Source organism: Phyllostomus discolor, chromosome 7, assembly GCF_004126475.2.
Source record: "Phyllostomus discolor isolate MPI-MPIP mPhyDis1 chromosome 7, mPhyDis1.pri.v3, whole genome shotgun sequence".
NCBI lineage: Eukaryota > Metazoa > Chordata > Mammalia > Chiroptera > Phyllostomidae > Phyllostomus > Phyllostomus discolor.
Genome location: NC_040909.2, coordinates 133,672,646 through 133,952,303, shown reverse-complemented (window position 1 = coordinate 133,952,303; position 279,658 = coordinate 133,672,646). Strand labels below are relative to the sequence as shown.

General features: G+C 54.6%; 2 protein-coding genes across 2 annotated transcripts; both read left to right on the top strand.

Moving 5' to 3' along the window:
* The first annotated feature begins 42,868 nt into the window (after nt 1–42,868).
* On the top strand, nt 42,869–240,064 carry KCNQ3 (potassium voltage-gated channel subfamily Q member 3). The gene is made up of 15 exons (XM_028533674.2): nt 42,869–43,674; nt 206,234–206,324; nt 207,853–207,979; nt 209,202–209,374; nt 212,512–212,667; nt 213,669–213,779; nt 215,408–215,503; nt 216,853–216,947; nt 221,915–221,941; nt 229,781–229,983; nt 230,836–230,938; nt 232,917–233,048; nt 235,497–235,595; nt 238,196–238,280; nt 239,026–240,064. Exons 1-15 carry the CDS (start codon nt 43,289–43,291, stop codon nt 239,746–239,748), a joined length of 2,607 nt encoding a protein of 868 aa, XP_028389475.1. The 5' UTR covers nt 42,869–43,288; the 3' UTR covers nt 239,749–240,064.
* A 14,308-nt stretch (nt 240,065–254,372) lies between these two features.
* HHLA1 (HERV-H LTR-associating 1) lies at nt 254,373–277,182 on the top strand. The gene is made up of 17 exons (XM_028534058.1): nt 254,373–254,451; nt 255,510–255,569; nt 257,491–257,493; nt 257,538–257,591; nt 259,346–259,426; nt 259,956–260,039; nt 260,137–260,220; nt 261,928–262,011; nt 263,630–263,686; nt 263,788–263,874; nt 264,456–264,695; nt 268,085–268,315; nt 270,414–270,482; nt 270,800–270,874; nt 272,776–272,932; nt 275,327–275,409; nt 277,139–277,182. The coding sequence occupies exons 1-17, from the start codon at nt 254,373–254,375 to the stop codon at nt 277,180–277,182; spliced, it is 1,572 nt and encodes a 523-aa protein (XP_028389859.1).
* Nucleotides 277,183–279,658: the final 2,476 nt, after the last annotated feature.

Below are 279,658 nucleotides of genomic sequence, written 5' to 3'. Positions count from 1 at the left end.
CCGTGGGCCTGGGTCTCCCCGCATCTCCTCCTCACTCTGCCCTTGCTCATTCCTTGCTTCCAGAATGCTCCTTGCTAATGCCTCCGAGGCAGCCCCCCCGAGGCAGCCCCCGGAGTCAGCCCCCCGAGGGCAGAAGAAACCTTCTATCCTCCCAGCCCCTGTTCCAAATGCCCACACACTCTCCCTTTGGGCCTTTTTTCTCCTGCTTTTCAACTTTTTCTTAAGCAGCAGAACGGCCCATCATGTCCCCATGTCCCCAGCACAGCCACTCATGTCTGCGTTGTGCCCCTAGCTACCACAAGGAGCCTTGCAGCCGGAGCCCCTGTATCCAGGTGGTCGGGGAATGTCACTAGGAACCCGGTGACAGTGCTGAGAGGGCACGCCCTCCTTCCCCGCTCACTGCGGGCCTGCCCTCCACGTGACCGCCACAGGGGCTGCAACAGGCGGTGTGTCTGTCAGCGCGACACTTTGGGTGGAAAGTGCTGCCTCGTCTCCAGTCGACACACAGCAGACCAGTGCGTCTGTCACTCTTGTAGCAGACCTTCTCTGAGACTTGCTGTCTCTGGGACATCTGGTCCCCGAGCTTTGCTGCTTCTGCCTAGTCTGGTGTTTCCCTGGTGTTAGAGATAAGCTCCAGCTGGCCCTGCTGATGGCTCCATCACTCAGCAAACTGGTACGGAGCACCTGCTAGGTGCAAGGAGCCACACTGTGTGCCAGGACAGATGCTCTCCCAAGAGTCCCTCTCCGGGTTCCTGTCCTCTTTCTGCTGAGTGACCGCTCCCTGTGGCCGGCACAGTGCGATGGCCGCGTGAGCCCCTTGGCACCCTCCTCTCTGTGCGCATGCTCGCCCTCTCTCGGGACAACCACACGCTCCACCCTGTGGCTTCTGCTCTAGGTGGGCCCTAACCCAAACCCTCCCCCCACCGCAGTATGTGTGCCCCTTTGCCCTCTGCCCTCTGCCCTCTGCCTAGAGGACAAGGTCTGGGCCCCAACCTGTTGTGAAGGCACATCTCCTGCCACTCCCCTCATGCACCCAGTCTGTCCACTACACCGAACTTGTCACCTTTCCTGATGGTATACGTGACCCTCTGTCCGGGGTGTCACTGACCTGAGGCTGGGGACACGCTGGGTCCCAGGGCCCTGGTGAGCCCTCTCGGGGCCGAGTGTGGGCTGTGTGGTAGTGCTGGGGCCCAGGCAGAATGTAGGCCCAGTGGGGGGAAGAAAAGGAAACCGGACCCCACCTCGCGCAAGACTCAACACAGGAAAGGTCATTTTTAGATCTGAATGTGAAAGGTAACACAGAAACGTCTAGAATGCTGCCATCTTGCTGGGACCTTCCTGAGCAGGGAACCCGATCAGGCGAGCCTGCGGCTCACCGAGGCGCATCTGAACAGTGAGCTGGAAGGGGCGGCGGCAGCCCACTGTCTGGCCTGGACTCGGAGTCTCCCCACGGAGCCCCGCCCGCCGAGGGAGCAGCCACAGCTGGCCCCCGGGCATTCCTGGGGAAGCTCCTCCTCCAAGGGAACGTGTGCCGCCCTCCCCCCCGAGTGTCTGCCCTTCCACGTGGGGCAACACCCTTCCCCATCACACTCCTTGGTCTGAACTGAGGCAGTGAAACCAGGGGTGCTGTTGATTGTACCCCCATGTACTGTAACGTCTCACGTTCTTGTGGGGTTCCTGGTTCCCCTCTTCGTGGACACGTAACCATCCTAGGTCTGTACTTCCACACGCTTTGCTTCCTGCAGTGGCCTTGGGATTGTGCCCCTTCTTTTTCTCCCCGCCTCCCCCGGGGGCGTGGCCACGTATTGTTCATCCGGGGCTCCCAAGGACCTGCCCGTATCGCACAGTTCGAGTGCCTGTCCCACACTGACCACTGAGTTCCATCTTTCCTGTCACTTCCCTGCTCCAAACCTGCAGGGACTGAACATTCTGGACGCGAAAGCCTGGTTCCTGTGAGGCCCAGCGTCAACGCTGGGCTGGGCCCAGGCACCCAGGTGAGCCCGCACCGGACAGCACCCCTCTGCCCGGACCCAGTAGGCTCCTGGGCTCCAGTTCAGCCGCGTCCTTGCACAGGAAGGTAATGTGATTTTCATGACTGAAGAACTCTGGCTCCCAGAGTCCACTTCGGGGATGCTTCTCTAGCTGGGAAGTTCTCACACCTGACTACTAACTTGTGAACCATGTGCAAAGTGCCTTTTGTGGGGCCAGCATCACACTCAGCGGTCTCCAATCAGAATGACCTACAGTGTTGGGGGCATTGGCCCCATTTCACAGATGGGGCACATGAGGTTCTTGGGACTGGACGACTCCTTAGTAAGAACAGTCTGGCTTTAAACTTGAACCTATCGTATTTCAAACCCATGCATCTCTCACTATGCACGTGTCTTTTACATGACACCATACTAATTTATAAGAAAAATATACAAAGTTCCATACATGTGCATCAACAAGATGATACCCCTAACTCCATTGACAAAGAATCCCAAACCCTCTCCTTGTACGAAAACATTTGCACTTTTTTTCATTGCAATGTCTTTTTAAATCAGCCCTTTACTCTTTTTTTTTCTCCCTATTAATTAGCCAGGCTGCTAAACTGGCAGAGTGCAGTGGTGTCAAAGCGTCCCCATATTAATAGTGCCTCATCAGCACAGAGGCGGCGTGTGAGATTACCTTCGGAAGTACCACCTGAGTGCGGTTAGCACCCCCGCCACCGCCGGCTTCAGACACGAGTGGGAGCTCAGCAGAAATAGCAGCAGGTGCGCACTAGCCATCTGCAGAGTCCTGGGGTCAGGGAAGGTGAAGGCCTCCTCGCCCACCAGTGTCCCTCCCGTCACTCTGCCCCCCTTGGCTGCACTACCCCCTGTGCCTTCAGCCCACAGCACCGAGGGGCCAAGGCGTCCAGAGCTAGCTGCTCCCGACTGTGATTTCTCCGTAGGGGGCTCACCCCTTCAACAGAGCACATTGCGTCTCTAGGCAACTGGATAGATCAGCTGTGAGTTGTGCTAACGGGACAGGGTCCCTGGCACCAGGGACACCTACCCCTGCTTTCAGTGCTGGGTTTAACCTCCCTGGAACCTCCACGCTGCACGGAGGAGGAGCTGGGGTGTCAGGATAAAGGGGAGCTCAGTGGGAGCCCCTAGCGGGGTTCCCTCGAAGACCTTTAGACAACTCAACCTGTGATTAGCCTGCCTGGGTTGTGAGTTTTCTCCCCAGTGTAAACACCAGGGATCCCCAAAGCGCCGGTCTTGGCCTTTCAAAAGTTTAACAAGTTTCATCTTATTTGAGATTAAAGTTATTTATCTGCTTGTAAAGTAGAGTAAACTCAGGGCAGGCCTGTCTGTCCCATCACCGGAAACAGCCTCCTCTCCACCAGAGAGGGGCCAGGTAACTGGGGGGCAGGCGGTAGCTGAGGGAGCGACTATGGAGAAAATGGGAGCCCTAGATGACATGGGTGCCCGCACAAAGGGGACACCTCCTTGTTTGCCGATGGCTAGCCGTGTGATAGTGGGAATGCTGCTCACCTTGTTGGACCCTCAGTTTCCTCCTTTGTAAAATGAGGGTTATAGTGACACCAATCTCATCATAGGGGTGGTTAAATGCATGTGACACTACTGGTGCGTAGTAATCACACCAACGGCTGTTAATTATTGAAGTGATAATGGTGATGATGGTGGTGATGACAGTAGTGATGGTGGTGGTGATGGTGACAATGGTGGTGATGGTGGTGATGACAGTGGTGATGGTGGTGATGGTGATGATGGTGGTGATAGTGGTGATGGTGGTGATGACAGTGGTGATGGTGGTAGTGATGACAGTGATGACGGTGGTGGTAATGATTTTGGTGACAGAGAAGAGTGTTGTGTACAAATCATTCAGTAATTAAAGGTGTGCTATTGGCACTGCATAGAGTCTAGAAAGAGGACCGTGCCCTATGGTCACTTGATCTGATATAACAAAGGAGACACCAGAGAGCAGTAGAGAAAGAATGGTTTTTTCAATACACGGTGCTAGATCAGATGGCTATCTATATAGAAAAAATGAAACTCGACCCCAAGTTCACATAAAACCCAACATATAACAGGTTTCTAAAAATCTGAATGTGAAAAGCAATACAGAAAGGCTTCTGGAGCCCTGGCTGGCGTACCTCAGTGGATTGAGTGCGGGCTGCGAACCAAAGCATCGCAGGTTCGATTCCCAGCCAGGGCACATGCCTGGGTTGCAGACCACGGCCCCCAGCAACCGCACATTGATGTTTCTCTCTCTCTCTCTTTCTCCCTTCCTTCCCTCTCTAAAAATAAATAAATAAATATTTTTAAAAAAGAAGTATCATTTGAAAAAAAAAAGAAAGGCTTCTGGGACAGCGCCCCCTTGCTCGGACCTTCCTAAGGGGTGATGCAACCCGTCTGAGCCTGCAGTTCTTTGAGGCACGTTTGAGTAGCGAGCCAGATACTGTGCCTTAAAAGCATGAATAAGGGCCGCTGTTTCCTGGTTTATTTTCCCCAATCCATGCGGGGAGGTCTGCTCTTCCTGTTCCCACACGGTGAGCCTGGCTGAGCAAAACTGGGGATGAGTCTTGGCAGGAAAGTCATCCTCTGTCCCTCCTGCAGCCACGTCTGTGTGTCAGGCCCCCGAGTGGGGTCCACGTGTCCCAGTGGGTGAATGGTTTCTGAATCTGGTCCTCAGGACTATGCACGTCTATCAAGGCATCGTCAATATCCCAGTGCCACCGTCTAGGTTCCGGGGGCCGTCCTTTCCCAGATGGCCCTACTTGGAAGCACAAGGGGTTTTCAGAGGTGAAGTCAGTTCCTATTTCCCACGTGGCTCATGATCTTTGTGGGTGGCTCCACTGGCCAGAGTGGAGGACAGAGGGTGAGGGTGGGATTCGGGTTGTCCAGGTGCCTGGGACAACCTGGGGGAGGGAAGGGGGGCTAATGGTCTCCCGAGGGCTGGCGGTGCGCTAGGCATGGAGCTGGGAACACACAAACCTCATCTCCACTCCACCGAGCGATTCCACAGGGTTCTTATTTGACAGGGAAGCAGGTTTCGCAGAGAAGTTAAGCTGCTTACCCAGGATGACACAGCTCATCAGCAGGGGAGGCAGGATTCAAACCTGGGCCTGGAGACCTCCCCGGGGCACAGGCTGGGTCGTGAGGGCCATCGGCGAGGGGCTCGGCCGTCACAGCGTGGATGCGAGCTCTGCCAGCCCCCACTTGTCCCAGGAGGGAGAAATGAGGCTGCCAGGCCTGTCTTCCCGCTCCTCCGTCCCTCTGTCCCTCCGCAGGGTTCTGCCTGGGCCTCCGGGAGGAGGGGAGTGGGGGCTGTGCTCGCTGGAGGGGCCTGAGGAGCGGCCATTTGTTCTCGTTAGACCTGTCGAAGGCCATTCCATGAGCCTTGGGTGGTACGTGAGCAAGGGAGAGTCCTTTTAGTCCATCTTTATGTTTAAGGAAGAATGATTTTTAAAAATACATTTACAATTTTTTTCCATCAACAATGCCGTATTAATAATTCACCATAAGTCAGAGAATGGAGCTTACCCAGCCCATCCTTTTTGTGACATGTTCGGTTAAGCGAGGCTAATCCAATATTGTAAAACTGACGATAACAGCTGACATTTACTGAGCACCTACTGTGTGCCCTTCATTTTGTTCTGGCGCATACTGACTGAGCACGCGCTGTACTCCAGACTGCGGGCAGAGCAACAAATAGAGCGGACAAAGGTGTCTGACCTGCGGAGCTGACACTCCGCTAGAAGGAGACAGAAGGCAAGGAAGCCGACAAACAAACAAGGAGGCAGGCCAACCACGCGGGGTAAGAGGTGTGGAGAGCGATGAGCCCCGGAGCAGAGCAGAGCCCCATGCCCACAGGGGTGGGAGTGTTAAATGATGTGGTCCCAGTGGGCTCGTGGAAGCGAAGAGCTCAGTGAGACTTCAGACCCAGAACGGGCTGCTCAGGGAAGGGCGCTCCAAGTGGACTGAGGAATACGCGCGAAGGCCCTGTGGTGGGCACGAGCCTAGTTCTGTGGAAGAGTGACCAGGAGGAGGCCACGTGGCTGGACAGGGAGGAGCGAGTCATGGGAAGGAGACTCGGTCAGGGGGCTGAGGCACCCCATGAGCTGTCGCCTCTTTATTCCGTGAGAAACAACAGTGGAGGCCCCTGAGGGGCGGGGCGCGGTGCAAGGCTGTCTCCAAAGGCTCCCTTTGGCTGCTCCTTAGGGGCAAGGGGGCCCATTAGAAGTGGCAGCGATGGTACAGAGAGAGACGATGCTGGCTTGGACTGGGGGTGGTGGCGAAAGCTGGGAGAGGGGATGGTTCTGCATTGACTTTGAGGAGAGACGCTTCAGGAATTGCGGCTGGAGTGAGCATGGTTTTTGAGAGAGAGGAGTCAAGGGCGGCACTGCAGTATTTGAGTCAAGTTCAACAGAGATCTGCAAAGGCGGGAGGGATTTCCTTCTGGGGCAGCAGAAGGGGGCCGTTCAGCCCGGGGCAGGCTGAATCGCCAACACCAACTGGACAGCCAGTGCGGGGTGTCTGTAGACAGATGGACCCCAGAAACCAGGGGGGAGGGTTGATTGGGAGGGACCATGTTTCTGCACCATTTATAGGGGAGTCTTACTAACCCCACCGCACAGTGGAGGAAATTCAGTTGCACAGGCTACGCGTGACATTCAAGACCAGCTAATGAGTCAGAATTTGAACCCAATTTGGAAACCACCCTTTAATGCCAAATCCCTGTTCTACTGAAGACAGTTTCAGATGTAAAAAGAAAATCCTCACGTGAATCTCTCAATTACAAAAAAAAAAAAAAACCCGTTGTCTCTCAGCTCAAGCTTGCCTCCGTCTAAGCTCAGATCCAGAGCCAGCTGGCCTCCCACTCACTTGAAAAAAAAAGGTAAAATCCCACTTTAGAGAGCCTCTTGTTGGCGTAAAAAGCAGTCATGCTTCACAGCTCACCCGGCGGAGAACCATTTTTGGCAAGCACGCCAAGGAGATGACGTCATGCTCTGAGGACAGGGAAAACCCAGGTGCCTTCGGTTTCCCCTTCCAGCCCCATCCCACCCCTGGTGCTGGCCGCCCTGGATGCCGGGACAGCATTTTTGGAAAGACCATTTTCAAGACGTGGCAAGAATATAAAATAGGTCCATGCCCTGTGACCTAATTCCGATCATCTAATCTTAGGGAACAGTCAGACTCCCGTGACATTGTCTTATGCTCGGTGATGTTCCCCACAGCCCTATTCACGATGCTGGGATTTTTCAAGGCATCTAATATCCGATGGAGAGATGGTTGCGTGAATTATGGATGCTGAACATTATTTTCAGAAAATGTCAAAAGTCATGGAAAATAGTTCCACTAAAATAGTTCTATTAAAATGTTTGGCCCTGGCTGGTGTGGTTCAGTGGACTGAGTGCTGGCCTGCGAACCGAAGGGTCTCCAGTTCAATTCCCAGTCTAGAGCGCATGCCTGGGTTGTGGGCCAGGTCCTCAGTGGGGGGTGTGCGAGAGGCAACCACGCATTGATCTTTCTGTCCCTCTCTTCCTCCTTTCCTCTCTCCCTAAAGATAAATAAAATCTTTTAAAAAAATGTTCAGTTTCAACAGCAGGGTGCAACATTGTATTTTGGTACCATCTTCATCTCTATTGCGGCGATTTTCCACATCAGTCGGCAACTAACAGGATACAGAGACAACGTCATACCCGTGAAAGGATGCTGTTAAGGGTTGAATGGCACCTCCCTTTCTTTCCCTAGAATGAAAAACCATGGGCACGACTCAAAACAGAAGACCCCCAGTCAGGGTACATGCCTGGGTTGCAGGCCATGACCCCCAGCACCCGCACATTGATGTTTCTCTCTATCTCCCTTCCTTCCCTCTCTAAAAATAAATAAATAAAATCTTAAAAAACAAACAAACAAAAAAACCCCAGAAGACCCGAGGAGCCTTACCTTCTAACTGGCCACGGCCTCGACTCCCACAGAGGTGCCACACTGCCGCAGCCACCCTGTCACCCCCCATCTTCTGCAGCACCCACCAACCAGTGCCCACGGAGTCCTGAGAGACTGGTGCAGACAGCGGCTGCAGAAACCCAGGGACAAAACCGGGAAGTTCTATTCCTCCTTTGCTCTGCGACCCCTGCCCGTGGGCTAGGGAACGTGGGGAAGGTCCCATCCTCACAGCCAAGGGGGAGAGGGGCCAAGGGAATTGCTCATTAAAGCTGAGGCAGGCCAGAAAGAAGGAGAAACTGGTTGGTTCCTTGGCCTTCTGCTTGGCCACCACGCCTGCTGAGGGAAGGAGCAAGCAACGGGCACTGGGGCAAAGAGAGCCAGGTACCTAACACGACAGTGGCATCGAGAATAGGAAAATATTCCTTGTCCCTGACCCCAGAAACCAGGCAGAATGTGACACGGGAGGGGAGCGTGAGAGAGCCACTGCTCAGGACTTGCTTTGTGCTGCCGGTAACGGTTTAGGGAGGGGAGGAAGGGGAGCGTTCACACACACCCGAGTACCGTCTTTCCTCAGGTCTCCGTGGGAGGACACGCATTTCCTCTGTCCCCGCTGCCACTGCGAGCTCTTTTCCTGCCGCTGCACCTTCACATGCTCCCCAGAACAGCCCACTCCCTCACTAACAATTATTCACTCTGCCAGCATCCGTTTCAGTGTAATTGTTTCCACGAAATTTCCAGGCAAAGGTAGGGTCTCCCTCTCCCACATGCGCACATGGTTTTGAAAATATTCCCGTTAGAGCAGTTATTTCATTGCCTTCTAGTCACCTCTGCGTCGGCACCTGGTGATTCCGCACCGGCCTCGAGCATCTCTGAGGCTGGACCGGCTCTCACCCGCTTCATCTCAGCACCTCACAGAGAGTCCAGCCTGCTGGTCGGAGCAGCCTGGACCTCCACCATGGCTGGTCCCTGTGGCAGAGAAAAGCAGAGAGCGTGGCTGGCTGCAGCCTGGCCCAGAAATGACACATCAGTTCTGTTTTCCTTGCCAAAGGAAGTCCCGAGGGTGCCCTTAACTCCCAGGGGCAGGGGAGTACCACACTTACATGCAAGAGGGGACCCGGAAATTAGGGTGCAGAGTCCCAGTCACTGCCCCAGTGGGTGAGTGTGGCAACAACTAATGGAATCATGGGGTACCTTGTAAGGATTCAATAACGCATGCAGACAGAGCTTAGAAACCTGTGAAATGCCGCATGAATGTTATTTCTAGGTTGTCATCGAAGTATAAAGGTACAGGTGTTCAGACAAAAGAAATGTTCAAACCAGCGTGAGAAACTGGGGCAGGCTTCATGGCGGTAATGGCGACTGTGAGACAATGCGAGTCTGGACACGTGCAAGCGGTGGAGCGGGCCGTCCAGGTGGCGGAGCAGCCCAGGGCTGGAGCGAGGCCAGCAGAGGGCCTGTTGGAGGAGCGGCGTGTCTCGGGCAGCTTGAGGAGAAGGCTGTGCTGTGGAAGCCTCCCTTGGCTGAGCTCCAGTGGCCAGCTGGAGAATCAAGTGCCACTTTCAGAAGCAAACGTGCCCATGGGCAGGGACCCAGGCGCCGTGGAGACGCGGAAGGCAGCCCGAACTCAAGACCAAGTCACGTTAGCCGTCTGAGGAGCTCATCACCCTCCCGGAGCTCACGACACACAGCCCGGCGTGTGACAGGCCTCTCCGCCACACCCCCCCACCCAGACAGAACCACGGGGGTGAGATGATCCTCATCTTTTTAGAAAATCACCACTTAAATAGCAGAAATGCCTGGCCTCCTGCTGTCAGGAAAGCTGTCACCATGGAAAGGAAAAGGAGAAAGTCCCCCCCAAATTAGTGTTGAATCTCATCCAAGAACTGTCAATATTTTTGGAAGCCCCCAGAGCACAAATGCTTTCTTGAGCCTGGCGAGATCCGCGGTGTTGAAAAGAGAGTGACTCCAGGAGGACGGGTGGTGGCCACTCCGTGTCACGTTCCGTGGGGGACATCTGAGAGGCAGTCGGCAGCTTGGAACGAGAACCAAACGCCCCACCCATGGGCTGATGAGAACACAGGCAGATTTCTCTCCGAAAACGCAGGGAGGGATGCCCGTGGCATGCCCGTGTTTGTATCTGCAACCCGAGATTTGCTAGTTTTACGCAAACCTGCTAAGTAGAGCAGAACCTTAAAACGCTGCCTCCCCCAAATCACTTGTTTATGGATGTCCCATGGGTGAGCCAGGCTTGCTGGTCATTATAGTCATCAGCGTTGAGACATTCTCAAGTTGGGATAGTGAAGGGGGCGGGGATTAAGAGGAATACCATACCCAGAGGCGTGGGAAAGCTGTGGAGGAGTCACAGGGACCAGTAATACTGGGATTGTCACCCTTGCACTTGGTCGCCAGCTGTTCCACCAAGGGCATGCTCTTGGGCGGGGGAGCTCAGTCTCACCCCAAAGGAACAAAGCGCTGGGAGGGGTGTGCCACCCACACTCCCTGTAAGAGGCAGCAAGGCCTTCCCGGGAAGAGCATCTGAGTGGCCCACCCACGTGGCTACCACAGCACCCCCTGCCCTGCCCACGTCCTCTTCCCCACCGACGTCTGGGGAGTCAGTCCTGCAGCATCCTGGTGGACTTCATGGTGGCGGCCATGCTTCCTTGATTTCTGCTGCCGGCACCAGCTGAGTATTACCCTCACCCACTGCCCGTCGGTTTTGCTGCAAAGGATGCCACACGGTATTAACCATCTCTGCCGTCCTGTGCGCCAGGCCCTCTTGCCTGACAATTGTGGTAGTGGCAGCCCCTTGGCTTTTGCTCATTCAGCCTGCTGCCTGGCCCGTGTTGTTTCAGGGCCCCACCACCCCCACGGCCATCTGCCAGCCCCGTTCTTGAGCAGCCTGTCCTGCATAGCACTGACCCACAGAGGAGACCCTCCGTGTCCTGTGGGGCGGGCGCCTTCTCCACAGAGGAACCCTCACGCATGCAGGAAGGGGGGAAGCGGTTTGTGTCCTGGTTGGAGCCTTTCCCTGGACCCTCCCCTGGGTCTTCCTCAGGGTGGAATGGGTAAGCCAGTCCCAGATGCCCGCTTCCCCGAGCCGTTCCGGCCCTCCCATACCCCCTGCCAGGCAGGTCTAGCTTTTCAGCTTTGCTTGGCTTAAGGCCCTGCCCTTTTTTAAGTTCCCAGGATCAGGAATTCACCCCATCTCCCCGGGTCCTGGCAGGGTGTTAAATTCTACAGCTCAGGAGAGTGCACGCTAGTCTGTAAACTCCACCCAGTGGTAGGTTCTGCCTCCCCTGCTCGCGTACCCTCAGCCTCCACCCCTTCGGGCGCTCTGTGGCTACAGATGGGGAACGATGGCTCCGTTTACCTGGTGTCTTCTGAGCACCAGAGGCCCATGCACACCTCCTTCAGTGGCCCTAGTCTGTCTTTGTTGTATTTGCTGTATTACAGATACTGTTAGTAATTACTGCTGCTGACGAAGTAAATGCTCCTACTGATGGGGCAGAATTTTGTGTGATCTTTGAAATTTCTCTGTCTTGAGAGGCAAAGAAGGTGCAAGGGCCACCTCCCTGCAGACATGGTCACAGGGGACTGAGTCACAGGGTGGGGACGGAGCCAGGAGACACTGAGGGAAGACCAGCCTCGTGGGGAAGACGGTAGATTGTGTGGAAAGGGCCGGAAACGAGACCCGGAAAAGGCTCTGGGAGGGCAATGAAGAAGAGCAGGCAAGACAGCCAGGGCAGCGAGGACAGCTTGGGACCTGCCCGTTGGTTACAAACCTCTGCTGTCCTCCTGGTCATCCCGCTGGAAGGGGCCTCAGTGCTGGCAAAGGGGAGGTGATTTCCTCCAAAGATGAAGTGCAACTGGGTGACCCAATGTGGAAGCAGCTCCTCCCCTTTTCTGAACAGTGACATCCCCTTTCTGTACTTCTCTGGGCCACTTTCGATATTGGATTGTTGACATTTGCAGGCAGGTCTTCCTATCTCTCTTTTCCTAAATGGTAAGCTTTATGAAAGTAGAATCTTTCATTTACTTCCACAATACCCTAAGGGCCCAGCTCAGAGTCTCGTATATACTGTTCCAATAGGCATTTGTTCAGTGAATGAAGGAAATAGAGTGAATGAGTGAAGGGGAGGTCAATGATGGCCCCTTACATGTAGGTTTGTATTACATATACTTTATTGACTCCATGTAGAAAGTCAACACAAACAAGCAGAGTGGGTCAAGAGAAAAATTCTAAATATCAAGACCCTCTATGTAAAAGCATCTCTGAAGGTGTTTTGGAAAAGGAAGTCTAGAAAATGGAGCCTTCTTTCCATCTGTCATTTCTCACTTATTCACTTATTACCCCAAATTTCTAGTTAAATGTTGTTAGTGTGTCTACTAAAATTATCTATTGATTGACATAATAAGGTAACATCTCAGAGCTCATGCTGCAACACCAGCTAGCTGGCTGCTTTCACACCCGCTAATTTCAGAGGTGAGGCTAAGCACCCAGGTCTGTGAATGCCTGCCTGAGCCTTTAAAATGATCCTGGGTCCTTAGGCAGCACCCACCCACCGCCCGCTTCCCAAGGAGGACACACGGATACGGGCTTGGGAGGCACGTCTTGTGCCCAGGTCCCGTGTCTTAATCTTCCCAAGACTTGGTGAGATAGGAATGTAGTCCCTGCTTTGCAAACGAGACTTTTAATCACAGAGATGAAATCCCGGGCTCAAGGTCCCGTAGTCAAGAACTCCCAGAGCTAGAGTCTGAGTCTAGGTCTGCCTGAGTCAGCATGTGCTCTTCCTCTGCTCCGAGGCCGGGCCTCAGACCTGCGCAGAGGCCGTGCAGACAGAGGCCTCCTTGAGAAAGCACAGTTCTCGCTGAGTTCACCCTGGGGGAGGGGCAGCATTGGGACACAGCCCAGTCCATTTCCAGAACTTACGTTTGTGACCTCGGGGGGTTACGTTGCCCCCCAGGAGCGGGCAGCCAGGCTGGCCTGGGAAGGTAAGTAGGAGTAACAAGTGAAGGCTGCCATAGCACATCCGGGCAGGGGGACTGTGTGAAGGCTCGGTGCTGGGTCTGGGGACACGCCAGAAGCTCAGATGCCTGGGGCAGAGCGTCCGTCTGGGAGAGTTAGCATGGAATGATGCTGCAAAAGAAAAGGGACCTGTGCTGGCCACAGGGAGGATTTTGGCTTTAAGAGCAGAAAAGGGCAGTCCAAGGGTTTTCTCCAAGGTGAGTTGGCTGGAAGGACAGGAGGGAGGACTGGCAGGTCATCGGCTTTCTCCTGTGCGTTCTCGGTCCAGTGAGAGCACAGGCTTCGTGAAAGGAGGCTCTGGCCGGGCTGCTGGAAGCACAACGCGTGTTCTGCGTAGGCTTGCTCCGCAGTCGGGAGCCAGAGTCAGAGGCCATGCCTCCCCTCACTCTGCAAGTGGGCCTCCTGGCCACGTCCTTGCCCACGGCGCCTCGGCCTCACCAGAGTCTCGCCTTCCATGCCCCCTAAGCAGCTGGTCTCCGTAGGGGACGTTTTAGCAAACTCTTGACACGATAGATCACGCCCTAGTTGTGCTTGAAGAAGCAAAAACGTCGCTATTTTTAGAAATTGTTCTTTTTCTGTTCCCAGGAAGGATGTCATTGATCCTGATCGTGACCCCGTAAGGCGGGCACGCTCATTTCAGAGGCGTGACAAAACGAGGCTCCGACAAGTGAAGAGGCAACGGGTAAAAAAATGAGGAATGAGCAGATGCAACCAATGAAAATAACATTCACTTCAAAGAGAACATCCATTCTGCCAGCGGGAAGATGCCTTGGACCGATGGGCGGAGCCGAGGGCGTGAGGAGTTGTTGGAAAGGACCTCTTGTGAGTGGGGTTCAGGGGTCTGTCTTGTTCACGCCTGACTTCTGTTTTCCCGCGCCGCTGTGTCTCTTCTCCCCCTCGGCTGTCGTACCTGCTGCTTTTACACTTTCCTAGCCCAGATGCACATCCTTAGCTCCCTGAGTTCGCACACCGCCTCCCTGCCTACAGCTCCCCTCCTCCTCGTCACCGTGGCAAGGGTTCCCTGGATGTCTCCCCAGCAAACTGACACCCCGACTCACCTTCCACACCATCTCCTTGCTTCCCAGGCTCCCCATCTATGCAGTCTCCCGAGCTGTGGATGCGGAGCCAGCACATGCCGTGTGCACAACCCACGTCCAGAAAATAGCGCTAGCTCACCCACTTGTCCACTCGAGAGCTTCCTGTCAGGCGCTGGCTTATCTGTGCTTTTTATTTTGCTTCTCAATATGCTTTTATTAATTTGGAAAATAAAGAACGTCTAGAGGAAAACATATGAAGACGAGAATGATGATTCAAGTCTGAAATTCGCATTTAATTACGCTGCTGCTCACCCAGCATGACTTTGCTGATGAAATAAGGGATTGGCAAAGCACCGGGTGGCTGGAGGAAGTGAGGGGGCGTTCAGGAGATCGATCACCCTTGCGAAGGGCAGGTTTCGATGGAATTAGCCCGTGGAGTTTTGTAAAAAGATGCTGAAGAGGAGGAGGAGGCCCCAGCAGAGAAAGCCACCGATCACTCCTTTCACAATTATTTTTACAGAAGGCCGGGGCATTTTTCCTCCTTTCCACATACACAGAACCTTGTGCGATCACTCTTCTAGGGCAACTTGACAGGTGTGACAATTGCTCGAGCTCCCCTCTTTCTCGCCTTCCCCGATGTGTCTGTTGAAATGAATAGCTCCCTGACCTAGATGTAGGAATCACTGAGGGGGCGAGCAATGACTGACTCATTTCTGTATCCGTGGTGCTCCACTGGTGCCAGGTAAATAGAATTTCTGAGTCAATAAATGTCTGTTGAAGGACTGAATGAGTGGATCAATAGACAATGACATCTATTATCCTCAAGATTACAATACATCATCCAGGGGAGGGTGCATCCTTGGAGGGAAGGTTAGAGGGTCCACGACATTCGGGGCACAGCTCTCAGAACAGCCAAGTGTCCTTTATGTGGGAACAATGCTGAGGTCGGGGAGTGGTCAGCCAGAGCTTCGAATACTACAGGGAAAGTTAAATCCGCACGTCACATTTCTTCCACGGTTTGTTCGGCCTTCTAGACAATCTGCCAGCATTCTGAAAACGGTTGTTCACGCTACATTACAAGCCGAGCGTGTTTGCGGTGAAAGCACTGGAGTTCTCGGAGACGTCTTGGGTCACGCCAGGACGCAGCCTCACACAGTGGGGACTGTTAGGATGGAAGGGAACGGGGGGACCGTTTAATCCATCTTCCAGATGAGGGATGAGTCAAGAGAGGCCCAGAAAAAGGAGGCGGTTTGGTTAAGAGCCGTGTAGTGTAGTTTTATGAAAGCCATCTTGATCTGGTTTTGAGGTTGGTTAGTTCACGGCTTGAGCAGCTGGTTACATCCCCACCCCAGCCATCTTTCTGGCCGGCATCTCACACTCTGGGCTGTTACACCCGCACTGACTGCCCCAGGGCCAGGGCCCAGCCACCCAGAGAGCGTCCTGATGGCCCACGATATCCTGATATCATTCCAACGGGCCAATCCCAAGCCCCTCACCCTGCCTCCCCGGTTGCTTCCCATGGGGGGGGGGGCACCGTGAAGGAGCAGCAGCCCGTCTCTCTGCCTCGTGTCCCCAGTGCGTCCCCCGAGTGACCCTGCCTGGCATGCTGTGGTCTCCTCAGAGAGCCATGCGACTAACAAAACAGTAAAACTCCTTCCAGTTGTCTTTCTCGATCCGCCCTTGGGCCTCGCCCCACCTCACCCATGGCGACGTGGTCAACATGGCCCCGCAGCGCACTGAGGCCAGGACGGATGTTCTGACGAAGAAGGATTCAACCAGAAGACACGTTGCCTGGTTCAAACGCCTTCCACCTCCTTAAGGTGCAAATGATATAATTTCTCTCTTACATATATGTTTCAACAAGGGTTTCCTTCAGCTCACTCTTCTTTTTCCAGATGCCCTTTGCTCTCCTGGGTGAGAGGCTAGCCCTGTGCCCCAACACAAACTCCACACTGATGAAGATTCACGCCCACCCTCCAGGAAAGCCCCCTCAGCCCACGCAGCAAGGACGGTGGAGTCCGGCACCACCTGCGCTCAGAAAGCCCTGCTTTGTGGCCCATTTCAATAACTTCCATGGCTGCAGCTATCTCTCAGCTCCTCGGTGGGGTTGAAGAGGGCCTGGGTGCTTGTCTCCTTGAGGAGTGTGTCTCTTCCTGCAGCCTGAGACGTGACACATGCTTTCCCCTTGTAAGTGCCCCAAATTCAGGGCCATGGAAGGGGCCTGTCCAAATGGCTTTTTAAGGGAAAAAAGTCTTCATGTCAGTGACAGATACATGGATAATTGAATTATTAACTACAACTTTGTTTTTCAAATGGGCATGCCCTTTACATATTTTAATAATCCATTTCTTGTTGACAAATCACACACATAGAAATCTTGTTGCTAATAGCTTGTTTATTTTTCGTCTTTCGTAGAACAAGGTCACGTTCAAGGTGAATGCTTGCTTAGGATCTGAGAACGGGACGTGAATTAATCTAATCTGATGTCTCCATTTGATGTCTGAATCTGCAGTTGTGGCCTCTTATTCTCGGTTTCACTCTCCCCGGTTTCGGATACCTATGATCCACCATGGTCGGGAAATATCCAGTGGAAAATTCCGGAAATAAACAATTCATAAGTTTTACACTGCACTGCTTCTGAGTAGCGTGATGAAATCTCGCGAGACCTGCTCCATCATCCCACCCTGGACGTGACTCTTCCCTTCGGGTCTTCACGCTGTGCACGCTCCTCCCATTGGTCGCCATCTTGGCTCTCGGAGGCGGTGTCTGGTTATCGCGGTGTTTGTGTCCAGTCTCCGTGAGTTTCCTTCCTAAGGGCCCCACAGCGCAAGCGCAGTGATGCCGACATCTGGGATATGCCGAAGAGAAGCTGCAAAGTATTTCCTTTCAGTGAAAAGGTGAGTGCGGTTGCAATGCGATATTTCGAGAGAGAGATGCCACATTCACATAACTTTTATCACAGTATATCGTTATAATGGTGTGTTTTATTATTGTTGCTAATATCGTACTTGCCTGATTTATAGATTAAACTTTATTACATGTATGTATAGGAAAGACATAGTATGCATAGATGAGGCTTGCTACTACCCATGGTTTCAGGCACCCAGTGGGGGCCTTGAAACGTATCCTCCCCAGATAAGGGGGACTGCTGTGCTAAAACTATGATTTGTAACTTTTTCAAGAATAAGAAGTCCCTTTGGGGGTCAACGATTTTCGCAGATGCCTGCATTACAGTAGTTGTGCTGTTTTACTTTATCCACTGATGAAGAAGCTATGCTACTACCATCAGTAGCCGTTTTTAAAAAAGTTTTATGTTATGAATCATAACAGCATTTGAGCCCATTTAACCGTGTGCATTCATGAAGGTGCGGAAGTGGGTGAAGCCCACGGATTCAAAGGCTCAGCAGTTGCTTTACCCAGCCTGCCTTTCGGTTGCTCCCCCCAGGCATGTACAGTCTGCATTGGTCCTGGAAAACGTTTCAGCCAAGTACAACGGTTCTGGCGTCTGCTTGTACACGCCCTGTGCTGGGCATCTCGCTGCTTTGTAGAGAAGTCCGGCGCATCCCTGAGATGCTCTTTCTCACAGTGGGCGCTTCTTCCTAATATTGATCCGAAATTGCTCTCTCTGGGTTTCACCCTATGAGCCCGCTGAAGACAACTATTACTCTCTTTCACACAACAGCCCCTCTTAATAAGGGGGCACGTGTGCTCGCAACCCCCAGTAGGGTCAGGCTGCGGTGGGTCCGGTGGGTCCGGAGAAGGCTGCTGCGAGGGAGATACGAGGAGATAAAAGCCTCGGGAGCTGAAAAATCAAAGGCTTTTTGCTGAGGATCCATCTTTGGAAGTGCAGACTATTGATATCGGGGGGCAGAGGGATACAGGTCAGGAGCCTGAGGTGACCATTCAGAAGCAGAGAAGTGGAAACCCCAATGGGTCCCAGCAATTCCAGGCAGTGGTGATCATGATGAAGGATTTATTAACTAAGTGGCAAAAGGCAGCCAAGGTTAAGGTCACGTAAATTCTTGAACTAGTGTCTCAGGGTAGCAGAAAACGACCACCCCTAAGAGAAATTAGCATTGAGGACTTTCTCACGCGATCTCAGGATGTTCTCATTCATGCTCTCACCTATGATTCCATATTTATAAAACCCCACACAGGTGCGTGCACGTGCACACACCCCTACACACATGTGGCCTATTTCCAGTCTTGCTGTTTTCTTCAGTAATGAAGCACAGTGGCTTTTTAGCTGGTGCGCGACTCCCTCCGTGTAAGCGGGGGGTCAAAGGGAATACAGTGCCCTAGAAATTTCCATCTCCTTCCCCTCACTTCTCCTTGGCTTCCAAGACTTCCCCCCATCTCTACAGAAATGTGCCTAGTTCTCTAAAAGTTTTCAAGATCCCCCATCTTCCTAGTTTCTCTCCTCTAAATATGTTCCCTGTGGTTCACCGAGAATTTAACTCATGATTCCGTGAGTGGACTAGACAATGCAGAATAACACGGAATCATCAACTTTTTCCCTTTGTCTCTTGCAGCCAGTGTCTTGCACACAGACCACACACTGTACCAGAGGCCAAGCCCCCACTGGCCTCATGCCCAGCCAGGCAGTAGGGCACGGGGGCCTTGGGCCCAGATCCACCTGGCCTCGACACCTGGAAGACCTCTATCTAACTATGGGTCATTCTGTCTTTCTACACCCCAGTATCTGCCCCCCAAAAAGACTGCTGGATTTTGGTAAAGGTTTCCCCCCGCCAAGGGGAGATGCCCCTAGGCTCAGGCCCCTGCCTGGGTCACCATAGTCTGGGCCTGGGATGTTCACAGTATTTGTCAGGCAGGTATCCACCCTTTGTTGCTATGAGGCTGTGCTGTCAGCACCCTCCAGCCCAAGGCCCCTAGGAAACACCTGTAGTTGGACGCTCGCTGTAGCAAGGGAGAGTACACACAGAGGGAACCACTGGGTGAGGGTGGGGTCTTAGTAAATGGGTGCTGGAAAGGTCCATTCTAGGATTTGGGCTTTGTTTGCGGGGTCAGGGCATATCTGAAGAAGCAGGAATCAGCTCCAGGTGGGTGATGTCGGAAAGCAGGGACAGTTGTACGATTGGGTGTCTCAATAAATTTTACCTGCTCAGAGGGGCGCACTGGCGGGCGGATCAGACCATGACTGAAAAAGAAGTCACAGTCACTCATTTCAGCAAAGCTTTTTATTAGAAAGGGGCCTTGCTTTGTCCCACTTCCCCCTAGTCTCGGAGCAGCCTTGTCTGCTGTTGGCATTCTGTGAGCTTGTCCCTCTATCCAAGAAGGGAATGATCTGGCCCCTCTGTGATGGGCTACCCGGCTCCTGGACCGCAGGGCCTGCTGGCTTTTCTTTCTTAGTGACAGGGAGTAGGGAACCAACTGTTGGTCCCTGTCCTCAGGAGCTCAGCCTGGAGGGGAGCCGGCATGGACAACGCCCTAGGAGAACAATGCGGACACCATCGTTGTCACTGCTGCTGGAGTGGGGGCGTATCTGGAGAGGGGAGGGCTCTTGGAGCATCAGGGAAAGACCCACAAAGACGGATGTATTTGATCTGGGACAGGCGGACAGGGGCAGAGAGCGAGGGAATAATCGTTTATGTGCATGGCAGACGGTGTGGTTCAAACTATAAATTCAGTTCAAGCCCCAGCAACTTTGCAACGGTAGACGGTTTTTTTTTTTTTCTCTTCCTTCCTTTCTTTCCAGGAAGAAAAATAGCCTTTCTATTTTCATCATTGAAATCGCCATTTGTCATTCTCAAGGTGCCTCGGTGCCTTTGTCTCTTCCGTCAGCTGGCAGCCGTGTTGCTAAAAATAGCTGGCGGAGGGAACCGCCACACACTGAACATTAAAAATAGAAAGGGAAGCACTGGTGTGAATAATGCATAGGAGAGAATCCCGCTCACGCTGGCCTCCGGTCCCGAGGCGGGGGCGGGGCTTGGCTCTGGGCAGAGCCCCGCAGGACCAGGGGGGATTAGGGCCTTTGTTCTGCAGGTGCTTCAGCAAAAGGGCATCCCCACACACGGCAGCTTGCTTCTCCGCCCGCTGTGGGCGGAGAGGGAGGAGAAGGAACGGAGGCTTGGACCAGCGTTCTGGAATGCAAATCAGGTGTCTGATGTGCACGTAGAAACTCCAACTGCATCCAGGGCCAAGACAAAGGAGGGCATGCCCTATGGAAGGGCAGGTAGCTTCTTTTAAAAATACTGCTGGGCAATCAGAACTGGTCTGTGAGGGGGGCGGGGCACTGAAATCCTCAGATTAAGATCTCTGTGAAATCCAGGAGCTGCTCATAGTTGAGACCCATGTTACGTCAGCCAGAGGGGCCCCCCCCCCACCACACCCGTGAGCACCGTAGGTTCCCTATCAGTCTGCTAGAATAACCAAATCCTCTTAGAAGGACACAGAAGATTCCCCTTTGTACTGACGTGTCCCCCAACACCACACCCTGCTCTCCTTCCGGTAACCCCAGACTGTTGGAGCTGAGATTGGTGGGAATATCAGAGGGTGCTGAGGCCCAGAGAGGGGAAGGGAGTCGTCTCAGGTCTAACGGCACCCCTGCCTCTCCCCCCTTCTCTCTGCCCCATACGTCGGCCTCCCCCGTGGTTCTTGCTGAGTCGCTTCTCCAAATCCTTGGAGAAATAGGAACGTCAGTCCCAAATTCAGACTCCTTCTGCTCCTCCACGCCTTGAGGCCGGTGGAGTCCGTCCTGTCTGCACGTGGGTATACCTCAGGTACGGTGTGCAGTCCCTTCCTGGCGCCGGGGTATGGGGTCGGCGTGGCCAAGGACCCGTGGCTTTGTCCCTGGAGTAAAGGGTCTCCTTCACATCTGTCTGGGAAGCAAGGGTTTGATTTGAGCCAGTCAGGTCTCCTAGCTCTCCTTCCAGAGGGGCACTTCTCCTTTCCCAGGGGCGGGGCCTCACTCTCGGCCCTTGCCCAGCACCCTCGCCTAACCGCTGGGAACCACACTTCGGAATCAGCTTGTGTTCCAGCCCGGTTGCACCCTTTGCCTTCTGTTCAACCTCCAGCGGCACATCTCAGGTCTCTGGGCTCCCAAGGTGGGCGCGTCAGACCGACCCACCAGGGCTGTCACAGCGCTAAGGCCGCTGACTGCTGTGACCTCACACACAACTGGCGCTGAGCACACAGGTGCCCCCCACCCACCCTGCCTTCCCGCCTGCATCGCAGGCCTCCCAGACTCTGGCCTGAGAGCTGGATTTGGATTCCAGGTTGGCCACACACGCCCTGGGTGGCCTGGGGTGGCTGGGACTTCTGGAGTCCGTTCTCTCGCTTGTCAACACAAGCGATCGGACCTCCCTTGCGGGCTGCAGAGCAGGCTCCCCGAGGGCCCTCACAGAGGCGGTGCTCACCAAAGGACAGCCATGATGACGCTCACCCCAGGCCCCCCGGGGTGGGGACCCCGGTTTCCATGCAGGGGCCATAGAACCAGCCTAGAATTTGCTTAATTGGAGGGCCAGTCACCTTTGCTTCCCTGTGTCCCCCACAAAGTTCACTAATTCAGCCATTCTTTTACTCATCCATGTTTTCTTTAATTCATTTATTAATCCTTTTATCAAGCCCCCCAAACTTCTACCCTGGGCTGGCTCCTGTGGTGCCTGGTTTGCGGGGACAGTCCCTGCTTCAGCCTCGGAAGCTCAGCATCGCCGTATCCCATGGGTCCCCGGAGTCTCTGGGCGGTCGGTGGCCCTCGGGTGAAAAGCTGCTCACGTTTGCTGTGGAAGAGAGGGCTGAGGGGCCACGGGGGCTCTTTTCAGACACCGGAAGGGCTCTCAGGTGTGAGCGGGAAAGAGCTGGTTGGTGCGGCTGCAGGGGGCGCAGGCACAGTCACTGAGCGCAGGCTGTGCAGCGAGCAAGTGGAGGGGCGGGCTGTCGGTGTTGGGAGGACCGTTTCTCTAACAGCGCAACTGTCCGGGGGCGGGACTGGCTTGTCATGGGAGGGGACCCGGCCGAGGGGTCACCTGGTCCGGCCCCGGGTGGGCGGGGCTGGCTGTGAACCCGGCTGTACCCCTCGCCAGCTGCGGGGCTTGCTCCTATCCGTGAAGCTCTCTGATCCTGCTTCCTCATCTGCAAAATGCAGCTCACCCCAGCAGCCCCTGTTCGCCCGGGTTGTTGCGAGGATGAAATGAAACGAAGCTAAGCCCTGGACAAGTTCTAGTTGTAAATGCGGAGCGGCCAGGAGCTCCCGTGTCCGTCCCGGATGCTGGATGGTCCCTTGGGACCGATATTGTAGCTGCAAGTGAGAAACATTCTTAGGACTCCACTGGAATTTTCTTCCTAAGCAAGACTTCTGTTTTGATTTGATTTTGTGTACAAGATGTCGCTGAGAGGGCCATTTCAAGACGGATGCTTGCGATAATTTTTGACAGATTTCCCTCGTGAAGCTCCCGGGGGCTCCCTTGAAGTACATTTCACCGAGATTGAAAATGAGTCGCATCTATCTTCTCCCAGCTGTCCGGACCTGGGGTCGTTTCTGCCCTCGGCCACTCGGATGGGGTTGTTGGAATGACAAAGCATGTGACTGGCCACAGCTCCACAGGGAGTTGGAGTCAGGGAGACGCTTCTCAGCAGCGGCGCCAGGATGAGGCAGCCAGCAGAAGGGGTCTCCGTCTCCCCACCTCCCACCGAACCCGCTCCAGGGGAACCTGGGGCCGTTTAGTTATAACTGAGGGTAAAGTATCATCCTTCTATTTCTTTCACATGTTTGGTTCTTGGGGGAAAAAAGAGGTATTGCTTCCATACAGTCAACACATATTTAATGGACATCTCAATGGTCTTTAAAAAAGATGTACAAGTATCCCTTCCTGTAACCACTGCCAAGATCAAGACAGAGAACACTTGCATCGCCTCGGAGATTCCCTGTGCTCTTCCCCAGCCGTGACACCCACGAGAGGTGACCACGGCTTTGACCTTTAAGTCCGTGTGTTGCTTTGCCCATTCTTGTCCTTCGAGTGGACAGAATTCTACGGTATGTGCTCTTTCGTGTCTGGCTCCTTCTAATCAGCATAAACCCTATGAGATTCACCCACGTCTCAGCGTCTATCAGTAGTTTGTTCTTTTATACCGTTACTATGTAGTCTCCAATTATACATCTAAATTATATAATTTTCCACCGAGAAACGTGATTCTTTTACAAATGTAAATTTACCACGTATCACGGATTTTATTCAACTCATTAATTAATAGTGACTCAGTAGAACATTAACAACAGGTTCCGGGAACGATATGACTTCCTGAGGTTTATATTCTCCGTCAGAGAGAATGGGTTGGCATGGATACGAGCAGGAATCATTTTAATTGCTGTCTGTTTTCCATAACTTAACGTCTGTCCTTGCAGAGGTGTGAAGTCACACAGTCATAGAGGCATGCCCCCTCTGTACTTGAGAAGCCCTGGAGGGTCTCCTGGAGGACACCCAGCGAGCGCTGCACTTGAAAGACACCCTCTCTGGCTCTTTTCTAAGTATTAGAAGATCTTTCCCAGCAGTATGCACACACCTCCGTCTGTTTCTCCATTTGCTTGTTGAAGAGCATTTGAGTTGTTCATAGCCTGGTGTTACAGTATTATGAATAAAGCTACTATGGACATTTTTTGCACGTGTCTTTTTGTGGACATATGCACTGACTTCTCTTGATACATACGTAGGAATGGAGTTTCTGGTTCACAGAAAAATTGCTTATTTAGCTTCAGTGGATACTGCTAAACAGTTTTCCAAAGGCCTCAGACCATTTTCAACTCCCACCCCAAATGAGTATGTAGTTGGTCTGCTTTCTTGCCAACACTTGGTGGTGTCAGTCTTTTTAATCTGAGCCATCCATGGGTTGTGCAGGGACCATCCATTTTCATCGTCTAAGTCAGGAGTTTTTCTACTTGCATGTGCATAAGGATTACCTGGGCTTCTCATTTAAAGTGTGGATTCAGAGGTTCTAGCCCATCCACTGAAGGTCCGATTTAGTAATTCTGCATGGAGCTCAGAAATCTGCGTTGTTGACAGGCACTCTATTACCTGGGAAGTATTTTGTGAAACGTCAACTTAAACGAACTTTTGCAGCATAATCTGTGGGTTTCTGTTGTGTCTCCCTTCTTCAGAGCATAGAGACATGGTGAGAATGCAGGTCGGCCCCACAGATTTCTGAGTGTGAAATAATGGCCACACCCACCCGTGATATCGGTTTTCAGAACAGTCCTCCAAACTGAGACTTGATTTTTCTTTTCTTTTTTTAAAAAGATTTTATATATATATATATATATTATATAATTATATATATATAATTTATAGAGAGAGGGGAGGGAGTAACAGGGGAGAGAAACACCAATATGTGGTTGCCTCTCAGGTGGCCTCCTCTGGGGACCTGGCCTACAACCCAGGCATGTGCCCTGACTGGGAATTGAACTGGCAACCTTTTGGTTTGCAGGCCCATGCTCAATCCATTGAGCTACACCAGCCAGGGCGAGGCTTGATTTTTCCATCTCACAAATGGGAATACTGAGGCTCTGAGGATGGTAAGAAAAGAGAGAGAAAAGGGAGAGAGCTAAGGAAATTTGCCTAAGAACTCATGATAGAGAATGGGGGGTTAGGACCAAGAATTGTTCTACCCCCTACTGGGGTTTTTTCTAATATACTAGTGGCTTTGACAGCTTTTTGTTTGTTATTTTTGCTAGCAGAGCAAAACATTTATTCTCCAACGTGAGGTTTTAAGTAAAATCCCAACCTGTGCAACACATTATAATGAACGCTGCTGCGGGGGTGGGGAGAGGGCAGGCCAGGAGCACAGCGCCTGGCCTGTGTGACCCCTCTGAGCCCCGGCATCCAGAGGTTTCCGCCTGCTGTGAGCCTGCAACCCAACTTCGGGCCCTTGGACAAGAGCTTACAAACCACAGGACCCCAGCCCCGTCCCTCAGAGGCCCTGAGCACAGGTCTGCAACTTACACAACACTGCATTTTTTTTTAATTTAAGAAAATATCCATTCCTAAAATCTGGATTCTCTTTCACTTAAACCTAAATACAAACCAGAGCAAAACATAACCTGGAGAGTGGGGGAGTATGTTGCTGAGGAAGGTGGCCAATTTTGTGGGGCGGCAACTGGGTGACCCTGGAGGTATGGACTGGCAGTCCCAGTGACAGTCCAGGCCTCTCGAGGCTTCGTTGCTGAAAGCAGGTGGCAGAGGGCAGAAGTATTACTCAGAAGGGAATGATCCCTAAAGCCCAAATGAATCCCCTTCTCACCCTGGTGTCCTCTGGTCCTCTGATGGCAAGCTAGTCTGGGTCAGGTTAGAGTTCTCCTCTGGCATGCTTCGCCATGTTGACCCTTCATTGTCCAGCTGCATGACCTTCGACCAATCATTTTCCAGCTCTCATCCTTGGTGTTAACATCTGTGTGATTTTATCAAGACGGTGAATGGAAATCGTGTGAGAGTCACAATGCCTGCGAGAGCTCCAGGCCACCGGCGATGAGCAGTAAAAATGTGTCTTCCCCCCAGACCCCCCTGCTGAGCACAGTGTACGCCCTGCAGACCCATCAGCCGTGTCAGAGCAGGGCTGTGGTGGCACTGGTGTGGCTTCCCAGCTGGGGTCTGGGTGAGCCATTTCACACTCTGCACAAGGCAAAGGGGGGGGGGCAAGGATGATGTCTGTGGGAGGGGCCAGAGAGAGACAGGTGTGCAGCCGATTCTGTAAACACGGAAGGTGGAGGTCACTGCTCTGTCTATTTCAGGAGCTAAGGGAGCACCCCAGCCAGAGGGAGGGGCGGTACCTGGAAAGCTGACTGTGATAACGATAATTACCGAAACTTAGCTCTTAGTAGGTGCCAACCATTGTTCAAGCAACTTATGAGACCTCATTTACCTTGATGACACTTTATGGCATAGGTGCCGTTGTCACCTCACCCTAAAGCTGAGGGAACTGCAGCACCAAGGGTCAAAGGACCTTCCTCAGGGTCGCTCATTCAGCAAGCAGTGCATCTGTGCTCACCTGGGCTCGCAGAGCAATACCAGTGAGGGTGCAGGTGCGGTGGCCATAACAGATGCTCAAGTCCCACGGCTGAAGCGAGTCAGGAGCCAGTTTTTCCCACGTGTCAGTCTCCTGTATGGCCCACCTGCACGACCCCTAAGGACTGACCACTGTTCATATCTTTATCCCAGGAAGAGGGCAGGAGCAATACCTTACCTTCTTGTACGTTAAAGTTTATTGTTGTTTTCAATGCAATGGTAACAAGGGAGTATTCGTTACTCTCTCTCCTCTTGAGAGGTACTGGGCAGAGTGTGGCTAGGACTTGGACATCGAAGACAGACACATAAGCCACACCACAAACAAACATTTTGCAAGTACCTGCCTTGTACGGGGACATGTAGGGGAGGCCGTGAATAGGACTTACGGGCTACCCCCTGCAGACCAGGGGAGAGCAGGAGTTTAGACCCTACTTAGCATCCGGGACTGGTCCGGGTGCTCCCTGACAGCACGCTGTTCCATTGTCTCAACGCAGCAGCAGCTGAGGGATGAGGCCATGAGGGCCCGAGGGGGGGAAGTGACTTGTCTGAGTTCACGTGTGTAGTATGCGGTCAGGGCGGGACTTCAAACCCCAGCAGTGTGTGACCTTGGGCTGCTTCACTCTCGGTGCCTTCGCCTCCCTCGGTCTCTGAAGGGGAGAAACGGCACCTGGCCCACAGGGGTGCTGCAGGCTGCGGCTGCTCTAATGCAGTTAGTGCCCTCGGGAGATGACCTGGCCCGTAGCAGACCTTCGGCAAACAGACAGACATCATTATTGTTGTCCCTGACATGGTTGTGGTTAATATTAGCACTAGGATGGTCTTCACACTCCGCATCCAGTCCTAACCCAAGCCTGGTAAATGCTCCATTAGGGCTACAGAAAGCTGGGAATGCCCACAGAGAGGATAGAATCCTTTTGATTCTAAGACTTAAAAAGAGCCCCGCCGGGAGGAAAGAATTGGCTGGACCGAGAAAGAAGGGTAGGAGTGTAGCAGGCAGAGACAGGAGTGAGGCTGGATGCGGGAGGCATTCCGGCGAGGGGGGATCATCTCGGAAAAAGGCACCAAGGAGGGAAATGGCAAGTGTGTCACGGGATCGTGACACAGCGGAGGTGAGGCAAGCGAGTGGGAGACGAGGCGGGCGAGGCGGGGCGCGCCAAAGCGCGGAGCTAATTTAAGGAGGTTGGCCTTTTACCTGCAGGCAATGGGGAGTCCTCGAAGGTTTTGATCAGCACTCTGCCAGGGAGGATTGCCATGGCAACAGCTCTGGGGAAGACTGGAGGGTGGAGAGGCCAGCTCAGTAACTAGTCCACGGTTTGGGTAAGCGGTAATGAGAAGCCGAATCACAGCTATGGCTCTAGGAGGGGCGGGGCGAGGCGAGGAGGGAACTGAGGGAAAGCAGGGTGTCGGGGAGAATGAAGGGGTCGCGGTGGCTCTGTGTGCTGGGGGAAAGGCAGATGGGACCGTGGGGCTGGGATGCGTGGGCCCACTGTCTGCAGCAGCACAGGCTCCAAAGTATTCCAGCCTCGTGGCACGTGATGCTATCTGCCTACTGTGGCAGGTTTCTAAATTATTTGTCTTTGTTTTTTCCCACTGATTTTGGTTATACTTTGAACTATTATTCATTCGCTTTGTGAACACATGGGCTCAGAGGCTATGTTAAGCAAGTTCAGTCAGTAGAGAGGTCTGTGTTAGGGGACCCACCGGTTTTAGTCAGGTATAGGATACGCTGCTGTAACAAAGAGGCCCTGCTATAGGCTGAATGATTGCATCCTTCCCAATTCATATGTTGAAACCTAGTCCCCAGTGGGAGGGGATTAGCAGGTGTGGTCTTCAGAGGTGGTTAGGTCAGGAGGGTGACGCCCTCCTGAATGGGATTTGCGCCAGTATGAGAGAGACCCCGGAGGGCTCCCTCAGCCCTCCCGCCCTGTGTGGAGGCAGCGAGGAAAGGACTGTCTGTGAGCCGGGAAGAGGGCTCTCACCAGACACTGTCTCTGCCAGAGACCTGCACTTGGACTTCCAGACTCCACGACTATGAGAAATACATTTCTGCTGTTTAAAGTCACCCAATCTGTGTGATTTCGCCGTAGCAGCCTGAATGGTCAGCACCCCCCCCACTCCACCTGCCCCGAATACATTGGTTTGAACAAGCTGCTCATTAATTTCTCTTTCCCACGATGTAAGTTTAGAGTCAGGTCAGAGGTGGTGAGAGGGCCTGGTGGTGAAGGGAAGTTAGCCAACGTCTAACTGTTCTGCCACCTCATGATCCAAAGTGGCTGCTCCAGCTCCTGCTATCACGTCTACATTCAAACAGACAGGAAAGTGGGGAAGGAGGGGCTCCCCTCCCTTTTAAGATTAGGACCCAGAAGGTAAACACATTGCTGCCATTCACATCCCATTGGCTAGAACTCGTCCACATGACCACATACCTGCCAGAGAGGCTGCAAATGCACTCCTTGGTGGGGAGACCACGCACCCAGATGAAAAAGGGGATTGTAGCCAACAGTTACAACCTCTGCTACTGCACTGTATTCCTAGTGCCTGAGAAAGTGCAGGGAATCTAGAAGGAGCTCGATATATTTGTGTTGTGAGTTAATGAAAAGACCACGATAGGTACCAGGGATTCCAAGGTGAAATAATGCACTTTCTCCTTTGAAGGAGCTTTTAGTCTAGATCGGGGGTGGGGGTGGGGGTGGGGTGGACAAGTAAAGAAACAGATGCAGTGGATTGAGTTGCTGTGCGGGGCAGGTTAGCAGTCTGTGCAGGAGACAGCAAATCCAGCTGGGACCAGAGAGGTCAGGAGCAACTTCACGGAGAAGGTGAAGCTCGGCTGAGTCTGGAAAGACGAGTAGGTGTTTGTCTGGTGAGCCAGGTGAGGAAAGCCCTTCAAGGACGAAGGGAGAGCATCAGCAAAGACAGGAAGGTTTAGAAGCAACCCGACACATTCAGGGTGGGGCAGGCCTGCGCACCTGGGGTGACGCAGGGCGGGCGGAAGCAGCAGCAGGAGGAGGGTGGGGCCGGGTCTGGGGAGCTCAGTCTTGTTCCCACAGGAAATGGTGGCCCACAGAACAGGTGCAAGCACAGGTGTCTCAGATGGCAGGGATGTGTGCATGTAATTACATCTGCATTTTGGGAAAGTTGCTCTGGGTGCGCTTTGTGGAGGGCGCACTAGCAGTGGAGACAAGACGAGTGGGGGAAAGCAAATTTTGTGCAGAAGCCTGGCTTCTCTTCGTAAGCCTAATGTCTGATGCAAATATAACTTCCGACAGTCTGATCTACCTCATAAATAAGGCTAGACGTATTTTATTTGAAATCAATTAAAGTTGCAGTTGACTATTTTGAGACCAAGGTTAATGGATTACTGTGTCATCAGTTTTCCTTCTAGTGGCCGTATTTCTACTTCCTCCGTGGGAGGCCGCCTCTCCCGCTGAGGTGCGTAAACCGATATTTAGAGGAGAAGGGAGTACCCTTGGGAAGGTCTCTTTAAGGTGCCCTCCGCACCACACCGCAGCTGAACTGGAAGGAAGCCGGGAGGGAAGGAGCACCAGGTTTCTTTGTCTCCACTGTAAGGAGAGCCTGTGGCTTCCAGGCCATGGGGACGATGAGAAGGAAGGAATCTAAGCGCTTGACGAACATCTCATTTAACAGTGAAGAACCGGGCGCAGGGAGGTTCAGTGGTCTGCCCAAGGTCAGCCAGCTAAGGAGCAGGGCGTGGGTCCTTCCAAGTGAAAGGCTCTTCTCACCAATAGGGCCTGATTCCACAGCCCGAACAAGGACCTCTGCAGCCTTCACTGGCCTTTTCTTTTTCTCACCTGGAGCAGGTGTCCTGAGACGCCGCCTCCCAGGAAGGCTTCTCCCGGTATCAGGTTTCTGCGATAGACAGGGTTCACTCTGAGGGCGTTTTGTGGGCATTGCTCAGCTAGTGATTCTCATACCACAGTCTTTGACACGCTCATCCATTGGTGTATTCAATGAGAATTTTCCAGCCTCATTATAACCCTCATCAACGGCACTTTGAAGGGTGCCCCGGACTCCAGGCTCATAAGGCCAGACGTCACGGCAGCTTCCGGTTTTTGACTTACAAATAATGCAATGCAGAAGCTCTTTGGATCCGGGTGGGCATTTCTGCTCATTTCCTTAGGATAGGTCCTAGATGGAGAGCCCTCTGCCAGGATGCCTAATGCACGCGTCGCAATGAGCGAGGCCACTGTGTAATCTCAGCTTACTGTCCACTCAACACACGCACACACACACACACACACACACACACACACATACACCATCTGCTTTTTCCTCAGTCTCACTCACGCGTGCATGGCACCACATTGGACCCCATTACTCAAGCCAACAACTGACTAGCTGGCCTAAATGTCCTTCTTCCAGGCACCCGCTCACGGCCCCATTCGTGTGCCCTGCCAGCCCACCTTCTGTACACATCCTCATTCTGTCCGTGTCACGGCGTCTCCAGCCTCAGCACCTTGGCCCAGGCCCCCACCAACTGTCCTGACGCCTGAGATAGCCCCCGACGCATGTCCTTCCACCCAATCTTTGCCCCGTATTCCCGTCACTGTGCAGCGGTTGGGGTGCCGTAAAACATGTAGACCGGTTCGTGTCACTCTTCCTCATACAGCTCTACAACGTCTGGCACAGAGATTCACGGGAACACTCCAAACTCTTTAATGTGGACCCCTGCCCACATCTCCTCCTACCCCTCTCAATGCATTCACTTATTCCACTACATGAAAGCTATAGTGTTACCCACTTGCAATGTGTCAGTGAGGGGAAACCGCCCCCACCAAAGTATCCCTGTCTCATGGAATTTACCTTTTCACCAGGCAAGGCGATAAATACAGTGCACGTAAAACTTAGGGAGCCTGTTACAGATGGTGGGTGCCTGGGGGAGAAGGAAGGTGGAAGGGAATATGGGGGGCGGAGGCTACAGGACACTGCAGGGTACAGCTGTGGTTGTTGGTCAGGTGGCATTTCAGCAATTCTTGGAAAAGGCGGAGAAGCAAGCCTCAGCGATAGATGAGGGAAGAGCTTTCTAGGCAGAGACTATCCACTTTCTATAGAGCAGCTGTAATAACATGCTGTGTATCTGACATTGGGGTCTCTGAAGTTCAGGCAATAAGTAAGTCAACAAACAAACAAACAAACAGGAAAACTGGAAAAAGGTCAGATAGCGTTCAGTGGTTTACGAGGTGGGTTTTAGTAGCCTCATTGTACAATAAAGAAACCAATGGCAGAAAGACTTTAAATGCTTTGCCCAAGTTCACTGAGCAGACCCCTCCTCCTCTGTGGTCCCACGGCACATACCCAACGGTGTCTTGGTCACAGGCTTTGTCACTTGACTTTCCTGCCAGGCTGTGTGCTCCGTGGTGGGAGGGACTGACCCCCATTCAACACCGGGCACCCAGCAACAGCCCGGCGACTAACATGCTGTGGGCCTGTCATAACACGCGCTACCTGCGTGAACACACGCCTGGCCCAGAGCTCGAGTCCTGGTCTCATTGACCCTGAACCTGAAGTCTCCCACCCCGATAATGCAGTGGCCCTAGAGTGACGTGGTGGTTTGAAGAATAGTCACTAACGCTTTGACATCCTTTTCATTGAGTCAGTGCCCAAATCTGAGGGGGTGTTGATTCCCTCAGGCAATGGAGGGCGCTGGAAGTGACACTGTGTGACTTCTGAGGCTAGGTCACAGGAGGCCAGACAGCTCCTGCCTCGTTCATCGGACCACCTGACACCAGGAAAGAAACCCTGCTGCCCTGAGGGGACCCCAGCAGAGGGGCCGTGTGGAGGCACTTCGGTCAGAGGTCCCCCCAACCCCCAACCATCCCCAGTGGGGAAGCTGTCTCGGAGGTGGACCCTCTCAGCCCCGAGGATCTGGCCCCCCTCATCTGAGTACTCCCAGCTGAGGCCCAGACATCATGGGGCAGACCTAGGCCATCCCCACCGAGCTCTGTCAGAGCTCCTGACCCTCAGACCCATGGGAATAACAAACAAAAGGGTCCCTGCTCCGCACCAGCGAGTTTGGGGTGGTTGGTTACATAGCAAGAGATGGATGAGCGTGGAGTAAAATGTTACTCTCGTTTTTCTCTGTTTGTTGGGTGTACTGTTGATCTCCCTGCCTGAACGTAGGCTTGCCGAGTGCCCGGACCTTTGTTTCGTTGTTTGTAGCTGTATTTCCAGCCCCTAGCAGAGAACGCGGCATATAGGGATTGCTCAGTAAGAAAGAAATGAATGGGTTTTTAAGCAATGCACAGAAATAAGGAGCAAAAAAAGTTGGGTCTTAGCCTTTTCCTGGCCGAAACAAAGAAGGAAACATGAGTTTCACCAGATTCTCAGCGGCTCTGAGGTAAAAATCATACCACATGCTTTGGAAAAGCCTAGATATTTCTGGAACAATCTCTTGCCGTCTTGTTTCTTCCTGCTGTATCCTACTCCACCACCTTCCTAGATAGTGAGAGCTTTTCCATGGTTTGGGTTCCATGTACCTCTTTCCTTGCCAAGCCTGGAAGATCCTGGAAACTCTTAGGTGCTCCAAAAATACCCAGTGAATGAGCTCTCCCCATATCCAAACCCTCAGAGCCAAGTTTCATATCTGTGCAAGCAATATAAAACTGAGCTCTTCATTTGGAAAGGAAAGGATCAGCTAATTAATATGCGACGTCAGCAGCCTCGTGTAGCTCCCGGTTCCAAACGGAGCGGCTCGTCCCTCAGCCGGTCGATTTCCTGTTTGCTGTCACATTAGGCCTGTTCTAAGGCGGATGGAAAATTTGAAGGACGGCTCCAGCCATTAAGACTGACATCGACCTTTCGGAGCTGCCTCGAAATGCACAGTCCTTCCCATTACGCTGTTCACAATTAGGGTGTGTACAATTTCTCCGGGAAAGAGGAGCTCTTTGCATCAGAATCCTGTTCTTTTCGGCTGAGCATCGCCCCCCACCCCCCCCAGGTCTACAGCTGTGGGTCCCTGTTGGTCTTAGTCCTGTCGCCACTATTTGCCCCTTTCTCCAGAAGCGGGAGAAAATATGGCTGGCCTGCCGAAGGTTAAGTGTAGACATGAAGTTACCCGCCCACTTGGTCTTGTGGCATCGTCTCCCAGCAGGAAGGGGGCTGGAGATGTCTCAGTCTCTTGCCTGGAACGTCAAGCGGATGGCAGCCACGCAGAGTCGGTCGAGGAACACGGTTCTTGTCTCGCCCTCCGGGGTTGCAGGGCCGTCGGTGCCTGCGGGGACACTAAGTAGCAGAACGCTCTTGGCACATTGCCCCGAGGGGCCGTTTTTCTTGAAGGCTTTTGAGAACAGTTTCAAAGCCAAAGAAGACAGCTATAGTATGGCACATGCAATTTTGATAAATGGTATATGATATTGCATGGCTTATTTTAATATGTTGTTTCATTCCGCAAATAATGAATAGGAAAACGCTTCATGGTACACGACCAAGGAGGAAGAAGGAGGGTGACAACCACGTGGGGCGTCTCCCGCAGAGAGAGCAGAGACCGGGGTGGGAAGTGCAGTGTCGCAGAGCAGAGGAACCTCCCCGCAGAACAGGGCTCAGTCCACGCGTGGCCCTGTATGAGGCCTGGCAGGTGGGGAACTAACTGAGGGGGCCTTGCCTTCCCAGAATTGGGAGTCTAAGGGTCTCCCCCTCCTTCCTGTCTTTCTTTTTGTTCTTCCTCTTGGTGCTTCGTGTCACCATCCTCAGAGTCACACTTGCCACCGCTATTGAGTAGTTATGAATTGCTCCCTCTTGTGTTAGGAGCTGTGAACTGCACTTTACGTAAGCTCCATGATTTTACATCACCTGCCTCCTGCCTGGTCCTTCCTCAGGGACACGGGGATTTGTAATTCTGGCCAGAACTTCTGCCCGGGAAGCCTGTTTGAGATGGTCTCAGAAAATATACAAACTAACACCCATTTAAAGGAGGAGCGTTAACTTGAGATACAAAATCTTGGCTGTTCTTCTTTTGAGGAGGACATATGGTATTCTTTTCATTTTTAAAATATTCAGTTTGTAGCATCAGAAGAGAAGTCAAGACAATTAAATTCATGATCTCATCTTTCAAAAGACTTCTGAGGAAGTCATTATGTATCTCATATTTAATATATAACATGGGGATAATAATAATGGGAAATGAGGTTCATGGAGATAAATAACGGGTCAGACAGTAATAACAATGTCATCTCCCCCCTCCCCCCCAAAAAATATGCAATGCAACAAGAAGTCCCTTGGGCCTCTCTAAGTTAGCTTCGAACTTCACCACTACCGTACTGCATAGATGTTATTAACCTCTCCATTTTCCCGAAGAGGAAACTGAGTGTGAGAAAACTCACATAGCTGCCCCAAGGCCGCCCAGCCAGCAGGTGTCGTCAAGGTCAGGACTGAGCCTAGGTCTGCAGACTCTAACGCCCACGCCCCCGCCGCCCTCTGCCGAGACCCCTGAGTCCTCGCACCTCCCACTGGGTGCGTGTCCCCCGGGAAAGTGTGTCTCATCATGAAGAACCCTCCGATGACGGGAGCGCCGTCTCCTGGGGATGGAGAACAGTCTGGGTCTGACCCTCTGCCCAGCAAGTGTCCCCTGACTTCGGACAAGCCACACACATGCTTAAATACACATTCGGGTAATGGCGCCCCCTTCGCTGGGCCGCTGCGACAACTCACTGACGAGGCGAAGACGGAGAAGTGCCTTGCCCAGGCCTGGCCTCGTGGCAGGGACTTGGTGGGTGGTGAGTGTCTTTGTTCTTTTTTTTTTTTAAATATAGTCAACTAGTCTTTTTTTTTAAAGATTTTTACTTATTTATTTATTTTTAGAGAGGGAAGGGAGAAAGAAAGAGAAAGAGAGAGAAACATCAATGTGCGGTTGCTGGGGGTCATGGCCTGCAACCCAAGCATGTGCCCTGACTGGGAATCGAACCTGCGACACTTTGGTTCACAGCCCAAGCTCAATCCACTGAGCTACACCAGCCAGGGCTTGTCTTTGTTCTTCAACAACAGGATTCCTTGGGAGGCAACCTGTTGGAGACACGCACAGGGAAAACATGGGGCTGGGCTGCGGATTGAACTGGGCTGACATTTGATATAGGCTAGGGTCACGACCCCTTCGTTGGATGTGACAGTGCTGCAGAGGATTCAGGTTTGGGGCTCAGTTCGTTGTGTCCTCCCCCGATTCACACGCTGGCGCTGAGGAACCCCCAGCAGCTCAGGGTGTGGCTGCATCTGGAGATGAGGCCCTGCGGGGGGCGATTCGGGTGCAGTGAGGCTGTTCCGTTGCACCCTAGCCCCCCCCTGCCTGGTGTGCTCCTGAGAAGAGGACATTGGGACGCACAGAGAGGCCCCAGGCGAGGGAGCTCAGAGAGGAGGAGGCTGTGCGAGGCCCCGAGAGAAAGCAGCTCAGCTGCAGGCCAGGGAGGGAGGCCTCGGGAGAAGCCAGCCCCGCTGACCACCTGGTCTTGACCTGCTTGACCTGGTGTCCGGGGCTGTGAGAAAACACATTTCCGTGGTTTAAGGCACCCAGTCTGTGGTGGGTTTTTTGGTTGTTTTTATTTTTTAGTTTTTCATTTTTTTGGCAGCACTAGTGAACAAACGAGTTGCAATCAGCACTTTGTAATCAGAAAGTGTCATCACAGTCACGATGGCACTGTCGCAGTTAGTTGTGCGTATAGGATATGATGCAGACTGGGATGTGATTTAACCTGTCACTGTCACCGAAGGTGGCGCAACACTGGGTTCGACACCCCAAAGCTCTGTTCTAATTTGGATATCACACTAATAAAAAGTATTATAATTAATACACTAGCAGTCATGGCGTATCAGTTATGTACATTAAGTGCCCCTAAGTGCCCAAGGTTTACAGACATTAGCTCTCTCACTCCTGAAACATCCCCTCACGGTAATTCTTCTTCCTGCTTTCCAGGTAAGCCTGAGACTGGTCATTTGACCTACCCAGGATCAAACCCTGAGCATTTTTCCAGGGTCGGGATTCCTGCCCAGAGCTGACTGTCTCAGACGCCCGAGTTTCCCCTCTTCAGTGTCATTGTGCCGCTACCCATAATCCTCTGTCCCGTTACTTAGCACCCAGGCATCCGCTTGCCTTCTGCAAAGCATCGGTGATGGGAATCAGGGAGGCCTTGGACATAATAGGCTCTGTGCGTGGTGCTTCGCTAGGGCACAATGGGTTTCCCGTGATCTCGGGGAGGGCGCTTCTCCAGTGGGCATAGAGCCTTTCTTCCTGTCTCCGGGGTAAACGGAACACCGAGGAGTCTGTGGGGGTGGGTGACGGGGAGCTCCTTGTCTGAAGGCACCCTGAGTCACTAGTGTCTTTGCGGTTCACTGTCACCTCCTCCCACAAGCAGGCTCTGGCCGGACGCCCCTGAACGCAGGTGCAAGGGCTCGTTAGCAGGGAGGTGGCGGCAGGTCATTGGAATGTGTACATGGCGTGGCACACAGGGTGTTTTAACAGTCGAGGCCCCAAAGAGAAGGAGAGTAATTGGATGGGAAGAGAAGGAACAGCCTTCCCAGGGAGCCAATGGCTGCGGCCAGAGGAGGGATGCTCAGCTCAGCAGGGAGCCAGGTCGGGCTGCGAGGAGGCCGGGACATGGGGTGAGTCTGTTCATGCCTCCAAAACGCCCTGTGTGTGACCAGCCCTTCTCTTTCCAGATCCCAGGAGTGTCTTGGGGACGCTCCTTCCTGAACACCTTTTGCAGCCGTCCCCCCTCTCACCTTCAGGACCTGCCACCCTTCTCCTCCTGGACCTTGGCAGCCCCCCCCCCCCCCCCCCCCACACTGGGCTCCACCAGGAGGCCTGTAACTGCCCGCACAGAGTTAGTTCCTCCCACTGCCCACCGCCCCTCCAGGCAGGCTGCCGGAAGCCCTTTCCGAGCTGAAGGGCACCTCGTGGGCAGTCCCCGAGTCTATAAGCCTGGGACGGAGGCAAGCCTGCCCCGCACGCCCCTGCTCCATTCACACGTGCCTCTAGCCTTCCGAACCTCCTCCCCTGAGACTCCACACTCTGCCTGGGCTTGGAGCCTCTGCGTGTGCAGAGACTTGCACGGGGCACAGTGTTCTCAGCAAGGAGCAGGGCTTCGGCGATGGACAAGACACGGGCTGCTGGGCTGGATAACCTGAGTCTGACTCCTGGGACTGTCACATCGTAGCCATGAAAGCTGGAGCAGGGTTCGTCACCCCTCTGAGGGTCGATTCGTCATGGCTAACATACAGAGCAGTCACAACCATGCCTGTGTCATGCCTTTGTTGCCAGGGTTAAATCTGTAAAGACAAAGCACTGAGCTCAGGGCTAGGCATACAGGAAGCACTCAATAAATGCAAGTCACGATAATGACGAACGACCATCTGTTGTGAGCCGGGTCACTGAAGTGCAATGACGAGAGAGACGAGTAAATTGTTTTGCGTTGTTTGTCTCATCTTTTCAAGTAAATATGGAATTAATTGCTCCATTTTATTTTTTCCCTCTGGTTTCCCGGAGAGAGGGAGAGAGAGAGAGAGAGAGCAAATGTATGAAACAGGCCATCAGTAATGCCCCCTGGAAAGCTGAATGAATGAATTCATTGCACGGATGAATTGGATATTTTACCTAATATAATCACTTAAAAGAAAATAACAAAAATGGCACTAAGAAACGTGCAAAATAAATGTGAAGGTTGACGTGAGAACTGCCAATGCAGGGCAGGGCAGAGGAATACTCTTTTCGACCGAGAACAGTCTAAGCGAAGTCCTTCCATTATCGCCGTCTGGAGCGGAGGTGAGCGCCACTTGGCATCTGGAGGTCTGGCTCCTTCCGCCGTCACGTGTCCAGACGCCTTCCGGCGAGGTGGTGGGTGTGCATCGTGCCTCCCAGGCTGCAGAGCTCCGCCTCGATGCGGGTCTCCGACTGGTGCGCAGACCAGGTCTGACGCAGGGGGATGGGGGGGGGGGGGCGGGAAGCCCGATCCCGGCTCACACACAGGTAACGGAGGGTAGGTAGGAGTCCAGCAAAAGGCACCAGGTCACTAGCTCGCAGTCCCAGAGCTGGGACCAGAATTTGGGCCGGGGTCTACCTTCCACGCTTGCAGGTGCCCTCATCCTCCTGCTGACATGCACCAGGGCCCCCCTGGCCTCTAGGTCCTCGTTCATTCCCGGGAAGGCTTCTCACCTGCAGGGGGCAAGGGTCATCTGCCTTCAGGTGGGGTGAGGTGAGACCTCGGGAAAGGGCGCCAGGCAAAGGCAGGGAGGGAGGGAAGAGGGCAGCAAACTTGAGGATTTGCCTCCAGCTGGGATTTTAAGAATAAAACATACATAGAGGGGAAGCCTGCATGGGGTCCTTCCGTTCCAAACAGATTTCCTTGTGGCCTAGGTTGTTGCAAGACCCCGAACTGGAGCCTGTCCCATCTCTTCCAGAAGAGCAAAGGGTGTCTCCTTAGCTGCCAAGACTTGTCTCCCTGCGTCCTCCCGGAGGTGGATGTCTAACCAGGGGCACTGACAGCATTTGGGGGGCGGAGGACATGGCTTGATCAGAAGTGGTTGTATTTGGAATCCTATGATGGTGAACCAGGCATTTCTAGGTCCGTGGGTGGCGATGTTGCTGGAAGCATCCCGGGCAGGGGAGGCAATCAGGCACACAGGTGATGTGTCTATTCCAGTGAAGACCACCCCTCCCCCACCAGCGCTGGAAGGTCCAGGGCACTCAAGCTGCCACCAGGTGACCAGCTGGACCCCCTGGAAGGTGCAGCACTGGGGGCTCACCTTTCACCCCCGCTGTTTGCAGGGCAGGTGTGCTGTGGGAGCTGCGCCATGCCTCTGGTCCGGCCCCTGTGAACACCCTGTCACTGAACTGTCTTGGGACCAGGCCCCAATGTTGGGAACCACCCTGCCTGGTTTCAGAAGCTGTAATCCCACCAGGGCTAAGGCTGAGTGAGGGACCTTGGGACCATAAGCCACTAAGGAGACAAAGCTTGTCTCCCTGGCAGGGGCACCACCTCTGCCCCCCTTTACTTCACCCTGCTTGGCCCCGAGCCTGACCAGTTAGCCAATGACGGATAAGATTCCTCAAGGGAGGGATGACCTAAGACAGGCACGGTCACAAGGGGGCTCTCGGGGAGGGACTTGGGGAGCTATGGAGAAAGGGGGTGATGGACCCCCACCCTTTGGCTTTGACATAGCCCAAGTCCTCATTCTGTCTGCAAGAAGTCTCCTAATCTCTTGGCTGCCTTACTTCCCTGCCTGACTTAAGCCTGACTCAATGCTGGAGGTGGGTGTGGCCCTGTGCTGGAAAGGGCAGGTTCCCTAGGGTGATCAGGCCTAAGAAAGAATGCATAAAATCCTGTGAAACCTGCTTTGCTAAGAAGGCTCTCAATTTTCTGATAAGGGTCCGAGCATGAAATGAGTTTGTTTCTCAATGTTTTATAGCCCTTTAGCTAACTGACCCTGACTCAGAATAAGCCCTGGTAGTTCTTTGTGTGTTATCTATTGTTTGATCCTTACTGCCTGACAATGACTGATGAGCTTCTCCTGTGTTCCTGTGCAAACCGAACCCAAAAAAAGCCCGTTGAGGAACAGGGTCCTGGCCTTTCTCCTTTGAGAGATCGGCCCCCTTTCCTCCCCAAGCAGATCACGTCTTGGTAGACTTATTCTCACCAGTGTGTGTGTGTGGGGGGCGCCCTGTGGGTGGAGCCCCACCACACCTGGTTGGTACCTGAGGCTCTCAGGGAGTTTCGACTTCAAAGAAGGCTCCTTCCAGTGGGATACAGGGCATTTGATTTCCTTTCGCTGGAACCCGTGCTGTGGAGTGTTGTGATGACACAGCCCCCCAAGGGGCACTCAGAGTGTGCCCTGCTTTCCCTGACGTTTCCAAACCCTCTCTCTGAACGGCTCTCTCTATTGGATTATAAAGCCGCCGAAGCAAATCAATTTCCAAACAGCCCTCACAGCTTCCCTGCCATTGGATTTAATTGAATCAAGGCTATGAATTTGTTATTGACCTTACCTCACCCTTCATGGGAGGCACGGAAATAGCCCCTGCACTTGATCTTGCAACATTAATATTTGACAGTCTGTAGCTCTCTCATCAAGATAGAAGCCTCCTCACGGGCCCAAGGGTCCCAACTGCCATTCTGCAAATCTGAACTTTGGATTAATTGCGCAGTAATGAATTCTGTCTTCTTTCTCTCTCGTCCTTGACTAGTCTTTCATGCTTATCTAGCGAGGCTTTTTAAGCTCTGTCAAAATGTTTCTGTCGCTGCGTTACCTCGGTTGCGACGAGCACTAACACTGTCTAAGAACACAGACTCGCACGATGACGAAAGACAAAAACAAGACTCTCGTCCACACACACAAAGCGAAGCCTGCCTTGTGCACCGGGCATGGGCCTGGGGGTCTTCCAGCCCGCACTCACCTCTTCATCACTCATTCACGCCGTGAGTGAGCGCTGAAAGCCGACTAGGTAGCAGGCATCCTTCTAGGCTTCGGGGAGAGGCTGCTGAGTCCCAGCTCCTGTTTAGGGAGGAAATAGGAAACAAGTCAACAAAATGCAAATGGAAAGGGCAGAGCTGCCCCCTAGGGAGGCGGGGCTGGGCTGGGACAATGCATGTATGGTTGGTGGGTTGAGGGTGCAGGGCGAACAAAAGTTCACAGCATGCTTTGGGGTACCCAGGTTCCATTGAAAGCTTTTCCTTTTTTTTTTTTTAAAGGGGGAGGGAGAAAAATATCAGTGTGTGAGAAACACGTCAGTCTCGAGCACGCCTGCACACCCCTGGCTGGGGACCTGGCCCACACCCAGGGACGTGCTCTGACTGGGAATCCAAACGGCAACCTTTCGACGTACAGGCCAGCGCTCAATGCACTGAGCCACCCCAGCCAGGACCACTGGGAGCTTTTCAAACCCAAGTGATCCCCTTCCTCTGGGCTTGCGCCCCCTTCCGGAGCTTGCACGGACATACTGTGTATGCCCCAGCTCGCTGCTAAGCGTTAATCAGAAGCACGTAGCAGAGCCATTCATAAACACGCACGGGGACCTACTGCGCGTGCAGCGCTGTGCTGTGAATGTCACGTGGGCCTCACGGAACCCGTCCAGCCGCCCGCTGACCGGCGGGTAACCTTTCTCCAGCAGGTTGTGATGACTTCTGATTTTATCCAGTTCTGAGCGAGCTATTCTGTTGCATCAAGCAACTTATTGTGGGGCCCATATAAGACCGCTTTGATGATTTCAGCCTCATGGTGTAGGTTAACTCCCTTCCGGAAACTCCCCCTTTCTTGGTTGTGAAATTGCTGGGGTCCTTCTGACTCCTCTGATGGTCCTTCATAAGGGTCCTCCTCCGACACGCCTCCCCACCCCATACACTCACACTTCCTTCTCTCCTCCCCCACCCTCCTTCCCTCCCCACGGCTTCTCCCTACTCTGCCCTCCCCTCTCCTTCCCTTCTTCCTCTCACTCTCCTTGGCCAACTCCTCCAGGCAAATCCGGAGCTGGCATCCCAAGGCAGGCGCTCCGATTACTCTTCTCTTCCATACTGGGGACAGATTCCTGGCTGGGCCTGGTTCACGGCCCCTCCCCCTCCCCAAGCCCGCCGACAGAACTGGAGACGGTGGGAAGTGAAGGGGGCACCTGTGCGGCAGACATGGAGGGCTTCTCTAACTCACCTTGGTGGCTGTGGTGGGAGGGCAGGGGAGTTAGGTTCACCGGGCCTCTGCCTGGGTTTTGTAGGATCCAGCCCCACCCGCCTGTGGCCCCACCGTCCTCTGCTCTCCCCCGTTCCCTAACCTCAAGCCACACCTCACTCACCTGTGCACTTGCCGTTCTGCCACCAGGAGGCCTCTCCTGGACATTTATCTCCTTGATCCAGCCCGTCATGTAGGCCTTACCCCCAAATGTCACCCCTGCAATGAGGCTTCTCAGGACAGGCCGACATAAAGAAGTCCCCCACTTTTAGCACAGCACCCTATCGTGTTTCCTCCCAGCATTTACCAGTGTTGGCACTTACACGGGTTGTGTCAGCTGTCTCCCAGCTCTTGCTGGGACGCACGCTGTCTGGGCGCAGGGACGTCGGGTGGCCTGGCCTGGGAACACTGCCCCTCTGGGTGGAAGCTCACTCTGCTGGGTGCTGTAACCGATTCTGTGAATGAGAACAGAAGCTCAGGCAAGGTAGGGAATGAGTGGCCCGGAGCACGAGTGAGGAGCGAAGTAGGAGACTAGGATTCTAATCCCGTGCCCTTCCTATCTCTCTAGCCCTCTGTCCACCCGGCCCAGCGGAGGGGCTGCTGTCCACCGGACAGAGGCAGGCGAGCGCCGCACGGTGCACCAGAACCGCAAACCGTGAAGCAAAGGGAACTGGAGCCACGTCGCTACGACGGAGCAGGGGGTTCCGCTGTACTCTCGGCCTTGGCCAAACCAGCAACTTGGATTTTACTTCCGAAGCCCAGAAGCCAGGTTGGGAGGTGACCAGAATCGTCACGCTGCAATAGCCAGGAGAAGGCAGAGAGGGAGACCCCCATTCCGAGCTATCCTCCCCTTTGCCTTTTTCCCCCCCACTCCTACGCCCCGCCCGGGGGAAGCCCAACGCCCACTGGAGCGCAGAGAATGCCGCGAAGGGGCGGGAGAAGAGGCCCAGGCTATCCCAGGCCTGCGGGGCGCGCTGAGGTGGGCGCCGCGAGGAGGGCGGGGCGCCGGCGGGGCGGGACAATGCGGCCCCACCCCACGAGGGCGGGAGGGGGGCGGTGAGAGCTCGGCCCGCGGCGCTCGCTCACTCGCAGGCGTCTGCTGGTGCGGGGCTGAGGCTGGAGCAGGCGGGAGGGGTGCGCGGGGAGCGCGGAGGAGGGAGGAGGCGGCGGCGGCGGCGCGTGTGGCAGGCGGGCGGGCGGGAGGGCGGCTGGCATCGGGCTTGTAAATAAACTGCGATGCTGTCTCGGGCTCGCTGGCCTAGGTTTCGCCGCCGCCGCCGCCCGGGAGCGCCGGGGCTAGGCTCCAGCCACCGCGCGCCCTAGCGCCTCCGCGCCAGCCTCGCTCACCCTCGCCCGCTTCCCGCAGTCCCCTGCCCGCGCCCCCCGGGTCCGCAGCTGACCCGCGCAGGATGTGAACCTCTTTCCCCCCGCCCGGCCTCCCCTGCCCCCCGGGGGCCCGCCTTTGCCTGCTTTTGGGGCGGTGGGTGGGGAGGGGCGCGCGGATCATGGCATTGGAGTTCCCGGGCTTGCAGCCGCCGCCGCCGCCTGGTCCACGCACCCCGAGCGCCCCTTCTTCCCGGAGCAGCAGCGGAGAAGGCGAAGCGGCCGGCGGGGGCGAGGCAGATGGGGCTCAAGGCGCGCAAGGCGGCGGGGGCGGCAGGCGGCGGCGGCGACGGGGGCGGCGGAGGCGGCGGGGCCGCTAACCCGGCCGGAGGGGACGTGGCGGCGGCCGGCGACGAGGAGCGGAAAGTGGGGCTGGCGCCCGGGGAGGTGGAGCAAGTCACCTTGGCGCTTGGGGCCGGAGCTGACAAAGACGGGACCCTGCTGCTGGAGGGCGGCGGCCGCGACGAGGGGCTGCGGAGGACCCCGCAGGGCATCGGGCTCCTGGCCAAGACCCCTCTGAGCCGCCCTGTGAAGAGGAACAACGCCAAGTACCGGCGCATCCAAACTTTGATCTACGATGCCCTGGAGAGACCGCGGGGCTGGGCGCTGCTCTACCACGCGCTGGTGTGAGTACCTGCCGTTCGGGGCGCCCCTTGGCGGCGGCGCAGGTTGGGGTTCGGGGTGGAGGCTGGAGCCGAGGAGCGCTCTGGGGCTTTAAAGTGAATTGGAGACCAGCCTGCCCTCAGTACGTGCGTCTCTGCTGGGAAGGTCTGCGTACCCGTGAACCACTCTCTGGGTGTTGAACCCCAAGGCTTAAAAGGTCCCAGCGTGGTTCCTTAGACAGTTTGGAGATTGGGTTGGCGTGTCTGTGGGCGTGCGGGTGCGCATTTATGGCACCTTCTCCGCATGCTGGCTTGAAAGAATTAGGTGGTTTTCCCAGTTAACGTGGAGGCTGAACAGGATAAAGCGGATCCTCCCTTGCGCGCGGTGTTTCTGCTTTGGGGCGGGCCCCTTCTCTTGGGATCGTTACTGAGTTTCGATGGTATATCCTGGAGTCGGGGATGGGAGTTGCCCACAGTGAGGGTGTGTGTGTGTGTGTGTGTGTGTGTGAGAGAGAGAGAGAGAGAGAGAGAGAGAGAGGGAGAGAGAGAGAGGGAGAGAGAGAGAGAGAGAGAGAGAGAGCGAGAGAGGGAGAGAGAGAGGTTTGCTTGCCTGCTTGGGCTACTCTACTTAAGACTCCATCCTGATGCAGGAAATATCCTGGTGTGGCTCTAACTGCGGACTTGGACTGGTCAAAATGCATGTCTTCGGGGTCTTTTCAGGGAAGTTCCTAAGACAGGAAGGGAGAGTGTGTATCTCAGGCTGCTGAGCCTAGCCTGAGCGGCTGGGGCTTAACAGTGCCTGGAGGTGAGGGCCCCGGGGGGGCTCATCTGGGTTAAGGCATCTCTGTGAGGTGGTCCTGAAATCCCCTCAGCCGCGACTGCTGCCCTTTCTCTTGCTCTGGCTGGGCAGACATCCGGCGTTGTGAAGAGGCCTGGGCTGGAGATTTGCCCCCCGACACCCTTCCCCAGAAGAAGTCTCCTTGCTGGTCGGGATGGAAATGGAAATGCGTGGCCAGAGGGGGATGGAACTCCCCCCCCCCCCCAGCCCGTGGCCCTCTGGGTGGAAAACCCACATGTACTTGGGAGGAGGGAGAGGACGGTACTGGTGGCTCCTCCGTGGGGAGGGGAGACCCGGCCGTCAGCTCACACCTGGGGCTGGCAGGGCATGTCAGCCACCCCTTGCCTCCTGTCTGTGGCTTAGTCATCCTGATGGCTGCTTGTGAAGAGGCTGTACCTGACCAGGATTTGGGTGGAGAATTGGCCGTGACCTTCACCCCTGTCCTGCATTTAGCATTGGATATTCCTTTCTGCCCTCCTCCGTGACTGATGGGGCCCGAGGGAGTCGGGGGAGCCTGGGAGGCTCACCACCTGCCCATCTTCCTGGACGGGAAAGCTTTTCCAGATCTGGCCAGCAGGTGGGGTGGTCTGCGCAGAACCTCTGAGTCGGCTGCAACAGGTTTCTGGAGGAGGTTACTGCAGCCTGGAGAGGGAGCCTCCCTGGAAACCGGGAACCCAGCGGGAGGCAGGGGGCTTCCAGGCAGGGACTGGATTTGGGCTGGTCGCGCCTTTGGCGTCCTCCTGTGTGTGCAGGTGTTAGTGGGGGAGAGAAGGGTTAGCAATTGTTGCCTTTCCACTTGGCTTTCTTCAGGTGGTAACGAGGGATCAAGAACGCATCCACCCCTCTGGCTCCAGCACTATCTTTAGTTAAACTGAACGGAAGTCAGCACTGGAATGTGTGATAGTAAAAGAGGCACAGCAGTTATGTGAGTGCGCACAAACGTGCACAGGCTCACGTGTTCTTTTGCACACAAGTGGGGATCAGTACGTACTGGCTGACCTCCGAACCCGGGGTCCCCCTGGAGCTTGTGGGCTTCGTCTTTCTTCTCCCACCTTTTCCGTCCAGCACCCCAGCCCTGCCCTGCCTGGCCTGGGGGAGGGGTAGCCAGGGCCTGTGGCTGCCAGAGCCTCAGCGGTCCTTCTCCAGAATTATCCCCCCAGCAGAGGCAGGTTTGAGGGCGCCAAACCTGGAGCCCCAGTTTCCCAGAGGGGTCCAGGAGAACGTAAGGCTGTGGGAGCAGGGAGGGTTGAACACCTGGCCAGCTGCTTTTAACTTGTCACCGTGGGCCTGGGAGGTGGGAATGATTACCTGCATTTTGTAGGCGAGGACATGAAGACTTCCAGAAATAAAACTGCTCGTCCAAGACCCCCCCGAGAACATTTCTGGAGCTCACATCTGCGCACAGTGGGTCGGCTCCGCTTCTGGGCCTGGACCCTGGTTCCGACCCTCTGCTGACAACGGCAGGATACCTGGTCTTTCTCTGGGCACCCCTGGCCCCGTGGGTGATGCAGGGCTCTTAGTGATGCCTCTGCCTCCCCTTCCCAGCTCCCAGTTGGCAAGTGGCTGGAGATGGAGTTTAGAATCAAAGCAGGGGCCGGTCAGAATTAGGGAAACGGGGGCCGGGCTGGTGGTGGGAACGTGGATTCCCGTCAGTGAGGAGGGGTCGCACAGGGAAGCCCGTGCTGGGCTGGGTCTGCCTGCGCTCCTGAGTCTGCAGCGTGCCCGGTCCGTCCGTGGAGGCCCTGGGCGTGCCCCCTGCAGCGTAGGGGAAGTCCAGGCAAGCGAACAGAACTGAACCTTTCATTGAGGATTCAGGATTTTGTAAGGCACTGAATTTTATGCTTCAAACCATCCGTTATCCTGTTCTGGGCCGTGGCTAACGGTGTGAGCAGGCTGGGAAATTGGGCTAGCCGTGGGTTCACAGTCTAGTGCATTTTTTTAAATGAACCAGGCCCGGGAGATGTGGCTTTTCTGCCCCTCTCCTAGAGGCAGAATGCAGCACGTGTGGGAATCAAAGGCCCCCCAACGCCGACGGTGCTCCTTCTGCCCTCAGTGCCCCTCCCCTGCTTTCTCCTGCCTCCTCCTCACTTGGCCCGGCTCTGGTGTTACCTTCTCTGGGAGAAGCTTTCCCTGGCCCTCCAGACTGAGCCAGAATTGTGCCTCCTCTGCAGCATCCCCGGCCATAGGATTTGGCACATTGCATTGGATTGATCTGCCTGCTCATCTTCCCCCTTGAACTTGAACTGCTTGTATTGTTCTCTAGCATTCCCCATCCTCAGCGGGCTGCGGGGCTCATGGTCGCCACTCAGTGAGCATTTTTACCGAGTGGATGAGTGAAGACTGCTCTCGGGTTCACTGAGACTACCTTCTGTGCGGCTTTCCTGTTACCACCACAAAAATACCGAGTAGCCGAGGTCGGTGTCGTGGGGCTATAACGATACGATCGGCTCTCAGAAGGCTTGCCACAGACTCTGGGGAGGAGAGACGGGAGGGCGACCCTGCTCTGAGCCCAGCAAGGCTGATCACTGCTCTGCCTTCTTGGTTCTGTGGCCGAAAGGGGTTCTGATGTTCTGCAAAATGCGCTGGCCTTGGAGTTCATGTCTGGCCTTGGGTCTGTGACTTTCATGAGCCAAGCTGGGGATGACCTGTAGTCGGTCATGATGACGCTGCCCTGATGCAATGTGGTTTTCAGACTTAAAGACAGTGCTATATATGAATGGATGTAGCCCAACACCGCACCCAGTATTCATTGGGAGATTTGGAATACAGGTCTTCTGAAGTCATATCGTATACGCTGGCCACTGTGCTGCCCTGGCGTTGTCCGGGGACCCCCTTCCTAGCCTGTCTTATTGTGGCATTGTTGCCGGGTTGGCTGCACAAGCATCCCGCCGCCCTGCCCACCTACTTCTCCATGGCCAGCTGGGTATGACCTGTCACTCGCCTCTGGACTGACCGAGGGGGAACAGTCACAACAAATACCTGTGAGTTGCCTTTTCGTTTTGTTACAGCCACATGTTTGACAGGGGTGACTATCCATAGTATTACAGGAACTCATGCAACGCAGTAGCAAGAACACCAATAGTCTGATTGAAACAAAGGGCAAAGGACCCAAATAGACATTTTTCCAAGAAGACATACAACTGGTCAACAGGTATGTGGAAGGGTGCTCAAGGTCACTGACCGACAGGGAAATGCAAATTGAAATCACAGTGAGCTGCCACCTGGCACCGGTTAGACTGTCATCACAGAGACGAGCGGCGAGTGTTGGCAAAGGCGCAGAGGAAAAGGGACCGACCTGTGCGGTGGTTGGCGTGGCTGGAGGTCGGTGTGGCCGCTGTGGAAAACAGGGTGTGTTGAGCTGAACACACTTTTCTTTTTTCATAATTAAAACATTTAATCACAATTGACATACGATACTATATTAGTTCCAGGTGTACAGCATAGCGATTAGACATTTATATAACTTACAAAGGGGTCACCCCTGTCAGAATGGCTGTTATCCGTGAATCAACAAACAAGTGTTGGCGAGGATGTGGAGAAAGGGGACCCTTGTGCACTGTTGGTGGGGATTAGGGGAGCCCCTGTGGAAAAGGGTGTGGAGGATTCCCCCCAAAAATTAGAAATAGAACTGCCTTATGAGCCAGCGATTCTACTTCTGGATATTTATTTGAAAAAACCCAAAACACTAAGTAAAAAAGATACATGCACCTCTGTGTCCGCTGCAGCATTATTTACAGTGGGCGAGATCGGGAAGCAATCAAAGCGCCTACTGATAGACGAGTGGATAAAGAAGCAGTGGCACCTATATGCAATGAACACACTTTCTTAGATTCCTGGATTCTGTATAGACAATGTCTCAGGCGTCCTCTCTGCCTCGGGCTGTGTCCAGATAAGGGCAAATATATAGTAGAAAGGTGCATGCATTTCAAGGCCACGCATGCCGAGTCACGTGGCAAGCCTCGTTCCCGGCCGTTGAGGGAGAGAAGCCATAATTCTTTCCCTGGAGAGAGATCTGAGACAACCACACTGAAATCGTCGAGCACGTGCAGTGACGGAATTCGAGGGGGGAGCCGAGACGTGTAGATAGGGGAAGGCCCCATTAAGCCTCCGGTGTTGTGCTAAGGAAGACGATTTGGAGGTGACGAGACTGGAGTCCATGTGGGGGTTCAGGCCGCCTCTAATTTTGCGGGTGTCCTTGGATGCCAATCAGTCCCATCCGAACTGTTGCCGTGGAAGAGATAAAGGAGTTCGCGTGAAACATTTTCTTGAGAAAACAAATTGGGTTATAACTCAGGAACAAGATGGCTTGTCGCACGAAGTTTACGAATGAGCGAGAGTAAATGCTTACACAGTTGGCCCGTGGGGCGCCCCGTACGTGGGCTCTGCGTGGCTCCCTCCTATGGGCTTCTGGGAAGATCCCAGGACGGGGACCTCTGCCTCCTCCTCTCCTTTCCATCCCGAAGAAACATGAAACCACTGGACCGTGTAAGAGTGTTACGGTTGAGTCAGGGCACGTGATACCAATATGTTAATAATAACCAAGGCTTCTACATCACTTCCTAGTTTATTACACGCCCCCACACGCACCTTGGGTAGTGTCACCAGGGCACCTGCTTTATGTGTATTCGTAGCAGTAGCTGTCACAGCAGGTGCCTTCCTCCAAATCACCCAGTCTGGTTCCCCTAAGCCAGCGTGGCCTCTGGCAACAGGCAGCCTGTGCGTGGAGCTTCTTCGGCACTGACCTCTGTGATTCTTCGTAAACTCGTCATAGCAGCTGAAGCCCATTTCCACCGCGCGGCTGTCCCGGGAGGGGGCGGGGTGAAATATCATCCGCCGTGACTTGAAAATACGGAGCAGGGGAGCATGCCTCTGTGCTAATGGAAAACCACTCAGCGCCCTCACGCAGTTTATCTCTCTGTCCTGCCCTGGCCTAAAATCCCGGCTTCTGCTTTATCTCACCCACATGTATTGGTTGCCGATGCCTCTCCACGTCGTGATGTCAGTCCAAAAAATGAAACCGGCGGGCCTTAGCCGTCAGCAAGTCGAATCAGACTTATTATCAGCAGATAGTTACTTAACAGCACTTTATGGGGTTTTGATGGACCCGGCACTGAGAGTCACTCGGCGGATTATAAAAAAAAAAAAAAACACCCAGAGGCCATCAGAGCTGGAAGGAACTCCAGAGACCGGGCTCAGGGCACTTAGGCCCAGAGGGGAAAATGCAAATGCATCTCTTCCTCCGAGGCTGGCCCATCCGGCCACGCCGGCTTCCCCTGGCAGCCCTCCCTCCGACAGCCCGGCTCCAGTGGGGCGTTTGACCCGCCGCATGACGACGCTGGGCGGCCTGGCGGAGGGCCTGGGCCACACCAGCAGCAGGGAGAGCGGGCAGCCACACACGGGCTCCAGGAGGCCTGTGCACGCGCTGAAACTCCCAGTGTCCAGGTCCCCCTTTTCTCTGCGCCCCCCATCCTTTGCAAAGAGTCACTGAGCTCCACACTGAGCTGGGCCATCCCGAACCTTCCTAATAGCGATAACAAATGAGTGTATCCATTCGGGCTGTGGGCTGTTCATCCTGTCCCCTGTGGGGCAGTGCCACCACGCATTCCACTTATGGAAACCTGATTTATGTTCATCGAGGAAAGTAACGGACACGTAGAGAGGCATTTCTCTGTGCCGTGTCGGGCTGTGTGTTCTAGAAGGTTCTGCCAACGTGCAGCTGAGAGGCCAGCCGCCAGGAGACAGACACCCGGAGTGCAGCGCTGACTTGCTGTGCAGTCTCCAGCGGGTCATCTCACTTCTAACAGCCTCAGCTCCTCATCCGATACGCGGACCTCCCAGGGTGTGGGAGGGGATAAAAGGGCACATTCACACGAGTGCCCCGAGTGCCAGCACTGCATGCTATTCTGCGTCCCCCCCAGCAGCTCCCCGAGGCGCGGGGCTCGGTGCTCGTGGCTTATTTAACTCGAGGTTGCTCAACCTTGTTTTCATGATCTCCCCATTGGAGGAGTCTCCTTAGACAGCGTTTCCCGGGATGGTCCCCTCCCAGCACAGGCGAATCCCACAGACACCTGGTGTTTCTCTTTGGGTACGGTAAATACCTCTGGGGCTGACATATAAACAGGCCGAGATTTTTGCCCTACCTCTCTCCCCCCGTCCCCCGCCCTCAAAGAACCGGTTATGCTGCCTTGGAGGCCATAGCATGTGCAGCGAGAACGCATGATTGAGGAGGTGACGCCAAGAAAAACTGGAGAAATAAGTACAATTGGGGGGACGAGACAGCAAAGGGAACACAGACTGGCAGGCTGCACTACGGGGCAGGTCGCCAGGAGGGACCCGTGATGCCCAGTCGTCCTGCGGCCCCTGGAGGTGCCATGTAGAACTCCACGCGTCACCGGGTGGGGGCTGCTCCCCGGGGTGTTGGCTGCAGGTGTCCGTCCGTAACGGGCCCCCTTGGAGGGTGTGGGAGTGGGTGCTGAGGGGGGACGGGAAGGCTCCAGTAGCACCATCGCACATTGTCAAGTTCGGAGGTGAAGGGCCTGTTGGGACTTGGGGTTCACAGATGTCCCTGCGTTGTCTCAGTGGTTCTTAAGTACAGGAAGCCTCGTGGCTTAAGGCTCGTGGTGACCCTGTAGTGCTTTCCCCTCACTGACGTGTCATTTGGGATGGTCACTCAGAGAAAAATTCCGCATTGGAAATACGTGTGGTAGGTCGATTCAGTGCCTGGTATGTCACGGTGGTTTGCCGTACGTGCCAGGATTGGGGAGCTCTCAAAAGCACCCTGAAACTTGGCCATCATATGCATTGTCCTGTGGGGTGAGGTGCTGGATCCTGATTGAAATTGTGGTGTGTTCCAGTGTTGGGAATTCTCACCAAATACAACAGGAGGGTTGTTTTATTTAATTAATTTTGGGGGGAACAGTTACTTGAAATAAGAATGGATAATTTCAGTCCTGCAGTGGCTTTTGTGACCCTTTCAAATAAACAACGAAGACTTATACTAATTTATAATGTGAGAAACAGTAGCATTTTCTTTCTTTTTTTTTAAATATTTTATTTATTTATTTTCAAAGAGGGAAGGGAGGGAGAAAGAGAGAAAGAGAGAAACATCAATGTGCGGTTGCTGGGGGTCGTGGCCTGCAACCCAGGCATGTGCCCTGACTGGGAATCGAACCTGTGACAGTAGCATTTTTAAAACAAGATCGAAACCGACGTGGCAGTTGCTCCTACCAACGCGCCTTTGGTTGAGACGACGGCAGGATCTTCCTTGGGAAGGCGGTGTCCTGACTTCCGCTCTTGGCCTCGCTTCTGGTTTCCTGGGAAGTCACTGACCTGCACCTTCAGGGCTCTGGAACGTCGGAGGGAATGCTGAGGTGTCCTGAGTCAGGTGCGACCGTCCATCCCCAGCGCTGAGCAGGAGGCTCTTGGGGTGGGTGGGGAGCAGCTGGGTGGCGAGAAGATTACATAGGAGCCGGAGTCCGAAAGGTCAGCCCTTTGTAGACTGTGGAATTGCTGTGCGGTCTTGAACAAGAAACCCTCCTGTCTCTGTGCCTTTCCTTCTTCCCTGAAAAAATCAGGCAGCTTTTCCACGAAGAAGCTATTTGCATCAGGGGCGGGACCGTTCCTCATTGGGCGGGAACATTACACGTTTTGCAGGCTTTTCAGCCTCCTGTGCCCTGCCTGCAGGAGCCCGTGGGAGCCGAGGAGGAGCCGCGGTAAGTGGAGGACTCCCCGGCTTCTCCGAAGGCTCTGACGAGGGGGAGGCAGAGCCCCGGCTGAGAACGCTGGCTGCCAAAGGCCGTGACTCTGTGGCCGATGCCTCTGCTCAGATTCCCAGCGTCGGTGAGGAGTTCACGTACAGCCCCAGACGCAGGGCTGCAGGGTTTATGAAACGTGTGGCGTGGGCCTAGCTTGCTTTTTTGAGCTCCACGTTCGGCTCAGGAAAAAAGTCCCCACATACATCATTTCAGAAGTTGGGGAAAATGAAAGGTACCCAAACACACATCGCATGCAGTGCACGTGCACACGCACACGCACCCCCCACCCCCAGTCCCCAGGCCCCAGTGTTTGGAGCATTAATTAGTGTCACTGCATGAAACAAATTAAGCTGGGGACTTTGTTGCTTCCATCTGGAAAAAAATAGCGCCGGAAAATGCTGACGTTGGAAACGGCAGAGCAGGGTGCTCGTGACTGGGATATCACCACCGCACGGACCCTCCGCGGCTGCAGGGCCGGCTGCGCCGGGAGCCTGGGACCTTCGGCCTGATGGGGGGTGGTTTGTGGGTGAAAACGTGGCTTGTGTTTCCGATGAGAAAGGTGCGTGGGAGCGGGGACTCTTAGCTAGCCTGCGGGTGTCCGAGTCGCAGCTGTGTGACCACAAGCCAACTGCACTGCCCCGGATCTCTGCTTCCTCATCTGTGAAATGGGGATATTCACGGAGCCCGTGCGATGTGTGGGCGTGAGGCAGTGGTGGCTGGGAGAGGTTAGGCGACTTGCCCCTGGGCACACAGCCGCGTGGAAGTCCGGATGGGCCAGAGTACAAGCCATGCTTCGCCTCCTGGTCCTCCCCTGAGCCCTCCCCCACCCAAGCTCCAGCCAGCCTTGCACCCCGACTCGTCTTCCAGCGAGCGCCGCCCGGGCAGGGCTGGCTACGAGCACCCCAACCGGATCGTGGTTGCGTCACAGGCAAGAGCCCTGTATGTTTTCTTTTCATCGACCGTGCCAGGCGCGATGCTGGGCACGGAGTCCGTGTTTAACAAACACTGTTGACTAATCCCTTCGGCCTCGCGGCATCCGAGCCGAGCTCCAAACAAAACCCCCGTCTGAACGCGGGCCCGGCAAGCTGCGGTTGGAACGCTGCGCGCGGCTGACGTCCGCGGGGACCTGGCGGCCGGTGGAGAAGGCCCTGTGCTCCAGTCGGTCCAGGTCGGAGCAGCTGCCCTGTTCTCGTCTCCGCCTCGGCCAGCGAGCGGAGTTTAGCCAGAGTCTGTTGTGCGTGGACTCGGGTCCAGATTTTAAGCCGGCGATTGTGCTCGGAGATGGCAATAAACAGATCTATAGGAATTGACCTGTTGCAGTCCAGCGCCCTGGAAGGGAGGGCGTTGCTGGGGTGGAGGGGAGCCAGGAAGGGGCTGGGGGCTCCATCAGCCTCGAAGGGGGCATCTCTGGCCAGTGCGGCCCCTGGTGTTGCGCCCCGGGCTCTGGTGTAAGGACGGAGGGCACAAAGACTGCTGTGTCCTGGCCTCTGGCCTCAAGACGCCCAATCTGATGATTCCGGGCAGCCCAGCATCTCTGGCCCGGTCTCCTGCGATGTCCTGACTTCTCTTCTGTCTTCCACTCTTGCTCATCTTCATCCATTCCCCACCCAGAAGGCAGGGCTGTCCTTTCCTAATGCGAATTAGGTGATGCACCCACAGCTCAAGCCCCTCAGTGGCTGTCTGTCAACCTCGGCACAGAACCTTCTCTCCTTGGGGATATTCACAGGCCCAAGAGAGCCAGCCCTGGCCCCCCCCCTCCTCCGCCAGGCAGTCCCCAGTCCCTGTCTCGACTCATAGAAAATGGCTTTTCTGGTTTGCAGCAGGGCCTCTGTGACCCAGCCCTCCTGAGTCAGTCTTCACCGTTGTCATAGCCTTCCACACACCCTGTCACGAGCTGTAGTGGTCCCATGCCCCAGGTTCTGTGTGTGTTCGCTTGTTTGTCTCCCGTCACTAAATGGTGAGCTCCAGGTGGTCAAGGACCATGTCAAGGTCACTGGGGTGTCCCCACTCCCAGCTTGGGGTCCGTCCACAGTGTGTGTTTGTTGACTGACAGAATGGCCCAGGCAGACTGTCTGGAGGAGGGCGGCAGGACCACAGGGGACAGCCTGAACCTGCTGTCTCGTTTGGTAGATGGAGGTGTACCCCGTTAGAAGAAGGAGGGTGGAGCCTGTGAGCCAAGCCCTGTGCTGTGGGCGAGGCCTCGCACGGGAAGGAGTAGGCAGTGGCGGGTAGCAGGACGGCAGGATCACCTGCCCATGAGCCTGAGAACCTGGCACCGGTCAGGCTTGCCTGCAGGGCGGCGACTGTCTGGGAAGGAAGGGCGTTAGCTCATCTTTGCTGGAAGGTCTCAATGGCGGTGATGAAACAGCCCCTGGACGGAGCAGTACACAGCCTTAAAAAGGAAGGAAGTTCTGGCACGTGCTCATCGCGGATGAACCTTGGGTGCGTTGTGCCAAGTGAAGTAGGCCAGACACAGAAGGGCGCGTGCTGTGTGATTCCCCGTGCACGGGGTGCCTGCGGTAGTGGAGACCGTTTTTGACTGCTGGAAGTAGGACCCTGGTTGCCAGGGCTATGGGTGCAGGGGAGGGAGAGAGAGAGAGAGAGAGTTTAATGGGGACGGAGTTTCAGTTTGGGAAGAGGAGGAAGGTCTGGAGATGGAGGGTGGTGATGGTCGCACCGCAATGTGCATGTACTTAATGCCACTGGACTGTGCACTTAATCAGTTAGGGAATTTCGTTAATTTCAACAATTAAGAAAGACGGAGCGTGGCTGGGGTGCGAGAAGCGAGGTCCGGCTGCGGGGTTCGGGCCTCGTGGTTGGAGAGGTCCCGTCCACGCACAGGATGTTGAGCTCCAGGAACAGCGGACTTCATTTGAGACTGTTCCATCGTCCGGGGAGCCCGCTGACGTTCCCAGGGGGCCGAACGCCCTCACTCGTCCTGCCCTCGCTGCCTTCCTGCCGCACCTGGCCTAGTCGAAGGCCTGGGGACGTCTGATCTCCTCTCAGCCGTTCATTGGAGAAGACGCAGCAATGGCCGGCTCTGATGTCTGCGGGGGGCGCTCAGGGAGGTCTGCTCCCCCCTGCTCCAGAGTTGCAGCCCTGGGCGGGGAGATGCGTTTTCATACGGCTCTGTTCATTTTGTGACTCAGTCTGACCCCGGCAATGGCCATGGGTTACTACTGCTTCATTAACTAATTCGTTTGACAGTTGTCGAACACCTATTGATTACCCGTGGGTTCCAGCTCTGCCGATGGTCGCACAGACAGAGTGCAGGGTGCCCCAGCCCAGGGGGCACACGGGGAGGGGAGCAGTCTGCCGAGAGTGAGGGGTGGATCGAGGACATCCTCCCAAAGGAGGCAGCTCTTTAGCCTGGTCTTGAGGTTTGAGGGGTTCTCCTCCAGAAAGGCCCCAAGCAAAGGGCTTTACACGGATCCCTTCCAGAAGGTTTCATTCCTTCTCTCTCTGGACAGGACTTTCTCGGTCAACCCTCTCTGCCATCCTTCATCCCCCTTTGCCACTCTGCTTTTCCTCTTCCTCCCGCCCCTTTCCCTGCTCCCCCCGCCGGAGGGGCAGAGGAAACAGGACAGTGATGGGGGGACGGAGGGAAAGCTGGGTGGCGATGCTGCCCTTAAAGGAGAGCGATCCCACCAGCTTCCTCTTCCTCTTCAGCTCACAGCCTGCCCCCCACTCTGTGCCTGACTCTTGGGGGGTCTCTGCTTGAGGGAGACGGTGCAGAGGCGGAGCCCCTCGGAGCCCAGCGGTCCTCAGAATTCACACGCATAAACCATTCCTCACCTCCTCTCCTATGAAGCCTGTGGCTGGACCTTCTGAGCATGAAAGGGATTGAATCCTGGACACATTTTCCTAGAAGCAGGGGGTGTTGTCGTAATTCAGCAGGAAGAGCATTGGGGTGGGGGTCTGGACCCGTGGCGATGGCCCTGGTGTGAACGTGGGTGAGTCCTCCATCCACGTGGGTGCTTCATTTTCCTACTTGTACAACCTGAAGACCTCCGCTGGCTCCGACTTTCTGTGGTGCCGGCCTTGCCTAACCGGCGGGAACAGGCGTTGACCGTTGGCCGTTTGCTTCCCGCATCAAGCCCTCTGACCACCATTCCCTGATTCCTTTGGGAACTTCCTCCCTCCCCAGTCCTAACCATGTGGTTGGGCCCCCATTGTAATTGGGCCAGCGGTGGGTACAGGAAAGAACAGGCCACCCATCCATTGGAGCCCGTGCACAGAGAGGGTGAATCTGAGGACATGGGGGGTGGGAATACTGGAAGGGGTGTCTCCTCCCGCAGGTGGTGCGAGGCTATGAAGTCTTGGCTGGCCTGAATAGGGGTCCAGAGAGGTGGGGGAGGGGAGGAGGGGAGCGACCTCTTTGCAGGACCTGAAATCAAAGGCAAAACCACGTGGGACCACCCACTTGCAGGCTGGAGGGCAGGCCTGGGAGAGGCCAGGAGGAGGTGGGGATGGGGACTTAGACACGGCTGTGAGACCACAGTGAGCATGTTCGTCTGACCGTGAGACTGCCAGGTTTCCCAGGAGGGAGTGGCACGATCCGGTTTGTGTTTTGTAAGGATGGCTTTGCCCATGGGTGCAGAAGAGGTCGGGGTGCAGCGAAATGTGGTGGTTAGCTGTTCCAAGGGGGCACTGTAACTCAGAATGGGGCCGTTTCTTAAGCTCTCGCTTTGGACTGGGGAGTGCACAAGGGTCTCTTCTAACCCGTTGAACCTCTGCAGCAGCTCTGCTAGACTGCATTGCGTGATCCCCACAGTATAGCTGAGGAAACCTGCTCAGAGAGGCCCAGTATCTTGCTCAGGGTCACACAGCCAGATGCAGCCAGGAGTAGCCAGCACCAAGGCCTGCCGGTTCCCCGCTGCACCAGTTGCCACACTCTTCAGCCTCCAGCCGGCGGGGCCCTCCTTTCCTCTCTCGCTCCCCCTGCAGCCTTCAGGGGCCTTCGGGGCCAGGGTTGACATTTGTGCTCAAGATGACTTCCTTCCTGCTCACAATAAATGTCAAACCCAATGATGAAAGTGATTCAGCACAAAATAGAATGGGGTGGGGAGGGGGGAAGAGCTGTGTAGAAACATTTGCAAATGGATTAAAAATTTGAGTCCACCAGCTTATGCCAACATACTTGGAAGTTTGGGAGATATTTTTAGACCATGAAATCCAAATGGCACAGTCCGTGGGTTGGAAAGATGGAAATGCGAAGATTAGTGTGCTAGCTGTGACCAGAAGTGGCTTTGCTGAGTTCCTCCTTAGCTGTGAAATAGCACCCCAAAGGCAGAAGCCCCCTGGATGTGTACTCTTCCTTCTTAAAAAAATTTTTTTGTCTTTCTCCTTCCACATCAGGGGGGACCCAGCAACTTGCCCTTGGGAGCTCTCTGAAAGACCTACCTGCTGTTGGCACTTTTGACACTTTGGGGGGCTGGTGAGGGCAGCCCCGCTGGAACCAGCTGAGGCGTGCCAGGGAGCATGGTCCCTGGGCCCCACGGAAGATCAAGAGCAGGCCTGACAGAGGCGTGGGGCTTCCCCCGGGGCCAGGCACACGGGGAGCCGGGGCTGGAGGGCCGCCCAGGCACCAGCTGTCCCCTGCGCTTCCCTCTGCAGACTCTCCCGGTGGTGGGAGCCACGGTCCCACAGCATCTGCGCTCTACCGTCCTCTCTCACTTCCTGTTGGTCTCCGTTCCTTGTGGCTTATGTCTTCTGTCTGCGGAGAGGGCCTGAGCTGGCTTCCTTGGTTCTCAGGTCAGGGACTCCCGTACCCACTCCTGGGTGCCCCTTCCCCAGCTGTGTCCTTAGGAGCAAGAACCACGAGAGCGCACGCACCAGGACACTTACCGCAGCCAGGGGACGGTTCCCACCCCCCAGGAAGGGAGGCGAGCTCGTGAAAGCCTTTGGCCCTGGAAACCGACCTCATCGAGCACACGCGTCAGGAGGCGCTTCCCCACACGCTCACCTGTGGTCACTCTTTCCACCCTCCCAGCAGCCGCAGGAGTGGCGCGGTTCAAGGGGAGACAAGAAGAGGGTTCCATGTCCCTGTGGGGCCGTGGGGACGGCAAAAGGGAGCATTTATTTGTACGTAGCTGAGAGCCGAGTCCAGCCTGTCGCACTTCCTCAGCCGCCACCTCCATCCCTTCAAAGGGTTTCCAGTTATTTTTATCTTTATCAAAGGGGTATGCGTGTCACTCAAGCCCCACATGGTAGCCGCGGGTTTGAAAGCCAAAGGCCCAGCCCTGCCCCGTCTGTGCCATCCCGAGCGAGCCCCTGCTCCCGCTCCCGCTCCCGGAGGCGACACCTGGCTCTCTGTCTGCTCTGCGTGGGCCTCCTGCGGGCTCGCCCCCTCTCTAAATGGAGCGCTTGGGCGGCTGTCTCGGGATGAATCAACTTTAGGCCTTTCTATTGATTTCCTGCTCTGTCTCTGCCCCTTCTTGTTTATGTCCTTTTAAAGTCTTCTCTCTTCTCCACCACCCTGCCTCCTCTGGATCTTCAGCCTCAGGTACTGCCCCCCCCATCCCCCTGCAGCCTCGCCTTTGTCTCCCCTCACACCGGCGGTCACCCTGGGGTCCCCCCCACCCCCCACCCGGGGCACCTCCCCCTTGGCTTTGTCTGCCCACTCCCTCCTTTTCCTGCTTCCTTACAATTTCTTGTCCGCATCTCTTTCCCAGAAACTTGGAGCAGCCCTCTTTTGGGGGGGTATCTTCTTTAAAAATGGATTTGAGAAAGAGACAGACAGAGAGAGAAAGGAAGAGAGAAATGGAATTGATTTCCACTTTTTTGCACATTCATTGATTGATTCTCGTATGCGCCCACAGCCTCAGTGTTGTGGGCCAGTGTTCTGATCGCCGATCTACCTGGCCAGCATTTGAGTATCTTTATTATATTATGACCCTTTCACGCGCATTCTGTCCCACATTAGAGTTCCGTATAGCCACATCATCACTAATCTTAAACAATCTTTTTCTTGTGCACGTTACCTTACGAAGCTTTCAGAGCAGTCCGGGGCAGGAAGTTTTAGGGTTCTCGTGTTGCGGGTGAGAGGACCGAGCATCAGGAGGAGTCTGTGACGGGCTCAGTGTCACGCAGGAGAGAGGGAGGGTCACAGCTTGTTCAGGGCCAGGTCCCACGGGGCTCACCCTCCTTGACCCCAGCGGGGTGCCCGATCCCAGGGGGGTTCCGGGAACGTCGTTTGTGTGGGGTTGGACGGAGAGTCCCATTCAGTGCGGTTAGGTGTGTTGGGCGTGTTTATGGGGTTCTCGTTTCTTGAGGCCGTGTGTGCACACAGACACGTGGTCCCGTACACACCCTCACACGTCACTCACAGGAGTCTGGCTCTCAGTTCACGTCCTACGTTTTTTTATAGCCATCTATAAGCCTTGATTTCTGTTTGGGAGGGAGGCCACTTGCCACAAGCCATTGGTGGGCTTTGTCCTCTCGACACCCTGGGTAATTTACGGGCTTGGAGACAGAGAGCCCAGCTCCCGCACTGTCAATATTGAATATACATCGCTTCCCTTACAAAATAGCTTTCAGAGTTGCAGTAAATCCTCTGGAAATTACCTGGAGTTAACTACGGGTTGGTTAAGTGCCAGCAATTACACGCTCGCTGGGAATTTCTGCTGACGCGCGGACACGTGGTTTTCGCGGTGCCCCGGAGCTGTCGGGTTCTGGGGCTGCAGGAGGGCGTTTGGGTGAAGAAACTGAGCCCAGAGAGGGGTGGGGGTTTGCCCGAGGACACACAGCGTGCTCTTGGCACAGGAGACCTGAGTCTGCCCAGCTCTGTCATGTCACACCCTTGGCTCTGTCCCCTGCCAGTCACGGGGTCCTCGGGTCAAGCTAACGTGTGGCCTGACGCAGTGTGCCAAGCGGTTTCACACAGCATGTCCCAGATTAGGTATTAATTGGGCACTAATGTCATTGGCCGCGGTTACAGCCTTGCTGGCTGGGGGCTGCCGGCTGGCGAGTGGTGCCCTGTCGCTGGCTGTGCTTCGCCAACAGTCACGGTCCTGCGGGTCCTGCCGCGCACTTGCCGGCTACCTCCCCGCCGGCAGCCGTCTTTAGAGCCTCACTGCTTTCCCCCCTGTCAGTGGGCACAGCCCTACGATGTGGGCTGTATGGTTTTATTTCTTTTTTTTTTAGATTTTATTTACTTATTTTAGAGAGGGAAGGGAAGGAGAAAGAGAGAGAGAGAGAGAGAGAGAGAAACATCAATGTGCGGTTGCTGGGGGTCATGGCCTGCAACCCAGGCATGTGCCCTGCCTGGGAATCGAACCTGCGATGCTTTGGTTCGCGGCCCGCGCTCAATCCACTGAGCTGCACCAGCCGGGGCTTGATTTTATTTCTTCATTTAACAGATAAGACCTTGAGGCCCAGAAACGTGGCATGACTCATGCCAGCTCAAACCCAGGCTGCTGCTAGCCTGCGCCGTTCTCGGGCTTAGCCTGTGCCTACGCCGTTCTCGGGCTTAGCCTGTGCCCAGTGCTGTCTTTTCGTTATGAGCCCGTCCCCAACTGTCTGGGCTCACATGAATGCTGCCGCTGTGTTCAGTGTAGACACTCTCCACGGGGGACAGGACACAGGGCCCTATTTATAGCATGATGACACATAGAACTCTCGGTGTGGAAACAGTTTTTAATGTTAGGGGTAGGTCGTGGCGGCCTGTGTGGGCGGGACAGAATGCGCAGGAGCCGAGGAGAAAGCACTGGAAGGGGCAGCGGCCAGCCCCAGTGGAGAAACGCGGGCCCAGGGCTCTGCCCGCGCGGTCTCAGCTCTCACCCCGCGCTGGAAGCCAGAGTTGCTGGAGCAGCAGTGTCATCTCCGTGGTATGATCAGAGGGTGCGCTCTGGAGCCAGGCAGCCTGGGTTCAAATCCCAGCCCCATAGCTTACCCGCTGTGTCGCTTCGGGCAGCTTACTTACCTTCTCTGTGCCTCTTGAGTTCGGGATCTGAAGAAAGGGGACACAAACCAGGCGTGGTGTGAGGATCCCACTTCTGGGTATTTATAAAGCACTGAGGACACTGGCTGGCCCGCTTAGCGATGGAAGCTTGGGTGTTAAGGAAATGAAGGAAGCAAGTAATGGGGAAAAAGAGTCTCCTGGGGGCTGGATGACCGCACTGGGGCCTAACGGGGCAGACGCAGGACCTGAACCCCGCACTCCCGGCACCGCCCCATGTACATCCAACCTGCTTCCCTCGAGTTTCCCTCCTGGCCACAAAGTCAACAAAACAAAACGAAAGGGAACAGACACCCTCCCATCTCCGACCTGTGGGCCTCTCTGGCCCCGCCCCTTTCCAAATCCCTTTCATCCTCATTAATGCCACTTGTCAATGAGATCATCCTTGTCCTAGCATCTCCCCAATTAAAGAAGCAATTTTCTGTCCTCACCCTGGAAGTGACTGCCTACCTGCGGGGTCTGGTGGTGCTTCACAGAGAACAAAGCTGGACGAGCGCTCCAGGGCCGCTGGCTGCCTGGGGGGCCCGGGAGCAGGGGGAGCGATTCCTTGGTGGGGAGCATTTCTACGAAGGCGAACCTGACCATGAACCGGGCCAGTCGAACGCCAGCCTGTTCCCACCCCGTCTCCACCTTGATTTCCAAAGGTTGCGCTGAAGCAGGTCTCAGCCATGGCTCCAATTTGTAATTCTAATTTCCTTGGAAATAGGGCTAAAGAGAGCATTTGTCATTCCTCTCCATGTGGATTAGCAGCCAAAGATGAGGATTTACGGTTTGAGCCCCAGATGAGATTTATGGCCCGAGCCGCTCCTCCTGCCTCCAACGGCGGACGGAGGCCTGTCTTGGGGCGGAGGCCTGTCTTGCGCCGGGTCCCGTGTCTGAGCACAGATTTGGGAGAAGACGACAGTGGGGGTGGGCTGGGGGTGGGCTGGGTGTTCTCAGTCCGAAAAAACAAAACAAAAATCCCCTCAAATATATTTTTTTCCCTCTGCATGGAGAGGAAAGAAAACCATACCGTGTTTGAACTTCCAGTTGCCTGGTTATGAATAAGATGGGACGCCGGACGGTGACGTTTACAGGAGGGAAGTGCTTTCAGCTCAGCACGGCGCAGCGGCCTCCCCGCCCCGGGTGTTTACTTGGGGACAGAGACTGCTTTGGCTTCGTGGGGTCCCTGGAAGACTCGCCGGCCTCGCTGGGGGCACGCGCGGCTCCCCCCAGGCTGAGAGATGGAGCAGGCTCTCAGGTGGCTTGCTGTGGGAATGAATGGAGAGAAAACCCGGCCCATCTTGGTTGCAGCCAGCATTTGAGAATTTGGTGTTGGGGGTTAGGGAGCCTGGTCTTGCAGCCATTGGTTTGTTCTGCAAATATATTTAGCACCGACTGTATGCCAGGCTCTGAGGTGGGCACCAGCAGAGCCCACAGTGAGCCCAGTCCCCCTGGTGCTCTGACTCCAGGGAGCCTATAGTTCCTGGGAAGACAGATGCCGTTCAAGGACGCCTGAAAATAAACGCAAAGTTGCCACCGTGCGTGCTCCAGAGAGGAGATGCCCGGCGCAGGAAGCTCCTGGGGGAGCTCAGTGGGCTTTGCAGACATTGGGGCTGAGACGGGGAGAAAGAATGTGGCTCCCTTTTTGAGGTCTTGGGGTGCCAGGGATGGGGCGCAGGGTGCCAGGCAGAGGCCCCTGCTGCCAGCCTCGGCTGCAGTGCGCAGGAGTCAGGACTCCAGGCCGATCACGGCCCCCTGATAGCAGCCGTTGTCTGACCCTCCGGGCAGTGGCTCTGAAGGGTGAAGAGGGCAGAGCCCCTGGGGCATTGGCCGGGCGGAAGGAAGCCTTTCTCAGGTGAGACGAGAATTCCGGTTTCTTTCAGGGGGGCGGTGTCGGTGACACTCTGGTCGGAATGTCATTCACGATCCCTGGTGAATAAATACACAGTCACCCTTTTAGGGCCTGGTAGGGTCAGGCACTGCCCCTACAGACTCCCACTCAGGTTGATGTCCCTTGAGAGTCCCTCTGCGGTGCAGAGGAGGGAGCTGAGGCAGGAGAGCTTGGATGAAACCGCCGAGCCCCCCCCCGCCCCCGCCCCGTCTTAAGCTGAGTAAGTGGCAGAGGTGGGTGTGAGCACGCCCTGTGGGCCGGGAAAGGCCGTGTAACCCTGAGCCCTCGTGTCCAGTGAAGGAAGCGGAGAGCGGCCCCTCACACTCTTGAGCAGAAGATTCACACGTGCGTGCATTATCATCGGGTCCGTGTTTGGGATGCCCTGGAGTCGCTTCTCGAACTTCTCATGTCCCTTCTTAATTATCGCGTTATGGGCTTGTGTCCCACCCGGCCCCACGCTGGCTTGCCCTTGCACACTCCGCCCTGTCCCCTGGAGCCTGGCGGGTAGTCACTAACTATTTATGGAACTAATGGGTCCCACCCATCTGAGGCTGTAGGTCCAGAGAGCAGAAACTTCTCGGACCTAGAGAGACGGACGGAGGTTTATGCTGGTTCCACGTGAGGGGGACTGGCACCCAGTCTCCACAGGCCAGCGCCTTCCCAGGTAGCCCCCGTTCCGAAGCCCCCCTGGTTTCTGCGGCGCCGTCTTGCATTTTTCTCCCACCTCCCGGCTGCTGTCCGGGCTCAGGTCTCCTGTCTCAGTGTTGCCCCATGGGCATCGAGCTCTCGCAGGGCGTGTTTCCAGGGAGCCCCTGACTGGCTGTGGCAGTCATTCCGTGCTGGACAAGGCTCCCCTAGAGGCAGAGGGAATGAGAAGAGACCCCAGATAGTGAGGAGTCTGCCTTAGAGAAGGAGAGAGGATCACAGAGCGGAAGAGGGGTGGCGGGGGAGAGAGAGAGAGGCAGATGGAGAAAAGGAGAAGCAAAGCATGGACTGGGAGACATGGGAGACAGAGGGCCCAGATGCAGAGCTGGGGGCAGGCATAGAGGGGCAGCCAGAGGTGTGGACACGCCCAGTGGGGTCAGGGATGGAGAGGCAGATGCCCCAGGACAGACCGAAGGGGAGAGAGCGGGTCCAGGGTGTGAGCGTTTGGAAGCTGAGGCGTAAGAAGCCGTGGGCATGATGGCGAGACAGATCGTGGCCAGGAAGCACTGGCTGTAATTGGCCCACGGGGGATTTTTAATAAAATCTTTGAAGTGATTAAAGGCCATTCTATTGAAAAGAGATCTGGGCCTCTTTGGGGAAGCGAAACCAGCAGGGGCTGTTGTCTGCCCCTGTGCTCACTGGCTGCTGCAGCCGACACCTGGGGGCACCTGTGGGTTCGCCCCCTTTCCCCCTCCTGCCAATGGCCAGGCTGGGGCCACCCTTCCTGGGTAACTCAGAGGGCAGTGTGCACGGGGCCCAGCAGTGGCTGTGGTGCCCGGACCCTGAGTCTGGCTGGAACAGAGCACAGTTTCTTCATTGGAAACCGCCACTGCCGGCAGCAAATACGGTTTGCAGAAATCCCTTTGCTTCTGAAGAAGCTCTCCGGGAATCACACCTGGCAGGATCACAAGGGCTAATCAGGGAATAAATAGCACAGTTATCCAGAAGTATAGTCAGAAGGGCTTCCTTCTGTCCCATCCTGAGATCAGGGACCCCATCCCGGACTCTCACTGTGATATGATCGTTCAGTTGAAGGAAACAGAAAGAAGAAGAGGTGGGACCTTGCTTCAGTTTTTTTGTTTCACAGAGAGGCATAGGCCCTGAGCAGGGGACTGACCAGAGGCCCAGAGTCTTTCTCCTGTCCAGGGAGAGAGGGACGGCGCCTACACCATCATCACCTACTGCCTGACCCACTTTTTGCCCGTGGCAGACATCACTGGTCAATCACAGCATCACTGATCAATCATGATCTCTGCTGCCAGAGCCTTTGCAGGCAGTGTGTGGGGAGTGCCAACAAATCATTTAGATCCTGCATGTGAGGTGGTGGGTCCTCCTTACCTCCCTGCACTGTGCACGGTGCTCCCTGCAGGCGTAGGTATCTTTCTTGTGCAGGTAGCTTTCTGGTTTTAATCTGTGGCCCCTACCCACTGATTAATAATAGCACCTATGATCTTAGAGTTAGACGAAGCCTAATCGGTCCCTTCTGGAGAATCCGAGTGTAGTTTGCGTGAAAGCAGGGGAGTGACAGGGAACGTGTCGTCCAGCCTCCGCGGCTGCTGATCTCCTTGCTTTACGCTCATTGTATCTGGTGGGGCAAGGGAGCCCCTGCGGTTACACAGCAGGGATTTGTGTTTGGTCTTTCGCAAGGAAGATTCTATCTCCTAGAAGATGAGAAAACCACTGGTCAGAGAGCTTGGCCAAGCTCACCCAGCTGGGCTTTTCACCACCCTGTTGGTGAAGCGGGGAGCCTGCACCCCGGGTCGTGGGAGAGGCTGAACCCAACCCCCGGCACGGGACAGGTGGGGTGCGGTAGTTTGTCATTCACACGTGCTCACGGCCGGCGAGGAGGACACCGCACGCCACGTGGGCTGCAGGGGGGCCGTGTCCGGGAACAAGCAGGGGCACTGGGGGGCAGGCTGTCTCTAGTGATGGGAGGGCGGGGGTGCCCCTGGTTCCTGTAGGAAGATGTCCTTGGCTTGTCTGAATAACCCTAGGGGCTGGCGGGAAATGAAAACCCACTCTTCAGGGGTAAGTGGGGGCTGGGTCGGGCCCCCTGACAAGGAGGTTGTCTGTTCAGGGGCCGTTACGAGACCTGGCGTGCAGGAACAGGGGAGAGAGGGGGACCTGAGGTTAGTCTCCTCCAAGCCCTTTGGTGTCTCCAGGTGTCATGGCGGCACACAATATGGGGCCCTAATTTCAGGCCTTCCACCACAGCAGGGACAGGCAGGGCTGGGATTTGAACCCCCAGAGCCTGTGGCCTTGCCCACGCCCCCACTCAGGCTCCTGCACTGTGGGATCAGCGAGTGAATGGTTCTTGCCGTCTTCTAGTCCTGCCCGTCACTCCAAGTGCTGCCTCTGGGTTTGTATCTCGTCACACCGGGCCATTGTGTGATGACAGAACTCACCTCCCTCCCAGTTTCTCTTTGTGCTTGTCACCTTGTGGTGGCTGGGGGACGCAGAGACTCCAGAGGAGCTCAGGCATTGAGTAAGAAGCGGAGAAGGAGGTAAGCGGCCAGCAGGGCTGAGCACCACCGTGGAGCGGGCGGGCCGTGCCCCACTTACATCGCTCCAATGTGACCACGCATACACACGCTGGAACAGATAACCTTCCCATCAGCATTCATGCTGCCCGAGAGCATTAAGCCTTTATAGATGGGGTCCCCCCGGGGCCCTTTAAACAGCAAACGTCCTGGTGCATTTACAGTGACACTAATTCCGTGAGCACTGCGTCAGGGCTTGGGGGTCACAGCTATTAGGAAGGAGATAGAGCATTGGTTTGTAAAAAACAGTCAGGTGTGGACACGGATGTCCACATAAAGGGGGGATGATGATGATGATGATGATGGTGATGATGGTGATGATGGTGATGGCAGCTTCAGTCGAGTGTGCCTCTGTCTAAGCATTTATTCCCCTCACATAGTCCCCTTTCCCTTCCCAAGGGCCTCTCAAAGCAGATATTATTATTATTATTACTTAAAGCTTTTATTTATCTACTTCTAGACAGAAGAGAAGGGAGGGAGAGAAACATCAGTGTGTGGTTGCTTCTTACACACCCCCACCAGGGACCTGGCCTGCAACCGGGGCATGCACCCTGACCGGGAATCAAACTGGCGACCCTTTGGTTCGCAATCCAGTCCTCAGTCCACTGAGCTACACCAGCCAGGGCTCAAAGCAGATATTATTATTTTTTAAGATTTTATTTATTTATTTTTAGAGAGGGAAGAGAGGGAGAAAGAGAGAGAGAGAGAGAGAGAAACATCAATGTGCGGTTGCTGGGGGCCATGGCCTGCAACCCAGGCATGTGCCCTGGCTGGGAATCGAACCTGGGACACTTTGGTTTGCAGCCTGAGCTCAATCCACTGGCTACACCAGCCAGGGTAAGATATTATTATTATTACCATTTTAAGAGGCGGAAAGGGAAACCTGTAGAATTCAATTGTCCGAAGTCACCCATGTAGCAGGTGATGGGGTTTACATCCCGTGTCCCTTGCAGGGGGGCTTCAGGGGAAGGACGTGCAGAAGGACTCAGCACCGTGCCTGGGATGCAGCCAGCCTCCCCTGCAGCGGGCTGGGTGCTTTGTCCCGACCCTGTGTGTCACAGGTCCCTCTGGCCACTACATGGCCAGCACGCTGCTGTCCGGAGGAGGGCGAGTCCTCGCCGCAGACTCCCATGCGGCTCTGCTTTGTGGGCACAGCAGAGGGTCCTCACCCCAACTGTGAGCTGTGCTTGCAATCCCCGATTTCTGAAGGTTCCTGGGATCCCCGAGTAGAACTTCCTCGTGGGGGGTTGAAGGGTGGTCCCCAAAACAGAGGTCCTCACCCCTGGAGCCCATGCATGGGACGTGATTGGGAAAAGGGTCTTGGTGGATGCCGTGAAGGATCTCCAGAGGAGATCATCCTGGATTTTACCTGGGTGGGCTCTGAACTCAATGGCAGGTGCCCATGGTGAGTAACTGGAAAACTCCAGATACTCTGAGAGAGGGAGAGAGACCACATTCCCACAGTCACGTGACTTTTATTACAATATATTGTTATCATTGTTCCATTTTATTGTTAGCTATGATTTCTCTCTTCCTGTGCCTAATTTGTAAATTAAACTTTAGCATCGGTGTGTATGTATCGGAAAAAACATAGAATCTGTAGGGTTCGGTGTTGTCTGCGATTTTAGGCGTCCACTGGGGTCTTGGAGCGAGTGTGTCCCCACAGAGTAGGGAGACTCCTGCACGCCCACGGTGTCTCAAGGGCCCCGCTACTGGTGGGCAGGAAGATGACCATCCGAGAGCCAGGAGCTCTGGGCTCTCGCCCTGGTCCGCCTCCAATGGGCTGCGGGCCTTGGGACACCCTGCACCTCGGTTTCCTCACCTGCAGAGGGAGGGGTGGGGGAGGTGGCTGTGAGGTAAGGGGGCTGGTCGTGGTTAGAGTCCTTGGAGGTATTGCAAGTGACCGAGTCTTCCAGCAGCTGCAGCACTCAGAAGCGGGTGGGGGCTGGAGCACAGTGCATCAGGGAGGAAGAGTTCAAGGCCACCGGCAAGGCTGCCCCTTTCCAGTGTGCCACCTGGGCAGAACCACTGAGTCAGCAGCTCGCCCCGCCCCTTCCCACTCGGCGGAGCCAGGAGACAGCTGGTGGGGGGTGGGGTGAGCCGCTAATTGGAACAGGCTCATTCCAGTCAGGAACAAGGACTTGACATGTTGGGAAAAGAAAATGCATAATAACAAACCTTCCATTTGACATCACTTGGCTGCAAATGATGAGACACATTTAGGATATTCCTGTAAGGTTCTTTTTTTTTTTTGAAACCCCAGAAATAATTCTTTTGACCTAGTTTTAGTTGTGCTCAGGATGTGGTTATATGAACCAAGCCGAAGTACAACACGGGTTTTCAGTGTCCCCGAGTCACCTTCGGAGCTGCTTGTCAGCCGGCCCGGGTCCCAGTGGGGGATGGACAGGGTGGGTGGGCACAGGCTGAAGCATCACCCGAAACCTGGGCAGGTCCCGTGGCTCTGAGGTCAGGGGCCAGGCCTCTGGAATGAGATAATGGCTCTGCCCCTTGCTGCTGCGAGACTGTGGGGAAGCCACTCGCCTCTCCGAGCCCCAGTTTACTCAGCTGCAAAATGGGTTTGTATCTGTCCTCCTCGGAGGCCTTTGTATTTAATCCTCACCACGCCCTGGGAGATGGAGCTGTTGACCCCACGTGACAGAAGAGGACAACGCCCGGGGGGCGGTGAGGCAACTGTCTCAAGGTCGTATCTCACGGCCGTGGGCTGGCAAAGCCACGAGCCTGCCCCGAGTCCACGCTCTCAACCACCGTCCCTCCTGCCTTTCCCGAGGGGCGTCGGCTGTGAGGGGGCCATCTGGGGGAGAGTCTGAGCCTTGCAGGCTCCAGGGGAGAGAGGTGGGTGGGCTGTAGACGGACTCCACAGAGATGGGATGAAACCCTGGGACGTCAGTCGTGCCGAGTAGGCTTCTTTGCCGGCCTTTCCCAGAAGAGGAGGTGGTGGCCGGTCCTGGCAGCTGTGCGTCCTGCCGGGGCGTGCACGCCGTGCCTGTCCTCCGAGCCCACACAGGCAGCAGAGAGACGCAGGAGTGCCCCCTGTGATCAGACCACATCCAGCGAGGAGTTCTGGCTTCCCCTGCCCTGGAGGAGCGGCTGGCATCTTAGTGACGGGGCAGCTGGAGGTTCGAGTCCTGGGAGGGGCTCCCAGGCTGACCAAGGAAGGCCCTCGGAGCCCCCTCCCTGCACATGCAGTCCGTCTCCCTCCGCCTTTCTCCAGGACCGGCTCCTCCCACTATGTCCCTTTCCTGACCCTGTGCGTTTGCTCCTGCTGTTCCTTCCACCTGGAACCCCCTTCCCAGTCCCCTTCCTCCGTCTACTCTGGGGGTGCCCTCGCTTCCTCAGATCTTGGCTTCAACATGTACCCTCTCCTATGCCAGCCAACTGAGGTTCTGGTGACAGTGACAAACTGACAAGTAGATGGACAAATAACCGGGCTTTAGACTTGGAGACAAGGAGGAGAGTGAGAGGGGGGCGTCCCTGAGATGGAATGGTCGGGTGTGGACTGCATCGTGCCCTGGGCTGGAGGTGGGCAGAGCGGCTGCTGGAATGAACCGGGCCCTTGGAGGGAGCCATGCGCCGAGGTCCCGGGAGGGCGAGCTGTGTGTCCCAGGAACGAAGGGAGTGGAGTGTCGTGACGGAGGGCGCAGCCGCAGGAGGTGAGTTTGGGGAGAGACACCCGCGGCGTAGGGAGCGTAGATGAAACGAAATGTAAAGGTGCAGCTGGTGCTGTGGGGGTCCCCCTGGCTGCCGTGTTGGGAACAGACTTGGTGGTGGCCGGGTGGGGGCTGTGGCGCAGCTGTCAGCGGCAGATGACAGTGGTTTGCACTAGGCTGTAGAAGGGCAGGAACTGGGGGCTTTCTGGATTTCTTCTGGAAGCAGGCGAGAAGACAAAGGGCCCGGAAGGGTCAAGAAGACGTCTCCGGGTCTCTGACGAGGGTGGCAGGGTGGAGCCGCTTCCTGAGAACAGCCACTTGGAGTCAGATCCAGGGTCCTGTTTGGACGGGGGAGGTGGTAGGTGTCCCTTGTCTGCAGGGGGTCAGCTGGGGGAGCCCTGAGGAGGCAGCTGGGTGTAGCGAGGGCCATAGGTCTGGGTGGGGGGTAAGTGACCAGCTCCTCCTGACTCCCCTTTGGGAAGTGGGCCGGCATCTGCCCATCATGAGGGCCAGCCTCTCCTGCAACCCCTGCCCCCTGTTCTCAAAATCAGACTCCACCCGAGATTCTGCAGTCAGGTCCAGGTGGAGGGGCTGCCTTGGCCGGTGTCTCCTACCAAGATACCGTCTCTCTCCTGTGTTCCAACTGTGTCCTCACTTTCCGGCTTGGAACACGTTCTTTGGGCCGGAGACAGCATCGCCCGTTGAGGTGCAAAGGACCGCTTTTCCCCTCTCCTGGGCGATGGGGCCACCATCTGCCCCCAGCCAGCCCCCCCCCCCCCCCCCCGGTCCCCACCTTCTCCCTGCTGTCTCTCCGCAGCTCCTTCTGGGGTTGCAACCTCCTCCCGCCCTTCCTGCCGATTGGACGCTTTTCAGTGTGCCTCCGGCGGCCCGTGTCTCCTGCTCCCTTCTACTCACGTGCCCTTTTGTAACGGGTGGTTATCAGAGAGCGTTTCCCAGTTGCCGACACCGGCGTCTTGAGGCTCCTCCTTGCGCGATCTGTGACTAAGGTGTGGGAATTTCATTTTCTTAGAGCTTTTTTTGGAGCAGCGCAGAACTAGCATTTTACCGAGAGTATCTCCTGTGCCAGTCACAAGCGTGAATCTATTTGGTGATCAGGTATCTTCAAATGCATCGTTATTCATATCTATGGACACAGTGAGCATGCTATGCCGTATCCAAGCCTGTGCACGCGTCTAATCAGAATTTGGCGAGGCCCTCCTCCATATACACGTTACTGGACAAACCTTTGAAACGTTCACTTTTATCTTTGTCCGCTCAAACCTCCCATCGGAACATACCCTGCCTTCCAGTGTACCTTTCAAACATCCTATTGGCCGTTCGGATTAAAATGCAAATTTATTCCATGCTAACCCAAGCAGCATTTTTTTTTTGAGCGCCTACTACATGCTGGTTGGGGATGGAGTTACGGAGGGAAATGAGGAGTGACTCTCGCCCTGGAGAGACGCGGAGGCCTTCCTTGCCCAGCTCGCCAGCGTCCGAATCCACGGTCCCGCAGCCTTGAGCAATGCAACACACACCGGAAGCCCGGGAACTCGATGCTTCTGCGGCGTCATTTATCACCGCATCTCCGGGACACTGTGGCTTCGTGCAAATTAGTTATTCATCAAGCATGAAGCAGTCAAACAAACACTCGTGCTGGCCCCGAGCGCCCTTCCCTCCGCGCGTGTGTTCTGACCACAGCGACCTCCTCGTGGTTTGCCTAGGAGCTGGCTGATCTCTGTCTTCCTGAACAAAGAACACAGCCCACGTGCTTCCGGGTGTCAGCCCGGGAGACACCCGTCCCGGCGCGGGGTGCGCCCAGCTCAAGGGGAAGGGACAAGCTGCTGATGGCACCAGGCTGGTCTCCCGACGGTGGCCACCCAGAGGGCTGCCGGGCTGCCCATCCTCTGTGCCGGTGACACTGCGGTGGCGAGAGTGATGTTTTTCTAAGACACATCGGAATCACTCAGCCCAATTCTCGCCTCCCTGGGTGGGTGCTCACGTATTCCACCTCGGCAGCTCTGCGCTTTTCTTTTTCTTTTCCCAGAGAATAGCATGTTGGGAAGAACACAGGCTCCCCAGTCAGACGTTCCTGAGCTCAAAGGCAGGCCTCAGCAGCTGGTGATACGGGGGCTGTGTTACTGGGTTGCCTCGGACACGCCCCGGAAGGGGTTAGGAGGCTCAGTTTTCTCATCTGTAAAGTGAGCTTGTAGCACTGACCACGGAGGCTTGGTGTGCGGACAAGGGACAGAGCTGGTACAACAGCTGGAGCCTGGGGGGCGGGGAAGGCAGGAGTTCCCTCCTTGCTCCAAGCGTGCCGCCGAGCCTTAGCCCCCGCAGCTTTAGGGGTTTGGACCAGGAAGCGTCTTGCAGCCCTGCCTGGACTGATCCCTTCTATGTTATGTCGATTCCCCTTCTTTTGTTTCTGGTGCACGAGGGCCTTTGTTTATCTGCTAACCCTCACGAGCATGCTCTAACGTGGGCGCTCTCATGCTCACTGTGCACGTGGGAAGGCCAAGGCTTGAAGACTAACGAGCCTTGTGTCGCATGGCTTTTAAAGGTTGATTTGAACTTGAACCAAGGTCTGCTTCCAAAGGCCCTTCTGCCATGGTGCTGTCTTTTTCCTCGCCTGCCCCCTTAGAGCTATTTACTTTTTTAAGTTTAGCAACCGTGGAGGCGGAACCTCAGCGTGGGGAGTGCATGACTTACCCTCAACCCGTAGGCGGAGCAGACCCGGGTTGAGGCCCAGAGCTCCTGACGCCCAAGTCAGCTTTCCCTGCCCTGTCTGGCCTCGCCTGCCCGAGCACCCCTCATTAAAGCCCCACAGAAGTTCCATCGCGGATGCCTTCCTTCCTGCGGCCGGTGACGCCAGTCTTCTCTGCAAAGCCTGTGATCTGAGCTTTCTAAGATCTGTTTATCTTGTCCGGGGGCCTCAAAGTAATTGGTTTTCTCCTGGTTTTCCTGTGGGACACTTGATGTGGGTAATAATGCTCTGACTCAGAAAACCCAGCATCTGCGTTCTTACTTGGAGCCACCAGCTGCCACAGATGCCCAGTGTTGCCGCCTCCAGGAAAATCCTTAGAGATCAAAGGCTCGTCCGGGGCCTCTGGCGTGTGCAGGAACTCCGCCCTGGAAGGAGAGGCAGCGTGGCTCAGTGGAGAAATGGTCCCTTGGACCACGAACCAGGAGTGTTTTTGCCTCACTGACCCTGGGGGCTCAGGGCCCATCCGGGGGCCCCCAGTCCTCACACTGTTCCCCTCCTGGGCTGGCTCATGGATCTCTAGACCCCCTCCTCTCAGTGCCAGGGCAACAGGTGGGGAGCGTCTCTCTCCCACTGTTACCCACAGAGGTTCCAGGACTCAGTTTCGGGAAGGCCTGGCTTGCCCGTGTGCCGGGAGGCCTTGGTCCCACTAGGGAGCACGTGGGTTCGTTTCGCAGGTGTGTCCGGCTTATCCAGCGCAGTGCCTAGAGGGAAGGACGGAGTGAACAAACAGCTGGGTAACAGGTGCCCAGGTCCGAGTGACGTGACTGTCGCTGAGGGGCGAGCCCATCCCTCCCCATCCATCGGGAGTGTGCGAACATCACCACAGCAGAGGTCAGGGGTGAACCGGCACACAGGTGCACGTGCGCTGGGGCTGTGTGCTGCGTGTTTTCTCCTCGTCTCTCCAGTTCCATCCTCCCCCTGCCCTGCACCCACGGGAGACTGATGTCATGAATCCCACCAGGGCTCCCTCACCGCTGACTGCTGGCCAAGGGCAGCCGATGGGGGCATCGGGAGGCGATTGTGTTGGGAGCAGGGGGAGGGGGCTGCGTCCCCTCCTGCTGGGCTGGTGGGGGTCACAGGTCCTGCCAGGAGCCCCCGCACAGCCACAGCTGCCCTGGCCGCCTCCCCTGCCTCTGGGGCCCAGGGGTGCTGCTGTCTGCTCTCTGCCGCGGCCAGTCCTAGGGGGGCCTTACCACCCCGGCAGATTTCCCTCAGCACTGCCCCACCTTGGTACGAAGTCCTTGGATTGAGTTTTCTCCGTTTGCACATTCAAGTGTGTGGGACCTGTGTTCATGCCGCGTGCCAAGCCACACCGGGATTTCTTCTCTGGGCACTGGGAGCAAGCACCCAGTAACGGTGGCGGCTCCTCAGACAAGGGTTTCCCCTGGGAACTGGGAGCCTCTCTCCCCAGTCCCCCATGATCCCTTGCACTTAGAGCCGAGCTTGTTCCCCCCTCTGCCAGGACTTCCCTCTCGGCCCCGTTCAGCAGGGCGCCCTGCCCTTTCTTTAAGTTCCCGTTGGGAGAGGGCTCCCTTTGCAAAGTCTCCTGCGGTTCCCAGCCTGCCTTGGTGCCCCTGCAGCTTCTCAAGCTCGCCTTCCCTCAGAGCCCGCCCGGCCCAGACACCACGGGCCGCCTGGACTGGGAGGCCCTCGAGCGCAGGTTCTCGGCCGTGTTTTCCTCTACGGCCTCGGAGCCTGGGGCTCAGGAGCGCCTGCATGAACATCTCTGTCGGATGAACTTGCTGGGAGGTTTGGAATTCCAAGGGAAAGGGCAATCTTAGCATTGCACCGTGGAGGTCCAGTTCGGAATCTTAACGGGAAGGCAAAGTGTATTGCAAGAAATGCCATCTCAGCCAGGAATATAGGTCTTAATTTCTTTCTTTAATAAAGGAAAATCCGTTCTGGCTTAGAAACATCAAATTCAAAAAAACAGAGCCAACTCGGATGGAAGGCGTCGTGACGTGGAGCCAGCATCCTCCCCGTCTGAGCCCCGTTGCACGGTGATCTTGGCTGGGTCATGTGACCTGCTGGACCCCTGCTTCCTCTTCCGGGACACGACAGGTGTGGCTGGGAGGCCTCCGGCTGCTGGTGCCTTAGGTGCTAACCACGGAACCCGAGCAAAATAGCCCTGTCCCATGAGTGAGATGCTGACGTGCTTTTCCGAGACAGTAGACCCGAAAACCACTAGTCACCCGGCCGAAGCATGCGCAGAGCAGAGACCTTGTACCGCCAGCTGCACCTGCAGCCAGAGTCGACCCCCTGACCTCCGCCCAGGGAGCCAGAGGGCTGCAACACGGTTGGGACTTGAGCACCAGAGCCCTTTCCGGCACCGAGGACCTGTTGTCCAGGAAGACGCGGTGTGGACGCGGAGGGCAAGTCCCAGGGCCCTTCAGTGAAAGCTCGTCCCACCGGCACGTCTCCTCGCCTGCTCCCGCGGCCCCGTAAAGTCCCGTGACCCAGCTCAGCGAGCAAGATGCGTCCGGGGCCCCATCACGTCCCCCCTCCTCTCGGTGGGCACCTTCTCCGTGAATACACCTCTCCTGACGTCGGACTCGGACGTGCTGACTTTCGGCCTTTTGAAGCGTTGGGGACATGAACGTTGGTTTGGTGACAATGTGTGAATTGTGTGGATCCGTGTTTCTCAACCTTTTGTTGGTTATCACTCCCCTGAGGAGGCTCTTGGCCTTTTTTTCTGATCCCACAGAATTTTATTATCACAGACATGCTGCATCGGAAGGGTCCAGGCCATTGCAGCAGCGAAGATAGTTTTCATTCCTAAGAACCAGCTTTCGCTCCGTGGAGAGTGCATGGTTTCGGTGGCCCTTCCCTCTCTGGCGGCCAACAGGAGAGCGGGGACCACGTGGGAAGCACCAGAGCCTGGCCGCTGCTGCCTCAGGGGGGGGACAGACAGGAGTGGGGTCCTCTCTGAGTCTGCTGTCGGTCCAGCAGCGGGTGGCCAGGCCCCGGCAATCCAGAAGAGGACAGGACTCAGTCCCTGCACTCAGGGGCTCTCAGGCTTGTGGGGAGGGCAGAGGGGCGAGCAGCAGGGGCCTGCACGCCAGGGGCCATGGTCGAGGACCGCCTTGGGCAGGGCTCACCCTTTGTGGGTGTCAGTGACTCTCCTCTGTGGGGGGCCTCCTGCTCCCTGCCCTGGAGCAGTGCCCGGGACACAGCCAGGCTGAGGGTGCGGGCTGCTGGGGTATTCCGCTTACAAGGGCTGGAAAAGCAGGACGAGGGGAAGCGGCCTGGAGCAGCCTGAGCCAGGCAAGGGGTGGCTCAGGGGGAGGCTGACAGTCCGCCCACGAGGTCCCCTTCCATCTGCTCTGGCTTTGGGGATATCTATTCCGGTTTGCCCTGGTGAGGTGACGCAGTCGGGCCAGAGAGCACCAGCCTGGCGCTGTGGCCGTGCCACGTGTCTTTAATGGAAAGGGTGCAGCTGTGGCTTGGGGCTCGGAGCCCGAGCTGGGCCTGTCCCCTTTCCCCGCCTTCCTCTGAACTCTCTGCTTGTTGTTCACGACTCAGCATCCCTCTCATTTCTTGTCTGTGTGTTTGTGCTCTGCCGTGGTGCATGGAATCCTGTGCCTCCAAACCCTCTGTGAGATGCGGAGGGTCATAAATTCACGACAAGCAACATGTCTGTTCCCTCGACACATTCTGTCGCTTCACGCCCACTTTCACGTGTATTCCTCTCCTAGGAGGACTGTGACGGTTGTCTGTCCCTTCTCCTTTCCTGTGATCGGCCCCTGGGGTTGGGCGTTAGTAACTGTATCGGGGGTCAAACTCCGAAAGAGCCCCTCTGCTGCCTTCCTCCCCAGCTCTGCAGCATCTAACTGTCCGACCTCCGGAGTCATCGATTCGGCCACGTCAGATGCGGCAGGCAGGCCTTCTCTGGCAGAGGAGCTGCTGGGAGTAGCAGCTGCATGTGACCCAGCTGGGGCTGGCGAGGCTCAGAGCCGTCCTGCCTGCAGGTGCTGGTCTGAATGCTAAATCCAGAGGGGGGCAGGGAGGCCTGGCGTTTCCCAGCTCTGCCTGTGGGGATCCTTCCCTGGGCTTTCCAGGGCTTTCCTGCTCCCTGCCTGATGCTCCTCCCTCTTGTGGGGAGGGGGGCCAGGGAGCACACCTTCCAGAGACCAGGGAAACCATTAGGACCTGGGGCTGGTTACCTTACCCCCTGCAGTGCCAATTCCTTATCTGTCAGTGGGGATGACGCTGTTTCATGCTCTGCAGGGCTGTTGTGAAAATGAAATGAAATAATACAGGCTGAGCTCCCAACAGTGCGTGTTATAGGAACTCAATGCAAGGTAGATGCTACCGTGATTAATGCTTGTTGTTCGGCGTAAGGGGACCTGTGCCTGGTCGTCGCAGGAGGCGCTTCTCTGGGGCGCTCCCGGTCCAGGAGGCTGGGGCCAGCACCCCTTCGGAATGAATAATTCATCGCCACTCTCTCCTTTGCTCCGAAGCAGCAGCCTCTGGCAAACGCTGCAGACGAATTCACTTGTCACGGGTGGGCGTGCGAGGGAGCAGATGGGATTCCCCAGTCACGTGCTCCTGCAGACAGCGCGGCGCACACACACACACACACACACTCGGAGGAAGCCCTGCTTCTTGGAGGAGCCAGGCAGGGACCTCGGCTTCTGAAAATGGATGCGGAGAATCTGCCGCTCGTGCCATATGTGGCAGAGCTTTGTTCTGTTCCCGAGGAAAGCGGGTGTTTTCCATCTTGCCGCGTCCCCGACAATGTCTGGTGGTGTTTGTCGGCCGCTGGGGCACACGCGTCTTCTGGGAATGCTAGGACCAATTTGTTTAACTCGTTCCACAATCACGCGTTTCATTCCCACTGGCGTCCGTGCCCTACTGGCGCGAGGCATGGGAGAAGCGACAAACGGTGACCCACAGAACGTCACGGGAACCTGAGGGAGTGGGTCGCTGACATAGCCCAGGTGTTTGGTCACCCTACTCTGAATCAATAAGTAACTGCTGCTGGAAGCTGCTTATTTCAGTCTGTAGCAGTCAGGGAAGGCTTCCTGGGGGAGGAGGCAATCCGATGGATGTTTGGAGGGTGACCTGGAGTTTCCAGACGGAGGAGGGTTTTGAGGGTCGTATGAGAAAGAATGGCATTCTCAGGAAACGCTAAGGAGAGGGACGTCTGAAGGGTGGGCATGAACCAGGTCGTAGGTTCACTGTGACAGGTGTGCTTAGCGCCAGGTGGGAGCCACCGGTGGGTGTCGGTAGGAGTGGCACTTGGTGTTATTTGCACTGTGGCAAAGGCACTCCGGCTGCCTTGTGCAGAATGGGCTGGACAATGAACACTGGGAGATGGGAGGTTATGTTTGTGCATTCATTCGTTCATTCATTCACTCAGTCATTCATCCACTCGTCCTTTCATTTGCACAGCAAATATTTCTCGAGTGACTAGTGTGTGCTGCACGTTGAGGCGTTGGTGGGCTGGTGGGGCGAGGTGGCCGCCCGGCTGGTGTGCGGAGAGGTGAGGGCTGGGGAAGCCGTGGCTGCCTGTTGGGTCAGACCAGTGTCGTTTTGCTTTCAGTGAGCGAGGTCCACAGAGCTAAGCTCTTGGTCCACCTGGAGCCTGCATCAGGGTTCTGACTGCAGAACCTGCCCGTAGATGCTGCGTGCCACCCCAGCAGGGGTGCTGGACGGTAGCTGGCGGTCCTCTAAGTGCTGCCCTGGGGCAGGGGAGGTGGCCCTGCTGCCCTCCTCTGGCTCCCAGGGCCCACGGGACTCTGCTCTGTGAGCTGCTGGATGTCTTCCTTGTGGTGTTGCTGTGGCTGAGGGCTACCATGTGAAATGGCTCCGTGTAAACACCCTGTACCTTTAGCTAGCTCTGGTGGCCAGTGCCATTTGTAAAAGCATTTTTCTTTCATGCCTGAAACATTCCAGAGCCCTGAGGCCCTGGGTGAACCCTGGTTGGAAATACTCCAACCAGGTACTCCGTTGAGGTAGACATGTCTAATCTGCCTTCTCCCTCCTGGTCTCTTTCCTGAGCATCTTTTGCTCAAAAGGGTGCACTTCATGCATCACCTGAATCAGAGTCCCCGGGGATGAGGGCGAAACAGCAGGTACCTGAGCCCTGACACAGACTGCATTAGCATTTCCTGGAGGGAAGACAGGGAGTTTGCATTTTTAATCACCACCCTGGTGGTTCTGAAGCTCTTCCCTGTCTGAGAAGCACCATCTTAAAGCGCAAAGCGTTTTCTCTGGAGTCAGCAAGGGACTGTGTGTGAGCGCCTGCCGCCGGCCCCGCCCAGGGCTTCCTGCAGCTGTCGCCCCGAGGAAGGGTGAAGCCGGGGTTCCAACCCAGTCCCCTGAGGCCTGCAGAGAGGTCCGATCTCATGCTGGCCCTGGGTGGGGCTCTAAAGCGGCTGGCGACGTGGCTCTGGGAAGGGGCGGAAGCCTGGGGCATGCCCAGCAGCTACATCACTGTCCCCAAGCTGCCCACGTCATCCTGCCTGGGACCTGGGGCTCCATCCCCCCCAAGGGACCTCAGCAGGTGCACGCCTGTCCGTACAGCTTGAGGATTGAAAGTCCTTCAGGCGCTCAGAGCCCTGTAATGCTCTCATTTTAGGAAGCAGCTTGAAGCAGTGTGCCTCTCTGGGGGCTGCCTCTGGCGCCCGTGGGTGGCACGGGGAGAGGGAGGGAGGTGGTGAGCAGGAGGCCTCGTGGGTGCGGCCCTGAAGCTTCTGTCTCTTCTCTTCTGGTGGTGGCAGATACTCAGTGAGGCCACCTCCTCTTGTGGGCCTTCCCCAGGTTCCTGGGAGCTTCCGTCGCCAACCCCTGGCCTTCTCCAGTCCCCCCGCCTCCTGCAGGGCCTCTTCCGCGCCGTCCCCTTGGCTGCTACACCCCAGTGCCCCCTCCGGCCTCTCTCTGCCGTGAGAGCCTTTCCAGCCAGCAGAGGCCCCGTGGACGCCCCCCCTGGCAGGAAGTCCCTGCCTTCCCAGGCCCACGGCGCTGCCCCCCAGAGTGCAGCTGCCCGGACCACACGCTGTTTGTTGTGGGAGCGCGCACCACGGCCCTGCACGTACCCTCTCCCAGCCGGCCCCTCCCAGTGCCCTTTCTTCCCGTGTCCCCAAGGTCAGGGGACCCCTGCCCAGGTGGTCTCTTAAGGTCCTCCCCAGGTAGGAGGTGAAGTTGGGTGGAGTCCTTTTCATCCCCCCACAGAGGTTATTGAATTTTCACAATGCCAAGGAATTTCTTTTTTAAAAAATACTTTTTTTCTCATTTTTACCTTCTCAGGAGAAATTCTTTAAAATTTTTTTATGTTTATTGATTTTAGGGAGAGAACAGTAGAGAGAGAGAGAGAAACACCGAATTGTTGTCCCACTTATGTGTGCGTTCCTTGGCTGATTTTTGATGTGCCCTCACCAGGGCTCGAACCCCCAACCTTTGGCATATCAGGACGATGCTCTAAGCAACTGAGCTATCCAGCCAGGGCTCAGGAGAAATTTTTGGGCACTGGTTTTCAGCAGCTCGTCTGTGCAGCCCTGTGGGGCCCGCCCTCGACAGTGGCCGCCCCCACAACAGGAGTGTCACCTGTAGCTTCTCAGTCCCGGGGGTGGGGGGTGGGGGCGCCTCCCCGGGCTCCTCAGGCGCACAGCCGGCCTCCCAGTCAGAAGCTGCCAGAACGAGATGCCGGAGGCCCTGGCTGCGCAGGTCTGCGTGTCCCTGCGCAGAGCGGGGCGGGTGGCGGCTGTGCAACGAGGGCCTGGCTGAAGCCACAGCGGGAGAGTCCCACTTTGCCATCTGTCACACTGGCTGTCCGCGGGCGGAGCATCCCCAGAAACGTCTCTTCAGGCGGCTGTGCAGTGACCCGACCTTGGTACCCATGAGGCTCACAGCATCCCAGACTCAGCCGGGTGGAAACACGCGACCCTGGACTTCGGCAGAGGTGATGGGCTGTAGACTGTCCAGTTTCCTTTCCAAGGTCCCATGTGGACGGACACATGGCTGCCGCCACCGACTGGCAGTCGCTGGGCACTCACCCTGGGCCGGCCACCGCGGCAGCACGCCGCCTGCGGTGCGTTCTCTCCTGGGGTGTCCCCGGGAGCCTCGTGTAACCGAGCTCCGAGGACAGGTGTCTGCCCGCAGGTGGGCGTGTTGGCTTCTCCGCGTCTGACGGCAGCAGGGAGAAAGTCCCGGTTGTCGGGAAGCTCAGGGGTGAGCTCAGTCCAGACTCCCGGCCTGTCTCTGTCCTTCCTCCTCATGGTCCAGACTCTGCCCTTTGAACGCCTTCCGTTTCACGGTCAGGGTCTCTGTGCCCTGTCAGCTGCCTTCTGGCCTTGGAAAATCAGCGGTGGGACCAAAGAACAGGTGATTCCTCACTTCAAAGTGGGACTTGTTTCAGGGACTCCCCGGGGACACAGCAGCCCCAGATGGGGTTCCTCCCTGTCCCAACCACATTGTAAAATGTGGCTCGACTTCACGAACATTCAGCTTGCGTGTCACCTTCCTGAAAGCCACCTTCTCCGCACAAGCACAGCGTGCCCGTAGTCCCCCCGGGGAAAGTTATTGCCAGGGGTCTGGTGGTTGGTGGTCGTCAGGCTTGGTCCGTCTTACGAGTGGCTGCGGATGCACCAGTTTCGGTGTCTTCCCTCGCTACGTGCGCTCACTTCAGTATGCACTGACCTCTGAGATGGGCTGCGTGGCAAGGGGGGGTGCCAGGGTGATTAGGTGAGATGCTCAGTCATTCAGCCCCTGCCGCACTGCAGGCATCGGGTTCTGGGGAGAGAGGAGGAGGAGGCACGGTCGCTGCCCCAGGGAGCAGGGAGATAACATGCACCTTCGTTCGGGTTGGATGCACAGTGCAGCCAGAGAGGGGTGAGCAGGGGGCCACGCACCTGGCTGTGGAAATGCTGAGGATGGTGAAGCTAGTCTCGGCGGGAATCTAGGAAGTCGCGTGCAGGAGGCAGCATGTAGGCGGGGGGCGGCAGGGGGGTTGGCTGTCAGCAGATCGCACAACGTTGATGGACATTTCAGGCCAGGGGATCAGGAGCTGCCACTGAGTCACCGTGGGTCCCGGGGGTCTAGCACAGTGCCAGGCACAGAATGGGAGTCCCACACTCGTGTGCAGGTTAAGTGGACACACAGACGGGAGTAGAGACAATTGGAAACGTTTTCCGCAGGCACGAGGGCTCAGTGTTTTGAAGTAGTAAAACTAAGAATGTCTCTAACCTCGCAAACGATCTAGCACAGCCATTACTGGTTCGTGTGTGGTGTCCCAGGGGACTGTGAGCACCGTGGGCAGAGAGCGTGGCAAGTTTTTTGTCGCTGCATACATGTCACCGAAATGCAGCGGCGTTAAAGACCCGTTTATTGTGCTACGGATTGTGTAGGTCAGAAGTCCCGGCACCGTGTGACCCTGTTCCCTGGGCAGGGTCTCCGGGCAGACACCAGGCTGCTGGCCAGGACGTGCACTCCTCTGAGGCGCCGGTGCTCCTCCCCATTCCCTGGCTGGTGGCAGAATTCAGTTCCTTGTGGTTGTAGGACCGAGGCCTCGCTCTCCAGCTGGCCTTCGCCTGGGGTTCGGGGTTTGTTCCCAGCTCCTAGGTGCCAACCCCTCCCCTGAGCAATGGGCCCCCCCTGTCCCATGGTAGCCTGCCCCCTGACCTCTCCTATGACCGGCTCACCAGGTCACGGCAGTCCCACTGGGGTGTCTCCTTTGGTTAACTCGCAGTCCACGGGGACCCTAATTACACCTTCACACTCCCTTCGGCCACCGGAAGGGACGGCAGCACAGGATGCCATGCCGTCATACTCACAGTCCCACCCCCGCTTGGAGGGGAGTCACAGGGCGTGCTCCTAGGGGCGGGGGCTTGGGCTGCCTGGGAGGCCTGCTGGCCGCAGGGCCGGTGTCCAGTCCCTCTCCGTGTCCCAAGTGCCCGGCTTGGGGTGTGGGGCCAGACTCCGTCTTCTCTGAAGGTGAGACAGACCCCCGGGGCACCAGAGCAGGGGCTGGGGAGGTCCCAGCGCCCCCCGAGGGGCCCAGGCTGCAGGAGCGGAAGATTCCGGCTCCCTGCACCCGTGTTTGGCAGGCAGCCTGGAGGTTTTGTTGGATTCCTGAAACCATCTCCATAGAGTGTTCTGCCAGAGCCTTTCCAGGGAGGGTTTGGGGGAACCATTCCACATGGAGCATCCAAGGGGCCGGCTGCTGAATTCAGTCCGTGATGATTAGAAAGAAGGAAAAAATGTTACCTGGCGGTTACAGTCTGCCCAACACTTCTTACAGTCTTCTGGTGCCGAGCTTACCTTAATTCATGAAGTGGATGGGTAGGTGAGCGAAAGCATTGCTTATTACTAAATTAATTGATTGACTCACTTATTTTTTCACCCACCCACCCACCCAGCAAGTGACTCCCGCCAGGGCCCACCATCTCCTCATGGAAAGCACACTCCCGTGCTGGGCCTGGGACAGGCCCAGACCGGCCCGGGCCCTTCCGTCAGCCCGGAGTCTGCGCCCCGCGGGCCACTTGTGCCTCAGTTACTGGGAGGATGGGGACGGTGCGATCTCTGTGCTCTGCTGCAGAGCCGCTGAGCGAGACCGTCTGGAGGTGGCACCAGGGGTGTGCGTTTTTTTACAAGATTTCTAGGTAGTTGGGGGCGGGGGGAGTGTGAGACCTGCCAGCCCATTCTCGGTGGGTGGGGGCAGCCCGGCCAGCGGGCACTGTCCTTACGGGCATTCACGGCTGCTGTGGAGGGAGGCGGTGTGGGCAGGGGTGGGACATTGTCCCAGGCAGAAGGACTAGCACCAGAGAAGCGCAGGAGACAGAGAGGAGACGAAGACAGCCAGGAAGCGGGCCAGCAGCTGAAAATGCGGTGCCGCCCGGAGCCTGGGGCCGAAGCGAGGCCCGTCTGGGTCGGCACCACCCACAGGGCCTGGGGTGCCAGAAAGGAGGGCCTGGGTTTGCATCGATCCGCTCTGAGTCCACGTTAGCCTGGCTGCCTCCCATCGGCACTGGCTCCCGCCCTCCTTTCCAGGTTGGAGAGGAAAATCGATGATGATTTGTTTGGGGAGTGCTCTCCCTCTCCATCAGAGACAGTCCCAGAGCCCGAGTGTTCGGGAAGGGGCCCCTGCGGCCACAGAGAGGCCACGCGAGTGAGGCCGCCGGTCGGTGGGAGAGAGGCGGCCTGCTGGGCCTGGCCCCCCCTCACTGGAGGTCTTGTCCCCTGCTGCGGTGCCTCCTGTGGAAGACGCGCTACCCTCGCACAGGCCTCTCCCCCCCGGGCGGAGGCCTTCCCGGCGTGCTGACCCCTGGCGTGGGGAGCTCGGGGCCCGGCCTGGGAGCACAGGAGGCCGGCTTGGTTTGTAAGAGTGGAGGAGACATCACCCCTCGGTTTTCCTTTCTCCGCAGAAGTTATCTCATTCAATTATCTTCCCACACACGAGATTATCTTGTCCTCTCCCTCACCACACACACGCACACGCACACCACACACACACACACACACCACACACACGCACACACACGCACACCACACACACGCACACACACCACACACACGCACACACACGCACACCACACACACGCACACCACACACACACACACACACCACACACACGCACACACACGCACACCACACACACACACACTACGAAGCCTACTAAAGCTGGGGAGCATTGGGCTAAGCGGGAACCCACGCCGACTCCTGAAACCGATCCGTGGATTTAACGTAGCGTCTACCTTTCCACGCCCCCCGTGTTCCGACCCACGGGTGGGCTGGTGCTGTTTCTTGTGCTCGCTGGTGGGTGTCCTGAGCTGAGCCAGCTGGCTCAGTATCGCTGGTGCGTGCCTCTGTGTGTGTCTGTACATGCACGTGTGTATGTCTCTCTGTGTACAGGTGTGTCTGCACATGTATGTTCATGTGTGTGTCATGCATGAGTTTGTACATGTGTGTTGGGAGACTGGAGCTCGGGAACAGAGCTGTGGAGGAGACGACGCCCGAGAAGCAGGCAGGGCCAGAGCTCCTGGCCGTACGGAACTTGTTGATGTTCTTCCCCTTTGTCGTGGAGTCAGGGGAGCCGTGGGAACACGACTGAGAGTTGGGGGGTGACCCGGTTGTTAAAACACTGAGGTCCTGCTGTGCTTCTGTGCGTCTCGGGGATTCGTTGCCCCAGCCGGTGCGTCCCCAGCTCCTCCTGTCCCCCTCCAGCCCTTCTGTCCCAAGCACCACCTGACCCAGCAAGGACAGTGTCACAGTGGACACCTGTGCACGCCCCGCAGGCTGCCGCCTGTTCTGATGAGTCAGCACCCACGCGGTTCCTGGGGTTAGATGTTTTGAGATGAAATCCCTTCATTGAGAAGACCGAGTGTCCCCCATAGCTCGTGAAATGGGAGACTTGGGCATGACCAGCCCCCGTCTGCATGTGATGAAAGGTTGCCCAGAGAACTGAGGTCACCCACACACGGCCACCCAGCTGGGACGTGGCTGCCTGTCTTCTGTTCCCTGCAGCTCCTACTCAGCTCAGTGTCGCCTCTCCTGCCCCGGGGGCTGTTGGGGAGTCAGGTTCCAGAAGCAGCAGTGATGCTCCCTTGAAGACCCCCTCACCGCGGCGCCCTTTCGGGGACCCTCCTCCACCCTCGCTGTGCCGTCGTCCGTCATACCCCGTGACGTGGCAGACGCATCGCGACGCCGAGCCCGTAGCGTTTGCTGCGTCAGGAACCGCGGGTGGGGCTCCATGTGACTGGCCCTGCCGTAGCACCGATCTCGCCTGGAGCCAGCCACGCCTGGACGTCAGCACCGCTGTCTGCCCGCCCTTGCACCCCGCCTTGTTGCCCCAGCGCAGCCCCTGGCAGTGAGGGCCTGCCTCACCCGAGTTCTTCGGGGGAGCGGCCTGGTCGTCCGTCAGCCACGCCTGGAAGCTCACCTTCCGCGCCCGGGGGCCAGGAGCCTGAGCTCCCCGAGGCCCAGGGCAGGGAGGCCTCGTTCGGAGCAATCTGCACTGTCCGGAGGCATGGGGAGAGGGTCGTGGGGGCCTCATGGCCCGGACTCTCAGAGCTGTCCTCTGTGGGAAGGGTGAGTTCATGCCGCTGAGTGGACACGGAGTGCCCGTGGGGGGGGCCCGGCCCTGCCCACTGTCTGCTCGTCTGCACTCAGGACTGGCTGGCGTTCCTTCTCTGTTGCGTCCTGAAACTCCCTCCCCTGGCAGCTCCGTGGCAGACAGCCCAAGAATGGCACATTAGCCAGGGCCGTGTACCACCTGCTCCACAGTGCCCCTGTCGCCTACCACATCACCCTCTCTTCGCCCAAGACCCGTCTCCCCGACCTTACTCCGGCCCTCGGTGTGGCAAGAGAGTGCAGCCTTTGAGGTCACAGAGCAGGAGGGCATGGAGCCCCATGCCACGTGGGTCAGCGGGAGCCCCCAGGGGACGTGATGCCCCAACTGAGTTCTGAAGGCTTCACAGACGTGGGCCAGTGGGAAAGGAATGATATAATTTTTCCGTGAGGCTTTTAAAGTTCGCCCTCTGTGTGGTCTGGGGTGCATCATGGGCGTCTCTCCTAAGGATGGGAGGGAGGCAAGCTTCAGGCTGGCAGCCCTGTCTGCTCAAACACCCCACCTGCTAATTAATGAGCCCAGAGCTGTCGCCGCTCGAATGTGTCAGACGCAGCATTTGGAGCAGGCTGCTGCTCCCGGGGGCCTGGAGCGGGCCTCGGGGAGAATAAAGGACCTGCTGCACCAGACTCCAAGCTGCCAGGCCTGGGGACGTCCCCGGGTGGCTGCTGGGCCTCCCCGGGTCCGAGGGGTTCCCGGGACCCACGGGAGGCGCCCGAGTCCTGGCTCTCTCTGAGACAGTTCCTCATTTGGACGTTTTCTTGTGTTGGAAAAATACAGCATTTTCATGAATAGACTTCCTTGGTGTAGTTTTAGTTTTATGGAGAAGTGGAGCAGAGAGTACAGTCACCTTACACCTCCTGTTCCCCCTCTACACACTTCCCCTGTTGTTCACATCTGGCATTAGGGCGGCACATTTGTTACAATCGATGAACCAGTACGGGCACATCATTATCTACCGAAGTCCTCAGTCTGCATGGTGGTTCACTCTCGGGGGTCCCCAGTTTGATGGGTTTTGCTAAATCCGCAGTGTCCTGGGCCCACCGTCATCACGCAGTGTCTACAACACCGTGTAGGACAGTTCCACTGCCCCACGTCCCCTGTGCTACACCTGTTAGAAGTCATAGTATGGACAGGAAACCGTGTGCCCATGGACGAATGAATGAACGAACGAATGAATGAATGAACAGAGGAGTGATTGGTTGGGTAAAGCCAGACTGGGCTGAGCAACTCAGTCTCTTGAAACTAGGACAGTTTTTCCCAGGGGACCTAAGAATGCAATTTTGCCATAAACCCGTGGTGACGTATTTACCAAGGAGAGGAATTAGGAGCACTGTACAACAAAGGAGACCCAAAGGGCTGAATTCTGCACCAAAGTCTCTCCCTGGACACTAGCACTGAAACTGGGACCCCTATGTAGTTGCTCTCTGGCAAACACTTACGGAGCGTCTGTGAGATGCTGGGCTGGAGTTCACTGCAGGACAGGTCGGAGAGCGCTCCGCCCCCGTGGAGCTGGAGTCTGGGGTGGGGAGGCCACCGGACCCTCACGCCGAAGAGTTCGAGAAGCTCCTGGAGGGTCCTGCGGAGTGACGTGAGCTGACTTGGGTTCAACAGCGTCTCTCCGATCCCTCTGTGGAGAATAGACCAGCGGTGAGAACGTTCCCATTTACCAGAAGAGAAAACCGAGGCTCAGAGAGTGTTCATCCGCAGTCAGACAGCTGCTAAAGGAGTAGACCCTGGGCTGGGCCTTGGGGGCCGAGACACTGGACAAGACCATGCTGTCCTCAGGTGTCTCACCATCTACTGTGGCCACAGTCGCGTCTGTGATGGTGCGTGGTGATGGTGACCCTGATGGAGTGCCTCAAACGGTTATCCGACTTTATGGGCACTTGGTATTTTGGACAACGTAAGGGGTTATTAAAATCTTGGAGGGGCTTGTCCCCTTCTCTCTCCTGTCTCCTCGCTGTGCGGGCCACAGATGCACGGTAGCTTCTGAAGGCCAGGACAGCCCCGGGTGGGGGGGGGGGGGATGAGGGAAAGGAGAGACGAGGGCTGGGAGCATCAGGAGAGACATCCTCCTGAGAGGCTGGCAGCTTGTTGCTTTCTTGCTAATCTCACAGCTTCTGGGAGACGCAGAAATGTTCAAATGCAGGGGAAGGAAAGATGCCAAGGAGAAGCCGAGGCTCAGGCTGCGCTGTGGGCGCACAGGGGTGAGAGCTATTTCTGTAGCTCGTTAATGGGGCTTTCATTGCATCGTCGTTAATAAAAACCCACGGCGCAGGGTGATTTCTACTGCATGTGCAGAGACGTCGCTCGTGGGTACACATATACATCACGTGTCATATCATGCCATTAGTGCGTGCTCCAGCACCTTGCGGACACCTGCGGTGGTTGGGACAGGAACCTGGAGAAGCCGTCCTATTTCGTTGGTGGGTTGCTTAAAGGGCACTTGACAGGTGGGGGGCCCTGAATGTGGCTTCCGGTGTTGAGGGCAGGGGGGCTCCACCCTGTGGGCAGGCAGTGTGACCGGGGCGAGAGCTGGCAGGGATGCAGCCTGAGGTCCTTCCCGCTGGGGGGACCAGCCAGGGTCCCCTGGGACTCGTGGGTCCCTCGGGCACCGTGTCATTTATTTCCTCCCAGCTCATCTTCCCAGCTTCTCTCCCCCCCTCCTCCCCCCGCACCTCTGCTTCCTCAGCCCCACCTGGCCCCCTCCTGTCTCTGCATCCAGCACTTAACCTGCGCTGTTGGTACCCTTGATACATCTCCAGCAAAATTAAAATAGCATTTAATCGGGGGAAAGGCTTATGCAAGTCACCTTTAATAAAGTGTTCCGTTCTTGAGGCTCCCCAAATAAGATTCTGACATTTGAAACCTCTTTTTTTTTTCTGGCAGAGGAAAGTACATAGAGAATTTAGAAAACGTGGATAGTGAGTAAATCATTTTAGAGACTGCCCCCTAAAAAGCCACTGTGTTTTGTTTCTTCCCGTCCTATTTGATTCTGACACATTTCCAAAAAAATGAGTAAACTGCAAAAGCAAAACCAAGAAGCTCCAACATTCGGGGGGCGGGGGGGACTGTGTTGCACACAGAAATGAAAATGAAAACGAACGCACGAGGCAGAGACTCCAAGAGCGGCTGAGACCGGAAGCTCACTGCCGCGCTGGCGGAGCGCGGGCCGGGCGCTGGGCCTTGTGCTCTCGCCTCTGACGGGGAACGGTTTCTCCAGACATTTGATGGGTGTTTGGCTGTTGGTGTAGCTCGGGAGTGTGAGTCTCAGTGTTTGCCCGGGACACCATCTGTCTCCCCTGCCCTCCCCGAGGAAACACCCAGATACCCGTGCACACCCCCACCCCCCACCCCCCAGCCACCCCGTGAGGCTGCTGCACGGGGAGGGAAAGTTTTGTTTGATTTCTTGTCGTAGATGCACTTTTCCTTACAAGACAATCCTAAGACGATAGGTAGAGAGGTAGGTAGACAGACAGAGGGGTAGGTAGTGGACATTTAGCTGAACACAAGGAAAACAAATTCTTGGACTTGGAGTTGGGGGATGATGATTTTGAGACCCGTGTCTTCCGTGTGCCCTTGAACAAGTTCCCTTCTTTGGGGATTATTTTCTTCAACCTTTACATTTCTCTCACCTACTATAAATTTATGGGATTTGCATACCGTATTTTTGCCGTGTATAATAATGGGCACCCATGTTTTTGGCCCAAACTTTCAGGGGAGAAATCTTTCATTTTAATTTTCAATTCAATTATCTATCTATCTATCTATCCATTTATTTATTTATATTCAGATACTTGTTTTTTGTGTTATAGAGGAATTTTAGCATTTATTTTTGAACATGGTACGGTACAAGAAATTTTCTGTAACAAATAGTTACGCAAGAACAGACACAAGGTGCAAGAAGTTTTGTGCACTGGTAACAAGTCAGCCCTGCCCATGTATAACGCACGTCCTTATTTTTCCCTCAGAAATTTGGGTAAGAAGTGCGCGTTGTACGTGGCAAAATATGGTAATTACTATAAAATAATGAAACTTTTAATTATATGATGAATACAATTATATGTAAATTAAATTTTAAATTATATTTATTAAGTAGGCGGGAAGGACTGTTCAAGCTAGAGCTTCTCTCAGCCACAGCAGCGGTTGTGCCTCACCCCTGGTACCTCCTTAGACCTTGGCCCTCAGACCGGCCCCAGCTCACGGCGCTGCAGAGGCCCCGACATCAGGCAGCAGGGGAGTGACGGTCAAGGGCACTCCGGACGATCCCATGGGACTCGGGAGCCCTGCTCAGCCTCCAGGCTGAGTGGGGAGGTTTCAAGTAGCGATTTGGTAAAATGGGAGTTCGGCTCATGGAGCCACCATCCGACTAGACCCACGGAACCCGACGTGTGTCTCAGGCGGAGGGGGCTTTTTGTGAAAGGTGCAGTGAAGGTAATAAACCGCTTGGGAGATGAGGGGGCTGCACTGTCAGAAGGTGGTGGGACCACGCTGCCGTCGCCCTGGGAGAGAGACACAGCACAGTACAAAATAGTAGTAATGGTAACCGTAACTGTCCTTAGAATAGACTCCAGTAATCATAATTGTTAGGCAGGACCTGAACTCTTGTTAGTGGGAGCTGGGCACCGAGTCAGATGGGGATCCTCCCATGTGTCCCCTTGTCCGTCTTCACACCCCCACCCGGGTTCCTTCCCGTGGGTAGGAACGTCCTGCTGCTTACAGGTGCTCCGTAGAGGGTGCAGTTCTCACCTGGTCTTTGCCTTGTGGACCCTGATGCTGGTAACTGCTCGTTCTCCCCTTGGCCTTGGTCATGAAACAACTCAGAAATAAACTTGAAAGTCAAGCATCTAGGAAGACCTTCATTTCCTTGTCTAACCATGTTTTATTTACTTTCTGACTCCCAGTGACAACGATTGCTTAATTTATCTTTGCACTTTTCCTTTCTATGGACCCAACGCTTCAGTAGCCGAGGGTCTTCGTTCTGTTTAGGTTTTGGATATGTATGCCAAGGGCTTGTTGTGTGTCAACTGATCTAATCATTATGCCGCTCTGTTTCAAGGGGGAGAAACTGAGGAATTTTGCTGCCATCCCAATGCCTGGGCAGACGAGAGATCACAGTTTAGATGGCAGGTTGGATGGACAGAAGTCGGTGGCCGCATAGACATGTCCGTGATGGTGCACAAGGGCTCTGTGACAGAGTGATTGTGACCACACCTGGAGGGAAGAGTTGGGACCGATGTCCTCCATTCCAGCCGTAGCAACAAGGAGGAAGGTGGTGGCCTTTCTTGGGGTGGACCTCTGGGGAATGAAGGCTTTGGAAGGGACTTGAGGGTTTCATTTCGAACGTGTCCAATGTGCCATTGAAATGCCCGTGCGGAGACATCAGGCGGGCAGATGCATGCGTGAGCCCAGCGCTCAGGGCAGCGGACCAGACTGCAGCCAGGGACTGGGGAGCCGTCCACAGCTAGGACCCGTGGGCGCGGATGAGCTCGTGCAGGTGAGACCGGGGTGCCGAGGGCTTCTCGGGGACTCCCTCATTTAACCCCACCACAATCTCAGGTCTGGGGACGGGACTTAGCCTCAGTGGCAGAGCAGGAGATTGAAATGACTGAAATGAGGTCACATCCTTAAAGCCCAGACCGAGCGTGGGGGCGGGGCTCTGGGGCCCCGCCGGGGACTGGCATCTGGGAAATGAGCATGCTACCTCCGGCCATCGCTCCATGTCGGTCCCCATGAGTACTCCTGGCGTCTGGTGAGATGTGTGTCCCCCGGGAGCTGCCTCGGATTCCTCTGTGTGGCTGGAGTCAGTCTCCTAAGCTCCCTGAGCTTCAGCCACCGTAAGGACAGGGCCAGCACCTAAGGAGGTTATTGAGGGGAATCAATAATAGAGCATCTGTCAAAGCCCCTGACACATCGCAGAAGCCCCGTCGTGCTTGGTGAATGAGAAATCTCCTTAGAACGAGATGCCAGATAAACACAAGGTGTTATTACTATGTGATTAAAAGCCTCTCCACTTTCTTGGGTTTGTTTTTATGTTTCTCAATTGCCTTGGGCAGGTTAACAAGCAGTTGTAAAGATGTTCTGCATGAGGTAGGGACTGCTTTGATTTGAGCTGCGGTATGTGAAATCAGACTGCAAGCCATCTCTTGGCCGTTGAGTTGGACTCTGAGGCTTCTGCTAGGACATGGCGTGGATGGAGAGTTGCAGGAAAAGCAGCAGGGAGAGGGAGGGACCATCAACGGAACACCCCTTCTCATGGCACTGCCAACTGTGTGCTCCGAATGAGTGACGCTTGGGCCGACTAATCAGAATTTGGGCTGGTGGCCAGGGAGGCAGGCCAGGTACCTGCAGCCCCAGCCCAGTTTCATACCCTGTGCAGTCGGAGCCGGTCCTTGGGTGTGATGTACGTTGCATCTCTGGGCCTAAGCTCAGTTTGTCTTCCTAAGATACCCAGACAGCCCTGGCCGAGGTGCCTGTCACCACCTCTTCACAACAGACAGAGATTCTCCGTGGTGCTCGGTGCTGGTTCAGTAAGCAAACGCTCCGGTTGGGGACCTTCTGCCTCATCTGCAGGGGCCTCACGACCTGGGCAGACCCAGAGCCCCTCCTTCCACCCCCCACTCATCACGCCACACCGAGCCCCTCACCCTGCAGGGACCCATCGAATCACAACGACGGGGACGGCAGCGCTGGCCACGTTTGAAGGACTTACTCTGGACCAGGCAGTCCCTTAGCGTGTGTTGGCCGGGTTAGTCGGTGATGGGCTTTGTGCTGCTTTCATCGCTGTTTGGAGACACAGAGAAACAGCTCTGTGCCCAGGGTCTCCATTAAGTGGCGGGAAAGGAATTTATTCCCCCATATCCTGACTCCCCAGCTCTTCTGGCTCAACTGTGACCGTCTGCCAAAGCCTTTCCTGAGCTTCAAGGTCAAAGGCTACCTCTGCCCTCAGAGCTCCCCCGACCTTTGTCTGGATTTTCTAACGTGCCCGTCTCCTTCCAAGTGCAGCAGGAAGGGTGTTACGCAGCTGCCGGCACGGGGAAGGCCCTTGGAGTCCTGGCCCTTTCTTCCTCTCCCCCCGAAGGCAGACCCCTGAGCCAGAGTCAGGGTTTCGAGTGCCCGTGGCCTGGTGCCTGCTGGCCCGTGGTCTGCACTTGCCACATGCTGGCAGCTTCTGTGCTTGAACTTAGACCTGAGTCTGACTGGGGAGCTAGTTTCACACTGAGCAGCTCCAAGGGCATGGCAGGCACTTAGGACACACCCTGGCCGGGCAGACGGTGACAGATGTACATGTAGGGAGCGAAGGAGAGTGAAGACACATTGTCTTCAGCGTGTGTGACCTGGCATTTTCACAGGACTTGCAATGAGGATGGAGGACGCATGTCTGGTGGCGGCGGGATGAGCTGGGGCCTGAAAGACCTGAATGACAGTCCCCACTGTGTCCCTTACTCTTGAGGGCCTTAGGGAAAATCACAGGACCGACCACCCTTAGCCTCTGGCCTTTGAGCTCTAAAGTGGGGCTAACCACCTCAGTTTAATAGGTGGTCCTGGGGCTAGACTGAAATGTTTGAAAGAAAGCCCAAGCATGGCACCTGACGCAGAGTAGGCAGTTGATGAATTACTCATTCATCTACTCAGCAAACTCTTATTGAACACCTACTGTGTACCAGCTGTTGTTCAAGACTGGGGGTCAGCAAACTGGGGCCTGCAGGCCCCGACGGGCGCATGACCTGTGTTTGTAGAGAAAGTGGTGTTTGGGGTCCCAGCCGTGCCCCTTTGCTCGTCTACTGTCTATAGCGGCCTCTGGTCTATCACGCAGAGCTGGTAATTGAGACAAGGACAGTGTGGCTTGCAGAGCCTAAACTTTTTTCCTTTCCAGCTCTTTGCTGCGAGGAGAAAGTTTGCTGAGCTCAGTTCTACGTGACGCGGATAGACACAACAAGAACAGCAAAACTCTGTGCTTCTGAGATCACGTAGCGTCGAAGGGTGATGCATTCTGGGAAGAGGATGAAGGGCTGGCGGGCCACGGAGGCAGAGAGGGGAGCCGTGGAAATAGGGTGGCCTCTCTCTCGATGGGACGTGTGAAGACAGGGGTCCACCTGGGAAGCCACATGCTTCTTCATAGACAGAGGACTTCCGTGGGGACAAGGCGGGCTGGCAACAAAAACTCCAGGGATATTTATGAAACACCTCCTGCATGCTTCATGTTGGGGTCTAGAAGTGAGCAAACCCGGAAAATTCCTAGTGTCCTGGAATTTACGTTCTAGAATCTGTAGGGGTGCAGAGACAATAAAGAACTACGGAACAGAATTTTAAAAACCCATGCCTTACATTATAGTATGGAAAGTGCTGTGGGATGAAGTAGGGCGGGGCTTAGGGTTGGTCAAAGCCGGGTGGGGAGAGTGTTGCAGGTTTAAAGGGGGAGAAACTTGGGCATTGTTGGGAAAGCGACACTTGACTAAGGAGTCGAGGGAGATGCAGGGGTGGGCCCTGTGAAATAAGAACCTCTGGGCCAAGGGGACAGCTGGTGCAAAGGCCCTGGGGTGGCGACGTGCCCGGCGCTGTTCAGGGACAGCAGAGTCAGCCCCAGGCTGAGTGGCAGCAGTTGAGGTCAGGTAGGGCATGGGCCAAGGACAGGCCCGGGGGGGCCAGCCGGGAGCCTCTGTTTTGAAGCTCACCGGGAAGATGGTAAATTCTCCTTTGGAAAAATTTAACCCACCTCGGGATCAAAAGAGGAGTGTCAGAGAGTTCCCACTGGAGACGGGTCGATAAAATTGACCCATGCACCGAAGAGCCACTGTTCTCCGTGGAGAGAAAGGGACTTGATTCAGGTCTGAGGAATTACGCTGGAACCAGCTGTGTTTCTCCAGGGGGGAAGCCGAGGGTAATGAAAGTCCGAGGTGGTCAGAGACAGCGTCCCGTGCACACACAAAAGCACCCCCCCCCACACACACAGGTGTGGTACGTGGACACATGCCTTGCTCACACGTCCCTGTCAGAGAATGTGTGCGGTGGGGACTTTCAACTGGACTATTCTCTTCCTTTTTCTGGCTCAAGCAAACACACCGTGTGCCCACCCATCCTCTCCGAGCTCGGGAGGCGGTTTCCAGGGCAGCGCCGTGAGCATCTGTAGGGGAAGCGGTTACAATCATCTGGGAGACTGCGGGCTGCGGGGTGCCCCTCCCGGCGCACAGCGGTCCCGAGGCCGGCTGGCTGGCTGGCCTTGGGCTGAGACTCAGTCTCCAGGGGGCTGGCGAGCAGGGGCCTGGGGCAGCTGTTTGTGAGTCTCCTGCTGGGTGAGGGGAAGGTGCTCTCTGTCTTCTGGCTGTGGTGGGCCAGTGGGGCAGGATGTTTCTAACTGTTTTCCCTCGGCGAGTAGTTGGGTGGTGGTTGTTTTTAGCCCCACGGCCCCTAAAATTCAGGTCGGCCTGCAGAATTTGTTTTATCCCGTCATTCCCCAGCCACCTGCTGGCCATGGGGGGCATACAGCAGCACTTTTTAGCTGAGCACCTAGTGTGTGTCCGGGGCTTTGTGTCCCTGATCTCACCGAAACATCTCAAGGATGGGTGACAGGGCTGCCTTTGTCGCCCTCTCCATTTCACACACTCGGACGCTGAGGCTTGCGGAGGGTATGTGCCTGGGCCCAAGTGCCCCCCCACCCTCCGTCCCCAGCCAGGGAAAGGTGGAGGGAACACCCAAGATCTGGCCTCCTGGTACCACAGTCTGCAGGGCTGGCTTCTGAGCAACAGAGCAGATGAGCCCGCCACCACTCCCAGGGGACGCTGCCGCCCCTGCTCACTGCCGCCCCTGCTGGACTCATCGGGACAGGGATCTAGGTGTTGTCTCGGGGAACCCACAAAACTCCCACAACGACTTCATATCTCTGGATCCTAAATGACATTTGGTATTTTCTGAAATTAAATTCCATTTCTTCCACTGCTCCTCCGCCCAGAAGGATAAAGGGTTTCCGCCGCCGCTGGGGATGATCTTAGTTGGTTCTGAGGTTGTGGAAACCAAATAGTTAACAGCGATCACACTTTTTAAAGAGGCTGCTAAGTGTTGGGAGTTATGTGGACCCCTTCCTTTGCATTATCTCATTAAAAAACAGGTCTTGCTGCTCCGTTGCTATAAAGATACCAGCCCGATACTCACTGGGGACTTAGAATGTGCAGGACAGCACGGTGAAGCAGGCACTTGTGACCCTTAGAGCACCCTTCGGAATAATGTTTTCACACCCGCTTCACAGAGGGGACACTGAGGCAAGGAGAAGCGCGTGCAGTCACAGAGGTGAGGCGAAATGGAGGAGGCCGTCACATGTAGGCGCCCAGAACGGAGAGCTCGTTGCCCCAGGGCCACTCCTCCGCCCCGGCTGCATCTTTCCTGCCCGCGCCCTGCGCCCTGCGTCAGGTCCCCTGGGGAGAGTTTGAGAAACGCAGGCGCCGCCACGCCTTGCCCTTCGGTTCTGTTTCACGGGCCTGCGGCGGGGTCCCGGCATCAGTGGTTTTGTCCCGGTCGCTTTCCTGTCTTCGTCATTGTGATCACGACACTCGGGAAGGGAAACGCAAACACTAGTGTACAGCTTCGTGACTGCACGGACGGGGAGAGCTGCGTCACCGCCCCAGGCAGGGACACCGCCAGGACCTGGACGCTGCTGCCGTCCCGTCCCTTTGCATTCACAGCCCAGACCCCCCCGCCCCCCAGAAAGTAGCCAGCACCCTGACTTTGACAGCAGTCATTTTCCTGTGTTTCCGCCACTGCCAGGCACGGAGTTAGCCTTGCCTGCCTTTGGACTTCGTGTCACTGGAACCAGAGGGACGGTGTTACTCTGTGTCCAGGGTCTCTCCTTCAGGCTCAGGTTGCGAGCTGTCCCCGCACTCGTGCACGTCGCTGTAGCTCATGCACTTTCGTCGCTGCAGAATCCCGGGGTGTCACCGCGGATGGGCATTGGAGTTGGTCCCGGTGCCGGGTCACTACATGTAACGTTGTTGGGGACTTTCTTGTGTGTGCTTTTCGGTGCATATACACACGTGTTTTCGCCAGGCCCGTGTGCCTAGGAGTGCAGTTGTTGGGCGTGTTCCCCTTCAAGTACAGGGCACGTGTGCCTTCCCACGTGGCTGTCCCACGCCAGAGCCCCAGCCGTGGGGTGGGAGACGTGTCCCCCCACACTGGGTCTCAGCCGCCCTTTGTTCGGTCAACCATTTCATTCTGGCCATTCGGTCGGACGTGAGGACGCAGGTCGCTGTGGCTTAAACTCGCATCTCCCTGACCGGCCAGGAGGCCGCTCGCTTTTTATTTGGTGGGAAGCCGTCCCACCAAGGGGAATCCCCCGCAGTCTCCACATCCCTTTTCCATTAGGTCGCCTGGGTTTCCTTCCACGTTCTGGGGGAAAGCCTTCAGCACATGCGTGCCCAGTGTCTTAGCTCACTCAGCAGCTTCACGTTTCTCTCTCTTAGTGGTTTTGTTGCTACTGTGTTGTTTTACAAACAAAGGCTCTTAAGTTTAGTGCAGTGAAATTGAAAAAGTTATTTCCCTTATGAACAAGTCATGCAGATCAACTCCATTATTTTCTTCTAGAAGTGTTATGGTCTTATCTTTTCTGTGGAGGTCTGCCTCTACCTGGAATTGTTGTTTTGTGTATAGTAGGATATAGAAGTTATTTTATTTTATTTTTTTTAAAACAATGTGTGTATTTGTTTAAGCCGCCCAGGAAAACCCAAATGACAGCCTAGGCTGAGAACTGCACCTTGCTGAAAACCATAGAGGGCATTTGGCAAAAAGCATAAAACCTCAAAGAAAAACATGGGTACCACCAAATCCCAGCACGCAGAAATAGTCACATTTGCTTATTTCATGAGGGCAGCAATCCTGTCTATTTTCTTTGACAATGCCTGGAGCCTAGCCTGGCGCTTGGTAGATGCTTCATTGTATTTTTTGAAAGAAATAAAAAATACGTTACTATATAATTATCATATAGGTCTCAAATATCTTCCTCAAACTGTCACTTGTCTTTAAAGTTTTATTGTTTGTGTTTTTCTTCTTCAAAAGTTGCACATTGTTGTATTCAGAATCTACCCTATCAAGCTCTTTTTCTGTGATTTTCCCTGTGGGTTTCTGCTCTCTAAAGCCTTCCCTGGGTTGTCTCAGTTGGACCATCCCTAGGTTTGCAATAGGAGGTAAGATGTTTCTGTTGATTTCAAACAATTTTGCCATGTTAAGGATTTCTTTCAATGCTGCTAATTTGAAAATATCAGGAGCAGACATCAAACTTGATCCGTTACCACTGGGCATCTATTGATGATACGGAGTTTTCCCTTTGACATATTAATGCGATGACTCCCATAAATTACTTTTCTAATGGCAGACTATCTTTCATGCTCTTGGCATAAACACCTTACTATTTTCGGCCTTACTGGACATAATGTCCTACTTGGACATAATAAGTTTTGTTCTTTTAATATTTTAATATGCTGCTAGATTCTCCTCCTTGGATGTTATTTTGGAATTTTGCCTCTGTGACTATTTGACAGAATGCTCTTCCTTTCTCTCTTTCTCTTTAATCTTATTTTTGTTAGCTTTTCAATGTGATGTTGTCCTTCCCCAAAATGTATTGGGAGAACTTTTATTTTTTCCTGAGAACCAGAGGAAAGATTCATGGTCCATTTCTGATGGTTCAAAATAACTTTTAATTTTTATTGCATCTCCCTGCTATGTTGAAGTTTTTTAAAAAACTATTTTGGCATTTTATATTTTCCTTTAAAATCATCTATTTATCAACTTTTTAAAAGCCCTAGCAGAGAGCTAACCAAAAAAACATGTTTTGAGTTTAAAACTATATCTATATCAGTGGTTATAGAAGCTTCCTATTAAATTTTTATGTTTATATTTAACCAGCTTTAGTATTTATTCTTAAAATGTACTCTTAATTTGTGCTTGTATATTTTTAATTGATCAAACGGTTTCTTATGTCTTTAAAGATTATATTGAACAGAAAGCTTGCTCTATTTTTATCCAGCCTCCTTCAATGTTGATGGCATCAAGGCTATACATTTTCCTCTGAGAACAGCTTTGGATACCACCCCTCAATTCTGATTAAGGGGGTTCATTTTCATTTCAGTCAGGAGAATATGTTTCTCCAGCAAGATATGGATCAAAATCACCAAAAGGACCTTTTCAAACAACCTAGAAATCTGTGGAAGTCTGATGTCTTCCCTGCTCCACCCCCACGCCCATCCCTAAGACCTTTATTTTATTTATTTATTTTTGTAATTTTGTTTTAGCTGTGTTCCTAGTAGATAGCAAACCATTAGACTTACAGTGTTTTACCCTCACAGAGTGGTTTATGGAGATTTTAACCTGGTTGTATATTTTATCAATTTGCTCACCTGTCATCATCTCCATCTTGTTTTATCTTACGCTTCTGTAAGTTTATTTCCTTTTTTTTATTATTATTTTTTTGGGGCCTACTCCTGCACCTCTTTTACTCCAAGGTGGAACTTGTTGGTCTGCCATGATATCATGTGGGAACCTGATGCTGGTCACCCAGACACGCTGCAAGCTCTTAAATGATGGTGCCGGCTGATGTGTTCAAGGCAGGGGGGGTCCCCATACTCAGAGTGGGTGTCAAATGGACCGGCTGCCCCTTCTGGACGGACGGGCTGTATTGCACCCACATGGCCTCCCCGGGGCCGGCCGGGCTTCTCAAGCGATGGTGGTGTGCAGACCGTCTGTGAGGCCTCTCTGCTGGTCTGCGAGGGGCATGAGCCTGCAGGGTGTTTGTTAGGGGGAGGTCTCGAAATTAGCCCCTGGGCGAAGGGAGAGAAGGATGCAGAACCGAGTAGAGGCGGAATAGCGTGGCTATGTAGCCCCCACAAAGGCCTTAGCCAACACCATTACGATCTTTCGAGCCGGAATGAGCTTTCAGAGTTATCCCGAGTTAGGGCAAGGGGACTGCGCCTTTGTCCCTCTGTGCTGGTCAGCCGCTGGCTGTGAGCCACCACCTCTGGAAAGAAGTATGATCTTAGGTGAGGAATTTTCTTCAGCCACAGCAGTCCTCTAAGGGCTGCTGGCGGAGGTGTTCTGGTCGCATTCCAGCACCTGCAGAGGGGGGAGGGGTCCTTTGTTCCTGACGGGGAGTCTGGGTGGTACATACACCGCAGTGTCCACCACAGCCCACCAGTGCCAGTCACCGGGCCAAACCCTGGGTATGGATCATCCTGTTTAGCTCCCACAGATGCTCCGTGGGGTAGGCACTGGCAGTGTTCCCATCATATGGGTGGGTAAGAGAGGTGTCAGGGGTTGAAGGCCTCTCCCTGTTCGTTGGGCAGCAGAACTGGCACTCGCACCCAGTCTAACTGAGATATTCTGCCTCTGTTGATTTACAAGGTACAAACGCTGCTCTCGATTTCCCTGGCAGTTACTTTCAAGTATCAAAAAAAAAAAATTCCTGGGACCTAGACTTCTTCAGTGACTCTCTGGTTCTGCCTTCGTGTTGCTGTTTACACATGAATGACCGGCTGACAGGTACAGAGTTTTGGGGTTGCAACCTTTTTCCATTAAGAGACAGGTGCTGGTGGAAAAGGAAAGAGATTTATTCAGGAGCCGGTGACCCAAGATGATGGCAGACTCCCGTCCCAAAGACCATCGTAACGTCTCAGTGCAGGCAGGGGTTTTGTAGGGAGGGAGAGGGAGAGCGGAACAAAGAGATCCGGGGGAGGGGTGGTGCAGGCGGTGCGCTGCTGGTCCCGGTATTGATCTTCGATGTCAGCATATTGGAACCAGCCAGTGTCAGCCAGATTCCTGCAGTTCGGTGATCTGTGTCAGCCAGAGGCTTGCGGTCAAGGCCGTTTCTTGTACCACAGGAACTGCTGGTGCCTACAGCATGCTCACAAGGGAATTGTTAGTATATGAGTTTTAAAAATACGTTTGTTAGTGCATTGCATTCTATTTTATGGTTGGTCAGAGTAGGATAGAGTGTTTATTTCCTGTTATAGTTTAGTGCGCTGGGCCAAAGGGTCCTAGGGCCCCAGTCCTTTCATCTTCCATTGGACATGACCTTTTCGTTTCTGTTTGTATGCTTGTAGGAGTCTGTGTCCACCCTGGCACCTCAAAAATGCCATCGAGTTACTTCAAGGTGTTCACTTTCTTTGCGTTTGCTTTCCACTTGGGGAGATCACTCATTTATTGTTGCATTCACTCATTTTTCAAAACCTGTTGGTGTTCAGTCCCTGCCGGACACAATGCTGGGTGATGGGCCCACAGAGATAAGCCAGGCACAGCACCCACCCTGCAGGGTTGAGGAGGGACGAGAAAATAAAGCACAGCGTGTGCTGGGAGGCAGACCTAGCAAAGACTCCTGAGTCTGGGGAGGAGGCCTTGGGGAAGGGAAGCCTTCTTGCAGGAGGTGAGCTCTGGTCTGGGGTTTGAAATATGTGTAGGAGTTTGTCAGGCCACAGACCGAAGCACTTAGTGACTCCCAGTCTCCCCAGGTGGCTTCTTCTCTCAGTCATGGGGCTGGGCAGCGTTCCCCACGGCCAGTCGCAGCTGGCACTTAGCTCCAAAACTCTCCAGATGCTTTCCTTCTGTTCCCTCATTCCATTCTTATTTTTCAGAGGAGAACCTGAGGCCCACAGAGGCTATAGCGCTCGCCCAAAGGCACACAGTCAGGAAGTGGCAGAGGCACAGTTGGGTCCCCAGAGGGAAAGGCAGAGCCGGAGGCTCAGAGGTCGACCCGGCCCGTGTTGGGAAAGAGGGACGGGCCCCCCTTCCCTCTCTACCCCACCCCTGCCCTGTCCGCCCTCTTTGCACCCTCTGCCCAGGCTCTGTGTCAGCAGCATGAACAACGTGGGGGCCCTTCCCACATTTGGTACAATAGTAGGGAAGACCTCATTGAAGACTATGGCAACAGGGGAGGGCGACTGGGCCCAGCGCCAGATGAATATACCAAGACAAGTGGGGATTTATGGCCAGAGTGGGTAGTCAGCGGATGGAAAATTACTAAGAGGAGAAATCAAGGGGGGGGAGTTTTTGCTAAACTGACCCAACAGGATTCTTACTCTAGGTGGACCGAGGACTTAAGACCATCAAAGGTGGGCGATGTGGGACTTGGTCAGATAGCAAGGGTTGGGGGCTCTTGCTAAACAGATTGAGTAGCATTCCTTGCTGAGACTGGGCTGGGCAGGCCAAAGACAGGACAGAGGCCAAGGTCGAGCGAGGCCTGGTGGGAAAGGGCTCTGAGGGGCCTGACTGTGGTCTGTTCAAGGACAGAGTCTCTGTCACTAGCTGCTGTCACGTGACCCGGGGTTCATCCAGGACTGTGTGAGAGCCAGGACACTGCCCACCACAGCGCTAAGCGAGGGGGCCTGATGCCCGGCCATGACCGCCGCTCCCTTCTCTTGGGTGCATTGCCCCTCCCACACCCCGAAGCTCTCTCTGACCTCTGCTGTGCACCCTACACCCCCCTGCTTCCTGCAGGCTGGCAGTGCCCCCCGCCCCCAGCCGCCCTGGCCCTGTCACCATGACGATCTGCACTCTGCCAATAAAACACACTGCACAAGCTGCTTTTTATTAGAAAATGTGTGATTTCCCAGCCCCTGCGTGCCGGGTTGCCTTGGCAGCAGCTGGAAGCATTCCTCTGTGATGCCCCCTCCCCCCCCTCCCCACCCCCCCAGCCTCGTGTCCTCACGGACAGGGCGACGCCCGGTCTTCGAAGGAAGGTTGCCGGGTGTGTGGGGGAAGAAGGCAAGAATGGTTCGGGTCTGGGGTGTTTTCGGTTGTGGGCTCTTAGAAGACAAGGGGACGGGGTTCTGTCTGTTTTGCGTGAGAGTTTGGGGGATTACGATGACGCTCTGGGCCCAGAGCCAGGTTTGGCTCTGTAGAGACCCTCAGTTCATCCCCCCAACAGCCCCCCGAGGCAGGCACTTGCCTTAGCCCCATTTTGCAGGTGGGCACGCTGAGGTTCCGAGACGGTCAGTAACTTACCCAGGTGGACAGAGCTGCGAAGTGGCAGAGACAGGGCCTGCGTGCTGTCCATCTGACCCCGTGGCCCCAGCTCTCCAGAGTGTCACCCTACCGAGGGTGGCATGCCCCCTGCCATCTCCTCCCCCCTGTCCCCGATTCCTCAGCAGCACAGGCGTGAGTCTGAACTTACTCTCTTGAGGCCAAAGGCATGTCTTTCCCCTGGTGCCTTGCCTCCAGCCCCCCACCTCACTCCCCAAAGCCTGACCTTCCCAAGGAGGCGGGCCCCCATCCTGTAAATATTACGGTATGCGGATAATATCTCAAAAAGCTGTCATTTTACAAAAAACCCGCAAAGACCGATAGCCATGCATTACAGTTGGCGCCCCTGCCCTGTTTCCCTGGGGTGTGGCCCCGCGTTGGTTGTCAGCTAATGGGGCCCGGACAAGCCTCTGCCTGGCTGAGGCGGGGGGGGGGGGCCGTGAGCGGGGGAACTCACGCAGCCCGGGCCCCAGGCCTGCAGTGAAGCAGGGTTTGGCTGCCCAGCCCAGCAGGCTTCCGCCCACACGTCCGGAAGATTCTCGGCGCGGTTCTGGCACTCGGCTCAGCCGGACCAGGGACAGGGCGCCCCGGGTCTCCCTGATCCTCCGCTGTGGGCGGGAGCGCTGAGCCGGCGGAAAGGGACAGCGTCCATGCAAGTGTCAGGCGGTCGCGGCCACTGGTGTCGGTGCCCCGAAGCCAACATTTGCGGTTAAGTTCACCGGCAAGTGCCAGGCACCCAGAGTAATGCCAAGCACGGAGGTGCTGCCTGGGTATCCGCGGAGTGAGAACTCGGTTAAGGGGCGGCAGTGAGGTCGGTAGGAGTGAGCCCCGCGGGCGGTATCCATCCGCGGGACAGCCCCCTCGTCCTCCTGCGGCGTCACAGTCCTGGCCCTCTCTCCACATCCTGGGGTCCTAGTACCCCAAGCGGGCCGTGACCCCAGATGTGATCTGTACCTCTATGAGAAGGGCGGTCCCTTCTCAGGGGAAATCCGTACGAAGCCTCTGTCCAGCTGCACGGCACCCTCCCCCCTTCCGAGTCTCTCTGCTTCCATTACTTCCTCCTGGTAGGAGCACGTTCATTAGTCCCTGCCCATTTTCCCTTACAGCCGCGCTTCGGCCAGGCGTCGTGATCCCCTCCTCCCCCACCCCCCCCCAGACCCGCGAGGGCAGAGCCCTGGCTGTGCCATCTCTGCGGGCACAGGGCCCGCCCACCTGGACCGGGTGCGTGTTCAGTGCATACGAGTTAAATGGGTCTATAGGTCCCCTCCGGGCCTTTTTCTCACTCAGCTATAGAACTAACTCCCCCGGAAAAAAGCCAGAGCCTGAAGTCTGGTGAATGTGGCTCAGATTCCCTCAGCCATGTGCGTGAGTGTGTGTGTGTGTGAGTGTGTGTGTGTATTGCAAGTGTGTAAGTGTGTATTCGTGTGTGAGTGTGTGTGTCGGCCAGATGTGTGTGTGTTGGGGGGGATATCCAAGGTGGGCCTGTGCAGAGGGTGGGCACAGTGTGAGGCTGTCGGTGGGGCAGCATGCGGAGGGGGCGGGGCAGAGAGGCAGGCAGGTCCCTTTGTCTCAGGGGAGTCCCAGCAGCTCTGTCCGGCTTGTGACACACGGCTCTGTCCACCAGGGCCAGAAGGTCACTTTCTGTCTGAGAAGGCGACCATCGGAGGGAGCACCCAAAAAAACGCTGGAATTTATTTATTAAAAAATGTGTGTTTACTCTCACATGTTTAAACTTTAGTCACCTTCAAGCACTTTCCATTCGATGCCATACACTTACTGAGATATTTTTCCACGGCTCAAAAACGGTTCTTGAATGCATCGATTTTGGTGTCTTTTAGTGCGTCTGCTGTTTTTTGTTTTGCCTCTTCCACATCAGCAAAATGTTTCCCTTTGAAGACTTTTTTCATCTGGGAAACAAAAAAAAAGTCTCATGGGGCAAGATGGGGAGAATAGGGAGGGCAGGACACAGGGGTCATGCCATTTTTTATCAAAAACTGCCAAGCACACAGAGCAGTGTGGGCAGGTGCGCTCATAAATCACCTGTCATGAAATGGACAAAAGCATTGAGTCTTTAAAAGAAAAATTCACTGGAACCTAATGCAGCCTCTCACAACAACACCAGCTGGCACACTGATCCAAATGGGTTTCTAGAATACTCACCTAGCAGGGGAAGCCTGTCTTAGAAGGGGCCTGCCCTCCAGACAATAAGTCTGGATTTTGGGAGGAGGGGGTCCCCCCCTTGAATGTACGAAGTAGGAATTGAGATGCTTGTCTCGTTCCCCTGGAGTGAGTAAGGAGGCTGGAAGCCGGGACACAGCCCACACTTTGGCCGTCCACTGCCCTGGACCGCAGATTCCCCTCTGCTGGTATGCAGCGTGTGCCTGGGGCCCACAAGACGTTTTCCTCCTCTGACCTGCAGTTCTCATCGAGGGAAGAGGGGGATCCTCCTCCTCACCTCTTGTGTCGTTCTGGGATGAGAAGGAGGAGATCGGTGGATTTCTCCTGATGGCCAGCCCAGTGCTGGGCGCACAGTAGGCATTGAATAAGCACTATTTGTATACGTTCTCCTGTTTTTATCAAGTAGAGCGTTTGGCTGTCCATCTTCACATTGTTTTAATGACTGTCATCAGAGCCGGTAATAAAACAATTCCAGGATTTGTTGGCCTTTATATAATCATAGGTAGGCTAAGCCAAAAAATAATTAAGAAAAAAAAAGGAGCCAAGATTTCCTCAGGAGCTCCCATAAAGGAAGTCGAGGGGACGCGAGGCAGCCTCAGTAGTAACAGCGACCAGCAAATCCTTAATTTAGAGCCACGCGTTCCCTGTCTTTGTCTCTGACAATTAGCTGAGTGAAAACACCGCCGTCTGCCCTCGGGAAGGGAACACAATATGCAACTAAAAGCGAGGCCTTGCTGTTTGAGGGGACCTGTCACATGAAATCACGGGAGGAAGCAGCCCGTGGATGTTACGGTTTCCCGCGCCGAGGATTCAGGGTAATTGGGAGACCACAAACACAGGGGGCCAGGGCGGGCTGGGCCGGACGTGTCACATAGAGACAACAGGGCACCTGTCGGCTGTGGGGAGTGACGGGGTGAGTCACGGGGGCCGCAGTGGTGGAGAGGAACCTCGGGCCGCGGGACCCGGGTTCACATTCCGGCCCCTCTGGGTCGGCGCTGTGTTCCCTTCCCCTTCCCAGCTTCGGCTGCCTTCTCCTCTGTATCAAGTGCCGGGTCACGCTCTGTCCCCGGGGCCCGTCCACAGTGCGGGCGCTGGAGAGCCGTGAACCGGAGGCCAGCAGCAGCACCGGTTACCGGGTCCCAGACGCGTTTGAAAAGTGGTTTCATTCAATCCTCGCCACGATCCTCTATGACTCTCCTTGTTATCCCCACTTTGTAGATGAGGAAACTGAGTCAGGGAGGTAAATAAATGGTCCAGTACTGTGGGTCTAGGAGCTACGGTAACACATACAAAGATTATTCCACGAGTCTCTGTTGAATACCTGCTGTTTGCTTCATACCGTGCTCTGCGCTTGAGGATAGATTAAAATTGTGAATGAAACAGGCTAACTCTCCATCCCTGCGGATTCGATCATCTCAGCCAGAGACGGAAACAAGCACACCAGCGATTTCAGAAGAGTGCACCAAATTCCCTGATGGGGTGTGACCGCAGCTCGCAGACTCGGGGTCCCGGCCTCGCCCTGCCCCCTGCCTCCCCATCACTGTCCTTGGTTTCTTCTGCCCTCTCGCTGCCGTCACTCCCCTTTCCCCTCCCTCCTTTTCAGTAGCTCCGCCTCCTTCTCTTCCTCCCCTGTCACCACTCCTCCCAAGTGTGTGGTAGAGGAGCGAGCACAGGACCGGGGCTCTGACATTGGGGGTCCAGTCCTCGTTCTTGACCTCTCTGGGCCTCAGATTCCTCTTTTGTGAGATGAGAAGATGAATCCACTCTGATTTCCAGGCAGGATTGCTGGGACGATCAGGTGCTCTAGTGGACATAAAAGCAGTTGACCGAATGGCAAGAGATATGCAAATGTGAAATGAAAAGTAGAACTACCATATAGTCCAGCAATCCCACTATTGGGTGTTTACCCCAAAGAATCAGAATCAGGATCCTGGAGAGACAGGAGCAATCCCCTGTGTCTCGCAGCGCGGTTCACAGAGGTCAAGGCATGGAAACGGCCCAGACGTCCGTCAACAGGTGCTCGGATAAAGGACGTGCGGTCTGCCCGCACCCTGGAATATTAGCCAGCCTTGAAAAGGAAGGCAGGTCTGCGGTATGTGACAACGTGGGTGAGCCTTTGGGGCATTATGCTCAACAAAGTGTGCCAGCCACGGCAGGACAAATACTGCCCCCGAAACACCTTATGTGAAGTGTCTGTAACGGTCAGACTCAAAGAACCGAAGAGCCGAACGGTGGTCGCCAGGGTCGGGGGCGCAGAAACGGGGGGCACTGATCGGTGAGCAGGACGCTTCGGTTAAGCAGGGTTACCTGCCGTCAGCAGTCCTGCACTTACCGCACACTGAACACTGTTAGTTCACGCGGAGTGTTCTTACCGCAGTAACATAAAACTTAATAGCAAACAAGCGTGCCTAGGGGGCCAAAACCGAAACCCCAAACCGTAACAACCCCTCCAGAAAACCCCAAAGGGGTCGGGACCAACCCCACTGGCACCTGCACAGGTGCACCTGCAAAAGCAACGACTTTTTCTAGATCAGGTGCCTTGAGGCTCAGTGGTTCCCTCCCTCCCCACCAGTTATGCATTTCGTCTTCCAGGCCCGAAACTCTCCAGCTGCTCTCTCCCCGACACCAAACTCCCCCAGGTACCCAGGACCCACCGTGCTGGGCGTGCCCAGGCGCGGCGGACCAGCCGCAGGAGGACGTGAGGACTGTGCGGAGAGACTTAGTTGAACGCACGGCTGTGAATTGCCAGCATCCTGTTTGCAAAGGGTCGTTATACTCCGCATAAGATAAAGTGCTGCTGATTGTCGTGTGGGCCATCAATTGAGCTCCGGTATATTGAGCCCCACGTTGAAGGGACACACAGATTCAACACATTCCGATTTCAGAAATATAATAATGCGAGGAGAAAGAAGGGTCTCTCTTAGAATGGAAGAGTTAGGATAATCCCGGTGGGAATGGGAATCTGAACGGGCGACGGTAGGTAGAGGGGAACTGTATTTGGCATGCGAGGCAAGGTCGAGTCAGGTTCAGACACACTGATGGACAGGTGGTCGGGGCGGGTTGAACAGGAGAGGGGCCTGGGCTGTGTTCCGAGTCACACCCCCGCCCTCGAAGCTCTCACAGTCAGTAGAGGGGACCGATGCCTGAGCCGGAGAACCGGCTCCACTGTGGTGAGCTCTCGGGTGCGGTGTGCAGAGCGCGCTAGGTGAGCACAGGGGAGCACTTACCTGGCCTGGGGTGGGAGGGGTCAGAGGAGAACCCCTAAGGGAAGTGGTACCTCTGGCGAGTACCCCGGGGCAGGGAGTGGGCCGGGTGAGGCTGAGCAGGGCAGGGGACTGATCCAGGCAGAGGCATCCAGGTGGCAGGGGTGGCTGCTGTTTCCAGGAGGGACCCAGCAGAGGGCCGCAGTGCCCAGCCCGTGAGAGGGCATTTGATGCCCGATGGGGAGCTGGGCCTTCCTCACCCTGGGGGCAGTTAGCGAGGTGGGGAGGAGGTCAGCGGGGCGGCTCATCGCCCGGGCAGCCGGGGTGCATGCGAGCAGTGGGTTCCCAGCAGCTGCTCCCCCAGGGTGGCCTGGGGGCAGCCAGAGCGCTCCCGTCTCGGCCGGGCGGGTAGAAAACACGTAACAAATGTCCTCCTGACATTTTATTACACAGTCCTTTTTTTCCATCCTCATTTGAGGATGTTTATTGATTTTTAGTGGGGGAGAGGGAGGAGAGAAGAGGAAAGGACAAGAGTGGAGAGGCGGGGAGGGGAGGGGAAGGGAGAGGAGGGGAAATACCAATGTGAGAGGGACATCGATCTGTTGGCTCCCTCCTGTGCCCCGCCTGGGGATCGAACCCACAACCCGGGTATGTTCCCTGACCCTGGATCCAGCCTTCAGCCCTTTGGTGTATAGCAGAACGCTCCAATCAGCTTAGCCACCCGGCCAGGGCTATAGTTCTTAACATGCTAAGACTCGTATGTGCTACTATTTAGCCTGTGTTAGCCACTTAAGGTACATCTGGCCGTGGCATCTGCCCCGCAGCCCTGCGTGTGAGGGGTTTTATTACTGCCCCAGTGATTTTGACGAGTGCAGGGAGGCTCAGAGAGGTTGAGTGACTCGCCCCAACTGCAGGTCTCCAGGGCTGTCCCCCTAGATCCATCCACTCTGCAGGTAGCTGACATCTCGGTGCCCCAGTCTGGTGCTGGAGGCCCTGCGTGCTGGCCTGGCTTGGGCCTCGTGTTCTCGCACTCATATTAAGAGGAGCCCTTCCTGGTGGAAGAGGATGGCACTGGGGCTGGGGTCTCCCTGGAAAGTGGGCATTTGCTGACCCACAGGGTCCTCCGCCTCAAAGAGAGATCCAGAACCCCAGCTGACAGCAGCTTGGTGAGAGAGATCTACCTCTTTGCTCATTTTCCTGTGCTTGCCTTGGTCTCTTTCCCTGCTCTTTAGAAACCACTAATGTGCACAGAGCACCTCCCTCCTGGAGCAGGGCTCCCCGGTTTGTGTGCCTTTCTGCCTCTGATATCCACCAGGAGCCCTGCGGTCGTGCACAGGGGCGTGGCCTGTGTGTCTGAGCCCACCCTGCCGGCTCTGTCCTAAACACCTTGGTGCTTCCACTCACTCCAGTCCCGGCACAGCCTTGGGGAAGGAGGTGCTAACGGGTATCTGTTCTACAGAGGAGGGGCTGGAGGCCTGGAGAAGCGGAGAAGAGCCCCCAAGGACATTTAGTGAGAGTCAGGAGGAGGGGACAGTGCAGAGGCAGTCTGATTTGGGGGCCCACTGTTAAGCTATAGTCTTGGGCCTTCCTTGGCGGGGTGAGCAAAAAAGGGGAATTCTCCATTTGGGGGGGAACCTCAGAGACATGGATGTGGAGGGGATGCTGGCAGCCCAGACCAGGCCAGTCCAGGGCCTGGGACGTGCCCTTTGTTGAGGGCAGGATGCATGCTAAGCCAGGAGGCTCCGCCCAGGGGGCAGGTGGGGCCCGGCGGGAGCTGGCAGCGGGCGGCAGACCTGGGATTAGATGCTCCTGGAAGACTGGCCGCCCTTTCCTCCAGGGCTTGACTGCGGCTTTGTACCTACCTTCGTGCCCAACGTGTGCAGAACGATCCCCTAGATGTCAGTCACCACCCGCCCCACCCCCACCGCCGTGGCTCTCAAGACCAGAGTGCAGGTCAGCGTCACCAAAGGGCAGCAGCATAATGAGTTTGCCGTGTGCAGAGGGAGATGGAAGAACCGCCGGGCCCCCTGGGCGGGTATTTATTCCGGAATCACTGACTCTGCACGTTGGAGGCCCTGCGTGCGGAGGATCCGGCCTGTGCATCTCCAGTCTTAAAGGAGTAGGGCCTTATTTTCTTCACTGGGGAGTGGCCTTGGTTTTTGCACACAGGCTAGTGCCACCCGCCGAATCTCCGGGGACAGTTCTTCCTGCTTTAAAGCAAAGCACGCTCTCAGAGAGGGCCTAGGCTGGGACGAATCCTGCTCTCTGTGGGGGCCTGTGTGTTGAAGGCACTCATAAACGCGCTTGTTTCCCACCAGTCATTTGCAGCTCATTGCTGAAGACCCTGCACAGGCGTCTCCCACTCCAGGAAGTCTTCTCTGATTGCCCAGGCTAGTTTGGTGCATCCCTCCCGCACTTCCGTGCACCTGCCTGCCTGGACTTCGTGCCTTCACCGTACTTCGTTGAAGCCTTTGGCTCACGAGTCTGCCTCCTGCACTGGGCTGCAGGCCTAAATTCCCCAGCCCTGGGAGCTAGGGAGGGTGTTTGTCCCATTTAGGGCGAGGAGAAGTTTTCCGAGGGATTAAGTCACTCACCCAGGGTAAGCGCCTGCTGTGGGATGCGGTGTCATTTCCCGCAGGTCACGCTGCAATTCCACACGGTGGCCAGAGACGCTGGAGGCGCCGGGGGGCTCAGGACATGACAAGAGCCCAGGGAAATGATCCATCAGCAGATGCTCGAGGGGCCTGCTGAGTGTCCTGGTCATTCAGTGCCTGCCCTCGAGGAGCGTCGGACTGAGGATGGGGGAGTGGGGACATACGGCCCAGTTGGGAGGTGCCAGTCCGCACAAGTCTCTCTGTGGCTGCAGCTTCGTGACGGCTGCTGGGAGCGATCGGGATGGCCTCTGGGCAGCGAGGGGCCCAGTGAGAAGCTACAGAGCAGGAAGGGCACGGAGACCTGTAGCCATAAATGGTTTAAGGGCTTGAACCCGGGGGCTCGGATCCCTGCTTAGCAGATTGCCGGCCTCGTAATCTTGGAGAATTCACACGATCTCTTTTGTGCCTTGGTTTCCTGACCTGTAGAACGGAGACGGTGACCCTGATCTTGTTGGGCAGGGGAAAGCGCTCTGCACAGCGTCTGGGACGTCGTTGAGTGTTCCAGAAACGCCGTCTCTTATCATTAGCACAGTCGTTATTGGCAGCTCTGCCAGTAAGAAGGGCATTCCCGGCAGGGCGCTGCTCCTCCGCGTCTGGCCTGGCTTGGGGTGGGTGGTTCTCAACCTTGCCAACTGTGTAACTGGATCCCCCATTGCTCTGCTGCTAAGTCAGCCAAACACCTTTGCTCTCTGATTCACTGCGTCTGTCCGAGGCCAGAGAGAAACACGGGGCTGAGATGGCTCAGAGAGCCTGCCAGAGTGGGCAGCCTAGTGGTTGGCAAAGAGATGCCCCTCCTAGCTGTGGCCCACTGGGGCCCTGGGGACTCACTGCTTGCGCCAGGCATCAGAGAGCATCCTTTACAGGACACCCTTTAGTGTGCCTTTTCCTTCTTTGGGTCAGATTTCTGCAAGATGCACCCATTCATTCATTCATTCACTGACTCATTCATTCCCCCATCCACCCACCCACCCACCCACCCATCCATCCATCATGCAGTAAGGGCCTGCTATTGCTTAGACGTGGTGCTGGAAAGTCGCACATTCTGATTCTCAGGTGTGTCTGAGAGGGGCAGAGTCCCCAGGAGCCGAGCTGTTCTGAGGGAGCACAGTGACCCGCGAGCATGTTTCGCTGTGACATGTTATCTGAGGAGAAGGTATTAGCCGAAGGCATGAGATGACCCTGCAGCGTGCGGTCTGCCAGGAGCAGAGCGAGGCCCAGCTCGCGCTCCTTCCTCCCGCTCACCTCCGGGAGGCATCCTGTTTGTTTGCTTTTATCTTTGAGTTGTGGCTGACAGGCACTAGGAGCTTAAGAAACGTGTGTGGGGAAGTTGTTTTTCACTTGAAGAAAATCCATGCAAGTAGCTTAAGTTGTCGTGCAGACCAGCACTAGGATCACCCTTGTTCTTTTTTTTTTTTTTTTCATACTCTGAGATCTTCAGCTCAGGGGCTGTCTCTCTTTTTTCCAGGCCTTGCCACCAGGCTGGATAAGTGTTGAGCAAATGAGTGACTGGATGAACATGGAAATGCCTTAGTGAGAGGCATACCCTAGTTCAGTTCTTTGTACACCGGTGGGTTTCTGGAGTCGAAGAACTCCTGGTCTGGGGTAAACAAAGGATCTTGTGATTTTGCCGAAGAAGGAAAAAACTACTAATACAGGACATACTTGTGACCGATATACAGGAGAAACAATTGTGTTCCGCTGCTTCTGAACAAGCACTAGTTACTGAGTGGGAGAAGGTGGCAGGCTGTGTGCAAAGTGGCCTCAGGCTCCGAGTTCTCTGTACGTACCCACCTGGGTTTCTTACGTTTGTGCCTCCAGTGTCATCCCTTTCTTTCATCCCCACAAACATCCTCCCCTTGGCTAATTTCTACTCATCCTTTCAGATGTGCCGCTCAGAAAGAAAAGGAAGAAAAACTTCCAAATTCTTTTTTTTAAAGATTTTATTTTATTTATTTTTAGAGAGGGAAGGGAGGGGGAGAGAGAGAGAGAGAAACAAACATCAATGTGCGGTTGCTGGGGGCTGTGGCCTGCAACCCAGGCACGTGCCCTTACTGGGAATCGAACCTGCGACACTTTGGTTCGCAGCCCGCGCTCAATCCACTGAGCTACACCAGCCATGGCCCAAATTCTTTTTAAAATGCAATCATAGCAATGATGCCAAAGCACAGTGAAGACTGTGCAAATAGAAATAGAAAACTACAGCCCACTCTCACTTATGAATGTGAAGGCAAGTATCTTTAGTAAAATATTAGCCCAGTTCAGCAATGCATTTAAAAACTATTTCACAATCAAATGGGATTTGTTTGGGATATAACTTTTTTGTGTCAGTAAATTGATCTAAGGAGAGCAAGCACACAATCAGCTTGGCAGATGCTTAAAAGACATTTGGAAAATTCAACATATATTACTTGAAAATTTTCTTAGTAAAATTAGAATTGATGTATACTTTTTACCTGGGAAAATAGCTTATTTTAATTCAAAAGCCAGCATTGTACCTACTGAGAAACCATTGGAAGCATTCAGAGTAAAGAACTATCAATGCTATTATTTAACATTGTACTAGAGATACTAGCCAATGTGATTCTACAAGAGAAAAGAATTGGAAGTATGAAAAATAGAAAGAGGAGGTAAAGTTGTCACTGTTTTCTGATAATGTGACTAATGCCTGAAACACTTGAAAAAATCAAATCAAACATACCAAGAGATTCATTAAGGTGGCAATGCAAAAAGTAATATACAGAAATGGATATACACATTAAAATGAAACCATATACCTATTTACCATAGTAACAAAAAAGATAAAATTCCTAAGAAGAGTTTTAACAAGAAATGTGCAAGAGTTATAGAAAAAGAACTTTAAGCTACTCTGAAGGTAATTAATAAAAATTCAGAACAAAGGGGAGGGTTTGGTGTGCTCTTGAGTTAAAAAGGCTTTAACATTAAGATACTGATTCTGTCTATATTTATCTCTAAAATTAATCCCAAGGTAAACAGGCTGGTACTTGTTTAACTAGACAGATGGATTCAGACATTGAATGCTTAATTTGTTCCAGATTCTGTTTACATTCTTTACCAGTACTTCCTTAAGTAACCCATTGACAAACCCTGAGTCATGCACTATTATTATCATCGTGTCTATGTTACCGCTGAGGAAGCCGAGGCACACACAGGTGGAGTAACTTGCTCAAGGTCACACACAGCCGGCACACGGCAGAGCCACCCTGAAAACCCATGGTGTTCACCTCTAGCACCTTCCGCCACGCAACCCCAGTGCTGCATTGTGAAGTAACGGGAAACCGATATTGTGATAGGAAAGACGTGAATAGATATCCAACTCGTTGTCTTTCTTATGGGTAGATGTAGGGAAAAACGACTGCCTCATGGGATTACTGCAAGCGTTAAATGATTTCACACGTGCAGTGCACCCAGCTTAGTGCAGAGTGGCCGCCCAGTAAACGTTAGCCCCGTTGCACCAAGGATGGGGCCCAGTGGACAGCAGCTCTCCCGTTCGCCCATTAAAGTGCTCCATGTGCTTTATCGCGCTCACGCTCTGTGTGGTCTTTGTGTTTGGCTGCGAATGTAAAAAGGGATAAATATTGAATGAATGAGTACGGAAAAGGAACAAAAAGCAAAAAATAAGACAGGATCAGTAGCAGGGCTGCTAGAATAGCCTTTCTCACCCTCCTGTGGACATTGTCTTCATCGTGTTGATACTGACATTGTCATCAGCTGGTCTTCTTTCTCACCAGGTGAAGGGGGAGAATAGGAAATAGTCTCTTGCCAGCTCTGTGATCTTCACCGTGTTACCAGCCCAAGTCTTGGTTTCTTTGTGTAATAAAGTAAGGAGGATAATAATAGTACCTACTACACAATGGAATAATCTATACCCTCAAAAGTGGCGAGGCTAGTTATCAGTGTTCACTATTATATGGTTATTATTTGTTGTTATTGTGGTAGTACTGTAATGAGTTCATGCTGACCCTGTATGCTATCCAGCCGTCTACCCGCCCACCTGCCTACCCATCCGTTTACTGGATCCATTAATAAAACATTAAGTACCTGCTTTGTAGCAGGGCCATGCTAGGTCCTAGACACACAACGATAAGACCAGCACACCTGTGTCTTCCCTCTGGAATGTATAGTTAAGTGGAGTGGCAGTCCCTCCAGCCTGCACTCTCACCCCTGTAGTTCCAGAACATAAAAGATGTTCATATCTTATGTTCAGATGATAAACATAGTTGGCTTCCCATTGGGATGATAGGGAACTTTTTCCATAGTGAAAAGGCCAATTCAATGGAGACACCCTAGGGAATCCATTGTAGCTACCTAATGTGAGATGCTCAGCCCAGAAAGAGGAATTATCTGTTATGTAAATGTGTTGCCAACACTTAGAGACCTACCCTGGGATTTTTTTCCCTTTTCCTTTTAAAGTAATTTCCTCCTTAAATGTTTTCCAATTATATCTGCTCAGGTATTGCCTTTCACAATGTTCACCCACATCCTGCGTCATAATCTGTATTCTACCTGCCCCGCAATGTTTTAATTCAATTTTTGCATCCTGTCCAACGTGATGAATTAGAGCCAGGGAATCATTGACTAAGTGTCGGGAAAGATGGATCGAGGAGTTGAAACTAATGGCATTTGGGGACAGTACTTTTTCCGCAAATACCAGAGTCACAAATGGAGAAGTAAGTTATGTTGCAGCCGAGCGCAGGACACAGACTTCAGACTTCAATGACACGTGCAGACTTTTGGAAAGAGGAGGGTGAACTGCGTCTGCGTTTGGGTTCTTGGAGAGATTCCGGTTTTAAACAGAAGACCAGCTAGGGATGGAGGAGAACAGCACCGGGCTGGGACTGGTTCAGCAGCCCCTGACCCGACACTGAAGGGGTGGAATAGAAGGAAGACGGGCAGACGTCGTGGGGTCAGTGGGAGCTGGCGGGAGGTGGAGGTCGAAATGGGTCAGACCTGGAACTTGGTGTGGAGAGAGTGAGAGTGGATGATGTGGACACGCTGGAGCCAGGCTCGGGGGGGGGGGGGGGGGGGGGTTGCTGCGGCCGGCCCTGGGCTGAGTCTGCGGGCTGAGAGAGGCCGTCCCAGGTAGGCGGTGGCAGGGGGCGGTGGAATCAGAGGGTCACTCTGGGTGAGCACCTTTGGAGATGTGGCTTTTCAGGATTGGCTTGTACTGATGAACCCTCCTTGACATGTTATATTACAAGGACTCTGGGGTCTTTTTTTTTTCTTCTCTCTTTTTTTTCATCTTTTAAAAAGATTTTACTTATTTATTTTTGGAGAGGGAGTGGAGGGAGAAAGAGAGAGAGAGAGAAACATCAATGTGCGGTTGCTGGGGGCCATGGCCTGCAACCCAGGCATGTGCCCTGACTGGGAATCGAACCTCTGATGCTTTGGTCCACAGCCCATGCTCAATCCACTGAGCTACACCAGCCAGGGCTGGTCTTTTTTTTTCTTTAACGTGAATATATAGAGCTATCAAAACCACATCCTACACACACACACACACACACACACACACACACACACATTACCTGGACCAGTAACATTTTCCAAAGTGTGTTCCAAAGGGAACTAATCAATTTTGAAGATAAGGGTTTAATGGCAAGATAGTTGGGGCAACATTTGCCCATCATTCCAGAGTCATACTACACAGTGGCGTCTTAAAGGCTTGGAGAAGCCCAGCAACTTTTAGCCTTTCATCTAGCCTTTTCCAAACTCATTTACCTCGTGGAACCTTTTTGTGTTTGGGGGATTTTATCTAATGATACCCTTTAAATTAGTGTTCTACTTGGCACTGTTTGAGAGATTCAAATAAGATGCTCAGCACGTCCTGTTACCCGTCAGCTCTCCTGCAAGTGGCCAGCTTTTGCTGGGTGGGCTTGCTCACCCTGGGCACCGCTTCGTTTGACTTAGTCACGGCACTGGTGAGGCTCCTAGCTGCCAGGTGTTGCCCTGGCGTTGCCGTGGTTCATGTGTTTGCAGCCTCCCCTTCCCTGTTCAGGTCTCTGCCTCATGGGGCTCCCTACCACTTGCCTCTCCTTCACTGTAGCCTCCAACCCCCACATGGACACTGTACCCCACCTGGCTCGCACACTGCTCGTTGCAAGTCTCATCGCCATGGTCACAAGCCCCCCAGCTCTTCTGGTCATTTCTCATCTCAACGCCTCTCTTCTCCTACAGCCGTGAACCTGAAGACCACATGCCCTTTAAGGCTGCTCGCCTTGGCACTTGCCTGGGGTCTTCTTCGTCATGCTGAGCCTTCTTTACCCAGCTAATCCCGTGTCCCCTTCAAAACCTACCTCACATGTCCTGCCTCTGGCATCGGGGTACTCCAGTGGTTGTTTTCTCTGGCAGTGCTTTCTGAGCCTTGCTTGGAAGTAGCCGGAGGTGCAGACGCCTGGCTGACCGTGTGCCCGGGCATGCCGCCATTTCTTGTTTGGGTGCCCCCTCCCCCAACTGACTGGAGCTCCCTAGGGGTGTGGGTTTTGCTTGTTCCTTTCTGTTTCCACAAGGAGTGACAGACAGACAGGTGCCCAGTAGATGTCGTCCAATGGCTTGGCAATGTGGGATTTGGGCAGGTCCTTCCCGCGTGATTTGCATTGGGGTAAGTGGTAAGCACTAAAGGTTTGTCACAGGTAAAAAAATGCAACATTCTTAGAAAATAGCAGACCCTGTATTTAGAGTCTCTGGTGGACTTGAACTACGACCCCGAAGGATCTTGTTGTGTGCTTGCAAGTACATTTTGAGGGTTTTTAAAATTACGCTTATTTTTGCAGTATGCGATTAATACTAGTCTCTTTTGAAGTCTTAGCAAGTTTATAACTAAAAAAAATTGATGAAGAAAATCACCCAAGCCACATCCAAAAGAGAAAAAACACTGTTAACATTTTAGAAGGTTCTTTTGCATTTTTCCTTTGCTCAAGTTTTCATAACATAATTTAGAATTCTGCTCATTTCATTTACATAAAACATCAGTATTTTACAATGTTATTAATATTTGCTAACATAATTTTGTTAATGAAATTTTAATAGTTGCATAACGTTCCTGCTCATTTAGTATGAGAGGGCACTGTTTGCCTCAGTTACGCTATTATAAATGATACTAACGGACTTCACTGGGCTATGATCCTGCTTTAGGTTCAGACACATGCATGGACGGGTTACAGGTCTAAGCGTATTTTGCCTGAATTAACTTACAGAATGCAATTGTTAGTGTATACTTTCTTTATCAATCATCAAGAATCCTGTTTTGCTGTCCTCTTGTCTGATTTTCTGGGTGAAAAGGAAGTTTTAAAATTTTTCTTTGATTACTATTCATGTTGACCATTTTAGATACTTTGTTTTCTGTTAAGGCCTCTACTAACGTATGCGTTAGAGAGATTTCCTGCCAACAGCAATTTCAGTCTGATAAACAAACAGAGTTGCTGTTCTAAGACACAGTGCACACAACAATGGTCAGAAAGTCAGCACACTGAGAAGTTCAGAGAATGGACAGTCTTCTATTGATTTTTAAAGATTTTTTTAAATTTATTTTTAGAGAGGGAAAGGGAGGGAGAAAGAGAGAGAGAGAAACATCAATGTGCGGTTGCTGGGGGCCATGGCCTGCAACCCAGGCATGTGTCCTGACTGGGAATCGAACCTGTGATGCTTTGGTTCGCAGCCCGCGCTCCATCCACTGAACTACGCCAGCCAGGACAGTCTTGTATTGATTTTTAAAAGATACATACATAAAAAACCATACTAGACCTGAAAGACCTTTGCTTTGGAGCTGCCAGCCATGGAGGTAGGGGAAGTTTTGCTCAGGGAACCTGGGAGAAAAGGTGGTTTATCCAGTGAAATAGCAGGCGAGGCCAAGAGTTCTGCTTTGAAGGGGTGTTCCCTGAGTATTTCTATTTATAACCAAACCACTTGGCTTAAGAGAGGCCCCTGGAGAGTGGCCGGGGCCTGGGCTTCAGAGCCCAGCATCCCCGCTTATCAGCTGTGTGACCTAGAGCAGGGGCTACATCGCTGGGTTCCTCAGCTTCCTTATCCGGGAAGTGGGCTGTGGTTGGGATTGAAGTAGTTACAGTGCGTGTGTCCAGAAGGCAGGAGGCAGTCTCTAAACATGAACTTGGACTCGTCGTTTCCTGACTTGGTTTCAGAGCTGACTGTTCTACTTCTGGAACAATCTTTTGGCCAAGGGTCCCTCGCAGAGGACCCCAAATGCCTATGCGGGCCCAGGAGTAATCCCTGACGTTTTAGGAGGCCTTTGCTTGCATACCTGTCATCTTGTCCAGTCTTCACGCCAACTTGAAGGCAGGTGCCACACTCATCACCTGTAGTTTTATTCTTGCGTTTTCTAGCCAGGGCATCTTGGGAGTGGCAGCGTCTCTCTGGAGCCCCAGGTCCTGCCCTTTACCCCGCCTTACGCCCCCAGGACTCAGGCTCAGCACCCCTGTCCTGTGGCCCTTCCCTAACCCCCCACATAGGTCCGGTCCCTTTCTCTGTGGCCTTTGTCAGCCCTTTGACATCAGTGCCGTGTTTTTCTTGCTGTTTTCTTCCAGCACAGTGGTCAACGCGAATTTGATGGAAGAACTGGTACTAAGCAAAGACACATGTCTGGAGATCCAATGGGCGGCCCATGGAAAAGGCCACCAGAGGGGTTCAGGGGTTCTTCGTCGGTTGGATGGATGTGCATGTCTTCGCTCTGCCCTTGGGGTTGAAGGGCTGGGGCAGACCCCACTGTCCTGCCGTCAAATGTCACACCCAGGTCCTCGGCCCTTTCGCAGGCAGTGTGTGAACGGTAGGCCCTCTCCTACCACCGAGGTGGAGGCCAAGGCGAGGCAGGTCCTGCAGGTGCAGGCTGTGCAGCGCTCCACCTGGGGAAGCAGGGGCGTCACACGGACATGGAAGGACCAGGGACATCAGACCCCGTTCCCCTGCTGGAGGGTGCCTTGCCCTGGGTTTGCCAAGGAGAATCCCCCCAAAAGAAATAACTGTAACGGTGCTTTGCGTACTGCCACTAAAGAATTTGTTGTTTCCTGTCCTCATCACTGATTTCTCCAGTGTGATCAGGAAGCCCTAATGAACTCGTCCCCCTTGTTGCATGGGGGTAGCTGGGTTGGTCCCAAGGCCTCCTTCCAGAGGGTGTGATTGGTTCGGAATCAATCTTCCTGAAGCAGAAATCCAGCATTCCGCTGCTTGCAGACCGCTAGCCCTCTGACCGGCCCAGAGACCCCTGTGTTCAGGGGTCATGGTGAGCTGAGAGGTGCAGGTGCTGCTGATGGCTCGACCCGAGCAGAGGAGGCTGAGAGAAGAGCAGGCCCCTGTCCCCAGAGCCCCGTGCAGGATGGTCCCTGGCAGAGCCCCAAGAATGACAAGCCCATGTCCGAGATCAAGGACAACGAGCCATGCACCGAGCTGGAAGCAGTTCCAAAAATCGGCAAGTGTCTGGTTCTACAGTACCAGCAACGGGTTGCCTAGCAGGATCTTCCCGGTCTGGGTCACGGCTGAAACGCGTCTCCCTCTTAGGGTTAAACCGAAGACTGAGGATTTTCTTGTTTTTAAGTGGTGGGTAGGCTCGTTGAGTCTCCACTACTATTAAACTGGCGTGTTCTTTAACCTGCACAGTTACACAGTGCTGTTCCCAGTTGACAGATAAAGAAGTACGGGCTTGGAGAGGTCATGTGCAAGGCCAAGGTCAAAGAGATAACAAGTGCAGGGGGAGCAGTGCAGAGAATTCTTTAATGAGCCTACTGGAGGAGGCAGAGTTCCAGCGATGCACAGGGACGGCCCAGCCCCATTGTTCTGCATCCACCCCCGTGGGCCTGACGGGGTCTGGCTGCGGGTTTTCTAGGGAGGTGTCACCCCCACTCTGGACCATCCGGAGTCTGGGAGGCGGTGCTTAGCTTTGGACATCTCACAAACTCTGGAGAATTTGTGGAAGCGCTGCATTCTTATGCAGGAAAAGTGCATCCACACATATTAGCATCTCTCTCAGGGGCTCATACCCACCCACAGGCTCTCAGTGGGTCCCAAACGAAGATCCTCCGATCCCCTCCAGATCCCGTATGTGAACTCCACGTCCACGCTGCCAGCACTGGGCGGGGCGTATCCGCTCTCTTGAACAACCCTAGTCACGGCGGCAAGCTCACCGCCTCCCCGCCTTTAGAGAGCTCTGGGGTCACGTTTTCCCCTGCATCGAGCGAGCCTGGCATGTTCGATTTAGTCACACATTGGTGGTGATTATCGAATTCTTGAGCCGGAAGGAACCAAAGGCAGCTGCGGGCTAACTTGACCCCATGGGCCTTCTGGGAGAGCCCGCTTCCTTTAGCGGCGATGAGGCTTCAGAGCGAAGGCTTGCTGTGGCTCCGGGAGCTGGGGCGTTGCTGGCTCGAGCAGACCTGACCGGGGTTCTTGGCAGAGCCAGAGCGTCTCCCAAACGGGGTGTCCGAGGCCGGAGCCTCCCCACGCCCATGCAGACTCAGAATAGGTTCTTTTTTTTTTTAAAGATTTTATTTATTTACTTTTCAGAGAGGGGAGGGAGGGAGAAAGAGAAAGAGAGAGAAACATCAATGTGCGGCTGCTGGGGGCCGTGGCCTGCAACCCAGACATGTGCCCTGACTGGGAATCGAACCTGCGACACTTTGGTTCGCAGCCCGCGCTCAGTCCACTGAGCTACACCAGCCAGGGCCAGAATAGGTTCTTGAGAAGCACCTTGCACGTCTAAGGCTTCTCAGGAAGCTCAGATTCAACGCAGTCCCCTTCCTCGTTCTGAAGGGCAGGCAAGGCACCGAGTCCCAGAGCTGGTGGAGACGGCAGCTTCTCACGCTGGGTCCTGCACGTGGCGCAAGATCTTGTCCCTGACCTCAGGAAGCTCCTTTTATTGTGGGGACGTTGACACTTACACAAATGGCACTGCAACTCAGTAAGCATGCAGGGCTGCGAGTTCGGCACACCAGAGGCTGGTTAGAAGCTGGACGCGGTGCAGTGGTGGCTCTGAGGCCATGGCTGGCTGTGGTGCCCCACCCCTTCCCCTCACCCCACACTGCAGCAGTCGGTGTAGCCGTGGCTGCCAGCAGCCTGATGCCAGCTCGCACCTGCGGCTGGACCTTGCGTGGCCTGCAGCCAGCTCAGTCCACAGTGCAGGGCAGCGAACGGCCCTGGGCCCACCCCAACAGCGGGGGAGAGAAGATGGGGGGAGGTGCTCCCACCTCCTGTCCCTCACGCGGAGAGTTCGGGCAGATCCCGTCTGCAAGGAGCTTGGGGGCACTCGGCCCTGTGCCCCACTGCGGAGCTCACGTGGGTGCCCCCTGCCGACTCCGCCCACTCCCTCCCCCACTCTGGCTTCCTGGAGTCACTGCTCAGATGAGCCGCCCACTCAGGCCCGTTCCTCAGGCTCTCCTGTGGGGAAACCCACTCTAAGACGGGGACATTTAGGAAAGTAGGTGTTGTTTTTGTTTGAAGTCAAGAGAAGCTAATGCCAGCTGGTCTGACTGGGTGAGTAACACTGTATTCTGTGCTGCTTTCAAAAGGGATGCTTCTCAAGATGTTCTTGGTGTTCCCTGGGCAAGCGACTCAGCTCCCAGAATCCCAGGGCCTTTTATCATGGTTATTATTGACAACATTGTTCGGGATTGACTTCATTTTCTCCCGAGCAACAGGGCTATAGAACCTCAAACCGGAATCGGATTCTAAAACACATCCAATCCGATCTAAAACTCCTATTTAAATGGCCTCTCTGTATCATTTCTGTTATGTGGCCATTGTCCTCTTTTGTGTTTCCTCTTGTGACGGGGAACTCACTCTCTCACAGATAGTTCGTCCTGTTCCTGGACCATCACTCAACAAACAAATCAGCTCCACAAGTATCTATGTAGCGTCTTTCCTTTAGGTTGCAGTGTTGGAGAGAGACCACAGGAGTCAGAGCGGGGCGTGTGCCCGCTCTGCTTCTGGTGGCAGTCCCTAGGAAATGGGGCTGTGTCCTGAGCCAGAGGAGCTTCCTCATGTGTCTCTTTTCAAGTACAGACCACGAGACAGGCCTAAGGGGAGAGAGTGCTCTGCAGAACGGACCCATATCTGGTGAAGTCTGTGGAGGTTTGAGGCTCACCTGACTGCTCTCAGGTGCAGAGGACCAGGCCCTGAATGTAGGGAGCTACGTGTGTGTGTGTGTGTGTGTGGTGTGGTCTGTAAAACATCCTTCCTGCCTGGTACAGAAGGGACCCTGTGATGGCCCATTTTACAGATGAGGAAACTGAGGCTCGGAGAAGAAGTGCTGAGTTATCACCTTCATAATAGGATCCAGAGCCATTCAAAGGCGGCCAGCCCTCAAAACCGTGATCTCTTGACTTCCCGGGATCCAGGTGATGTCTGCCTTTTGCTCTTCCCTCCCGCCCTGTGACAAGAGGACCACCTGAATCTGTGAAGTCTTTGGTTTCCGAAGGCAGATTTGGGACCAGGGCAGTTAGAGGACCCTGATGCTCACATTTCCAGGGATGTTCCCTAGGAGCGCCATGAGCCTAGACTCTTTGGTTGCAAGTGACAGAAACTTTGCTTGCACTAGCTGAATTACAAATGGGAATGTGTTGGCTCATGTCAGCGCAATGGGCCACGTGACGGGCAGGCTCAGCTGAAACCAGAGACACACTCAGTAGCCATCGGCCTTCCCTCTCTCACCCGCACTGTGCCCTGCGTGCCCGCGTCATTCTTTCAGACCAGCTCTCCCACAAACATGGGAACACTGTTGCTGCCAGTTCCAGCTCGAGACTCCCCTCCTAATTGCTTTGGGTGCTTCCTTTTCAACTCTCATTTGAAAAGTCCCAGGGAAGCGTTCTGATTGGCAGACTTGTAGTCACATGTTAATCCCTGGCCCAATCATTGTGGTGGAGAGGTGGGGCATTATGATTGGCCCAGCCTGTTCAGGGGCCCCTCCCTGAACAGATGACTCTGGACAGGCCTGGCAGTTCCGTCAGGGCAGCAGCAGCTCCCCAAACAGTCTGTGATGGGGCGGGGCGGTGGGGGGCACCGAGGTGGCTGACATCCCAGGCCCTGCTAGAAAAGGGAGAGAGTTCTTACCAGCTGTGCGATCCTTGCACTGGGGTAGCACGGGGCCTTGAGGGGTTTTCATAGCAGCGATTCATGCTCCCCAAGCCCGCAGCTCTGCAGGGAGGGAAAGGGACGCATTCCGAACCACCCTGACCTCAATCTGGTTTCTGGAGGTGCTTTGTGTCATCTCCACAAATAGATCAGTTCTTAATTAAGTAACATAAAAAAAAAAAAAGGTCCGTTCTTTCTTCCTCTAGAGCTTCTCACTACAATGGGACCATTTTAGAACTGCTATTGTTGCCACTTGTCCTTTGGGGTTGTCCCCTGAGACGGCAGCAGTGACAGTGTCGGGGGATGCCCTAGGCGTGCTGCAGGAATACACCGCACCCCCGCACCCCACCACCCCAGCGCACCCCCAGGTCAGAAGGCTGCCTGCCGAGAAATGGCGAGCTGGAGGCCACCAGGCAGTAATGGGGGTGCCCCGCCCACTCTGGAGGCCCGGGAGAGTGGGAGAGATGGAAATGTCAGGCTGGCTGCAAGCCCGGTGCCAGGAAACACTCAAACGATGTAACGAATGCCTCCTGTTTTGACCTCCCGCCTCACGAAGCCAACCTCCAGGTTATAGCTCCTCTGCAGTCATAGACTTTCCTGACCCGAGGAGCTGTTGTCGGGTTCCCCTGGCGGTGGTCCCCGCGATCTAGCCGCCCTTTGGCGTGCTGGTTTATCCATCCGTCTCCTTGCGTTTGGTTGACGTGAGTCTGCCTGTGGGAGGGGAGGCCCTGCGAAGGGCAGATACCCAAATGCTGAGTGCCCTCCTGGGGGGGGCGCACGGGGCAGCCAGCCACCTCTCCGGTAGGGAACCTTCTCAGCTTTTCTTCCAACCTGTGCAGAGGGAGGTCAGTGTGCGCTCGGCCCGGGCAAGGCGTTGGGAGGGAACTGAGACCAGTCCCTGCGTCTCCCGGAACTGCAGGCCCTCTCTGGTCGGGAGCCCTGAGTCAGGCGCTGCAGGGAGAGCAGAGACCCAGAGAGCGTGGTCACAGTCCCCCGGGCACAGTAGTCAGACAGGGAGCACACGCTCGTGACCACAGCGGTGCTGACCTCTCCGGTACTATTTATTTATTATTGAATTCATTGGGTGGCCTTGGTTAATAAAGTTATGCGAGTATCCGGTGTACAGTTCTAGAATGCACCGTCTGTAGGCTGTGCTTGTGTGTTCACAGGGTTGTCTCTTGCCTACGATAACCATCGTGTTGCTATAAAAATCCAAAGTTGGTAATGGTGAGTATCGTTAAACCGAATCACGTGAGCAAAGGAGGCTACAAAACACGGCCAGCTCTGCCCAGAGTCCCTTGTCATTGAAAGAGGCAAAATTCGAATACCCGTTTGTCCACCTCCCCCGTTTTGACCTTTTTCGTGTGCCAGTAGCTGCCCCTAGCTGACCGGCAAATTTTAGTCCTTCTGCCTGAAAATCTTCTCCCTCCCTCCCGCCTCCCCTTCCTTCTCCTCCCGGACTTCCTGCCTGCCCTCTGCATCCTCCAGGTCTGCAGGTCAGGATCCCGCTTCTTGGACTCGGCTCTCCCGCCGTACCTCCCCCGAATCCAAACCAGCATTTTATCAGACATCACGCCAAGTGTGCCGCCGGGGTCAGGGCCTCGGGGAGCGGACACAGGGCCCCAGGCTCCCCAGAGACAGAAAACAGTCCTAAAGGCAGAGCTGACAAAAACTTGTAAACGCAGCTATGCAGATCATAGGCGTGAGTCACTGAGCCTTTCTGCCCCGACAGGTTAAAATAGCATCATCTCCATCAAAATGAAAAAATCAAGTCAAAGAGGGAAGATGAGCACATGGATGTGATGTAACCGGTGTTGTTACTTACTGGCGCCACCATGTGGCCGGAGCCGTCACTTCCAGAGCGAAGGAACGTGCCAGCCCTTTGCATCCCCCTGAAGCTGGTGGTGCCCATGGGCAGCACGGGACGCAATCATCACAGCAGCCCTGGCCACCTTGCTGGGTCTTGCTCCGTGTTCCTTAAACCGCCAGGGTTGTCCGGCCTCAGCACTGTTGATGGTTGGAGCTGGATCGTTCTCTGTCAAGGGGCCGCCCGGTGCATGGCAGGCTCCTTGGTAGCGCCCCTCGCCTCTACCTGGTAGATGCCAGGAGCACCCTCCCCTCCACTGTGTCAGCTAAAACTGTCCCCACTCCCGTCCCACTGCTTGGGAGAGAATCCCAGATGACTTCCTTCCTCGCTGTGTGACTTGGGCCAGTTCCTTAACCTTTTTGAGTCTTTGCATCTAAAACTCGGTTAATACAGTGCCACCCTCATGGTACACGGGAGTTCGGTTAGGGCTAAATGGCTGAATTCGGAAAACAGACCTAAATCATTGCATGGCAAATCATTATTTTTCAAAATGGTTTATTGTTCACTTCTGAATAATTATCGGCCATTGTGGTGACTCTAAAACTACGGACCTCCTTCCTCTGTCGAGAGGGTGGGGTTTCGGTCACTTGGAGCCCCCACAAGGTAGGAGTGAGGGACTGGAGCTGCAGACGGTAGAGCCCTGTGCCCTCTGCCAGCGGCCAGATCTGGCATTTGAATCCCTATCCGTCACCATCAGAGCCATTACATTCCAGTGCAGTGCTCGGTAGCCCGCTCACTCTCCAGCACGGGTGCCCTAGAGGGCTGGTGGTGTGGTCACCCGGTCCGTGAACTATGGTCTCGTTTCAGGCAAAATTCCGCTACTCACGGGCTGGTGGTGTGGCCTCGGGCAGGCCCCTTCCCCTCTGAGCACATCAGTCAGCTGCCGCCACCCCAGTGCTGCGTGACCAGCTGACTCCAGCCTCCAGGGGCTCCGCACACCCTTTCCTTCTCGTGAACTTGCAGGTGGCTAGCAGGGCCCCGCCGGCCTCGCGGTGCTGGCTCACGCTCTGCAGGTGCGGCAGGGCTGGCTCACCGAGGCTGGGCCCTGCCGGTGAATCCACTTCAGACTGCGGTGGGCGGGCTGGCCAGGGTGGGTCCTTCGTGTTCCTCCGGCCGGTGGCCTTGTCAGGGCTCGCCCTTTTCAGGGGGTACCAGGGGCACGAGGGGAGGTGCCCACACATGCATGCGTACCCCACGGCTCCGTGTCCGACACATCTCATGTGACCTAAGGCAAGTCCTGTGACAACCCAGACTGAAGGGCTGGGACAGACCTCTTGGTCCAGGACTAGGCCTCGGGCGCGGCTGACTTCTTTCTCGCTGCCTTTTCTGTCCCGCCGCCTGCCGTCTGTGAGACAGGGGGACGTGGACCTCGTCTGTTGTCCATGTTTGCGATGGAATGGGTCGCCTCTCATTAGATCCTCATTTGATGTAAAGTTGTCTTCACCATCTCCCCACGAATGTGAAAGGGGAACTGGTTAACTTGGGCTCATGCCACTGGAGTCCCAGCTTGCTGACCCGGGGCCGGCCACTTCCCTTCTGTGGGCATCAGCTCATCATAAAAGACAAGGGCTCCCTGGGCCTCTTCCAGCCCCATCAGGCCAAGTTTCTGGGGTGAGTTCTTGGGTTGGAGAGGGGAAGGGCTCTCAGGACCGTCTAGCTCCCCCTACTGGCTGGAAACGGAGGCTGCTGCAAACAGACCCAGTCCAGCGGGCCTCTTCTGCAAGTGTCGACTTGTTTGGTGAGTATTAATGGCCTCTGGTGGTTAGTGATGGGTGTGAGCCTGGGGGTAGGGTAGGGCTCTGTGTCCCTTCCCTGCAATCTCGTTAACACATGACACGTCACCGTAAAAGCAACCCGAGGAACAAATCCTTCCAAGGTGGGAACATTACCTACCACACACGTACAAAGCAAAGCAAACAGTGGAACAGCGTTGCAAGCTGTTTGGTAGCTTGGAAAGTCAAGAAAAGGTTACACTGAGATGGACACAATGATATTTTGAAGCAGAACCTGCCAGCCTTGTGGTCTGATCAGATGGGGGGGCCTTCCATGAAGGGGTGGGGGGGGAGATGCATCAGTCAGCTCTAGACCTACGCTGTCCAGTGGGGTAGCCGCTAGCCACGTGTGGCTATTTACATTTACATGAATTAAAGTTGAATACGATTAAAAATGCTGTTTCTGCGTTACGCTAGCCACGTCCCAAGGGCTCTCAGGTCCAGCGTGGCTGGTGACACCGCCCTGACAGCCAGAGAATGTTTTCCTTGTCGCAGAAATTCTGCTGGACAGTGTAGCCCTGGGCTTCCCTGCATCCCGGCGACCCCAGATTGTAGGGCTTGCCGGGTTCTGATGCAGATACCGCCCACGGGAAATGGTTTCCACAGCCCTCACGCGAACCAGCAAATCCGCTGGTGCAAATTTACACAGGGATATTTTAAGTACTAAGTAACCACCTCTCCAGGTGTCGATTTTAAGCAGTTCACACCCTGGCTTAGCATTCCCAGAGCCTTGCTTCCTGCTGCGAAGCTGCAAAGAGGAATTCACTTCTCCTAGGGGGTGGGTGAAGTTAACTTGTAAGAACAGACCACAGTACTTATGACGTCGTATTTGAAGGTAAATTACAATGCAGGGAATAAAGTAGAGGCTCAGAGAAGCCCCAGGCTCTTCCCTGCCTCTGAGCATCCTCATGTGCTGTTCCCCTAGGCTGGAATACTTTCCCTGTGTTTTTACTTGGATAACTCTTACCCACTCCTTCCTGTCTCAGGTTAACCATCATTTCTTTAAAAAAGATCTTCCTTGCTGTGGCCATCTTTGACATCAATGACACTGATAACGGTGATGGTGATGATGATAGTGGTGACAGTGGTGGTGATGATGGTGATGGTAATGATAGTGGTGACAATGGTGATGATGATGGTGATAGTAATGATAGTGGTGACAGTGGTGGTGGTTATGTGATGACGGTAACTGTAACAGTGATGGCAGTAGTGACAATGGTGATGGTGGTGGTGATAAGGATGATGGCGCCCATGATGGTGATGGCCATACTGACAATGGTGATGATGATGATGATGATGTAGATGGTGAGGGTGATGCCCAGGGCCCTGTCCTTTCACCTGTCACCTTTGACCAATAGGGTGTGTCTTGGCTCCAGTGTCTGCTTCTCCCTTTTCCTGCCACACTGGCAGATAATCCCACAGGGAGAGAGGACACAGCCATGCTGCTCGCCATGGTCCTTCCAGCGCGAGAACACTAACGACCGTGGGGACAAAGAGCTGAGCGGACAGACACACGGGGGCAGGATTGTACCACCGCGGGGCAGCCTGGAGCGCCAGCAAAGGGGACTTACCAGGCTCTCGAAGTATTTTATGAATACACAGAGGGTCAGGGACTCGGTGGGATCACACTCTGGGCTGGGGCCAAGTCCAGATTAGAATCCATGCCTCCTGATTTGCAGGTGCCTTTCCCATCACACCTCGTTTCTGAGAACCACAGACTTGAGGGACAGAGGAAACCCCTAAAATCAGCCACCTGTAGGGGCTGCAAACTCAGAGGTCTGCAAAGGCCAGGTGGATGCCGTCCACATGGGAACTAGCCAGCAGAGGACAGCCGGGGATGAGGGCAACGCTGCCGGCATCCCCACCTAGAGGGGCTCAGTTCAACTGCGTGAAAACAAGACCGGCCAGTTGACCTGGACTGCTGACCTCCCCATCAGTCCAGCCTGTCCTGTGCTAGATTCTCCCTCCCCAGCATCTCCATCCGGGTAACCAGCTTCCCTTCTCAAGGAGAAGCTGCTTTGAGCTGGGGGGAGCGGCTTCCCGATCTCATCTTGCAGGCTCTGCTGTGCATGCTGAGTGAGGCTGGCTGGTGGGAGACTGCCTAGCTCCTTGGGTACCTGTTTCCTTTCCAGGCTGGGCCCCCCGGGAGCCCTATATGTGACATGTTTAATCCCGAAGGCATACCCAAGGCAGGGAGGCAGGCTGGGCACGAGTGACTCCTGTAAACGCACAAGAGAAGCTACTCTGGGGTTCAGCCAGAACCCTGGTGTCTGTCTCTGACCTCGGGCTCAGTGCTGGTCTGAGTCTCCTCAGGGTCACAAATGGCAGTGTCCGGAGCGCCAGAGAGGAGCAGGGATTCACCCAAAGGCTCTGGGCAAGGTAGAGTCACCGTGCTGTGCCCCTTGCTCAGCCCACCCGTGGGCATAGGGGCTGAGGGAACTCGGGGCTGCGTGTTTTGCCCGCCAGGCCGGCCTCAAGAGACGGATCACTGCCCACCACGCCTTGCCCCTTTCTCTGGGTTACCTTGAGTCCTCTGTCTCCAGACATTTTCTCCTCCCCCCTCCTCAGCCTCCAGGAACCCATTGCCAGCAAGTCCGCCCCCAAGCGCCCGGCCCCTGCTCACCACTGGACTCCACCAACCTGTTCTTCCCCGCTCTCCTTTGCTCCTGCTCTGCTGAACTTGACTTTGTCCTTCACCTCCATGCAAGTGACCCTGTCAGTTATCTCTGCTCCCTGCCCTAGAGCCTATGCTGTGTCTCGTTTTGCATTTCCTGCCCCCGTGGGCCTCGGTTTTTTTATCTGCTTGCAGGGGGTGGGGGGGGGGTGGTAACCACAGCGCTTCAGGGGGTTTTCCCGAGGGGTCAGCAGGTCAACATGCGAGATCCCGGGGCAGTGCCTGGCACCTACCACAAAGTTCCGTAAACGGCTGCTTATTTCAGCTCTAAAAATAGGATCAGTGCTCTGCACACGCGGTCTCATTCAGTCCACACGACAGCTACATGGGAGGGATATAATTATCTGCATTCACATCCGGATCTGTCTCCTTCCCATCCCGGGCCTTTTCCATCATGTGCGGTAATGAATTCATTAATTCATTTAGGATGCCTGTTTTTTTTTCCCGCCGCATAATGTCCCGAGCCTGTAGAAAATGGACTCATCAACTCTTTTTAGGAAGGGCTTTCAGAAGAGGATCCGCGGATGAAAACCCTAGGCCCGGAGCCTGCTGCCGGAGCAGGCAGATGCGCCTGGCTGGCGCGCAGGAAGAGCGAGGGCGGCCCTGCCGGTTCCCCCGGTGGCACCTGGCGGACGCTTCCTCCGTGCGGCCGCGCTCCGGCGGCGCCGTTGAACACGGTGCACTCGAGACCCTCACGTTTGCTAGACAGCAGCTACTGGGAAGGCTGTTTGTCACGTGTTCAGCAGACGTGAGGGGCAATGCCGAGTTTATATTCCTAGAGACTCGGATACTGACGTGCAGTGCTCTCATAGTGGCGGTTCCCTCCCTGCCTGGACAGCGTCCCTTGGGGTTCAGTGTTTTACGAGAGAGCCCCCTTTTCTCCCTGGGCATCTCCTAGGACATATGCTCGCCCACTGACTCAGACCACGCCCCCTAGAGGCCGGGAGGGCCCGCCGAAAGCATCGCACGCCCCGGCCAGTTACTGGCGGGCAGCAAGCTCGACCGAAGCACCGAGAGCCTGTGCAGCGTCTCAGGATATCTTCCCTCGTTCAGCAAAAACGGGGACGGCATCTCGGCTTCAGATCTCGTTTCATTTCCTGTGCTCCGCAGTGAGCAGCTCGGCACCAGCGGCCGGTCTTTCTGGGGCGGGGGAAGGGTGGGGGAGGGGAGGAACGCGGGGAACTGAGAGCTGCATGCGGTGAGATCGGGAAAAGCACGAGCAAAGTCGCCCAGGGGGCCGTGTGGTGGCCCCCCGGGAAGGTCACCCCTGGCTTCAGAAATCATGGGGGAGGTCTCTCTCGTGTGGTAGGCATAAGCCAGCCTTTCCATGGGAAGTCCTGAGAAAGCCGCAGGCGGCACCCTGGTGGTGCCCTTCTCCGGATGGAGAAGGCGGTGACGGGCGGTGGGGGGCAGAGAAAAACCGTCAGTCGGGAGCAAGAATGACAGACAGTCCATGGTCAAGTTTGTTGAACGATGTTTAGAGTTTTATGACTCTGTCTTCAAAACCATCAAAACAATTTTATTGTAAAATGACCACAGGAAAAAAGGTTGTTATTCCAAGTTGAAATTTTGTATTCCCGCAGTTATAAATGTCTGCAGGGCCCTGGCAGATAGTGCAAATGAGTGACATGACTAATGTGAGACAATACGGAGTGGTGGGGCTTGCGGAAAACTGATGAGCTCTAGTTTCTCTTAACAGAGAATTCACTGCTTCCGCTAATTGCTGCCAGGTGGGAATGAGAGCCTGGTATCAGCAGATCTTATTTGTCACAAGAGGGGGCAAATCTGGATCTTGGTGTTAATTTTCTTCATTCTAAAATACCTTATTAACCAAACAAAACGTATTTATTCACAGGCCAAATTCTGCCTGCAGGATGCTTGTGGCCACCTTTTGCCCCCTTTGTCCTGCCCCCGAGCCCCCACCTCTGAAACAACTCTTGGGAAGGAGAGAATGTAAGACATTTGACAGGGAGGTGGTTAGGTAATGGGAACGGGAAGAATGGTTCCTTCCGAACCCGTGGTACCAAGATCCGAACCGCGGTGCCGCAGGGCGGGTGGAAGGGGGATAGACTCAGACTTCAGGGTGAGCGGGTGGTGAAGGCTCGCTGCCTCTTTTAAAAGATTGGATGGGGAAAAGAAAGAGAGAAAGGGTCACGATTTGGGTGTGAGCTCGGAGCAATCAGAGGAGCGTAGGACGTGTTAGAAAGAGGTCAAGGATCAGCACCCTCCATCTGAATTTCCGGCAAGACCAACCGTGGACGAGAAAGGACGAGAGATTCGATGGGGGCAGAGGGGACAGCCATAGAGGGAGGTGGCTGATTGGACCGAGGACACAAGCAGAGTTTTCCTTCCACAGCAAGAAGGACACGTCTCCTTTAAGTCTGGGAGGAACCAGAAGAGGAAGAGGGGCCGGTGGAAGAGCCGGGACGTGTCTGTGCATGCAAAACCCTGCCGTTTATAGAAGGCGGAGATGTGACTCATGGGGTTATTTTTGTTTGGTGAGGACCGCAGGGCTTCTGTGAGAGTTCGTGTGGGCATTTCTCAGAGAGGTTAGAGATGGACCGGCCCTGTGTGTCTCTTCGTGCACAGATTTCTAAGATCAGAGAGATGGTGGCCAGACAGTTGATGCAGAACCTTAGACTCTCCGAGTTCACCAGAGAATGGAAAGGCTTACATCAGGGAGACCAGGTCTGGATTCAGCCCACCGTCGAAGCGGCTGGTGTGTGCGCTTTCATTCATGTCTTCACTCACTTGCTCACTTGTTTTTCACGGACTCATTCATTCATTCATTCATTCAGTTTTCAAACTTCCATAGAAGGACCTGAGGACAGAGAGGGAACGCACAGCTGGAAGGGACCACAGGACATGGACATGCCTGGTGGTGACCCAAGGTTGAATGTCTGTGGGAGTGGCCAGAGCCAGCGGGTGAATGGCTCAGGAGTTCAGGGCAGAGGCATCTGGGAAGAGGAGGGATTTGGGCTGAGCCTCTCAAGATGGAGAAAATGTCCCTTCCGCCGGGGAGATGGCCTCCCTCACACCTGAAGGCTGAAAGAGGCTGGCCATGCCAACCCCCCGTAGATACCTCTTCCACGAAGGTCTGTCAGTGGCCGCTGCCCATCGGGCAGTTGGGTGTTCTTGCTGAGCTCGGATGAGGAGACACCTTCACCCCACTTGGTGCGTCGCCTCCTGGTTGGCATAGCTCCCCCTTCCCCTTGTCTTCGCTCCTCTGGGCCAGAGCTGCCCAGTGGAGCTTCCTGCATGAAGGAGCTCTCCCATGCCTGTGCTGGGCAGCACTGCAGCCACTCTCGGCAGGGGACTGTTGGCCACTAGCAGAGGAAGTGGATGTTACGTTTGCTGCAGCGGTAACTAGTTCAAGTTTAGACAACCACAGGGGGCCGGTGGCTGCTGGGTTGGACAGAGCAGCTCTGGAGTAAGAACTCCTTGGTTCCCGGCACTCGGTAGGTGCTCAGTGCAGGCGCCATGAAGCAGACAGTGCTTTTGATGCTTAAAATCTCAGCTGCTCCTTAAGAAGAGCGAGACGTCCGTACAGAGGAGACTTTGTTCTGCCGAGGACCCCTTCCCGTGGCTTTGTCTTCACACGTCTGCCTGCGGAAGGTGTCCCGTTCAGATCCCCAAAGTCGGGGTGCAGCCGGAGGCCCAGGCTTCGGGGACAGGGGAAGCTTCTTTGCCTCAAATGGCAGGAAACATGGGCTTTGTGGTGACGCAAAAGCACTGGAAGCGGCGACAGAGCGCAGCCGGGACACGGGTCCCCTTTGCTTGTCATGTAACCTCCCCCAAAATTTCTCCCTCCCCCCAGTCTTAAATGCCCACACTGACCAAGGGTTTGATGCCTGTGGATTTTTTTAAGAGACCAGTGAAGGGGGACCGCTGTGCCCGGTAATGCAGGAAATGAGCATGCATCTTCCCCCACCCGGCGGGCAGGGGGTCCGCAGGTGCCTCCCTCCGTCGCGGCTGCTGTGACAGAGCACCAGACTGAGCGGGTGATAAACAGCAGGAGTGCGCTTCTCACCATTCGGAGACGGGAAGCCTGTGGTCAGAGCGCCGGCACGGTCGGGTGGCGGCCCTCTTCCAGACCGCAGACGTCTCCTTGTGTCCTCACGGGGCCAAAGGCGCGAGGCGGCCCTCTGGGGCCTCTGGCAAGGGCACTCACCCCGTTCCCGAGGGCTCCACCCTCCTGACCTAAGCACCTGCCAGCCGCCTCGCGCTCAGATACCATCACAGGGTGCGTTAGGGTTCCAGCACGTGGACTGGGGGGCACACCCGTTGAGACCACGGCAGCGGTCTCTGAGGGAGCTCGTGGGATTCCCAGGCACCTGCCACTTCTGGGGACAGGCTTGCTCAGTGAGGACTGGTAAGGGGGCAAGGGTCCTCTGTGTTGCCCGATGTAAATCGGTGGAATGAATGGAGAAATGAGCCGATGGGCGAATGAAGGGGAAGCATTAAAAAATAATATAAAATCTAGATTCTTATTGGCTTGAACAATGTATCATTTCACATCTGGAAGGGCCGTGGTCCAGGCTCCGGTCCAGCCCATGCATTCATTGTTCAGAGGAGGCTCCAGGGGCCCAGAGAAGGGGTGAGACTGGCCCAAGGCCACACAGCTGCCTGATTAATGATGGGAGGGGAGCTGGGGTCTAGAACCTTCCCCCCGGTTCTGATGCCCTCCCGTCCTATGCCAGGCACCCTTGTAATGCAGGAAATCAGCATGCATCTCCGGTAATAGCGGGCCCCGTGGCGCCTCCCCATGCCCGGCACTGGCTTCTGCTGAGGTTTGCTAAGCTAGCCTTCCCCAACGTTACATAAGCCCCGTTAGGGGCTCCTGGAGGAGGGGATGAAGGCCTTGGGGTCCACGCCCCTGTGAGGCCTCAGCAACCAGCCGTCCCCCTGGGCCATCCCTCACCCCTGAGCCAGTCTCTGCCTGGCAGCTTCCTGCCAGAAGCAGCTGGTTGTCTCCGTGTCCCCGTCCCCTCCACAGGAAGGGGCATCGGCTGACAAACAGCCAGTGTGTTGCTGGGGGCACAGATGGGAGTTCCGGATGGGCGGGCGCCTCTGGGCCGATGCTCGCTCATGCTCCCCCACGCCCCGGGCTTTGCCTGCACAGCGCTGTCACGCCACCGGCTCTCGAAGGGCCGAGACACAAATGACGGCAACACTGGTGAGGTGAACGGTGCGTAAGTGTCAGGCACTCTTCTAAGTGCTTTCAGAGATGAAATCCTCAACCAGCAACCCTCTGGTGTAGGGGCCACGAGGACCTCCATTTTATTATTCTCCAAGGAGGCACGGACTGGTCCAGACGCACATGCTTAGGGAACGGCAGTGCTGGGGGTTGTTAGAGGCAGATGGTCGGACTCCAGGATCGGTGCTCCCCACCGGGCAGCAGACGTGGGGAGCCAGGGAGCTGGGCGTCGGGCTCAGTTCTGCCTTACACGTTAGCATGTGACCTTGGGGTCATGCCTACCGCACCCCTGCAGGGTGTCCTGGGCAGGGCCGTCCCCACCCTCGCAGGGCACGTGAGAAGGTGCAAAGTGCTTCTCTGCCAGCACCCTGGAGGTTCCCAGTAGATTGGAGAAGCAAGACGCTCACAGAAGCCCTTTGTTTCCCCAACCCTTCGACCCCCTGAGGTCTGCCACCGCACTATCCCCTTACCCAGCTCCACCCTGCAAGCCCTGCGATGCTTCTCCTCCCCTGTGTGAGGGTGATTTAGGAACACTTTTGGATGCTGAAGACGTGGCATGCACTTGATGAGTTTTCTCTCTTGGTGAGTGTTTCAGCAAAGCTCACTTCTACCCTGTTTCTAAGTTCGGCTTCGTGGCCCAGAATCAACCCCGGGATGGGCAGAGGGGAGTGCGGATTGCGTATTTATTATCATATGCCAGGCATGGCCAGGTATGTTGGGTTTAGTCCACATATTGGGTCCGGATGCGTTTATGCATAGCCGTGAAGTCCGCTCCATGATTCCCGAGCTGCAGAGCCCGCAGCGTGCAGGGTGGTGCCGAGCCCTGGCCCCTCCGTGAACGGTGTGTGTCTGCGGAAGTGTGCTCTGCGTCCCGGACGGCTGGCCGACACGGGCCCTGTTGGTGGCGGCCCGTCGTTCATGAGGCGGGAGCTGCCGGCAGTGCTTGACCTGAGGAACCGTTCTGCCCCCGGTCATTCCGTGGCTGGCTTCTGCGGCCTGTGCCTCGGTGGGCTGAGTGTCATCCTGCAAAGCAAAAGGTCACAGGTTTGATTCTCAGTCCAGGCATGTGCCTAGGCTTGTGGGCCCCGTCCCGGTTGGGGCCTGCGAGAGGCAACTAACTGACGGATGTTTCTCTCCCTCTCTTTCTCCCTCCCTTCCCCTCTCTATAAAAACAAATACATAACATCTTTAAAAACAACAACAACAAATACTTATTGTCTTAACAGTTTTTCCTGGCCTCTCATAATCCTATTCTCCTCATTTGGGACCACAGTACGGGACGTGGCCGCCCCAAGGTCACAGCTGGAGCAGACACTGGGTGTTGGTTGTGTCCAGCTGCTTCCGGCAGCTCAGGCGCCGTAGACTGGGTGGCTCACACGTCAGAGGGGGTTTGCTCACAGTGCTGGAGGCCGGAAATCTGGGACCAAGCAATGGGAGGGGTGGTTCCCTCCGAGGCCCCTGTCCTTGTCTTGTAGATGGCCATCTCCTTTGTCCTCACGGGGTCACCCCTCTTTATGGGCCTGTGTCCTGACCTCCTCTTCTCCTAGGGACCCGGGTCAGACTGGATCAGTGCCCACCCTAGTGGTCTCATTTTAATTAATTACCTCTGTTAAGACCCTGTCTCTAAATATGGCCACATTCTGAGGTCCTGGGGGGTAGGACTTCAACATATAAATTGGGGCAGGGACATCATCCAGCCTGTACAACCCACCGACCACCTCTTTCAGATGGGGAAACTGAGGCCCTGAGTGGGGAAGGGTCTTGACCAATGCCCCAGGTCTGTGGGAGCCTAAATAGGACCCATTTCTCACACCTCCAACGCTTGCCCCCTCCCCATCCATGTGGCAGACATTTCTCAAAGCCTCTCTGCCACTCTCACAATGATTGGGTGTCTTCTCTTTACCTCCAGAGTACCCCTGTCCCCCCATCCGTCCCTCCGGGGCCTCAGGAAAGGCTGCAGAAAGCCAGCCTGTCACGGTGCCGGCGTCGGTCCGCCGCCTACCGAGCGGTGGTGTGTGGTGATCCTAGAAGCAGTGGGATCCCGGCCAGGGAACACGGTGGCCTGATTTATTTAAAAACATTTTATCTAGGACGGTGACTGCCACTTTCGTCTGGGTTTGTTCGGGCAGGGAAGCCTCTGACTCTGCTTCTCGAAACAATGGCATGACAGTGGAGCTCAGTCACAGGGGAGCGCGGAGGTGACGCCTTGTCCTGACAGCAGCTGGGCTCTGGGGCCCTGGAGAGCCGGGCCCCTCCCTCTCTGCTGTCACTTGCCGGCTGGGGGACCCTGGGAAGGTCACCATCTCGCCTCGGTTTTCTCGTCCTGTAAAAACGGAGCTGATGCCCCCTTGTCCTTATCCTGCCGGTGTGAGGATTGGAGGTAACACACAGACGTGGCACAATATTGGCACGTAGTAGGTGCTGAATAAATAAACGGCTCCTCAGTACAAAGGGAAATCAGTCCTCACGTTAAACTCTGTTCTCTCCCCTTTCCTCAAGGCCGGTCCTTCCGTAGAGACACGGCGACGGGCTAAGGAAAGGGTAAGGGGGACAGAGCTCTCTTAGACGGGAAGCTGAGGGCTGAAGACGTGTCTGCATTTGCTCATTCGTGCATTTTGTTCACTTAATGCGGTGAACAAGTCTCTACTTATTTTTGAGATACTGTGTTTGGAGATTAGGGGTAGAGAAATAAGTAACTCAGGTCCCTGCTCTCAAGAATTGTGTAGTTTTTCTGAGAGGAGAAAATACAGTGAAGGAGTAAGGAAGTCCAAGTACAAAGACGGAAGCTCATGCCCACTGCAGGGACGGAGGTCATGTGCACGGGGCCCTGCAAGGCGTCAAGGAGGGCTGCCCGGGGTCGGACTGACATAGGAACCCGGCACTGGAAGGTGCGTAGGGTACTGCAGACGGAGACTATCCACAAGCGCACTGTAGCATGCAGGGGGAGACCGACGAGCCAGGCTGTGGAGGCATGCAGTGCTGCGGCATCCTCGGAGACGCCACGGCACAGCGTGGTGGCCAGAGACTAGATGCTGAAGCAGAAGTAGCTGCGGGAGAGGAGGCTGGAGAGGGCGTCAGGGGTGAGATCGTGGGAGGCCCGGGTGCCAGGACCTGGAGCTTGGGCTGCCATAGGGAACCACAAGGAGGAAATGACACAGTTGTGTGTGTTTTCATGCTTGACTTCTGCGGCAGAAGTGGTGGTGGGGTTGGAGCTGGGCGAGGCTGCAACAGAGGTGGTCTCGATGGTCCGGCTGAGCTTGGTCACAGAATTCAGCTCAGCTGGCGCAGGGACGGGAGAAAGGCAGAATGCTAGAAATACGGAGATGCAATCAGTAGACATGGTGACTCAGCAGAAGTACGCAGCGAGGGAGAGACAAGAGCTAGAGAATTAGGGAGCAAGCCTGATTTTTGACTCAGATGACAAGGTCAATGATGTCACCACTTTCTGAAACAGACTAGGAGGAGGGTTGCGGATGCGAACAATAAAGTCTGGGACGTGCCAAGGTTGGCTGGTGGACGAGACTTCCAAGGTGGAGAGAACCTATGGGTAGAACCTTCCACAGGACGGAGAACCCAGAAAGAAGGGATCACGGATCCGATTCGGTGAGTTCAGGCAGGTGCATACCCGGCTTTGGTGCCGGCGGAATGTCTAAGTGGGGAAGTCCAGTAGCCAGTGGAGCTGATGAGTCTGGCGCTCAGCAGTGATCAAGACGAAGGAGAGAGATCGGAAGTCGCCAGTGTATGGACTGTAACTGACGGCACGGGAGAGAAAGAAGTTGTTCAGGGTCGTGGTGACTGAAAGAGGATTCCAGGAAGCCCTGCTACTTAGAGAGTGCTGGAAGTGACAGATTCCTGGTTCGGGGGGAGGGTGTTGATGTTTCTGGGAGTCTACTCTGAGGGTGGGGCATGCTGCAGGGCCTCGGCCGGGTGGGCCGTACTCCATACTGGATGCCGTGGTTGCAGGTGGCCAGTTCCTCCAGTGCCAGGACCCTGGTAGCAATTGTGACTTGGAAAGATGCATAGCCTGCCGGGGAGAGCCTGGCTCCAGCCAGGACTTCAGACCCTACCAGGCTGGAGTCCGAGCAGAGGCCGATGAGTAAACCCTTGAGGGAGGGGCCCCACAGCAGGGTCGGAGATCTGTGGTTGATGAGGCAGCCCACAGCTCCTCTCAGACCCCAGGTAGCAGATGACCACCCTAACTTACTCTAGACTCTTCTGGCTGCTGGGCCGGGGGTCTCTGACCTGCTCAGGGTCCTGGCTGGGATTGGCTCAGGAGCTGGAGCAGAAGCCAAGCTCAGCCCCAGCCTTGGTGTCTTTGTCACAAAGTGTGGGAGTCGCCCAGGGTGCTCTCAGAGGCCTCCTGCAGCTCCAACTTCGGATAGCCGCTCCGTTCCCTTTTTCCTAAGGGGGTTGGGATTGCCTGCAGGGCAGGCTGGGTCATCTTTGTAACCCCAGTGGGGAGCCTGGCTTAAACCCTGACTTCACTCTTGGTACCCGTGTGACTTTGGGCGCGTTACTTAACCTTGACTCTGTGACGGGGACGGCAGTGCTTACCATCGGTGGCTGTGAGGATTAGATGAGACGTACCTGTAGGTCAGGATGTGTGCGGCTGACCAGAGATCAGCAACCCTTATATATATGTATAAAGGACCAGAGAGTAGATGGGTGTCTCAGGCCCTGCGGGCCACAGACCATCTCTGCGGCAGCCGCCCCGTTCTGCCGCTGCAGCAGGAAAATAGCTGTAGACGGTCCGTGACTGGATGGGCGTGGCTGTCTGCCCGTGCAGCTTATTTACAAAAACCTGTGGCAGGCAAAGCATGTGCAGGATTTGGCCCCTAGGCCAGAGACCCCTAGACTCCTAGACCCCTCCCTTGGACCAGCCAGCCTCACGCCCCCTTGGCTGAGGCCACGCCACCTGTTCTCTGCTGTCCTGCCCTCTGGACGTGAACACAGTTGGGGTTCGGTCTGGGAGGAAGCAGGCAGGAGTGGTCAGCTGGGAGCGTGGGCCTCAGCGCTGGGCACAGGGTCTGGGACTCACGGGAAGTGGCTTCTTTGCTTCCTGGGGGCAGGGGAGCTGCACTGACCTGGGATCCGTGGGGACAGGCACACCCGGCCGAGGGACACTGGGGGGCACTGTGTGTCCTGTGGACATAGTCACTGCTTTGTGAAACAGAGGGCCCCAAGGTACTCGGGGTATGGTCCGTGCTGGTCCGTGGGCTACCTGGAGACACAGAATTATTTGGGGACGCTCCATTCCCTCAGAGGGGCCATCGCCAACGGTGTCCAAAGGCCCTTGAGACATGCCTGTTTGTGACTGCTTGTGGGGAGGCCTGGCAGCCCACACAGCCGGAGCCGGCCTCGGGGGGAAGAGGAAGAAGGCTTCCGCCCAGGGAGTCCCCTGCACGTGCACCTGAGCTGAGCACGTGACTGTAGACACACATGCAAACCATTAGGACTGGATACTGGAAATCTCTGTTATTTGATGAATGCATCCCCAAGAACTGTTTGTTCACCAACAGGGTGGTGGGGGATGCCCGTGGGTTGTGAAGGTTTTGAAGCTTCACCAGGCACCGGCATTAATCTGTCTCCTCCTCCACGGTAAGTGGCACCAGCGCGTGGGTTCGCTGAGGCTTACCTCTCCTGCTTGGTGCCAAACGCAACTTCAGTGGCTCTGACTCTGAGAGCGTGGGGCTGTCAGGATATGTTAGGTTTCCTTCTGGAAGATCGAGTGCCAGCTGCTCCTCCCAGTAGAGGGTGGGATCTGCCCTCAGAACTTGGTGGGCGAGAAGCCCAGAGTGACCTGGATAGCCAAGAAGGTGGGTCAGTTTCAGACGGGAGAGCGGCTCTGGCTGGTGGACAGTGGTGAGCCGGACAGCCTGGGTTTGGGTGGCACAGGGGCCTTGGGCAAACCGTGTGATCCCCGCGAACCTCAGTTGCTTCATCTATGAAACACGCAGGTGGGGAATGCCCTTCCCGTAGACATTCAGGGGAGAGGTGAGGATGATGCCCCTTGACCTCTGTGCATCTCAGGGGTCCCCTGGATGAGCTCTGTGCACATGGGCATCGTCACCCCCACTTTAGCAGACAATAAACTGAGGTCTGAGAATTCAGCTTCTTGTCCAAGGTCACATGTAGTGACAGTGCCAGGAATGACACCTTAGCATTTGGATTTAGGAGCCAACATTCTTAATGATTGAATGTGAGAATGATACAAATCCAACCATTCAGGGCGGGGAAATCGTAGGTTTATGGTTATTTGTGTAGAACATAATACAATAATCAACATATAATAATACAGGAATAAAGTCTGTTTCGCGTACTCACAACAGTAAACCTAGTTTTGCCCCACCCAGTATACTAATGTTTTACGGGATTGTCCTCTCAAAATGGACAGTTTTCCTATTCGTTGGAAGTTCATTAGAAATCACAGCAGGGGTTTATTCATTTTTTATGTTGTTCATTCATCCAACACACAGTTCAAGAAGGTGTCTCCGTCGGACGGCCGTGGGTGCCGTGGGGGTGGGGCGAGCTGGTTTCCGGGGAGCCGCGAAGGTAAGACGGAGGGCGGCCTGAGCACGCTCTTCCTTTGCTGCACGTCCGCCTCACAGAGCCCTGAGCAGGCCCCGCGTCCCCGTGTGTGTCGTGATAAATCCGCTGTGACAGGCCGGACCATTAGAGCGATGGAAAGCCCATTACATCATGCTGCGTCAGTGATCCACGGGTTATGGATGAGCCTGGGAGGACGCGGGAGCCCGGAGGGACCCGGAGCCGCCATCCGTCACCTCCAGGCAGGACAGCTGCTTCGCGGCGGGCGCTCAGCGGGCCGCCAGACCGGGGTCAGGCCACCCACGGGGGCTGGCGGTCCTGAGCAGCCTGTCTCCGATCGGTGACAAAGCTGCCTGCTCTCTGCTCGGACCGCAGGCATGTTTTTTAAGGCGCCTGTGTGCTGATTTATTCTTTCAGCGCCCTGGACAAATAAGTACTGAGCCTGCTGGGTACTGGGACACAAGACGAATGAGAGCAAGGGCCCTGTCCCCCGAGGGGCCACAGTGCAGGGTAAAAACAAGCCCACCCATAGACAGGCGTCACCGCGTAGCCATGGTATCAGAAGGAAGCCCCTGACCCCCCTCAACTCTCCCCCGTGAGGGGGCCCTACTCTGTGATTTCATATCTGTAGTTTCCTGGGCTTGGGGAGAAAGATGTCTGGTAGAAAAAGTTAGACAGACCTGGGGACCCATTTCCGTCATGTCGGCCATGTGATCTTGAGCTTGAACGAGCGACCCATCTCTCTGAGCCTCAGGGCACCCACAGTCTGTGACCCGTGCACCCCGAAGGCGCAGAAGTGACTCAGGCTGCTATCACACTTCCCAATACGGGTGTAAAAGGAGAAATCGCATCGTCCCTTTAACGTGCCCCTTTCCCTCGTTTCCCTGGGTCTGGATGGCCTGGGACAACCCCAGACCTTGACTTCTCGGGGGCACTTGGGGGCTCCTAGTTCTATCTGGTTATGTGTAATTCAGTCTTCCTGAAACCTCCCTCCTTAGCCGTTAGCATTCATCTCCGTTGGCGCCTCCGGCCCTCGGCAGCCTCCCGCACCCACACCCTACCGTTTCTCCTGCCAACCCAAGGCCCCTCTCCAAGGTCAGGGGATCTAGATATCCTTAAAGACGAGGGCCCAGGATTCCTGGGGGCCATCAACTCAGGGTCCGTGGACGCTTCCGTGGCACCCAGCACCACATCCCACATGGCCCAGGCCCTCAGCAAATTGGGTCAGTGAGTGCATGCATCACGGCCATTCCGCTCCTCTTGCTACTTGAATATGGTGGTAGCTGAGGTTCAGAGAGGGCGGGTGACTTACCCGAGGTCACACAGCTAGTGGGTGGCAGTGCGTGGTCCTGGGCTGCACGACACCAGGAGTCCGTGTAGGATACTGAGCGTTGCCCCCGGGCTGGATGCTGCAGGAGTCTTCCCCCCGGGATCACGCGCCACACCTCCCAGTGGCCCCTGTTGAAGGCAGCTTTGAATACCCCCACTTTGCAAAGGAGGAATCAGAGTCCTGAGGACATCGGGCACCGGCCCCCAAATCACAGAGCTCGGGAGTGGGCAGAGCCAGGGTTCGAACCTGTCCTGACTGCAGAACTTCTGTCTTAACCCCTGTTTTCCTCAGACCCTTCCTAACAACCGACTCTTGGAGGTGGTGAGTAGTTTGACAGCCCGAGTGATTCAGAAGAAAAGTTAGAGACGGTCCAGGCAGACTCAGTGAGCTGAGCTTTTCAATATAATCCTCCAGGAGCAGATGAGGCCGGGAGAGTTTCTTTCAGAACGAACCGCTGAAATCATGAAGTTCGGATAAATAGGACCTATTAATCGCCATGCCCCATCTGGGGATAAACGCAGTCTTTTCAAATGCCACCGACATCCAGGAAAAGAAAGTAAGCAAAGAAACACTCAGTAATTCGCATGTTCAAAGCCTGGAGCAGATTCTCTGTCCCAGGGTGGTTGTTGTTAGTAAAAATGTTTCTATAAACGTTCCCAAAATTACAGACTTCTCAAAGATTTCATTGAGCTGCTCTTAGGCTATTTTAAGACAGCCCCCCGCCCCGCCCCACCCCCCCGCCCCGCTCCCGGCCTCCAGGAGACTGAAGGCCATTCAGAAGCATGAATCATCAGCCGATGACCTGTGTCACACACGAGAGGAACTTCTGTTAGTTTTAATTCAATCTCTGCCTGCAATGAAGTTTGGTGATACATGGAGCAGCCTCCTTTTCCCCTTATTAAAGTGAAGGATGTGCCTGCAGGGAGCAATCAGCTAATTGCACGGGAACAGTTTGCGCGTCAGGGCAGGGAAGGTCGCGCGCCCTTGAGGAAGGGAGAGCACACCGGAGCCGAGAGGGCGTGGGTCCTCGGCTGTCCTCCCACCCGAGGAGACGGGAAGACACTGCTTACGGAAGAGAGCCTGTGTCACCGCCCGAAAGACAGACCCCAAAGGAAAGTCAGCCAGGGGGAAAAACAACAACAATTTTTCGTTTAAGATGCACGTTGCACCGGTCAACCCCCTTGAGCATGAGCTTTCACCCCCGGACCGGGGTCGCCGCTCAGCCCCTTCCGCCGTGTGTCACCCGCATGTTTCCCAGCCACGACCCCTTCTGCCTCCTGAATCCCTCGTCCCCCCATCGGTTGCCGTCTGCCGCCACCGACCAGAAACCGAGACGCCATCCTTGCCTTCTCGCTCACACCCTGCCTCCTCCAGGTAACTGTGAGCCTGGCTGGTCCCACGGCCCAGGCCGTTCCTCGGCGCTGTACCCCGGCTGCCCGTGCGCTCCTTGCCCCGGCCCGTACTTCCACTACAGCCCACCTGACCATAGGCACGTCTCCATTTCTCCATCTCTGCTCCACGTCGCCAACTGAGGGAGCTTCTGGCATGACCCCCCTGACCCCACCTCCCATCTGCTTGAAGTCATTCCGCCGTGGGCTCTCCACAGCTTGTAGGACAGTGTCGGAAACCCCGAACAAACCCCTTCGTGGGCCTCTCCCCTCCCGCCCCCTCTCCCGGCATCCTGTCCTCAGCCTCTCCAGTTTCCTGCAAATGTCTTAACGTGTTTCCTCTTGCGAGCCTTGCATGGCACCCTTAACTTCTCTGTCTGCTGTGAATGTGCGGTCCCTGACTTGTTCATCTGATGTAATCCTGCTCGTCCTTGAAGACTTCTCTCCAGCACCCTACCCTCCTCAGGGTTACGTTGGTGTTGGGAGTGGAGGGAGTACCTGATGTTGCCAATTACTTTGGAATATGTTTATGGGAAAATGAGTCTTTTTCTCACTCATTTCTGATGCCCCTTTCCCATAAAGTGAGTTTCATGGGACCGGGGCCTCTGCTCCTGTACTGTTTTCTGTTGCTCGTCCCACAGCAGTGCCTGTCATGCTGACCACAACTCTCGTACCGTTCTGCGTGGACTAGTAAAGGTACCCAAGAGCCAGCTCTGTCAGAGGACAAGGCTACGTCGAGTATTCTGTTTTCCCAGACGTTCTGGGTCTTCCCTGTAGACGGGCTTTCTGCATGCCCCCCCCTGGCTCCCCTGCCCGAGTCCCCCCCAGTCCGTAAGGCAGAAATGGGGACACAGACTCACGGCCGCATCAGGACGCTCAGCTGTGAAGCCTGCGATGCCCAGCCCACCTCCCCGCCCTTTGTGGGGGTGGGGGTGGGCGTGGAGGGACGTGCCCCTCCTCACCCCGGTCAGTTGCAGGAACACACGTCCAATCCAGGCAGCGGGGTTCACCCCGCAGCACCCCCGGTCCTCTGGGATAGATGCCTCTAGCCCAGCCCCTCACCGTGGTGACTTTGCCCCTCAACCCAGAACTCCCTGTGCAGACCAGAGAGAAAGCGCTGTGGGAGGCCTGGGAGGCGGGGTTGTGCTCAGACATGGAGAAGCCCAAAGTGAGTGGGTGCTGGGGGCTTGTTAGGTTAGACAGAGCCGAGCCTGAGGGTGCACGGCTGTGCAGACAGACAGACGGCCAGTAAATGAGGACGGTCAGCCACCAAGCAGCGGGTCGGCAGGATGAGGAATCCTCCGTGAGCTCACGAGGTCCAGTGGCCAGTCCCGGCCACTCCGCATCCTCCCCCCACACAGGGGGCCATGCAGATTCATTGCCTTAGTTTTCAAATTGCTTTGAACCTAATGACACTCCGGGGCCAGCACATTTTTTTTTATATGGTAACTCATTTATGTGAGGGGGTCTGGCTTTCCTAATAAAGGTCGTGAGATCGAGTTTCCTTTTCCTATGCTGTAATTAGATTTACGTGGAAAAGAAAGTTGATTTGGAAAATTTCAAGTCATTATTAGCAGGGGTCGTACCTGGGTAAGGCAGAGATGGCGATGGGGTATCTGACCAACCGGCATTTGCGAAGGTCTGGAAAGTTCCTGGGGCTGTGCCAAGTTCAATATTTCACAGCCCGGAGTGCTCTGGCTCTGGCAGACAGAGGGCCTGCTTCAGGACTCGGCGGTCAGAAAGGACGTGGGTTTGTGCTGCTGTCCTAGGCTCCTTCAGTTCACGTCTTTGTTTGCAAAATCCTCGTTACACGGTTACCAATTCATTCCTTTAGCTGGGAGAGTCAGATGTCTCGTGTGTGGTTCTTGCTATCTGGTGTTGCACTTGGCCTGGCCGTGACACTGGAAACTGGCTTTGCTTTCTGGGGGCACAGCTGCGCTGCAGGCAGGTTTGGGGTGCCAGTCCTGAAGGGGAGCCGAATTGCTTGTGACAGCTTACACGGTCCGGTCGGTGGCGTGCACCCGGCCCCGTGAAGCGGCTGCGCCCTGGGAGTTTGCCTCTGAATCAAACACCGGGGGTCCACGTAAGAAAACACAGTGCCTCGCGTACAGTAATGCAGATTCGCGGAACGAAGGAACGAATGAGCCAAGGAGACGACGCAGCTGACAAGGCCGATAGACCTGGTCTAGAATCCTGGCTCTGCCCTTCCTAGCGGGGGGCCTCCGGCTCTCTGTCTGTAAAGTGGGGACGATAACATGCTGGTGTGGTGGGCGTGCGGTGAAACGTAAGTGACTTACGTGCGAAAGGGGACCACGCCCATCACGCAGCCGGCTCCATTGCGTGCACTGAGTAAGTGTCACCCCTAGTGGTCATTGCACTCTCCTGGATGGTAAGTGAGAGTGACCATGAAAATACACACGGGCAGTCCCTGGACTGTAGCACCTGGGTTGCACGCCTGCCTCCTGCGTGCCCCCCACAGGAACCCTGAGTGAATAGCTGTGAGAACTCTGCTTCTCTCCCTGTTACCACATTGTCCATGGACACGCCTCCTCACCCGTCCCTGGTTACTGTGCCTCCAGAGCCACGCCCCTCGGCTAGTCCTTCCACAGGGCGAGTCCATCGTCCCCTTCTCTGTGGCCCCGCAGCCCTCACGCACCCCCTCTCCCTCCCGTGGTACTTGCCACTGTGGGCGCTGAGCCACCTCCTGTCTGCTGTCTTCCTCACGGGAGTGGCTGGTCCAGGGCCGGACTGCAGTCGGAGCTCCCGGTAGAACAGAAAGCCCCGAGACCCAGGAGGCCATAGAGGAAGGGAAGGACCCGGGCTCAAAGCCAAGTGCAGCCACAGAGCTCAGCTGTATTTTTATTCAACCAGAAACCTGGACCCGCTTCTTCTGAGTTCCCTGGAGATGTCTTGCCTTTCCTCATTCTTTCGCCCTCCTGCCTGGGGCTCCCTGTGGGCCTGAAAACTCCCAGGGAGCCTCAGGAAGCCTTAGCTCGAGTTTCTGGGACAGGAGGCAGATGTCACCATCCTCAAGGGGACAGGAAAGGACACAGGCTCTCATGGGAAGAACCAGCTGGCCCAGGAAGAAAAGAGGCTGGCTGAGGCTTTCTTGTCATCAGGGAGCATAAAGAGAACCCTAAGGGATCTTTGTGACTCCCCAAGAGTCACATCATCTCTCTGATCTTCCGTTTCCTTAGCTGTAAGACTTGAAGCTTGCTTTAGAAGAACAGTGTTCCCACTGTTCAGCAGAATCCAAAGCATTCTCCAGGCTGATTCAGCCTCCCTGACTGGGAAGAAGGAAGAGGCCCCTCCCTTTGCACCCTGCCCATCACAGAGGCCCCTCCCCTTCTTACCCTGCCAATCACAAAGACCCCTCTCTTCGCACTGTGAACCACAGAGGCCCACCCCTTCCCATGCCACCAACGGCAGAGGCTTCTCCCTTCTTACACCACCAATCAGAATAGCTCTGACTGAAAGTGCTTTACACATTGAGATTCCCTCTGTACTTTTAGATGATAGAATTATTTGGCTTTGAAATAGTTTAAAATGCTTCTGAATGAGATTATATATTTGTCTCTTCCCGTGCTGGCGAATGTCTGACACTAAAATTCCCCTAAAGGTTGCTAAGTCAGGAAGGAGGAGAAGAATGGAAGGGTGGGCATGTATCCCCCTTACCCTCCGTGCTGTTGTGATGCCTCCAGTGCCCAGTGTCCCGGCTGGAAGCTGGTTTTCCTGTTCTTGCATTTACCTCAAGGCTAAGCTTATTAAGAATTAGATCATGCTTGAGATCATTAATTCAATTCAATTAAACAAGTATTTATAAGTGAGCGCTTTGTGCCTTCCACGGGACCCCGGGGACTCAGCAAAACCTTGGCGCTGCTGTTACGGAGCGTACAGTCCCCTGAGGCGTGCTGGGTCTGGAAAGGATGCTTTAAAGACGAGCTGCGTAAACGCAGAGAAGTGAAGTGATTTGGTCCAGGTCGCACACCGTGAAGGGCCCGCCTAGAGCTAAGCCCTAGGTTTCCAGAAGCGATCGCTGCAGCCTACCTCATGTCTACCTCCCCAGTTTATTACTCATTAGCGGGAAGACCGGAAGCTCCCTCTGGAATGTGCTACAATTTCCAGTGGTTTAGGTAGTTCAGAGAGGAATCTGTCCTCTCCTAATTCTCCCTGGGGGTGGCAGGCAGGGGAGTTGGGGCGGGCGGGGGTGGGGTAAGGAGTCTACCCAGTCCGCTCTTGCTGTAACTTCCCACTGCCACTTGGTGTCACTGTTCAGCACAGGTCCCGCACAGTCCAGAGTCCTGTGGCTGCTTGCTTACCCTGCTCAGGAGTTATCACCGGCCCAAATCCTGTATTTGTTCTCAGGGTGCCACAGACTTGGGTTCCATTGTTTTGCCTCTTTAATTCCATGCTTGTATGCTCAGACATTGACTGGCAAGGAATAGTTCATGGCAAGGTGCCTGGATCAGCTTTAGCTACACATGTAACAGGATCCAACCTTCCCCCACACATTCTGTGACCCGTGTGTATCAAATCAGTGTCAGCGACCAAGGTTTCCACAGTCTCTGCGCCACTTTGTGTCCTGTCTTGGTTTGTGTCCATCTAGAATGACACGGACCCTTTGCAGATTCTTCTACCACCTCCCAGCTCAAAATATAAAGGGATGGCGTCAAGGATCTGCCTTTGTTAAGCCAGGTAATATTCCACTGTATGCATACGTAACTAAGGAATGTCTCTCATGAGACACCCCTGCCTACCCCCCACCCCCCCACCCCCGCTCCACCTTTCTGAGGTTACCCGTTCCATCTAGCTAGGAAGATTTTGTTACCCTTTACGCTAACTTCTAATTCACGCTATTTCTTGCTTGTCTGAGTCCTATAGTAATTTCTCTTTGGCACCCATTCCAGTGTGCTTGTGTAGTTGTCATTTGGCCATGCCAGACCTGTGTGCCCTCAGCTGGAAACAGACTTGAGTATCGGATGGAAAGGCCCACTCGAGGCCCCCAGGTGGCGCCCCGCCCTCCTGGAAGTCGCCCCGCAGCCTCTGCGGCTCTGGGTCCCGGGGCACGAGCATCTGCCGGGGCCCGGCTGGCGTTGGGATGGATGGTCAGGGGCCTGCGAGGAGAAGAAACGATCCCTTTGCCTGGCTGCTGCTTAGAGGCAGTGAGAGAAATATGTCAGCTCCTGAGGGGAAGCTGTGAAAGCTTAATGGAAAGTATTACCAGGATTGGGAGAGAGAGAGAGGAAGGCGACCAAAAACAAAACCCAGCGTGCTGAGAACCACTCCAGCAGCCAACAAAACACTCGTCTGAGGGAAGGAAAGAGCCATTTTTCAATCGCCCACGCCTGCCTTCCGTGTACAGTAGCAGAAAGACCGCAGAGACTGGAATCGGAAAGGTGCATGCTTCCGCTCTGTTCTGTGATTGGCGTGGCCGCGGGTGTGTCACTCCACTTTGAGTCGGTTTCCTCATCTGTAACATGGGGCTGGGTGCCTGTTGGGAGCATTTAAGGAAACCACCCAGCGAAGGGAGCTTAGCACATGGTTTGACCATACATAGCACCTTGCAGTATCTGTCATCGGGAAACTCAGCCTGAACATATACTGTTTAATGGGAGGATAGTGTGTAGATCGCAGGCAGGGCTGAGGGGACAAATGAGGGATAATGAGTCACCCAGAGGCTAGGAGCTCCAACAGCCATTAGCACCTCCAGCTGCAGGGACAAAGGGGGGGGATAGTGTGTTAGTGGGGCTTGTCAAGTGGGGGCCACCAAGCAGAAGCTGTAGTTGGGTTGGGGGTACAGCCACTGCCACGGCCAGGGTTGCAGCTGGGTGCAGAGTGGGGAAGTCACGGCCCCCGGCTGCCCTCCTGGCTCCTGCCACGCCTCCCGCTGAAGCCCCTCCCCCAGCAGGGAGGACCGGTGCGATAAACCAAGTTGGGTTTACTGAATGCGAGGAGCAAGGGACAGCAGCCCTGAGTCAGAGTGTCAAAATGATCTCCAAGGCGAGACCTCAGGGGAGGCACTTGTCAGGTTTTCGGCGGGGGGGGGCAGTCGAAGGAGGGTTTTAGGGCGGACGTTAGTAAGTGTGGTCTGGACAGGGATTGGCCAGAGTCTGTGACCTGGGCCCGTGGCCTTGTCTCAGGGGCAGAGGGGCTCGTAGGGATTGTTGTGAATCAGTCTGTGGTCTTATCTGGGAGTCTATGGGACTGAGCGAGCCGGTGTCTTTTTGGAACTTAATCTTCGTTGCATGTCACAGCTGGTTCCCTTTCTCCCCTGATGCTTCTGGTCATCGTTCACTGTGCAGATCGGCTTCTGGTTTCTGTCTCGCTCCCGCGAGCCAGACCTCACCAGAAGGCGGCCGGCCGGGGAGCCTGGAGGAGAGCGTTTGGTCCGCAGTGGTCAGCTTCCCAGGCACCGCGAGAGGAAGTGTGGTTCGGGGAGCAAGGGCGGAAACCCAGCACCCTCGCCTGCCCACCAGCCCTCCCCCTTTTCTCTCGCCTCTCCCTCCCCCATTGCTTTATTTCCCAGTTGGTGTTAATTCTTCCCGATCTGTATCGCAACAACCTGTCGCTCTTTTCCATTTCACACTTTTAGGAACCCTGCTCTTAGCCTGTGCCAGTGATGATTATATGTGCATTGTAGTAAAGTAATAGTATTATTATATATTTTGTTATTGAACACTTTCGTGTGCCATCTCTATTGCCAGGTGTCTTTTATACCCTGAAGCCATATCTTCTACATCAGAATTGTCCCCCTTCCGGCAAAGTTTTATAATCCGTATTGCTGTTTGCCCAAACGGCTATTGAGCATTTGTATTGGGACTATTTTGAATGACAAGCTGGATTTTGAATTTTATTCAATGTTAGTTCATTAACATTTAACTAGACACAAGGGGCCAAGGCAACTGTATTGGTCAGCGCCACTCTCGACAGCCCTGTAGGGGCTCCTCCTGTCGTCTGCATTTCAGACTTCAGGAAACTGCGGCCTGGAGAGGTTAAGTGACATGTGCGTGACCCCCTAGCTGGCCAAGGATGGATGCAGGACAGGAGCCCAATGCTCAGTGGCCCCAAAGACCCTCCACTCTCTGACACCACTGCTCTGTCTTCCCGAATGCTCCCCCTCTCAGCTTCTTGGCTGATTCCCACTCGTCCTTCAAGATTCAGCTCAACTGTGTCTTCCTCCAGGAAGTGTCCATAATCCCCCAGTGAAGTTTTGAAAGCGTGCCACCGTGATACTGAGTAAATATCTCAGTCAGCATTCTCTCACATGGTGTTGCCCTTACTTGTGCAGTGTCTTAATCGAGTGTGAGGTCTCTGAGGACAGGAACGGAGGCACTTACGGGAGACACAGGGCAGGTACAAAGCAAAGGTGAGGTCAGGGAGTGCTTGGTGATTGTTGGCTCTGTGGAGGCTGTGAGTATGAAGATGCCACATGGGGCGGCAGGTGCTCATCTCACCTGTTTCATTCCTACGTTTGAATTCCGTGGGTCGACCAGATCTCTGCGGAGAGAGCATTCAGGCCTGCCTGTCTCACTCTTGGGCCTTTTCACACCGCTGGCTTTGGGTGATGGATAGCTCGGGCATGGAGTATTTTGAGCCAGAGTCTTTTTCTTCCTCCAGCCATCATGCATTTCCCAGCACGACTTCCCAGCAGGGCGCCTGGAGATTGTGATATATAATTCAATAGGTTCTCCCGAGCAGCATGGCCCACTGCCTTCTGGACAGAGACATACGTGTCTGGACGTCCAGGCAGCTATGGGCCAAAGGACCGCTATGCTGAGGGTCTTGGAGCAGGCGAATTCCCTGGTCTAATTAAGTAGAGGCATTCTGGCTCCATACCGAGGGCACAGCACCGTTACAAATAGATCTGAAAGGGCAGGAGAGGGAGGGAAGCTGTGTCCTGGGAAACTGGAAGCCCGGAGAATGTTCTGCTGTGTCTATTGAGGACCAGCCTGTGGTCAGCCCGACCAGGAGAAGGGCCTCAGGGCAAATGACTTTGTGTCTGTGTCTTCCTTACTTGCCCACCACGACCACTCTTGCCTTCAGCAGCTTTGCGTCGCTCTCAGAAATCAGTGCAAACTCCTTGGCATTGTTTTCCAGCCATGGCAGTAGGTCAAGTCTCAGATGGCAGCCAGGCCCAGGTGGATGATATCAAGAGTAGCAGCACGAGGAACGTGGTAAACCAGAAAGCCCAGGGCTGTGTAGTGATAGGCCCCGCCCCACTGACCATAGGCTCGTGCACGAATGAGAGTCAGGCCCTCTGTTCTCTTTCAGGAGCAGAGCGAGATCTGGGTTTCGGTGTGCGATACCCAGCTCCTGACTCTGGAGGCTGAGTCAAGCACATCTTGGGGCCGGATGTGACCCACGGGCTGTTCTGCAGCCCCTTAGCCTGCCCTGGCTCCACTGCCCTGGGTTCCTTCACGTACCCTGCTGTCCCACCACTTTGTCCAGCCCACCGCCTCCGGAATACCCTGCTCTCATTTACGCCTCGGTACGCCTGCCCATGCTGCTCCTTCAGCCCAGAATCTCTCGTCCCTTCCATTCCCGCGTCAAGCCTGAACTAGCCCTTCAAGGACCAGCTCAAGTGTTACCTCCTCTATAAGTCTCCCGACACCCTGGGCATTTATTTGCTCTTTCTCTGGGCTCTCTGTTTCCACCCTGTCTATTGCATTCACTGCCGTTTGTGGTCATGTGTAGGCTCACTGTGGGTCTCCTCAGTGAGAGAGCTCGTGAGCTCTGCGACACAGCCGACGTTCCGCTGGACGCTGAGTGCTTCACGGCAGCCTCGGACTCAAAGGGTCCCCGTTGGAACTGATCTGCATCCCCATTCCTGTGTCACCATCTCAGGGAATGGCACCGTCACCCAGTTATCAGGCCAGAAACCGGGGAGTCCTCTCTGGTTCCCTCATTTTCCGTACCTTCCTAGTCCTGTGGGTCACCAAGCAAGACCTCCATTCGACATTCCCACGGAACCGCCATCTCTCTCCGTTGGCCCTTTTGTCACTTAGTGTTCAGCGGCCAGGAAATGCTTCATCACTGAATTGCTTAATTATGGGCCTGTCACCATGAAAGCGTTGGGAGTAACTTGCACAGAGAGGACTCGGCAGCCAGGGAAGGCTCCCGATGAAAATGGAATTCGGGTGGATCGCACCGGCTGGGGACCTGGGGCCCTGGGGAAAGGGCCAAAGAAGGCATGGCCGGTAGGGAGGGTGGAATGGAGGCTGGAAGGAACAGGGACCGTTTTGTAGCAAGTAGAGGCTGCTGGCCAGGCTGGAGTAGAGTATTTTGGGGTGGGTAGGCCGGTTCAAAGGATTGGTTTTGGAGGCCTGCAAGCCCGGAGAGGAAATTCAGAGTTTCTGCATCGGGAAATAGGCAGCCTTTGCTGGTGCTTAAGCAGGAGATCCATGTCTACCTGCCCCAGGGAGGACGCAGCCGGGCGTAAGACGAGCACAGGATGATGGGTGGGAAGGCTCAAAGCCTGGGCTGTGTGGGCTTGGGGTTCACTAGAAACTGGGGTGGCCACCGGGTACCTGGACACCAGGGGGCGTGTCTGGAGGGAGAGTTTGGATATCAGAGGGGCACCAAGTGTGCAGAAAGAAGGGGAGACCCGCGAAGCCCACCCCCTTTTGGCCTGACTTGCTAAGCACGGGGATGGCCGCGAGCCTTCTCTCTCGCAACGTTGGACGGAAGAATGGCTAAGCTGGCAGCGGTTCTCCCTCTTCTTTGGCTGCTTAATCCCTTGTTAGAGCAGCGAGTAAATGAGAATCATTACCACCGCCCAGATGCTGTCCGGGCACCAAAGCGCTCATTCACATCCTCTTTGATCCCCACACTAGGTCGGAGGCGCTGCCAACCCCGAGCCCCCACCGACGAGGCCACTGAGGTCGCGGTGGAGAATGTCCATTCAAGGTCCAGTGGGTGCGATTCCCTGTCCATGGCCGTTTTTCCTTGAGCTTCAGTTTAAAACACAGTGTCGGGCGTGGGGTCCCCAGGAGGTCTGTCTGTGTGTGTCATGAGTGGGATGCATCCCCCGGGTAGTCCCAGAACCGCAGCGCTCCCCTGCCCGCCTGGACGTGAGACGGGTTGTGTTACAGCTACAGGGTCACGGTGCCAAGCTCTGATGTGTCCCAAGTTCCTGTCTCCCTGCTGCCATCTGCAGCCCCTGAATGGCTTTCTGGGACACCTCTCAGCAGGTACCCATTTTTAAAGCCTGCCACTCTCCGACAGACCCAGAGTCGGCAGTGTGCCTGCCTCCCGCAACCCCGCAAAGTTGAGACCGAAATAGCCCTTCCTACCGGGAACAAAAATAGACATCGTGGCACAGATCTGGGTATTCTTATCCCTCGGCAGGGTGCTCTGTCCTGTGGGTAGCCGCCGCTCCAACACTCCGCCACGTGGACGGGCACCAGAGGGCTCTCCCGGTTGGGGAGGAGGAACGCAGGAAACTGTGTCCCTTTCTCCACCGTGGAACAAACCACAGTCTGTTCTTGTCTTTCCTTCCCTTCACAGACACGTTCTTTCAAGTCTTGTCCCCCCGCACCCTTACACTGTAGCAGGACTGGGGTCATCCGGTGTGTGATCACGTCGCAGGCATGCATAGGAGATGACGGATGCCATGCAGTCCCTGTCCGCAGAGGGGTGGATTCCTGCTGGCTGGGGAAGCAGACAGGACAGCAGACAATCTGGGGCTTCTAGGTGCTGGGACGGAGGGAGTTCTGAGGAGGCAGAGGAGGAAGGCGCCTGGCCTTTCTCTGCCGGCGTCCCCTCTGCCAACAGAGAAAGTGTTTCCAGCATGGCCTGGACATGGGCTCGATGCCATGACCATGTCTCAGAGAGGCAGGAAAGTATTGTTGGGCCGAGACTTTTAAAAACCTGTGTGCCCGGCGCTGGAGGAGGCCATGGGGACCTGCAGGCGAACGCCACGGCCCCTCCTTAATTACATTCCATTTCCCCCAGCGAGGACACACTGTTTCTCAGATCTGGGCGCAAGATGCCTCCCAGGGTAGATACTAATAGGCGCCTCCCTTCCTCTTGTCATCCCTATCACATTTCAAAATGCATGTTTTTCTTCTCCCACCTCATTTATTTATTTATTCATTCATTCCCTTGGTCCGTCCAATCGGAACTTGCCAGGAACGCCTGCTGGCCCAGCGGAGAGAGAAAATAACCAGCCTCCCCCGAGGGGTCTGAACCCTGGACGTGCCCCAGAATCCCTCGGGAGCTGGCGTACGCTCCGGAACCACCTGCAGGGGAGCATTCCACGGGATGGAAGGGAACTGCAGGAAGGTGTGCGCAGGTCACGTTTGTGCGGGAAACAACCTGGGGAGAGAAAACCCGCGTGCACATCTTTCTCGTGTCTGCACAGAGCGTGTCCGGAGGACGGTGGGAGAGCCAGAGGCGGTGGCTGCCTGCAGCGATGGGGACGGCTGTGGAAACGGCGGTGTAGGAGAGAGAGTTTGTTCTGTACCCAAGTGGACTCTGTGCCGCGTAAATGTAGTTTTCATCTGAAAACAATTTTAATGAAAATAAAAAGTAGATGAAATGTTAAAAATCTGCAGACTTCCCTTCCAGACATTCTGAATCAGTGCGTTCGTTCGGGTACCTCGCCGCCCAACCTCAAAGTCGATACATTAGCCATCCTTAACTGTTGGCGGTTCTCCCAGGGAGCCACGTTCCTTCTGGCCTCCGTGCACCAGCACGCGCTGTTCCCTCTGCCTGGCACACACTTCCCTCCAGATACCTGCTGTCCGCACACCCTGCGTTTAGCCCCCTACCCCCACTACCTACTCCAAGATGGCCCGTCTCTCTGTTTCCGGAACATCCATGCTCCCCACCTCCATCAGAATAATCTCAGGCAGGTCTATACTGGTCTGGTTGTCTGTACAGGGTGCCCATTAAACCTCTGACCCCAGAGAAAAGAGGTCATTCTTAATGTCCAAGGCATGAGGCTGTCTCTGGGCACCGGCAAAGCGAGCTGTCAGCAGGGGAAGGCCACGATGGAGTCACAGGTGTCCCTCCAGGCCAGCTGAGCCCCGAGGCCGCTGCTCCCACCTGAGCCATTAGGAGGGCCACCACATCCCCCGGACCCCATAAAGGGGAGACATGAGCCCTGTTTCCTGCAAGGTTCCTGGGGCCACTTCCTCCTTCCCGCTGCACTTCCCCCCACCCCGTTCTTGGCCTCTGCAGTCACTCGTCTCCTTTGGTTTCATCCACAAGACTTTCTTACAACCTGATGGTGGTTTAACATTTACTGTCTACATAGGTGGGCTTCTGGCTCCGTCTGCCTCTGGCCATTCGGGGTCATTGGCGGCTCAACCAGCCCTGGCTCTGGGAGTCACCGCCTGCAGCAGCTCCCTGGGTCAGCGCCCTTGGGGCAGCCCCTCCTCGGGGAACTGGCATCGACAGGTCAGCATCAGACCAGCCGTTCTGTGGGAACCAGAGCCCTGGGCCTGGAGGTGGGGTTCCAGCCCCTGGAAGCCAGCTCTTGGGAGGGCCCCGCGAGACCACCCTAAGGTCACTTGCCTACACGCAGACGGTTCCCAGGACCCAGGCAGGCGCCAGGCCCAGGACCCGGCTGTGAGAGCCGGAGCGGCCAGGCCTAGTGGTCCCCGGTCACCATCGAAAGTAGCAGGAGGGTCAGCGCTGGACCTGCAGGATGAGGGCAGAAGCCAGCTCAGTTCCAGCTCAGTGCAGACGGGAGAGGGAGGGGGCCTCAGCTTCGGGCTGGCCCAGAACATTCCTGCCAGATGTTCCTCCTAGTGACTGTGGCGTCTGGGGACGTGACTCAGACCTCAGCGCTTCGGGTCCCTTGACTAGAACGGGGACAATGATTCTACCCACTGGCAAGGTCGTCACTGAATGAAATGAGTCAGTTTACCCAAAGGGCTTAGCCAGTCCTCCATCGTAAGAACTCAGTGCCGAGTGTTGGAGTTTTTCAGCTAGGGTTAGGTTCTGCTGTATAAAACAGAAAACCCGGGCAACAAAACAGAGGTGTGTGCTCTTCCCCCGTGTACAGGAAGCGTGGATACAGCCTGTCCGAGGCTGGCGTGGCAGCTCCGCGGGGTCCAAGGGGCCACAGTGCCTTCTAGTTTTTGCCTCCATCCTCCTTAACACGTGTCTCTAATCTCAAGAGCAGATCATTACATAAGATGACTGTAAGATGTCCCATCACCGGATGCAGCCTGCTGGTCCCTGCCTCCATACCTGCAGTGCGCCCACTGCCTGGAAGCGCTTCCCCCACCTGGTCATGCCGAACCCCTCGGTTCAGAGGTTATGTCCCCAAAGAAGCCTTCGCTGACACCCCCACTGAGGGTTCAGACCTGTCATGCCACAAAGCACGCTGTATCGATGTGTCTACCTGTCCACCGCCTCACATGCCAGGTGAGACAGTGAGCTCCCTGTATGCTGGTGCTTTGCCACCTGCTCCGTGAGTTTTGTCCTTCGTGCAGGGCGTGGCCTAGAGAAGCTGTCCAGTCCCAGCCCTGGTGGTGCTGGCGAGGAGTTCGATTCCGTGGCTGATGTGCAGCCAAGCAGAGCAGCCTCCTTCCCGAAGCAGAGTGTTGGCACTGGCCTCCAGGGGTCGTGCAGGTGACGGCTGGGAACAGGAAGCTGCACGGTGGGGCAGGCCAGGTCTGCTTTGACCCCGCCCCCACCCCCAAGACCGTCGCCAATGTACTCTTCCCTGTTCTCCCAGTCACACCAGCTCCTGCCAGCTGGGTCCCTGCTGTGCTGGCCACCCACACATCCTGCCACTCGCTCGCCTCTCCTCTGCAGGAAGCAGAGGGATCCGCTTATTGCCTTTCTCTCCAGGCTTCAGAACATCCGCTGCCATTTGGGAAGCCGGCTGCAGAGCTCAGGATGCGGATGTGGGCCGGCCGGGTCGGAGAACGTTCGAGTAGGGGGGCCGGGCCTATCCGCACAGCGAGGAGGAGACAGCTGGGTCTGATGGGACCGTGCAGATCTTTGAGCAAAGCCGAGCCCTGCTGGGGGAGGCAGGCAGGCAGGCAGCCTGGGCTGGGGCAGGGAGGCAGCCGTGTGCTGCTCCAGGGAGCAGAGCAAGGAAAAGGAGAGGCGGACGCAATCTTCGGGGAGAAGACCGATAAATACACCGGCAGGGATCAGTGGTTTCAGGACAGCCCAGTCCCACTCCCCAGTTATCTCAGCCCAGATCCAGAGCTGGACTGCAGGCAGACCCCTAGGCCCCAGGCCCTGTCCGCCTCTGGCCCCCTAGGAGAGATTTATATTTTAGGGCTGTGGGGAATGGTGAGTTCATATGGGTTTTCTTTTGGGGGTGATGGAATGTTCTGGAAATAGATAGTGGCGATGGTTGCTCAACTTTGAAAACATATTAAAGACCAATGAAAATGACTTTTATGGTATGTGAATTGTGTCTTAATAATAAAAGAACGAAGTGATGAGTGAGAGGCTGAATATAAAATTAGATGGGTGGATGGAAGGTTGGACAGCGAACTGATGGATGGAGGTCCTGATGGACCGCGGCAGCAATGGACTCACGAAGAGCTGTGAGGCCTCCAAGGAAATCACATTTCATTTCCGCTGCCAGTCCAGCAAGGATGGGAGTAGGCTGGGGGGCATCTGTGGTGAGAAGCAAGAAAATATCACAGATTAAAAGTCTTCCTCGTTATTAGAAACAATTTTCCAGATAGTGCTTACGCCCGTCTCCGGCTCTCAAGTACACATCAAGTACACCCCACTCCCGCCAGATACTTGCACCCTTTCCCTTTGATCTGGCCTCATAATTCTCTCTAGCGCTGCTCACAGTCTGACACAATGTGCATCGATTGCTCCTTCTTTAATTGCTTACGTTCCCACCGGAGTGGAAGCTCCTAAAAAGGAGGGAACTTCTGCCTGCTCTGTTCATGGCGCTATGGCCGCAAGGGCGATGGTTGACTCATGGGCCATGTGCAGTAAGTAGTGGTTGTTCGGTGAATGAACATTCTTACCCCTGTGGGGGAAAGGGTGACGGCGCGCCTCTCTCCCCACCGCTCCGACGGGAGGAAATCTATCGTACGCATCAGCATACACTTGGTTGCGGCCTGCTCAGTGTATTTGGAGCCCAATTTGAGAAGTCGAAGAAGAAAACTGAGAAAACAGGTCAACTCGGAGCGAGGTGGTCTCAGCTTGTCAGCTGGTCAATTTCTGCAAAAAAAAAAAAAGGCAGCTGGAAATTTGATCGGGATTGCACTGCATCTGTAAATTAGTTTGGGGCGTATTTTTCATCTTAATAATGCTGTCTCATACGTAGTCCATGGGCATGGGTGTCTTAACATTGATTTAAATTTTTAAAAAATCACTTCAATCATGTGCAAGAGTTTTCTGTGCACACGTATTGAACTTAGTCTGTTCAACTTATTTCCAAGTGTTTTATTCTTTCTGATGATACACTAAATAGAATTCTGTTCTTAATTTAATTTGCAGATTGTCCGTTGATTTTGCACATAGGAATATAATTGATTTTTGTATATTGAGCTTGTACTCTCTAATTGTGCTGAACTCATGTATTAGTTCTGATTGGTTTTTTAGCGGATTCTTTGGGATTTTCTCTGTATAAGATCATGTCATTTGCAAATAGTTTAATTCTTCCTTTCAATTCCAGTGCCTTTTCTTTCTTTTCCTCCCCTAACCATCCCAGGTAGCGTGTTCAGTAGTGTTGGTAGAAGTGGTAAAGAGACGACATCTGGTTCCTTATTTTGGGTGGGGAGGAATTAACTTTTTTACTGTACATTAGGGATGTTGTTAGCTGTTTTGTGGTTTGTTGTTTTGTGTATGTGTGTGGATACCTTTTATCAGATTAAGGAAGTTCCTTTCTATTTCTAGTTTGTTGAATTTTTTTCCCCCAGAGGTGTTAGATTTTGTCAGACGTTTTTTCTGTGTCTATTGAGATGATCACACAGGTTTTTTTGTCCTTTATTTGATCAGTATTGTATATTTCGTTGGCTGATTACTTATGTTGAACCAACTCTGTTACTGAGATGCATCCCGCTAGGTCATAGTGTATAATCGTTTTCATTTGCCACTGGGTTCAGCCCGCTACTATTTTGGTGAGACATTTTGTATCTATATTCACGATGGATATCGATCTGCAGTTTTTCTTTGGTGCCTTTACCTGGTTTGGGTACATATCTTCTCCTTTGATATTCTCTCTATGGTGAGACATTGTTCTCATACTTGCCTTTATTTCTTTTTTTAAGATTTTATTTATTTAGTTTTAGAGAGGGAAGGGAGGGAGAAAGAGAGAGAGAGAGAAACATCAGTGTGCGGTTGCTGGGAGCTGTGGCCTGCAACCCAGGCATGTGCCCTGACTGGGAATCAAACCTGCGATGCTTTGGTTCGCAGCCCCGTGCTCAATCCACTGAGCTACACCAGCCAGCGCCTTTATTTCTTTACATGCGGTTTCTGTTAGTTCTTAGGATCTATTTAAAATAGCAGACTCAACATCTTGGTCTAGTGAGTCTTACATCTGGGCTCCCCCAGTGGAGACATCCACTGTGAGGGTGTAGCCAATAGTTCTGTGATCGTGGTAGCAGCCTTCCTCCAGGGCAATTTTATTTGTTTGTTTGTTTGTTTCTGTGTGTGAGCAATGCTTTCTTTCTTTGCATGGTTCCTATTTCTTTTACTGGACACTAGACATTTTAAATAACAGAATGTGGCAACTCTAGATAACAGATGCCGCCAGCGCTCATTGTTTTGCAGTTTTATTGGTGGTGGTGGTGTTTGTTATTTTAGTGAGTTTTCCGAATTCATTTTGTAAAATCGGTTTTTTTAAGAGTGACTACTTTTGACTTTAGTAGTCAGTTAGTGATCGAGCAGGGATTTCCTTCAATCCTGGGGGCCCCAAGTCTCCCCGCCTCTGCTGAGGGGCTCTCTGTGCGAGTTGGGGGGCATGCCTTCATGCTGAAGCAGGCTGTCTGTCCTCTGCCTTAGGCTTCACTTCCTGCTTGCTCAGAGCTCCCGCACAGGCCAGCAGTGACAGCTCCGGTCTTTCCTGGCATGTGTGCATGCTGCGTGCGTGTGTGCTTGGCTCCCGATTCCCAGGGGCCCCTTGGGCCCAGGTTTTTCTTTAAGGCTTTCGTCTGGCTTACCGTTTCCCCCAACTGTTACTGCCACTGTGTTCAGCTGCACGGTTTAACGATATCCACTGAATACTGGGCTGCAAGGCCCTGCGACCCCGCTGTGTGCCCTCCGGAGGCTGCCGCATTGCTGGCTCTCACTCGGATTTGCAGGACCATTAGTTTTCAAGGCCATCATGGGGCTGGGGAAGAGGAAATGGGACGATGGCAAGTTCAAATGCAGCAATGATTGCTGTTGCTACTGAGATCCAGCTGTTCCCCTTGAATAAATGCTCCAGGATGATTCCAGGACTTGGGTTAATTTCCAGAGCTCTGAGCAAGCTGACTAGTTCCTACTGCCTTTATTGAACAGAGGACTTCAGAGGGTCCTTATTTTGTTGTTTCTGAACAGTCTTCTCCACTCATTCCTTTAGACCACTCTCTGTCCGCCTTTGGGAATGCAGCGAGAATTACTATGAGGGGCGACCTGAATAGAACCAGAATTCATTTATTAAAAGTTGTGTATTTATTCGTACATGTTTACACTTCAGTCACCTTCAAAGTGCTCTCCATTTGATACAGCACACCCATTGAGATGTTTGTTCCAGTGCTCAAGCAGTTTTTGAACTCATTGATTTTGGTGACTTGTCATGCTTCTGCCATTTTCTGTTTCACCTTGTCCACATCAGCAGAGTGTTTCCCTCTGAGGACTTTTTTCATCCGGGGAAACAAAAATAAGTCACTCTCAGCAAGATCCAGTGAATAGGGAGGGTGGGGCATGGGGTTCATGCTGGTTTTGGTCAAGACCTGCTGAATACTCAGCGTGGTGTGGGCAGGTACACTCGTGAATCTCTCATGGTGAAACGGGCAAATGTGCTGAAAGAGTCTTCAAAAAAAAAAAACTCACTGAAGCCAAACGCAGCCTCTCACAATGACGCCTGCTGGTGCACTGATGCAGATGGGTTCCTCAAACACTCACCTAGCAGGGGGAGCCTGTACTGCAGGGGACCCGCCCTCCAGAAGATCATTTGTGTGCACTCCTTATCCTCGGGAAGCTCGCAGTCCGCAGGAGAGAGACACGTGTAACGTTAATACGATGTGACAGAGCCGTCAGGAGAGGCATACACTGGGAAGACACAGCCAGGAGTTCTGTGATCCTGCTAGTATGCTCGGGAGATAGGCCAGTGCGTCTCACTAATTGTACATTTTTCCCGAAAGGCCCCTGTCTTTGCTGTACTTCTTGCTCACCAGTCACTGCGCTCACCCAGAATGCATCTGCTCCCACTACCAGGCAGCGGGGACGGCCTCCGTCCTCCGGCTCCTTCCGTGTGTCCCCCTCCCCTCTCCTGAAACCTGCACTCCTCGCATGGCAGTGGGCCCGTGAATGGGATTAAAATGGGGATTCTGATTCAGCGGGGCTGGGGCAAGTCCGAAGACTCTTCGTTTTCACAAGGTCTCAGGCAGTGCTGGCCCGTGGGCCACACTCTGTGTCCTGTGGTCCGGAAGAGTTAGCTGCTGTGGCCTTCCAGAACCTGCCCCGTGCATCCCCTTGATGGAAAACGGCTCCTGTCTGCTTTCTCCACCTGGACTGTGTATGGACTTGAACTTCAGAATGTGGGTCCCAGAGGGGGCCTGCAGGATGTTCCTCGTGGCCTTTACTGTGGAGAAGTTCCTCCTCTGCCGTGAATTTCTGTGAGGTTCTGCTCGAAGGCCGGGAGCAGACGGGGTTTGCAGGTCGCTGTGCAGTCAGTCACAGCAGGATTCTCCGGGGCTGTGCATGGCGTTGCGAGTCCTGGTGAAGGGGAAGGCAGGGGAACCGAGCAGTTACAGGCCAGGCCAGGTGTCTCTTCCACGCCTCTTCCGTAAGCCCACGGAGGGGAGGAGAGAGAAAGTGTGTCAGGTGGAGGGGAGGGAGGGAGGAGAATGCAGATGCTTGAGGGCCGCTGTGGCTCAGGAGCCGCAGGAGCGCCCGTGGGGCTGGAGTCACGCCGCCCAGGCTCCGACCCAGCAGGTGCCTTTCAGTGGTGGCGTGACTCCAGGCCCGCTTCCGCTGGGCCTCAGCTGCTTCTGCTGTGCAGCGGGGACAACGTCGGTACGTACGACATGTACAGCTCCCTGCCCCGCAGCAGGCACTTGGCCACGTTAGTTCTTTTATTCGAGAGGTACTTCATTAGGCCCTTGCTGTCCATTATGTCATTTAATGCTCCTGACTCTGTGAGGGAGGCATTGTAACCCCCAGTTCCAGACTAGGTCACTGAAGCCAAGAGAGGGTGACCCAGGCTGCTGTGGCTCAGTGGATTGAGTGCTGGCCTGCAAACCAAAGGGACACTGGTTCAATCCCCAGTCAGGGCACCTGCCTGGGTTGTGGGCCAAGTCCCCAGTAGGGGGCACGTGAAAGGCAACCACACACTGATGTTTCTCTCCCTCTCTTTCTCCCTCCCTTTCCCCTCTCGAAAAATAAATAAATAAATAAAGCCTAGAGCGGGCGACCTGTCCAAGGTCAGCAGCTGGGATCAGAGCCAGGAGTGGCGGCCACGGCCCACTTCCAGGTCTTGCTGTCATGCTTCTTGGGAGTGAACCCCCACAGCTGGCACGAATGCAAACTTTGGCAGGGGGGTCTCACCCCCTAGCACAGCGTTTGGTGCACACAACGCCCTTCATGAAATGCGTTCCCGCTCGACCAGATGAGTGGGGGGTTCCGGAAAGAGAGGCGGGGGGCCCTGGTGAATCTGTCTTGGAGAAGTGGGAAGGGGCTTTTCCAAAGGTGGTTCAAACGCCCTGCTGCTGAGGATGTCCGAGTGGCTCGCTGGGCTCTGCAACCAGGGTCGAGGGGAGAGGGCTGGGTCTCCCTGGAGCAGTGTCGCACCCTAAGTGCCTGTGAGCTGCAGCTGAAAGAGGCCCATCAGGGTCCGTCAGCTCAGAGCTCGGATCACAGCCTCCCCCGGGCCTGCAGACAGAGAGCAGGTGGTGGCCGCTGGGACCCTGCGCTGCAGCCTGGGGGGCTCCCGGCCAGGAGAAAACCGTCGCCCCCACACCAGTCAGAGAAAGCAGATTTCCAGGGGGCAGCACAGCTGCACGTCTTTCCGCTGGGCCTCTGTGGTCCAGGGGCTGATTCTAGAGCACCTGGGGCAATGGGTGGCCTTCGCAAAGTCCTCCCTCAATCACGCTTCCCTCTGCCAGGACTTTGGTAGGGAGCGGGCAGCGGTGAGGTTGAGGTCGCCTCCCTGGGTGCCTGGGGGCAGCTGTGGCACTTTGCCAGGTAGGAGCGGCCGGTGGACGGGATGCTCTGATCTGGGGGAGGAGCCGGTGTCCTTCTGTGAGACAGCAAGTGTCTCAGAGGGACGGGGCCCCACTCGAGGTCCACCTCCTCTTGGAGATGGTGCAGTGGCACACGGATGGGCCAGAAGTCTCCTCAGGGACCGCTCTTATAATCCGTTCGTGTTCACGTAGGACTAGGCTATTATTGAAGCTCTCAGGTGTCTCCTTTGTATTTTAACATCGGTGTGACCCTCCTTAAGCCCACTCCCGAAATTTAGGACGATTTGAAATGTTCGCCCCATTCAGATAAGTGACAGTCACAGACTGTTCACTGTGCAGTGAACTTCAGCCCAAACACAGGTCCCCTTCACCCACGTATTCCACAGGCTTGGCCTTTCTGTCTCGCTTCCTTCCCGATCCGGCAGGAGCCAGCCGGGCACGTGGAGCCCAGGGGCTCGAATGCTGTGTCAGGAACCGCGCTGTTTCTCTGTCTCGGCTCTGCTCTGCTCTGCGTCGGCTCCATTCTCTGTCAGATGCTCTCCTCCTGGAAGCAAGACCACAACCAGCAGCCCAGGGCGCTGTCCTAGCAGATAGCGGTCCCAGCGAGGGGACAGATGTCTTTCCCGATAGTTCCCGCGAACCCCCGTATCTGCCCGCCGCTCGCGGAATCACTTGCAGTCACCCCGCGGACTGCCCTGGATCTGGGGCCTGAGCCCACGCATGTTGGGGGCGGGGCAACTCCATGTGACTCACACGGGAGTGGGAGGACAGGCAAAGGGTATTGGGGTGCTGCTGTTAGAAGAAATGGACCCACAAATCTTGTTGGCATCTGAGCCTTTCTCCTCTTGCCCATGCGTGGTGTCGGGTAGGTGAGCTCCGAACGGGGCAGAGCTCCCCCTAGAGGCCAACATGCGGGAATCAGCGCTCTAGCCCCTGGACTGTTTTTAACTGGGAGGAGACATCAGTGGTGTGAACACCGCGAACCCTGTGTTATGGCTGTCTCTGTGTGTGGAAATGCAGAGACGGGAGAAGACCTGCGGATCAGCCTTTGGAAGGCACTAAGGCGGAGTCCGGTATGGGAAGGTAGCAAATGCCGACGTGGGGGATGAGTGTTTGTTACTGCTGTTTCCATTTCTCCCTCCTGTTCAAACAATAATGTTGACGGAACATTCTTAGCTTTTCATGGGCGTTTCCCTTGTCCTTGAGCAAACAGGGAGTGAGGGCGGCTAATGCGAGTGAAGCGACAATGACACAGTTGTCCTGTGTGCACTTGGAGGCTTTCCTGCCTGCAGAACCCTGGTGAAGACACTCGGTCTCTTTGAACCTCATTTTCTCTTCTGTCCCAAGGAAATGTAAAACTTCACCCCGTTTAATCTCTAGCTACATGGTGCAGTTAAAATAAGGCAGGAGAGAGAGAATGCATGCACAGTGCTGGAGGTTAGAGTGTGTGGGAGTTCATGGAGAACGTGAACTCTCCAGGGACCCCAGCTGGAGGGGAAAGGCAGGCAAACAGATGCCCCCAGGATGGTGTCGTAAGACCCACCACAGGGGGGATCCCAGGGTGCTGAGGGAACAGAGAGGAGGGACCCCAACTCAGCCTGGAAGGATGGAACACCAGGTGACCAAAAGACTAGTAACAGGTATTAGTACAGTGACTGCAGTTTCTCGTATAGTGGTTGTGGGCAAGCAATTCATAAACATCTCATTGCCCACAAGAACTTTATGAGGCAGGCACCCATAACCTACGTTTTTTTTTTTAAATATTTTATTTACTTATTTTTTAGAGAGGGAAGGGAGGGAGATAGAGAGAGAAACATCAATGTGTGGTTGCTGGGGGTTATGGCCTGCAACCCAGGAATGTACCCTGGCTGGGAATCGAACCTGGGACACTGTGGTTCCCAGCCCGCGCAACCTACATTTTTTAATAAAATGCAAAAGTGGGTGGGACTCCGAGGGCTGAAAGCACGTGCGGACTCTTACACATCAGAGCCTCCTGCTTCTCTCGCTACAACAGACTTCTCCCGGGCGCTCAGTCCTTTCCAGAGGAGGCAGTGCTTGGGCTGCGCCTGGGATCGGTGCCCGTGGCCAGGGAAGCCGGAGGCGAGGGGAGGCATTCCAGGATGGAAGGGCCGGCCTGGGGCCTGGGTAACGGCAGGGGAGGGGAGAGGACGTGCTGTCTCAACTCTGAAATGGAGCACGCATTAAATAATCTGATGTAATGGGAAACGCACAGGCTGTAACACTCTATCAAATACTTCCAGCTTCGTGGAGAAAGAGAACAAAGAGCAACGGGGCATTATCAGGGCAGCGAGCAGGATTGCCTAAAGCAAGGAAATTGCTCTGCTCTTACTAAATGCCTTGGTGTGGTGAACACACAAAACAGAATACAGACGATGTATTACAGACTTGTACACCTGAGACCTATGCGATTTTATTAACCAATGTCCCCCCCATAAATTCAACAAAAATGAAAAAAAATTCAAAATAAATTACTGTTTATATTGGCAACTCCATGATGTCTCATAAAAGAAACCAGTACCCCATCTTCACTACCCTAAGATGGGGTGCTAAAGAAACTCATTTCTCTGCAGATCTCCAACTACCATTAATTTTATAGCTTATTTATAAATTTGCTGCTTTGGACATGTTTTTTTTCCTACCTGTGTTTCTTCTCTCCTGTAGAGAAATGGCTGTTTCAAAGCAATGATTTATTTATTTCCCAGGTTTATTTAAATCCCCTTTGCCTGAGCCCAAAGGCTCTGGGCATTTGCACAAGAATCAAAAATTGTGACAGGTGTCACAATTAAGCCACTGGCCTCCCCTAAAATAATGGGGGACCTGTGTGGAAAACTGCTCATACTCTGGATTCTCAAGGTCCACAGATTGGATTCCAGAAGGATCCTTGGATTTTCTCTTCATTCATTTGTTCATCCCTTCATTCCTTCACCAAGGACTCTCGGAACATTTTGTAACAGACTCTGCTTGGGTTAAAGGACTGGTGAAATTAGTCAAATGTAGACCCAATGCCCGAGAAACTCAGGCTAACAGAAGAGACAAGCAAGGAAATGGCACCTGCCCGGGAAAATGTGTGTCGGGATGTAGCCACAGGTGTGCTGGGGAAGAGCCAAATCCATCATGACAAGTTTATGCCACGCAGTCCTGGGTGTAGTGAGAAAGCAAGGGGTCAGCTGTATGGGCCAATATGCTTCAGTGTCCGAGACAGGCTGTGCAGGGAAACAGTACATCAAGTGTGATTCAGTTATGTGAGAGACGGTAGAGACCTATGCCACTGCAGTGACTGACTCGGAGAGGAGTGGTGGAAGAAGCAACCGAGTTACTTTCTTGGCGGGCATGGAGAGACAGGGGTGGTTACAATTTCAACCTGATCTGTAATTTTTTAAACCAATAAATTGTTTTTATATAACACTTGTATATTTAGAGTTCAGTTGCTAAATGCAACATTAGATGCATGGATAGGCTGCAGACATAATACGAAAGGAGAGAGTTTCAGGGAGAAGGGGCATTTTCTTGTAGGAGAGCACATCTGGTGGGGCTTTGAGGCATGGGTAGGAGTTTTCCAGACTGTTGACACTAAGCACCATGCTTACAAGTAGAAACAAACTGCAGGAGATGGCAGCACAACGTTGGGCCCACATTAGATCCTGGAGGACCCAGGGGGCCAACGTGAGCTGCCCCGTGGAGGGAAGTGCTAACGGACTCAGAGCAGAGCTGAATCCATCTCAGCTTTCCAAGTCAACCCTGGGTGTCTGTAGGGGCCTGCCCAGCTCCAGCCTTGGCCTGGACCGGGTCCACTGCATGAGAATAATGCAGGAAAAACAGGTCTTTCTACATGCGAGCCCCAGCTGTCCGTGTTTCACATACGTCATCTCTGAGTCCTCAGACCTGCCCCTGAGTCGGCATGCTAGCATGACACACCTGTTTTGCGAACAAGGACACTGGGGGACAGACGACACTTGAACATAATCACAGAGGAAACTCAGTTCTTTCCCAAGGCTTTGGGCACGGACAGGCACATGTTACATGGCTAGAGGTGACACCTTCCATCCCTCAGGAGACATGCCAGGACCATGCAAGATGCAAGAAAATAAATGTATGCGTATTGTGACTGCAGTTATGTAAATAAATGCAAAAATGAAATGCTGACTGAAACGGTACCCAAGTGATAGGATAGTAGGATTGTGGGTAGCTTTTTTTTTATCTCTTTTCAGTGGTTGTGTTTGGGGTTGTGGTGGCTCCTTTTACGATAAAATCCATGCCTCCATGAATCATGAAAAGAGGTTTAGCTCAGGGCTCCTGAGTTCCCCATAAATGGTGGCGGGCCAACATGAGGGGCAGAGACAAGAGCAGCGCTGTGTCCCGGGCTTCTCTGCAGACTGGAGAAGGGGGCAGAGGACCCCCGGCTCACTCCGGGACAGGGGGAGGGGAATTCCAGGCCCTCAGACCAGGCCCCCAGCTCCCACCCCACGTCCAGGGGCTGGCTCCTTGTTCTCCCAAGCACGGGTTTTGCCCATGAGACGGTTTCAGAAAGTCCATGGAGAAACAGGACACCAGACAACACTGAATCACACAGTGCAAGAAGTTTTACCCTTTGTTCTTCCAGTCTTTCCGGTTAAAAGGAGGCAGTCTCATCTAAGTGATACAGCAGTCTCCCCTAACCCTCTGGGGGTACATTCTGAGACCCCCAGAGGACGCCCGAAACCACGGATACTACCGAACGCTGTGCCCACACACCTTTTCCACCCAAAGGGCGCACCGTAGGCATCTGTGTGGCACATGAGAATGGCCAGCATCACTCTCCTGCTGCTCTGGGGCCATGGCCATGCGAAATGAGGATGGCCTGGGCACACCAGCACCGGGGCACCGCAGCAGCGTGTGGGTCTGAGCCCTGGGCGCAGGGGTGAGCCGCGCCCCGGGCAGGATGGAGCAGGTGCTGTGGGATTTCCTCATGCCACTCAGAATAGCCGCAGTCTAAAACTTACTAATGTTTATTTCTGGAACTTTCCATCTCATTTATTGGGACTGTGCGTGTCCATGTGTAACTGAAACCACAGAAAGCAGAGCTGCAGATGAGGAGGGGGGGTCTACTGTAGTGTATCTTCAACAGTTCTTTCTCACTTCCTGGCTGCTTTCTCTCCCTTTTCTTTCCTTCCTCCTTCCCTCCCTTTCTCCCTCCCTTCCCTCCTCCCTTTTCTTAAACCAGAAGAAGGAGCAAGCCCTGGGCTCCGAATTCTAGCCAAGCAACCATCTCTAGCTGTGATTTAGTCACAGTCTTTTTAAAAGAAAGTGCACTTATTTTTACAGTTTCCTTCTACTTATGGCAGGCGATAATATAAAATGTCCTTTTTAAAAAATAAACATGAAAACATCTTTTATGTTAAACGCTCAGGCTCCAGAAAAGGGAGTGCTGGGTGGTCCAGGTGGTGATGCATTCGGAGACAGCGCCCCGACGGCGTGGGAACCCCGCGCTGTCTGGTGTCTCCGGCCGGGCCCCAAGGTCCCAGGGTGTGTGGGAAGACCAGGAGCCTCAGCCCGGTGTCCGTGCTCGCCTGTGCAGGGTGACATCCAAGCCACCCGCCTTCCACACCAGGCTGCGGTTCTCCTCTCAGGAGCTGGCACCTGAGGCTCGGGGAGTGCTTGTGCCCGTGACGCCCCTCCGATGTCCAGTGAGGGATGATGGGCACACGGTCAGGGTGCCGTGGTCAGACTGGGTGGGGAAATCAGTGTATCATGCTAAGAGCTTAAAACCTGGGTGCAAGGTCATAGCTGGGCGTTCTTACCCTTACACGGTTGTCAGTGAAGGGAAGGGAGATGGAGGTTTGTGGAGCGCTTATGGCAGTGGCTTTATTTGGTTTTCAAACTGAGGCTCAGGAGGGCTAAGTCATTGAGCCAGGGACGCAACTTGAAGTTGGGAAGCAGGGTGTGACTGACACCCAGTCTCCGACTCCGGAGCTGTCTCGCTCCTTCCGGGAAATAACTCTTGACTCACCTGATGAGGATTTCGATAGGATCTTCGTACAAGAGCAAGAACGAAGCTTACTCTTTGCTGACTGCCTTTACTGGGCTCCCATCAGGCTGCAACGTCTCAGAACCCTTCGTGCCTTTCCTTTTGGGTCCCCCAAAACCTTGCAGCCCCTCTGCGTAGGATTCCTCCCTGCTCCCTTCCTCCCTGCTGCTTTCTAAACCAAAGTCGCCTGGGCACCCCTCCGGATCACGCTGTTCCCCCCCCCTTGGAGGGTGCCGGCGCGAGACCAGAGACTCGTCAGACCTGTGAGGTCGCGCCACACCTCACAGGTGGGCATGCGAATCCTGGCTCTGCCGCATTCCACCTCTGTGAGTCGAGACGAGTCGCCTTCCCTCCCCGAGCCTCAGGTTGATCATCTGTAGAATGGGCTCAGGATCACAAAGCCAAACCTCATGGCACGTGTCGGAACTGAACTGGGGTGTTAATGAGATGGCTCTTCTCCTGCCTCGTCGCTTCCCATCCTGATACATTGCATCCATCACTGCCACAGCTCCTTCTGCAACAGAGATTTGAGGGTCTCGTTCCTCCTCAAAAGCATTCAAAGCCTGCCTGTTTCCTTGTGTAAAACGTCGTGGTGGGACAGAGGTAGCATCCCAACCTCCCCTGCAAAGTTCTTTCTCCCAGAGCAAGCTCCTGTTGTCTCTGAGATTTATGTTCTTGTCTATAAAACTAGGACAGTGAGGTGCTAGGACTCGGGAAAACAAAGTGCCTGTAAATAAATATAAACATTGTTTTGTCCCCCCCCAAAATACAATGTCAGGTAATATGATAAGCCCTGGGTATTCTAATGCTAAAGTCAAATATTCATTCATTCGTTCATTCAGTCATCCTTTTGTACCTGCAATGTATGTGGTGCTGTCCAAGGTGCTGGAGATCCTGCCCATACCAAAATAGTTGTGGAATTTACATTTTTGTCATATAGATCCACTTGAGTTTTCTGCCATCCCTCTTGTCGGGACAACACACAAGAAAACTGGTCATAAAACTAGATGCCCTGCTGCTGAAGGCGGGGTAGTGCAGACGTCAGACTTGCAGCTCTGGAGTCAGAGAGGTCTGGGTTCAAATCCCAACTCCTCCAGTCACCTGCTGCTTGGCTGTGGATAGGTCCCCAGATATCTCTGAGCATAAGCAGGGCCAGTGTCATGACGCTGTCTTGGTGGTCAGATGAGACAAGGTATGCAAGGTGCTGGCGCAGTGGGTGGTCCATGGGTGTCAGCACCCCTCCCAATCCCTACCCAGGGTGAGAGTGCCTTCTGCCACCCACCCCATAATTCCTTGCACAGCATCCTGCACACAGTAGGTGTTCAATAAGTGCCTGTGGGTTACTAGCGGAAAGTCGCCGGGCAGAAGCAAGTAAATGCGGTGTCTGCCTCTGAGTCCAGCTGCTCTGCCTCTCCTGCACACACAGTGTTTGCCACTGCACGGCTGCATGGATGTTTCTCTCCCACCAGCGCATCAGCAGGAAGTGGGCTGAGTTCACCTCCTGCATCAGAAGGAACATGGTGTTCTTGAGTGGCTGTGCAGAGAAGACTGAGTTCTTAAGCACACTGAAGCATCCTTGATCTGTCCCGATGCTGGTGACTATGTAATGCTTGGCATAATCTTGAGTAGCTTATTTCAGTCCCCTCCACTTCTGTAAAATATGGGATTTGCCCTCCTTCCTTCAATTTCTCAGTGATTATCTAAAGACAAAGCATGGTCACGGGCAATAACTGTAATAACAAAAAATGATTATTTAAAGTAATATCATTTCATGTCTTTCTAAAGTAAGAACAATTTTGCATAGGACTTAGAAGCAGGTAAGATGTGAGCTGTGGCGGTTTTCCAGCTCTGTGACCTTGGTTACCTTATTTAACCACTAAGTCTGTATCCTCATTTGTTAAATATTTATAATAACAATAGTTATTTTGTAGAGTTGTTATGGGAGCTAAAGAAATTAATATGTGTGAAATCCCTAATAAAGCATCTGGCACATAGCAGACTCTCATCAATGAATTCCTTTATTCATCAAGTATTTATTGAGAGCCTACTGTGTGCCAGGTACAAGGCTGAGTAGGTGCTCAGGATACATCAGTGAAGAAGACCCACAAAAGTCCCTGCCCTCATGGGCCAAGACAGCATTGCTAGTCTAGGGTCTGTGGGCTTCCCACGATGGTCTTAGCATCAGGCGGGTATTGGTTGCCTGTCTGGACGGAAGTCGGCTTTATCTTGTGGGATCAGTATGCAGGTGAGGTGAGCACGGTGCAGGCTGGAGGTGAGTGGACTTAAATCTCGTGCAGTGTGGCTGCTCGTTTTCTTCCATCAACCTGTGTCAACAGTTAGTAGCACGAGGAGTTGGTAGTGAAGACGGCATTCCCGCAGTGTCCCCCAGCCCACCTGGAAACCGTGCACTAGGCTCAAGCTGCAAAATTCCCTGTAGACCTGGGTCCTTTCCAGAGCAACAAAATTAGTGACAGCCAGGATGTACACCCCGGTCCACGGGCCATGACGGGAGATGGGAAAGTGGGCACGTATTTGTTCCCTCCTTTGTGTCAAGGATGCTTCTCTGTGTTACGACATCAGGACTTTCAATATCCACGACGCAGGTATTATTTTCTCCCCGCAGAAACAGGCTCCGCGTGTTTCAATTCAAGTTCAGGAATTGCTGTGTTATCTTTAACTGAGAGCCTGTCTATAGTTGATTAGTAATTGGCCTTCCGTAGGGTCTAGTTCAATCACCTGAGCCTGTCTTAAATGTGACGTTCCACTGGAAGCCGTGGCTGGAGTCATCTGTGGCACGGGCTCAGTGCAGCACCGGGCATGGTCTTCAGTCTTGGCAATCTATCTGTTTCCGGGGTAATCTCCCTGGCTTCCGGAGGACTGTGTCCCTGCAGCCTCCACCTTTCTCAAATTACTTGGAGTTGCATTTTGTCTTCCCTTATGACGCTGGCTTTCCAATCAGTGCCTTTCATGAAATGTGCTTTAATTCTCCAAACCCTAACCTCAGAGGTACTTACAGACGTATTAAATTCCCTCGGCGTCTCGCGTGGCCCTTATTTATTCATGTGCAACAGCAGGGCTGATTATATCTTCTGGGATTCGGCAGTTTGCCCAGAGCAGGGCGTGTTCGCGGGAGCGATCAGTCCATGGGATCGAGTTAAGGAGGCGGGGGGGCTGGAGTAGAGCCCAGGGCAGCCTCGGCTTTCTAGTGTTCCCAAAGTCTTGTGAAAGTTGGTGTGAGGATGAGCCGAGGTCCTGTGTGCTGAGCAGTGAGCACGTAGCTAAGTACTCAGCCGATGTTCACTGCCCCACCACCATCATCATCCTCTTCATCATCAGCACTCTATCCGCTCCCCCTTGTAATCTGAGTGCTCTCCGGGAGTGGACTCGTGTTCCGTTGCTGTGTCACTCAGGCCTGCACACTTGGGGGCTCAAACGAGACCAACCCATTTATTAGCTCACGGAGGCTGAAATCAGGGTTTTCCCAAGCTTCTTTCTCACCTGGGCCTCAGGGTCCTCTTCGAAGCCCTTTCATGCTGTTGGCGGAATTCAGTTCCTGTGGTTGTAGGACCGAGATCTCGGTCCTCTTTGCTGGCTGGCAGCCAGGGGCCACTCTCAGCTCTCAGAGGCCGCCCCCATTCCTTGCCCCTTGGCCCCCTTCCTCTTCACAGCCAGCAGTGGAACACGTCCTCTGAATCCTTCTGCGTCACATTTCCCGAGTCCTCTGACCTCGCATGATGAGGCCAGGCCCAGATAATCTCCCATTCTCCAAGCCACCCATGCCGTTTGAGAGAACCCAATCACAGGGGTGAAAGCCTTCGTATTCACAGTCCTGGGATTACCCAGGGGCCAGGAGGTCTCACGGCCACCTGAGAACGCTACCTGCCCGCCTGGCCTGTAAGACGATGTGAACAAGCCTGTTGGCGTGCAGCGCATGCTCACTGAGCAGCTGCCCTCGGTGTTCCTCTGTCTTGTTCACAGTCAGGCTCCTGCTTTTTCCGAGTCAACGTTGCCTTTTATGTTAAGATCTGTCGGTTCTTTCCTCTGTCGGGTTTGAATAACTCGATGGAGGCCATGGGTAAGCTGGAATTATTTGGGAAACCATTGTCCCTTAAGAAAGAGTTTTCAAAATATTCCCACTCAGGCAGAATCAAGTATTTTCTAAACGAAAACGGTTTTCCCTCTGCAGTTGTGATTCTGTACCAGGCCCAGAAAAAGGTTGCCAGTAGTAGTGGCGTTAGGAAGCGCCAAGGAGATGACTGCGGTCTTTCTGATTCCACCCAGTCCCGTGGCCACGACGTGGCAGCACGGCGGAGAATCGGGCTTTTGTCATGGGCTCCCCCAGAGCAGAATCCTGCCCCCCCTGCCATTTCCCGCCGGGCCTTGTGCTGGACCACAGAGACACAGCTGTGAAGAAGCCCACCATGGACCCCATGCACACGGAGCCCAGGCCACGCGGGGCAGGCTGGTCTGGACACGCAAACCTGCAGGTCAGGTGATTTCAGACGGGGGTGCATGCCTTCTGCAAGCGAACAGAGGGAAGCCATGGGCAGCGGCTTAGGGAGGTGCTAGCTTATTGCAGATGGAGGGGGCCAGTCCGAGGAGTGGCATTTGGCTGAGATCTGAGGGATGCAAAGGAGCCAGCCCCGCAGAGCTGAGGAGAGCATTTCAGGCACCACGTGGAGCACCTGCAGACGTCCTGAACCTGGAGTTCGGAGGACGCATTCAAGGAATGACTGGCACAGCGGGTGAGGCGGAGCGGGCTGCTCAGGGCGGTGGATGGCCAGGAGGGGCCGGTCACTGAGGGCCTCACAGCACACCGAGGGCTGTGTGTTTCTCCAAATGTGGGTGGGAAGGCACGGGAGAGTGGCAGGATCTGTTATATATATAATGTATATTATATATGTATTTTTTTTGGCTGCTCAGCATCCATTATTTTAGATAAGTTCACATCCCACAGAATTTACCACTGTAAGCATGCAAGTCAGTGATTTATAGTATATTCGCAGGACCGTGCAGCCGTCACCATTAGATTTGATTGACTTTTTACATGATGGTTCTGGTCGCCGTGTGGAGAACAGATTGCGTGGGGTGAGGTACAGGTGCTGCGGCAGTGGTCCGGCTCAGTGGCGGGATGGTGGCTGGGCCAGGGCAGCGGTGATGACGGAGAGAAGCAGACGGTCCTGAGGCTCCCAGTTTTCCAAATCGGGCAACCTGATGTGGTGACGGGAGCACAAGGCTGGGGCCGAACTAGCTAAGCTTTGGATCCGCCACTTGCTGCCTGCCTTACACGGGCAGATCACTCCCCTGAGCTGAGCCTCGGTTTCCCTGTCTCAGGAAAGGCACGTGAATATGGCTAGCTCAAGTGCTCGCTGTGAAACCAAACAAGGTAAGACACACAAAGGCCCCCTCACACTGCCCAGGAGGCAGTGTGTGCTCTTCTGTGTGCGGGTCTCCCGGTGGAATCGGCCTGTCCCCCTGCCCCCGCCCCCGCCCGCCATCAGCAGGAAGCCCCACCTTGGCGCTGGCTCTCGAGAGCTCTGCTCACGCCCTCCCCGTCATTACAGAGCTCGTCTCCCAAACCCGGGGTGGAGAACTGCTTGGCCTTCCGCCCACCGAGGAGAGGGCTGTGCAGAGTTCTGGCCCCCGCACACCAAGCTGTGTGGTCGTGGCCACGCCCACACCTCGTGAGACCTGGTGTCCCCCCCGTAGGACGTGGAGGCCCTGGGAAACCTGGGTGGGAGATGCTGTAGGAATTACAAGGGGCCGTGAACAGGCAAGGACTCATTTGTAGTTGTCCGTTTCTGCAAATATGGGGCGGGATCCTCTCCTCGGTGCCTATCTGTGATCAGCAGGCAGCTGCGCACACTCGGGGGGAAACCGAAGACAACGGTCCTCGTTCCCAGCGTGACCGCAGGTGCTGGGCTGTCCGGGTCTGTTCCCACTGACACCTGCTGTCCCAGCACAGTTACCATAGCTCCACCTTTGAGTGCCCAGGTGGTCTGCTTCGGACAATGATGAACTTGGTCGCTCGCTTTATCCCCTCCATCACTTTTCCCACGGGTCAGATTAGACCTTTTCCTCTATTGCTTCCACTGAGATACTGAAAGTGCCACGTCCTGAAAATTTAAAAGCAGTTTTGGGGAAGTTCAAGGGTTTATTATTATTATTATCATTATTAACGGAATCTTCGCCTGCTTCTCTGTCATTAGAGTCTAGTCACCGTACGGTGTGACCCACTGTACATGCCTCAGTTGCACTTGACCTTACACGTCTGTATTTGGATTCTCTAATAAAAGCCAATGCTTTTTCTGTGCCCTCAGGCTGAGGCAGAAGGAAATGGGAGGCGTCTGGGAACCGGGGTCTCTCGGCAGCAGTGAATTAGGGTGATGACACGTTTGTGTGTGAATGAATGGAAGACGGCAGGGCGGTGGTCTCTGCTTTGTCCTCCCGTCAGAGAGAATAGTCGGCGAGGGAGACCAGGCTCCCAGCGCAGCTTTCGGAGTCGGCCGTCCGGGTGATTTATGAGCCCCGAGCCGGCGCTAATGTGGAGCCTGCAGCTGGGAGATAACCCGGAACACATCCTGAGTGCGCGGGGCTCCCCGCAGGCCCTGGCACAACATCCAGGTGCAGCGGGCAGCTCCTGGCGGACCCAGCATTCTGCAGTTTTCACCCCAGCGTTTGAGTCGAAGTCATTTGATGAAATGGGTGGATAGACTCTGGATGAGAAAGCAAGGGGGAAGGAAAGCAGGACAGAAGATTTGCTTCCGAGGGAACCCAAATCAAACCACGAACGTGTTTCTTGTGTTGGTGTTGGCTGGAACTGACTTGGAAAACATGAGTTTTTAACATCTGATGCAGTGTGGCTCCTAGTTTTCCAACAGACTAGCCTGACCTCAGCTGGCATTGAGCCTGACCCGTCCTCCCTCGGGGAGGGGGGTTTTAGTGAGGAACACTTTGGGCTATAGTTTAGGTCACCAAAAAAACTGGCTTAAAGGAGCGGATTTTTTTCCCCCTTATATAACAAGATATATGAGGCAGGCGGCTGCTAAAATTTGCTCAGCAGCTCACCAGGGCAAGAGCCAATGTGTAAATGATTACGTTGGCATCTCCCGCGTGTTTTTTGCCTCATTGTGATAAGACACCGTGTCTCCATTCATTAAACCCATGTACGACACAGAAGAGGGAAGATACAGGAAAGCTTTTATAAGGAAAAAGTACAAGCCTTTCTTGCCACATCTCACTGACCAGAACAACACCGTACAAGTGCCCGATGTACAAGGGAGGGAGGGTGTGGGAGTTAGCATTCGGGGCTGTCATGAAATCATCTGGCCGTCCCTGGTGAAGAGAAGGCGGAATGAACGCCAGTTGTTGACACAGAGCAGCTGAGCAAACGCTTCCTGTGGCCCACTGTGTTGGTTGTTCAAAGGAACGCAAGCGGGCACCTTGGGATGGCTGAAAAGTTCGTTTGGTTTTTCAGCAAGATGGTGCTAGGAGCACTTAGTTGTCTTGAAACTTCATTTGAAACAATTTTGTTAAGATTGTATTATGACAGCTGTCATATTAGCATGCATTTTAAAAAAGTATCAAAATCGGTGAATTTTTGCGTAGCCATTTTAATGCTGAAGATGGAAGAAAATAGGCAACATTTTTGGCACATCGTGCTTTATGATTTCAAGAAAGGTAGTAGCGCAACTGAAACACACACACAAAAAAGGTTCGTGCAGTGCATGGAGAAGGTGCTGTGACTAATCGAATGTGTCAAAAGTGGTTGGCAAAGTTTCACGCTGGAGATCTCTCTGGATGACGATGCCCCACGGTCAGGTGGACCAGTTGAAGTTGATGGCGACCAAATGGAGACATTAATTGAGAACAATGGATGTTCTACCATGCGGAAGATAGCTGGCATACTCAAAATATCCAATGCAATAAAGTTATTGGTGAAAATGAAAAACGTGTCTTTTATTTTATGGAAAATACCGTACGGACATTTTGGCCAACCGCAGAGCAGCCAATACCCTTAAAGCATTTAAAATTAAGTTCTTCATTAGTTTTGTGTCTGTATTACCTAACACAGTGCGAGAAGCACGGTAAACCCTGAAGGTGTGTGATGAAGGATTTATCCACGCGAGGGAAGAGAGAGCACTGAACTACTGGCTCTTGAGTCCTGGGGTGCAGATAGAGCCCCAGATCCCAGGCGTGGTCCATAGGCCGGCCTCACGTGGGAGCTTGTCCGAAAAGTAGTCTTCCGTGCCCACCTCAGACCGACCGAATCAGTGATCTGTGTGCCCGTTGCGTCCTGAGAAGCTTTGCTGTTACAGAAATGCTTGATGGGGCTTGATCACATTTGCAGAAACAGGAACAAAGACTTGGACCAGGAAAACGTAGATTTTCCCGTGGGAGGGGGGAAGGAGCATATGCTCAGAAGTCATTTGTCTGTGATTTAAATGGAGCTCTCTCCCTTTCCTAGCTGGGCGACCTTCATTAACTACCTGCTCTCAGATGCTCGGTCAGCGCGGCTGGAAATTACTGAGACAGCGTGGCTGTTCCCCACAGGGAGGTGGCGAGGGACAGGACTTGCAAATTTCCTTTCTAAGAATATTTACAATTAGAACGATTGTGCAACCTTCAGGCTGCCTGTTGCTAAGGACTAGGGGCAGAGCTAGAGAACACAGGAGCTGGGGCCATCATGCACAGCAGGACCGTGGCCTGGAACATGGAGGAGAATGAGGCTGGACGTCACAAGTCCATGGAAAGGCTGAAACGCCCCTTCCGGGGGACCTGCTTATCTAAGTGTGTTCCTTACCTAGGGTTTCCATAACAAAACACCGTAAACCAGGTGTAAAACAGCAGCAATGCGTTATCTCACAGTCCTGGGGGCCAGAAGTCCAAATTCAAGGTGTGGGCCTGGCTGCGCTTTCTCGGAAGGGTCCAGGAAAGACTCCTCCTGCGCCTCCGCCAGCTCCTGGCATTTACGACGGTCCTCGGCTTTACCCAGCTTGTAGCTACATCCCTGCACTCACGAGGCCATCCACTCCCCATGCGTCCTCACCCCCTCGTCCTTCTGTGCATGCGCCTTTTGTAAGGACCCCGGTCGGACCGGATGGATGACTTCGCTTTCACTTGGTCAACTCTATGAAGACCCCGTTTCCGAAAGGGCCGCGTGTGTTTAGGACTTCGACGTATCTCGGAGGGAAGGGGGACAAACTTACACCCATGACACTAAACGAGGTGTTCTCGGTGGATGTAATTCTTGAAGGGCCGAGGTGGCTGCAGCTGTGAGGGAAACTGCTGTGGCATACATGGCCACAGACAGAGAGTGAGAGAGAGATGAAAACAACCGGTGAAATCTAGTGCTTTCTCTCCAAACACCAGCAGTGGCATGACGTTTAAGGATTATGTTTGTCCGTTGCTTGGTTGCCTGCAGCTCAGGGTGAATTCTCGTCTCCCTGCTCTCTGTAGAAACTTTCAAAACAGTGTCGCAGGGACCTTCCCAAGTGAGTGGCAGGGAGATACCCTGTGAGAAAATTTCTGTGACTTCCTACGGGGAGCAGTCGGAGGGTTGTGTCCCTTCTCTGTCTGCCCGCGGTGGCATCGGCAGCCGTCTCTTGCTCAGCGGTGACAGGCTGAGAAGACGGAAGGTGAGTCTGGGCTGGGCGTGGGTGTGATTTCTCTGTTCGCTGGCAGAGGGTTCATCTGGGAAGGCGGGGAAGCTGTTTGCACCCTGGCCCGGGAAACTGTCCGTGTGCAAATGAGGAGGCTGAGTCCTGCAAGGGGGCCGGTTGGAATGTGGATTGCAGCTCCCCCTGGGGAGGCAGCCCCAGGGGGAAGCTGGGAAGGGTGTTTGGTCCCCTCACCTGTAAGCAGGTGAGCTAGTTCCAACATGACCCTGAGGCAGAGAAACAAACAGGGTAGTGACAGAGCTGGCCTGCCAGGTGGCAGTGAGTGATCAGACCACGTCCTGCCCCCCCAGACCCAGCAGCATTCTTGCACCGGAGCTGTCTGTGAAAGATGCCAGTTGTGTGAGTGGTACAGTTACCGGCTCCCTCCCCCATCTCCTTGTCGGGGGAGGTGCCATATTCTTAGTCTTAATGCACTCTGCCTGGGGTTCCTCTCTACCCAGGCATGTTTCGCCCGGAGGCAGTAGTATATTTGCTCAATTTCTCAGCATATTTAATGACAAGAACAAACCTCTTAGAAGGTCTAGAAGTGTCTCCCCATCAGCCTCTGCTCTTCCTGAATGCCCTCTGTGGTCCTATCCATTCCCACGATTTACTGACCCCCGACGAGCTTAGGACTCCCAAACTTCGGGCTCCAGATCAGACTCTCTCAGGGGTTCCAGCCCGTCGCCTGGGAAAGGCAGCCCCTGGCAGCAGCCTCCGTGCCGTGCTTCAGCCCACGTCCAGAAAGGAGGTTGGAAAACACGAATAGCATCCCCATGGCGCTCACTCCCTCTCCTTGTTTCAAGTCCCTTACCAGGGAGGGAGCACTTCCCCGGACCCTCTTAGGTCCTGTAGCCGGGACCTGCAGATGACACTGACGGGAGGCAGAGTAGGAGGAGAAAAGGCCAGCTTCACCTGTGTGTTCTGCAGGAGCTTGCAGAAAGTGCAGCTCAGAGGAAATGGGGCTTATCTACCATCTTAATGGGAGAAAGGGGGAGGGGGAAGGGCCCATATGGAAAAGGGATGACTTTGGGGGGAGGAACATGGGTGCTTGGGGGACTGGCGGGGAGATGTGATAGTGTGTGAGGATGTTTGTCTCCGTGATTCCTCCTCTCTGTGCCGCCTTCTAATCTCTGGCGACGGGAGTTCGCCTTTGCCCCAGAACAGGAAGCTTATCTGAAAGCGGGGTTTATGACGGCGGGCTTCTCTCGGAAGGCCCCGTTCACGGGCAGATGGGGTTTGGGGCGGGGAGAGTTCATCTTTCACTTGTCAGACGCCTTCAGCTCAAAGCGATTTCTGACCTCACAGTGGTGCACGCTGGGTGCCTTCCCCGTCCGTGGCTTCCTGTTACCTGCAAGACAAAGGCTCAGCTCCTTCGCAGGACACAGGACACGCCAGGCTCCTTAGGACTTGGCCTCCGTCTCCTTGACTTCACTTCACAGAACTCCCTTTCTTTTCTCTTGGCCTGCCTCTGCTTCTCTCCTCTCAAGGTCAGCCGAGGGGATGCCCCTGGACTTCCAGACACGCCCAGGCGGGGGCAGGTCCCTCTCCCAGCTCTGCCCCAAGGTGACCCCTGTCCTGACTTTGACCACAGGGAACTGAAAACGTTTTCTCGTCTCATTTTGGGTCAGAACACATTAAAAGTGTGAGCTGCATTTGGGGGCGTTCACTGTGTTTTACAGTTTTCTAAGGGTTTCTGTGAAGGAATCCAACTCAAACCCCCATCAGCTCTCCGAGACAGGTGCCTGGTTGCAAGCTCCCTGAAAGAAAGGACTGTTCCTCTTGCGATCATCTCTGTTCTGTGGCTAATTCTGTACCAGACATACAGTAGGCGCTTAATAAATATTCTGCCTTAATAAATGAATGACCAGATGGATGGATAAGCGAATTGTTCAGTGTAGTATGGTACCCCTATGTCCACATTTCTCAATAAATTATTCATTTGTCACTTGGAGACCTGAGTATTTTGGACTCTTGAAAAGAAAAAGCCCACTAGTTGAGAAGTCATGTGAACTTAATTTGTTTAAATCAAAGATGTTTACCCAGAGGCAAAACTGCCAGGGTCTTAGCTAAAGGTAAGTCAAGTTCACAGGCACTCCCTTTGGCTAATTGCAGTAGCTTTGATACTGTCAACGAGATTGTGCATGAGTGGTTATGCGTGAGCAGGTGGAGTTTCCATCAAATGCAGTTTATTCGCTGTTGAAGAAACTAAACACAATCCTACTGGGGTTTTGTCTTGTCGTTTTTAACTTCTATGTGAACGTGGTCATGCTCCTGAACTTCTCTGAGTCTAAGCAATGTCTGAAGTTCATGGGGCAAGGAAGTCACAGGGCAGTGGGAGGTCGGCATGGAACGAGCTCACGGGCCCATGATAAACAGAAATGGGAGGATGACCTACTGCATGTAACATCGAAGTCTCCCCCCAGACCACTGACAATGGCGTTCAGGGTCATTCTTCCCATGCCCCGTGTGATAGTTGCACCTCTCTGCTGAGGTCGGGTGAGAGGAAGTGCATTCCTTCCCAAGTGCAGTTTTGGTTCGAGATTCTGGACCCATGCGGGTCCTTTAGGCTGTTAGCCTGGACTCTGCAACCAGTGGTGTACTAGCAAGTATTTAATAACTGCTTGCAAAGACAGACTCTGGCTTGTAGTGTCTGCCACCTCCTGTGGTGTAAATCCTCCTACCATGGCACTCCACATTTGCTACTTTGGTCTTTGAGTCATCCAGTCCCCATTAGAAGTGTGAAGATGTGTTTGAAGTTCTTTTCATTTATGCACAAAATTCCTCACCATTGCTTCTACCTACCGAATGCAGTTTTTTCTTTGGGGCTCACACAGAGCAAGTGCTGCTGGGAATCACATCCAGTCGCTTCCTGACTGGCAAACAGGGGGCAGACTGGTGGGTCCATTCTGTTTCTGTCTTTACCATAAATACTCGACTCATGCAGCCTTGTCCTGTAAGTTGTAAGCCCAGACAGGGCAGGGACCATGTCTACTCTCTCCATCAGCCTGTTAGTGCCTAGCGTAATGGCTGAAACAGTAGACACTCAATAATGGGACCTAACCCACCCACCCTTCCTTCCTTCCTTCCTCCCTTCCTCCCTCCCTTCCCTTCTTCCTTCCTCCCTTCCCTCCTTCCTTCCTCCCTTCCTCCCTCCCTTCCTCCCTCCCTCCCTTCCTTCCTCCCTTCCTTCCTTCCTTCCCTCCTTCCTCCCTCCCTCCCTCCCTCCCTTCTTCCTTCCTTCTTTCCTTTCCCCTTCCTTCCATCTTCCGTCTTTCCACCCTCATTCCAGTTCATCGAATGACCACTACGTAGCTGGTGCTAGGCAAAGCAGATTCTAATGGGCAGAATGGAAAGTTGGGACAGAGTGTTGTTGAAGGCTCAAACAGCATCTGGATCCAGGTACTGGAGTTGAACAAGGACTGGAGACTAGTTCATTTTCCAGCCACTTACAAAAAGGATTATCCTGCTCCCTTTGGCACAAGTAGCCACAATGATTCTAACAGCTTTCAGAGACAGAGTGGCGAAATGAGAAAGCATGCCTTGAGTGTGGTTCTCGAGGGGACACCGTGTCCCTGCTGATTGACACGTTGGTGCGTCAGACTCCCCTTAACTGAGACCAGTATGCGGGGAGCCGGGGCAGAGTCCGGGAGGGGCAAGGCCGACTGTCCTTCAGAGAACATCACCTCACTTTCAAGGCCTCGTAGACCCTTAAAGTGTCCGCGGCCAGGAGGCAGGCCCGCCAGCCCTCAGCCTGAGCCTGGGCTGCTCAATCCGTAAAATGAAAGTTTAAAAAGCAGTTCATTCTGTTGGCACCTGTGCGTGTTTGGATTTTAATTATGGGCTGTCTCCATTGCTTTCTGGAAGAATGCTAGTGGGAATTTCAAATCAATAAGTTAAATCCACTTGGAGACAAAATATTATTCCGGAGCTGAGATTTGTTATTGGGTTTTAATAATTTATTTATTCTTTTGTTCAGCAACGTTCATTCGACACCTGCTGGGCATTGTGCTCCGTACTGAGGTATCAAAATAAGATCCCTGTCCTCTGTAGGGGTTTGTCTCTCAAGGTGCATATGTACCGCGTCAGAACCCCTTGGGGCTTACTAACATTTCAGATTGAGTCCACCACCTTCCTAGGATATAATATCAGAGTCCAGTGAGGGGGCTGGGGTGTGTGTGTCCCGGAATGTGTCATTCTAAAAGAAGTTCTACAGGGCATTGTCATGCGCCCTGAAGGCTGATGTCACCCACTGCAGAAGCTGTAATTGTCCTAGTGGCCTTCGGGCTTTCTCAGTGATCACAGCATCTTGGGAATCACGCACTAGAATTCCTTAAGCACCTTTGCTGCAGTGTATACAAATGATGGTCCCATCTGGCCAAAGGGGCTGAACTCAAATGGCTGTCCCTCTCTCTGCAAGCTGTCCTTACTGGTAAGGGCTCCTACACGTCTCCCTGTGCTTTGGCCGCATTTCCATAATGATGCTCCTGACAGCGATCACAGCCGTGTGCAGAGCTGCCGGCCCCTCTGGGCCGCAAGCTCCCTGGGAGGAAAACTGTGCCACTCATCATGCTCTGAACCCCCGGGCTGCCACACTTGGTGCCTAGCAGGTCCTTAAAACCCCTCCACCCATCCCTCCCTCCCTCCCGCGAGAAGCCAGTCAGTCAGTGTTGTCCACCGTCTCTCCTCTGTCCGTGTTGCTGACTGTAGGACTCCCCACGGCGAATGAACAGGCAGAATGAGCAAAGCACCTGCACACGCAGCGTGCCCTTCGGCAAGGGTGTCAGTTACCGACCGCTCCTGTTCATCTTCGAGATCTTTGTCACCTCCAAGCTGGTGCTGACTTAGTGCTTTGCTCTTTAGGTGGGCTCACCGGTTCTCATTCCCATCACTTCAGCCTGACCCTGAGCAGTCCCGTCTTTGAAGTCACGTAGCGGGTGTGCGCAATGATACGTTTTTTCAGACCCACATAAAACACACAGTGATGTGACCACTGCCCCTGTGCCCTTACACACCCCCACCTGGACGCCCCGCGCCATAGGAAAGCCGCCGTCCTCGGCCTTCCCCTGGCCGAGTGCCCTGGTGTTAGCGGTCTTGGTTCAGGTGTGAAGCTGTCCCACGAGTGGCTCTTGGCTTTCTCTCCCGGCCAGACGCCTCTTTGCTGTTTCTAGCAAAGGAGATGCATCTCCCTGCCCCCAGACCTTGCTCCTCCTGGGGTTCCCCCAACGTCATCTTCTCCACCAACCCAAAACCCAGGCAGAGCACCTCCCCTCATCCAAGGCCACCCCAAGCCTCCCTTCTCTAGATCGAAGTAGACCATTCAACTTAGCCGCCAATTATATACCAAGTAGCTCCTGCTTGCCTTGCAAACAGTAGGCGTCACCACATACGTGTTCACTCCAAGAATACTTATGGCGCCACTGTGAGTTTGCGTGTCCTGGATGGTTTGGGACCAGGGGGCCAATGTGGGGAATTAACCAATTTGAGGGATTCTCGTACATCTATATGAATGGGGTAAACAGAGGCTTGCTTTGCTGGGCTTTGTGATGAAAGGAGGGACTTCCAGCCCTGGCTGGCGTAGCTCAGTGGATGGAGCACGGGCTGGGAACCAAAGTGTCGCAGGTTCGATTCCCAGTCAGGGCACATGCCTGGGTTGCAGGCCATGACCCCCAGCAACCTCACATTGATGTTTCTCTCTCTCTTTCTCCCTCCCTTCCCTCCCTAAAAATAAATAAAATCTTTAAAAAAAAGGGAGGGACTTCCCTCATCATAAAATATTCTTGGTATTTTTGAAAAGAATAATCGTTTGGGGGAAAGAAAATTCATCGGCTCCAGGCCGAGCATACTGATTTCTCTCGGCTTCAGCATCCCTCTCTCCTGAGAATCCGCTTACCTTCGCCGGGGTGCCTCTTGAAAGCCTCAAGATTCCCCCTCCAGTCGGAGGCCGGGAGTGGTGGCCGTGGTGGTGGCTGCTTATTTGTGCCTAACTGTCCCCACGCTCGGGGTCGCACGGCCAGGCCGCGGGTCCAGTCTTCGGCGGGCTGCTTATGAACACGCGCCTGGAGTGTGCACGTCCCCCTGCTGTTCTTCGTGCTCGGAATCGCAGGGAGCGGATCTGGAGGAACACTCAGACCTGAGAGCTTTGCTCTCTGCCAGTGGGGGGGCTCGTTCCGTGGGGGGGCTCAGGGAAGCAGTACGGGGGGAGGGGGCAGTGGGGGGGGGAGGAGGTGTGGGCATGGAGAGAACTCTGTTTGCAGGGAAGGAGCCGCGTGCAGTGGAGAGAGAACCAGGGACCCGAGGGAAATACTGAACATGCTCCGTCGTTGGGATGCGTGCTGTTCCGTCCAGCCTGGCCAGAGGCATTCTGACTTCTTTTCAGCAACAAAATCTTTTATTTTCTTTTCAATGAAATCTTGGGCTGAGCCACCGTACCCACAGCACATTAAAACTCTCCCGTTAAAGAGGATTTGGGGCCTGGCGAGGGCGCTGCTGCCTCCCCCTTTATTGAGCTCCAGTGATGTCATCCGATTTGCATTTAAACAGCTCACAGGGACTACTTACAGCAACTGGATTTGGGGGCCAGGACTGCAGGCTCAGGGGCCATTTACTCACAGAGGTGGTTGCTGCGTGGGGGCTGAGAGGAGGGCAGGGAAGTTGTGGGGCTCCTGAGACAAAGAGGAGGCTGGGGAGGGGCTGGCAGTCAGACCCCTGTGGGCACCGACGGCCAGGTGGGCCCCCGTGTGGTTGCTGAGCTGGAGATTTCACCAAGGCAGGAGCATGAGCCAAGACCTGACCCCTCCCAGTGGGATGAGCACTGGGAAACGGACTCCCCTGGGCACGACTGAGGATTCATTATTACCTGAGACCTTGGCATGCCCTGGCAGCTGGTGAGGCCTCACCCCACACCTGCTGAATCCCATCTGCATTGTGTGAGGTCCCCATATAGTTGCCCTGCCCATTGGAGCTCTGGACAACTGTCAGAGGAAAAATGCTTCCAGACAGACGGGAGTCTGCACTCAATTCCCTGTTGTCCCATTTGCTGTCATTGACCTTGGCTGAAGCACTTTCTCTTCGGAATTTTCTCATCTGAACGTAGAGGCCGTATGACTCACCTTACAGAGAGTTTTATGGGGTAGAGATGCTTTACGTAGAGTTTAGCACCAAGATTACTTCTGAAGCCAACGTCAGTGTTTAAGAAAATAAAGGTCAGCGATCACACATACACACCCCCACCATGCCTTTGTGGTCAAGGAAAAAGGAAGGAAGTGAGGAGGGGTCGCTAGGCCATTATTGTGTTGCTGGTGTGTGCTTTTAATATTCTGTCTTCTCCGGTAAGGAAATTCGTATTTCCTGGGGGGCGAGGAAACATTTTCTTTTTAAATTATGTATTTCCAGGAAGAGTTCCCTGTCTCAGAGTACGTGGAAAGAACATGGATTTTGAAGCGCAACAGACCAGATTTTGACCGCCCTCGGCCCTTCCTCCCTGTGAGGTGCCAGGAAGGCTGACGAACCTCAGTTTTCCTCTCCAGAACATGGGGCTGATAAAACCTTCTTGACTCTGTGAGGATTAAGTGAGACATGATATGAAAAGAGCCTAACTCTTTTTACAAATCCCTCTCTCTCCCTCCTTTTCTTTTATGATGGTTTTCTGTCTCCTGTTATGAGGAGACCCTTTTTCGTCAAAACTGTGGTTAGAATTATGGCACAAGAGTCATTCAACAATGGTGCCGGGCACCCAGCCTGTGCAGGGGCGATGTTGGGTGCTAAGGATGCACCATGACTGGGTCTGTTCATTTTTTATTGTAAGCCCCATCCCCTGGGTGACACCTGTGCCGGGTACCCCCAGGTGCACAACACGCCTGGCGTTTACCCATTTTTCTACTCATTCCCCATCCTGTAGGTTATACCAGGGCTATCTGACCTGAATGGGGCAGAGATATAGTCTCCTTGGGATACTGGCCAAATAGATGGTCATTTTGATAAGATTCATAAAACCTCCCTCATTTAGGTTTCAAGAAAAAGGCCCGTTTTGCAAAGTCTGTGCACCCACAAACACACGCTTGGCTAAGCAGATTAATAATAATGCAAACAAGACTGAGCATGCAACCTCCTTGGGAGAACAAACTGCGTCCCCAGGAGCCCGGGAAGGCCATTTGCGTGCGAACGCTCAGTGGGCTGCTCTTAAATGACCCCGATCTGTCTGTTGAAGCGGGCCTGGCCAGGCCCCTCCTTGGCAGCTCCGGGTCAGCTGTTAGGTGGAGCCAGAGCTGCCTATGAGCTGGAAAACCATCAAAATGAACTTACTGAGCATGCTCAATAGATGGAGCGTCCAGGGTTCTACACGGGCTTCTTCCCCGTTGGCCCAGCCAGTAGGCTTTGACTGAGAGCTACAGCCAGCTACAAAAACATCTCGGCTGTACATACTCATACGTTGCACATAGTAGGTTGTCAGTAGCTGTGTTGGACGACCAAGTGACACCCTTTTATTTATTTCCTCTTCACACTGTCTGGATGCTCCTTCAGGACTCTCATCCAGGGGCGTGCTGGTAAATGGCTAAAAACTGTCTCTGAGCGGGGTCGTGATAGAGCCCCAACTTGCAGCGTTGGCTGATTTCTGCGGCATAAACAATCCCACCATGGTCAATTTCAAACCGCCAGCATGACGTCACGGGACACAGGGGTGAAATATACACCATTATATTTCTACCATACTGATGCCCAGAGACATAAATAACCTCGGTGGCACAGAGCACAGTGAAATGCAAGATAATCAGGTAGTGATGAGTTTTGAGCCTTTATCACCTTTGTTTTACTACAGTTATTTTATTGTAAGTTTATATAATTTAGTTTTTAACACCAACTGTGTTTAACGACAGCCCCCCCAAAATGCCTGAGGGTTTAGCAGTCGGCTCTCGGGCGTCCTATGAACTGGCTTTTGCTCACCGCCGCTTCTTACCCAACTAATGCGGGTGCGCTCGGGAGCAGCACCACCCGCACGCTCCCCATCTTCGCTCTGCACGCTTTCCGGGAGGACTGGGAGCAACCAAGGGCTTCCTAAGATGCTAACACCCGAATGATGGGCTGTGCTCTCTCCCTCCAGGAAGCTCTGTGTACACTCTCTTTGGACCCCATTAGGAGTTATTTGTGTACCTGTCCCTTCCACTGGGGTCTTTGTAATCAAAGTGGTGAAACCCAGGTGTCAGCTGAAGTTCCCTGTCCTTTGGGATCCAAGTGGAATTCGTTCCAACCCTGTGGCCCCGCTGCGGGGAGCCTGCTTCCCTTCACCCGAGCTCCTGAAGGACGGGATGGGAGTCTGGTCATGTTCGCCTGTACCCTCTGGCGGAGAGGTCCTGCACAGAGAGCATCCTGGGAGGGGACTGGTGCCTCCCCACTGTCATGTGTGACGTCCCAGACCTGGAACACGGCCCCTCGCTCCTCTGACATCCTTCAGAGCGCCAGGGACATACGTTTGCACATGGAGCAAACTTTCCTGAGCTTTGGGACTATTGAAGTGTATTGGTATTGCTATTTTTGTTGTTGTCATCGTTTTCTATCCCCATGTGGTTTGGCCCTCTTTTCTGTTTGAAGTTTCTCATCTTCCCTTTCTCAGGCCTCCTAGCCTACAACTCTTCCATGACATACAACTCCTTACGCACAGAAATGTGGCCATTTATGCTTTGTTGCACATTCTCAAAATAATTCTGTTTACTGACAACTGTGGACCCTCAGTTTCAAGTCTCCCCTTTGTCTTACATCGGAGTCCCCAAAATCTAACTCCAAGGAACTGAATATAAACCAAGGGACAATTCCAGCAAAGTCCCATAGAGAGCAGCTTCAACCTGATCCCACAGGGAGCTCCACAGTGTGAGTTACCCCTCAGAGTTGCTCTGGCCCCAGACAGGAAGTGGGTCTTCGCCCACCTTATGCCACCCATCAGTCACTGGCTGGGCACTGCCCCCACCCGGCAGGCACTTCCTGCCCTGTGCTCCATCACAGATAAAGCAGTTCCCATGGGCTGTTTACCCAGGTCTCCCCACCTGTGTGATGGGGCAGATTCCCTAGCCTGGGGCTCCTAGAAAAGAGGAAATAAGGTAATGACGTGAAAGTTCCTTGTTAGCCATGTAGGGTCAAGACGTTTTTGCTTTCCCAGGCAGAGCATTTATCAAAGCAACAAGTCTTCCAACGAAGGAAATAGCCTGATCCAGTGTTTCACGAAAGGTGCCAATTGTGTGAGTGGAGGGAGGGGGAGGGGGGTGGGTGACGTCAGGGATTGACAAACAGGTATCATTCCCCCCATAAAGCACCTCCCTTTCTTCTGTTGTATTTATTGACCATCAGTGTAAGGTTGTCCTCGAAGAAAGGATTTTGCTCCTGAAAGAAGGAAGAAGAGAAGAGAAGAAAGGAGGGAAGGAAATGGAGGAGAGGGGAGAGAGAAAAAAAGAAAGAAATATTAGCTCAGTTTACTTAAAATCGACTTCAGCTGGGGAATAAGTTTACGCACATTTTTGGGAGCACAACTCTTACTTAACTTGTGGTCTGTGTGTTAGTATTAGGACCGGAAAGGATCTACGCACATTATCTAGTTGCCAGGAGGAAACTGTAGCTCACACAGGTGAAGTGACTTACCCCGGGTCACCCAGGTAGTCGGGGCAGAGCCAGGACCAGGACACAGGTCTCTGCCCTCCCTCCGGGGTCTTTGCACTGCCCTCCTCCACCCCTCACTTCATCTTCACGAGTGTACCCACGTTCAGTGCGTTAGTGACGCACCTTAGTTACTGAGTCATTCTGCATATTTTCCTTCTCTCTGTGTGTTTTTTTTCTCATCCTCATTTCAAGGAGAAAACTTAGTGTCCTCATCTCTAAAGAGAGAGAAAACAATCTATTTGAAATGCTGGACTCACGACACATTTCCTGTGCAGCCCCGTCACGCAGTCTCCAGAAACACTGACCACTCAGAGCCCATCGGAGCCCCATGAGGTTGCAGGGACCTTGACTAGTGGGCCGGGGTCTTGGTTCCCGCGGGCAGAGGGTGGCTTCACACCAGAGCTCGAGACAGCCTGCCAGTGGGCGGCTGGCCTTCAGAGGGACCCACTCGGGAAGCTCTCTGCCCACATCCTCTAAGCCTGTGGCCTGGGAGTGGGAGAGAGACAGCCCAGGGGCCAGCTTTGCCGCCACCATCCAGGGTACAGGGGATGACGTGAGCCTTGGAGGACCCGCGTGAGCGTGACTGGCGCTGGTTTGGGTCTTTGAGCCCCGTCCTGGCGTGTGACCAGCAGCCGCTCTCAGACACAGAGAGATGAAAAGGCCAGCCTGCCAAGCTGGCGAGCAGTCTCCAGGAGACAGGCTCGGGGGGGACCCAGGGGAGGGACAAGCCTAGGCCAGGGTCCCCCTCCCTCCTGGGAGGGGTTGGGTAGGCGGGAAGGCGATGTCGGGGAAGGAGAGCGGCTCTTCCGTCGGTGGAGTCCACGGCCACTGGGAAGACCACCAGACGTCCAGATGGCCGTGCTGGACGGGACAGCTCATGCTCCCACGGCAGGTGTGAGTTTCCACAACAATGGCAGCGGCCAAGGTGGGGGCCAGGTGTGAGCAGATGAAACCGAGCTCCAATAAATGTAAGGGCCTGTGCGTAGGTCCAGGAAGAAGTCACTTCCATAATAAGCACTGGTCAGGGATTCAGGATCCCATAATAAATGGGACGGGCATCTGTGTCAGTGCTCCATGAGCTCACTCTGAAAAGTCACCGGTGTCACGCGCGGGTGCCAAGCCCCAGTGAGCTCAGAGGCTGCCCGGGGAGGCTGCGGTGTGGCCGGAGGGAGCACGTGCCCGCCGTCCCCGGCCCCAGGCAGTCCCGCGGCGCTGCCTGCAGGGGCCGTGTGGGGCGCAGAGGCCCCGGGCGTGGCTCAGGCCCAGAGGGAGGGACCCCTAGTAGTTTGTTCCCACCTGGGAAAGGCCAGTGTCACAGCCCAGGGGGGTGGGTGGTGACATCCGGAGACAGAGCGGAGTGAGGGGAGGAGGGCCTGTCCGCAGCCCGAGGACGGCAGCCTGAGTGGGTCTCGGGGTCCCCCAGTAAGTGCACGGAGGGCGGAACGGGTCCCACGGGGAAGGACCGGGGTGGCAAAGACACTTGAAGTTCTGTCCCAAGAGGCCGGGTTTAAAGAACACAATTGTGAGAGAGACTTAGGGGTGAGGTGGGAGAGTCAAGGAGAAGATCATGCACGGCTCTGAGCACATTGACTGGCACATAGTAGGTCTTCTGCTCAGGTGCATCCAGTCTCTCTCCACCTTCTGGATCTAGAACAGGTTGGCGACTTGGATGTGCAGCAGGGTCTCGAGGCACAGCAGGGGCATCGGGGGCTCCAAGCACTTGGAGAGGGGGCAGAGGGGACAGAGCACGGCTTAGCACAGACCCTGGGGCTCGGGGCGGGGGTGGCGGTCAGCAGGGCAGCAGGGCCAGCCATTCGCCTGTGTGGGGAGACGGGCGGGCCGCTTGGGGGGGGGTGGTTCTACCAGGCCCACCCCCTCTGAGGGTGACGGGCGTGGGGTTCACACTCACTGGCCTTGTGGCTCACGTGTCAGTAACCCTCGGACCCCCCTGGGAGGTGTCCTTCTCACCCTCTGCCCTCGCAGCACCCTTCCCTCCTGCCTTTTCTTCTTCTTGTCCAGCAGCACTTCGCAGAGCCCTTGGGGAGGGTGGCCGGGGCCATCTCCCAAGCTAGTGAGAGCCATTTGGCAGAAGGGGAAACTGAGGCTCAGAGTCAACTCACCCAACTCGCTCAGGTAGCTGGTGGCAAAGACTGGGAACCGAATCTCCTGACCCTGCCATTCCCTTCCCACCTCATCCCTCCTTTGCTGCATATAGACCAACACAGGTGCCCCGCCGCCCCTGGCTTTCTCAGCACCCCACAAAGGATAAACACTGTGCCTCAGTTTACAAAGTTGGGCTCTGGTCCTAGGAGCTGGGAAGAGTGCAGCCAGGTGAACCCAAGCTTGAGGTGACTCCCAACACCCGTGGCTGCTGTGAATGATCTTGTGTTTCCCCCCCTAAGTGACCGGCCTTAGCAAGAAGTGACGGGTGGGGTGTCTCCAAGGCCCAGGGAGTCGTGGGTTCTCAACATTGTAGCTGAGGGCTGGCCCCTGTGAGAGCGCATTGAGGAAGGTGCTCTGGACCATCGTGGGCCACGCCCACCCGAGTGCTGGGCTCTCTGCACCGGAATACGTGTGTCCTCACACGCCAGGAGTATCCCACGGGCAGAACCGGGTCTCGGGCCCACTCCGTACCTTGACGCGGGGCTGGGTGCAGGGTGACTGCTCAGTGCACGGGCACCGGAGGGAGGACTGAGTGCGTGCAGATAGCGTCACGATCCAGGAGCTCTGAAATAGGGGCGAGGGGAGACGGGGAGATTGCTGAACACAATCAGCCCTGATGGCTATTGTCTGCACCCTGCAGCTGGGCGTGCAGATGTGCGCCTGCCGCGCCACGACTAGTGTGAGGCCCACGGCCGTTTGTGTTTTTTTTAATCACTCTCATTTTGGAAACTTGAAGCCACTAAATGTTTCCATTCTAATGAGATTTCCAAAAGGAGAGAGAGAGGGAAAAAAAAATCTGAGGGGAGGAAAGCAGCAGGGGACCCAGATATTATTTTGCTCCTGTGTTCGGCTCTCCGAAGAAACGGGGGAGCCGTGTGTGGGAAGGTGCTCATGGGGTCAGAAAGTGGGAGGCGTTCCCACCTTTTGGTCTGGGCCCCCGAGAGGACCAGGTTTTATATGCGAACGTGCAAAGTCTCCGGGGCATGGTAAGAAAAGTCCGTAATCTGCCAATTCCACAGTGGCGTTCTTCCCACAGTCTGCAGCCTGAAGGCGGCCCACTGTGTGGGGATGGAGATGAATGCCTCCTTGGGATAATGTCAGAGCTGCTGGGAAGACTCGCTCCCTTTTCTCCCAGGACCTCTGTCCCTCGGCTAGAGGTCCTGGGGGAAGCGCCTCCGTCCTTTGGTGCCAGTCTTCCCTTCCTTCTAGCAGACGGAGCTTCTTGCTGGCTGGAAGTCAGGCCGCTCACAGGAAAGGGAATCTGGATTCCAAGCCAGGTCACTGTAGACAGGGCTGCCGTCAGGGTTAGTCCAGGAGCGGAGGGACGCCTGGGGCCCTGAGGAGCACCTGCGGGGGCCCCGAGGAGCACCTGCGGGGGCCCCGAATCCCAGTGCCTGACTCGCATTGATCTGTTTGCCCAGGTGAGCCCCAGGTGAGCCCCAGGTGAGCCCCAGGAGCTTAGTTCCGTGAGAACATGGGACTGTGCGTCCCTGTGAAATGAAGCTGTGACATGTGTGGAGATCCAAACAGATGCGGAGCTTCCTTAGGAATAGATGGGCGTGGGCCAGAGGAACGTGGACCACACCTGGATGTCGGTGCCCTGCTGGTGCCTGGACACAGCTGCCGCCTCCAGCCCCTCCCACACGCCCGCAGTCATCCTGACACCTCGTGCTGGTGAAGGCTTTGTCCTCAAGGACGCGATCCTAAGGCAGTCTTACCTGCCTCCATCCCATCAATGCTAAATGCATATTTCCGCCCATCTGAACATCTCTTAAGTGAGGGCGGCGAAATACAATCAGTGACGGCAGTGACTTAATTGGCAGTTTCGCTTTCTCCGTAGTCTGTACGGTTATGAGTCTTACAATTAATTGTGTCTGAGAGATGATGAAATGATACAGTATTTCTTGGTAGAGTTACCCAAAGATGACATACGTTTGTTGAATTCCAAGTGAATTGTAGTAATGACAGTTGCTTCCGGTTATTGAGAAATCACAAATTTCCCAGGCACCGTGTTTTATGGAATAATAAAATATAAATCATATTAATAATAATGATTGCTAACATTTATCAAGCACTAGCCTAAGCATCTTATTGTTCTCACTTTACAGATAGAGAAACTGAGGCACATGTAGACTTCACGACGACTCTGTGAGGTTGAATACTTTTCCCCAACATGAACACAAGGGATTGGAGGATCAGAGAGGTTAAGTTGCTGACCCAAAGTCACGCAGCAGTACATAGTGAAGTCAGAATTTAAACTTGTTTCTAAATTTATGCTCCCAATTAAAATATTTTTTGTAAATGGACATGCGTGTCGGCAAATGAGAAGGAAAGGACCAACAGCTGAGTGCCCACTGCCTGCCTGTAGCATTTTCCATCTCTCGTCTCTCTGAATCCTCTTGGGAGTTGGGCGCTTTATTCCCGACCTTCAGATGAGGAAGCAGAAACCCAGCAGTGAGCCTGGACTTGAGACCCTGCGGTGTCCGGCCCCAGGGCCCGGGCTGTTCCCTGGCAGGAGAGGTCATGAAGTTTGCCTTCCTTGCAGCCCAAAGCAACACAGTATCATTCACAAATAGGCTCCCGAGACTGCAACAGGGAGCTCAAAGAGGGCGGTTGGCTTGTTTAAAAACCGTTAATGGGAAGACAGAACACTCGAGAAGAAACGTGTGGAAACGTTACACCATGAAACGTACCCAGATGTTTCCAGAGACTGATTCACCGTGAAACGAACAAAGCTTAAGCTGCAGGCCCTGCACTCATTTTTATTCATGATTAGTATCCTTTTCCCTAAATTTGTATTTCTTTTCCCCCACACACATCAGTGTGGCCCTATTTTGTTCCTCTAACTGTGTTAAATGATCTGTATCCAGTCAACACAGGTGTTGTGAAGAGGGAGTCTCTTAGGTTTTCAGTATTTTCTCTGCACCACATTAGACATGCACCACGCCTTCAGTGCACGGACTGAGTTAAGTCGCCCTTGGCTCTCCCTTTAGATCAGGAGTTAGGAAACTGTTTCTTAAAGAACCGATGGAGTATAAATCTTTCAGGCTCGTGGGCCAGACGGTTTCTGTGGCAACTACTCTGACCAGGTCACAGAAGCAGCCACAGACCAAATATAATCAAAGAGGTGTGGCCGTGGCCTCTGGAAATTTACTGACCAAAACAGGCAGCTGGCTGGCCAGCCCGAGGGCCAAAAGCTGCCGACTCCTGGTCTAGACTGTCACACCTGTGTCTCTGGCACACACCTGTGGGCCTATAAGGTGATGTGGACCGGACAGGGACTGATGCGGACAAAGATCCAGGTAGAGGTTTGTGTGTGCTTATTTATGAGCACTATTAATATTGTCTTACCTCATTTCAACAATGTAGAAGCTTTCAAAGAACGTGGATTTTTGCTATGTCCAGTTGTCCCTCGGTATCCGCAGGAGATTGGTTGCGGGACCCCGTGGACACCAACACCCAGGGACGCCCAAGTCCCTTGTACGGACTGTTGTACTGTTTGCATGTGGCATAGGCACATCCTCCGGTATGCTGTAAATCATCCCTAGGTTACTTCCTACACCTAAGGCAATATAAACACCGTGTAACCAGTTGTGGTACTGCGTTGTTTAGGGAACATGGAGAAGAAAGAAGTCTGTGCATGTTTAGTGCAGACACGGCGAATGGAACCCTAACTACATGTAGCGCGAGCCCGCAGCAACCTAACATTTATTGTTCAAATACTTTGGATTCACGGCTGGTTGGATTTGTGGATGGGGACCCCGGGGACACAGAGGGTGACTCTAAGGCGATGTTCTCACTCTCCTCTCGAAGCATGAGGTGAGAAGGAAAGAGGTAAGAAACAGCATCTAACGAATGCTTCCTCTCTGCGGGAATTCTAGGCAGCCCGCGTGCAAGGCTGTCTTTTGATCCACGTGACCATCCTGTGGGGGCGGCTCAGAGGGTCCCTTTGTTGCGCAGTTCATGGGAACCGGTGACTGTCTACTTAGAGAGAATCTGCTGAGAATGGGAGCCAAACTTCCTCCCAGTGAAGAGAACTACCTTATTCGTGCCTTATTACAAAAGCGTCATGAAAAATGTGTATCGCATCTCCTAGTCAACAGAATTTCGGTTGTAATTGCAGCAACGCTCCAATGGTGAGCCTGAACAAAGACGGAACCAAGGGTTAGTTCGGGGACTTGTTTTTATGCTGAAACGACACGATACTGCAGTATGACTTCACATTGTCTTTTCTCAACATTCGGGAGGAGGGAATGCACGAGGGCTTTCATCCTTTGGTTGTGATTGATAGGTCCTCGGTGGTTCCAGCAGGATCGCCACGTGTTCATGGTTTTCCTGTGCTGAGAACAACCCTCCACCTTCATATCCCTCCGCTTTGTGAAACCCCGAATCCATCGTAAGTTCCGCGGTTCGGCTTTGCAAATGGTTCGCACCGCACTGTCGGACGCCGTGCGGGCAGGGAGGCGGAGGCGGAGGCGGAGGCTGACCTGCAAGGCTGTGCACCCCAACGCACAGGCTGCTGTGAAACCTTCAAGGCTGTTGGCAAGGAAACCTCTTCCGAGAAGAGGCTTTCAGGTACAAGGATTTTTGCTCTGCTGTGCCGCGTCTCAGCTACAGGGACTGGGGTGAAGACGAAGATAGCGGAAATCCTTTGAGTTGTCACTCCTGTGTTGTGGACGAAAAACACTGGGGTTCAGAAGAGTAAATCTGCCCAAGGTCGTGTGGCTTCCAGGGGGTGAGTCTCCTGCTACTGCGTGCAGACCACCGCCAAACTTCCCGGTCGAACGCAGCACGCATTCCTGCCCTCGGTGTGTGTACATCAGGGAGGGAGGCAGGCACGGGTGTCCTGGGTCTTGTGCTCAGGGCGTCTCCCCAAGGCGACAGTGCAGGTGTCAGCCAAGGCGGGGGGCGCATCTGAAGGCCTGACTGGGGCAGGATTCTCTCCCAGACTCCCCCTGGTGGTTGTTGGAAGAATTCGCTTCCTTACTGACTGTTGGCTGGAAGCCAGCCAGGTCTAGCTCACTACCCCGTGGCCCCCTCCAGCACAGCAGCCAGCCTCATCAAAGCCAGCAAGAGACGGCCCCTGGCAAGATGGCAGTCACGACTCTCGTAACTGATCACAGAAGTGACACCCCGCTGTATTCTGCTGGTTAGAAACTCATCCCAGGCCCCAGCCACCTTCAGGAGCGGGAATTAACCACGCGGGGGAATGACAGGAGGCATGGGTCCCTGGAGACCATCTTCAAGTCTGCTTGGTACGATTAGGTCCTGAAACTTTCCTTTCTTTCCTTTTTGGTACTGGTTGGGGGAAGAACACAGCAGATGCTTGCAACAGGAAGAAGATGCCCAAAATACAACCTCACAGCACTTTCCAGCACCGACTATCCTAGAATGCAGCTTTTACACGTTGAGTAAAAAGGCTGTGTTGGTGAGCAGGCTTTGCAGATGCGGCAGGTCCCCAGCAAATCCTAGTACGTGGGAAGCCCCCTGCCCAGGATGAGCTGAGTGCCATTCATGGGGAGAGGGGGTTGGGGACCGGACCGAACTTAGTATCTCAGGACGTATCAGAGATTTGGCCTGTTCTGGAGGAAAACAAGGAAACATCCAGAGATGGCCTGTGTCTCTCCACCTGCTTGGCTCAGATCCTACCCCCCCCCCGCCCCCCGCCCCCGTCTGCCACTCAACCTGGCCCACGTGTCCTGCTGGCATAGGCGGTTTGGAGCTAATGGCTCTTGGCTCGGCCCTTCCGGAGGAAAGATGTGACCTGCCAGAGCTTGGATAGCATCACCTTTATCTGGAAATGTCACATGAACACGGGAGCTGGAGGGGGTGTTGGCAACAGTGCTAATGGGACTGTTGCTCATTTCAGCTGATGATATCGCTCGCACGGGGGAGGTCAGAGGCACGGGACAGAGCTGCGCCTCCCGAGAAGCCTGGTAGCCCCATCCTCAGGCAGAAGCCTCCGCCCATCCCCACCCCCGCCCCCTCAAAAACAAAATGACCATGGTCTTCTCTGGGAGGCTGGAGGGATCCGGGAATAGTGACAAGTAGCCAAATGGTGACTCAGACGGTGGAGATGGTGCAGTGCATCATGGGACTCAGGCAGCAGGCAGCTACCGCGTCTTCCAGTTTTTAGCGGATGTGCCCATTCTGAATGAGGAACCCCGGGTCTGAGGGAATGGCAGAGTGGTCCACCAGCCGGGCCCATCTGAGCTGAAAGTCACTCCCGCGGTCGCTGGCGGGGGTCGGCCCGTGTGCTGTGCCAAGTGCACTAAGCGTGGTTGTCCCCTCACTGCTCACGGCAGCCAGCCCTGCCTTCGGAGCAGTTGTCACTCCCACTCACAGAGGAGGAAGCAGCCCCCTAGGTGGCGAGTGACCTCGGGTTTGGGCTTCAGAGATGGGAACTGAAGCCCGTTTGTCTTTGAAAGCTCTTCCAGGCCTCCCAGCCTGGACCCCCCAGCAACTGCCCTGGGGGCCTTTGGGGTCATCTTTCTCCAGCCCCCTCCTGTCACAGACGCAGACACGGAGGCCCGGGAAGAGGAAGGGACCCTCTCCAGGCTCCTGTCTGAGTAAACAGCAGAGCTGGAGGCAGATCTGGGCCGGAGCTTCTGCAGCGCACCCCTGGGGCTGGGCACTGTCATTCCCAGAAGCCCTCGGGCTGGGAATAAGGAAATGCCTGGCACACAGTGGGTGCTTTACTTCTGGGGCATTTTTCTGACGTGGAGCTGTATGTCGGTTTCATCTTCTGCTCGAGAGCAAGGAGCAGTGATGGTGGCTGAGGATCAGGGCAGGTGGGCTGTGATGTCAGCAACACCTGCTCCTTAGAGAGCTCGGCTCCTTCACACGCAGGTTTGGGGGTGCTGGCTCTCGTCCCGGCCCCTGGACCTGACACTGGAGACTCCAAGGGCAGCTACAAAGCGGCTTCTCCGCTGTCTGTTTCCTCCTGCCCTTTGCACCACGCTCCCCCACCCCGCCGCCATGTCCTGCCCTGCTCCCAGCCTGGGTGGACGCCTGTAGGAGACGGTGTCTGGTTTAAAGGCTTGTCTGAGACCCTTGACCCTGACTGGCTGGCTTACTGGCAAAGACAGCCAGGGCCCTGCAGACAGAAGGGCAGCTGTTGGCTCTGCCCAACACTCAGCCACAAACCCTGGCTCATTCCTGCAGGCCTGGCTCTGGTGGGGGGAGGGGAAGGGAGGGAGGTGTTGGGCCAGGAGCGGAGGGGGGAGGAGGAAGAGGAAGACAGAGGAAAGGGTCAGAGAGGAGCAGAAGTTAGGGAAAGGACGCAGTGACAGAAAGGGGGGGTGAAGCAAGCAGCCAAGGCACAGGGAAGGACGCCGCCATGCCAGAGGAGGACGGAAGTGATGAGGGAGGCGTGGGGAGCCCGAACAGCAGGAGAAGGGGCCACTGTGTCTGGCCACCCATGTCTGCTTCCACCCCTGAAACCCAGTTCGTACTTTAAGAGTAAAGTGCAACATGCAGAGGCCAAACGGCTCCTCCTCCTCTCCGGTGAAGGAGCCTCCTTGGTGTGTCGGGCTGTGCAGATGAATGATGTCAAACCTCAGGAAGTGAAGCCCAGAGCTTGCTGGTGCTTCTGCTTCCTTACGGCTGAGGCAGTGCTGAGCTCACCGGGCCTTTGCTGCCCCCCGCTGGCGAGAGCCTGGTCCTGCACCCTCCCTGCCGACAGGAGCCAGGCTGCAACCGAGGTTTGGTGGGAGACTATTGCAGCTGAAAGAGATGGAGGACCCCAATCCCTTCCTCTGCCCTAAGCTTGAGACTTGAATTTCAGTCAGCCTGCTGGCCCTTTCCACGTGGACCTCAAGCTCAGCAGGTCCCCTGCCCAGTTTGTCAGTCCTGGTGTCGGTGACCGGCCCGTGTCCCCCCCATCCCGGGACTCTGCAGAGGCCCCTCTTGCTGGGCCTCCACACCCCCCCCATGAGTCACACATCCTGCCGAGAGACCACCGGGGCCCTTGTCCACGCTCAGGGGACTCGTCGCTCCAGAGGAGCCTCCCTCCCTCTCTCAGCAGCCCGTGACCACAGCCTCCTGACCTCTGTCCTGTCACAGGGCAGCCTTAGTCCATCGAGGCGCAGGTAACGAAGACCCTGCTGTGGGTACAAGACACAGAGGCGGGCGGTGCAGGTGTAGGTACGCACATAGGTGTAGATGATGAGATCTGGGGACGGCGATGACGATGAGGATGAGGATGGATGCAAGGGTACAGGTGGACACGATGTAGCCATGGATGTGGAGATGGACGCGGAGATGGGTGTGAGTACAGATAAGATGATGCGGGTGTGGGTGTGGAGGTATATTGTATATACCCATATATGTATATACCCATTGTGTGTGTGTGTGTGTGTAAAATCGTCTGGAGAATAAAGCCCAAACCCTTCATGTGCCCAGCCAAGCCCTTCTGTATCCCCTTTGCCTTGTCTCTCCAAGACCACCGGATATCCTTGGCATTTTATTCCAACGAAAAGGCAATGGCTCATCTCTGAAACTGTCCTGATCCATCCTCTAAACAGACAGGGGTCCTTAATGAGTGCCAGACTTTGAGGTCGGCGCTGGGGTACGGGGAGAAACAGCACAGTCTCTGCCCTCAGGGAGTGGAGTCTCGTAGACCAGACATGCGAGTGCAGCCCGGACGCGGTCTGACGGATGAGATGGGGGTGACGCGGGGGTTCCCCTGCTCTACAAGACCGGACGCATCGGTGGCCGATACCAAAACATGTTTACTGTCTCCCAGTGTCTGTGGGTGGGGCACCTGGGCACAGCCTCCCTGAATCCTCAGCTGGGGGCCTCACAGAGCAGTTTCCGGCTGCGCTATGCTCCTTTCTGGAGCTTGGGCGTTCTCCAGGCTCACCCGATTGGTCGGTCCTTGTGGTTGTAGGACTGAGGTCCCTCTTACATGCTGGCCATGGGCTGAGGGCTTCTCTGGGTCCTAGAAGCCACCATGGTGTCTTGTGTCGTGGCCCCTTCACAACACAGTGGCTCATTCCAAGGCCAGCAGGAGACTCTCTGGCTGCATTCTGCTAAGAGCGAGTCTTACATAAAGGAATGCAGGCACGGGCGTGTTACTGCCTTGCCTTCGCTGCATCACAGAACCTGACTGAGCGGTGACGGCCCGTCATCTTTGCCTTCTTCTGTTGCTAGAAGCAAGTCAAAAGTGCCACCCGCACTCGGGGTGTGACTCACTGGGAGCCACCTTAGGGTATGCCCACGATATGCACTCCTCGGAGAATCTTCCAAGATTTACATACATTCCAGATAGGGGGTGTCGGGGCATCTCAGAGTCTGGCTTTGGTTCTCTTTGAATGAGTCAGCTGCGGGCCCCGAGCTGTGCCCTCTTCCCGGCCACCACGGGCTTCAGCTCCGGGTCAGAAGCCAGCTCACGAGGAAGCCACTCCCCCAGGGCTGTGGTGGGTGGCTCGCATCCAGGGCCGCAGACTTAAAATTTCAGACAATCTCGCTCTTAAAAACCCTTCAGCATCTGACTAGGCCTTATCTCCTTATCATTCCCAGCCCTCAAGGTCAGCTCCCGTCTCTGATTTCTTAATTGTTACTGCCGAGAAGTTTATCAGCCTCACCTGGAGCTATAGACCGTTTCACTAGACGAAGGCCGTCTCGCCCTGAGGGGATGGTAGTGCCGGGTGCTGGAGGGTATGCTTTGTCTACTGCCCGGTGTGAGCAAACGGTTATAAATGACCTCTGTGATGCTCAGGACTGGGATGGAAATGCCTTAGGACCTCTGACCCCAAGGGAGGGACCCCCCAGGGGCGTGTGCACAGAGCAGCTGGGTGGTGAGAAGACCTAGACGGAAACACCCCTGGCACTGTGAGCAGAGGCATTAGCGAGCGGAGGAAGGGAATCATGGGGGTGGTGGGCAGGGAAGGGGAGCACCAAAACAGCCCACGGGCTCAAAGAGTTTGTGGAAATGCTGTGGTTCGGTGCGGCTGGCCTGGGATGTGGCAGCAGCGGACGAGGCTGTGAGGAGGGCAAGGCCAGGTCACGGAAGGCCTACACCCCTGGCTAAAGGAGGAGATCAAACCAGCTTCTGTGCCCGTGAACTTGTGCACGATGCCCTGGGCGCCACGGCCCAGGTCAACACGCATAGCATGGGGAATGTCCGGGGTACGCTGGGACATACGGCCAGCCCTAACTAAGCCTCCAGTATCCTTCCAGTCCCTCCCTCGGCCGCAGTCCCTTGGAAGCTTCCCATACTGTGCTCCCAAAGCTCATGGTGGACCCTGGGACCGTGACCTCAACTACACCCTCCTGGGACTCTCTTAGTCCACTGGACTAAGAGATCCTTGAAAATGAGGCTACGTGTTATTCTTGTTTGCATCCCAAGAGCCAGGACTGTGCCCGGGGCCAAGGGGCACTGGGTGTGCAGACAGTGGGTCGCAACAGAATGGCAGCTAACGCGCACTGAAGGCTGGCTCTCTGCCCGGCGTGCTTCTGGGCGCCTGGCCTGGATTTCGTCACTGAGCAGTTGAGGGGACAGGCATTTTGTCGGATTCATTTCACAGATGAGGAAATCAAGAGGCAGAGGGTTGCATACATTGCTGAAGGTGCCACAGTGGAACAGGAAGAAGGGGATTCTCCTCTAGGTCTTGTCTCCAGAGCCTGTGGACAAAGAGATAAAACCTCGAGGGAACAAGGGTTTGCACTGGCAGGATCTGGAGAGACGGATTCAGCTCCCTGCAGGGCCCCCGGGGCCTGGCAGATGGGCGCTGGGCCCGTGTCCGGGAGAAGCCGTCGATTTCCCACCCATTGTTTCCCCGTGGTCCTTATAACAGCTGTGACCTCCAGGGAGACGTGTCATTCCTGCGGGCCCAGCGGGGTTCCCAAAGTCACTGAGCTACCGCCGGGCATCACGGGGAGCACCTGTGACCTTGGACCGCAGACTGTGGCGTTGTTACTGACCACACGATTACCACGGTGTTAGTAATCCCTCCAGAAGAGTTTCTTGGTCTCTAAGGTGGGTGCGGTCGTCTCGACAGTGGGAGGCCGTTGTGAAGTGGTGGGTGGTCGGTGCTCACCAAAGAGTAGTTCATGGTGGGTGTGGTTACCATCCTGGTCTCTGTCATCCCATCCTCATCCCCTGCAAAGCGACCTAGGGGTTCAGGCTCAGCAGATTCCAGTCAGGGGTCAAGGTCATGAATTTAAAGTAAAAGAACCAAACGCAGGAAGGAGTCGAAAATCTTGCTCGGGTTTTGAGGCGGGGCTGCAAACATTGAACTTCGGGTCTGCAGATCGGCAGCTATGCCGATCAAAGAAAGTGTGGTCAGGATCGCCAAGGCTCAGAGCCGGGGACTCAGGCCCCCAGCGAGGCTGGGAGCAGACACGTCCAAACCTCCTTACCTCGTGGTCCTTCCCATTACCCACGAGAGAGCTGCCCGTTTGTCGGGACTGTGAGCTCATGAGGACAGGTGCAGCTCATCCATCGCTGAAATACAGCTCCGTGTCCCCACTGTGTGCCATATAAGTACTGAATGAATGAAGACGTGGGTACACAGGCAAGCCGAAACAGCGCGGACTGGAACCCAGTACGGGGAGAACCAGATTCTGTGGAGCAGGAGAGCTTGAGTGTGTGGTAGCGAGCCCTGCTCACGGGCCCTGGCTCGTATATTCCCTCTCTGACACCCAGGGAACCCAGCGATGACCACTGAACCAAAGGCTCCCCACCAAGGGGGAAGAGGAGCCCCTTTTCTTTGTGGAAACAATGAGTCACGGGCGCACCCTGCCACCCCACACATGGAGTTTACAGACAGAGGTCTCAAAGGATTGTGGCCCTGGCTGGCGTGGCTCAGTGGATTGAGCTTGGGCTGAGAACCAGGGTGTCACAGGTTCGGTTCCCAGCCAGGGCACATGTCTGGGTTGCAGGCCACAGCCCCCAGCAACCGCACATTGATGTTTCTCTCTCTCTCTCTTTCTCCCTCCTTTCCCTCTCTAAAAATAAATAAATAAAATCTTAAAAAAAAGAGGATTGTTTGCAGTTTGCTCCTGCCCAGGGCAGGCGTGTGAGCCAGCCAACCCCTCTAAGACTCTCCAAGGACCGGCCTTCTGGGCCATGCAGTGTGGTGGCTCCTGTTCCTTCCAGCTTGGAGAACGCTTTGTAATTCTACAAACAATTCCGAAGATTCCCCGATTAAAAGTGGTTATTTCCTTGAGTACCTGTTGGCTGTAAAAAAGAAAACAAAAAAACCCCAAACATACTCAGGTGATAGAGGTCTTCACCGAGTTGATCAATTTTTAGAATGAGTTTTTGTTTTCTTTGCATGAAGAACTTTTTTTATATGTCTGAGAATCATAGTCCTATATGTGCAGGGTATGTCATTAATTAATTCCCATTCCTGATGACTTACGGAAGTGTGTGATTACTTTTGGTCTGGGCCGGGAAGCTCTGCCGCCCCTGGGGTTGGGGCCAGGCGATCTAGTTCGAATTCCGACTAACGGATGGCTTCCACCCGCTGGTAAAGTGGGAGCGTGCAGGGTGTCTCGCCTCTCCCAGCCTTGCTGTCTGCAGCTGGAGCATTCCCCTGCCTGCCTCGCCATTTGCTGCGAGGCCAAAGGGAACGCCACCGCACATGCCCATGTCCCACGCAGGTTCCGGCCTCACCCCGCTGTCTGTCCCCTCCTCCCCCGCCCAGCCGGGGAGCACGCCAGGACTCGACGCTGCCTTAGTCCCCTTCTTCGTTCCCTTCCAGGTTCCTGATCGTCCTGGGCTGCTTGATTCTGGCTGTCCTGACCACGTTCAAGGAGTACGAGACCGTTTCGGGAGACTGGCTTCTGCTCCTGGTGAGACCGCGGGCCCGCCGCGGTGCCGCGGCGTTTCTGGGGTAGACGCTTCTGGTGGGTCCTCCGCGGCGCAGGCAAGGAGGCTGCTCTTGGGCGCGGCTCTGCCCGGTTGGAGCTGGCTCCCTGGAGTCTCTGACCCGGGGCGGCCCAGGAGGAAGCAACGCCGGGGTCAGACGGCTAGGTCTGTGGCCGGTGGGGGGGTGGGGGGCACAGGTGGAGGGGGGGTGCCATTTGTTATTCCAGGTCAGAGAGACAGTCAGAGCAAAAAGCAATGCACCTCCGTTACATTCCCAAACACAGCATCCTGGTCCTCGGAAAGCTGGCATTGAGGGGTGTTCCGTCTGAACCCCCACTTCTGCTTTTCCTTCCTGTAAACCTCAAGGGTCTCTTCCTCCATGCAAGGCCAAGTGAAAATTCCATTGTGACATTAAACTTTCAGTCCTCTGCCTCCCCCCCCCCTGGGGGCCTCTGCCTGTTTGTACTTTCTGTTCTCCCCCCTCGGGGGGTGGAGACAGAGGGGGGCCACATCCTGAGCAGCCACCCGACACCCTTGCCTCTCCCCTCCCCACATCCCCGCCTGAAGTATGTGGGAGTACCAGGTGAGCAGCACGCGCGGACGGGCTGGATGCAGCCTCCTCTGCGCCGGGCAGAAGCCCCCGGAAGGGCTGGCTCCTCCTGCAGCCCCGCACAGCCCTGGCCCCTGGCCCTTTGACGGACCCCGCCCTCGCTGAATGAGGGGTTGGCCAGCCTCCTTGGGGAACAGGGGCCAGCCTCACCCCCCACCCCCCAGTTAGGGTCCATGAAACAGGAGAACCTGTGCTCACACGGACACGCCATCCTTGGCTCCAGGATCGGCAGGTTCCTCTTGAGGGCGGGTGTTCACCGTCTGATCCTCACGGCCCCGAGCTGAGACCTGAGCACGTGAGCCCACTTCCCAGGGACTAGGTTCTGGGACTGCTGCAGAGCAGCGGCCCCCCAGGGTCCCACGGAGACCACCAAGGAGAGAGAGGGAGGCGGGGCCGACCCAGCAGCATGGAGCTCACGCAGTGGTCCGTGAGCCCCGGCCTGGGGTTCTTTCTTTGCCACTCCATAGCCCTGAGAACCTTGTTGAGCCACTCCTTGCCTCGGTTTCTCGAAACGTGAAATGAGGGTAACCTGATGAAACACTCTATGATGAATCTGGGTGTCGCCCGGCCCAGGGTCCGCGCAGTCCCCTCGGCCACGGGGCCAGGCGACACCCGGGGATTCACAGCCGGTTTCACTGAAACCTCTTTTCAACCCAACTGCACTTCGTAGGGACTCTTAATACATCAGAGGGATATTTTTTGTAATGATCCATTGGCACACAGAGAAAGAAGAACAAGCAATCACTTTGCAAGCCTGGCTGTCCGGACCGTTAGCCCATCAGCGTGAGGACGGGAGCTGCCTCCCGGCTGGAGGGCACCTGCTGTCCCCCTGCCACCAGCAGAGCGGCGGCCCCGGCGGACACCGCGGTTGATCCGGGTCTCTTCCTTCGTCTTCCACACAGGAAACGTTCGCGATCTTCGTCTTCGGAGCCGAGTTTGCCTTGAGGGTCTGGGCCGCCGGGTGCTGCTGCCGATACAAGGGCTGGCGGGGGCGGCTGAAGTTCGCCAGGAAGCCGCTGTGCATGTTGGGTAAGTCCCGTTCCGGAGCCCACCGGGGCCGAGTCCCCTTCCGTCGGTGCCTTTTTTCTCCGGGGACATTTTCAGCAGATGCTGCTACTTCTGGGAATTCACGGGGCTCTGCGTGAGCCAGGCCAACCCGTCCCCTGTCCCCCCATCGCTGTGAGCTGGAGTCCCCTTGCTGTGCCTGCTCCTCACAATGACCCCACGGAGCAGGGGTCCTTCATGGGGCGGGGGGCGCACTTGGCACTTGGGCTGTGGAAAAGCCAGCCTGTTGCAGGATGTTGAGCAGCGCAGTCCCTAGAGGAGCAGCACCCCCATCACGGTGACAGCCCCATTGCCCGTGCATCTCCAGACTGGCTGCGTGCGGTGGGGGCGGCAGGCACGACACCATTGCCGGTTGAGAATCGCCCCTGTAGGACCTGGTTATGCCCATTCTCCAGAGGTGGAAACTGAGGCACCCGAGCTGAGTCATGCAACAGGCACACAGGTAGAAAGTAGCATATTCCCTCCTGACACCCAGGTGTGGACGAGCCTGGTCCCTGTGCCCTCCCCCGCCACCATGCTGCTGTGTCTGCACCCAAAAGGTGCTTCGTGGAGGTGTCACTGAGCCCCGCGTGCGGGCGCAGGCACTCGGGTAGCCCACTCACCGTGTCGGTGCCGTGTGGGCCCGCGTGACCTTCCTACTGAAATCACAGAGGGGCTTGATGGCGTCTGCTGCAGAGATGCGCAGGGGACCTAAAGTGTCGAATCCCAGGGGTGGCTGAAGGTGCAGGACCACAGAACGTCAGGGCCGGACGGACCCTCGATGGGCCTTTGGTCCAACAAGCCCTCCTGTCTGACGCCCCAGTCCCCTTCGCAGCGGCCTGCAGCTGGTCACGCAGACTGCTCTCATACCTCTAATCACGGGGTGCTCACTACCTTTCAAGGTGTTTACATCATCTTAGCTCCTCTGACTCCCTCCAAGTATTTCAGTTCAGCCACTCTGGCCCTCCTCTCCATTCCAGCAGATTCTCCTTGTATCAGGAGAACATGCCGAGTGGCTCCAGCCGCACCTTCCATCCTGCGTGCCCTCCTCTGTCACAGGAGAGTCATCCTGCTGACTGTGCGTGGTGGGTGTCACGGTTTAACACAGCCGTGCTCGCCACCTGCGCATGTGCCGGCGGACCCGCCGTGCTGGCCCCGCTGTAGCCCCGGACGGCTCCGGTCACTGGCCCTTTGTCCTCTTTCCCAGACATCTTCGTGCTGATTGCCTCTGTGCCCGTGGTCGCCGTGGGCAACCAGGGCAATGTCCTGGCCACATCCCTGCGGAGCCTGCGCTTCCTGCAGATCCTGCGCATGCTGCGGATGGACCGGCGGGGCGGCACCTGGAAGCTCCTGGGCTCGGCCATCTGCGCCCACAGCAAAGTAGGTGCCACGGGGAGGCCACGAGACCACGTGGCCTTCTCCCCGCTGTGCCCTTCCACGGCGCCTCCTCCAGTACGGTTTTCCCAGAGGGGGGCCGCTCGGCTACACTGACGATGATGATGGTGACAGTGAGGAGCAGGAAGAGGGGGAGGGGCGTGATCAGTTCGCTGGGGTGAGCAGAAGCAGGTGGGCCTGGGCTCTGGTCTCAGCTCCAGCAGGTACGAATGACCAGCCACCCGGCCCCGTTTGACCTGCAGTTTCCTGGTTTCTGAAACAGGGATCACAATGCCTGTGCCTCTGGGGTGAAATGGGCTAATGCAACGTGAGGTGGGATGGGAGGAGAAGGTTCCCACATCATTGCAGACGGGTGGGAATCCAAACCCCACTGGTGTGACCTTGGAGGTTTGCTGTAACCTCCCCAGGAGTTGGTTGTCGTGTTTGGGAAATGAGAATAATAACACACTCACATCCCGTGAAAAGCACTCAGACACACCCAGCTCATGGAGACGGCGCCATTGCTACTGGTCAGTGCCTAGCACACAGGTTAGCCCAACCCAGGAGTCGGGCGAGGTTGTCTCCTCGTTATATTGATAAGGAAGCGGAGGCAGAAAGGGGAAGTGACTTGCCCAAGGTCACGTGGTGGGACACACTCCAGGCAGTCCGGCTCCAGAGCCTGCATTTAGTGGTTTGCTGCCGGTCCTGGTGGAGCTCAGCTCTCCAGGGGACATCCGAAGCTAGGACGGTGGGACTCAGTCTGATCCCCTCCCAGAGTCCCATGTACTCGAGCAGGTGTGGAAACTGAGGCAGGCAGAGTCCTGGAGCTATGGTGCCCCCCAATAGCCCAAACCTCAGGGACCACTTGGGTTAAACACCCCTGCCTCAGCTGGGCCCTGGAGAAGGTAGGAGAGCCCCATGCCCTCTCTCGGGCAGGGAAGCCCTCCACAGGCCAGTGCAGGAGACCTCAGAGCAGAGGACCTCAGGGGGTAGGGTGGTGTTGTCCGGGGAGCTCAGAGATGGCAAGTGCACAAGGCCCGTGTGACACGGAGCGAGAGTTTTCAGGACGGGAGAGGCCAGGCTGTGCTCCCAGAACGAAGAAGCCCTGGCGTCTCCGTGCCCCAGCTCGGCAGGGTTGGCGTCTGCTTGCACACGCAGGGTCTGAAGTGGGCTGGGCAGCCCCCGTCTGTCTTGAGCACGAGGGTCACTGGGGCAAAGGAAGAGGGACCTGGGGCATCCTGCAGGATGGACGTTGTGCCCGTCACTCCTCCCAGTGGCTGCACCGCAGTCCTCCAGCCCCGAGCTGACTGCGGGGGCTCGGGCACACACCAGCCGCCGGGCACCGGCTGTAGATGCAGCCACAGAGCTGCGGGTGAAAATCACGTAAAGGCAGAATTACCCCGAACAGCCTTTTAAAGACTGCGAAGCACAGGACTGAGACCCATTTTCGCTCCTCATCAGTGCTATTATGCCGCCCCTTAATAATCCAGCGCAGCCGGGTTTTCTGCACACGCGGTGTTTCCTCGTGCGTTAAGCACCCGATGAAGCTTCTGACTCACATTCGGGGTCAGAAGGTATGACAACACATAGGAACGTGAGAACCACATGCAGCGAGGCTGGCGGCGCAGGCCCACACGTGAGCACGGGGAGGGGTGACCCAGTTCCTGCCCGCCTTCTGGAACCCTCTGTGGGGCAGGCGCCGGCAGAGGAGAATGGCTGGCTGGCCTGCACGCACCGTCTACACCGACTTGTTCGTGCCGTGGGGGGAGCTCCCACGCATGCACTGTGCGTGGGAGGCCCTGGGGGAAGCCAGAGCGAGCGGCACCTGAGCGTGATGGAGTGTGAGACGTTGAGAGAAGACTGCTTGGAAGGGAGCAAAGGCAGGAGGGAGCGAAGGAAAAACCCTCTCTCCAGCTGGGGGGCCAGCATCCGAGGGGGCCAGGCGGTGACTGGGGCCTGAAGATGGCGTGAAGATGCTCCGGGCGGTCCCTTGGGGAAGGGCAGTTCAGGCAGCGGTAGTTCAATGTCAGCAAAGGCACAAAGGGAGGCGGGAAGCGACCCGCCAGCAAGATCCCAGGGATCCGGAAGGCCAGCCGGCGGGCCACAGATGGTCAGGTGGATGACGTGTGTTGATACGGGCAACGTTGTTCTCTGGCGGCTGCACAAGAATGATGGGCTTAATCTCTACGTGGTGTGTGCCAATAACCTTGACCTTCTTCCCCCACAAGCTGCCATGCTAAGCCTTGACCCTGGGACCGAATGAGAGCGACGGCCTTAGAGAGTGTCGCGGGCGGGTGTTGGGAGCCCCGGCGATGCCGTCTTTGCCGTCCCTCTGAGCCTCCTTGCTACGCCTGGACGTTTTTTAAACTGTATCTTATTGATTATGCTACCGCAGTTGTCCCGTTGTGTTCTCCCCAGGATCCCCCTCCGCTGGTTTTTTTTTTGCAGCCAGATTTCCCGTTTCCTTACTCACGTGTCCTGGTCTATCAGGTGGTAACATGTAGGACATAATAGGTTTTGTGTGTTTTTATGCTTGTTGTTAACATGGCTTCAATCAATAGGCGACTAACATGAAAACTGTGCTTTCCACCAGCGATACACATCACTTCCTGGAAGCCTGCGGTCCAGTCCTTCACTTTAAAAAATTGAGGGCATTGAGGCTGGGGAGGAGGGGTTGTTGGCCCAGGGTCACGCAGTCACTGGGTAGCAGGCTGGGGCCCTGTCCACAGTCCTGTCCGCTGGGCCACAGTGGCGCCCCCTTGCTGTTGGCTTCCCAGGAGAACCGAGCTTGATCCCGCCCAGCCCTGCACTCACGAAGGACTCCCGGGTCCCGAGCCTTGCCTCCGAGGCAGCAGCCAGGCCCTCTCGCCTCCCAGGGAAGCCTCGCGAGCTGTGGCAGCCAGCTCCCCCTGGGAGGAGACCTTCCTCTCCTCCTGCAGCCCTGCACCCGCGGTGTGCCTGGTGCAAAGAGGGCCCTGTGCCTGAGCCCATTGTACAGGGGTGGGAGGTGAGGGCCCGAGAAGGGAGTCCCTTGCCCACGGCCACAGAGCTGGTGGGCTCTGCCCAGCTCCAGTGTGTCTGCCTCCCGAGCCCACCCCACGGCCTCCTGTGAGCCCCTCCCTGTCCTCTGCTTGCTCCCCCAGGAGCTCATCACTGCCTGGTACATCGGGTTCCTGACGCTCATCCTTTCTTCATTTCTTGTCTACCTGGTGGAGAAAGACGTGCCGGAGGTCGATGCCCAAGGGGAAGAGATGAAGGAGGAGTTTGAGACCTATGCAGACGCCCTCTGGTGGGGCCTGGTGAGTCAAAGCCCCCTGTCCCCACCGTGGGGGTGGACTGTTCCAGCCAAGAGAGGTGGGGGTGGGCCTGGGCAGCTGCATGCTGCAGCCACATGAGAGAGCTGGGCCTCCTCGGTTTCCCGACCTGCCAGTGGGAGGCGCCCCCTGCCGGCTATGCACATTGAACGCACAGGCTCTCCGAGGTTTTTTTTAAGAGGTTGGGGCTCGGAATAGTCTGGACCCACGGGCACTAGGGCCCTCACCTCAGTAAGTGTAGGCTGTGAGCAGCCACACACCTACAGACGCAGGGACAGATGCACACAGGACACTGACCTTCAAACACACCTAGAGACACCTAGCCGCAGGGACAAGGGGTACCAAGGGTAGCACCCCTGAAGGCTCACTGGGCTCCAGAGCCTGGCTCTACACCCTTTACCTGTATTAACGTATTTAAACTCAAACAACTATCACTGGGCCCTTTTTAAACATGGGGGAAAGTGAGGCGTGACGCAGTTAAGTGATCAATCCAAGGAAGACAACGGAGCCCGTTCGTCGCCGACCTGGGGTTTGAACTCGGGCCGTCGGGCTACACACTGCTAACTGCTCTGACGGCCTGCCTTCTGTGCTCAGAAGTTCAAAACCCGGCGGGATACACAGCACCCAGCAGACATTAGACAGGCCCACGATACATGTAAATGCGCTCACCAGCACACACGGCTACGCACAGAATCACACACACACGAGTGCACACGTGGGTACATGCACACGCATGTTTGCGGTCACTGAAGTGTGTGCCGAGTGACTGACTGTAGGTGGGGAGCCCGAGCTCAGACACAGGCCTCGGGGTCCACACAGAAGGTCCTGGCTCCTCGGCAGCTTCCCCCCCCACGGGGACCTTGTTCTCAGTGGCACCAGCGCCCGCCCAGCCCGGCTCAGTGCAGAGGCCAGTGGGTGGACTCAGGGCCCCCCCCCCCGGTTCCCTCTGCCTGGGGAGCCCCACGTCTGAGCCCTTCTCGCTTCAGATCACACTGGCCACCATCGGCTACGGGGACAAGACACCCAAGACGTGGGAGGGCCGTCTGATTGCGGCCACCTTCTCCTTGATCGGCGTCTCCTTCTTTGCCCTTCCAGCGGTGAGTGCCTCCGACGTTCACCCTAGTGCGACACGCGGGCCCCCTCCCCGCCCGGCCCCAGGTCCCCCTCCCGGCTCCATCTTCCATCTGTCATGGCCCGAATGCCAGCTCTGCCCACTCACTAGCCGCCCCCGGCGCACGGTGTCCCGCCTCCCTGCCCTGGGCTGTGCCTGTCCCTCTGTCGCAGGTGACCCCGCCAACCATCTCCTCCAAGGCCCAGTGTCAGCGCTGCCTTCTGTAGGCTGGTTCCTCGCTCCTTCCTCCAGGCGTGACCCTGGCGCGGCGTCCCTGACCCCGCGCTGGGAGTGCTAGGTCCCACACTCGCCTCCCGGGGACACTGTGGGCAACTCGGGGGCTGAGACGATGCCTTTCGCCTACCTATTTCTTTTCAAAAAATTTTTTTAATTTTTCAAGTACAGTCACCCTACATGACTGCATTTGCTGCAGGTGGACAACGTAGTGATTAGACATTTAAGTGATCGCCTGGCTAGTCTAGGGCCCCTGGGGCCGCACGCGTAGTTGTTAGTTTGTCTTCCTTGCGCACTGCAGGTTCTTCACGTACGGGAGCTCCTTCCCTGGCCCGTCCTCGGCTTGTTCAGGCTAAAGAAATGCGTTTCCTTCAAAAGCGAGTCTTGACTCCTGGCACGATAATTTCCCCAAGCCCAGTGGCTATACGTGTAATAGTAACATAATAATAGACAACAACAGCCCTTGTTGAACCTCCTGTGTGCGGGAATCACGCCCGGTGCTTGCCCGTGTGCCATCTCATTTAATCTCCGTGACAACAGCAGGAGTTTGGCGCTATGCTTGCCTCCCCCTTCCAGGGGAGAAGCCTGAGGTTTCCTTGGGTCAGCAAGGCTTCCGCCATTGGGGAGCTCCTGGGTCATGGGCCGGGCCTGCCCGGTTGGGGGGTTCGATGGCCCCGCTCTTCATCACGAAGGTTGAGAAGACCCTTCCCATCTAACAGTCCGCTTCCTCCCCCTTCACCCCCCACCGTCCTGAGGCTGAGGGTGCTCTTTCTCTCGTGCAGCCCTCCCTCGGGCTGCCTGACCTCGGGCACATGACCTTTCCGAATCCTTTTCCCCACCTGTCCCGGAGAGGGGCTGTGGGAGTAAGACTCCGTTCTCTCTCAAGCTGAAAAGGGTGCGCTCTTACCCATTTAACCCACTCTCGGGTCCGCCCTGGAAATCAGAACATCACACTTCTGGGAGCCTCCAGCTCTCACTGAAGCCTCAGGTGATGATTCCAGCGGCTGAAGTGTTCTTAAATTCCGCTCACATTTCCCAGACACGGCTTCCGGGCCAGGCCCTCCCCACGCAGCTCCTGTGCATCCTCCCGCGTGTCCTGCCACGCAGTCCTGAGGGAGGCCCTGTCACCCCCTTCCCCGTGCAGGAAGCGGGGCTGCAGCACAGAGGGGACTTGCCCAGGGTCTCCCGTGGCAGCGTGGCAGGCGTGGCCGAGCAAAGGGCCACCGACGTGTCAGCGTCAGGCCTTCCTGACCTCACGGCTCCACGTCACGCAGCCACCCACTCCCTCTCCCCATCGCTCAGCGTTGCCGCTGTGGGGCTGGGTGTGGGGCTCGGACAGTCCCCTGGGGCTGACTCCGGGGTGGGGCACTCTCCCTCCAGGGCATCCTGGGCTCCGGGCTGGCCCTCAAGGTGCAGGAGCAGCACCGGCAGAAGCACTTTGAGAAAAGGAGGAAGCCAGCCGCCGAGCTCATTCAGGTCTGTGTCTGTGGGCCTGGGGCGCACCAGATGGGTTGAGATCTGTGGTGTATGTGGGGTGTGTGTGGGGGGTACATGTATGCATGTACATGGATGTGTGCATGTGTGTTTGCATGTGTGTCCATGTGCACCGGAGGGGGAATGCCCGTGAACTAGGATGGGACCCAGGACCATGCGTGCTTGGGGGTGATTGTGGGTATTTCTGTGGTGATCCATGTGGCCTCTCTCTGGGGCTTACTTAGTGACAGTCCTATTACACTTCCTCCGTGGTCTCAGCCAGCCAGGAAATGACACAGAACTCGCGTAGACACCAGCCCGGCTGCTGTTTTACATTTTCGTTTGCAGTGGAGGATGTCGGTCCTTCTGCTGCCCGCCCCAGTCTCGGCCTGGGACCTGCAGGGAAGGGTCAGCCTAGTCGAGTCCGGGAGCTTAGCCAGCCCCCTCCGAGGAGCCGGGCCCCTCGCATCTGCCAGGGTCGGAGAGCCGTATGGCCAGACAGGAAGGGCGGCCTCACACGTGCACAGTCCCGAACACTGCACCCGTCCGTCCTGCTGGGTGCCTGCCGGCTCTCCGTCTCCGTCACCCCCCTCACCGTGGGCCAGGGGTTGGGGACGGCAGTGAGCGGTGGTGACAAAGGCCGAAGTAGTCCCTCTTCAGAGGGGCCTTCTGCTTCAAGGCCTTATGGGCCATTGAGAGCGCAGAGCACAGGACAGCAGCGTGTCCTGGGTACGGCCACACGGGGCCGAGTGTCTGCATGGCCACCCCCGCGTGCACTCGTGCCCACCGCAGTGAGTGTCTCTGTGGGTCCAGTCCTGGGTGGGACGTGGTGTAACCCTACACACTGTCCTTCCCACACCAGCCCCAGTCGCCCAGAGTCTGCCCCCTTCTCCCCCAAACCCCAGACCACCCCAGCATCCCAGTGGCGCCAGTGTGTTAGAATCAAAGCCCCATCCATCTCTGCCTGTCTCTCGCACCCAGACACGGCACAGCAGCCAATACTTGCCTTCCTACCTGTTTGAGAGTCTCAGGGAACCTGTGACGAGAGGAGTCCCCGCCCTCTCAGGGATGTCATACCCAGCACTCCACTCCGCCCCCTCCCTACCCCCCCCCCCCCCACTGCAGCTCACCCCCGCCCTGCACCCCCGCAGCCCCAGGGGCCGCCCTGAGAGGGCGGGGCCCAGGACGTGTGTCTTCCCGGAGGAAAGGCCGACCCTGGCTCCCCCGGGGGTGGCCCAACGCTCATGTAAACAAACGCCCAGGAGTCCGGGGTGCACACAGAGGGAGCCCCACCGCCGCGGGGCTCCCTGGGAAAGCGTCCGGTGGCACCAGCGCCCCCCTCTCCCCCGCAGGCTGCCTGGAGGTACTACGCTACCAACCCCAACAGGATTGACCTCGTGGCGACGTGGAGGTTCTACGAGTCTGTAGTCTCTTTTCCATTCTTCAGGCAAGTGGTGACCCCCCCGCCCCCCCCCCGACATCGGGCGCTCAGGGGGAGACCCCCCACCCTCCTGAGGGGCTGTGTTGGTAGAATCACTGGGCAGCTTAAAACGTCCCAGCGCCCAGGCCACACTCCGGGGCGATTCATCAGAACCCCAGGGAGGGGACTCTGCATCAGCATATTTTTTAAAAAACCTGGATGATGCAGGGTGCCACTTGGGGTCACCAGCTAGACGACACGGGGTGGCGGATGAGGGAAGGTCCGGTCAGTGTTGGAGCAGGCCAGTGGCTGGGGAAGTGGGGAGCCAGTGTGGGGGGCTGCCCTCTCGATCCTGAACGCCCCTACCCCCTGTCCCGGCCTGCGCCCGCTGCCGCACGGCATGCTGGGAATGGCCAGGCGGGAGAAGCCACAGGAGGGGACCCTGTGGTGACCCGGGGGGGGCATTGTGTGTCCCCAGGAGGGGGAGATGAGAGAGGAAAGGAAAAATAAAGACTTCCTTGCACGGCCGGCACCTATGAAAGGGCGAGAGAAAGGGACACTTACTAGGTGTCCAGCACGTTCCAGCCTCCCGGCTCACGTGCCACCTGCTCCTCACGGGCACCCACAGAGTCAGTCAGAGGTTCTCAGATGCGAGGTGCGCTGACCTTTGCGTGGGAGGTCATGTGAACGCGGACGGTGTCGGCGGGGTACGAGTCCCCAGGGGGTCCCAGCACAGTGGCCCAGTGTGCGCACTTAGACCCAGGCTGTGTGGTCGGTGTCACCTGGCACCCGTCACAGATGAGGGGACTGAGGGGGCTCAGAGACTTTGGACATCTCGGCCAAGGTCAGCCACACTCTGAGGCCCCCGAGCCCACGGGTTTTCACCGTGTGGGCCCCCAAACAGACTGTCCTTTCCGGGTCTTAGACGCCGTGGTCCTGGGGCCAGGCATGTGTCATGGGGATGGAGCACAGGGCTGCTCGGACTCTGGAGTCTGGAGGAGAGGCAGGGGGACCCTCAGCTGGGACACAGCGGAGCTGGGACCGGCTCTGAAGTGCGTCTCTGCCGTGTGTCTTTGTGTCCGGGACCATCGCGTGGCCTGGCACGGGCAGGCAGCTCCCTCCAGTCTCATCCTGCCCTCCCACTTACTCATGACGGAACCCGAGAACAGTGGCTGAACTTGACCTTCGTCACCCCTTTACCCCCATCACCAGGTTGGGGTTAGGATTTAAGGGAATCCACGGGATCTGGATTCTGTTGACTCATTTCCCTGCGTAAAGCCTTCCAGGGGACGACCACGACAAAGAGAAAAAGATTCCAGTCCTGGCCGTGACCTCCGTGGCCTGAAAGGTCGGGCCCAAGCTGACATCTCCCACCTGCCTTCCCGTCCTTCTGTCACTCCCCAGAAGTCCCGGTGACACGGGACTCCCTGTACGCGGGCATCCAGTCGGCCAACACGTTTGAGCCCCTGGTGCATGCTAAGCACTGGGCCAGACCCCGGAAGGTCCCAGGGCACATGTGAGGGAATCTAACCTTGATCCTGAAGGTGAAGGAAGCCTCGAGACCACAGGCTGCTGACATGATCCGGTCCGCGTTTCGGGGAGACGACAGGAAGGAGTGTGGGGCTAGGTGGGACAGGCTCAAGGTTCCAGGCAAGGAGGCCCGCCGGCAAGTGAGCGCAGGGTTCAGAGCAGGAGGGAATAAGGACTCGGACCGCAGGGAAAGCAGTAGGAAGGGGGTGGGGAGAGGGCCTGGACGGGACTAACCAAGGGGAAGACAACTCAGGGAGCGGTGACTTGTAAGAGTTAAGGAGGCGAGGAGACACAAGGCTTTGGTGAATAAGCAATAAAGTCTGAGTCGACTGACTGTGTCTCCTTACTTGCAATTAGACTTGCTTGTTCGGAAACACAATCTCTGTGGTTCCTTTTGATTCTGAAATCCCGTCGTTGCTGTAACTGTTTCAGGTCTGGTGTATAGAATCAGCCTTCTTCTGGGTAGCGATGGTCTTCTTAGGATGGCAGGTGGCTTCCCCTTAAGAGAACAGAGTGACCTTGACCTCAAAAACAACGTGTGCGACCACACTGAACACAGAACCGAGAAGATTTCCATTTGCTGTGCGTCCCCAGCTCTTGGCAACGGGCCCGTTCTTTTGGGTCGACTTACCGTAAACACGGCATTGTCCCGGCTGTCAGAGACGCGGGGGGGTGCGGTGCACGGCGGACAGCTGCCGTGATCCGGGAACGTCTGGGCGACGAATGGAGAACATTTCTTTGTCCGTTTGCTTTTCAAGGACAAAAGGGTGGAGCCACTAGAGAAATTCACTTAGCAACCACTCCGAAACCAGGCAGGCCCTTTGAGAAGAGCGCCCCTAACTTCCAGCCCACCCCCCCATGTTTAATGGCAAAGAGGTAGTTGATAGTACCCTGACATGTCTTGCTGCCTATGGTTTTTTTGTTTGTTTGTTTTTATTTTGTGGGTTTTTTTTAAAATAACGACTTTTTGGAGATATAGTTCGCAGACTATAAAAGGCACCTCACGAAGCGGACCACTCAGTGTTGGTCAGTGTATGCACATGTACCTACGGCAGCTACCCCTGGGTCCCCCTCCTCCCGCCCCTGCAGCCACGGAGCAATTGTTCTGTGTCTTCTGCCCGTTCTGGATACTCCGTACAAAGATGGAGCCACACAATGCGTGTCCTTTTCTGTGTGACGTATTTCACGGACTGTGACGTTTTCAAGTTTCACCCCTGTCGTCCTGTGTATCAGACCTTTACTCCTGTCTGTGGCTGAGGGACATTCCACTTTCCGTGGCCCATTGTTTACCCGGTACCAGTGGAGGGACATTTGGGTCACAGGCGCCCCCTGGTGGTGACGCTGCCTTGAGCACTTGGGTGCTTGTGTGGACGTGTGTTTGCAGTGCTCTGGGGCGGGCGCCTGGGAGCGGAGTTGGTTTCTCTGTGTTTAGCTTTCTGCACAACTGCCAGACTCTTTTCCACGGGGGCCGCCCCATTTCACACTCCTCCCCAGGATTTCGAAGGGTGGAGACGTATCGCCTGTCTCCAGGAGTGGTGACTCATCGAAGTTTCCAGCTCAGGGTCGTCCTCTGTCAGTTTGCGAGTGTCTACGTGGCTGGGACTGGAGGTGATGGATGACGGGCGCCCCTTTTTATTTTTCTCTTCTTACCATTTAAAGGAACGAACTCATTGTTTCTGAATTGCAAAGAACCTCAGAAAGGTTCAAGTCCAAACCCAATTTTATGTGAGAAGAACCTGAGGACCCCAGAAGTTCAAGAACTTGTCCAAGGCCACCCATGGCGTTGGGCACCGCTGAGACCAAACCTGGGTCTTCTGACCTGCGGGCCAGTGGAGGCTGGGTGGCCTCGGTGCAGTTAGGCGGTGGGAGTCCGGGAAGGCACAGGAAGACACTGGGTGGGGGGGGGGGGGTAGACTGACCCTCCCTGCACGCACGCAGAGACGAGTGCGGATGTGAAAAGCCAGATACTGCTTTCCGTCAGCAGGAGAGCGTGCGCACCGGCCGGCTCCCCAAAGGGGGAGGAGAACTCCCTGCGGCCGCGCTGCCCAGGGTGGTGACCACTCGGCCACGTGTGGCTGTTGAGCATCTGACTGTCCCTGGTGCAACTGAGGAACTGAATGTTTAACGTTACTGCATTTTGATCTCAGCAGCCGTTAGTGACTCGTGCCTGCTGTACCGAAAAGCGTGGCTCTGGAATCATTCAGTGTTGGAATGAAGTGGGAGGGGGCATGGGGAGTGATGCCCTGAATTCTCTAATACGGCTCCCTGGTCCTGCTCCCACCTTCCCCCAGCCTGCCCACTCACCCTTTCCTCCTCTGCTGCTCCTGCAGTCAGAGCCCCAGGGAGTAAACTCCAGGACGTCAGAGCACTTTCTGTCCATGGGCCTCAGGGGAGGAAGTGGGCCAGAGGCTGCGTGGCCTGCCCAAGGCCACACTGGAACTGGGCATTGAGCTGACCCTTGAGCTAGAAGTTCCTAACTCTCCAGCAGGTCCCTTTACTCCACTCCCATGATGCCTGTCTTCTCCTCATCTCCCCTGTCCCCCATCACCCGGATCTCAGGGACTCATTCAGTTTTCAGTGTGCACTTACCATGTGCCAGGGAACGGGATGCTTAGCTTTTAGGGCCAAAAAAAAAACCCCAGAGGATCTGCCCGCAAAGCAGTTCGTGGACTAACACATAACACAATGTGATCAGTGTACAGCCCCTCACATGAAGAGATTAGCTCAGTGTGGACCCTGGGGAGTGAGATAAGAAACGCAACCACGGGGCCCTTTCAGCTGGAGCGCGAAGGACGAGCACAGCTATCCCAGGAAGGGAATTCTGGGCATTGCACGTGCGGCCTCGTGGCTGCAGCATGGGCTCAGGAGCCGGGCCACCTGGGTTCAAGTCCTGACTCCGCTGCTTCCTAACTGTGAGACCTTGAGCAATGTCCTTAACCTCTCTGTGCCTTGGTTTTCTCCTCGGGAAAGCGCGGATGATAATAATACTTACTCCACCGGGTTGTTGTGAGGACTAAATGAGTTGACCCATACAAGCACTTGAAACAGCACCTTCCTGTTATTGACTGCTCAGTAACACTTGCAATGGTGATGTGGCAATGATGGCGAGGACAGTGATGGGTGTGTAGCTGCTCAGTGATGAAATTCCTGGCTCCCTGCTCTGTGGCTGCTGCTAAACAAATGCCCCGAGCGCAGCACCAGGCCTAGGGTGGAGGAGGTGCTCAAGCCGCTGTTTTCTGGACGAGCGAGTGAATGAGGGCTGGGCACCTCGGAGGTCAGAGCGGCGGGAGCCTGGGGCCCCGGAGGGGAAGCCCCTCTCACTCGGTGCCCCCCCAGACTCTCCAGCCCGTCCTTGAGTTCCACTCTCTTCCTTTATCTTGGCCAAAGGGACGCTTCGGGGCAGCCTGGAGGGGAGGGCTCCGTGTCATCAGCGCTTTATTTTCTCTCTCCCCCTCTCCTTGCAGGAAAGAACAGCTGGAGTCCGCAGCCAGGTACGTTTCTGATTACGAATTTCTTTGTCCCACCACTGTGTTGGGAGCGAGGGTCCAGTTCTGTTCGGTTCGGGGCCCCGGGCGGCCATGCCGGTCACACCCAGAGTTTTGGGACCACTCTTCCCCGTGTCCTCCTCATGCTAATCCACTCAAAGCCACCGTAGTGGTGACCATAGCAACAGCCGCCCCCTGAGTGTCCCCTTGGGGCGGGATTCTGTGCCCGGAGTCCCGTGCACGTTAGCTCATTGGGTCCTCCCCACCGCAGTGTGCCCTCCTGACCCCATGTTTGGATTGGAGAGGTCAGGGCTCGGAGAGGTTGAGTTACTCCCTCTGGGTGAGCCAGCTCACTGGGTGGCAAGACCAACATACAAACTCAGGTCCGAATACCAAGGCCATGCTATCCCGTTGCATGTCGGTTCCTTTGCTCCTTGGGCTCACAGATGGCTCTTCAGAGAGTGAGTCAAGGCTGTACTTGACGATCCCCCCCACGGCAGGAATCTCCCCCGTCAAGCACGCTCGCTGCGGGTGGCGCTCCTGGGGTCTGAGCGCTTCGCTGTCCTGCCTTCCCTGTCCTTCTCACGGAGATGCCACCATATCAGGGAGACTGGGGGCCCCGCTCGAGGTTGTAAAGAAAGACCACCTCTTGCAAACATCCGTTTGAACTATATATTCACGATCTATTGTTGTGGACACACTACTCGGGGACCGTGCAGTGAGTCTCCTAGACATGAAGCTCAACTGCTGTCCTTCTGCATCTGACAGGGTCTGGGCAGAGGAGGTGGCAGGACCCTGGACCAACCTAGAGGGGAACCGCTTGAGGACAGTGGCCTTTGGGAAACTGGGTCAGGTCCTTTCGAATGGGGCCCGTGGTGCCCCATCCCCTCCGCAGTCCCCCTGAGGGAAGTTACAGACAGTGCTGGTTAACTCGCACACAGAAACGCAGTTCAGCCTTCTTTGTGTCTGTTTCGAATGGATGAGCGTTTCTCTCCTGGGCCCTGTTTGGACGTGGGGGCATCGGTGGGGGAGCTGTAGAGGGGACTGGGGGACTGACCATGGCCGTGTCTGGGGACATCAGCCAGAGAGCCTGCAGCAGCCCGTGGCTTCCTGAGGCAGAGCGGGAGGGTCCCTCAGAGACCCTCCTCCAGGTGTCCTTACAGAAACCGAGCCCCCCGCCACCCCCCAGGAAGTCAGGCTAACCCTAAGTTACAGAGCCCCCCAGCTCCAAGGGTTGCACAGCCCAGGTCTCAGGACTCCCAGTGGGTGCTCTTTCCCCTCCTTCTCTCGTGACCAGCAGGGCTTTAACCCACGCAGGTGTGGGTGCTGCCAATTACGAAATCTGCCTTTAGGGCCTTTTCTATACAGATGGGGACAGAAGCCAGCCAACCTGGAGCATGCATGCGAAATATCACTGTGCCTGGGTTCATTAAGCCCCAGATGGGTGCCTTGTGGGGCTTACTGAAAAAGTGGGTGGACGGATGGACGGATGGATGGATGGACAGATGGATGCATGCATGCACGGACAAACTGTCCTACCAGTGTCATAAGCCCGACTGAATCTGGCTTGGACTAGGAGGAATATGTAATGGCTTGAGGGCCCCCCATCAGACACAGGGCAACCCCTAGGAAATAAGCAATGGGGCCTTCTGGGATTTCTCTCTCCTCCTCTCTCTGCTTCTCTTTTTGGTCTCGCTCTTTCGGCCGACTTCTGCCATCCCGATGACACGTGGGTGTGGGCAGCCGCGGGATCGTACATTTTCCCCTCTGTCTCCACCCAGCCCCAGTCCGAACACCCCCAGGAGGCGCTTAGACCGGCCCGCTGTGTGTCATAGGCGCTCACTTTGAACAATCTCTGGCTCAGGGGGAGGCTACTGCCAGCCCAACTCTGGGCCATGTGTTCGCCTGTTGGCGTGAACGGGCATGAGTTCGAGATGCTGTGATTGGCAGCCCCCGGTACAGTCACCGGGTGGAAGTTAGAGGAATCGGCCCCCGAATAGAAGACGGTCCTTTTCCCGGAAGCACAGGGATGCAACACAGAGCGGACGAAAACGGCAGTTGCCCGTGACAGGCATCGATTCTGCCCATGAGTTCTCAGATCCCTCCAAATAGTATTGCATTACAGAGCATCACCAATAAACCACACCAAGCCCCATGTATTCTACAGGTTACACCACGAAAGACTGCTATTTTGTGTTAGGGGCATCGTTTTCAACCTCAGCCATACTATCCATCGCCTGTGCGGCGCTGCTGATGATTAGGGGCACTGGTCTGATGGAAACTAGCAGTTTTGAATTTTTAAAACAGGTAACTGTTGACAGTAACGGTTTGCTTGAGCCCAATGGCGCACTTTGCATTTTCAAGCAATTCAGTCTGAGCAGCAGCCTCCGGGACTCTGCTCTGCACCCATCTTTGGAGGCAGAAGTGTGTTCAGGCGGCTTCTTTATCTCCCGTCTGGATCGTGTCCTTCCCAGTGCGCAGCTGTCGAGTGTAGTAGGGCATCATTCTTCGGGTCAGAGAATTCAGGCATCACAGCCATCATTTAGAAAGAACGCTTACTGTTTGCCCGGCGTCATTCTAAACACACCCAGCCCCCACAGCGAGCCCGTGAGTAGACACTACTTTTAATCCTCATTTTGCAGGAGAAGGCTGAGGTGCAAAGAGGCAAGGGACTTGCACAAAGTCATGTGACCAAGAATGTAGCGAGAGCGGGATACAGATCTCTGTGGTTCCTGACTCCAGCCGCCATGCTGGTCCCTGCGGCTGCTGGGAACAGTTAGCCTGGTCCGTTGTGTTGGTTCCTCCTGCCTTTTCTTGGCTCGTGGAGCTGGAGGCCCTGCCACGCGAGGGGGCCGTGCAGGCAGGGAAAGGCTCGGAGCCAGGGCGTGCTGCGGAGCGAAAGGGCACACGGTTGGACGCTATGATTCACACTTGCCCTCCCCCCGTGACATCAGTCAGCTCCGTGAAGCGCATCTCGCGCGGTGATGAGTGAGGCTGGCCGTCCAACTCTTCCGTGCCCTGGAATCAACGACCACTAAAGGTGTGCAGGGATGGAAGGTTCAGTCAAGCCACGCGCCTCGTTTTACTGATGAGAAAATTGTTCCCCAGGGCAAAATAGGAGCCTTGGACCCAATCCCATCGCTCTTAGTATTTCCTGCCGCCCAGCCCCCATGACACTGGTGCCAGGCTGGCTGGGAGTACCTGACATGCAGAGATGGGGCGTGGGCCAGTCTTGTTTAACCTCAGAGTCATTCCCAGCACATCCTAGGGCTGAGCCTCAGGGCTTCCCTCTGGGACCTGGCGGGGGTGCCGATTTGAGCACCCCATTCCCTCTGAATCAGGAACCCATTGAAAAATAGACTCAGGAGTTTTCTGAGAAGGATCAGAGTATGGGCTGTGTGTGCTGGGTGAAGCAGGTTGGCTCTGGGAGACAATGAGCTTCGTAACGCTTTCTGCTAAGTCTGGCCATGTTTCAGATAAAAAGCCAGATTCCTTTAGGGGCTAGGTGCGGGTCACAACCTGTGCAAAGGCTGCGGGGTAGGGGGTGAAGCCAGGGACCCGCCCAGAGCTGCGGCTGGACTTCCCTGGGGCTGAGATTGGAGCCAGGAGCCCAGGGGGACACGGGCCACCTCTGCCCGGACAGAACACCTTGATTTTACTTTTCCGTCCCCAATCCATTTAGTTCCAGCTTTTCCAGTTCACATTTCAAAATAGTCTGTCCTGTGCCTGACTCATCAGGGACCCCGGCTTTCTTTTTTTTTTTTTTTAATGAGCTTGGGAACTATCTCTCTTCTTGATTTTTTTTAGTCATCTTTTTAAAAAGATTTTATTTATGTATTTTTAGAGAGGGAAAGGAAGGAGAAAGAGAGAGAGAGAGAGGGAGAAACATCAATGTGCGGTTGCTGGGGGCCGTGGCCTGCAACCCAGGCATGTGCCCTGACTGGGAATTGAACCTGCGACACTTTGGTTTGCAGCCTGCGCTCAATCCACTGAGCTACGCCAGCCAGGGTGGGACCTCGGCTTTCTGACGAAACCTGACATCAGTCAGCTCCAGGGAGGGTTTTTCACGCCTGCAGCCCCTCCAAGCCCCAGGCCTGAATCGGGGGCTGCAAATCCGTAAGGGGAAAGGCAGAGATGGGTTTTGAATTTCAGGGGTGCGCCGTGCCTTGCACTTGACTATCCTGTGGCGTGTTAGAGCTCAGGCAACACAATTAAGAAGTAAACTGATGACCCACTTTGCTGGAGGGAGAAGTCCGTAAGCCTCTCAGATGCAATGGCTCTGAGCTATTCAGAGCAGAGGTTTCTGACTGGTGCCCCGCACATCCAGATTCCTGGTGCTGACAGAATCCATCTGTTACAAAAACGCTCCTCTGTGACCAGTGGGGTATTCACTGAGCGTAGCCACAGCCATTCCGACTGTTAGCAGTTGCAATGAGCCGTTTAAATGCCCGACAAGCAAAACCTAAATTCGGCCCGGATAGAGCCCAGAGAACCCTCTCATTCTCTTTCCAGAAGTCAGCACTTCCGCTGAGGTTCCGTGTCAGCACAGAGTGGCTGCTGTTGCTGTTGTCTTGCTTAGTTTATCTGGAAGGTCAAGTTCAGTGACGAGGGATGTTTGAGACTAGAGTGGAGAAGTGCTATAAAGTAATACATAGAATGTCAACTCTAATAGAAAGATAACAAGAAATTAAAAAGAACTTATTTCAGTTTATTTATAAAAGATGACTTTTTTTTTTAAATGTAGCTGGAGGAAATTGTATCCACCCTTTGTACACATCATTAGCCCCTCCCCTGCCGAAGTGGGAGGAGGATTCCTTCCGGAGATAATGATGACAGCCAGCATCTCTGGAAGGCTCCCCTCACCTCAGACAGTGGCTCAGCAGTCTCTGGGCACCCCTCGCTTAACCCTTGATCAGCCGTCTGCAGGGAGGGCTGCTTGCTGCCTTCCTGCAGGAGAGGAGGCCGGGGACCAGAGAGGACGAGCCTGGTGTCCTGGGGCACGTCCTGCTCAGGACCTTTCCACCCAGGCTGTTGTTGCCCCGAAGCCCATGGTTCTCGCCGTGACCCTGCACGGTGGGATGCGCCCAGCAGGGGCTCGTGCTGGGCTCGGAGACAACCAGGCAAGAGTCCTTGCTTTGCTCGGACTGCACAAGCCAGCGGGGTGGGCAGACGTGGGAATGCACCGTCCCCACACAGTAGGTGACACTCTGAGACGGAGAAAAGCACCGCGTGTCTGTGGAGCAGAGGTGCCTACGTAGTTTCCAAGGGGGATGCTCAGGCAGTTTTAAAGGGCCGATGGGAATGGGGTCGCTGAAAAGGCAAGAAAGGGTGTGACAAGCTGTAGGACCTGTGTGTACCCAGCCGTGCAGGAGGAGACTCGGGGGCCGGCGAGGGGCTTGGTGACCAGAGAAGGACAGACCCTCAGGACATGTATGCAGGGGCCAGGAGGAGGGGGCCTGAGCAGTGGCTGGCCTACAGGCCCCTTGACTCACTCGTGGGTGGGAAGGTCTTCCGTGCGTGTTGAGTCGCTTTCCTACCAGGTCCAGTCTTTTCAGCCCGCGGACCCTGATACATTATTCTTGTCCCACTCGTCGTGCATCCGGCTCCGGCGGGGGAAGCAGGCTAGAAAACCGGGACTTCAAGTCAGGGAAGCGGGCCGTCTGCGTGTCGGAGGTTCTCTGAGTTGACCCCAGCAGGTCATTCAGGCAGCAGCGCGGGGCGAGAGAGGACGGTGCAGGGGGAGTGAGGGACCACAAAGGCTCAGGCGTGCGCTTGCTCACTTGCGTGTGCGTTCCCGGGGCCAGGCTGGAGGCGGAAGCACGGCAGATGTCATTATGTGTGACGCGCCCCGGGCCTCCAGGGAGCAGATGTCGTTAGACTCACCGACCCCTCGGGGACCTGGTGCTCAGTCAGCGTCGGGCCCCTGCTGGGTTGGGGGGTGTCCCGGCCTCCTCTGCGGCTCCGACACCCGTGACCTCCTCACCTCACCGCAGCACAAAGGCGTCAGCCGCTTCTGGCACCGAGCACACGGCTGTGATAACCAGACGCCCTCTTTAGAAATACTGAATCATCTCGGTTCAGTGCAGGTCTGGTTCGATAGCCCATATTCATTCACTCGTGCGATTATTCTGCAAGTGCATGGCACACCTACTGTGTGACAAGCCCAGGGTGGGTGACGGGGAGGAGGCCACTGGGCCGAGCGTGTCGGTGTGTGAAAACACGCAGCTTGGCTTCTCTCCGCTGTGTGCCAACTGCACAGAAAGGGCTGAGAAACAGAAGGAAGAAATTCATGTTTATTGAGTACCTACTACGTGCCTGCTCCACACCACATCCTGACCGACATCACCTAGCGGTCAGGTGGAGCAGGAACGTTTCTCCCTGTTTTCAGGATGAGGTAGCTGAGGCCCACAGATGTGCCCAGGTCACAGATGTGCCCGGGGTCGTCCAGATGCTGACGGGCAGAGCTGGACTTCAAGTCAGGGTGCAGCTGGTTTTGCACCAGGATGACTTTGTGCGGGACCTATTCATTGGTTTGGGTTTTTTTTCTGTGCCAAAAATACTTTGGGCAGTAGGAAGATATCCCCGGACCCCTTTTTAGAATGATGATTCTGAGTCCATAAATAAAATGCATGCAGTTACAGAAGAAACTGGTCACCATGGACCCTTGGATAGCACAGGAGTTTGAGTACTGACCCTCATGATCAAAAACCCATGTGTGACTTTTGACTCCCCCGAAACGTACCTACAGCCACCCCTGGCATCCAGGGGGATTGGTTCCTGGGCCCCTGCGGGCACCACAGTCCTCAGTCAAGTTCCTTATGGAATGGCGGAGGCCAGTAATGCCTACGGTTGGCCCGCTGGATCTGTGGGTTCCCACGTGCAGATCCAAAATACTGTTTTGGTCCTCAGTTAGTTGAGTGTCTAGGTGTGAACCCAGGGGAATAGAAAGAGCCAACTGTATATTTATTCTTTAAGATCCACTCTGCGTGAACCTGCACAGTTAAGCCCAAGTTGTTCAAGGGTCAACACTATATTGAAACACAACCATCCACATCTTTAAACATTGGAGGTGGGTCGTGTACATGCTTCTCTAGGAAAAATCTGGTGACAGGACCTGGTGGCAGGTTGAACGCTACCACAGCTTTGGAACTGTGACAAGCACAGCAACCCCGGGAGATAACAGGGCATAACATGACCCGTGCTTTCTGTGGCGGGAAGTCACGGCATGTGACGGGCATTCAGGGTCTGTGTGGGGCTCCCTACCTACAATCGTAATATAGAAAGACGTGCTAAATTTCAGCTAGACATTAGCTAATTGAAGAAGCCGTGTTTTCCCCATCCAAGCTTGTGGACACCCCTAAATTCTATACATGGAGGGGTGTCTGTGGACTCCAGGTTAGGGTACCAGCCTCATGCAATTTTTGTTACTTAATTCTGCTCAAGAGACATTTGATCAGGCTTTTCCTGCACAAGCTGCTGTCTGTGCAGCGTGGAGTGGTCCTAAGGAAGTTACTGAGGCCGAGGGGATGGGAATGGAGAAAGGAGGAGGCTTTGCTGCGTATGACGACGAGCTGGCATCTTCCAGTGAAGCCCCACTTAGGCAGAGGAGGGTCGGGAGTGCGGAGGAGTTACAAAACCTGCCCCAGGGGTAACAGCTGGCACCTCGTCCAGCTGGGGTGCGAACCCAGCCCCGCCCCACCCAAGCCTCTCCATCAGGTGTGGCATGTAGGGCGCCCGTCCCACTCATGCGTGGAGGAGAGTGTGTGAATCTTTATGGAGAGGGATGGGGAGTTCCGAAAGCCTGCACTCAAGGAGGAAAATTGTTCACTTTTGCTTATTTTGTAGCCAAAAGCTGGGTCTCTTGGATCGGGTTCGCCTTTCTAATCCTCGTGGTAGCAATACTAAAGGAAAGCTATTTACCCCTCTGAATGTAGATGCCATAGAAGAAAGTCCTTCTAAAGAACCAAAGCCTGTTGGCTTAAACAATAAAGAGCGTTTCCGCACCGCCTTCCGCATGAAAGCCTACGCTTTCTGGCAGAGTTCCGAAGGTAAGGCCCTCCTCCCCTCACCCCCCACCCCCCACCCCCACCCCAAGACCTCCACGCTGCCTCTCCCCGGCCCCCTCCTTCCCTCTGTCCCCCACCAAAGGACTCTCCAGTCTGCAAAGTAGCCCATGCCCTCCCCTCCCTGAGCCAGCTCATTTCATCTCATTTACGCCCCTGGGCTGGAGGCATCTGTGACTCGTCCCCACAACCCACAGGGCAGGCGGCTCCCAGGTGGCCGCCCTCCTGGCCGGAGTCACCCCGTGCCTCTGTGCAGACCCGCAGGGAGCGCAGGGACCTCCCACCCAGGTCCCTAGGGTGGCAGTGAGGAGTGTGCTGGCATGGAGGGCCACCTGAAGGACGGGGAGGGGCTGGGTGTAGAGGGATCTGGAAACGGGGGTGGGGGGTGCCTCAGCACCCCCAGCGGGTAGGAATGTGTGTTGGAAGAGAACCCTTCGAGGGCTGTGGGGGGTAGGCAGGGCTCAGAAAGTGGCCTCCCCGAGGTCACAAGGCTAACGACGTGAAAGAGCAAGCATCTGAGCCAGCCCCGCCTGTGTGCCCTTGGCTGCCTCCAGGGCCCCCCGCCCTCTGGAGCCCCGGAGCTCACGTCACCTCCCTCCAAGGTTTCTCCCCCAACCCACGGTCCTGAACTGCGGGCCCCTCGGACCGGGGCCCCCGAGTCATAGAAGAGGGGTGCTGAGGAAAACTGAGTGATGCCACCACTGGGGAAGCTGCAGGGTCCCTGGAGGTGGGAGCCAAGACCCCAGAGGCGGAGCGTGGGAGGCCGGGACTGAACCAGGGGCCCCTGTGCCTTCCCAAGCGCCGTGGCCCGCCCTGATACGTGTGTCCCCCTCCCAGATGCCGGGACGGGCGATCCCGCGGCGGAAGACAGGGACTACGGGAGTGACTTCCTTGTCGAAGACATGATCCCCACCCTGAAGGTTGTCATCCGAGCCGTCAGGTGAGGCCACCCTCTCCTCCCGCCCCGGGCCACAGGACAGGTGTAAAGGCTCTTGGCTTGGGGAAGGGGGCCGGGAAGCCCCTGCGGCAGCTGTGGGAGGATGTCACTACCCTGAGGAGGACGCTGCCCCAGGAAAAGTGATTTGTGCGTCAGCAGGCCATTGTGGTAACTGGTCGCCCCCACGGGCTCCCGACAGTATTTCCAGCTGTCGTGCTTCTGTGTGGCTTTGGCCACCGTGTATTTTAAAGGGGGTTGTGGGGGGTGGGGAGTCATGACACAGAGGTCTCTTCCTGGGTAGGCCTCTTCCTCTAAATGGCTTTTCATCTCTCTTCATCCATCTGCTTCTTTTGATATAGAATTTCTAACGAGATAATCAATTATAGGGGTTTTTTTGTCTATATCAGACGAGACTATAATCCCCTGTGACTGTGTCTACTTTGCTTTAGAATTCTGTAAGAAAATAAAAATAGGCTACTCCTGAAAGAAAACTTGGATCAGGATATGGGCTTATAGGAACCCCACAACGGTGGCAGCGAACCCTGGAAACTGCGCTGGTTCTCCAGGAGCCAGCCGTGACGTCTCCAGCACGGTTCCCAGTCCAGCTGGCGAGGGAAACGCAGGAGCGGTATAACACGTGGGCTCAGCAGAGCCGTTGGCCTGCTTTCTCATGACACCAGCACGTACACTGTGACAGAGGTACGGCTGGACGGCACATCGCTGCCGGTAGCCGGTTGAGTGACCTTGTTCAGAGTCATGTGATGAGTGTGTGACACCCTGGAGGGGGTCTCTCCCTCTCCCGGGATGCTCCATGGTCTGGCTTCTGCTCTAGGACATTTTCATTGATGTCTTAGACCAGGGCGGGCAAACTTTTTTTGTAAAGAGCCAGACAATCAATGTTTTTGGCTTTGTGGTCCCCAGGTCTGTGTGGCATGTGTTCAACTCTGACCATGTAGCACCGTAGACAGTGTGTAAGTGATGGGCAGGGGCTGTGTTTCGGCGTACCTTAACTTGCAAACACAGGCAGTGGGCCAGGTCTGGCCGTCCAGCCGTAGTTCTGACACCTAAGTTAGATGGAGTTATGCAAAGGGCAGGCTCATTAAATGGCACGCGGTTGGAACGGATGGCAAGTTAACCGGATGGTTTGATCGATGTGTCACATAGTGTTTAGAGGCTGGAGCCACGGGCTACAGCAAACAAAACACACTTCGAATGCACTAGATGGGGGCTGGGGGGAGACCTGGGTCGGTGGTGGTTCCTGGCACCGACCCGGGGTCAGGGGTCTTAGCTGATGCCGTCGCAGTGGGAGTTGAGCTCAGGATGCAGTTGTCCAGGAGCATTGGCCATCTGGGGTGATGTGATTGGCTCCCGGGAAAATGGAGGCGAGGGTTTGCCATCTGTGAGTTCTGGGTGTCCCCCGAGAGAACTTGGGGGACAGAAGCTAGTTTCTCTTTTTTCTTAGGAGCTCATAAGCCAAAGCATTGAAGAGGCTATTCAGGAAGAGAGATATCGTCTGTCCTCAAGTGGACAGCAGGCAGCGTGACACCGTGATTCAGGGCACAGCCTGGTCAGCTGCAGCTCGGAGCGTGAGGACGGCTCTGACGTGATGAGCGCGCGGCCCTGGGCAGACGCTGACGCTCTCGGGGCCACGGTCTCCCCATCCACAAATGGGTCTATCAGCAGATTGTTCCTGAGATGCTTAGCTCAGTGTCTGTAATGAATCCTCAGTGAACATTCGCTCTTAGGGTTACCGTGATTTTGTTTCTTATGCAGACGGCTGGAGGGAGGTGGTCCTGGAGGAGAGGTTCCAACCAGCCTCTTCTGTGTGGCTTGGCAGGCTAGCGCAGGACCAGGAACTGGAACTTTGAGTCCTTTTCTCTGGCTCTCTTCTCCCCCACCGCCCCTGAGCTTGCTAGTCTCTGATTCTAGTTTCCGCCGGTCTCTCTGCGCAACACTGAAATGTGTCTACCTCACCTTACAGAATTTTACAATTCCGTCTCTACAAAAAAAAATTCAAGGAGACCCTGAGGCCTTACGACGTGAAAGATGTGATTGAACAGTATTCTGCAGGACACCTCGACATGCTGTCCAGGATAAAGTACCTGCAGACGAGGTAAGACAGTGGCATCCAGGAGGACTGTGCCCCCGGACTGCTAAGGAACCCGCCCGCCGACCCTGAGAAAGGAGGGCGAAAGGCATTCAGAAAGAATCCAAAGTGCGGGGGAGAAATTTTAAGAACAAGTGTGTCCATCCGACCTTGTGCATGCCAGAGCCAGCCAGCTCCAGATCAGACAGGCTGGGAGGAAGCTCTGTGACACTGGCGCGGCCAAGGTCAACAGCCCGATGAGGCCCCATGGCGAGAGAGCATATGTCCCACTGGCCCCTGACTAGGATGCTCTGGACGTTATCGGCAAAATTGGAATCACCTAAACAGAGTCCAGCTGGCTAATTCTAAATATACATTTTTCATCGCACTGAAAAATGGGCATCGGGTATTACTTCTCATAGCAAAAATGTGGAAAGAGCATCGATACCCAACTAGTTGCCACCATTTTCCTTGACCACCTGGGTGCTCCACCTGCGTGTGTCCAATCCCTCATGACCCCGTAAGGCAGTGCATGACAGGTACCACTTTACCAAGGGGAAAACCAAAGCTCGGAGGGCAAAGGGCTCACCCCAAATCAACTACCCAGCTGGCAGGTGGCAGCACTGGAGTGTTCAAACCTGGTGCAACTTGTTACAAAGCTCCTGTTCTTCCTAACGACCGCGCCTCCTTAGTTATAAAGTAATGGTGAGGGAAGGAACAGTGCCCGCTCTCATTAAAGTTATGTAGCCGTCAAAGGACCTTTACAAAATATAGACTGGTGAAACAATTGTATGCTCTGTGGCTCTGTTCATGATAACAAACTAATAATACACTCAGGCATAGATATACACACTTGTACATGTATATGCATACATGTATGAGTATATAAATATATAAATTATATTTATATATCATTTTCTATATATACATATACACATACTCTGCCTACTAGATCCTGCAAGAATACTAACGAATGTATCCGTACAGTATGACCACACACACACACACACACACACACACACGTACATTTACTCAGGAACACACAGGACGCACACTTCCCCGTCAGGGGCCTAGACAGAAGGAGCAGGATTGCCCCTGCTGGAGTCCCGTGGCGATACCGTACAGGATGAGTCCATGTGTGATTTTTTTCCTGCTTCTTAGGTTTATTGGATCTTTAATGAATTGTAACATGTTTTTTAAAAAGGAAAACCGTTTAACAAATAAAGGAAACCATGCTGCCCGGAGCGTTAGCACTGAAGTGAGGAAAACAGAGTCCTACCTGAATCTCCCTCTCTGCAGTTTCCAATGGACATGAGCCAGGCCCTCTCTGGACCTCGGTCTCTTCATCCAAATAGTATGTCCCCACCGGGGTGTCCCACAGAGTTACCAGGACCATCACATCCGACGGGTCGGAAGCCAACAGTGCCGTCGGGTTGGAGGAGCGCTTGTTTGCGACCTTGCTTTATCTCCAGGCTGTGACCGCCTGGTGCAGTGGCGGGCACACAGTCGGGACTCAGTGCCTTCTTAACTAGTGGGTGTGAGAACAAACTCAGCCTAACACACGGTTACTTGTGCAAAGATGGCTCTCTGAGAGACCAGAGGAGCATGATGTCCAGGGTGCACCCACTGCAGAGTACTGGCCCGTCTGAGTGCCCAGTGGACCTTTACACCTTCAGACCTCTCTCTGGCAAATGTGTTCCCGTGAGTCATGGCTGACGGCTGCCTGCCTGGGTGACCAATTGCATGGCCCCAGCGGCACTCACAGTGGAGGAGGCCAGAGAGAAAGGGAAGGCCGTCCAGTCCCCAGTGGTGTCAGGAGAGGGACAGCTGGGTCTGTGGACACCGAGTGAGCCATGGCTGCTTCTGGGTGCGTAGTCTTTGTGGTCCCGGGCCTGTGGCAGGCTTCAGGGCTGCTCCCACGTCCTGGCCCTTCTCAGCGCCGCAGCCCGCGGGGACATCCGTCTCTGGTTGCGTTCGGAGCTGCACAAATAGGGAGCTGGCGCCCCACGCGGCAGAGGAAGCAGGGTGTGGCGCCAGGGTCGGAGCCAGGGCCCCAGTGGCCAGGAAGCCTGCCGAGCAGCAGGGGTCTGCAGAGCTGAGGGCAGAGCCCAGGTTTCGTGGGGAAAACGGCCTAGCTGGGTGTTCTGGGGAGGCGTGGACAAGTGGGGAGACCACGTCGCACGTGGCGTGTCCTGTAAGAAATAAGGAGGTGCGCCCTCTCCCTGTCTCGGTGGTTTAGCTGTCTCTCTGTCCCCTCCGCACCACCGGGCCAGAAATAAAGGTAATGTACTGAGATGGCGAATTCTTTTTTTTTTTCTCCCTCTGTTTCTCTCGTGGTCCCTGCCCTCCTTTGCCTCTTTCATTCCATATTCCAAATCCGTACCTGACTGGAGAGGGATCAGAACGAGCGGCCTTCCTCTCTGCGGGGTGAACCTCTTTGTCATCGAATCCCCCTCATTGTGTTCTCTCTTCCAGAATAGATATGATTTTCACCCCCGGGCCGCCATCGACTCCGAAACACAAGAAGTCTCAGAAGGGGACAGCGTTCACCTACCCATCCCAGCAGTCTCCCAGGTGGGGTCCGAGGATACTGACGGACAGGCTGCGCGGGGCCACAGCCCCTGGAGTGTCCCCGAGTGCCCCCGAGTCTCAGTGGCTCCTCTGTGGTTGGGTGAGGTTGCCAGCCCCCCAGATAAAACAGAGAGAAAGAATCTGAAGGCTGTTCTGATTTGTGGCCATTTTCTGTGCAAGAGACTTCCCGCACCTCTACCCAGACCATGTGGGGGACACATTTTTTACAGTTATTGAATGTGACAATAATGGTTTCTGTTTTATAAAATGAGAGGACATGTATGGGTTTTATTGGAGCCAAAAGAACACTTCATATCAGGAGGCCACGAGGCATTCCTGGCCAGCTGTTTCGGCTGTTCCTGCACAGCCACCGTGGGGCACGGACTCTCATCCCCAAATGCGGCTGGAGGAGCAAGTCGGCCGCTGGGGCCCCACACCGCTGTGCCAGGCAGGGCTCAGCGCTCGGTCCCCCAGCAGAGCGGCTGTGCTCCATCCAGCTTGAAGAGTTTCCTTTTATAGGTCCCAATGAACTAGGAGCCTCTTTCAGGACGCCCACCCCCCGAATGCACGCTTCTTTGGTTTATTACATTTATTGGGGTGACATTGGTTGATAACATTATCTGTTTCAAGTGGACAATTCTATGATACATCATCTGTGTGTTGCACTGCGTGCTCACCACCCAAAGTCTAGGCTCCCTCCTGCATCATAAATGTGACCTTCTTCAACCTCTTCCTCCTCCCCACCCCCTTCCCTTCTGGGAACCTCTGTACTGTCATTTGTGTCTTTGAGTTTGCTCATTTGTTTTATTCATTCGTTGCTTTCTGTTTCATATCGCACATGTGAGTGAAATCACATAGTTTTTGTCCTTTTCCGTCTGACTTATTTCAGTTAGCACGATACTCTCCAGGCCCGCGCTGTCGCAGATGCCGGTGTTTCATCTCTTTCTGTGGCTGAGTGGCGTCCCACTGTGTGTGCGCGCCACATCCTTATCCGACCGTCCAGCAGAGGACACTCTGGCTGGTTCCACGTCTTGGCCACCACGTTCGATTGAACATGCACGTTTTTATTCCCAAATGTTGTCAGGGCAGATAACATAAATGAGTAAAAGTGTTACAGTACAAAAGGGGGGGGGGGCAAGGGCAGCCGAGGCAATACACTATTACCCGAAAGGAACCTCCCACCCCCAGGTTCATTATGTCCATCGCCAGAGGAAAGACTTCTCTCAATGCCTGAGATTCGTGAAAAGGAAAGAACTTATTCATTTGAAATAACATAAACTAAAGTTCCCCACAAATGCACACAGTCCTCCTAGCACACTCCACATGGCAAAAGGGAGCACTTCCAAAGCCTTGTGGTCCCAGCCAAGACACCAAAGCCGCATGGTCCTAAACAGGTGCATGGTCCCCAAAAGAGAGACCCCAATGGCTGCTATGCCTCCATTTAAATCCCAGCGCCAATCTTCCTCTGCAGCCCCATTTCCGGCTCCTCCCACAATTGGCTACAGCTGCCTGCATTCCGGGCAGGTGTGCCCTGTGGTGTGGAGCCAATTATCTCCAAGCTCTTCTGGACCCCATTACAAATCCCTATTTGGGGCTCCCCTCTTGGCTGCACCCTATTACAAAAGGAGCAGGACATAAGAAATATTAGGCACCTTGCAATAATAGGGCTCCTTAATATAAAGGGAGCAAGGGTGTAACCATGATGCACCAGGGTGCACCTGACCTTCAGCATCAGTCCTGGGGATGGGATTGGAAGTGGTGGACTGTGGGGACCTAGGTGGCCTGTCCCCCATCCACGGGAGGTACCTGTCACTCTGTTCCATTGTTGTTAATTTGAGGCATGAAGATCCCGTTTCCAGATAGTCTATTTTTCAAGAAAAGCTGATGGTCCAAATTTTAAATGAAATCCCCCCTTTCTGAGATGGTGTTAATGTTGCGGAATGCCGGGTGGGGTAGGAAAAGCACTGGATGTGCACGGCTCGAGACCGCTCACCCGACGGGAGACCCGGGACTGAGCAGGAGCCGGCAGCCTGGGGGAGAGAGTCAGCTTCCTAGACAGAGGTCCACACTCGCGGTTTCAAGCAGGAGCCTGCCCCGCCCCCCACACCCTGAAAACACTCTTCTGCATGGACCCTAACAGCACTGTGACCCGCTGGCGCTTAGACAGAGGTCACCGTGTCACCGAAGAGCGAACGCAGCACGCATTCCAGCTCCAGTCCCTCCAGGGCCATCTTTCACGTCATTTTCTAGATTCAGCATCTGATTTCCACTCTTCACAAAGTGGAACCGATGAAATATCGACCCCCCACTGTGTAGAATTTCAGAGATGAGACCACCCCCTCCCCACGGCCCACCCCACTCTCAGGCAGCAGTCTGAGGCCAAAGGCAAAGGAAAGTCATTTCAAGGCGTCATTCAGACCCTCTCGGCACAGTTAGGGGCTTTCCTCCCTTCCCTGACTCGCCTGTGCCTCCAGAATTGGGGGTGGGGCCTAAGGATGAGCGTGGGAATACTGGCTCCAGGGAACGTGGCCCGCTGAGCCGGAATGACCTTGCCAAGCAAAAGCAGGTGTGACAATCTCACAGGCCTGTTGGCTCTTTCCTAGGAACGAACCGTATGCGGCCAGAGCATCCGCATCAGAAACTGAAGACCAAAGCATGATGGGGAAGTTTGTGAAAGTCGAAAGACAGGTAGGGCTCGCCTTCCCCTCACTCCGGAGCCAGTGTATGAAATTCACGTCCAAGAGCCATTCCTCCCCCATGGGTCTATAACACGTGCATGTCACCCATTCCAAAGAGCACGTGGGGATTCAGTCCCCGACTTCACACTTACTGGCTGGGTGATCACAGGCCCATAAATGAACGGTCCTGCACCTTGGTATCCTCACCTGTAAAAGGGGGATTTGAACACTTCCTAAGGCTGCTGTGGACATTAAATGAGCTGGCATATGTGAATTACCGAGAGTAGTAGCTGCCCTACAGTCGGCCCTTAGCCAACGGTCACGGCTGTTCTCTTGTTCCTCACGGTGTTCCCTTAGAAAATGTCCGTTCCCTTCTCCCCCTTCCCTGGACCCTTCAGCCTAGCGTGCCAGACTTCACACTCCGTAAACGGTACCCCAAATTTCTGTTAGGATGCCTGTCCACCCCTTTACTTCACTGCATCTGTGCAACATCCCCAAATTGGGTCTGTGCAGGAGAGGTGAGAGGGAAGTTCTGTGATTGTTCTTTGGTGGCCTATCAAGAACATCATTTTTCATTTAAAAATTTTAATTTATGTTTAAAAAAATCTCAGCCCTTCCGTTGACCAGCTCTGTGACTTTTGACGAGTTACGTCCTCCGTTAGTGCCTCCGTGTCCTTGCCAGCAAGACAGGGGTCACACTGGTGTCCCCGCCCCCGAGAGAGCAGTGATTCCCGCCGCCTCCTCCTGTTTTCCAGGTTCACGACATGGGGAGGAAACTGGACTTCCTCGTGGACATGCACATGCAGCACATGGAGCAGCTGCAGGTGCACGTCACGGACGGCGACCCCTCCAAGGGGACGCCCTCGCCGGCCGAGGCGGAGAAGAAAGGGGACAGCAGGGACCCTGACTTGAAAACCATCATTTGCAACTATTCCGAGGCGGGCCCCCCCGAGGCCCCCTACAGCTTCCACCAGGTGCCCATGGACAGAGTCAGCCCCTATGGGTTCCTGGCCCACGGCCCCGTGAGCCTGCCCCGGGGGGCACCCAGCTCTGGGAAGGTTCAAGCAGCCCTCCGCTCCTCGACAGCACCGTCGGTGGAAAGGCCCACCGTCCTGCCCATCTTGACTCTTCTCGACTCCCGGGGGGGCCGCCTGTCCCCCGCCGACCCCTGCTCAGACTGGGTCTCCCCGCGGCAGAGACGCAGCGTCACGCGGGACAGCGACACACCCCTGTCCCTGATGTCGGTCAACCACGAGGAGCTGGAACGGTCTCCAAGTGGCTTCAGCATCTCCCAAGACAGGGACGACGTGTTTGGGCCGAGTGGGGGCTCGAGCTGGATGCGGGAGAAGCGGTACCTCGCCGAGGGTGAGACAGACACCGACACGGACCCCTTCACCCCCAGCGGCTCCATGCCACCGTCGTCCACGGGGGACGGGATTTCCGATTCCGTATGGACCCCTTCCAGCAAGCCCATGTAAAGGGGGTCACGGGCTGACTCCTCCTTGTAATGTAGACAGACTTTGTATAGCTCACTTGCTCTCACACCCGTCACCTACCAGTGAGGTCACCGGTGGCTGCATCAAACACGTGCATGTGCGTGATGGCCCCACCCCCCAGGCAGGGGCTTGTCATGGCCTGTCCCCCGTGTCACCACAGTGAAGCCGCTTCCTTTGACGCATGGTTTGCATGACTTTACACTGTATAAATGGTACCGCTAACCTCTTCTAGGATGCACACTTACCTGCCGTTCTTACTCTTGCTCCTGATTGGACCAGTACAGGGAGAAACTAATGACGCGCTGTTCTGTCTGTCTGTTTGGTTGGCGGGTTTGGGTTTGGGTTAGGTAAGCAGGGAAGTAGTTTAAGTTATTTCTCCAGTCACCACGTCTTTCTGTACCACGTGCCAATGATTGATTCATTGTTTTACGAAGCAAGCACATAATGCTGTCCGCGGAAACACATTGCATACCAATGAGGGTGCCTCCTGAGCGAAAATGTTAGGAGTGAGGTATTCTCACATCTCCAAAACCAAGAATCTTAAACATTCTTTTATTACGGCAAAAACTGGCAAAGCCTTCCACAAGCCCTCCAAAGGACCTCAGCGGGCCTGCCACTGTCTGCTGCCATGCCTCAGTTTCCTCACCTGTAAAGAAGTGGTGGCGTTCCCAGTGTAGCGTTTCAGATGAGTTACGAATTGGCAGGGGGTAACACTCACACACACACAAAGGTTTTAAAAGTTCCCAGTTCACGTAGCCAAGGATTGTGAAGTTTATCAGAAGTGGGGTGCCCCTCTGCGCAGCAGCTGAGTTCAGTGCCTTCAAAATGAGGTTCCAACTCCCATCCCTGCCATGATACTTAGACACAATATCCATCCCGACTGGAAACTGGCATCAGAGGGCACAGGACTTATCTGGTCCACATCCCTCTCTGTAAAGCCGAGAAAACTTCAGGTTAAATGACATGCCCGGGACCACTCCATTGTCCCCGGGACAGCTGGAACTCCAAGCCCAGTCATCTGACTCACGCCATTACCTGGTCTCCTCTGACCGCACCACTCTGCCCTTTATGCGGTGGGTCCCAGAAATTGTGCCATGACACCTGTACGCTATGTCGTATAGAAAGCATTCACCACCCAATTTATCCAGGGGGAGGGGGTTGTCAGCTTTTATTTGCAAAATGTGCTTACTAATGCACTGTATTTTGGATCCAGAAAAAAAAATACAAGCAAGCTACAACGTTTATTAATGTGCACAGAGGCCAAATTTCCAGAACCATCTGTTTCTACTCTTCTAGATCTTTAAACTACATGTAACCGTAAGACCAGCTGAGGCATAAGCACACGGCCAGGAAGGCACTGCTCCGCTGTGTGAGGGTTACTGTGAGGCGCAAGCGTAATGAGCTTCACAAGCTGTGGCCCCTTAGGAGATGCCACTGCTCTCTGAAATACTTTGATGGGAAAGGTTTCTATTAGATTGGGGCTGAATTAGCTAAACGACTCTTCTGCAGTGTGATTATCTCACCCTTTTCACACCTCTAAGCACTGGTCCTGGGCGGTCACCATGGTAACCATCAAGCTGATCGAAGCGGTCTAAACAAATGTCTCCACGTAAGGGCACCGATGTGCATCCCGGGTCTTGTCATCACGGCTGTGGCAGACCTGCTTGACGGCTCCATCAGCACCGAATGCAGTGGCCTTGTGCTCTCAGGGGGAGAGGAACCGCTTCCTATACATCAACAGGCACCATACGAAAGGCTGAGAACACAGTGATAATGAAGGGGTGGTCCCTGGCCTTCGGAAATGGCAACCAAAGCCTTGAGTCCTTGGCCAGGGGCAGGCAGCGTGAGAGGTAGAGGGGGCGTTTTACACAGAGGGTCCCGTGAGCGGATGGGCGTGGACCTTGAAGTGTGAGGTGAAGTGCACCAGATGATCACACTCTTCGGACATGAAACCCCCGCCCCTGTGGTTTGCCGGTGGCCTCCAGCCTTCTGAAGGGCAAAGGGCATGGGTCACTTGGCCCTCCTCACGGCTCCCTTCAGCATGCCTGAAAGTGCCGCCGGGGTCACTAACCTAAGGAACCCTCTGCCCCTTCCCTAGGCCTCGGTTCTTGATTCTGACCTCCCTAGAATCTTTCACCAGAGATGGCTGAGCCACCTACCATCCAGGGTGTCCAACCTGCAGCCATGGGGCCGCATGCAGCCCAGGATGGCTGTGAATGCGGCCCAACACAAAATCCTAAGTTTACTTAAAACACTACGAGATGATTTTGTGATTATGTGTCGCAAGGTATTGAGTGTGTGGCCCAAGTTCAATCTTCCAGTGTGGCCCAGAAATGCCAAAAGTTTGGACCCCCCTACTATGTTACTATGTTCTTCTTTATATACATGAGTTCTTTGAAATAGCAACAACAAAAACGGACAAGGAGTCAAACGCTGCACACAGGCACCCATTACTTTTCCTAACGTACTAATATTCTTGCAGGACCTCGTCGCCTTAGCATCTTACAAACAGACACACTCCCCAGGACCTCAGTGGAGTGTTGTCAGCTGGAAGAGGGAGGCTCTCTCACCTCATGCAAACACTGGTTACCAGGGACCCAGAGTTACAGGACTGCCTCAGGTTCTTCTAACAGCCTAAAAGGATGGGAGATGCAGTTATTTCCTGAACCACAGGTGGCAGGTAGCTTCCCTGCTGGAGCCTAAGGCCAGGATGGCAGGGATTGGCTTTGTGTTTCTTACCACCGTGTTTCCGCCATGTAGTTTGTTGTCACTGTCAGTGCAAAGGCCAAGTACATTTTTCATGAATGAATGAGTGATAAGACTCTTAAGAGCTATTTTTTCCCATCTAAGAAAACAAAAAGAAAAGTGATCTTCTGAAATATTTTTCTATGATATCCCCTTTAAAAATATGATGTGTGTAATTTTCCTATCATGATATTTCATATTAATGCAGTAAAAAATTAAAAATACATACAGATATCCCAGAGAAGCAGACCAAACCTGCTCCCTTTGCCTGCCTCTAGACAACATCACCAATGCGGCTGGCACTGATGAAGAAGTTCAAGGTCTAGGATTGAACTTGAGTTCTGGGGAGAAAGTATATGCTTCTACAACAATCTTTTTGTCAGGCAAAAGAATGGCATGATCTGTTGCAGTAGTCCAGCAGAACTGGTTAATAACGTGAAGCTTATACTACTTCAGAGATGCCTGTGGTTCTGACGTTTGCCCAGGAAATTGCAGTTTGGGCAGAACCCCCTGAAATGGTGACAAATTAGTTCCATCCTAAAAACCAGGAGTGATTTTCTTCAATGAAACTATGATCTCCCTCTGTGGGTTCAGTTTGTGTGTCACAAGTGATACACGAAACTTTTAAGAGGTCATGTTTTAGCGGGATCAAGAAAAAGGAGCTGAATCTGCTTTCCAAATGGTAGTGAAAGGGGGTTTCATTGGGCTGAGCAGAAAGTACTTGAGATCAAGTGTCAGTTCTGACTGTCAAACACCAGCACACAAGGAAACACACACACACACACACACACACAAAAGGCTTTAAAAACTGTGAGAGAAAACCCCCAAATCGAAGAAGTCCTGTTCCATAACTGTGCTTTTTCTGGGAACCGAGTTAGACTTATTAGACATAACATTGACATCATGAAGCTCTGGTTTTCATAAAAACATATCCAAAAAGCCCCGAGGTATATACTACATACAGTTCAAAATGAGTTAATTGACGGACCGCTATGCATTATGCCTTGCCAATTTTGTACAGAGCAGTTCTTGGGCACTATCAGTTGAAAGAAAAATTACTTGTGGAAAATCCGAATACAACAGGATCCACTCATAATTCGCCAAGACCATTTTCATAATTTGATGCCACTGTAAGGACAATGTAATAAAAACATTTACTTATTCATTTATAAGGTTTATTAAGCTGCGAGGCACTGGGCCATGCACCTGAAATTCAGAACTGGGAAAACCATGGTTCCTGCCATCAGAAAGCTAGGAATTTGGGGGCGGCAGGTACCAGAGCTTCCTTCTAATAATGTCTGTTAAGAATGGCAAGTAATCGACTTCATCACGGAACACCACTCTGTACAGACAGGAATGCTTTCTCCCTTGGAATCATGGGAAGAAAGACTGAGCGCGGAAGAGATTGAGAGCAAAGCTCCTGCGTCCAGACAGTGCAACCAGGGGAAGAATGAGCGGGTTGAGTGGGGACTTGTTTGGGTTCAGTGCTTTGGACTTGATAGCTTCAGATAAGAGGTACAAGAAGAAGGTTCTGGAGACCTGGAAAGGTCCTTGGGGTCGGGGGAAATGCCTCCTCTCTCACTCCCTGCTAGGACTGAGTTTGGGTGAACGGCTGAGCTACTTTTCATCTCCTCGTGTTGACCAAGAGCAGCTTACAGTGCCGGCCAAGACACAGCCTCTGTCTCAGGAGAAAGGTGTGACTCTGCCCACGGGGATGAGCCAATCTGACCCCTTTGGGGCAGAGGGAAATTTATCCAGTGCTCTGGAAGTCGATTGCACCTTGGAAAGGGACGCACCAGGCTGCCCCCAGAAGATGCCATGTAGCTGGTCCCCGTTCTCTGTGAGTATGCCTCCGAGGCACCTAGAACCAAAGTGAGGACTTTCTTTGCTTTCTGAACCCCGGGTATTCTTAAGAATTCCCTCACATCCTTCTTAGTCCCTGAAGGCTTGCTTATTTCAAGAGGAACTTTTGAAAGGACTGTAAGTCCTTTCTTTGTATCCCAGTCAATCCAAATTTCTTGTCTTCCTGATATCACGCTCTTCAAAACCGAGCCAACAGCCCCCTAAACAAGGCAGCAGGCAGCAACTCACTGACGCCCGAGGTCAGAACATGTCAGAAACCCGGCTACCTGCATAGCTTTAGTGGCTTTGGAAACCGGTAACAGAAATGCCAGAGAGGCAGGAAGGAGAGAGAGGTGACCTGGAAGTAACTTGATTTTCAGGGCATACAAAAGTGTCGGACTTTTCCGACCAGTTTTGATTTTTCAATGAGACAATCAATATATAGGAAGCACCTGGTACAGTGACAGCCATAGGCCGGGGACTGTCAAACATGTTTCTTTAGTGTGGACTCCACTTCGTCTTTGGTATTAAGGCCCTGCACTTTGAACTCTAAATTTACACCATTTTTTTGTTTGTTTGTTTGTTTTCATAAAAAGTGGCGGAGATGCAATCCCAATTATAACAAAATCAGGCACTTACACAATTGCTTTTCGAATAAGTACGTCTTGACAAATGAAAATGTTTACTTTTCTATCAAAATGAGAGCGGGGATGCTGGAATCAGAGAAGGCCTGTTGGATCACAGAGGCTGGGTCGTAGCTGTCCCACCGGACATAAAATACCAGGTACTGCACCATGCTGGCGGAGGGTGACTGGTGGGAGGGAAAGCCAAGTAACAGAAATCATTAAATGTAAAGGCACTAGTGGCTTCAAGGAGGAAACCCGGCTGGGCCACGGCATCTGCCAGACAACGCCCTACCTGGGGGCGGAGGACTTCCAGAAGTATTCAAGCTTCTTCCAACTGTCCCCAGGGGCTGTGGTTCACGGGCTTGAACACCCTCCATTTCGGTGCGCCCGTGGGAAAGCTGTGGCTAGCGGTGTGCTTTATCAGTGTAGGTGCAGGGAGACACAAATTCATAGATTCTTAGACGCTCAGAGCAAGAGGAGACCTTGGTCATGAAGAAGCAGAGGCCGGAGCACCGAGAAGCACACTCGGTGAGGGCCGTGTGATTGGGGTGGCAGAGTGGCCAGAGAACCCACGCCTCCCAACATCCGGTCCAGGTGTTGGAGATCGAAACTGAAATAGCAGTGAGGACCAGGTATTGCCGTTGGGCCCAGGAGATGAGGGAGACCCTCCTGCCCACTCTAGACACTGCTAACTCACACACATTTGCTGGGACTTCTTCTGGGCTTTTCTGGAATGTAACGAATAATCCCATGCTTACAAGATGACAGTGTTCCTTCTTCCCCTTCCCTCCACTCCTCTGACCCCTTCCACTCTGTCCCCGCCTTGCCCTGCCGAGTTGGGACTTGCTCAGCTCTTCGGCCTGCTACGTGGGCTCCCTTAGCTCCAGAATCATGCCTCAGATGGTGTCCTCTTCCATAAGCCAGTGTAACAGGATCTTTCCTTTGAAAAATTTTTGATGGGTTTGATTTAGAATATGGGATGTTCTTTTTGGGGTCCTTCTTTCTTTTGGGGTCCATGCGACCCCACGTTGCCAGTTCTGCTTTTGTGCTGGGGTCTCTGGTCTCGCCTGAGCACAGCTGGGTGCCTCCTGCATTGTCCCAGAGAAGGCCCGGTTTGCCCAGGTCACGAGCAGGTTCTCGGAGGTCTTCACCAAACGCTGCAAAGGAGCAAACAGGGTTCAGCGTAAGACGCTTTACTTCAGGTTAATTAGGAAATCGCTTTAGGAGGCAAACCTCTGTTGCCTCCTTAGGAGGAAGCCTCTGTGGGCTCCAATGTGGATTTCCATAGTAGTTCCCACTTATCTTGCTCTTGGAACAGATTTGCCGGCATCTGGCCGGCTCCCCCACAGCCCTGGTTAACCTCAGTAGCAGAAAGTTCAGTTCTCCCGAATCAGACCGGACCAGAAGCTCCTCAGACACAGAAAAGCGGTCAGCTCTTCAGACAGTGAGAGTCGACCCGCTGGTTTTAAAGACAGATGCCCGCCGAAGGCTTCTTAGCCTCCACAGAGCACTGTCATGGGGTGAAAATAAGTTCCCGGGCAAAAGAAGTCACAATGAGCTCTCTGTATAAATAACCTGAGTATAACATCATTAAGCAGTCAAAAGCCTAGCCCAGCGCTTAGGAATATATTTGTAATTCCTCTTAGGTTTGTCAAATGAACAAAAATTTGATGCCTAAGAGTCACGAAAGCTGCGCCTGTTTTGTTTTCAGTATCTCATTCTCCTCTGCCCCCAAGATGGCAGCCAGGGGAGGGGAGAGAGATGGACCCCAAGCTCCCTTGATGCATGGCCTGCAATGTAATAGTTCCCTCTTGATTTCATGCAATCCTCATGGCCACCCACTGGGGCGGGGCATTGTCGCCACCCTAATAGGTAAGGAAACTGAAGCTGAGAGGGAAAATAATTCGCCAGAGCTCACTCTGGTTATAAGAGTAGAGCTGGGATCATAACCAAAGCCTGCGAACCTCCAAAGCTCATTCTCCCCCCCACCCACTCAAGTCTCCCAGGTCAAATGGAAATGCTCCCAAATCGTGCCCTGTGGTCCCTCACCACGCCTGGCCCTCCTCTGCCCGGTCAGCTTTACAATGAGATGATCACAGGCCCCTTGCTTCCCCGGGGACGAGAGCGATTCCGGCGGTGGCCGCTCCCCTTGGCTGTGCAGCAGGTCCTGTCTGCACCTCTGCGTGGTTCCGCACTCCAGCTGTCCGTGGCAGGAAAGCATGTCACGTAAATTACCTGGTTTACGTGGGAGCCATGAGCTCTTGGAGTTTTGTGGAACTGCAGACAACCCCATAAGCACCCCTTGTTCTCGGCCCCCACAGATCGCCTGTCATTGCTCTAACCAATCAAGTTCAAATGTCCCTCCTGACCCGGGTCTTTTGTCTCTAGACCGTACCTTTATTTCAGGTCTTTGAAAAGCCATGGAAACAGGTGAGTCATCAAAACACTCCTCGATGCCGAGCTCTCAGAACAGCTGTGTTTCTCGATGGTAAAAGATGGAGGTTTCTGGTGGAAGCCCACCTGGTCTGGTAACGGGGTGCTTCTTCCCCCCGGAATCCTTTTTCAAGGGAGGGGGAAGCAGCTCCACTCTCCGCCCACGAGGGTTACGAGCCCAGGTGGGAGGCCGAGTCCCACAACTGGTGAATCTGTTTTTGTCAAGCATCAAAGATTTTGCTGCTGGAGACACGAGGCAGCCTCTGCTCCACCTTGGAAGTCGCCAGGAGGAGGCGGGGCCAACTTCCCCTGATTTGTCCATCATTCCCTGGTTTAATGAGAAAAGTGTTCTTTCTGTTGCTTTCGACAGGCTGTGGCTCTTCTTTTTCTTTCTTCTCTTTCTCATGTAGCAGCGATGGAAAACAAACCCACTGTGTTTGATTTTGGATTGTCGTTCCTTTCACCCCCTTTGACGGCATAGGATTCTGGTGCCTTGCCCCCTGAGTTCGTCTCCGTGCTCCAAGCAGGCTTCCTCCACATCCGGCTTCCATGGGAACATTCCACAAGCGGCCTTTAGTGTTCTTTATAATATCATTTCCTGTCATTTTTAAATCGTACATATCCTTTATATTCTGGCTCTGTCCGATATTTGAACAACTTGAAGGGGTTGATTTCCACATATTATGCAAATAATTCTTACTTGATTTTTTTTATGTTCTCTCTGAAAACAAGGAAACACTGCGCCACTTATTAATAAACAGACATTTCAGTGATTCTGTGGTAGAGCGTTATTTGCTTGGATGGTGACTCGGAGCGATGAGAAAGGACAGTGTGTTGGTGGTGGCAGGGGGGCCATAGGGAGACGAGTGTGTTTGTAAAATGCGGGAAAAGCAGCAGTGGGGGGGGGGGGAGACAGCAAACAAGAGAGGAAGTCGTTGCCAGAGTAAAGACCGGAGGAAGAAAAGAATCGAATGCAAAGGATTGCACGTGTCCTCGGAAATAGCCACAGTTATGCAGTTATTAAAACCATGATGCAGGTATTACAGTTGTAAGACATTATTACCTTCACTTTATAGATGAGGAAACCCAGGTCCAGAAACGTAAAGAGACCTGCCCAACATCAGACACTAATAAGTGGAAGAGCCACAAACAGAGCCCGGGCCTCCCTCCCCCGACACCTCCCAGCCCCCCCACGCCCCCCCACCCCCCCATCCCCGAGCCTCACGGGACTCCCTTTGGAGACGCTGCGTCTCCTAAACCAACTAGGAAGAAAGACTCACAGAGGAGCTGTGAGTCAACAGGGCAGAGATTAGTGCAGCTCACACCAGATCCCTCTCCATCATCAACACAGCAGGAAGGGAGGTTTTCCCATAAGAAGAGGGAGTCGGGGTGGGGAACCTCGGGGAGGCCCTTAACATCTCCATGCCTTAAGTCACCACCGGTAAAGTGGGGAGAACCCTATCTACCTGGAAAGGTTATCTGGGTTGCTGTGCAGAGAGAACTTGGGACCCAGCACAGGGCAAAGGTTCAGCGAGTGACAGCTTTGGACTCTATCCTGAACCCACGTGCCAGGCTGCCTTAATCGGGATGCCGCGAGAATGGAGACGAGAGGTTGGGTGCAGAGAGTCCACTTGGAAGATGATCTCAGGAAGCACTGAGATAGCAAAGCGAGGTGGTCAGGGAGGAGGGACAGCCAGTACGGGGTGAGCTAATCTGTGTGGGGACGGGGTTCAAACCACCAGGAACCCTCTAAGAACCCATGTAACTGTACCAAAGACTTGTCCCACCTTGAGGCAGGAATCTGGGCCATTCACCCGCTCACCCCTGCTCCTCTCGGGCTGAGGATGGCCCCAGGCGGCAAATGCCTCCCTCCGTCAGGTTTCTCTGTGAGACAGCCCAGCAGGCTCCGAGGTGACAAAGCCCTAAGGCAGAGGGGCGTGCTGTGAGCTGTCTATTGCAGCTGCAGGTGAGCTCAGGTGGGCGGAGGGCATTCGGGGGCGGGCATCACCAGCACCTGCTACCTGAGCCCACTCGAAATCCCTACGTACACAAAGTAAACAAAACCCCAGACAGGTTGCCCCAGTGCACGCTCTACTTCAAGGGACAAAGTTGGCCAGCACCGAGCAGGTGAATCGTAATGCCCGTGGGCAGGATTCATTGTATAAACAGTGCTTGTGGCCTCTGGGAACCCGAGTAGGCAGCTGCTCTTCTGATTCAAGGTCATGAGCCAGCTCCGAGGTCCACATCTGTCGTTGCAAAGGCCTGTGGCTGACTTTGCAGTGATGAGAATAGCATCCGCTCCGCAAGCACTTATTCCTCCCCCCGCAGAACTGCCCCACCCCCGGTCTCGGCAGGACTGACCGAGAAAGAGCCTAAAACTTATATCCCTGAGAAAACCCCTTTCCATTCACACAGATGGGGCAGGTCCATTCACAGCCTCGCGTCCCAGATACTCCTGGGAGCAGCTATTGTTCCGAATAATGTCTCTTTCCTACAATGGGCCTGAGCATCCAGCGGACCCGGGACCCAATGGCTTCCCCACACTGAAGACATGTAAGGTGAGGTCCCCCTGAGAAAAGCCCAATTGTCCTTGTGCCCTGCCTCCACATCAAATAGGGAAACACACCCGGCACTTTGTCTTCTGGCCCCGGGCGGGCCAGCCTCAGGCCAGTGGAGGTGGCCGAGAGGAGCAGCAGAGAAAACCAGGGCAGTAGCAGTGGGCAGGTCAGGAAGGGTCTCCTGGGCCATGGCAAGGACCTTGGCTTTCACTCTGAGTCAGACAGGAAGTCCCTGCGAGGCTTGGAGGTGAGGGGTGCCAAGATCTGATTTGTGACAAAAAGGGGGTCTCTGGCTTCTGCATGGAGAACGCTGAAGGGGGCACAGGCAGAGCAGGACATTGGTCAGGAGGGACATCGTCACCGCCAAACCTACAGAGATGGAGAGTAGACGGGCGCCTGGGGCCGGGAGCGGGGGGATGGGGGGGGATTGTAAATGGGCACAGAGAATCTTACCAGGTGGTCAAAATACTCTAAAACTAGAGTGTGGTGATGGTTATGCCACTTGTCAAGTTGGAAAAGCCATTGAACTATACACTTCAAATGGGTGAACTGGGAAGTATATAAATGATTCCTCAACAAAGCTGTTTAAAAAAAGACCTCTGGACATTCATTCAGGGAACCAAGCATGGTTGCAGGCAGCAAGTTAGCAAGAATTCCAGAAGCCCAGACAAGAAAGACCAACCTTGAACTTGGGTGGCACAAGCAGAAGGAACCTGAACCTGACTATGCAGGTTCTTCTGGGCCGAAAGTTGGCAAACTGCTTCCGTAAAGGGCCAGAAAGTCAGTGTCCCCGGCTTTGTGGGCCACAGGGGCTCTGTCACAACTCCTCGAGTCTGCTGAGGCAGCACAAGCAGCCTTGGAGAGAATGCGAATGGATGAGTGTGCAATGTGCCAATAAAACTTTATTTGTAGGCACTGAAATTTGAATTTCATGTCATTTCTACGTGTCACTACGTACTGTTCTTTTGATTTTTAACAACGCAAACCCCTTTGAGTCCTTATGGGAACAGGCGGGGAGGGCCAGGCTTGCCTCGCCTGCTCTGGGCACCTGCGAAGAGGAACGAGCAGGGTGACCGCTGGCCCGCACGCCAGGGGACGCTTGGCTCCCAGGCCTGTACAACAGGAAGGGGAAATCATCACCCCGTGGTGCTTCCCTGCTCCGTCAACACCCATAATCACCGCCAGAAGAGAGCTCCCGTCCACACTGAATCGCTGCTTTGTCGTTCCGCCCACCATTCCATTCAGCACCCAGCAGGGGTGTTCTCCTCCCTTGGATCCATCCTGTTTCACCGCCCCGAGTTCGGGGTAGGATTATCATTCCATTTTTGCCCTCCAGAGGATTTAAAGCAGAGTGATCAAGCCTTTCCCACCCCCACCCCCTGTATCTTTCACTAAGAACTCATATAAGCCCCGCAGCTCGGACTTAGCTGTTAATCCTTCTGGCTGCTCAAACCCTTTGAAGTCCTTATCCCGCCCGGGAGACAGGTAAGTCAAATGCTGTCGATACTTTAAAACCCTTCGGCTTCCTCTCCTCCCCGAAGCGTGGGGCCAGCTAGGAGCGCACCTGCTGGTGTTCCCAGGCTTGAGGCCCCTGGGCGTGGAAATAGGAGGAATCCGGGCATGTCTGTCACCGGGAACCAGCATGCACTGAGGCTAAGACTTCACTTGTCTGAGGCTTAGTTTCTTCAAACTGTAAAATAAGGATAATCGCAAATAAACAGGGTCGTTTTGAGGACCAGCGGGTGACCACAGGGGAAATTCCTGGCACATCAGACAGTCCACAAATGTTAGGCTCTTCACCTCTTTTTCTGCATTAACGATTGTTGGAAAGGCAGGGCCTCCCCTCTCTGCGTTGTCCCTCAAGCTTGGGAGCCCACTGCCTGGGGTGGGGTCAGTTTGAGGACCTTGGGCAAGGGGTCGGGTCTCCCTGAGCCCCGGGGTTCTTCTCGGGAAGAGGGAGCCGATACTGATGCTGGAGGCTGCTGAATGAATGGGCCCTCCTGAGCTCGTGTAGCTCTCTCTCCCTGCGGCTGGCCCACACGAGATGGGGCTTCAGGGCGAGTGCTCGCCTCTGCCTTGGGCACTGCACTTACTCTGTGTTTGGTCAGGCACCTTTCCCGTGGCTGCACAGTACAGTGAGGAAGGCAGGTTTACTCAGCCAGCTAAACTAATGGTGGCTGGTGGTCCTTGCTAATGGGAAGTGACATGATGTTTAACAAAGGCTCCAGAGGCTTTGCTCTTACTAGTCACATTCCCAGCCCCAGGGCTGTTGCCAATGTTACATGGACATACTGTGAACTCATTTCGCAAGACTCTTGGGTAGATTCTTGGCTGATTGGTCACAACAGCGCTGCACAGCCCTTCCTGCAGGAGCGTGACAGGATTTGTAGCTCCTTCCGTCCACCAAAGCACTTTGCGATAATCGTTTCTGCTTGTTTTCAACATCAGACCCATTTGTGGCAGTCCTGGAGGGTATTTCAACGGGCAGGGCAATGGAGTACTACGTGGTAGAAAAGGACACAGACTTTAGTGTCTGAGGGACCACAGTTCAAACCCCAGTTGTCCCCTTAGGAGCCATGTGACCGTAAGCAGGGGGCCCCACCTCTGGTCCCAGACCCCTCTCTCATGTAATCAGAATGTCCGTGTCTCTCTCTATAAGATAACTGAGAAAGTAAAATAACAAAGATGAATTTTTCATTTTTTCCTACAATTGTTTTACATATTTATTTTAATAAAGGCGACTTAAAAGTTCTGAGCATTCTGCGAGGCACCCGTTTAACACAATTCTGATGAATGCGCATGAAATAGAAATATCCGGAGCTTACCAGATCCACAAAATGCCAGCACTGCACGTAAACGTGAGATGGATGTTTTTTTAAAGGAAGAAAATAATAGGTGAGGTCTAACAATGAAGGCTCTACAGCATACTGCTGAGGGGTTTCCTCCTCACTCTCAGGTTCAAGGACAAGGGCTCTGCAAATTTGAATGACACTGAAAATGCTTGCTCCAGCCCTGGCTGGCATAGCTCAGTGGATTGAGTGCAGGCTGCGAACCAAAGTGTCGCAGGTTCGATTCCCAGTCAGGGCACATGCCTGGGTTGCAGGCCACGGCCCCCAGCAACCGCACATTGATGTTTCTCTCTCTCTCTCTTTCTCTCTCTCTTTCTCCCTCCATTTCCTCTCTGGAAATAAATAAATAAAATTCTTAAAAAAAAAAAAAAAAGAAAATGCTTGCTCCCTTGTAAGGCCTGTCTCTGGCTAGGGTGGCATCCAGAAAAGACACCGCTTACAACCTACCAATAATTAAAAAGGCAATTTAAATGTTTACTAGGATCTTCCAGTAAAATTCCAAAGGCGAGTGCATCTCAAATGGGCAGCAGGACTTCTTGAAACATAATGGACCACGACGTGTTCCTCAGCGCCACTTTCTCTCGACTGTTCTCCCCTCCCCCACTCACCTTCCAGCTCTATTCCGTTCTCTTCCAGGGGCAGATCCCTGCTGTTGCACATCAAGCCTGTGCAGCCTGTACGTGAAACGGGAATTATGTTAATACTGACACGGAGAGATTTTTGTGGTTCTTAAGTGATAAGACGCATCAGACAGCATTCTGTGTGGTGTCTGGCACTCAGGAAGCACTCAGTAAATTGTCACCATTACTCTCATTAGTCTCAGCTCTCTGCCGCTTTGACTGTCACGCTGATTCTGCACAGCACGTCCCCAGGGGGATGGCCGGGACACGGCGCTGCCGAGAAGCAAGTGCGAACGCTCGCAGACACTCGTGCTATTAATTTTTTCCTATTTATCAGCAGCTGTGATGTGCTGTCTGGGGGGGTGTTTCCCATCTAACCAGCCAGAAACACCATGGAAGAGACACCGATTCTCCCTGGGGAGGCACGCACCCCCTCTCCTGTTCCCAGGTCTGCCATTCGGCGGGGCAGCCTCGGCAACTCTGGCATGAGCTGTAAATACAGGGGAGCGTGTCACTTCCTGCCAGAGCATTTAAGGGGGGACACATGGTCCTCCAGCTCTCTCCCTTCTGCTGCATGACAAATCTGCAAGGACCAGATGGAGGACCACACACAGACAGGGGAGGGGGCTCCCTTAGCAGGGGTCCCCGAGTGACTGCGTGGAGCAGAGTCTCCCTCCAGGATGCAGTGCCTGTGGACTATAAACAAGAAATCACCTTTCGCTGTTGAATTAAGCCAGTGAGGCTGCGGAGTTAATTCGTCCCTTTCCCATAACCCAACCTACCCTAGTGATACAGAGCCTTTTCAGAACGGATTGCTGACGGCTCCCCATGCAGGGTTCTCAAGAATATTTCACGTCAGCGTGAATGGTAATCCACCCCGTTTCTTCACGCTGCTTGCTTGCTTGTTTCCAGGTGGCCTAGCCCATCACAGACATGCCGGGCTTCCCGGTACACGGTGCTCCGGCGAGGCTGTGCCTGGGCCTCGCGTGTGTCCTGTCCCTTTGGAACACAGGTGGGTCCGGTCGGAGCTCGACGAGTGTCTGTTCTTTATAAAGACTGGCAGCAGCCAACATTTCAAGCCAGAATCCTAAAGGAGCTTGGCCGAAATGGCAATAGTAAAGTCTCCATTTCTGGTTTTGTCCCTGAATGTTTTGCAATCGGGTGTCATTTATGCGACAGAATCATCTTCCCCTCCACTGTTACCACTCTTGTCCAAACCACCGTCTTCGCTTTCTTGCTTCTTGTCTTGTTTCTCCACGATCTGTTCTCCACTCACCAGCCTGCCTGATCTTTTCATGAATCTCAGTAGGTCACCTTCCAAGTGCCTGCCTCATTTCTGCCCTCTCCCAAAATTACTCAATGGCTTCCTACTTCCTTTCGGATAGTGTCCTCAGCCCTTTACATGATCGGCATGACGCTGCCCACCTCGCTGAGGCCACTTCCTACAGCCCCCACCTCCTCGTTCTCTGGGTTCTGTCACTGTGGGCCTCTCACACTTCTTTCAGCTCACACTCATGCCCATCTCAGACCCCGGGCGCATGCTAGCTGCACTCTGAATAACCCCTCAGCCAGTTAACCTGCTCAGATACTGTGCAACCCTCAGACCTCAGCTGAGTGTCACCTCCTGGGGACAGCTTTCAGATCACCGAGGTTGGATTGGGCTCCCCGTTACACACCTGCAAGGTGCCCTTCAAAGTATCTGACCTTGTTTATAATAGTATCCCGAGTCTTCATTTTCTTGCTGTCTGCCCTCCCAAGCAGAATATGAGCTCCGTAAGGATGGAGTCCATATATCCGTTTCTCATCGCCCTGCCTTGGTATCTAACACACACGGTGCCTATTCAAGTCCAGCAGCTGAATCATGTTATCAATCACTAGTATTATTATAGGTGGCCAATAAATATTAGACGACTGAATGATTGGATGAATGGACAAACTATGTATGGTATTTTCAGCAAGTTGCTTCACCATTCCATAATTTTCTGTCTTTAACGTGAGTATTTGGGATTAGTTCTCTCCGAGGTCATGTCTGAGTTATAATTTTTCTGATGGAAACTTTCTGTATTTTAGTGTCTGCTGTTAAAGAAGAAGCCAGGAAGGAAAACGTGATGACCTTCTTACCTACAACAGGTAAATGGGCAGGTGCTCCTCCCGTGCTCATACTGTTTTAGGTGAGCTCTTTGGCTTTTCCGAGCCTCACTCCCTTTACCTGTAGAAGGGGGTTGTATCTGTATCCCAAGCTCCCACAGTCGCAGTTACCACTCCTATGGGTTGGTCATTGCTTTAGGGTTCATGGAATTCCTGGGTTTTCATGATCTTATTAAATCCACAAAGACCTTGACATTCTATTAGCAACGGAAGAGTTCATAATGGGAGCTATTGTCATATGCCATCATCACCTTTGTAACAATTTCATCTTTCTTTGCCTCTTTTTTTTTCCTTTTTTGATTGGTCTGGAGTGGCGGGCAGCAAGGCAGTGAATGCATTCCAATGTAAAGGACGCTAGGAGTCAGAGGCGGGACTTCTGCTCCTAGCTTTTCGCTAAACACACTGATCATCTCTTTTTTTTGCCTGCTTTTGCTTTTGGGACTTGAGATGGGAATTACTCTTTATTTTGAAATTTTCATTTTTTTAAATTCGTACATTTATGTGGTTCGCAATGCAAACGGTACAAAGTATATGAAGTTAAAATGGCTCCCAGCTCACCACTTCCCGGCCCCATAGGGTACCAGTTATACCGATGTCCTGTGTCTAAGGAGAGTAATTTTCAATAAATATTTTCTCTGCTTGAGCCTCCAATTTTCTCCCCTTGAAATGCTAACCACAAGTCTGCCCTACAGGCAAGCAAAGGATGAAAGGCGGCATGAACACTGAGCACGAACAGGCGTGAAAGGGCCAACACTTCTGTTTTACAGTCACTACGGTGGTGGTCTTTTTACCCAAAAAAGAGAATAGTTCAAGGTGCTCTGTCTGAAAATCTATTTGGAAAATGCTTCTGGATAGCATCCTGTCCAGAAATCCCTGCTTCAGGGCTGTTTAAGTCACACTTCAAATTTTGTTATCAAAATCTGCCCACGGGTTTGTAATGATAAAAACAGAGTGGTGGAAATCATTATTTTTCAGGGAAAAAAAGTGGTGTTTAAGAAAAGCTCCCGGCGAGGAAGATGGCACAGGGCCCTCATCTGGCTTGATGGGCGCGGCGATGCTGCAGGCCCAGCAGCCTCTAGCCTCCCGGTAGCCCGGGGGTCCCAACCCAGACCACCCTAGTCCCTCACCTGCACAGAGGGCTCTGCCTCCTGGCCAGGGCACTAGCAAGGGAGCTCAGTGCCCCCAGGGACCTCGGGGTGGCTGCTGCAGCCGGGACTGCTCAGGCGGAGTGCCGCTCAGAGCCCCTGAGAGGGGAGAAGCAACGCCCCCGCCCCAGAGCACAGCTTCCTGGCTGCGTCCGGCCCAGTTGCTTGCTCAGAAATGCATGTCTCAGACTCCCGTCTGTAGTAGCACAGCCAGGATCCCCCACAGCCATATTGCAGAAGCGGGGATCCATGGCCCCCACCTACCTCTAACCCCGAAATGCCAATATTTAACCCCAAAGCCCGGTAATCTGTGAAAGGCCAAATCACCTGGACCTGAGTCTCAACAGGGTGCTTGAAAAGCAGGGCACGACCTAAGTGACCACTCACGGCTGAACTGAGAAAGGAAATGTGGTGTTTGCACACCATGGGATATCATCCCGCTCTTCAGCCCCGAAAAGACCACCCTGCCATGTGCAATAGCGTGGGTGGTCCCGGAGGCCATTATGCTGAGTGAAATAAGGCAGACGCAAGAAGGACAAATACTGCATGATATCACTTATATGTGGGAGCTGAAATAGTCAGAGCCAGAGACGCAGAAAGAAGAAAAGGGGCTGCCCAGGGCTCGGGGAGGGGAACCAGGCCACTGGCCAGATGTGGGGATGAGGGACATCCCTTCCCTTTTCTGGGCCTCGATTTCCTGACCCTTCAGAGGGGCTACTGGAGAAGAGGACTTGTCAGGACGTGGTAAGCTGCGTGAGGCTGTGCTTCCACGATGCTGTTTGATTCACAAGAACTTGTATTTCAGCGGCAAATAAAGAAGTTAAGAAGGAAAAAGCTGGAGCTTTCCTCGGTGCAACAGGTAACCGGCAGCCTTAAACCCTGATGGTGACACTATAACTAGGGAAGATGTTTTTCAGCCTCTCTGGGCCTTGGCTTTTCCACCTGTAGAACGGGTATAAGGCGGTTGCCCCATGGGAATGCAACATGAAGAATAATCATTGCAATTACAATAGTAACAGATGCTATAGGAGTCAACAGCCCCTCGTCCAAAACAGTGAGTCTTTCAGGTCTCGGCTTTGAGTCCCTTCCACGGGGGTCCCTGACCAGGTGGGGTGCCCTGGCAGAGGCGCTCACAGCCTCCCATGCTTCCCTGTCCGATGCCCCTCAGGTACAGGTCCTCGGGACCCTCCCTCCTCCCTCCCGAGCCACAGACCAGAAGCCCTCAGAGGAGGAGACCTGGTTCTTCTCCTTGACCTCTGTACACCCAGCACCTAGGGTTCCACTTGGCTCTCTCAGTGGGCATTTGTTGAGTGAATGAAGAACGGCAGAATGCCTTTGGCATTTCAGAATTTCCTTGGATATTTTGTTCTTTGACGCCATGAATGTTGCGGGGTGGGCAGGTGGCCTGATATTTCAGGAAGGCCGGTGCTCTGCAGCTCTAGGAAGTGGGGCCTGACCCCTTCGCTACCCCGCAGCTGTGCACATTTAGGCAAGTTGTTTTTCCTCTCTGAGCCTCGGTTTCCTGACTTACTAAAGGGGTGGGGTGCATTAGGCCCCTGGATTGGAATCGCCTTGCCTGTCTGTGAAGATGTGCATTTCAAGGCCACACGCAGCCCAGGGGGACTGGAGTCTGGGGCAGGGCCTTGGACTCTGCTTTCTCACACCGTCCCCCATGATTCTCATGGTCACTGGCCTGTGGGCCGCACAGTAGAGGACTCCCAGGGTCCTCCAGTGATGCGGGGCTTGAGGAATGGGGGCTCCCACTTCTCCCCTGAAGCCTTTCCTCTTCCCAGTGTCTGGTCTTAGAGGAGAGGGGAGGCAGGAAAAGGTGTGGGGGGGGGGTTCTTTCTGGAGACCATAGGTGAGTTCCTGCCCCCACCCAGGGCTCCATGGGAATTCCCCCACGTCTCTGGCCCCCACTCCACCCCCACAGAGAGACAACAGCATCTCGCCAGCCTTCGCATTGCTCTAGCCACGTGGTATATGAGCATTAAGTAAAAGCTGTTGTTGTCAAACTTCAGGGAAGAGCTGGGAGAAGGCGGATTTTAACCCAGCAGCCTCTCTCCGCCTGGCTGCACGCTACCAATATCTGGGTGAGGAGTGATTGATTGACTGACCCATTGGTTTGGGTCCTGATATCTGGGTCACATCCCAGATGCATTAAACACGAATCTCTGAGGATGGAACCCAAGCATGGGATTTGCGGTGTGAAAAAAAATATACATCTTTCCAGGGACACCAGTGCTCAGCAAGGTCTGAGCACCTCCATCAAACGGGCGGTGATTTCCAAATCCGGCGTGTGAGGCCTTGGGCCGTTTCCTTGGGCTTCTCCTTATACATGTAGAAGCATGTCCCCCCGATCTCCACTCTCTTTAGTGCAGGGATAAAGTATCCCTCAAGTCAGCGTTCCTGCACTGCACCCAGACTTCACCCCTCTGCTCTAACTTGTCACCGTGAACGCTGCTACTGTCCCCTGCTGAGGGCTTGAACCGCCCTTCCTCTTCCCGCTCCTGGCGCCCAGCATGAGGGACCGTGGGGGTGGGGAGTTCGGAAAGTGTCCCAAGCGGAGGCACACCCGCCCGGACGTCGGAGATGAGACCCATTCTCTTCCAGAGCTGCCCGCGAGGTCGGTGGATCTGTCGGCACTGAACCTGACGCAGGTGGTGAACGGCATGCTGAGCAGGGTTTTGAAAGGTAACCTTCTCTTCGAAGCGCAGCCCAGGCCCAGGCGGGTCTCAGGCCAGCTTCGCGTCTGGACTCTCTGTGGCCTGGGCCAGGCATGTCCCGCCTCCGTGTCCCAGCGTCTCCGTGTTCAGGGTGGAGGCGGTGCTGTCTGCCTGACCCATGACCCGAGTGACCACACCCCAGAGAAGGAGGCTCGCCAGCACGTGCAGAGCGAGCTGCGCTCCAGTAGGCCACAGGCCCCGGCATTAATTGATTCCACCAAGTTAATTTTTTCGTCTTAGAGTATGACACAGAAATGAGAGAGGGGGCTGCTGGAGCCTCCGGACAGACGGGTCAGGGAGCTTAGCCAAGGGACGTGTGTTTCTGCATTTTTTTTATTCGCTTGTATTTGATTTTATTATTTTCGGTTTGTATCATGTTTGTTATTTATTATGTGTGCATTGTACTATGCATGTCTATTCTCCGTTCACAAATTTCTCATTTATTTGCTCCTGTGAGCAGGCGTTTGTCTGTGTCCTTATTTCGGTATCGTTGGCAGATAGCAAGAAGTTCTTCTCCCTGCTGAGCATCACTTCCTACAGCTCCTTCGCCTTCCACAAGGTGTCCGTGGCCATCTACAACAGTGAGCGCCTCTGGGCGGCCTCAGTGGTGGGCGGCGGGCAGGAGGGCAGGCACAGGCTGTGTGCCAGGACTGCTGTGTGGGCTGCTTCCCTCCCCAGTTTCCCACCTGAGGACGGTGGACCCGGCCAAGTTCCCCACGCGGCACTGCTACTGCGTGAACAATCGGACCAATGACCTGTCAGGTGGGTGGGACGACCCACGAAGCTCGCTGCTCTCCTGATGTTGCCTGTGCTCTTTTAGAGAAGTTTGAATTCATTTTTTCATCTTAGAGTGTGATACAGAAATGAAGAAATATCTATTATGCCTAAATAATGTGTCCCGGAAAGTTCTTTTCTTGGTTTTCCCCTAGAGAAATAGTTACGTCTGCACAGAGCAGCCAGAACATGGTGTTCATGCAGCATTATTTTAATAGCAAAACCTGAGAACACGCTAAATAGCTGTCCTTAGGAAAATGGTCCAGTAGTCTACGGTACAAACCTCTGAAAACAATCGGAGACAATACAAGTGAATGGGGGTGGCCAGGTTTGGTCTCCATAGGGAAAAATTACCACGACATTTTTTTTTAAGACTTTTATTTATTTTTAGAGAGGGAAGGGAGGGAGATAGAAAGAGAGAGAGAGAGAGAGAAACATCAATGTGTGGTTGCTGGGGGTCATGGCCTGCAACCCAGGCATGTGCCCTGACTGGGAATCGAACCTGTGACACTTTGGTTCACAGCCCACGCTCAATCCACTGAGCTACACCAGCCAGGGCTTCCATGACATTCTTAATCAGAAAAAGAAAGTTACCAAATAATACGCAGAATACAATGTCACCGATGAAAACATACATACCTATGTGGGCACCAGGTGGGTGGGCAATGACCTCTGAGAAGCAGATGGGAGTGTGCGTGTTTGGGGTGGAAAAGTATTGAGTAAGGGGGCCTTCTATTGTCTGATTTTTAAATGAGTTATTCATGTATTAGTTTTCTAGTTGAAAGTTAAACGTATTACATGGTCCTTATATTTAGACAATCCTTAAAAATAAGACTGAAAACTACTCTCTTGCCACTAATTCCTTCATTCCACAATTCTTTTAGTTTTTTATTCTGCAATTCTTTATTGAGTGAAGATACTCTTCTGGGGGTGGGGGCGCCACACTGAGCAAAGAGGGCACCCCCTGCTCCCACGGAACTTAGGTTGTGTAGGAGGGATGGAAAGGTAAGGACTGAAGAGCAAACACACCGTGTGTCGGCCAATAGTGTGGCCGTGAGGGCAATCAAGCGGGGGCATGGTGAGCAGGGAAGTGGTGGTGGGAGGGCTGCGGCGTGAGGTCAGGGAAGTCTTCTCTGAGGAGGTGACGGTTCAGGGGTGACCTGTGGGAAGTGGGGAGACAGCCCTGTGATACCTGGGGACAGAGCATTCCAAGCAAAAGCCCAGGCAGCAGCATGAGAACGGAGAGGCCAGTGTGCTGCAGCAGGCATGCCAGCACAGAGCGTCGTGGGAAACGAGCTCAGAATTGAGGGGTGAGACAGGAAGGGTATTGCAGATCACGTAGAAGTGCGCAGGATGACGAGGGGTGAGGGCACATGGCGGAAAAGCCACTATTCAACAATAGGGCCTTACACAGCTCTTCAGCGTTGGCAGAGAAGGGTTTGGGGGAACAGGGAAATGGAGGAGAGAGGGGGTTAAAATTCTGGATCCCAGAGTTTTCTGCCTGCCTGAAATTAAGACTTCAAAAAAAATTAGTGGTATTTCTGTCTGTGATTATTAATATTCCTCAAATCACTGAACCGAATCCAACTTGTAAAACTGCTCTGAAATATCAAAATACGACCGCCTCTCCCCCTTCCAGTCTCCGAAGTTGAAGCCGAGTGTCAGAAACTGAAACCCCCCCGATCTGTCTTCCAGATTTCACAGCCCTGCTGGTGGACTTCATTGGGAACTCGACCAGCTACCTGACGGAGATGTTCAAGTCGACCTCCATCCTCTCAGGTGTGTCTGTCCAGGAGGAGGGCGTGTCTCTCTGATCACGCACGGAGGGTACTCAGACCCAGCATTCTGCCCCAGCCCTGCCGGAGGCCAGGCGGCCAGGAACACGAGTGTGCACGTTCTCTGTAGACAGTCAGTGTGTCCTGTTTCAACCACCAGTATCCGAAGGTTCCATCTTCCCATCGGAGCTGTTCCTGGTGTTCAAACCGGAGGAAGAATCCGGGGCTCAGAGCTGGGGGAAATCGGGTCAGCCTCAAGAAGACAGCTTCTGTGGGACAGCTGTGCTCCCATCTTAAAGATGGGAAAACTGAGGTTCCGAGAGGTTGGCTGTTTTGCCCAAGGTTGTTCAGAGTTCAGGTTTAGACCTACGTGGAGCCTAAGCCCATGTCTGACGTGCAACAGAGAGAGACGTTCCTCATTCATAAGGTGACCCCACATAACCTGCGGGCGACTCACATACATTCCCCTGGGGACCCACTTGGCGAAGCATGGATCCGTTTGCCAGCCCACACTTGGACTCGCCAGGAGGATGGTTTCCTGTGCACTGGAGAAACTCTGGTCTTAGAAGCGGGGAGATGGGGAGAGCGAGAAATAATGATAATAGGTACTGTTTGGTGCCAGGGAGCCCTCCAAGGGCTTCCCACGTATTCCCTCTCTGGATCCTCACTGCGCCCTTGCCGGGGAGCTGCCGTACTGACCTCCAATTCACCCTCACTTTCCGAGTGAGGACCCCGTGGCACAGAGACACTGGGTGACCTGCCCGAGATCACTCTGCCGAGACAGAACTCTAACCCAGGCGATCTGGGTCTGAAGTTCATGCTCTTCGTCACTATGGCACTTCATAGAACAATGGTAGCAACTTAGCGACCACAGTAATTATTAGGACTCTTCACTGGGCTTTTCTATCCATCCCGTACCAAATGCAGAGTGTCACGCACATCTCACTGGATCGTCACAGCCCTCGGACAAGGGACATGTGACCATATGTCCACGTTCCAAAGGGAAAAATACATTTAGGAGTTCCGAAGCTTTCAGACTTTGGAAGGTCTAGTAGGGTGCTTGCACCCCGCCTGACCTCCAGCAGCACCCAGGACAGCATGCCGCCGGCACAGACACCCGGATTCATTTAGCGGAAGGGCTGACCCCTTCCACGGTGTGGGATCAAGGCTGCAACTCGCTTCACTGTAAAGTCAGCGTTGGCCACCAGATGAGTTTTGGTAGCAACACGACACAACACCTTCCATCTTACAGAGATTTGGGAATTTGGAAATCGCCAATAAGGGACTTCGGGATTAAAATGCTTGCCATTTTAAAGATGGGTCAGCTGAGTCCTAGAGAAGCCAGGCTGTTCACTCTTGTTCACGTAGCTAGGGGGTGGCAGAGCGATGCTGTTAGCGAGGGGGCTGACCCCAGACTCTGTGCCCTTAGCCAGTACACTATGCTGCAGCCCCCCCCCCCAGAGTCCCTAGACAATCAAGCTTAGCTTCCAAGTAAAAAGTTCGCCTTGTTTTCCTACAGCATCCTGAGCTGCTAGGGCTTTCTAGCTTACTTTCCGTTTCGACCCAAGACTTCCCAGCCGCAGACCCGCTGCTGAGGCTGGCCGCGTGCTCTTGTCTTACAGTGAGTCAGACCAATGCATCCGACTGCATCTTCATCTGCGTGATGACGGGCAAGGCGGGTGAGCCCCCAGCCCGCCTCTGACGAGCCCTCTGGGCTGAGAGGAAACACGGCCGCTCTCCGACGCGCCCAGGACTGAACCCGCGGGTGGGGCTTTTGCAGGAAGGAACCTGTCGGACTTCTGGGAGGCGGCCGAGGGGTCTCCGGTTATCAACTACACATTCACCAGCAGCCTGTCTGGTGCCCCGGGTGAGTGACAGCCTCCCACACTCCTGCTCTCGGGTCTCCAGGCCAGGGCCCCTCCAAGCAAACTGAAGGCTGGATGCTGCCCGCAAGTGTTTTATTTAGCTATGCTGTGTTAAAATGGGAGGATCCTGCCATTTAAAAAATGTTTGAATAGATACATACACCCTCTTTTGCAAAAGATCTGGCAACCCTGGGTCCTCCCCTCACCCATGGCAACAAGCAACTGGTGTTGAGTAGCTGCTGCCCCCATTGATTCCCCCCCAGTAGGAGGGACACCTTTCTCCTGTCTTTTTCGTAGTCCTCTCTGCTCCCTATTGCCTTGCACTTTTTTCCTGACAAGTCTGCATTCTGTTCACTGTGCTTCTTCGCATGGCTTATTCAGAGACTGATATTTTGGATTGATTTGTCACTCAAGGAGAATCCCTCTTTTGGGTGACAAATGGTGCTGGTCCAAGTAAGGCTTGAATGTCTGTGTTTTAAATGTTTGCTGTGTGATGGATGAGCCTTCAGTGACACAACACTTCTTTATGTTCCAAGTGACGAATACTCTAAAGCTGTCATTGACTGTCCCCTTGAATGTGCAGCTACCAGGGGGACAGCCGTGGCTTCCAACCTCCCACCCACAAGCCAGCAAACGCTGCCACCGACAAGCCCCCCACGCATAGCCCGGAGCACCAGCGGGTCTGCTCTGAGAACCTCTCCCAGGACAGACACAATGCGTCCTTCCGAGGGAGAGCAGAGCGTGAACACGGACAGGCTGCCCGAACTTCTCGCCAAGGCCACGGCCATGCTGGGCAGCATCTCTCCCACCCTCCCAGGCCTGGGTAAGACGCTTTCTCACCCTTTCCTCTCCTGTCCCGTTTTGCCCTCCTGTTCCCTCTAGGCTCACCTACATAAGTGAAATCCTTCCCTTTTTCCTCTCTTTCCCAACCGCTTTCTTCATCAGTCTCCCTTAAATAAGACATCAGCACCAACCAGTTTGGTTCCATGGGACGAGCCAAGCCAGGTGCCATTGCCATATGTTTTCTAATGTTCATTTGTACAATTTTTAAAATTTTGAAATAGTTTTACACTCACAAGAAGTTGCAAGTACAGGAAAGAGAGTTCCCTAGGGCCCTGCACCCAGCATCTCCCAATGAAAATATCTCACATACTTCAAATATATTGTAGTGGAAAAGAGGTATTTTTATTTCAGCAAAGCATGTAGCAACGTCTCTCCTGACATTCACATGAAATGGTGAAATGCACTCTACAGTTCATGGCAGGAGTAGGTTGGCGTGTCGCTGGCTGGACAGTGGTGCCAAGAACATGTGCATGATGATGTCGGTGGGAAAAGCTACCGCCGATGGCGGGCCAGGAGGTTCCTCCTTCCCCACCATCTCTGAGGACACGATCGGAGGTGATGTTACTGCAGACACAAAGGCATGCTTACTGATTTAGAAATAAGATACAACTGAGCTACCTCTTTCAGTAAGAGTCAGGACTGTCTCCGTGAGCCCCAGCCACGGACCAGAATCATCAGAATTCATTCATTCATTCACTCATTCACTTATCAAGACACATATTTAATATCAAGCACCAGGCTAGCTGTTAACGGCACAACTCTGTCGATGTCCCCTTTCCTTCCTGAGCCCAGAGGCCAGGGAAAGAGACGTAGGCAGGTAAACAGGTAGTTAGTTACAACCCTGCCTACACAGAGTTGTTGTCCTGGCGAGCCCAGAGAGGGGCTTCCCTGCGGAGGTAAGAGTTGATAAGAGTTAGGCAGCAGGCTAGAAGAAGACACAGGCAGTCAAATCTTGGACATTTCCTGTAGCAATATTTTTTGTGATATGTCTCCTTGGGCAAGAGAAACATAAGAAAAAGTAAACAAATGGGACTACATCAAACTATACAGTTTTTGCACAGCAAAGGAAACCATCAACAAAATGAAAAGACAGCCCAGTGAATGGGAGAACATATTCATTGATACATCTGATAAGAGGTTAATATCCAAAGATTTTATAAAACACAACACAAAAACAAAACAAAACAAAACAGACAATCCAATTACAAAATGAGCAAAGGACTTGAACAGATACTTCTCCAAAGAGGACATACAAAAGGTTGATAGATATATGGGAAGATGCTCAACATCACTAATCATCAGAGAATTGCAAATTAAAACCACAGTGAGATATCACCTCACACCTGTCAGAATGGCCATCATTAGTAACTCAACAAACAACAAGTGCTGGCGAGGATGTGGAGAAAGGGGAACGCTTCTGCTATATTGGTGGGAATGCAGACTGGTGCAGCCACTGTGGAAAGCAGTATGAAGATACCTGAAAAAATTAAAACTAGAACTGCCTTGGGACCCAGCAACTCCATCTCTGAGAATTTATTGGAAGAAACCCGAAACACTAATTCAAAATAACAGAAGCACCCCTATGTTCACTGCAGCATTATTTACAATCGTCAAGATCTGGAAGCCGCCCAAGTGCCCCTCAGCAGATGAGTGGATAAAAAGCTGTGGTACATTTACACAGGGGAATGCTACATAGCTATAAGAAGAAAGAAATCTTTTTCAGAGGTGTGGATGGACCCGGAGAGTGTTATGCTGGGTGGGGTGAGCCAGCCAGAGACAGGCAGATGGGTGCCATGTGATTTCGCTTTTCTGTGGAACCTAATGAACAGAATAAACTAACAAACAAAACAGAGACAGACTCACAGCTATAGAAAACAGACTTACAGTTGTCAGAGGGGACAGGGCAGAGGGGCTGGGTGAAACAGGTGAAGGGATTAAGCAAAACATAAAATAAAACAGAAAATCCTCATCGACACAGACTAGCATGGTGACTACCAGGGGGAGGGGGTTGGGGGAGGTAGGAGAGAGCAAAGGGGGATAAATAGGGATGGAAGGGGACTTGACTTGGGGGGGGCAACATGTAGAGGGTGTATTACAGAACTGTACACCTGAAACCTATATAATCTTATTGGCCAATGTACCCTAAATAAGTTCAATAACAAAACACATACACACACACACAGACACACACACACTACATTAGAATCCCCTAAATCTCATGACGTGCAGCTATGCAGCTGGATGATAACGTGACAGGCACTTACTGGGCCAGACAACAGCACAACAGGCAGCCATCATGGCCAGAGGCTGCTTCCGAGCTGGGCCCTATGGTGAGAAGCAGGTACTGTCTCAGAGGGAGCTTGCTGGCCAGGTACCGTCTCTAGAGACAGCTGCTATCGCGAGAGGCAGCTGCAGGGGCTGGACTAATAAGGGGGAGAATAGAATGGGGTTTCCAATGGGGGGAAAAAAAGGCAGCAGGGACACAAGAATGGGGAAAAGGATCCAACTTCATTAACTGGAAATGCCCTTAGTACAGCAGCCAGCACCCGGACACGCACAACCAGAAAGCTTTGCGGCATAGCAAAGATGGGATTGCTAACGGCTAGAGAAATGACAGAATGCCCAGCGGGATTCCTAACAGAAGTGCTGGGTTTATGTAAGAACAGCTACAAAACTTTAATGAAAGCATAAAAGACTATTTAAATCGATGAAACAATATACCGTTTTCTGGAAAAGATACCCAAATATTTTGAAGATGGCAACTGTTCTCAGCTTAACGTAGAGGTTTAAAACTTCCAAGGGAATTGGATTTGCAAAACTTGGAAAAATGAATTTTAATTCCTACCGTGGGAATGAAGGAGGGAGACTCTAGCGGTGCTCTAAGAGACCAAGGAAGGGAGATTTGTCTTAATAACTGTCCTGCAATACTGCAGGGTATTATTATGATCATCTCCGTTTCAGTGAGAAAACTAGAAAGGGTTCAGTAACTTGCACCAAAGTTTACAGCATGGAAAAAGCAGGAGCAGAAGTCACTCCCCCAGGTCCCTCACTCATACCCCATACCCTTTCCACTCTTCCACACGGTTAGAAATCACATTGCAAAAGCCCACTCTCCCCAAAACACACCCCCCAGCTGACTGCTTAGGTGTCCCAGGGACTTGGAGATTTTTTTTTAAGTTGGTAGTTAGGAAAATAATGTTTGGTTTGATCCATTTATTTCAGTTCTTGGTAGCATTTAAGTCCCTAGATTATCTGTATTAAACATGCACATTGCATGTACCCTGTGGTTACATTTCGGCGTCTTATCAATTTTATATCCGAATCAAAGTGGTGAAGCATATAAATGCCCCGTTACTGTCACTTGTGCAGGTACCAGGAGGGCGACAGCCAAAAGGCAGGCCTGGGCTTCCGGCCCACCTGGGCCCTGGGCTCAGACCACCCGTGAGGAAGTACCTGGGGGCCCTCCCTGGGAGCCGCTTCCCTCCAGAGTGGCGTCGCCTGCAGAGGCCCAGAGGACGGCCCAGCCCGGGGCCACACGGAGCCTCCCTGAGCCCCCTGCCAGGACACAGGCCAGCCCGCTCCCCGCCGGCCCGACCTCAGGTAAGAGAGGACGTTCTCTCCCGAGCCCCCCACTTCTAAACTAAATTTAGCATCTGCTTTTAAAACCTCTTCTAAATTTTTGAAATATAATACACATGCAGAAACGCAATAAAGCATGTGAGCAACACAGTTAAAAATCACAGCGGAAATGCTTTCTTCTCCTTTTCTTTACCCCATCTCTCCCTTCTTCCCACTTGGAAGGAAGGAAGGAAGGAAGGAAGGAAGGAAGGAAGGAAGGAAGGAAAACCCCCTCCTCACAGGACTTTCTCACCCCCCCTTTTATGTTCCCTCTTGCCAGCTTTTTCTCCCTTTCCCCTTCTCACTGTCCGTTAACCGAGAGACCACAAGAAGCCAGCATGGCTCACTCCAGACAATTCAACCGCCTTTGTGGCATAGTATTACTATACAGTAAAGTTATTCTATTATGACACGCACATCATGTACATGCAGTATAATGCAGCGTACACACCAATTACATACATAAATACGATTAGAGTAGTAGTATGTAATATGTCATATGGGGAAGGGTTGGGCTCTTAAAGGCACCTAAAAATGATCAAGTGTGATTCCAGCTCTATTATGTGTATGTATTTATGTGTGTGTGCGTGTGTGTGTGATAAAAATACAGAGAAAACAGAACACAAAACCAAATAAGACTGAAAAGAAATTCACAATACATTAACTTGGACTCTGTCTGGGAGGTAGATAAGGTTTGTACTTTTCTTTACTCCAAAGCTGGGAATTTTTCATATTTTCTAATTCTATAATTATACAAAAATGTTTCTTTATTTTATTTTATTTATTTTTTGTTCCTTTATTTTAAAAATCACTCCCTCTGATCCTGCAGCCAGAGGGCCTCCTGCCACACTGCTCCCCAGTCAATGGACAGTACCAGTTCTCATTCCCGGGCTGTCAATGTCCCTGAACTTGACCTTCCTCCCCCATGCACAATGCTCTCCTCAAGGGCCTGTGTCCTTCATCTCCAGTCCCCCTGAAACACAGCGTGCTTCTTTAAGACTTTTTGAATTTCTTGAAGTTCTTAAGAAATGGAGGGGAAGGAGTAGATGAACTTTAATGGGCATAAACATAAAGCCCGGACTTTACACTAATAAAGTGCATTACACAGACAGATCCGGAAAAACCAACGTGATCGCCTTCATCGGTGGATTGCACACTGCCTGGGGACAAAGAAAGACTGAGGTGCTTGGGCCTGGCCAGCGGGCGGCGGCAGCCAGCACAGCCCAAGCTCCCTGGTCTTTACTTCCGACACGGCCGCGTCGAAAGCCTCACTCGGCCGTGGCTCTGTGTCCTGATGGAGTTTTCTTGATCTCTCTGAGTCCTGGTTTTGTCGTCTTTCAAATGGAGGAGATTCTTCTTCAGGTGCTGCTTCCTTAATAAGGAGGCTGCTTTGCTGGTTTTGCCAAAGTCCAGAATCTTGACAGCAAGGGTCATGCCCTGTGGCTGTTAAACCAGGACTTTATGATCGAAAGGATGAGCCCTTGCTCTGCTGTGAAGAGGACAGGCCCTGGCTGGTGTAGCTCAGTGGATTGAGTGTGGACTGTGGATCAAAGGGTCGCCAGTTCGATTCCCAGTCAGGGCACATGCCTGGGTTGTGAGCCAGGTCCCCAGTATGGGGCACAGGAGAGGCAACTGCACATGGATATTTCTCTCCTTCTCTTCCCTTCTCTCTGAAAATGAATAAATAAAATCTTAAAAAAAAAAAGAGGACAGGCCACCTATAAGGTGGGGAAGGAGTGTGTGTACCCAAGACTCAGATGAATGAAAAGCATGTCATCTTCCCTTTGCCCAGGAGCACCTGTGCTTGGGCCCTGCCTGGGCAGCACCAGGACACTCCCCGGCAGTGCCCGGCATTAGTGGGTTTCCTGTGGCACCAGCACCCTGGGTCGCAGTTACTGCTGGGACTAGCCTCCGCTGTGGCTCCTGTTTCTCACTCAATTCTGCATCCTCGGTGCCCTGCCAGGGACCCGGCTTGATAACCAACATGGGAGGCACAGGGCAGGGCTGGTGGCCTGGGGCCTCTGCTCCCAATCAGGCGCCCTGAGAAGTGCAGGCTCACCTCTGTCTCATCTCCCTCCAGGAACCTTCACCCCTGGCACACAGACTCCAAGTCCGACCAAGGCCCCGGCCCCCAGGTACCCACAGGCAGGTAAGAACGTGCGCTGGGAAGAGCAACCCAGCACCACAGCAGGAAACAGAGCTCTGGGGCAGGGGTGCAGTGGGGTGCGATGCCAGAAGGCAGACTAAGCTGGTGATTGTGCTTCAGTGGTTCTAGCAGGAGAACCATGCCTAGCTGTCAGTTGCATTGCCCTCTGGTCTTGGATAAGTCACTTCCTCTCTCTTGGCCACAATTTTCCTATAGGCTGCAAGAACTCTTTACCCTGAAGGTGGTATGATTCTCTGCTTGTGTGTATAACCCAAGTCCATTCCATTTGGATTTTCTGAGGCCATTTGTGCTCCTTGTAGGTGATCTCCTGTGGCCACTTACCCCTGGAGAAGAGCCAGCCCTGATCCTTGGACTCCACCAAGTTCAAGTTTCAAGTACGTACCAGCGCCCTGTCACTCCTGTTGCTTTTATTTGTTCTGGACGAGGTTGCACAGGATAATAAAAAGAGGTTGGTTTGGTCGACTCAGAGCTGGACCGCTGGGACTCAAATCCCAGGTCTCCCGTTTACTGGTGAGGTGGCCCCCAGCACTCACTCAGCTTCCAGAATTCAGTGCCTTCAGCTGTGGAGCGAGAATGCCAGTTGCATGGGCACTAAAAATGTCCTTTTCCCACACAGGGTTTTGTCTGAAAGGAGATAATGTGGGTGGAGGTGATTCGGAGCTAAAGCGCTCCGTGCGATTTAATTCAGTCGACTTGCACTGAGTGAACACCTATTGAGAACGGGCCGCGTGCTCTGCAGACGGAACTTGTTTTCTCACGAGCGCGGTGTCAGCAGAAGAAGAAGGGGGTGCGGAGTGACTCCAACTCCCAACGCTCATTTTCTGGGTGCAGTTTTTTTTCTGTTTTAAAGGACACCCTGGCTTCCCCACCCTTGCACACTTTTCTGAAGTTCTAGAGGAAACGCTCCCCCAAGCCTGGCTCTGGGTCAGCAGAGGCTCAGGGCGCCCCGTTTCTGCGGTGTGTGCGGCGTTTCCCCAGCTTGTGCGTGGCTCGCTCTCCTCCCTTCTGTGCCCACCAGGGAGAAACCAATGCAAAGCGAGGCCTTCGTATCTGATGGGCCTGCAGGCCCCTCCCAGCCCCGAATCCTTTCTGTCCTGCTTTCCCGAACGCCCCCCAACCGCCCAGCCGTGTGTCAACGGGGCATTATTAAGTCGCCGGAGCCTGCACACAGCCTCCCTTTTCATATCACCGCAGATCGCCTCCGCCCGCCCTCGGCCGCGGTGAGAGGGCCTTGCAGACACAAAGACGCGATTATGCCGCCGTAGGAAATGATAGCCCTCTCTTTCCCCAGGGATTCCGGAGAAACCCAGTCGCGGTGCAGATGGCGGCGGTCGTCAGACCGACCTTGAGAAAACAAGTTTTCTGTTTCTGTGCCTTTGTTGTTCTGTGCCGCGGAGTCGGCTACGACCCCTGGCGACCCCGTGAATGAATGACGTCCACATGTCCGGCCCTCACGGCCTGCGCCACCCCTGCATGGGCCCGCCAGTGACTTCTGTCACGGAGTTGGGCCAGCTCCTAGTTGGTCTTCCTCTTTTCTGGCTGCCTTCAATTTTTCCCAGCATTACCGTCTTTTCCCACAGAGCCTTGCCTCCCTAACCCTAACCCTAATCCTAACCCTACCTGTATCTACATGAGTAATTCTTTATTTGAATCTACATCTATATGTCTATCTTTACCTATATAGTTCCACCTATCCATCCATCCATCCATCCAATGGGAAATTTAAGTATAAAATAAGGAGTTCTGGCATCTTCCAGTAAATGTTCTGCCCATTCATGAACAAACACAGTATCCCACACAATTTTCGGCATTCACTCATTCTTCCACTCAATGAATATTTACCGGGCTCCAGCTGTGTGCCAGGCACTGCGTTATGCCTATTTTTACACTTTCTGTGCAATGATTCTTCCAGATAGACAATGTGACCTTCATTAAGCAATTCGAGTGAGTCCTACATATTGAAAGTGACTCTGTTCTGAGCGCAGCTCTATCTAAACCCAGAGCCCACCCAGTGTGTGAGGTCCTTGTTTATGTTTACTCCCCAGTGAAACCGTCTCCGATTCCCTCCGGGAGCCGGATCCCCGCGTTTCCTCCCCCCGTCTCTCAGGCCTGCAGCTTTACTGGGCAGCCTCGAAGCAATGCCACGTTTACCTGCCTGTCTCAGGGCCACCTGAGAGCAGGGGCAGGACTCGATTCACTTAGCACAGTGTCAATCAAAGGGAAGATGGCTGTTACATTTGTGCTGATCTGAGTGGTCTAAGAATGTGTCTCCTAGGGTGTCCTCGGCGGCTCCTCGGAGAGGGGGCCGTGACAGCTGTCCCTGTCACCCTGGCCTCCCAGAACCTCAACCCTTGCCTGATGGAGCTGTGCCGATTTTTCCAGCAATGCCTCTGCATGAGCCAGAGGAGGGAGCCCAGGGCGCAGGCCATGAGGTAAGCTGGGCTCCATGTTGCTCTCCTGGTATTTTATACGCATCCCGTCCTGCCCAGCTTCTCTGCAGGCCACAGGTGGCCAGGCCTTAACGAGTCCACAGACGGGTGATGGGGTGCCTCAGGGAATAGACCCTCTGCTGGTTTCTTCACTAGACTGTCACCTTCTGGAGAGCCAGGGTGGAACCTCATTCACTTCTGGGTCCCCAGAGCCAAGTGCAGAGCCTGACACAGTATATGTAGTGGAGTCGCTGTGTCCTGTCTGCTGGAATGGTGACAGAGGACTTTGAGTGGCTCTCAACCAGCCTGGAAGGTAACAACAACCAGAGGACGTGCCCATCTAAATGACAGCTCTTTCATAACCCCCTAGCAGTCATTGGCAGGCCACAGGAGAAGGTAGGTAAGAAGGAAATGAGAAGGCAGACCCTGATCTTCCATTAAGAAGGTCCGGGTGTGGGCCCTTTCCTGCTCTGGGATGCTGGTGTGCTAGTCTGTCTTCTGGATCCTTAATCTTGTCAAGCACCCTTATTCCTGGCTGCAAACTCAGAACCGAACAACAGGGATCGAGAGTCCCGCCCCCTGGTGTGAGGCCAGTCTCTCAGATCTTCAATGTTATTGTCAAGGTCTGCTCATTCTATCCTTCCGCTTTTCCAGTCTCCACTCGCCACTGCCTCTGAGCCTCAAGTTCAGGTTGGCAGCCTTTTCCATCCCCCCCTTTCTGGCTCTGGTCTCAGGTCCCTTAATGACTGTGGCTGTTTCCTCCACCCAAAGGGGGAAATATTCAAGATCCCTAGACCCAAGGGTGTTGGCAAGCACGGTGGAGGCATTCCGTTCGTGCAGAAGGGTAGCAGCGTCCTTGCCCACATTGCCAGATGGTTGTGAGGGTGAGCTTCAGTGAAACCATCTATTTATCGCTCCTGCACAGCACCTGCGAGGCTGCACTCAGCGGTTGCTGATTGACGAAGATACACTTGGGGTTGTCGGCGTCTTGCTCCCTTATCCACTCCCATAGCCAAGTTTGACCCTCACCTCCGGCATCCTAGAAATGTAGTAGCCAAACACCCAGTGGCCATGTCAGCTATGGACCGTGCTTGACATGTCAAGGTTTTGAGATGTCCTGCTGAGGGCCCCAGGTCACACACTCAGCACAAAACTAGCCCTGGCGATGGTCGTCCTCCCACTTGACTCTCAGATCCACTCTGCGTTTTCCCCGTCTGCTCCTCAAGGTGGTGGGGGGCGGGGCATGCTGACTGGTGCATTTCCCGTTTCCCAGACACCTTTGCAGCCCGCCCCTGGGAGTTCATTCAGTGGAAGACTCTGGCAGGAGGCGGGAGGACAGTAGAGGGGAGAAGCCAAGGGTTTTCTCCCCCTTTACTCCTCCATGAAGCAATATTGCCAATTCAGCTTTTTTCTAACCTTTTTAGAGTTCCTCTGACCCCTTTATAAATTCCCTCTCTAGAACCACTTGGGTTCTGTTTTTCCTAGCTGGGTCCCAGCCCACACGGGTCTTACTGCCTAGTTACAGAAGGGGAGTGTGCTCCCGCGTGGAGCAGCTCCCCTGGGTTAAAATCCAGCTCACCCCCTCGACAGCAATGTGTCCTTGGGCGAATCCACTTATCTCCGAGCCTCAGTTTCCTCAGTTTTAAACTGAGAGTGATAGACCTGGGGAGTCTTTACAGCGAACTTGCCTGAGTAGTTAGCTGCTCCCCAGAGTGTGCTAGAATCACAGCGTGATGCAGGTGGAAGAGAAGTTAGGGAACATCGGGCTCACCCCCTCAGGAGAGGGATTGAAAGGGAAGTGGATTCCGAGTCCACAGTGAGCAGGTCCTGTGGCCAGCCCTGCAAACCCTTCCTCCTGGTGATGTGATTGGTGCCGTCTTCCCCACGGCCCTTTGGTTGTGCGGGCACTGGCCAAGAGCAGGATGTTATTTTGCAGAGTATTTTGCTGCATTTTTAACCATAATGTCCTGCACGCTCATTCCATCTCTCACACCCAAACACACAAATAAATGGGGATCATCCTCTCCTGAGCACCTGTCACAAGCCCGGCGCTGTTCAGGAATTTTGCAAATGTCATCTCGTTTAATCCTCCGAAGTGTAGGTTCTGTTACAGCCTTTCCTTTAGCGACGGAAAAGCTGAGGCCCAGAGAATTAGGAAATCAGCCCGAAGTCACGCATCCTCGTGAGTAGTGATGCGAGGACTAAAAACAAGCCTTTCTGACTCTGAAGTGTACGCTTTTCCCCACTCATCCCGCACCTCCCCTCCCACACCCTGTAAAGATGGAGAAGGGGGTCTTTGCTGGGAAGAATTGTCCGTTATGACTTCTTAAAATTCTGCTTGTCTTCCAACCGCAACAGAAAGTAGTGGTGGCTCTCTACTCTGATTTAACGTTTTAGGTTCTGTCTCGAATATTATTCCTGGTTTCTGAAGAATGCGACGTACATCTGTCAGAGGGCGGACAGGGTGCCCCGCTCCCACAGTGAGTATGCCGAGGGGCTGTGTTGGGACTTGGCCAGAAATGCAGCTATGAAAAGGCTCTAGAACTCGGAGTAACTTTTCTGCCTGAGTCAGGGTCCAGTTCTCGTCTAGCCATCACGAATCTAGACAGAAAGAGTCTAGGGTACTACTGGGTCCCCTTCACTTAACAGTTTGATGTTTGCAATAAGGTATTTTAAAAAAAAGCAGGAGTCAGCCAGAACAAGCACTGTCGTTTCCTGTGTGTGACTTTCTCCTTCCTGAGTCCCACCTAAGCTAAAACACAAATAAGCAACAGAGAATCAAATGGAAGACGACACCCACAGAGACGGTCTAATTCTTGGCTAGAGCTAGTGTGGACAAGGAAGTCAAGCAACAGGGGCAGCGGGAGTTGCTGGAAGGGGTGTGTGTGGTCCCTCCCCACTCGTCCCCAGGGCATCAAAGCCCACGCGGCATCATCCGCTTGTTTTCCTCCCTCTCCTGCAGACACAGGGGCTGACGTAGTCTGTCGGGGCCTAAAGCCAGCGTGTGGCCATTTCATTGTGCCGTCCACCCAGCCTCTCTGGTCAAGGGACTCTGCTCTTCTAAAACTCAGGGTACCGTGTTGAGCTCTGGAGAAGGCCTCCCCCATGTGACCCAGGTGTAAGCCAGGTGCTCCCACGGCCAGGCCTGGCCATGTTTCACACAAACAGTCCAGTTACCAGCTCCTTCCCTGTGGCCCTTAAGGAACAACGGATGAATACCATGACAACACCTCTTAGAGACTCTTCTTATTCTTTTGCTGCCCGTGATTTCTTCCTTCCCACAGCTACCCTCTCAAAGCCTTTATCTAAGCTGTGTGTCCCAACTTACCACTCGACACCTCTCCTAAAATCAAGCTTCCTGGCTTCCGCCTTGGTGTCCAGATGCAACCTCGGTTCATTTTCATTTCCTTTTGCCTCATACTTTCTTCCCTCTGAAACACATTCCCTCATTTCATTTAAAAATATTTTAATTGATTGACTGGAGAGAGAGGGAGGGAGAGAGACATCAACTTGTTCCAATAATTTGCGCATTCATTGGTTGATTCTTGCATGTGTTCTGACCAGGGATCGAACCTGAAACCTTGGCAAATGGGGACGGCAATTTAAGCAGCTGAGCTGCTACCCAGCCAGGGACTCATCCCCTTATTTCTTATGCAAACCTACCCTCCCACTTCTCCTGTCTTCTCTCCCTATCATCATCCTTTTTTTTTCTCTTGCAACACAAAAGCCGAGCCTTGGGAGTGAGGCATGGGAGGCTCAGTAGTGAGAGAAATCCCTTTACCTGGTGTAGGTAGAAGAACTGAGAAATCTTGCCAACTGCTTATAATTCAGTAGCTCTTCTTGCGTTCTCATCACATTAACATCACCACACAAACAACCTAGTACATTTACTGGATGACACAGTAATGAGTTTGGATTAGCTTTACGCACATTGGGGAGATGAGGCAGGTACAGCTGGGTGTTAGAAAACATCATTGAACAGAGCATGGGAAAACCAAGGCTGCCTTAGACTTGATCCTGCTGCCAACCCGCAAGGGGCATCCTGCCCCGGCCCTTTCTCGTGGCGCAAGTGGAAGGAATGCGGCCCGGGGGCTCCCTGTCCAGAGCGCTGCACACACCCGCCCTCCGGAAGAGCCTGGTGCGGTCGGAGTTAGTGCTGGGGTGGCGTTTCCTTCTCAGTACCTGAGCTCCCTCTTCGTCCTTTTCCAGCCTTAAAGCAAAGATGCCTTGAGTCTATCTGCCAGTCTGTGTGAGGCCCCGGGAAACCAAGGGGACCCATCAATAAACTGGGCGACGTCTCTCCACCCTGGCCCCGGCTCACGTCGGTCGCATTTGCGCAGAATCCACCAAGCTTCAGCTAGATTATCAGCTAACGGAAAGCGGTTCTTTTTGGAAGTAGCATTTCTCTCTCTCCTGTGACTCCGTGGAAGATGGCGAAGGCGAAAGGCCACATGTTAAAAGGCTCACAGGCAGGAGTCATGCCAACTCTCCTGCCTGCCTGAGGTCATGGAAACCCAGTATCTGTGCCCAAGAAACTCCCATGGTGCTTGCAGCAATTCTGAGGCTGGAGACACAGCGGAAGAGGACACACTGCCACCAACGAACCAGTGCGGGCACTGGGCTGACGCAGTACCAGAAGTGAGTTAAACTTGGGACCTTCGGAAGACAACAAAAAGCTGAATGAGGAAAACTGACCCTGGACTCTGGGGAGAGTCACGCGGGATTTCTCTGCACAACTAGTTCAGACTTGGGTGCGTGCCGCTCGTCAGGCCCGCAGGACCGCGGCACCAGACCGTCTCCCAAGCCCCTGGAGTTGGCGGCAGCGGGAATCTTCCCTCGGGAGGAGGTGGAGAAAGCTGCTTCTGTTGATGTCTCACCTGGATTCCTCATCTGTACTTGGGGGTCCCCATCAGTACCCTCCGCATCAATGGTGCGCCACCAGGGCTTGCAGAACTCAGAACAGTTGCTGTCTCCACATTTTCCTCTTATGGCGGCAAAAGGACGCAGACTGAGATCAACGAGGGAACAGGTGCAGAGGGAAGGCTCTCCCGGGGCCCAGGCACCGGCTTCCCGTTGTCCCCTCCAAGCAGAGTTTCACGGACGGGACGTCTTCTCCCTGCAGTGGTGTGTGACCACGTGTATGGCCTGCAGTGATGTGTGATCACGTGTATGGCCTGCAGTGGTGTGGGACCACGTGTATGGCCTGCAGTGGTGTGGGACCACGTGTATGGCCTGCAGTGATGTGGGACCATGTGTATTGAGTAGCCTCAACCAGAAAACTCCTCCAAGCCGCAGGTGCCGGGTTGTTACTGGGGGTCAGCCCTGTAGGCATGAATGGCCCACGTGGCCGACCTTGGTGACTCATCGTCCAGCTGCTGCAGAGGTCAGGCTCACACCGTATGGTATCACATGGTGACCTTCGGCCAAAGGTCCCTACGACAAATCACATGTTCAGCTTAGCTTGTCTGGCATGGCCCAGAGTTCCTGTGAGTTTGAATGTGCACATGGCTGTGTCTTCCTACCTCTGATCAGGGGCACTTGTGCGTGGGTGTGTAAGCGAGAATGCAGGTGCTGTCGTGATGCCATTTATAATTCGGAACTCGCACGTGGCAGCCTTTTCTCTCTCGTGTCTGAGTTCTGGCAAAACCTTTGCTCCCACCCTCTTCCACCCACAGAGAAGAGAAAGGCCAGAGCTCCAGGGGTGTTGGAGGCCCGCGGTTCTCGGTCAGGAGTTACTGGAACCCCAAAGGACGTGCAACAATTTCTAGAGACGTTTTCGTTTGTCACAACCTGGGGAGGGAGGCCGCTGTCCGCATCCGGTGGGTAAAGGTCTAGGATGTCAGGAAATGCCCAACAGTGACAGTCGGTCCCCACCACAAACAATCACTGGGCCCAAACTGTCCACAGTGGTAAGGCCGACATACCCCATGGGAGACCAGCGGGAGGAAACGGACCTTCACAAGCTCCGTGAAACGTCTGGAACCACATAACTGTGCGGCGTGTTATTATGCCGTAGCGTGGAGCAGGCGTCGCGCTCTGGAACACTGGGAGGGCGGGTTATGCTCACGGGGCCGTGTATCCCATGGAGGGAACAGTCTGGGAGACGGCGTGTCTTCTGTGCTGGTGCGAGAGGCCGGGGCAGCGTAGCTTCCTCCCTCGATGCGTGTGAGGTGCTGGGCAACAATCCACAATCTGTAAGCAAAAGCTTCAGTGCACAAGGACAACTAACGATTCGGGGAAACCCTTCAGCGGCTTCTGTAAAGGCTCAGCTGTCCCCAGCTGTCACCGCTGGACCAGCCCCCCCTGTCCAGGAAGCCGAGAGGACTGAACGACTCACAGGTCTCGCAGCCAGGCTAACCTCTGAGCCGAGAACGGTCCCATCACACGTGCACTGGGACAAGCACCTCACCCTCGATGCCCCCACTGTCCTCTCGGTAAATGGAGCTGACGTCCCCTCCTGCTGCTGCTGGAGGGATGGTCCGGACAAAATCCTGGGAGAACACTCGTGGTGTGGGATAGACACTCAACACGTGTGTGTTCTTGTGAAGGGACACCGTTCTCACGGTGGCCACGGAGAGGAGAGCGGGCACTAAGATGTGGCCAGCCCCACTGCCGTCCCACACGCTTTCCCTGACTCTCTCATCCTCGCCATGCGAGTGGGACCGTCCCCAGGTAATGGACTTGGGACTGAGACTGAGCTTAGTGTCCTGCAGGTACTGAGTAACAGGC

Bases quoted from the DNA above. Each gene is read 5' to 3' on its own strand.
- HHLA1 (XM_028534058.1), top strand. From the start codon at position 254,373: ATGCCGGGCTTCCCGGTACACGGTGCTCCGGCGAGGCTGTGCCTGGGC. The intron at 263,875-264,455 runs GTGAGTGACAGC...TTGAATGTGCAG, and splicing joins CAGCCTGTCTGGTGCCCCGG to CTACCAGGGGGACAGCCGTG. The intron at 272,933-275,326 runs GTAAGCTGGGCT...TTAACGTTTTAG, and splicing joins CCCAGGGCGCAGGCCATGAG to GTTCTGTCTCGAATATTATT.
- KCNQ3 (XM_028533674.2), top strand. From the start codon at position 43,289: ATGGGGCTCAAGGCGCGCAAGGCGGCGGGGGCGGCAGGCGGCGGCGGC. The intron at 206,325-207,852 runs GTGAGACCGCGG...TCTTCCACACAG, and splicing joins GAGACTGGCTTCTGCTCCTG to GAAACGTTCGCGATCTTCGT. The intron at 213,780-215,407 runs GTGAGTGCCTCC...CTCTCCCTCCAG, and splicing joins CCTTCTTTGCCCTTCCAGCG to GGCATCCTGGGCTCCGGGCT.